Here is a 258346-nt window from a genome sequence, read left to right as displayed (position 1 = left end):
CAACAGTAGCGTTGCTGTTAGACAGACAACAGTAGCGTTGCTGTTAGACAGACAACAGTAGCGTTGCTGTTAGACAGACAACAGTAGCGTTGCTGTTAGACAGACAACAGTAGCGTTGCTGTTAGACAGACAACAGTAGCGTTGCTGTTAGACAGACAACAGTAGCGTTGCTGTTAGACAAACAACAGTAGCGTTGCTGTTAGACAGACAACAGTAGCGTTGCTGTTAGACAGACAAGAGTAGCGTTCGCTGTTAGACAGACAACAGTAGCGTTCGCTGTTAGACAGACAACAGTAGCGTTGCTGTCAGACAGACAACAGTAGCGTTGCTGTTAGACAGACAACAGTAGCGTTGCTGTTAGACAGACAACAGTAGCGTTGCTGTTAGACAGACAACAGTAGCGTTCGCTGTTAGACAGACAACAGTAGCGTTGCTGTTAGACAGACAACAGTAGCGTTCGCTGTTAGACAGACAACAGTAGCGTTGCTGTTAGACAGACAACAGTAGCGTTCGCTGTTAGACAGACAACAGTAGCGTTCGCTGTTAGACAGACAACAGTAGCGTTCGCTGTTAGACAGACAACAGTAGCGTTGCTGTTAGACAGACAACAGTAGCGTTGCTGTTAGACAGACAACAGTAGCGTTGCTGTTAGACAGACAACAGTAGCGTTGCTGTTAGACAGACAACAGTAGCGTTGCTGTTAGACAGACAACAGTAGCGTTGCTGTTAGACAGACAACAGTAGCGTTGCTGTTAGATAGACAACAGTAGCGTTGCTGTTAGACAGACAACAGTAGCGTTGCTGTTAGACAGACAACAGTAGCGTTGCTGTTAGATAGACAACAGTAGCGTTGCTGTTAGACAGACAACAGTAGCGTTGCTGTTAGACAGACAACAGTAGCGTTGCTGTTAGACAGACAACAGTAGCGTTGCTGTTAGATAGACAACAGTAGTGTTGCTGTTAGACAGACAGACAGACAACAGTAGCGTTGCTGTTAGACAGACAACAGTAGCGTTGCTGTTAGACAGACAACAGTAGCGTTGCTGTTAGACAGACAACAGTAGCGTTGCTGTTAGACAGACAACAGTAGCGTTGCTGTTAGACAGACAACAGTAGCGTTGCTGTTAGACAGACAACAGTAGCGTTGCTGTTAGACAGACAACAGTAGCGTTGCTGTTAGACAGACAACAGTAGCGTTGCTGTTAGACAGACAACAGTAGCGTTGCTGTTAGATAGACAACAGTAGCGTTGCTGTTAGATAGACAACAGTAGCGTTGCTGTTAGACAGACAACAGTAGCGTTGCTGTTAGATAGACAACAGTAGTGTTGCTGTTAGACAGACAGACAGACAACAGTAGCGTTGCTGTTAGACAGACAACAGTAGCGTTGCTGTTAGACAGACAACAGTAGCGTTGCTGTTAGACAGACAACAGTAGCGTTGCTGTTAGACAGACAACAGTAGCGTTTGCTGTTAGACAGACAACAGTAGCGTTCGCTGTTAGACAGACAACAGTAGCGTTCGCTGTTAGACAGACAACAGTAGCGTTGCTGTTAGACAGACAACAGTAGCGTTGCTGTTAGACAGACAACAGTAGTGTTGCTGTTAGACAGACAACAGTAGCGTTCGCTGTTAGACAGACAACAGTAGCGTTCGCTGTTAGACAGACAACAGTAGCGTTGCTGTTAGACAGACAACAGTAGCGTTGCTGTTAGACAGACAACAGTAGCGTTGCTGTTAGACAGACAACAGTAGCGTTCGCTGTTAGACAGACAACAGTAGCGTTGCTGTTAGATAGACAACAGTAGCGTTGCTGTTAGACAGACAACAGTAGCGTTCGCTGTTAGACAGACAACAGTAGCGTTGCTGTTAGATAGACAACAGTAGCGTTCGCTGTTAGACAGACAACAGTAGCGTTGCTGTTAGACAGAAAACAGTAGCGTTGCTGTTAGACAGACAACAGTAGCGTTCGCTGTTAGACAGACAACAGTAGCGTTGCTGTTAGATAGACAACAGTAGCGTTGCTGTTAGATAGACAACAGTAGCGTTGCTGTTAGACAGACAACAGTAGCGTTGCTGTTAGACAGACAACAGTAGCGTTGCTGTTAGACAGACAACAGTAGCGTTGCTGTTAGACAGACAACAGTAGCGTTGCTGTTAGATAGACAACAGTAGCGTTGCTGTTAGACAGACAACAGTAGCGTTGCTGTTAGACAGACAACAGTAGCGTTGCTGTTAGACAGACAACAGTAGCGTTGCTGTTAGACAGACAACAGTAGCGTTGCTGTTAGACAGACAACAGTAGCGTTGCTGTTAGACAGACAACAGTAGCGTTGCTGTTAGACAGACAACAGTAGCGTTGCTGTTAGACAGACAACAGTAGCGTTCGCTGTTAGACAGACAACAGTAGCGTTCGCTGTTAGACAGACAACAGTAGCGTTGCTGTTAGACAGACAACAGTAGCGTTGCTGTTAGACAGACAACAGTAGCGTTGCTGTTAGACAGACAACAGTAGCGTTGCTGTTAGACAGACAACAGTAGCGTTGCTGTTAGACAGACAACAGTAGCGTTGCTGTTAGACAGACAACAGTAGCGTTGCTGTTAGACAGACAACAGTAGCGTTGCTGTTAGACAGACAACAGTAGCGTTGCTGTTAGACAGACAACAGTAGCGTTCGCTGTTAGACAGACAACAGTAGCGTTGCTGTTAGACAGACAACAGTAGCGTTGCTGTTAGACAGACAACAGTAGCGTTCGCTGTTAGACAGACAACAGTAGCGTTCGCTGTTAGACAGACAACAGTAGCGTTGCTGTTAGACAGACAACAGTAGCGTTGCTGTTAGACAGACAACAGTAGCGTTGCTGTTAGACAGACAACAGTAGCGTTGCTGTTAGACAGACAACAGTAGCGTTGCTGTTAGACAGACAACAGTAGCGTTCGCTGTTAGACAGACAACAGTAGCGTTCGCTGTTAGACAGACAACAGTAGCGTTGCTGTTAGACAGACAACAGTAGCGTTGCTGTTAGACAGACAACAGTAGCGTTGCTGTTAGACAGACAACAGTAGCGTTGCTGTTAGACAGACAACAGTAGCGTTGCTGTTAGACAGACAACAGTAGCGTTGCTGTTAGACAGACAACAGTAGCGTTGCTGTTAGACAGACAACAGTAGCGTTGCTGTTAGACAGACAACAGTAGCGTTGCTGTTAGACAGACAACAGTAGCGTTGCTGTTAGACAGACAACAGTAGCGTTGCTGTTAGACAGACAACAGTAGCGTTGCTGTTAGACAGACAACAGTAGCGTTGCTGTTAGACAGACAACAGTAGCGTTGCTGTTAGACAGACAACAGTAGCGTTGCTGTTAGACAGACAACAGTAGCGTTGCTGTTAGACAGACAACAGTAGCGTTGCTGTTAGACAGACAACAGTAGCGTTGCTGTTAGACAGACAACAGTAGCGTTGCTGTTAGACAGACAACAGTAGCGTTGCTGTTAGACAGACAACAGTAGCGTTGCTGTTAGACAGACAACAGTAGCGTTGCTGTTAGACAGACAACAGTAGCGTTGCTGTTAGACAGACAACAGTAGCGTTGCTGTCAGACAGACAACAGTAGCGTTGCTGTTAGACAGACAACAGTAGCGTTGCTGTTAGACAGACAACAGTAGCGTTGCTGTTAGACAGACAACAGTAGCGTTCGCTGTTAGACAGACAACAGTAGCGTTGCTGTTAGACAGACAACAGTAGCGTTCGCTGTTAGACAGACAACAGTAGCGTTGCTGTTAGACAGACAACAGTAGCGTTCGCTGTTAGACAGACAACAGTAGCGTTCGCTGTTAGACAGACAACAGTAGCGTTGCTGTTAGACAGACAACAGTAGCGTTGCTGTTAGACAGACAACAGTAGCGTTGCTGTTAGACAGACAACAGTAGCGTTGCTGTTAGACAGACAACAGTAGCGTTGCTGTTAGACAGACAACAGTAGCGTTGCTGTTAGACAGACAACAGTAGCGTTGCTGTTAGACAGACAACAGTAGCGTTGCTGTTAGACAGACAACAGTAGCGTTGCTGTTAGACAGACAACAGTAGCGTTGCTGTTAGACAGACAACAGTAGCGTTGCTGTTAGACAGACAACAGTAGCGTTGCTGTTAGACAGACAACAGTAGCGTTGCTGTTAGACAGACAACAGTAGCGTTGCTGTTAGACAGACAACAGTAGCGTTGCTGTTAGACAGACAACAGTAGCGTTCGCTGTTAGACAGACAACAGTAGCGTTCGCTGTTAGACAGACAACAGTAGCGTTCGCTGTTAGATAGACAACAGTAGCGTTGCTGTTAGACAGACAACAGTAGCGTTGCTGTTAGACAGACAACAGTAGCGTTGCTGTTAGACAGACAACAGTAGCGTTCGCTGTTAGACAGACAACAGTAGCGTTCGCTGTTAGACAGACAACAGTAGCGTTCGCTGTTAGACAGACAACAGTAGCGTTGCTGTTAGACAGACAACAGTAGCGTTGCTGTTAGACAGACAACAGTAGCGTTGCTGTTAGACAGACAACAGTAGCGTTGCTGTTAGACAGACAACAGTAGCGTTGCTGTTAGACAGACAACAGTAGCGTTGCTGTTAGACAGACAACAGTAGCGTTGCTGTTAGACAGACAACAGTAGCGTTGCTGTTAGACAGACAACAGTAGCGTTGCTGTTAGACAGACAACAGTAGCGTTGCTGTTAGACAGACAACAGTAGCGTTGCTGTTAGACAGACAACAGTAGCGTTGCTGTTAGACAGACAACAGTAGCGTTGCTGTTAGACAGACAACAGTAGCGTTGCTGTTAGACAGACAACAGTAGCGTTGCTGTTAGACAGACAACAGTAGCGTTGCTGTTAGACAGACAACAGTAGCGTTGCTGTTAGACAACAGTAGCGTTGCTGTTAGACAGACAACAGTAGCGTTGCTGTTAGACAGACAACAGTAGCGTTGCTGTTAGACAGACAACAGTAGCGTTGCTGTTAGACAGACAACAGTAGCGTTGCTGTTAGACAGACAACAGTAGCGTTGCTGTTAGACAGACAACAGTAGCGTTGCTGTTAGACAGACAACAGTAGCGTTGCTGTTAGACAGACAACAGTAGCGTTGCTGTTAGACAGACAACAGTAGCGTTGCTGTTAGACAGACAACAGTAGCGTTGCTGTTAGACAGACAACAGTAGCGTTGCTGTTAGACAGACAACAGTAGACTGTTAGACAGACAACAGTAGCGTTGCTGTTAGACAGACAACAGTAGCGTTGCTGTTAGACAGACAACAGTAGCGTTGCTGTTAGACAGACAACAGTAGCGTTGCTGTTAGACAGACAACAGTAAGCGTTGCTGTTAGACAGACAACAGTAGCGTTGCTGTTAGACAGACAACAGTAGCGTTGCTGTTAGACAGACAACAGTAGCGTTGCTGTTAGACAGACAACAGTAGCGTTGCTGTTAGACAGACAACAGTAGCGTTGCTGTTAGACAGACAACAGTAGCGTTGCTGTTAGACAGACAACAGTAGCGTTGCTGTTAGACAGACAACAGTAGCGTTGCTGTTAGACAGACAACAGTAGCGTTGCTGTTAGACAGACAACAGTAGCGTTGCTGTTAGACAGACAACAGTAGCGTTGCTGTTAGACAGACAACAGTAGCGTTGCTGTTAGACAGACAACAGTAGCGTTGCTGTTAGACAGACAACAGTAGCGTTGCTGTTAGACAGACAACAGTAGCGTTGCTGTTAGACAGACAACAGTAGCGTTGCTGTTAGACAGACAACAGTAGCGTTCGCTGTTAGACAGACAACAGTAGCGTTGCTGTTAGACAGACAACAGTAGCGTTCGCTGTTAGACAGACAACAGTAGCGTTGCTGTTAGACAGACAACAGTAGCGTTGCTGTTAGACAGACAACAGTAGCGTTCGCTGTTAGACAGACAACAGTAGCGTTCGCTGTTAGACAGACAACAGTAGCGTTGCTGTTAGACAGACAACAGTAGCGTTGCTGTTAGACAGACAACAGTAGCGTTGCTGTTAGACAGACAACAGTAGCGTTCGCTGTTAGACAGACAACAGTAGCGTTGCTGTTAGACAGACAACAGTAGCGTTGCTGTTAGACAGACAACAGTAGCGTTGCTGTTAGACAGACAACAGTAGCGTTGCTGTTAGACAGACAACAGTAGCGTTGCTGTTAGACAGACAACAGTAGCGTTGCTGTTAGACAGACAACAGTAGCGTTGCTGTTAGACAGACAACAGTAGCGTTGCTGTTAGACAGACAACAGTAGCGTTGCTGTTAGACAGACAACAGTAGCGTTGCTGTTAGACAGACAACAGTAGCGTTGCTGTTAGACAGACAACAGTAGCGTTGCTGTTAGACAGACAACAGTAGCGTTGCTGTTAGACAGACAACAGTACGTTGCTGTTAGACAGACAACAGTAGCGTTGCTGTTAGACAGACAACAGACAACAGTAGCGTTGCTGTTAGACAGACAACAGTAGCGTTGCTGTTAGACAGACAACAGTAGCGTTGCTGTTAGACAGACAACAGTAGCGTTGCTGTTAGACAGACAACAGTAGCGTTGCTGTTAGACAGACAACAGTAGCGTTGCTGTTAGACAGACAACAGTAGCGTTGCTGTTAGACAGACAACAGTAGCGTTGCTGTTAGACAGACAACAGTAGCGTTGCTGTTAGACAGACAACAGTAGCGTTGCTGTTAGACAGACAACAGTAGCGTTGCTGTTAGACAGACAACAACAGTAGCGTTGCTGTTAGACAGACAACAGTAGCGTTGCTGTTAGACACAGACAGACAACAGTAGCGTTGCTGTTAGACAGACAACAGTAGCGTTGCTGTTAGACAGACAACAGTAGCGTTGCTGTTAGACAGACAACAGTAGCGTTGCTGTTAGACAGACAACAGTAGCGTTGCTGTTAGACAGACAACAGTAGCGTTGCTGTTAGACAGACAACAACAGTAGCGTTGCTGTTAGACAGACAACAGTAGCGTTGCTGTTAGACAGACAACAGTAGCGTTGCTGTTAGACAGACAACAGTAGCGTTGCTGTTAGACAGACAACAGTAGCGTTGCTGTTAGACAGACAACAGTAGCGTTGCTGTTAGACAGACAACAGTAGCGTTGCTGTTAGACAGACAACAGTAGCGTTGCTGTTAGACAGACAACAGTAGCGTTGCTGTTAGACAGACAACAGTAGCGTTGCTGTTAGACAGACAACAGTAGCGTTGCTGTTAGATAGACAACAGTAGCGTTGCTGTTAGACAGACAACAGTAGCGTTGCTGTTAGACAGACAACAGTAGCGTTGCTGTTAGACAGACAGACAGTACAACAGTTGTTGCTGTTAGACAGACAACAGTAGCGTTGCTGTTAGACAGACAACAGTAGCGTTGCTGTTAGACAGACAACAGTAGCGTTGCTGTTAGACAGACAACAGTAGCGTTCGCTGTTAGACAGACAACAGTAGCGTTCGCTGTTAGACAGACAACAGTAGCGTTGCTGTTAGACAGACAACAGTAGCGTTGCTGTTAGACAGACAACAGTAGCGTTGCTGTTAGACTGTTGCTGTTAGACAGACAACAGTAGCGTTGCTGTTAGACAGACAACAGTAGCGTTCGCTGTTAGACAGACAACAGTAGCGTTGCTGTTAGACAGACAACAGTAGCGTTGCTGTTAGACAGACAACAGTAGCGTTGCTGTTAGACAGACAACAGTAGCGTTCGCTGTTAGACAGACAACAGTAGCGTTGCTGTTAGACAGACAACAGTAGCGTTGCTGTTAGATAGACAACAGTAGCGTTGCTGTTAGACAGACAACAGTAGCGTTCGCTGTTAGACAGACAACAGTAGCGTTGCTGTTAGATAGACAACAGTAGCGTTCGCTGTTAGACAGACAACAGTAGCGTTGCTGTTAGACAGAAAACAGTAGCGTTGCTGTTAGACAGACAACAGTAGCGTTGCTGTTAGACAGACAACAGTAGCGTTGCTGTTAGACAGACAACAGTAGCGTTGCTGTTAGACAGACAACAGTAGCGTTGCTGTTAGACAGACAACAGTAGCGTTGCTGTTAGACAGACAACAGTAGCGTTGCTGTTAGACAGACAACAGTAGCGTTGCTGTTAGACAGACAACAGTAGCGTTGCTGTTAGACAGACAACAGTAGCGTTCGCTGTTAGACAGACAACAGTAGCGTTGCTGTTAGACAGACAACAGTAGCGTTGCTGTTAGACAGACAACAGTAGCGTTGCTGTTAGACAGACAACAGTAGCGTTTAGACAGACTGTTAGACAGACAACAGTAGCGTTCGCTGTTAGACAGACAACAGTAGCGTTGCTGTTAGACAGACAACAGTAGCGTTGCTGTTAGACAGACAACAGTAGCGTTGCTGTTAGACAGACAACAGTAGCGTTGCTGTTAGACAGACAACAGTAGCGTTGCTGTTAGACAGACAACAGTAGCGTTGCTGTTAGACAGACAACAGTAGCGTTGCTGTTAGACAGACAACAGTAGTTTGCTGTTAGACAGACAACAGTAGCGTTGCTGTTAGACAGACAACAGTAGCGTTGCTGTTAGACAGACAACAGTAGCGTTGCTGTTAGACAGACAACAGTAGCGTTGCTGTTAGACAGACAACAGTAGCGTTGCTGTTAGATAGACAGCTGTTAGACAACAACAGTAGCGTTCGCTGTTAGACAGACAACAGTAGCGTTGCTGTTAGACAGACAACAGTAGCGTTGCTGTTAGACAGACAACAGTAGCGTTGCTGTTAGACAGACAACAGTAGCGTTGCTGTTAGACAGACAACAGTAGCGTTGCTGTTAGACAGACAACAGTAGCGTTGCTGTTAGACAGACAACAGTAGCGTTGCTGTTAGACAGACAACAGTAGCGTTCGCTGTTAGACAGACAACAGTAGCGTTGCTGTTAGACAGACAACAGTAGCGTTGCTGTTAGACAGACAACAGTAGCGTTGCTGTTAGACAGACAACAGTAGCGTTGTTGCTGTTAGACAGACAACAGTAGCGTTGCTGTTAGACAGACAACAGTAGCGTTGCTGTTAGACAGACAACAGTAGCGTTGCTGTTAGACAGACAACAGTAGCGTTCGCTGTTAGACAGACAACAGTAGCGTTGCTGTTAGATAGACAACAGTAGCGTTCGCTGTTAGACAGACAACAGTAGCGTTGCTGTTAGACAGACAACAGTAGCGTTGCTGTTAGACAGACAACAGTAGCGTTTGCTGTTAGACAGACAACAGTAGCGTTTGCTGTTAGACATACAACAGTAGCGCTGCTGTTATACAGACAACATTAGCGTTCGCTGTTAGACAGACAACATTAGCGTTCGCTGTTAGACAGACAACATTAGCGTTGCTGTTAGACAGACAACATTAGCGTTGCTGTTAGACAGACAACAGTAGCGTTCGCTGTTAGACAGACAACAGTAGCGTTCGCTGTTAGACAGACAACAGTAGCGTTCGCTGTTAGACAGACAACAGTAGCGTTCGCTGTTAGACAGACAACAGTAGCGTTGCTGTTAGACAGACAACAGTAGCGTTTGCTGTTAGACATACAACAGTAGCGCTGCTGTTAGACAGACAACATTAGCGTTCGCTGTTAGACAGACAACAGTAGCGTTCGCTGTTAGACAGACAACAGTAGCGTTCGCTGTTAGACAGACAACAGTAGCGTTGCTGTTAGACAGACAACAGTAGCGTTGCTGTTAGACAGACAACAGTAGCGTTGCTGTTAGACAGACAACAGTAGCGTTGCTGTTAGACAGACAACAGTAGCGTTGCTGTTAGACAGACAACAGTAGCGTTCGCTGTTAGACAGACAACAGTAGCGTTCGCTGTTAGACAGACAACAGTAGCGTTCGCTGTTAGACAGACAACAGTAGCGTTCGCTGTTAGACAGACAACAGTAGCGTTCGCTGTTAGACAGACAACAGTAGCGTTCGCTGTTAGACAGACAACAGTAGCGTTGCTGTTAGACAGACAACAGTAGCGTTTGCTGTTAGACAGACAACAGTAGCGTTGCTGTTAGACAGACAACAGTAGCGTTCGCTGTTAGACAGACAACAGTAGCGTTGCTGTTAGACAGACAACAGTAGCGTTGCTGTTAGACAGACAACAGTAGCGTTGCTGTTGCTGTTAGACAGACAACAGTAGCGTTGCTGTTAGACAGACAACAGTAGCGTTGCTGTTAGACAGACAACAGTAGCGTTCCCTGTTAGACAGACAACAGTAGCGTTGCTGTTAGACAGACAACAGTAGCGTTGCTGTTAGACAGACAACAGTAGCGTTCGCTGTTAGACAGACAACAGTAGCGTTGCTGTTAGACAGACAACAGTAGCGTTGCTGTTAGACAGACAACAGTAGCGTTGCTGTTAGACAGACAACAGTAGCGTTGCTGTTAGACAGACAACAGTAGCGTTGCTGTTAGACAGACAACAGTAGCGTTCGCTGTTAGACAGACAACAGTAGCGTTGCTGTTAGACAGACAACAGTAGCGTTGCTGTTAGACAGACAACAGTAGCGTTGCTGTTAGACAGACAACAGTAGCGTTGCTGTTAGACAGACAACAGTAGCGTTGCTGTTAGACAGACAACAGTAGCGTTGCTGTTAGACAGACAACAGTAGCGTTCGCTGTTAGACAGACAACAGTAGCGTTCGCTGTTAGACAGACAACAGTAGCGTTCGCTGTTAGACAGACAACAGTAGCGTTGCTGTTAGACAGACAACAGTAGCGTTCGCTGTTAGACAGACAACAGTAGCGTTGCTGTTAGACAGACAACAGTAGCGTTGCTGTTAGACAGACAACAGTAGCGTTGCTGTTAGACAGACAACAGTAGCGTTTGCTGTTAGACAGACAACAGTAGCGTTAGACAGACAACAGTGCGTTCGCTGTTAGACAGACAACAGTAGCGTTGCTGTTAGACAGACAACAGTAGCGTTGCTGTTAGACAGACAACAGTAGCGTTGCTGTTAGACAGACAACAGTAGCGTTGCTGTTAGACAGACAACAGTAGCGTTTGCTGTTAGACAGACAACAGTAGCGTTGCTGTTAGACAGACAGACAGACAACAGTAGCGTTGCTGTTAGACAGACAACAGTAGCGTTGCTGTTAGACAGACAACAGTAGCGTTCGCTGTTAGACAGACAACAGTAGCGTTCGCTGTTAGACAGACAACAGTAGCGTTGCTGTTAGACAGACAACAGTAGCGCTAGCTTGCTGTTAGACACAACAGTCGCTGTTAGACAGACAACAGTAGCGTTGCTGTTAGACAGACAACAGTAGCGTTGCTGTTAGACAGACAACAGTAGCGTTTGCTGTTAGACATACAACAGTAGCGTTGCTGTTAGACAGACAACAGTAGCGTTCGCTGTTAGACAGACAACAGTAGCGTTGCTGTTAGACAGACAACAGTAGCGTTGCTGTTAGACAGACAACAGTAGCGTTCGCTGTTAGACAGACAACAGTAGCGTTGCTGTTAGACAGACAACAGTAGCGTTGCTGTTAGACAGACAACAGTAGCGTTGCTGTTAGACAGACAACAGTAGCGTTCGCTGTTAGACAGACAACAGTAGCGTTGCTGTTAGACAGACAACAGTAGCGTTGCTGTTAGACAGACAACAGTAGCGTTGCTGTTAGACAGACAACAGTAGCGTTCGCTGTTAGACAGACAACAGTAGCGTTGCTGTTAGACAGACAGTAGCGTTCGCTGTTAGACAGACAACAGTAGCGTTCGCTGTTAGACAGACAACAGTAGCGTTGCTGTTAGACAGACAACAGTAGCGTTGCTGTTAGACAGACAACAGTAGCGTTGCTGTTAGACAGACAACAGTAGCGTTGCTGTTAGACAGACAACAGTAGCGTTCGCTGTTAGACAGACAACAGTAGCGTTCGCTGTTAGACAGACAACAGTAGCGTTGCTGTTAGACAGACAACAGTAGCGTTGCTGTTGCTGTTAGACAGACAACAGTAGCGTTGCTGTTAGACAGACAACAGTAAGCGTTGCTGTTAGACAGACAACAGTAGCGTTGCTGTTAGACAGACAACAGTAGCGTTGCTGTTAGACAGACAACAGTAGCGTTGCTGTTAGACAGACAACAGTAGCGTTGCTGTTAGACAGACAACAGTAGCGTTGCTGTTAGACAGACAACAGTAGCGTTTGCTGTTAGACAGACAACAGTAGCGTTGCTGTTAGACAGACAACAGTAGCGTTGCTGTTAGACAGACAACAGTAGCGTTGCTGTTAGACAGACAACAGTAGCGTTGCTGTTAGACAGACAACAGACGTTGCTGTTAGACAGACAACAGTAGCGTTGCTGTTAGACAGACAACAGTAGCGTTGCTGTTAGACAGACAACAGTAGCGTTGCTGTTAGACAGACAACAGTAGCGTTGCTGTTAGACAGACAACAGTAGCGTTGCTGTTAGACAGACAACAGTAGCGTTGCTGTTAGACAGACAACAGTAGCGTTCGCTGTTAGACAGACAACAGTAGCGTTGCTGTTAGACAGACAACAGTAGCGTTGCTGTTAGACAGACAACAGTAGCGTTGCTGTTAGACAGACAACAGTAGCGTTGCTGTTAGACAGACAACAGTAGCGTTGCTGTTAGACAGACAACAGTAGCGTTGCTGTTAGACAGACAACAGTAGCGTTGCTGTTAGACAGACAACAGTAGCGTTGCTGTTAGACAGACAACAGTAGCGTTGCTGTTAGACAGACAACAGTAGCGTTGCTGTTAGACAGACAACAGTAGCGTTGCTGTTAGACAGACAACAGTAGCGTTCGCTGTTAGACAGACAACAGTAGCGTTGCTGTTAGACAGACAACAGTAGCGTTGCTGTTAGACAGACAACAGTAGCGTTCCCTGTTAGACAGACAACAGTAGCGTTGCTGTTAGACAGACAACAGTAGCGTTGCTGTTAGACAGACAACAGTAGCGTTCGCTGTTAGACAGACAACAGTAGCGTTGCTGTTAGACAGACAACAGTAGCGTTCCCTGTTAGACAGACAACAGTAGCGTTCCCTGTTAGACAGACAACAGTAGCGTTGCTGTTAGACAGACAACAGTAGCGTTCCCTGTTAGACAGACAACAGTAGCGTTCCCTGTTAGACAGACAACAGTAGCGTTGCTGTTAGACAGACAACAGTAGCGTTGCTGTTAGACAGACAACAGTAGCGTTGCTGTTAGATAGACAACAGTAGCGTTGCTGTTAGATAGACAACAGTAGCGTTGCTGTTAGACAGACAACAGTAGCGTTGCTGTTAGATAGACAACAGTAGTGTTGCTGTTAGACAGACAGACAGACAACAGTAGCGTTGCTGTTAGACAGACAACAGTAGCGTTGCTGTTAGACAGACAACAGTAGCGTTGCTGTTAGACAGACAACAGTAGCGTTGCTGTTAGACAGACAACAGTAGCGTTGCTGTTAGACAGACAACAGTAGCGTTCGCTGTTAGACAGACAACAGTAGCGTTTGCTGTTAGACAGACAACAGTAGCGTTCGCTGTTAGACAGACAACAGTAGCGTTCGCTGTTAGACAGACAACAGTAGCGTTGCTGTTAGACAGACAACAGTAGCGTTGCTGTTAGACGGACAACAGTAGTGTTGCTGTTAGACAGACAACAGTAGCGTTCGCTGTTAGACAGACAACAGTAGCGTTCGCTGTTAGACAGACAACAGTAGCGTTCGCTGTTAGACAGACAACAGTAGCGTTGCTGTTAGACAGACAACAATAGCGTTGCTGTTAGACAGACAACAGTAGCGTTCGCTGTTAGACAGACAACAGTAGCGTTGCTGTTAGATAGACAACAGTAGCGTTGCTGTTAGACAGACAACAGTAGCGTTCGCTGTTAGACAGACAACAGTAGCGTTGCTGTTAGATAGACAACAGTAGCGTTCGCTGTTAGACAGACAACAGTAGCGTTGCTGTTAGACAGAAAACAGTAGCGTTGCTGTTAGACAGACAACAGTAGCGTTGCTGTTAGACAGACAACAGTACAGTAGCGTTGCTGTTAGATAGACAACAGTAGCGTTGCTGTTAGACAGACAACAGTAGCGTTGCTGTTAGACAGACAACAGTAGCGTTGCTGTTAGACAGACAACAGTAGCGTTGCTGTTAGACAGACAACAGTAGCGTTGCTGTTAGACAGACAACAGTAGCGTTCGCTGTTAGACAGACAACAGTAGCGTTCGCTGTTAGACAGACAACAGTAGCGTTGCTGTTAGACAGACAACAGTAGCGTTGCTGTTAGACAGACAACAGTAGCGTTCGCTGTTAGATAGACAACAGTAGCGTTCGCTGTTAGACAGACAACAGTAGCGTTCGCTGTTAGACAGACAACAGTAGCGTTGCTGTTAGACAGACAACAGTAGCGTTGCTGTTAGACAGACAACAGTAGCGTTGCTGTTAGACAGACAACAGTAGCGTTGCTGTTAGACAGACAACAGTAGCGTTCGCTGTTAGACAGACAACAGTATCGTTGCTGTTAGACAGACAACAGTAGTGTTGCTGTTAGACAGACAACAGTAGTGTTGCTGTTAGATAGACAACAGTAGCGTTGCTGTTAGACAGACAACAGTAGCGTTCGCTGTTAGACAGACAACAGTAGCGTTGCTGTTAGACAGACAACAGTAGCGTTGCTGTTAGATAGACAACAGTAGCGTTCGCTGTTAGACAGACAACAGTAGCGTTCGCTGTTAGACAGACAACAGTAGCGTTGCTGTTAGACAGACAACAGTAGCGTTGCTGTTAGACAGACAACAGTAGCGTCGCTGTTAGACAGACAACAGTAGTGTTGCTGTTAGACAGACAACAGTAGCGTTGCTGTTAGACAGACAACAGTAGCGTTCGCTGTTAGACAGACAACAGTAGCGTTCGCTGTTAGACAGACAACAGTAGCGTTGCTGTTAGATAGACAACAGTAGCGTTCGCTGTTAGACAGACAACAGTAGCGTTGCTGTTAGACAGACAACAGTAGCGTTGCTGTTAGACAGACAACAGTAGCGTTTGCTGTTAGACAGACAACAGTAGCGTTTGCTGTTAGACAGACAACAGTAGCGTTCGCTGTTAGACAGACAACAGTAGCGTTGCTGTTAGACAGACAACAGTAGCGTTCGCTGTTAGACAGACAACAGTAGCGTTGCTGTTAGATAGACAACAGTAGCGTTCGCTGTTAGACAGACAACAGTAGCGTTGCTGTTAGACAGACAACAGTAGCGTTGCTGTTAGACAGACAACAGTAGCGTTTGCTGTTAGACAGACAACAGTAGCGTTTGCTGTTAGACATACAACAGTAGCGCTGCTGTTAGACAGACAACATTAGCGTTCGCTGTTAGACAGACAACAGTAGCGTTGCTGTTAGACAGACAACAGTAGCGTTCGCTGTTAGACAGACAACAGTAGCGTTCGCTGTTAGACAGACAACAGTAGCGTTCGCTGTTAGACAGACAACAGTAGCGTTCGCTGTTAGACAGACAACAGTAGCGTTGCTGTTAGACAGACAACAGTAGCGTTTGCTGTTAGACATACAACAGTAGCGCTGCTGTTAGACAGACAACATTAGCGTTCGCTGTTAGACAGACAACAGTAGCGTTCGCTGTTAGACAGACAACAGTAGCGTTCGCTGTTAGACAGACAACAGTAGCGTTCGCTGTTAGACAGACAACAGTAGCGTTCGCTGTTAGACAGACAACAGTAGCGTTCGCTGTTAGACAGACAACAGTAGCGTTGCTGTTAGACAGACAACAGTAGCGTTCGCTGTTAGACAGACAACAGTAGCGTTCGCTGTTAGACAGACAACAGTAGCGTTCGCTGTTAGACAGACAACAGTAGCGTTCGCTGTTAGACAGACAACAGTAGCGTTCGCTGTTAGACAGACAACAGTAGCGTTCGCTGTTAGACAGACAACAGTAGCGTTCGCTGTTAGACAGACAACAGTAGCGTTGCTGTTAGACAGACAACAGTAGCGTTTGCTGTTAGACAGACAACAGTAGCGTTTGCTGTTAGACATACAACAGTAGCGCTGCTGTTAGACAGACAACATTAGCGTTCGCTGTTAGACAGACAACAGTAGCGTTCGCTGTTAGACAGACAACAGTAGCGTTCGCTGTTAGACAGACAACAGTAGCGTTCGCTGTTAGACAGACAACAGTAGCGTTCGCTGTTAGACAGACAACAGTAGCGTTCGCTGTTAGACAGACAACAGTAGCGTTCGCTGTTAGACAGACAACAGTAGCGTTGCTGTTAGACAGACAACAGTAGCGTTCGCTGTTAGACAGACAACAGTAGCGTTCGCTGTTAGACAGACAACAGTAGCGTTCGCTGTTAGACAGACAACAGTAGCGTTCGCTGTTAGACAGACAACAGTAGCGTTCGCTGTTAGACAGACAACAGTAGCGTTCGCTGTTAGACAGACAACAGTAGCGTTCGCTGTTAGACAGACAACAGTAGCGTTCGCTGTTAGACAGACAACAGTAGCGTTCGCTGTTAGACAGACAACAGTAGCGTTCGCTGTTAGACAGACAACCGTAGCGTTCGCTGTTAGACAGACAACTGTAGCGTTGCTGTTAGACAGACAACAGTAGCGTTGCTGTTAGACAGACAACAGTAGCGTTCGCTGTTAGACAGACAACAGTAGCGTTCGCTGTTAGACAGACAACAGTAGCGTTCGCTGTTAGACAGACAACAGTAGCGTTGCTGTTAGACAGACAACAGTAGAGTTGCTGTTAGACAGACAACAGTAGCGTTGCTGTTAGACAGACAACAGTAGCGTTGCTGTTAGACAGACAACAGTAGCGTTGCTGTTAGACAGACAACAGTAGCGTTCGCTGTTAGACAGACAACAGTAGCGTTGCTGTTAGACAGACAACAGTAGCGTTCGCTGTTAGACAGACAACAGTAGCGTTGCTGTTAGATAGACAACAGTAGCGTTGCTGTTAGACAGACAACAGTAGCGTTCGCTGTTAGACAGACAACAGTAGCGTTGCTGTTAGACAGACAACAGTAGCGTTGCTGTTAGACAGACAACAGTAGCGTTGCTGTTAGACAGACAACAGTAGCGTTCGCTGTTAGACAGACAACAGTAGCGTTGCTGTTAGACAGACAACAGTAGCGTTGCTGTTAGACAGACAACAGTAGCGTTGCTGTTAGACAGACAACAGTAGCGTTGCTGTTAGACAGACAACAGTAGCGTTGCTGTTAGACAGACAACAGTAGCGTTGCTGTTAGACAGACAACAGTAGCGTTCGCTGTTAGACAGACAACAGTAGCGTTGCTGTTAGACAGACAACAGTAGCGTTGCTGTTAGATAGACAACAGTAGCGTTCGCTGTTAGACAGACAACAGTAGCGTTCGCTGTTAGACAGACAACAGTAGCGTTGCTGTTAGACAGACAACAGTAGCGTTGCTGTTAGACAGACAACAGTAGCGTTTGCTGTTAGACAGACAACAGTAGCGTTCGCTGTTAGACAGACAACAGTAGCGTTCGCTGTTAGACAGACAACAGTAGCGTTCGCTGTTAGACAGACAACAGTAGCGTTGCTGTTAGACAGACAACAGTAGCGTTGCTGTTAGACAGACAACAGTAGCGTTTGCTGTTAGACAGACAACAGTAGCGTTTGCTGTTAGACATACAACAGTAGCGCTGCTGTTAGACAGACAACATTAGCGTTCGCTGTTAGACAGACAACAGTAGCGTTGCTGTTAGACAGACAACAGTAGCGTTCGCTGTTAGACAGACAACAGTAGCGTTCGCTGTTAGACAGACAACAGTAGCGTTCGCTGTTAGACAGACAACAGTAGCGTTGCTGTTAGACAGACAACAGTAGTGTTTGCTGTTAGACATACAACAGTAGCGCTGCTGTTAGACAGACAACATTAGCGTTCGCTGTTAGACAGACAACAGTAGCGTTGCTGTTAGACAGACAACAGTAGCGTTGCTGTTAGACAGACAACAGTAGCGTTGCTGTTAGACAGACAACAGTAGCGTTGCTGTTAGACAGACAACAGTAGCGTTCGCTGTTAGACAGACAACAGTAGCGTTCGCTGTTAGACAGACAACAGTAGCGTTCGCTGTTAGACAGACAACAGTAGCGTTGCTGTTCGACAGACAACAGTAGCGTTCGCTGTTAGACAGACAACAGTAGCGTTCGCTGTTAGACAGACAACAGTAGCGTTCGCTGTTAGACAGACAACAGTAGCGTTCGCTGTTAGACAGACAACAGTAGCGTTCTGTTAGACAGACAACAGTAGCGTTCGCTGTTAGACAGACAACAGTAGCGTTGCTGTTAGACAGACAACAGTAGCGTTCGCTGTTAGACAGACAACAGTAGCGTTCGCTGTTAGACAGACAACAGTAGCGTTCGCTGTTAGACAGACAACAGTAGCGTTCGCTGTTAGACAGACAACAGTAGCGTTCGCTGTTAGACAGACAACAGTAGCGTTCGCTGTTAGACAGACAACAGTAGCGTTGCTGTTAGACAGACAACAGTAGCGTTGCTGTTAGACAGACAACAGTAGCGTTCTGTTAGACGCTGTTAGACAGACAACAGTAGCGTTCGCTGTTAGACAGACAACAGTAGCGTTGCTGTTAGACAGACAACAGTAGCGTTGCTGTTAGACAGACAACAGTAGCGTTGCTGTTAGACAGACAACAGTAGCGTTGCTGTTAGACAGACAACAGTAGCGTTGCTGTTAGACAGACAACAGTAGCGTTGCTGTTAGACAGACAACAGTAGCGTTCCCTGTTAGACAGACAACAGTAGCGTTGCTGTTAGATAGACAACAGTAGCGTTCGCTGTTAGACAGACAACAGTAGCGTTGCTGTTAGACAGACAACAGTAGCGTTGCTGTTAGACAGACAACAGTAGCGTTGCTGTTAGACAGACAACAGTAGCGTTGCTGTTAGACAGACAACAGTAGCGTTGCTGTTAGACAGACAACAGTAGCGTTGCTGTTAGACAGACAACAGTAGCGTTCGCTGTTAGACAGACAACAGTAGCGTTGCTGTTAGACAGACAACAGTAGCGTTGCTGTTAGACAGACAACAGTAGCGTTGCTGTTAGACAGACAACAGTAGCGTTGCTGTTAGACAGACAACAGTAGCGTTCGCTGTTAGACAGACAACAGTAGCGTTGCTGTTAGACAGACAACAGTAGCGTTGCTGTTAGACAGACAACAGTAGCGTTGCTGTTAGACAGACAACAGTAGCGTTCCCTGTTAGACAGACAACAGTAGCGTTGCTGTTAGACAGACAACAGTAGCGTTCCCTGTTAGACAGACAACAGTAGCGTTGCTGTTAGACAGACAACAGTAGCGTTCGCTGTTAGACAGACAACAGTAGCGTTGCTGTTAGACAGACAACAGTAGCGTTGCTGTTAGACAGACAACAGTAGCGTTGCTGTTAGACAGACAACAGTAGCGTTGCTGTTAGACAGACAACAGTAGCGTTGCTGTTAGACAGACAACAGTAGCGTTCGCTGTTAGACAGACAACAGTAGCGTTGCTGTTAGACAGACAACAGTAGCGTTGCTGTTAGACAGACAACAGTAGCGTTGCTGTTAGACAGACAACAGTAGCGTTGCTGTTAGACAGACAACAGTAGCGTTCGCTGTTAGACAGACAACAGTAGCGTTGCTGTTAGACAGACAACAGTAGCGTTGCTGTTAGACAGACAACAGTAGCGTTGCTGTTAGACAGACAACAGTAGCGTTGCTGTTAGACAGACAACAGTAGCGTTCGCTGTTAGACAGACAACAGTAGCGTTCGCTGTTAGACAGACAACAGTAGCGTTCCCTGTTAGACAGACAACAGTAGCGTTCGCTGTTAGACAGACAACAGTAGCGTTGCTGTTAGACAGACAACAGTAGCGTTGCTGTTAGACAGACAACAGTAGCGTTCGCTGTTAGACAGACAACAGTAGCGTTGCTGTTAGACAGACAACAGTAGCGTTGCTGTTAGACAGACAACAGTAGCGTTGCTGTTAGACAGACAACAGTAGCGTTGCTGTTAGACAGACAACAGTAGCGTTGCTGTTAGACAGACAACAGTAGCGTTGCTGTTAGACAGACAACAGTAGCGTTGCTGTTAGACAGACAACAGTAGCGTTGCTGTTAGACAGACAACAGTAGCGTTCGCTGTTAGACAGACAACAGTAGCGTTGCTGTTAGACAGACAACAGTAGCGTTGCTGTTAGACAGACAACAGTAGCGTTGCTGTTAGACAGACAACAGTAGCGTTGCTGTTAGACAGACAACAGTAGCGTTGCTGTTAGACAGACAACAGTAGCGTTGCTGTTAGACAGACAACAGTAGCGTTGCTGTTAGACAGACAACAGTAGCGTTGCTGTTAGACAGACAACAGTAGCGTTGCTGTTAGACAGACAGACAGACAGCAGTAGCGTTGCTGTTAGACAGACAACCAATTTGTAAGTCGCTCTGGATAAGAGCGTCTGCTAAATGACTTAAATGTAAATGTAAATGTAAACAACAGTAGCGTTGCTGTTAGACAGACAACAGTAGTGTTGCTGTTAGAGCAGGTCTCCTCCAGAGGGAAGCAGCTCCTCCTTCATGTAGCGCTGCAGATCCACACTCTTGTCCTCAAGGTCCACACACAGAAACTTCTTCACTACACAAACACACCAGGGACACACACACAAAGAAAACACCTGTGGGTGATTGTGCGTATGATAGTTATCACTGCTCTTTAATAACTTTACGTATCGACTTCAAGGCCTTCCTCACAGCATTTGTGAATGTTTATAATTAGCAACCTTATGTAGACATTGATCCACCCACATCCGTTCAATGCATCAAATGGGGTTGTTGTCGAGGGAAAATAAGCAAGTGTTACCAAATATAACAATGTGCATTTATTTCATAACTATTCTAATAACGTGTGAAAAACCACATTGAGGACATCGATTCATAAATCATTGGTTACAGTGCAAGAAAAAACGTTAAGCATAAACTGAAGTGGAGGCATTCATTCATGTTCACATTTACATGCATTCTTTTATCTCAAATGATTTAAATGTAAAATCTGGTGGTCTCACATTGACCCAGTACAGGTACTCCTCATATTTAGCCTCATTATTGTTGTTATTGTGTTACTATTTCCTATTTATTGAGGAAATATTTGTCTTATTCTAACTCTGTACTGTTGGGAATGGGCTCGTCAGTAAGCATTACACTGTCTACACCTGTTGTATTCAGCCAATAACATTTGATTTGACTTTGTGTGTGTGTTCACTGTGAGTGTGTGACTTACTTGTTTGCCTGCTCCTCTGTAGATGCTCGGTCGATGCATTTAATGGTCTTTCCTGTTCTGTACAGTTCAGATACCTACACAAACACATACATAACTTACACTCTTAGTTTGCATTGCTGTTGAAAAAAATGTGATGCCTTATTGTACTTGTGTGCATAGACACAGGAAGTAGTTTGGGAGTGTTATATATACATTTTTGGTAGAGAGAGAAAATAAGTAAATAAATGGAGGGTTGGTGCTGGAAAAATATTTTTCGGCTGCATTACAGATGCTATATCAGTCCGCTAATAGAAAACTATTAAAGATGGAGTGCACTACTTTTGTGGATAAAAAGTAAATAACAAATAAATAGTTTGTAGTTTGTTTGTATCCTGTTTAGTGATTGATTACTGTGAGTATTAATGAAGTTTAGGCCATGAAACTGTGTGGATGCTAATTTAGAAAGGTTGACCTAAATAGATAAGAGGAAATTGCCTAGGATCAAATGGCAGGGTCAGGCCCAGGACAAAGATGGACGGGGTGTGATTCTGACACCTAGCTAAATAAAGAGAGGACCATGGACATTCCACAGCGGAAAGGAGGGAAACTCATTGGGGTTATAAAATGTATAGCTGGGGAGGTGACACCTACAAGAGGGTGGGGACCAAAAGGAGGGAAGAGTACAAAATGTTTTGTGAACTTTCTAAATGCATGCACTCAGCTGACTGTATCCTTGGTATTAAACACTTAACTTCTCTTGAGCTTTTGGTCTCAATTCCTTGTCGCAGAGGTTGCAATAGCATTTTTCTTTTCAACAAATGGAAACAGGATGTGTCTGAGCTCAATTTCGAGTCTCATAGCAAAAGCGTCTGAATACTTATGTAAATAAAGTATGTTATTTATTTGTAATAAATGTGCAGAAATGTTTTTAAAAAGCTGTTTTCGCTTTGTCATTATGGGGTATTGTGTGTATTTAAGGCTGTAATGTAACAAAACGTGGAAAAAGTCAAGGTCTGAATACTTTCCGAACACACTCTATATATAAAAGAAAATCTTCAGATTTTTCAGGGAGTGCTGCTACTTCCCACAGCTATGCTAGTCTGTGTGTGGTGTAGCGTACCTCCACTCCTCTCTGTACGAGGCTGGGGGGAAGGCCTGCCAGTGTAGCGATGTTGGCTGCGTAGCTGGAGCGACAGATCCCCTCCTTCAGCTGGTACAGAAACACTAATTCATCCCCATCCACCGCTGTCTCCAGAGTCTACACACACATATCAAGGCTGGGATTCAGTCCAGGGCATGCTTAGGGCAGACAATACACCGTTTAAAGGGTTTTTCCCCAACAAATCCTAGCCTTACATACTGAAAGGGACAGATCACACACACACACACACACACACACACACACACACACACACACACACACACACACACACACACACACACACACACACACACACACACACACACACACACACACACACACACACACACACACACACACACACAGTACCAGTAGGGACAGCAGGCCTGAGGAAGGTAGGAGACCCAGCTGTAGCAGACTGTGGAAGTTAGTGGCCAATAGAATGTGAGGAACCTCAGCTGGAACTCTTTTCAGCCAATGAGAGATAGATGCCGCTAGAAGGGAAAGCCCATCCACCTGGTGAGAAACAGTTCAACAGTTTACTTGGACCCACATTGAAACATAGAAAGACCCAAAGAAAGGCAAATAACTGGGCAGTGTAAGAGAGACCTGTTAGGAAATTATGATTAATATGACTGAACAAATCATTTTAAATGGAACTGTAAGTAAACTTATACTCTGTTATATTATATCTGATTAACAATATGAGTTCATAAGAAGAAATTGTGTGACAGGACAAGGAGGAATAGAATGATAATGAACACCATTTCTACTGGGCAGGAACAAATGGGTTGTGGACTGTGTAAACACATAAGGTCGTTAGCCTATGGTTGACCCAACCTGAAACTTAGCTCTGGGGTTTTTAGATTAGGCAGTGAGTGCATTCCTAGGGTTTCTGTTAATTAAACCTGTCAGTTCAGTGGTGATCGATAATGTTGAGGGGTCAAAAGTTATCTGGGAGTGTGTTAGTAAGTTAGAATGAACTCTTCACCTTACTTTGTCCTGTCGAGAGGGGGGTTCGTTTAAGACAGTGAAATGACTTCATGATCTGTATTTAAACTGATGCTTTTGTTTTGAGTGGTAGCGCGCTCCGAGAATAAATTCTATTACCTATTATTTAAAGACTGGTCTGCGTCTATTTTATGCAACAAGAAATCTTACAAATTCTCGTAAAATAGATGAAAGTCTTTCAATTGATGAAAGCACATTGGCATAATTAAATTATACTAACAAGACCTTTCTCATCCATCCCTCCTTTCATGTCTCACGTGTTTCATCCCTCTTTCCCTCTCTCTCACCGTGTTAGTTCCTTTCCCAAACTCATCAATCAGGACCAGTGAGTGACCGCTGCTGTGGTTCAGAGCATGAGCCATCTGTAGCACAGACACACACACATGCAGTGCCTTGCGAAAGTATTCGGCCCCCTTGAACTTTGCGACATTTTGCCACATTTCAGGCTTCAAACATAAAGAAATAAAACTGTATTTTTTTGTGAAGAATCAACAACAAGTGGGACACAATCATGAAGTGGAACGACATTTATTGGATATTTCAAACTTTTTTAACAAATCAAAAACTGAAAAATTGGGCGTGCAAAATTATTCAGCCCCCTTAAGTTAATACTTTGTAGCGCCACCTTTTGCTGCGATTACAGCTGTAAGTCGCTTGGGGTATGTCTCTATCAGTTTTGCACATCGAGAGACTGACATTTTTTCCCATTCCTCCTTGCAAAACAGCTCGAGCTCAGTGAGGTTGGATGGAGAGCATTTGTGAACAGCAGTTTTCAGTTCTTTCCACAGATTCTCGATTGGATTCAGGTCTGGACTTTGACTTGGCCATTCTAACACCTGGATATGTTTATTTTTGAACCATTCCATTGCAGATTTTGCTTTATGTTTTGGATCATTGTCTTGTTGGAAGAGAAATCTCCGTCCATGTCTCAGGTCTTTTGCAGACTCCATCAGGTTTTCTTCCAGAATGGTCCTGTATTTGGCTCCATCCATCTTCCCATCAATTTTAACCATCTTCCCTGTCCCTGCTGAAGAAAAGCAGGCCCAAACCATGATGCTGCCACCACCATGTTTGACAGTGGGTATGGTGTGTTCACGGTGATGAGCTGTGTTGCTTTTACGCCAAACATAATGTTTTGCATTGTTGCCAAAAAGTTCAATTTTGGTTTCATCTGACCAGAGCACCTTCTTCCACATGTTTGGTGTGTCACCCAGGTGGCTTGTGGCACTTTTTATGGATATCTTTAAGAAATGGCTTTCTTCTTGCCACTCTTCCATAAAGGCCAGATTTGTGCAATATACGACTGATTGTTGTCCTATGGACAGAGTCTCCCACCTCAGCTGTAGATCTCTGCAGTTCATCCAGAGTGATCATGGGCCTCTTGGCTGCATCTCTGATCAGTATTCTCCTTGTATGAGCTGAAAGTTTAGAGGGACGGCCAGGTCTTGGTAGATTTGCAGTGGTCTGATACTCCTTCCATTTCAATATTATCGCTTGCACAGTGCTCCTTGGGATGTTTAAAGCTTGGGAAATCTTTTTGGATCCAAATCCGGCTTTAAACTTCTTCACAACAGTATCTCGGACTTGCCTGGTGTGTTCCTTGTTCTTCATGATGCTCTCTGCGCTTTTAACGGACCTCTGAGACTATCACAGTGCAGGTGCATTTATACGGAGACTTGATTACACACAGGTGGATTGTATTTATCGTCATTTAGGTCAACATTGGATAATTCAGAGATCCTCACTGAACTTCTGGAGGGAGTTTGCTGCACTGAAAGTAAAGGGGCTGAATAATTTTGCACGCCCAATTTTTCAGTTTTTGATTTGTTAAAAAAGTTAGAAATATCCAATAAATGTCGTTCCACTTCATGATTGTGTCCCACTTGTTGTTGATTCTTCACAAAAAAATACAGTTTTATATCTTTATGTTTGAAGCCTGAAATGTGGCAAAAGGTCGCAAAGTTCAAGGGGGCCGAATACTTTCGCACGGCACTGTATGTGTATGACACACTGAGAATAGGTAAATGCATGCGTGTCTGTAGTGCAGTGGTGTAAAGTATTTAAGTAAAAATACTTTAAAGTACTACTGAAGTAGTTTTTTTGGGGGGTATCTGTACTTTACTATTTTTATGTGTGAAAACTTTTACTTTTACTCCACTACATTCCTAATGAAAATAATGTACTTTTGTACTTTTTACTCCCATACATTTTCCCAGACACCCAAAAGTACTTGCTAAGAATTTAAAATGTAACAAGACAGGAAAATAGTCAAATTCACACACTTATCAAGATAATTTCCCTGCTTACATACTGCCTCTGATCTGGCGGATTCACTAAACACACATGCTTTGTTTGTAAATGATGTCTGAATGTTGGAGTGTGCCTCTGGCTATCAATATTTAAAAAAATAATAATAATTGTGCCACCTGGTTTGCTTAATATAAGGAATTTGAAATGATTTATACTTAAAAATAAAAAAATTATTATACCCCTTTTTCTCCCCAATTTTGTGGTATCCATTTGTTTAGTAGCTACTATCTTGTCTCATCGCTACAACTCCCATACGGTCTCGAGAGAGACAAAGGTTGAAAGTCATGCATCCTCCGATACACAACCCAACCAAGCCGCACTGCTTCTTAACACAGTGCGCATCCAACCCGGAAGCCAGCTGCACCAATGTGTCAGAGGAAACACCGTGCACCTGGCAACCTTGGTTAGTGCTCGGCCAAATTGTGCATCGCCCCACGGACCCCCCGGTCGCGGCCGGGTACGACAGAGCCTGGGCGCGAACCCAGAGTCTCTGGTGGCACTTAACCACTGCGCCACCCGGGAGGCCCCCATGATTTATACTTTTACTTTTGATACATAATGTAATTTTTTTGGTTGACCTGACCAAATTCACATAGAATTGTGAGTTATAGATCTTTCATTCCTATTGAAAGCAAGTCTAAGAAGCAATAGATCTGTTCTATGTGGGCTATTTCTATTCTTCGCGTTCTGAAGTTTGTTTTTGCGTCTTTTACTTTTGGTTTTGTACACCAGCTTCAAAAAGCTGAATGTACAATAGTTTTGGTTACGGAAAATATATTTCACAGCGGTTTAGATGATACAATGATTGTCACAATGACTGCTTGTTTTGTCACATAAACTATTTGGACTTTTGCAACCAGGAAATGGCAGAGCGATTTATGAATAGTGCATCTTGATCTTTAAGTATATTTTAGCAATTACATGTCATTTTAATACTTAAGTACATTTAAAACCAAATAGTTTTAGCATTTTACTCAAGTAGTATTTATATCCTGCCTGGTTGGCCCTGACCAGGGCTATCATTGGACGGGGCCACAGTGACCCCCCTGTCTTAACCTCCAGATTCTATACTGCAATTTTTTTAAACTAGGCAAGTCAGTTAAGAACAAATTCTTATTTTCAATGACGGCCTAGGAATAGTCTATGTGCTGGGGGGCTAGGGTCAGTCTGTTATATCTGGTGTAATTCTCCTGTCTTATCTGGTGTCCTGTGTGAATTTAAGTATACTCCCTCTAATTCTCTCTCTCTCTCTGACTTTCACTTTTACTGGTCATTTTCTATTAAGGTATCTTTACTTTTACTCAAGTATGACAATTTGGTACTTTTTCCAACACTGGCGTAGTGTGTATGTGTACCTGGTTGAGGTCTATCATGAAGGTGCTGAGTCCTACAGACACAGGTTCTCTGCTCTTCATGCGTGTGAAGATTCCGTCAACCAGACCAATCTCTGCCTCCTTCGCTGGCACGTCAGAACCAATCAGAGCCATGAACACAATCAGACCCACCTGACCCAGCCAATCAGAAGGAAGAGAAAACAATCTATCCTGAAACAACTCAAGAACTGTATCTGTCTTTGACACTTTCTGTGCGTGTGTGCGTGTGCGTGCGTGTAAGTGAGTGAGTGTGTGTCCTTGCCTATTTGAGGTAGATGCTCTTGCCAGATGAGTTGGGCCCGGTGATGATCTTGACCCGTCCACTAGTCTCAGAACTCAGGAAGGAGTTAGACACAAACATAGGAGAACACAACTCCAACAGAGGGTGTCTGAGAGAGTGAGAGAAAGGGAGATCTGAGCAACAACAACCCTTATCTGCCGCTCTAACCGCCTCCCTGGATACTCTCGGGGTTCATACAGGCGTCTAGCCAGCTGGAATGGGGTCTGAGTGTGCGTACCTGGCCTGTCTGAGTGTTATCCTGTGGTGGTTGGCCAGAGTGGGGGTAGTGTATCCGTACTCCTGGGAGGCATGGCTCAGTGCCATCAGACAGTCCAGCTCAGCACTCAGATCCAGAACCTACACACACACACACACACACACACGTAGCATAATCCCACAAAAAGATAAGTGTGCACACAGAGATACCACATAAAGACGCACACCTTGTACAGACAGGCGCTTCTCTCCAGGACTGTGGTCTGCAGCTGTGTCATAACCGCAGTCTCCATGTCTGAGAGAGAGAGAGAGAGATTCAGACATGCAGAGAGTATGGTCTACCTTTTTTTCCCAAAAGGGTTTCTTCGGTTGTACGCTAGAGATCTTCACGGGTCCAAATAAAAACCCGATCCGAGCGGGTCCGGATCCTGAATTGTAAATAACGTCAAGGGTCTGGGTCGGATCTCATATGATTGTCACAGGTCTTGGGTATGTGTAATTTTAACTGGCTTGTCCGGAAGGGACAAGTAAATATCCGAAAGTGACAGCTGCTGCAGAGAGACAAGACAGAAATTGTATAATTTATGCTGCTGGTCTTGCTTTTCAGAAGAGTGGAGATTGGTGTGTGTAGCTTGTTGTTGGCCAATATTAAGTCATCAAAGTACCAATAGGCTGCAACCACAGTCTCCATGTGTGGCAAAAGTTAGGAGGTATCTAATCAACGGAAGATGGATTTAAAAGGCAGACTGCTACTTAATATTTTGAAAAGAGTTGATGTTATTTATAACTGTAGAATGAGAAAGCACACGCACTGCAGCATCAGTTAGCATAGCTAGCTAGCGTTACTAGCTTCTCATCCTGGTTTGATGCCGTCCAAGACTGGTACTACGTAATCATATTGGATTAAATCAAATTGTATTTGTCACATACACCGAAAACAACAAGCCCTTAACCAACAATGCAGTTCAAGAAATAGAGTTAAGAAAACATTTCCTAAAAAAACTAAAGTAAAAAAAAAAGAAATTACAAGAAAATTACATAACAATAATGAGGCTATATACAGGGGGTACCGGTACCGAGTTAACGTACGGGATTACAGGTTCGTCAAGGTAATTTGTAAAGTGACTATGCATAGATAATAAACAGCGAGTAGCAGCCTTGTAAAACCAAGGGGGGTCAGTGTAAATAGTCCAGGTGGCCATTTGATTAATTGTTAATAATAGCAGTCATATGGCTTGGGGGTAGAAGCTGTTAAGGAGCCTTTAACACGCATATAAGGCCCTGCCCCGCCCCCCTTTCGGAAAAGCTGACCACGACTCCATTTTGCTGATCCCTGCCTACAGGCAGAAATTAAAACAAGAGGCTCCCACGCTGAGGTCTGTCCAACGCTGGTCAGACCAAGCTGACTCTACACTCCAAGACTGCTTCCATCACGTGGACTGGGACATGTTTCGTATTGCGTCAGATGGGAATATTGACGAATACGCTGATTCGGTGTGCGAGTTCATTAGAACGTGCGTCGAAGATGTCGTTCCCATAGCAACGATAAAAACATTCCCTAACCAGAAACCGTGGATTGATGGCAGCATTCGCGTGAAACTGAAAGCGCGAACCACTGCTTTTAATCAGGGCAAGGTGTCTGGCAACATGACTGAATACAAACAGTGCAGCTATTCCCTCCGCAAGGCTATTAAACAAGCTAAGCGTCAGTACAGAGACAAAGTGGAATCTCAATTCAATGGCTCAGACACAAGAGGCATGTGGCAGGGTCTACAGTCAATCACGGACTACAAGATGAAATCCAGCCCAGTCACGGACCAGGATGTCTTGCTCCCAGGCAGACTAAATAACTTTTTGCCCGCTTTGAGGACAATACAGTGCCACTGACACGGCCTGCAACGGAAACATGCGGTCTCTCCTTCACTGCAGCCGAGGTGAGTAAGACATTTAAACGTGTTAACCCTCGCAAGGCTGCAGGCCCAGACGGCATCCCCAGCCGCGCCCTCAGAGCATGCGCAGACCAGCTGGCCGGTGTGTTTACGGACATATTCAATCAATCCCTATACCAGTCTGCTGTTCCCACATGCTTCAAGAGGGCCACCATTGTTCCTGTTCCCAAGAAAGCTAAGGTAACTGAGCTAAACGACTACCGCCCCGTAGCACTCACTTCCGTCATCATGAAGTGCTTTGAGAGACTAGTCAAGGACCATATCACCTCCACCCTACCTGACACCCTAGACCCACTCCAATTTGCTTACCGCCCAAATAGGTCCACAGACGATGCAATCTCAACCACACTGCACACTGCCCTAACCCACCTGGACAAGAGGAATACCTATGTGAGAATGCTGTTCATCGACTACAGCTCGGCATTCAACACCATAGTACCCTCCAAGCTCGTCATCAAGCTCGAGACCCTGGGTCTCGACCCCGCCCTGTGCAACTGGGTACTGGACTTCCTGACGGGCCGCCCCCAGGTGGTGAGGGTAGGCAACAACATCCCCGCTGATCCTCAACACGGGGGCCCCACAAGGGTGCGTTCTGAGCCCTCTCCTGTACTCCCTGTTCACCCACGACTGCGTGGCCACGCACGCCTCCAACTCAATCATCAAGTTTGCGGACGACACAACAGTGGTAGGCTTGATTACCAACAACGACGAGACGGCCTACAGGGAGGAGGTGAGGGCCCTCGGAGTGTGGTGTCAGGAAAATAACCTCACACTCAACGTCAACAAAACTAAGGAGATGATTGTGGACTTCAGGAAACAGCAGAGGGAACACCCCCCTATCCACATCGATGGAACAGTAGTGGAGAGGGTAGCTAGTTTTAAGTTCCTCGGCATACACATCACAGACAAACTGAATTGGTCCACTCACACTGACAGCGTCGTGAAGAAGGCGCAGCAGCGCCTATTCAACCTCAGGAGGCTGAAGAAATTCGGCTTGTCACCAAAAGCACTCACAAACTTCTACAGATGCACAACCGAGAGCATCCTGGCGGGCTGTATCACCGCCTGGTACGGCAACTGCTCCGCCCTCAACCGTAAGGCTCTCCAGAGGGTAGTGAGGACTGCACAACGCATCACCGGGGGCAAACTACCTGCCCTCCAGGACACCTACACCACCCGTTGTTACAGGAAGGCCATAAAGATCATCAAGGACATCAACCACCCGAACCACTGCCTGTTCACCCCGCTATCATCCAGAAGGCGAGGTCAGTACAGGTGCAACAAAGCTGGGACCGAGAGACTGAAAAACAGCTTCTATCTCAAGGCCATCAGACTGTTAAACAGCCACCACTAACATTGAGTGGCTGCTGCCAACACACTGTCATTGACACTGACCCAACTCCAGCCACTTTAATAATGGGAATTGATGGGAAATGATGTAAATATATCACTAGCCACTTTAAACAATGCTACCTTATATAATGTTACTTACCCTACATTATTCATCTCATATGCATATGTATATACTGTACTCTACATCATCGACTGCATCCTTATGTAACACATGTATCACTAGCCACTTTAACTATGCCACTTTGTTTACTTTGTCTACACACTCATCTCATATGTATATACTGTACTCGATACCATCTACTGTATGCTGCTCTGTACCATCACTCATTCATATATCCTTATGTACATGTTCCTTATCCCCTTACACTGTGTATAAGACAGTAGTTTTGGAATTGTTAGTTAGATTACTTGTTGGTTATCACTGCATTGTCGGAACTAGAAGCACAAGCATTTCGCTACACTCGCATTTAACATCTGCTAACCATGTGTATGTGACAAATAAAATTTGATTTGATTTGGTCCTTGACTTGGAATATATGCATAGTATTATTACTGGTGGTTAGAAAACACTCTGAAGTTTCTAAAACTGTTTGAACTATGTCTGTGAGTAAAATAGAACTCATATGGCAGACAAAAACCTGAGAAGAAATCCAAACAGGAAGTGAGAACTCAATTTAGAAAACAGTGCCATTGGATGTCCATGTTATATATGGATGAGCATGCACTTCCTAGGGCTTCCACAAGATGTCACTGTCTTTAGATTCTGGTTGTATGATTCTACTATGAAGAAGGGGCTCATAATAGCTCTTTGTGTGGGTGGTCTGGTAGAAAGCCTCAGGTCTCATTACACACGGTCACAAGAGAGTGTCCTACCATTCCTATGCGTTTCGTCAGACAATGAAATTCTCCGGTTGGAACCTTATTGCTGATTAATGTTTAAAACATCCTAAATATGGATTGCATACATCATTTGACTTTTTTCTACGACCTGTAACGGAACTTTTTGAGTTTTTGTCTGGAGGAAATGCTCTTGCTTTTTGCTTTTTCTTTGGGTTCTGAGCGCCATTCTCAGATTATTCTTTTTCTGTAAAGTTTATTTTACTTTAAATCTGACACAGCGGTTGCATAGAGGATACATTTATCTTTAATTCTGTGAATAACACTTCGAATCAAATTGTATTTGTCACATACACATGGTTAGCAGATGTTAATGCGAGTGTAGCGAAATGCTTGTGTTTCTAGTTCCGACAATGCAGTAATAACCAACAAGTAATCTAACTAACAATTACAAAACTACTGTCTTATACACAGTGTAAGGGGATAAAGAATATGCACAGAAAGATATATGAATGAGTGATGGTACAGAGCGGCATAGGCAAGATACAGTAGATGGTATCGAGTACAGTATATACATATGAGATGAGTATGTAAACAAAGTGGCATAGTTAAAGTGGCTAGTGATACATGTATTACATAAGGATGCAGTAGATGATATAGAGTACAGTATATACGTATACATATGAGATGAATAATGTAGGGTATGTAAACATTATATTAGGTAGCATTGTTTAAAGTGGCTAGTGATATATTTTACATCATTTCCCATCAATTCCCATTATTAAAGTGGCTGGAGTTTAGTCAGTGTGTTGGCAGCAGCCACTCAATGTTTGTGGTGGCTGTTTAACAGTCTGATGGCCTTGAGATAGAAGCTGTTTTTCAGTCTCTCGGTCCCAGCTTTGATGCACTTGTACTGACCTCGCCTTCTGGATGATAGCGGGGTGAACAGGCAGTGGACCGGGTTGTTGTTGTCCTTGATGATCTTTATGGCCTTCCTGTGACATCGGGTGGTGTAGGTGTCCTGGAGGGCAGGTAGTAGTTTGCCCCCGGTGATGCGTTGTGCCTTGTGAAGACTTACAGAAAACGTTTGACCTCTGTTATATACCCTTTGTTGGCAATGACAAAATATTGAGATAAACTTTTGTTATTGAACAAATACTTATTTTCCAACATAATTTGCAAATAAATTCATAAAAGATCCTACAATGTGATTTTCTGGATTTTTCTTTCTAATTTTGTCTGTCATAGTTGAAGTGTACCTATGATGAAGATTACAGGCCTCTCATATTTTTAAGTGGGAGAACTTGCACAATTGGTGGCTGACTAAATACTTTTTTGCCCCACTGTGTATTGACTATGTCCGTCCTAGCTTGCTCATGAATGTCTTAATACAAATTACAGATTGCCTGTTATTCGCTTGTCATCCCCTTATGCCATAGTTTGTACATCTCAATTGTCCATAGAAACCACATTTGTTTAAAACTTGTTGAGGATAGGGGGCAGTATTTTCACTTTGGATGAATTGCGTGCCCATAGTGAACTGCATCAAACTCTGTCCTAGATTGCTAATATATGCATATTATTATTACTATTGGATATAAAACACTCTGAAGTTTCTAAAACTGTTTGAATTATGTCTGTGAGTATAACAGAACTCATAGGGCAGGCAATCTTCCAATCAAGAAGTGAAATTCTGAATGTGGGGCAACTTTGACGTCATCGCCCCCTCCTTTCCCAACAAGGTATGGATCTGGAAGCACTTCCTACACCTTCCACTAGATGTCCTCATTCAGTAGAAAGTGTAATGGAGCATTTGCTGTGAACTTTGACCTAATGGGAGGGAAAATAGTCAGTGTCCCGACAGAATGCCATTTTCCTGTGGCGCATTTCTCTGTGGGTGCTACCGCTGTTCCAGTCGGCTCCAGATGAAAAAGTATGATCCGGTTGGAACGTTATTGGATATATATGATAATAACATCCTGAAGATTGATTCTCTACTTCGTTTGACCAGTTTATTCGACCCGGAATATATCTTTTGGAAGTTTTCGTGCGAGTTATCTTGGACCAGCAGTCAGTTTTTGGGCACGTGAGCTGAAAGTGATAGCAAATGCAGCTACTTAGACACTAGTATTGGACATTATGGAACAAAACAACGATTTATTGTGGAACTAGGATTTATGGTTTATGTTATTGTATTTTCGTATTGGGGTTTGTAGTATTTGGGATCGCGGCTGATTAGGGGTGTTGTATAGGCTTGGCTGCCTGAGGCGGTTCTCAATCAGAGTCAGGTGATTCTCGTTGTCTCTGATTGGGAACCGTATTTAGGTAGCCTGAGTTTCGCTGTGTATTTCGTGGGTGATTGTTCCTGTCTCTGTGTAGTTTCACCAGATAGGCTGTAATTAGGTTTCACGTTCCGTTTGTTGTTTTTGTTTCTATAAGTTATTTCATGTATTGCTTTTGTTTTTCTTCATTAAAGAAATGAGTAACCACCACGCTGCATTTCGGTCCGACTCTCTTTTGACAAACGAAGAACGCCGTTACACATTTGGACTAGTCAGTTTTAATTGGAATGAATACATAATTAGTCATTTCAACTATATTTTCCTCCAATAACGCTATAAAGAACACACCCATCAGAGAGGAAAAAGAGACACACCTAAGTAACCAAACATGCAGGTTACCCAGTCTGGCTCCTACAGTAAAAGCAGAATCCTTGTCATCGTTTGTTATACATTTAATGACAAACTCTCCCAGGTCAATGTGACCCTAAGGCAGGTCTGGTCTGGTGGTCCACATTCTTCAGAATTCTCCTTTAATAGTCTCCTCTCCTCATTTCCATGTCTCCTCTCCTTCATGACCATTTATTTGTTATTTTTAGGGGTAGATCAGCTTTAATATTTCAGATAGAGTGTGTTTTTTTTTCAATGTAATTGTCTGCATCATTTCCAATCCCCCATACCTTTTTTTTTACAAACATTCTATTGTAATATTTCGCCTAACCCTACCACCCCTCCCCTAATTGGAGTAAATTAATGGACAACAATACTTAGGCTTCTACTTCTATCTTATACATACTATAAACATATTACGGACACAGTATATTTGACATTAGTCATATATTTTTTTACATTTTGAGTCCCACCCTTCAGCTACCCTCAACCCCTCCCACCAATCTCTGAAAACCATCCTGTTTACTTTTTGTTAGCTGCACGTGAGACAATAACTCCACAAGTGGTCTTTGTGATATCATTCAACAATTGTTATACAATTTGTAAAAAATAAAATAAAAATCCCTAATAACTTTTTTTTTTAAAACAAATTCATATATTTGACTTTAGGCATAATATTTGTTGAAATAGGCTGATTTCTTCATTCTTTTCTGGTAGATTAAACTGAAATTGCAACCAGTGTTCTATGGCTTGTTTAGAAACAGTGATATTCTGGAGATGATTACATTTTCAAATATCCGAAAGTGAGAGGTTGCAATATCAATAAAGGGGAAAAGTCTATTCCTGTTCATGGGGTGAGTCATTGTAACTAATCTGCTGGAAAACCCGTTTGGATTTAAATACAACTTTTATCTTACAGTTAATATAAGGAAAAGGTCTAGTTAACGTTGTTGTTCTTTCAACATGCATCGCTGGTTTACATGACCTCTGCTACTCCTGTCTCTTGTTTCAGCCCTTTTTAATCATGATGTGCGGCCCAGGACAAAATCGGCAATCGGCAAACGTGGAATCGTATCCTCAGGTTGTTTGGCAATGTAAACTTACAGTAGTAGTACAGCAGAGAATTGTTTTTGCAGGGTGATACTCTCAGTTTGATGTCACATTGAGAACGTTCTGCTGTTTTGAGCCCCCACACTGTGTAAAGTTTCAAATGAATGTCACAGAGGGTAGAGTCAAAATAAAGGCCCCAGTGAGAATTGAACTCACGACCCCTGGTTTACAAGACCAGTGCTCTAACCACTGAGCTATGGAGCCATACAATGGTATGGGAAGAATAGGAACGCTATAAAGAACACACCCGTCAGAGAGGAAAAAGAGAGACACACCTAAGTAACCAAACATGCAGGTTACCCAGTCTGGCTCCTACAGTAAAAGCAGAATCCTTGTCATCGTTTGTTATACATTTAATGACAAACTCTCCCAGGTCAATGTGACCCTAAGGCAGGTCTGGTCTGGTGGTCCACATTCTTCAGAATTCTCCTTTAATAGTCTCCTCTCCTCATTTCCATGTCTCCTCTCCTTCATGACCATTTATTTGTTATTTTTAGGGGTAGATCAGCTTTAATATTGCAGATAGAGTGTGGGTTTTTTTTCAATGTAATTGTCTGCATCATTTCCAATCCCCCATACCTTTTTTTTTTACAAACATTCTATTGTAATATTTTGCCTTAACCCTACCACCCCTCCCCTAATTGGAGTAAATTAATGGACAACAATACTTAGGCTTCTACTTCTATCTTATACATACTATAAACATATTACGGACACAGTATATTTGACATTAGTCATATATTTTTTTAAATTTTGAGTCCCACCCTTCAGCTACCCTCAACCCCTCCCACCAATCTCTGAAAACCATCCTGTTTACTTTTTGTTAGCTGCACGTGAGACAATAACTCCACAAGTGGTCTTTGTGATATCATTCAACAATTGTTATACAATTTGTAAAAAATAAAATAAAAATCCCTAATAACTTTAAAAAAAAAACCAAATTCATATATTTGACTTTAGGCATAATATTTGTTGAAATAGGCTGATTTCTTCATTCTTTTCTGGTAGATTAAACTGAAATTGCAACCAGTGTTCTATGGCTTGTTTAGAAACAGTGATATTCTGGAGATGATTACATTTTCAAATATCCGAAAGTGAGAGGTTGCAATATCAATAAAGGGGAAAAGTCTATTCTTGTTCATGGGGTGAGTCATTGTAACTAATCTGCTGGAAAACCCGTTTGGATTTAAATACAACTTTTATCTTACAGTTAATATAAGGAAAAGGTCTAGTTAACGTTGTTGTTCTTTCAACATGCATCGCTGGTTTACATGACCTCTGCTACTCCTGTCTCTTGTTTCAGCCCTTTTTTAATCATGATGTGCGGCCCAGGACAAAATCGGCAATCGGCAAACGTGGAATCGTATCCTCAGGTTGTTTGGCAATGTCGCTTACAGTAGTAGTACAGCAGAGAATTGTTTTTGCAGGGTGATACTCTCAGTTTGATGTCACATTGAGAACGTTCTGCTGTTTTGAGCCCCCACACTGTGTAAAGTTTCAAATGAATGTCACAGAGGGTAGAGTCAAAATCAAGGCCCCAGTGAGAATTGAACTCACAACCCCTGGTTTACAAGACCAGTGCTCTAACCACTGAGCTATGAAGAATAGGAACGCTATAAAGAACACACCCGTCAGAGAGGAAAAAGAGAGACACACCTAAGTAACCAAACATGCAGGTTACCCAGTCTGGCTCCTACAGTAAAAGCAGAATCCTTGTCATCGTTTGTTATACATTTAATGACAAACTCTCCCAGGTCAATGTGACCCTAAGGCAGGTCTGGTCTGGTGGTCCACATTCTTCAGAATTCTCCTTTAATAGTCTCCTCTCCTCATTTCCATGTCTCCTCTCCTTCATGACCATTTATTTGTTATTTTTAGGGGTAGATCAGCTTTAATATTGCAGATAGAGTGTGTTTTTTTTTCAATGTAATTGTCTGCATCATTTCCAATCCCCCATACCTTTTTTTTTACAAACATTCTATTGTAATATTTTGCCTTAACCCTACCACCCCTCCCCTAATTGGAGTAAATTAATGGACAACAATACTTAGGCTTCTACTTCTATCTTATACATACTATAAACATATTACGGACACAGTATATTTGACATTAGTCATATATTTTTTTACATTTTGAGTCCCACCCTTCAGCTACCCTCAACCCCTCCCACCAATCTCTGAAAACCATCCTGTTTACTTTTTGTTAGCTGCACGTGAGACAATAACTCCACAAGTGGTCTTTGTGATACCATTCAACAATTGTTATACAATTTGTAAAAAATAAAATAAAAATCCCCTAATAACTTTTTTTTAAACAAATTCATATATTTGACTTTAGGCATAATATTTGTTGAAATAGGCTGATTTCTTCATTCTTTTCTGGTAGATTAAACTGAAATTGCAACCAGTGTTCTATGGCTTGTTTAGAAACAGTGATATTCTGGAGATGATTACATTTTCAAATATCCGAAAGTGAGAGGTTGCAATATCAATAAAGGGGAAAAGTCTATTCTTGTTCATGGGGTGAGTCATTGTAACTAATCTGCTGGAAAACCCGTTTGGATTTAAATACAACTTTTATCTTACAGTTAATATAAGGAAAAGGTCTAGTTAACGTTGTTGTTCTTTCAACATGCATCGCTGGTTTACATGACCTCTGCTACTCCTGTCTCTTGTTTCAGCCCTTTTTAATCATGATGTGCGGCCCAGGACAAAATCGGCAATCGGCAAACGTGGAATCGTATCCTCAGGTTGTTTGGCAATGTCGCTTACAGTAGTAGTACAGCAGAGAATTGTTTTTGCAGGGTGATACTCTCAGTTTGATGTCACATTGAGAACGTTCTGCTGTTTTGAGCCCCCACACTGTGTAAAGTTTCAAATGAATGTCACAGAGGGTAGAGTCAAAATCAAGGCCCCAGTGAGAATTGAACTCACGACCCCTGGTTTACAAGACCAGTGCTCTAACCACTGAGCTATGGAGCCATACAATGGTATGGGAAGAATAGGAACGCTATAAAGAACACACCCGTCAGAGAGGAAAAAGAGAGACACACCTAAGTAACCAAACATGCAGGTTACCCAGTCTGGCTCCTACAGTAAAAGCAGAATCCTTGTCATCGTTTGTTATACATTTAATGACAAACTCTCCCAGGTCAATGTGACCCTAAGGCAGGTCTGGTCTGGTGGTCCACATTCTTCAGAATTCTCCTTTAATAGTCTCCTCTCCTCATTTCCATGTCTCCTCTCCTTCATGACCATTTATTTGTTATTTTTAGGGGTAGATCAGCTTTAATATTGCAGATAGAGTGTGGTTTTTTTTCAATGTAATTGTCTGCATCATTTCCAATCCCCCATACCTTTTTTTTTTTACAAACATTCTATTGTAATATTTTGCCTTAACCCTACCACCCCTCCCCTAATTGGAGTAAATTAATGGACAACAATACTTAGGCTTCTACTTCTATCTTATACATACTATAAACATATTACGGACACAGTATATTTGACATTAGTCATATATTTTTTTACATTTTGAGTCCCACCCTTCAGCTACCCTCAACCCCTCCCACCAATCTCTGAAAACCATCCTGTTTACTTTTTGTTAGCTGCACGTGAGACAATAACTCCACAAGTGGTCTTTGTGATATCATTCAACAATTGTTATACAATTTGTAAAAAATAAAATAAAAATCCCTAATAACTTTAAAAAAAAAACAAATTCATATATTTGACTTTAGGCATAATATTTGTTGAAATAGGCTGATTTCTTCATTCTTTTCTGGTAGATTAAACTGAAATTGCAACCAGTGTTCTATGGCTTGTTTAGAAACAGTGATATTCTGGAGATGATTACATTTTCAAATATCCGAAAGTGAGAGGTTGCAATATCAATAAAGGGGAAAAGTCTATTCCTGTTCATGGGGTGAGTCATTGTAACTAATCTGCTGGAAAACCCGTTTGGATTTAAATACAACTTTTATCTTACAGTTAATATAAGGAAAAGGTCTAGTTAACGTTGTTGTTCTTTCAACATGCATCGCTGGTTTACATGACCTCTGCTACTCCTGTCTCTTGTTTCAGCCCTTTTTTAATCATGATGTGCGGCCCAGGACAAAATCGGCAATCGGCAAACGTGGAATCGTATCCTCAGGTTGTTTGGCAATGTCGCTTACAGTAGTAGTACAGCAGAGAATTGTTTTTGCAGGGTGATACTCTCAGTTTGATGTCACATTGAGAACGTTCTGCTGTTTTGAGCCCCCACACTGTGTAAAGTTTCAAATGAATGTCACAGAGGGTAGAGTCAAAATCAAGGCCCCAGTGAGAATTGAACTCACGACCCCTGGTTTACAAGACCAGTGCTCTAACCACTGAGCTATGGAGCCATACAATGGTATGGGAAGAATAGGAACGCTATAAAGAACACACCCGTCAGAGAGGAAAAAGAGAGACACACCTAAGTAACCAAACATGCAGGTTACCCAGTCTGGCTCCTACAGTAAAAGCAGAATCCTTGTCATCGTTTGTTATACATTTAATGACAAACTCTCCCAGGTCAATGTGACCCTAAGGCAGGTCTGGTCTGGTGGTCCACATTCTTCAGAATTCTCCTTTAATAGTCTCCTCTCCTCATTTCCATGTCTCCTCTCCTTCATGACCATTTATTTGTTATTTTTAGGGGTAGATCAGCTTTAATATTGCAGATAGAGTGTGTTTTTTTTCAATGTAATTGTCTGCATCATTTCCAATCCCCCATACCTTTTTTTTTTTACAAACATTCTATTGTAATATTTCGCCTTAACCCTACCACCCCTCCCCTAATTGGAGTAAATTAATGGACAACAATACTTAGGCTTCTACTTCTATCTTATACATACTATAAACATATTACGCACACAGTATATTTGACATTAGTCATATATTTTTTTACATTTTGAGTCCCACCCTTCAGCTACCCTCAACCCCTCCCACCAATCTCTGAAAACCATCCTGTTTACTTTTTGTTAGCTGCACGTGAGACAATAACTCCACAAGTGGTCTTTGTGATATCATTCAACAATTGTTATACAATTTGTAAAAAATAAAATAAAAATCCCTAATAACTTTAAAAAAAAAAAAAAATTCATATATTTGACTTTAGGCATAATATTTGTTGAAATAGGCTGATTTCTTCATTCTTTTCTGGTAGATTAAACTGAAATTGCAACCAGTGTTCTATGGCTTGTTTAGAAACAGTGATATTCTGGAGATGATTACATTTTCAAATATCCGAAAGTGAGAGGTTGCAATATCAATAAAGGGGAAAAGTCTATTCCTGTTCATGGGGTGAGTCATTGTAACTAATCTGCTGGAAAACCCGTTTGGATTTAAATACAACTTTTATCTTACAGTTAATATAAGGAAAAGGTCTAGTTAACGTTGTTGTTCTTTCAACATGCATCGCTGGTTTACATGACCTCTGCTACTCCTGTCTCTTGTTTCAGCCCTTTTTTAATCATGATGTGCGGCCCAGGACAAAATCGGCAATCGGCAAACGTGGAATCGTATCCTCAGGTTGTTTGGCAATGTCGCTTACAGTAGTAGTACAGCAGAGAATTGTTTTTGCAGGGTGATACTCTCAGTTTGATGTCACATTGAGAACGTTCTGCTGTTTTGAGCCCCCACACTGTGTAAAGTTTCAAATGAATGTCACAGAGGGTAGAGTCAAAATCAAGGCCCCAGTGAGAATTGAACTCACGACCCCTGGTTTACAAGACCAGTGCTCTAACCACTGAGCTATGGAGCCATACAATGGTATGGGAAGAATAGGAACGCTATAAAGAACACACCCGTCAGAGAGGAAAAAGAGAGACACACCTAAGTAACCAAACATGCAGGTTACCCAGTCTGGCTCCTACAGTAAAAGCAGAATCCTTGTCATCGTTTGTTATACATTTAATGACAAACTCTCCCAGGTCAATGTGACCCTAAGGCAGGTCTGGTCTGGTGGTCCACATTCTTCAGAATTCTCCTTTAATAGTCTCCTCTCCTCATTTCCATGTCTCCTCTCCTTCATGACCATTTATTTGTTATTTTTAGGGGTAGATCAGCTTTAATATTGCAGATAGAGTGTGTTTTTTTTTCAATGTAATTGTCTGCATCATTTCCAATCCCCCATACCTTTTTTTTTTACAAACATTCTATTGTAATATTTTGCCTTAACCCTACCACCCCTCCCCTAATTGGAGTAAATTAATGGACAACAATACTTAGGCTTCTACTTCTATCTTATACATACTATAAACATATTACGGACACAGTATATTTGACATTAGTCATATATTTTTTTACATTTTGAGTCCCACCCTTCAGCTACCCTCAACCCCTCCCACCAATCTCTGAAAACCATCCTGTTTACTTTTTGTTAGCTGCACGTGAGACAATAACTCCACAAGTGGTCTTTGTGATATCATTCAACAATTGTTATACAATTTGTAAAAAATAAAATAAAAATCCCTAATAACTTTTAAAAAAAACAAATTCATATATTTGACTTTAGGCATAATATTTGTTGAAATAGGCTGATTTCTTCATTCTTTTCTGGTAGATTAAACTGAAATTGCAACCAGTGTTCTATGGCTTGTTTAGAAACAGTGATATTCTGGAGATGATTACATTTTCAAATATCCGAAAGTGAGAGGTTGCAATATCAATAAAGGGGAAAAGTCTATTCCTGTTCATGGGGTGAGTCATTGTAACTAATCTGCTGGAAAACCCGTTTGGATTTAAATACAACTTTTATCTTACAGTTAATATAAGGAAAAGGTCTAGTTAACGTTGTTGTTCTTTCAACATGCATCGCTGGTTTACATGACCTCTGCTACTCCTGTCTCTTGTTTCAGCCCTTTTTAATCATGATGTGCGGCCCAGGACAAAATCGGCAATCGGCAAACGTGGAATCGTATCCTCAGGTTGTTTGGCAATGTCGCTTACAGTAGTAGTACAGCAGAGAATTGTTTTTGCAGGGTGATACTCTCAGTTTGATGTCACATTGAGAACGTTCTGCTGTTTTGAGCCCCCACACTGTGTAAAGTTTCAAATGAATGTCACAGAGGGTAGAGTCAAAATCAAGGCCCCAGTGAGAATTGAACTCACGACCCCTGGTTTACAAGACCAGTGCTCTAACCACTGAGCTATGGAGCCATACAATGGTATGGGAAGAATAGGAACGCTATAAAGAACACACCCGTCAGAGAGGAAAAAGAGAGACACACCTAAGTAACCAAACATGCAGGTTACCCAGTCTGGCTCCTACAGTAAAAGCAGAATCCTTGTCATCGTTTGTTATACATTTAATGACAAACTCTCCCAGGTCAATGTGACCCTAAGGCAGGTCTGGTCTGGTGGTCCACATTCTTCAGAATTCTCCTTTAATAGTCTCCTCTCCTCATTTCCATGTCTCCTCTCCTTCATGACCATTTATTTGTTATTTTTAGGGGTAGATCAGCTTTAATATTGCAGATAGAGTGTGGGTTTTTTTTCAATGTAATTGTCTGCATCATTTCCAATCCCCCATACCTTTTTTTTTTACAAACATTCTATTGTAATATTTTGCCTTAACCCTACCACCCCTCCCCTAATTGGAGTAAATTAATGGACAACAATACTTAGGCTTCTACTTCTATCTTATACATACTATAAACATATTACGGACACAGTATATTTGACATTAGTCATATATTTTTTTACATTTTGAGTCCCACCCTTCAGCTACCCTCAACCCCTCCCACCAATCTCTGAAAACCATCCTGTTTACTTTTTGTTAGCTGCACGTGAGACAATAACTCCACAAGTGGTCTTTGTGATATCATTCAACAATTGTTATACAATTTGTAAAAAATAAAATAAAAATCCCTAATAACTTAAAAAAAAAAACAATTCATATATTTGACTTTAGGCATAATATTTGTTGAAATAGGCTGATTTCTTCATTCTTTTCTGGTAGATTAAACTGAAATTGCAACCAGTGTTCTATGGCTTGTTTAGAAACAGTGATATTCTGGAGATGATTACATTTTCAAATATCCGAAAGTGAGAGGTTGCAATATCAATAAAGGGGAAAAGTCTATTCCTGTTCATGGGGTGAGTCATTGTAACTAATCTGCTGGAAAACCCGTTTGGATTTAAATACAACTTTTATCTTACAGTTAATATAAGGAAAAGGTCTAGTTAACGTTGTTGTTCTTTCAACATGCATCGCTGGTTTACATGACCTCTGCTACTCCTGTCTCTTGTTTCAGCCCTTTTTTAATCATGATGTGCGGCCCAGGACAAAATCGGCAATCGGCAAACGTGGAATCGTATCCTCAGGTTGTTTGGCAATGTCGCTTACAGTAGTAGTACAGCAGAGAATTGTTTTTGCAGGGTGATACTCTCAGTTTGATGTCACATTGAGAACGTTCTGCTGTTTTGAGCCCCCACACTGTGTAAAGTTTCAAATGAATGTCACAGAGGGTAGAGTCAAAATCAAGGCCCCAGTGAGAATTGAACTCACGACCCCTGGTTTACAAGACCAGTGCTCTAACCACTGAGCTATGGAGCCATACAATGGTATGGGAAGAATAGGAACGCTATAAAGAACACACCCGTCAGAGAGGAAAAAGAGAGACACACCTAAGTAACCAAACATGCAGGTTACCCAGTCTGGCTCCTACAGTAAAAGCAGAATCCTTGTCATCGTTTGTTATACATTTAATGACAAACTCTCCCAGGTCAATGTGACCCTAAGGCAGGTCTGGTCTGGTGGTCCACATTCTTCAGAATTCTCCTTTAATAGTCTCCTCTCCTCATTTCCATGTCTCCTCTCCTTCATGACCATTTATTTGTTATTTTTAGGGGTAGATCAGCTTTAATATTGCAGATAGAGTGTGTTTTTTTTTCAATGTAATTGTCTGCATCATTTCCAATCCCCCATACCTTTTTTTTTTTTACAAACATTCTATTGTAATATTTTGCCTTAACCCTACCACCCCTCCCCTAATTGGAGTAAATTAATGGACAACAATACTTAGGCTTCTACTTCTATCTTATACATACTATAAACATATTACGGACACAGTATATTTGACATTAGTCATATATTTTTTTACATTTTGAGTCCCACCCTTCAGCTACCCTCAACCCCTCCCACCAATCTCTGAAAACCATCCTGTTTACTTTTTGTTAGCTGCACGTGAGACAATAACTCCACAAGTGGTCTTTGTGATATCATTCAACAATTGTTATACAATTTGTAAAAAATAAAATAAAAATCCCTAATAACTTTAAAAAAAAACAAATTCATATATTTGACTTTAGGCATAATATTTGTTGAAATAGGCTGATTTCTTCATTCTTTTCTGGTAGATTAAACTGAAATTGCAACCAGTGTTCTATGGCTTGTTTAGAAACAGTGATATTCTGGAGATGATTACATTTTCAAATATCCGAAAGTGAGAGGTTGCAATATCAATAAAGGGGAAAAGTCTATTCCTGTTCATGGGGTGAGTCATTGTAACTAATCTGCTGGAAAACCCGTTTGGATTTAAATACAACTTTTATCTTACAGTTAATATAAGGAAAAGGTCTAGTTAACGTTGTTGTTCTTTCAACATGCATCGCTGGTTTACATGACCTCTGCTACTCCTGTCTCTTGTTTCAGCCCTTTTTTAATCATGATGTGCGGCCCAGGACAAAATCGGCAATCGGCAAACGTGCAATCGTATCCTCAGGTTGTTTGGCAATGTCGCTTACAGTAGTAGTACAGCAGAGAATTGTTTTTGCAGGGTGATACTCTCAGTTTGATGTCACATTGAGAACGTTCTGCTGTTTTGAGCCCCCACACTGTGTAAAGTTTCAAATGAATGTCACAGAGGGTAGAGTCAAAATCAAGGCCCCAGTGAGAATTGAACTCACGACCCCTGGTTTACAAGACCAGTGCTCTAACCACTGAGCTATGGAGCCATACAATGGTATGGGAAGAATAGGAACGCTATAAAGAACACACCCGTCAGAGAGGAAAAAGAGAGACACACCTAAGTAACCAAACATGCAGGTTACCCAGTCTGGCTCCTACAGTAAAAGCAGAATCCTTGTCATCGTTTGTTATACATTTAATGACAAACTCTCCCAGGTCAATGTGACCCTAAGGCAGGTCTGGTCTGGTGGTCCACATTCTTCAGAATTCTCCTTTAATAGTCTCCTCTCCTCATTTCCATGTCTCCTCTCCTTCATGACCATTTATTTGTTATTTTTAGGGGTAGATCAGCTTTAATATTGCAGATAGAGTGTGTTTTTTTTTTCAATGTAATTGTCTGCATCATTTCCAATCCCCCATACCTTTTTTTTTTTTACAAACATTCTATTGTAATATTTTGCCTTAACCCTACCACCCCTCCCCTAATTGGAGTAAATTAATGGACAACAATACTTAGGCTTCTACTTCTATCTTATACATACTATAAACATATTACGGACACAGTATATTTGACATTAGTCATATATTTTTTTACATTTTGAGTCCCACCCTTCAGCTACCCTCAACCCCTCCCACCAATCTCTGAAAACCATCCTGTTTACTTTTTGTTAGCTGCACGTGAGACAATAACTCCACAAGTGGTCTTTGTGATATCATTCAACAATTGTTATACAATTTGTAAAAATAAAATAAAAATCCCTAATAACTTTAAAAAAAAAAAAAATTCATATATTTGACTTTAGGCATAATATTTGTTGAAATAGGCTGATTTCTTCATTCTTTTCTGGTAGATTAAACTGAAATTGCAACCAGTGTTCTATGGCTTGTTTAGAAACAGTGATATTCTGGAGATGATTACATTTTCAAATATCCGAAAGTGAGAGGTTGCAATATCAATAAAGGGGAAAAGTCTATTCCTGTTCATGGGGTGAGTCATTGTAACTAATCTGCTGGAAAACCCGTTTGGATTTAAATACAACTTTTATCTTACAGTTAATATAAGGAAAAGGTCTAGTTAACGTTGTTGTTCTTTCAACATGCATCGCTGGTTTACATGACCTCTGCTACTCCTGTCTCTTGTTTCAGCCCTTTTTTAATCATGATGTGCGGCCCAGGACAAAATCGGCAATCGGCAAACGTGGAATCGTATCCTCAGGTTGTTTGGCAATGTCGCTTACAGTAGTAGTACAGCAGAGAATTGTTTTTGCAGGGTGATACTCTCAGTTTGATGTCACATTGAGAACGTTCTGCTGTTTTGAGCCCCCACACTGTGTAAAGTTTCAAATGAATGTCACAGAGGGTAGAGTCAAAATCAAGGCCCCAGTGAGAATTGAACTCACGACCCCTGGTTTACAAGACCAGTGCTCTAACCACTGAGCTATGGAGCCATACAATGGTATGGGAAGAATAGGAACGCTATAAAGAACACACCCGTCAGAGAGGAAAAAGAGAGACACACCTAAGTAACCAAACATGCAGGTTACCCAGTCTGGCTCCTACAGTAAAAGCAGAATCCTTGTCATCGTTTGTTATACATTTAATGACAAACTCTCCCAGGTCAATGTGACCCTAAGGCAGGTCTGGTCTGGTGGTCCACATTCTTCAGAATTCTCCTTTAATAGTCTCCTCTCCTCATTTCCATGTCTCCTCTCCTTCATGACCATTTATTTGTTATTTTTAGGGGTAGATCAGCTTTAATATTGCAGATAGAGTGTGTTTTTTTTTCAATGTAATTGTCTGCATCATTTCCAATCCCCCATACCTTTTTTTTTTTTACAAACATTCTATTGTAATATTTTGCCTTAACCCTACCACCCCTCCCCTAATTGGAGTAAATTAATGGACAACAATACTTAGGCTTCTACTTCTATCTTATACATACTATAAACATATTACGGACACAGTATATTTGACATTAGTCATATATTTTTTTACATTTTGAGTCCCACCCTTCAGCTACCCTCAACCCCTCCCACCAATCTCTGAAAACCATCCTGTTTACTTTTTGTTAGCTGCACGTGAGACAATAACTCCACAAGTGGTCTTTGTGATATCATTCAACAATTGTTATACAATTTGTAAAAAATAAAATAAAAATCCCTAATAACTTTAAAAAAAAAACAAATTCATATATTTGACTTTAGGCATAATATTTGTTGAAATAGGCTGATTTCTTCATTCTTTTCTGGTAGATTAAACTGAAATTGCAACCAGTGTTCTATGGCTTGTTTAGAAACAGTGATATTCTGGAGATGATTACATTTTCAAATATCCGAAAGTGAGAGGTTGCAATATCAATAAAGGGGAAAAGTCTATTCCTGTTCATGGGGTGAGTCATTGTAACTAATCTGCTGGAAAACCCGTTTGGATTTAAATACAACTTTTATCTTACAGTTAATATAAGGAAAAGGTCTAGTTAACGTTGTTGTTCTTTCAACATGCATCGCTGGTTTACATGACCTCTGCTACTCCTGTCTCTTGTTTCAGCCCTTTTTAATCATGATGTGCGGCCCAGGACAAAATCGGCAATCGGCAAACGTGCAATCGTATCCTCAGGTTGTTTGGCAATGTCGCTTACAGTAGTAGTACAGCAGAGAATTGTTTTTGCAGGGTGATACTCTCAGTTTGATGTCACATTGAGAACGTTCTGCTGTTTTGAGCCCCCACACTGTGTAAAGTTTCAAATGAATGTCACAGAGGGTAGAGTCAAAATCAAGGCCCCAGTGAGAATTGAACTCACGACCCCTGGTTTACAAGACCAGTGCTCTAACCACTGAGCTATGGAGCCATACAATGGTATGGGAAGAATAGGAACGCTATAAAGAACACACCCGTCAGAGAGGAAAAAGAGAGACACACCTAAGTAACCAAACATGCAGGTTACCCAGTCTGGCTCCTACAGTAAAAGCAGAATCCTTGTCATCGTTTGTTATACATTTAATGACAAACTCTCCCAGGTCAATGTGACCCTAAGGCAGGTCTGGTCTGGTGGTCCACATTCTTCAGAATTCTCCTTTAATAGTCTCCTCTCCTCATTTCCATGTCTCCTCTCCTTCATGACCATTTATTTGTTATTTTTAGGGGTAGATCAGCTTTAATATTGCAGATAGAGTGTGTTTTTTTTTTCAATGTAATTGTCTGCATCATTTCCAATCCCCCATACCTTTTTTTTTTTTACAAACATTCTATTGTAATATTTTGCCTTAACCCTACCACCCCTCCCCTAATTGGAGTAAATTAATGGACAACAATACTTAGGCTTCTACTTCTATCTTATACATACTATAAACATATTACGGACACAGTATATTTGACATTAGTCATATATTTTTTTACATTTTGAGTCCCACCCTTCAGCTACCCTCAACCCTCCCACCAATCTCTGAAAACCATCCTGTTTACTTTTTGTTAGCTGCACGTGAGACAATAACTCCACAAGTGGTCTTTGTGATATCATTCAACAATTGTTATACAATTTGTAAAAAATAAAATAAAAATCCCTAATAACTTTAAAAAAAAAAAACAAATTCATATATTTGACTTTAGGCATAATATTTGTTGAAATAGGCTGATTTCTTCATTCTTTTCTGGTAGATTAAACTGAAATTGCAACCAGTGTTCTATGGCTTGTTTAGAAACAGTGATATTCTGGAGATGATTACATTTTCAAATATCCGAAAGTGAGAGGTTGCAATATCAATAAAGGGGAAAAGTCTATTCCTGTTCATGGGGTGAGTCATTGTAACTAATCTGCTGGAAAACCCGTTTGGATTTAAATACAACTTTTATCTTACAGTTAATATAAGGAAAAGGTCTAGTTAACGTTGTTGTTCTTTCAACATGCATCGCTGGTTTACATGACCTCTGCTACTCCTGTCTCTTGTTTCAGCCCTTTTTTAATCATGATGTGCGGCCCAGGACAAAATCGGCAATCGGCAAACGTGGAATCGTATCCTCAGGTTGTTTGGCAATGTCGCCCAGTAGTAGTACAGCAGAGAATTGTTTTTGCAGGGTGATACTCTCAGTTTGATGTCACATTGAGAACGTTCTGCTGTTTTGAGCCCCCACACTGTGTAAAGTTTCAAATGAATGTCACAGAGGGTAGAGTCAAAATCAAGGCCCCAGTGAGAATTGAACTCACGACCCCTGGTTTACAAGACCAGTGCTCTAACAACTGAGCTATGGAGCCATACAATGTTATGGGAAGAATAGGAACGCTATAAAGAACACACCCGTCAGAGAGGAAAAAGAGAGACACACCTAAGTAACCAAACATGCAGGTTACCCAGTCTGGCTCCTACAGTAAAAGCAGAATCCTTGTCATCGTTTGTTATACATTTAATGACAAACTCTCCCAGGTCAATGTGACCCTAAGGCAGGTCTGGTCTGGTGGTCCACATTCTTCAGAATTCTCCTTCCTCATTTCCATGTCTCCTCTCCTTCATGACCATTTATTTGTTATTTTTAGGGGTAGATCAGCTTTAATATTGCAGATAGAGTGTGGTTTTTTTTCAATGTAATTGTCTGCATCATTTCCAATCCCCCATACCTTTTTTTTTTACAAACATTCTATTGTAATATTTCGCCTTAACCCTACCACCCCTCCCCTAATTGGAGTAAATTAATGGACAACAATACTTAGGCTTCTACTTCTATCTTATACATACTATAAACATATTACGGACACAGTATATTTGACATTAGTCATATATTTTTTTACATTTTGAGTCCCACCCTTCAGCTACCCTCAACCCCTCCCACCAATCTCTGAAAACCATCCTGTTTACTTTTTGTTAGCTGCACGTGAGACAATAACTCCACAAGTGGTCTTTGTGATATCATTCAACAATTGTTATACAATTTGTAAAAAATAAAATAAAAATCCCTAATAACTTTTTTTTAAAAAAAAAAACAAATTCATATATTTGACTTTAGGCATAATATTTGTTGAAATAGGCTGATTTCTTCATTCTTTTCTGGTAGATTAAACTGAAATTGCAACCAGTGTTCTATGGCTTGTTTAGAAACAGTGATATTCTGGAGATGATTACATTTTCAAATATCCGAAAGTGAGAGGTTGCAATATCAATAAAGGGGAAAAGTCTATTCCTGTTCATGGGGTGAGTCATTGTAACTAATCTGCTGGAAAACCCGTTTGGATTTAAATACAACTTTTATCTTACAGTTAATATAAGGAAAAGGTCTAGTTAACGTTGTTGTTCTTTCAACATGCATCGCTGGTTTACATGACCTCTGCTACTCCTGTCTCTTGTTTCAGCCCTTTTTTAATCATGATGTGCGGCCCAGGACAAAATCGGCAATCGGCAAACGTGGAATCGTATCCTCAGGTTGTTTGGCAATGTCGCTTACAGTAGTAGTACAGCAGAGAATTGTTTTTGCAGGGTGATACTCTCAGTTTGATGTCACATTGAGAACGTTCTGCTGTTTTGAGCCCCCACACTGTGTAAAGTTTCAAATGAATGTCACAGAGGGTAGAGTCAAAATCAAGGCCCCAGTGAGAATTGAACTCACGACCCCTGGTTTACAAGACCAGTGCTCTAACCACTGAGCTATGGAGCCATACAATGGTATGGGAAGAATAGGAACGCTATAAAGAACACACCCGTCAGAGAGGAAAAAGAGAGACACACCTAAGTAACCAAACATGCAGGTTACCCAGTCTGGCTCCTACAGTAAAAGCAGAATCCTTGTCATCGTTTGTTATACATTTAATGACAAACTCTCCCAGGTCAATGTGACCCTAAGGCAGGTCTGGTCTGGTGGTCCACATTCTTCAGAATTCTCCTTTAATAGTCTCCTCTCCTCATTTCCATGTCTCCTCTCCTTCATGACCATTTATTTGTTATTTTTAGGGGTAGATCAGCTTTAATATTGCAGATAGAGTGTGGTTTTTTTTCAATGTAATTGTCTGCATCATTTCCAATCCCCCATACCTTTTTTTTTTACAAACATTCTATTGTAATATTTCGCCTTAACCCTACCACCCCTCCCCTAATTGGAGTAAATTAATGGACAACAATACTTAGGCTTCTACTTCTATCTTATACATACTATAAACATATTACGGACACAGTATATTTGACATTAGTCATATATTTTTTTACATTTTGAGTCCCACCCTTCAGCTACCCTCAACCCCTCCCACCAATCTCTGAAAACCATCCTGTTTACTTTTTGTTAGCTGCACGTGAGACAATAACTCCACAAGTGGTCTTTGTGATATCATTCAACAATTGTTATACAATTTGTAAAAAATAAAATAAAAATCCCTAATAACTTTAAAAAAAAACAAATTCATATATTTGACTTTAGGCATAATATTTGTTGAAATAGGCTGATTTCTTCATTCTTTTCTGGTAGATTAAACTGAAATTGCAACCAGTGTTCTATGGCTTGTTTAGAAACAGTGATATTCTGGAGATGATTACATTTTCAAATATCCGAAAGTGAGAGGTTGCAATATCAATAAAGGGGAAAAGTCTATTCCTGTTCATGGGGTGAGTCATTGTAACTAATCTGCTGGAAAACCCGTTTGGATTTAAATACAACTTTTATCTTACAGTTAATATAAGGAAAAGGTCTAGTTAACGTTGTTGTTCTTTCAACATGCATCGCTGGTTTACATGACCTCTGCTACTCCTGTCTCTTGTTTCAGCCCTTTTTTAATCATGATGTGCGGCCCAGGACAAAATCGGCAATCGGCAAACGTGCAATCGTATCCTCAGGTTGTTTGGCAATGTCGCTTCCAGTAGTAGTACAGCAGAGAATTGTTTTTGCAGGGTGATACTCTCAGTTTGATGTCACATTGAGAACGTTCTGCTGTTTTGAGCCCCCACACTGTGTAAAGTTTCAAATGAATGTCACAGAGGGTAGAGTCAAAATCAAGGCCCCAGTGAGAATTGAACTCACGACCCCTGGTTTACAAGACCAGTGCTCTAACCACTGAGCTATGGAGCCATACAATGGTATGGGAAGAATAGGAACGCTATAAAGAACACACCCGTCAGAGAGGAAAAAGAGAGACACACCTAAGTAACCAAACATGCAGGTTACCCAGTCTGGCTCCTACAGTAAAAGCAGAATCCTTGTCATCGTTTGTTATACATTTAATGACAAACTCTCCCAGGTCAATGTGACCCTAAGGCAGGTCTGGTCTGGTGGTCCACATTCTTCAGAATTATCCTCTCCTCATTTCCATGTCTCCTCTCCTTCATGACCATTTATTTGTTATTTTTAGGGGTAGATCAGCTTTAATATTGCAGATAGAGTGTGGTTTTTTTTTTTCAATGTAATTGTCTGCATCATTTCCAATCCCCCATACCTTTTTTTTTTACAAACATTCTATTGTAATATTTTGCCTTAACCCTACCACCCCTCCCCTAATTGGAGTAAATTAATGGACAACAATACTTAGGCTTCTACTTCTATCTTATACATACTATAAACATATTACGGACACAGTATATTTGACATTAGTCATATATTTTTTTACATTTTGAGTCCCACCCTTCAGCTACCCTCAACCCCTCCCACCAATCTCTGAAAACCATCCTGTTTACTTTTTGTTAGCTGCACGTGAGACAATAACTCCACAAGTGGTCTTTGTGATATCATTCAACAATTGTTATACAATTTGTAAAAAATAAAATAAAAATCCCTAATAACTTTTTTTTAAAAAACAAATTCATATATTTGACTTTAGGCATAATATTTGTTGAAATAGGCTGATTTCTTCATTCTTTTCTGGTAGATTAAACTGAAATTGCAACCAGTGTTCTATGGCTTGTTTAGAAACAGTGATATTCTGGAGATGATTACATTTTCAAATATCCGAAAGTGAGAGGTTGCAATATCAATAAAGGGGAAAAGTCTATTCCTGTTCATGGGGTGAGTCATTGTAACTAATCTGCTGGAAAACCCGTTTGGATTTAAATACAACTTTTATCTTACAGTTAATATAAGGAAAAGGTCTAGTTAACGTTGTTGTTCTTTCAACATGCATCGCTGGTTTACATGACCTCTGCTACTCCTGTCTCTTGTTTCAGCCCTTTTTTAATCATGATGTGCGGCCCAGGACAAAATCGGCAATCGGCAAACGTGGAATCGTATCCTCAGGTTGTTTGGCAATGTCGCTTACAGTAGTAGTACAGCAGAGAATTGTTTTTGCAGGGTGATACTCTCAGTTTGATGTCACATTGAGAACGTTCTGCTGTTTTGAGCCCCCACACTGTGTAAAGTTTCAAATGAATGTCACAGAGGGTAGAGTCAAAATCAAGGCCCCAGTGAGAATTGAACTCACGACCCCTGGTTTACAAGACCAGTGCTCTAACCACTGAGCTATGGAGCCATACAATGGTATGGGAAGAATAGGAACGCTATAAAGAACACACCCGTCAGAGAGGAAAAAGAGAGACACACCTAAGTAACCAAACATGCAGGTTACCCAGTCTGGCTCCTACAGTAAAAGCAGAATCCTTGTCATCGTTTGTTATACATTTAATGACAAACTCTCCCAGGTCAATGTGACCCTAAGGCAGGTCTGGTCTGGTGGTCCACATTCTTCAGAATTCTCCTTTAATAGTCTCCTCTCCTCATTTCCATGTCTCCTCTCCTTCATGACCATTTATTTGTTATTTTTAGGGGTAGATCAGCTTTAATATTTCAGATAGAGTGTGTTTTTTTTCTCAATGTAATTGTCTGCATCATTTCCAATCCCCCATACCTTTTTTTTTTACAAATATTCTATTGTAATATTTCGCCCTAACCCTACCACCCCTCCCCTAATTGGAGTAAATTAATGGACAACAATACTTAGGCTTCTACTTCTATCTTATACATACTATAAACATATTACGGACACAGTATATTTGACATTAGTCATATATTTTTTTACATTTTGAGTCCCACCCTTCAGCTACCCTCAACCCCTCCCACCAATCTCTGAAAACCATCCTGTTTACTTTTTGTTAGCTGCACGTGAGACAATAACTCCACAAGTGGTCTTTGTGATATCATTCAACAATTGTTATACAATTTGTAAAAAATAAAATAAAAATCCCTAATAACTTTAAAAAAAAAAATTCATATATTTGACTTTAGGCATAATATTTGTTGAAATAGGCTGATTTCTTCATTCTTTTCTGGTAGATTAAACTGAAATTGCAACCAGTGTTCTATGGCTTGTTTAGAAACAGTGATATTCTGGAGATGATTACATTTTCAAATATCCGAAAGTGAGAGGTTGCAATATCAATAAAGGGGAAAAGTCTATTCCTGTTCATGGGGTGAGTCATTGTAACTAATCTGCTGGAAAACCCGTTTGGATTTAAATACAACTTTTATCTTACAGTTAATATAAGGAAAAGGTCTAGTTAACGTTGTTGTTCTTTCAACATGCATCGCTGGTTTACATGACCTCTGCTACTCCTGTCTCTTGTTTCAGCCCTTTTTTAATCATGATGTGCGGCCCAGGACAAAATCGGCAATCGGCAAACGTGGAATCGTATCCTCAGGTTGTTTGGCAATGTCGCTTACAGTAGTAGTACAGCAGAGAATTGTTTTTGCAGGGTGATACTCTCAGTTTGATGTCACATTGAGAACGTTCTGCTGTTTTGAGCTCCCACCCTGTGCAGCACTGTGTAAAGTTTCAAATGAATGTCACAGAGGGTAGAGTCAAAATCAAGGCCCCAGTGAGAATTGAACTCACGACCCCTGGTTTACAAGACCAGTGCTCTAACCACTGAGCTATGGAGCCGGTATGGGAAGAATAGGAACGCTATAAAAAACAGGTCAATGTGACCCGGCAGGTCTGGTCTGGTGGTCCACATTTGTTCAAATTCTCCTTTCTTCATTCTCCTCTCCTCATTTCCATGTCTCCTCTCCTTCATGACCATTTATTTGTTATTTTTAGGGTAGATCAGCTTTAATCCCCCATTGCAGATAGAGTGTGTAAAGTTTTTTTCAATGTAATTGTCACACCCGTTCAGAGAGGAAAAAATACTTAGGCTTCTACTTCTATCTTATACATACTATAAACATATTACGGACACAGTATATTTGACATTAGTCATATATTTTTTTACATTTTGAGTCCCACCCTTCAGCTACCCTCAACCCTCCCACCAATCTCTGAAAACCATCCTGTTTACTTTTTGTTAGCTGCACGTGAGACAATAACTCCACAAGTGGTCTTTGTGATATCATTCAACAATTGTTATACAATTTGTAAAAAATAAAATAAAAATCCCTAATAACTTTAAAAAAAAAAAAATTCATATATTTGACTTTAGGCATAATATTTGTTGAAATAGGCTGATTTCTTCATTCTTTTCTGGTAGATTAAACTGAAATTGCAACCAGTGTTCTATGGCTTGTTTAGAAACAGTGATATTCTGGAGATGATTACATTTTCAAATATCCGAAAGTGAGAGGTTGCAATATCAATAAAGGGGAAAAGTCTATTCCTGTTCATGGGGTGAGTCATTGTAACTAATCTGCTGGAAAACCCGTTTGGATTTAAATACAACTTTTATCTTACAGTTAATATAAGGAAAAGGTCTAGTTAACGTTGTTGTTCTTTCAACATGCATCGCTGGTTTACATGACCTCTGCTACTCCTGTCTCTTGTTTCAGCCCTTTAATCATGATGTGCGGCCCAGGACAAAATCGGCAATCGGCAAACGTGGAATAGTATCCTCAGGTTGTTTGGCAATGTCGCTTACAGTAGTAGTACAGCAGAGAATTGTTTTTGCAGGGTGATACTCTCAGTTTGATGTCACATTGAGAACGTTCTGCTGTTTTGAGCTCCCACCCTGTGCAGCACTGTGTAAAGTTTCAAATGAATGTCACAGAGGGTAGAGTCAAAATCAAGGCCCCAGTGAGAATTGAACTCAAGACCCCTGGTTTACAAGACCAGTGCTCTAACCACTGAGCTATGGAGCCATACAATGGTATGGGAAGAATAGGAACGCTATAAAGAACACACCCGTCAGAGAGGAAAAAGAGAGACACACCTAAGTAACCAAACATGCAGGTTACCCAGTCTGGCTCCTACAGTAAAAGCAGAATCCTTGTCATCGTTTGTTATACATTTAATGACAAACTCTCCCAGGTCAATGTGACCCTAAGGCAGGTCTGGTCTGGTGGTCCACATTCTTCAGAATTCTCCTTTAATAGTCTCCTCTCCTCATTTCCATGTCTCCTCTCCTTCATGACCATTTATTTGTTATTTTTAGGGGTAGATCAGCTTTAATATTGCAGATAGAGTGTGTTTTTTTTTTCAATGTAATTGTCTGCATCATTTCCAATCCCCCATACCTTTTTTTTTACAAACATTCTATTGTAATATTTTGCCTTAACCCTACCACCCCTCCCCTAATTGGAGTAAATTAATGGACAACAATACTTAGGCTTCTACTTCTATCTTATACATACTATAAACATATTACGGACACAGTATATTTGACATTAGTCATATATTTTTTTACATTTTGAGTCCCACCCTTCAGCTACCCTCAACCCCTCCCACCAATCTCTGAAAACCATCCTGTTTACTTTTTGTTAGCTGCACGTGAGACAATAACTCCACAAGTGGTCTTTGTGATATCATTCAACAATTGTTATACAATTTGTAAAAAATAAAATAAAAATCCCTAATAACTTAAAAAAAAAACAATTCATATATTTGACTTTAGGCATAATATTTGTTGAAATAGGCTGATTTCTTCATTCTTTTCTGGTAGATTAAACTGAAATTGCAACCAGTGTTCTATGGCTTGTTTAGAAACAGTGATATTCTGGAGATGATTACATTTTCAAATATCCGAAAGTGAGAGGTTGCAATATCAATAAAGGGGAAAAGTCTATTCCTGTTCATGGGGTGAGTCATTGTAACTAATCTGCTGGAAAACCCGTTTGGATTTAAATACAACTTTTATCTTACAGTTAATATAAGGAAAAGGTCTAGTTAACGTTGTTGTTCTTTCAACATGCATCGCTGGTTTACATGACCTCTGCTACTCCTGTCTCTTGTTTCAGCCCTTTTTAATCATGATGTGCGGCCCAGGACAAAATCGGCAATCGGCAAACGTGGAATCGTATCCTCAGGTTGTTTGGCAATGTCGCACAGTAGTAGTACAGCAGAGAATTGTTTTTGCAGGGTGATACTCTCAGTTTGATGTCACATTGAGAACGTTCTGCTGTTTTGAGCCCCCCTGTGCACACTGTGTAAAGTTTCAAATGAATGTCACAGAGGGTAGAGTCAAAATCAAGGCCCCAGTGAGAATTGAACTCACGACCCCTGGTTTACAAGACCAGTGCTCTAACCACTGAGCTATGGAGCCATACAATGGTTTGGGAAGAATAGGAACGCTATAAAGAACACACCCGTCAGAGAGGAAAAAGAATACTTACCTAAGTAACCAAACATGCAGGTTACCCAGTCTATACTCCTACAGTAAAAGCAGAATCCTTGTCATCAGTTATATTTGACAAAGTCATACATTTTTTTACATTTTGAGTCCCACCCTTCAGCTACCCTCAAACTCTCCCAGTCAATGTGACCTAAGGCCTCTGGTGGTCCACATTCTTCAGAATTCTAGTCTCCTCCTCATTTCCATGTCTCCTCTCCTTCATGACCATTTATTTGTTATTTTTAGGGGTAGATCAGCTTTAATATTGCAGATAGAGTGTGGTTTTTTTTCAATGTAATTGTCTGCATCATTTCAATCCCCCATACCTTGTTTACAAACATTCTATTGTAATATTTAAAATTAACCCTACCACCCCTCCCTAATTGGAGTAAATTAATGGACAACAATACTTAGGCTTCTACTTCTATCTTATTCATACTATAAACATATTACTTGTTTAGACACAGTATATTTGACATTAGTCATATATTTTTATCATTTTGAAAAGTCCCACCCTTCAGCTACCCTCAAAACCCTTTGGATTTAAATACAATCTTATCTTACAGAAAACCATCCTGTTTACTTTTTGTTCTTTCAACATGCACAAGTGGTCTTTGTGATATCATTCAACAATTGTTATACAATTTGTAAAAAATAAAATAAAAATAATCCACTGAAAACCATCCTGGTTTAATAACTGTCTCTTGTTTCAGCCCTTTTTTAATCATGATGTGCGGCCCAGGACAAAATCGGCATTTGGAAAAGGCGAATAAATTATCCTCAGGTTGTTTGGCAATGTCGCTTCATATATTTGACAGAGAATAATATTTTTGCAATAGGCTGATTTCTTCAGTTTCATGTCACAACTGAGAACGTTCCAGTGTTCTATGTTTTGAGCCCCCACACTGTGTAAAGTTTCAAATTTTCATGTCACAGAGGGTAGAGTCAAAATCAAGGCCCCAGTGAGAATTGAACTCATTCCCCTGGTTTACAAGACCAGTGCTCTAACCACTGAGCTGCTGGAGCCATACAATGGTATGGGAAGAATAGGAACGCTATAAAGAACACACCCGTTAATAGAGAGGAAAAAGAGAGACACGTTTAACCTTTCATGCATGTTATAAACAGTCTGACTCCTCAGTAAAAGCAGAATCCTTGTCATCTTGTTTGTTTTTTAATCAAACTCTCCCAGGTCAATGTGACCCTAAGGCAGGTCTGGTCTGGTGGTCCACATTCTTCAGAATTATCCTCTCCTCATTTCCATGTCTCCTCTCCTTCATGACCATTTATTTATTTTTTATTTTTTCAATGTAATTGTCTGCATCATTTCCAATCCCCCATACCATTTTTTTTTACAAACATTCTATTGTAGCACTGTGTAAAGTTTCAAATGAATGTCACAGAGGGTAGAGTCAAAACCAAGGCCCCAGTGAGAATTGAACTCACGACCCCTGGTTTACAAGACCAGTGCTCTAACCACTGAGCTATGGAGCCGTATGGGAAGAATAGGAACGCTATAAAGAACACACCTGTCAGAGAGGAAAAAGAGAGACACCCTAAGTAACCAAACATGCAGGTTACCCAGTCTGGCTCCTACAATAAAAGCAGAATCTTTGTCATTCAACAATTTGTTATACATTTAATGACAAAAAAGGTCAATGTGACCCTAAGGCAGGTCTGGTCTGGTGGTCCACATTCTTCAGAAATGCTCCTTTAATATCCCTCTCCTCATTTCCATGTCTCCTCTCCTTCATGACCATTTATTTGTTATTTTTTTTTTTAATATTGCAGATGAGTGTGTTTTTTTTTCAATAATTGTCTGCATCATTTCCAATCCCCCATACCTTTTTTTTTTACAAACATTCTATTGTAATATTTTGCCTTAACCCTAGGAGTAAATTAATGGAAACAATACTTAGGCTTCTACTTCTATCTTATACATACTATAAACATATTACGGACACAGTATATTTGACATTAGTCATATATTTTTTTCTTACATTTTGAGTCCCACCCGTTCAGCTACCCTCAACCCCTCCCACCAATCTCTGAAAACCATCCTGTTTACTTTTTGTTAGCTGCACGTGAGACAATAACTCCACAAGTGGTCTTTGTGATATCATTCAACAATTGTTATACAATTTGTAAAAATAAAAACACCCTAAAATAAAAATCCCTATAACTTTAAAAAAAAAATTCATATATTTGACTTTAGGCATAATATTTGTTGAAATAGGCTGATTTCTTCATTTGGTAGATTAAACTGAAATTGCAACCAGTGTTCATATGGCTTGTTTAGAAACATGATTTCTGGAGATGATTACATTTTCAAATATCCGAAAGTCAAGGTGAATATCAATAAAGGGGAAAAGTCTATCCTGTTCATGGGGTGAGTCATTGTTAATCTGCTGGAAAACCCGTTTGGTTTAAATACAACTCCATCATTACAGTGGAAAAGGTCTAGTTAACGTTGATGTTCTTTCAACAATTGGTTTATGACAATTTCTCTGTAAGCCCTTTTTAATCATGATAGGAAAAATCGGCAATCCCAAACCTAGTAATTGTTTTTTTACAATATTTGTTTAACTGTGTACAGTTTCAAATGAATGTCACAGAGGGTAGAGTCAAAACCAAGGCCCCAGTGAGAATTGAACTCACGACCCTGGTTTACAAGACCAGTGCTCTAACCACTGAGCTATGGAGCCGTATGGGAAGAATAGGAACGCTATAAAGAACACACCCGTCAGAGAGGAAAAAGAATACTTAGGCTTCTACTAATATCTTTGTTAATTTTTTTTTTAGCAGGTTACCCATCCTCCATATTTTTGATTCATACCCTAAGGCAGGTCTGGTCTGGTGGTCAAGATTCTTCAGAATTATCTTCCTCTCCTTCATGACCATTTTTTTTTTTTTTTTTTTTCAATGTAATTGTCATACCTGTTTTTTGAATGTCACAGAGGGTAGAGTCAAAACCAAGGCCCCAGTGAGAATTGAACTCACCCCCTGGTTTACAAGACCAGTGCTCCCACTGAGCTATGGAGCCGTATGGGAAGAATATGAACTATACAGAACACACCATACTTAGGCTTCTACTTCTATCTTATACATACTATAAACATATTACGGACACAGTATATTTGACATTAGTCATATATTTTTTTACATTTTGAGTCCCACCCTTCACCCTCAACCCCTCCCACCAATTCTGAAACCATCCTGTTTACTTTGTTAAAAGACAAAACTCCACAAGTGGTCTTTGTGATACCATTCAACAATTGTTATACAATTTGTAAAAAATAAAATAAAATCCCTAATAATATTTTTTTAACATTTTTGATCAATTAGTATATTTGCCTTTAGGCATAATATTTGTTGAAATAGGCCGATTTCTTCATTATTTTCTGGTAGATTAAACTGAAATTGTAACCAGTATATTTGCTATTTGTATTTCTTTTTACGTTTTCCCACCCTTCAGCTACCCTCAACCCCTCCCACCAATCTCCGAAAACCATCCATCTTTATAATGGTACACTTATCATAGTTCAGTTGTATTCCAGAGAGGTTAGAGAAATGATCTAGATTGTCTATGAGGCTGTGCAGGGATCCAAATGGTGGTTTTAAAAGAAAGCATGAGTCCTCAGCGTACAATGACACCTTTGTTTTTAAGCCCCGGATTTCTATCCCCTTGATTTTATTGTTGGATCTGATTTTAACATTTCGCTGGCCATAATAAAGAGATATGTCGACAGTGGACAACCTTGTTTCACTCCTCTTGACAGTAATACCCTCTTCCGACAATATCCGGTGAAATGTGTGGTTCCCACTGGGAATCATGGACCAATAAGGAGGGTGATGGAGTGCTGCATCATCAGATGACCATGACTCTTCAATTCCCCACCCTCAGTCCAATTGAGATGGTTTGGGATGAGTTGTACCACAGAGGGAAGGAAAGGCAGACAACAAGTGCTCAGCATATGTGGGAACCCATTCAAGAGTGTTGTAAAAGCCTTCCAGGTGAAGCTAGTTGAGAGAATGCCAAGAGTGTGCAAAGCTGTTATCAAATTAAAGGGTGGCTACTTTTAAGAATCTCAAATATAACATATATTTTGTTTTGTTTAAGACTTTTTTGGTTTTTGGTTACTACATGATTCCATATGTGTTATTTCATAGTTGCCTTCACTATTATTCTACATTGTAAAAATTAGTAAAAATAAAGAAAACCCCTTGAATGAGTAGGTGTGTCCAAACTTTGACTGGTACTGTATTACAAATGTCTTTAATGTAGTTAATGTCATTGTGTGAAGAAAAATGCAATTTTACACACTGTGGACACTAGTGTTGAGTGATTAACCGAAATGTTTGTTATTTTTCGTTTTTTAAAAACTTATTGATGTCAAGTAGATTAAATTATTTTCATTCCATTTGGTTCTGTTTTTTTTTCCTGAGCTCAATGCACATGTTGTGCAGTTTCCTTAGAGCGATCAGCATAGGCAGCAGCTTTATAAGTGATGAGATGATGACTTGGAATGAGATAATAGTCATCAAATAAAACAAATGTTATATACATAACAACGTAAAAATATTATATTTAAGTAATGTCAATAAATTATGGCTAATAAGCATTAATGGACAGTCACTACCATCATGGGACTTGTATTCATTGTTTTATTCTGTGTTATTACAACATTCAACCCATATGATGCATAATGCATTTCATGTTTAAACAGAACCGAGTTCAAAAAGCAGTAATTGCTCAGTGCTAGTGGACAGTATAGTTTTTAGTAGCAAGTAGGAATTACATCTCTGGTTAAATGGCGTATTTCATCAGTATGGTTTCAGATCAAAAATGTTTGGGCGAGTTAGTCTGTATTTGTTTTTAATTAACCATAATATCTTCATAAAGCAGTCAACTCTTCTTTCTACATGTGTTACACTTGCGGTGGTCAGACAAGCACTTCAGTGAGTCGCCTGGAGATGGCGGTCAAACCCCACTAATGATTCTGCTAGGCGCCTGTTTGGGGCAGCATCTGGTGTCGGAATAGTTAACGTGGGGCCGCCCTGGCTTCAGTGACTTTCTTTATTTTTTAAGAAAAAAAGAACCGACGGACCAGCAGGAGGGGTGGGATGCAGAACTGAACAGGACATACTGAAGGGGAAAATAGAGGGAACGCTAATGCTACAAAATATGGAGTCTTGCCCGATGTACATGTGTGTGTTTTACAATACACTGATGTAGCCAGTCAATTTTTTATATTTATTTGAACTATTTTTTGTGTGTGTGACATCTGCAATGACGAGGGTCGGGGTTTTGAGCAGGACCGCAGCGATTGTGCTCTGTCTTTTGGGATGCAATGTGTGGAAAGCGGTAACCAAAACCCTGCAAGATGACAACCCTCTAAAAGGTAGCTGATACAAATGATTCACTTTATTCAAAGTACTTGTGAGATGTTATGCCCAATATGTTCGTCTTGCTAGCTAGCTACTTGTATAGCTAGCGATAACTTGTCGTTGGTGGCTTATGTGCTAACTTCAGATAGTTATCTAGCTACGTTAGTTAGCTTTTCAATTGGCTAGTTCTATAACGTTCATTTGGCTGTCCTTTTCAGCCACAAAACTGTATACATACGTTATCTCGGTGGTTGTTCATGTTTAATTTAGCCAAGGTATTATATCATTTGAATGGTTTGAAGTGCTTTTGTGTCTCACAACGTGTCCTCAACTGAAACAAAAACACCTCACCATCTTACCTAGCTAGATAGCTAGACCTAACTGATATTGCAAGTTGTTGGCAAGCGGCTAGCTAACGTTATCTAGTTAGCTACTGTAACGTTAGTTGATGCTCAGTTATTCTGCAGCCTCTCAATTGTAATGGATAATTTTGGTGCAAGCCTTAGCTAAAACATGTTTTACTTGTCCTTATTCAGATGAGGTGAAAAAGTAATTTGAGCATTTTTTGATGCAATGTATCATTGTGTAATGGATTGTTTTCAGACCAGCAGTATTCCACGAGAGAGACAACGTTCATGCATTTTGTGTATGAATTTGACCACGTATGCAGGAGATTCATCCAGACATGATTATAAGCTAGATGCTGCAGATATGAGTGGGAGGAGGAATCTCACACACACCACCATCTCTCATAAATGAGTGAAAGGCAGTATATGACAGGTGGCTTTTGCTTCACTGCCTCTTCCTTCACAGCCTCCTGCTGAGATGGAGCTGAATTGGGGGCAGTGCTGGAAATGGTTTAGGCTGGGCCCAGCGAACCTATTTGTATCATTCTGTGGTTTTATTCGTTGTTACAGACATGAGTGAAATGGCAACACGCTGTAAAGCGTAGTTAGAATCACTGCAGATGTATTTCATTCAGCCACTCCAAAGCGTTCTCTTTTGTTAAAGAGAAGAGTGCTTCCAAGACTAGCCGTATCTGTTTCTCTCATGTACTCACTCACTTATTCTCACACACACACTACTTTGCTTGGAGAACTGTGCGGCTCTGTGTTTTGCTGCTTCAGTTTTCATTCTAATTTTGTTTGTTAATCATATTGCTGTGACTGAGTGTGTGCTCGTAGTTGTGTGAGGCCCTAACCAAACAGTAATTTATTAGACTATTTTGTGTGTCCCTGTCTGTAACTAAATATTAAGTGTCCCCAACTATCACGTGATGTCAACACATGACGTAGGTGCCTATTAAGTTCCTTAGAGAAAATGATTGATGCCTTCTGAGCATCTCAACTCAGTATTTTAATTGACCCCCCCCCACCACCCCTTTCTCTCTCTTTCTGTCTCTGTCTCTCTAAAAAACCTTCAGACCCTCCCTGGGGCTCTTGTTGATACTGAGGTCTCTTCTCTCCTCACACATAGTTAGCAACATGGATGCAGACAGACACATAATTATAGATCCAACTCTCATTACTGCAACCCATAATACACTACAGCTGGGAACAGACTCACTGCAGCCAGGGCTAAAGGACAGGGTGCCAGGAAGACCAAATCATGTTGAAGTGTGTGTGTGTGTGTGTTTGTGTGTGTGCCTATGCATATGACACACTGCAATGCAGCACTCTGCTTATCCTCAGGGCTTGTGCACAGAGACTACTATAACAGTGCTTTATACACCCATGCACTAGCACAACACCCGTATTGGTTGAGGGATTTCTGCAACAGTTTTCCACCAGTGCTCCTCCTGCTCCTCCTTGCACAAAGGCCGAGGTAGTGGGTGCTGGGTTGTTGCCATTCTACGGCCTCCTCCACGTCTCCTGATGTACTGGCCTGTCTCCTGGTAGCGCCTCCATGCTATGGACACTACGCTGACAGACACAGCAAACCTTCTTGCCACAACTTGCATTGATGTGCCATCCTGGATGAGCTGCACTACCTGAGCCACTTGTGTTGGTTGTAGACTCCGTCTCATGCTACCACTAGAGTGAAAGCACCGCCAGCATTCAAAAGTGACTAAAACATCAGCCAGGAAGCATAGGAACTGAGAAGTGGTCTGTGGTCACCACCCGCAGAACCACTCCTTTATTGGGGATGTCTTGCTAATTGCCTATAATTTCCACCTGTTGTCTATTCCATTTGCACAACAGCATGTGAAATGTATTGTCAATCAGTGTTGCTTCCTAAGTGGACAGTTTGATTTCACAGAAGTGTGATTGACTTGGAGTTACATTGTGTTGTTGAAGTGTTCCCTTTATTTTTTTGAGCAGTGTACTTATGTCATGCAATAAAATGCAAATGAATTACTTAAAATTCATACAATGATATTCTTTATTTTTTTTTAGATTCCGTCTCTCACAGTTGAAGTGTACCTATGATAAAAATTACAGACCTCTACATGCTTTGTAAGTCGGAAAACCTGCAAATTTGGCTGGTTATCAAATACTTGTTGTCCCCACTGTATATATATATTTATACATACTAGAGGTCGACTGATTCTGATTTTTCAATGCCGATACCGATTATTGGAGGACCCAAAAAAGTCGATACCGATTAAATCATCAGATTTAAAAGAAAATTATAATAATAAATATATATATATATATATGCATGTATGTGTAATAATATATATTTATTTATTTGTAGTAATGACAATTACAACAATACTGAATGAACACTTATTTTAACTTAATATAATACATCAACAAAATCAATTTAGCCTCAAATAAATAATGAAACATGTTCAATTTGGTTTAAATAATGCAAAAACAAAGTGTTGGAGAAGAAAGTAAAAGTACAATATGTGCCATGTAAAAAAGCTAACGTTTAAGTTCCTTGCTCAGAACATGAGAACATATGAAAGCTGGTGGTTCCTTTTAACATGAGTCTTCAATATTCCCAGGTAAGAAGTTTTAGGTTGTAGTTATTGTAGGACTATTTCTCTCTATACCATTTGTATTTCATATACTTTGAATATTGGATGTTCTTATAGGCACTTTAGTATTGCCAGTGTAACAGTATAGCTTCCGTCCCTCTCCTCGCCCATACCTGGGCTCGAAACAGGAACACATCGACAACAGCCACTCGCGAAGCATCGTTACCCATCGCTCCACAAAAGCCGCGGCCCTTGCAGAGCAAGGGGAACAACTACTTCAAGGTCTCAGAGCGAGTGACGTCACCGATTGAACCGCTATTAGCGTGCACCCCGCTGACTAGCTAGCCATTTCACATCGGTTACACCAGCATAATCTCGAGAGCTGATAGGCTTGAATCATAAACAGCTCAATGCTTGAAGCACAGCGAAGAGCTGCTGGCAAAAGCACTAAAGTGCTGTTTGAATGAATGCTTACGAGCCTGCTGCTGCCTACCATCGCTCAGTCTGACCGATCTATGAAATATCAAATCATAGACTTAATTATAACATAATAACACACAGAAATACGAGCCTTTGGTCATTAATATGGTCGAATCCGGAAACTATCATTTTGAAAACCAAAAGTTTATTCTTTCAGTGAAATAAGGAACGGTTAGGTATGCCATCCGTTAGATAAAATACGGAAGTCTAAATATTGTTGTTACATTGAAGGTTGTACAATGTTATGTCATAAGTATGTACAATTCAGGAAAATGAATTACGGTCTTTGTTAGGAATAAATGGTCTTCACACAGATAGCAACGAGCCATGCGGACCAAACTGCTGTATATACCCTGACTGCTTGCACGGAACGCAAGAGAAGTGACACAATTTCCCTAGTTAAATGACATTTATGTTAGCAGGCAATATTAACTAAATATGCAGGTTTTAAAAAAGTATTACTGCAAGGTGTTGCAGTCGGTGACAAAAAAAATAAATTGTTTTTTGTCACAGACTGTGCAACACCTTGCAGTAGTACTTTTTTCTCAGTGAGTGAGGTGGATATATCATTTTAAAACAAAATGTGATCGTTTCATTTTCTAGAGACAAACAATCTAGTGATAAGTTTCAGACAAACATGTCTGTCATTTAACAAGTCATGATTAGATGGGTGAAAAACACACCAATCTCTTTCAGAAGTTCTTTAAACAAAAATACATTTACCAACATTTCTGAAAATGGATAAATAGTGTTTTGGAATGAAACACTTCAAATATACCTTCAAGTCAGTATTTTTTCTGCAGTTCGTCCACTACGTCTGAGTTTCTCCACCCTAACCCAGATTGGGTCTCCATGCGCCAGAGAGACAGAACAACACCAGCACCGCTCATTCTCAAACAAGACCTCTTCGAAAACAAAGTAGTCTATCATGCTCGGCCCCCACGTCTTTATACACAACCAGGAAAGCGATAAAGGAAATGGAGAGTGTACCATAAATAGACCTAATAAGAGCAGAAACGGAGAGAGATGGGGAATCACCCAAATATTAATGAGATGACTCAAAGGATTTTTTCCCGTGGAACACAGAACACTGTGGTTTCCTAGTGTGCCAAGGAGGAGTTTGAAAGGTTGTGATGGTACCAAAGAAAGCCCCCTCTCTCCTCTCCTGCAAAATTGAGGGGATTATTCCCTCTATACTATAATCTCTGCCTACTCATTTACTGTCCTGGAATATTTATCAGGATATTTAAAGAGAGAACTTGGTAGGTTATGTTAGATGTTGTGGTGGATTATCCCTATCCTATTACATTTTTGTGTGTTTGTGTTGAGCGGGGAGAGAAATCACCAACAGGGGTTGAACCGGTACACACACCAGTATCTAGGACCAGATCTGACAGTTTAATAACCACTAACCATGGATACCTTACAGCAGTAGCCCAGTTGACCTTACAGCAGTAGCCCAGTTGACCTTACAGCAGTAGCCCAGTTGACCTTACAGCAGTAGCCCAGTTGACCTTACAGCAGTAGCCCAGTTGACCTTACAGCAGTAGCCCAGTTGACCTTACAGCAGTAGCCCTCCATCAGAGCTGCTAGTAGCCACAGACAAGAGGATGCGATGCAACTGTCCTCCTGCCATATTATGGCTCAGTGATGATGTCCAACTCCCTCTACCTCACAGCAGGGTCTGATCAATAACCTCTACACACACTCACACAAACACAATGATACACACTGGCTCTACCTCTCACACTCATACTATACTGTCTCACACACGCCCTGCTGCTGTGGCTGCTGTTGCTTGGGCTAATTGGTGGTAGATCTCAGCATCAGTTCAGGAAAAACTCTCTTTGATGCCTTTATCCTCCATATGGCAGACAGACCGACCCAGTTACTGAGAGAACGACTGGTTTAACAGGGCTGCTGAGACACAACATTTCTCTTCCTACATGCGTGTGTGTTTTTGCGATACACTTTTTTCAGAGGGCTGTAGCCTGTTTAAGGATGTCACCAGAGATTTATTGGATCAGAATGGGGAGGTGTGTGTGTGTGTGGTGTGTGTGTGTGCGTGCGTGCGTGTGCCCCAGTCTCCCAGGGGAGCTCTTCAGAGTGAGCACAGCTGGTACCCCTAAAGAAGGACGGAACACTGGGACAGGAAGTGATGCCTCATTTAAATACCTCCCTCTCCCAGACCCACTACAGTGAAACTTAAAATGTTTGTTGCAACTAGTTAGTTAAGTGATATTTTCGGGCGACCTAGATAGATAATCTGTAGTGGTCAGTCTCCTGTAGTCTGTATCTGTCTGACCCTCTGTGTGTCTGTTACCTGAATAATCATCCAGCCTGGGGAGTTGGGAGTGGAGGGTGAGCATGGTTGGGGGACGGGGTGAGTGTGTGTGTGTCTATGTAAGGCTAAAGGATGTGTATGTACGGTAGGGGGGAGGGGCACACCCTTTCAGCCTTAATTAAGGGCCAATGATCAGACACCACTCCCCTTATCACAAAGTGTCTGCCACAAGAGGACATGTAGATGAGAGACGGTGTGTGTGTTTGTGAGAGGGGGAGTGTTTGTGTATGTGTGAGAGAGGGTGTGTGTGTGTGTGTGTGTGTGTGTGTGTGTGTGTGTGTGTGACAAGGTTTGTGAGAGGGTGTGTGTGAGACAGGGTTTGTGAGAAGGGGGTGTGAGACAGGGTTTGTGATTGGGGGTTGAGACAGGGTTTATGAGAGGGGGTGAGACAGGGTTTATGAGAGGGGGTGAGACAGGGTTTATGAGAGGGGTGTGAGACAGGGTTTGGGAGGGGGTGTGAGACAGGGTTTATGAGAGGGGGGTGTGTGAGACAGGGTTTATGAGGGGGGTGTGAGACAGGGTTTATGAGGGGGTGTGTGTGAGACAGAGTTTATGAGAGGGGAGGGGGTTGTGAGACAGGGTTTATGAGAGGGGGTTGTGAGACAGGGTTTATGAGAGGGGGTGTGAGACAGGGTTTATGAGAGGGGGTGAGACAGGATTTGTGAGGGGGGGGGGTGAGACAGGGTTTGTGTGGGGGGTGTGAGACAGGGTTTGTAAGGGGGTGAGACAGGGTTTGGGGGTTGAGACAGGGTTTATGAGAGGGAGGGGGTGTGGACAGGGTTTGTGAGAGGGAGGGGGTGTGAGACAGGATTTGTGAGGGGGTGAGACAGGGTTTATGAGGGGGTGGGGGTGTGAGACAGGGTTTGTAAGGGGGTGAGACAGGGTTTGGGGGTGTGAGACAGGGTTTGTGAGGGGGGGTTGAGACAGGGTTTATGAGAGGGAGGGGGTGTGGACAGGGTTTATGAGAGGGAGGGGGGTGTGGACAGGGTTTGTGAGAGGGAGGGGTGTGGACAGGGTTTGTGAGAGGGAGGGGGTGTGAGACAGGATTTGCGAGGGGGTGAGACAGGGTTTATGAGGGGGGGGGGTGAGACAGGATTTGTAAGGGGGTGAGACAGGGTTTGGGGGTGGGGTGAGACAGGGTTTGTGAGGGGGGGGGTTGAGACAGGGTTTATGAGAGGGGGTGAGACAGGGTTTATGAGAGGGAGGGGGTGTGGACAGGGTTTATGAGAGGGGTGGACAGGGTTTGTGAGGGGGTTGCGGACAGGGTTTGTGAGAGTGAGTGAGGGGGGGTGTGGACAGGGTTTGTGAGAGTGAGGGGGGTGTGGACAGGGTTTGTGAGAGTGAGGGGGGTGTGGACAGGGTTTGTGAGAGTGAGGGGGGTGGACAGGGTTTGAGAGTGAGGGGGTGTGGACAGGGTTTATGAGAGGGAGGGGTGTGGACAGGGTTTGTGAGAGGAGGGGGTGTGAGACAGGATTTGCGAGGGGGTGAGACAGGGTTTATGAGGGGGGGGTGAGACAGGGTTTGTAAGGGGGGTGAGACAGGGTTTGGGGGGGTGAGACAGGGTTTGTGGGGGGTTGAGACAGGGTTTATGAGAGGGGGTGAGACAGGGTTTATGAGAGGGAGGGGTGTGGACAGGGTTTATGAGAGGGAGGGGGTGTGGACAGGGTTTATGAGAGGGGGGGGGGGGATGTGGACAGGGTTTGTGAGAGGGAGGGGGGGGTGTGAGACAGGATTTGTGAGGGGGTGAGACAGGGTTTGGGAGGGGGTGTGAGACAGGGAGGGGGTGTGAGACAGGGTTTGTGAGAGGGGGATGAGACAGGGTTTGTGAGAGGGGGTGAGACAGGGTTTGTGAGAGTGAGAGGGGTGAGACAGGGTTTGTGAGAGTGAGGGGGTGTGGACAGGGTTTGTGAGAGGGGGGATGAGACAGGGTTTGTGAGAGGGGGGGAGACAGGGTTTGTGAGAGTGAGAGGGGGGTGAGACAGGGTTTGTGAGAGTGAGGGGGGTGTGGACAGGGTTTGTGAGAGTGAGGGGGGTGTGGACAGGGTTTGTGAGAGTGAGGGGGGGTGTGGACAGGGTTTGTGAGAGTGGGGGGTGGACAGGGTTTGAGAGTGAGGGGGTGTGGACAGGGTTTGAGAGTGGGGGGGTGTGGACAGGGTTTGTGAGAGGGAGGGGGTGGACAGGGTTTGTGAGAGGGAGGGGGTGCGGCAGGGTTTGTGAGAGGGGGTGTGAGACAGGGTTTGGGAGGGGGGGTGAGACAGGGTTTGTGAGGGGGAGTGAGACAGGGTTTGTGAGGGGGGAGGGTGTGAGACGGTTTGTGAGGGGGGGGGAGACAGGGTTTGTGAGAGGGGGGGTGTGAGACAGGGTTTGTGAGAGGGGAGGGGTGTGAGAGGGGTGAGGGGGGAGGGGTGTGAGACAGGGTTTGTGAGAGGGGAGGGGGTGAGACAGGGTTTGTGAGAGGGGGGAGGGGGTGAGACGGTTTGTGAGAGGGGAGGGGGTGAGACAGGGTTTGTGAGAGGGGGAGGGGGTGAGACAGGGTTTGTGAGAGGGGAGGGGGTGAGACAGGGTTTGTGAGGGGGAGGGGGTGTGAGACAGGGTTTGAGAGGGGGAGGGGGTGTGAGACAGGGTTTGTGAGGGGAGGCGGGGTGTGAGACAGGGTTTGTGAGGGGGAGGCGGGGTGTGAGACAGGGTTCGTGAGAGGGGAGGGGGTGAGACAGGGTTTGTGAGAGGGGAGGGGTGTGAGACAGGGTTTGTGAGAGGGGGGAGTGTGTGAGACAGCGTTTGTGAGAGGGTGTGTGTGTGAGGGTGTGCTTGCGTGGGTGCGTGTGCACCAGGTATACGACACAGGAGTAAGTAGATGGTGTAATAGCATAGAGATGAGGAAGGTGTGTGTTTTGAGTTGATGAAATGAAGTGTTCCTCTTGCTGTAGGTGACTGTACAAGACTGAGCTGCTACTTATTTCAGTGATCAAATCAAATGTATTTATATAGCCCTTCGTACATCAGCTGATATCTCAAAGTGCTGTACAGAAACCCAGCCTAAAACCCCAAACAGCAAGCAATGCAGGTGTAGAAGCACGGTGGCTAGGAAAAACTCCCTAGAAAGGCCAAAACCTAGGAAGAAACCTAGAGAGGAACCAGGCTATGTGGGGTGGCCAGTCCTCTTCTGGCTGTGCCGGGTGGAGATTATAACAGAACATGGCCAAGATGTTCAAATGTTCATAAATGACCAGCATGGTCGAATAATAACAAGGCAGAACAGTTGAAACTGGAGCAGCAGCACAGTTAATCAGGGCAAGATGTCTGGCTACATGACCGAATACAAACAGTGCAGCTATTCCCTCCGCAAGGCTATTAAACAAGCTAAGCGTCAGTACAGAGACAAAGTAGAATCTCAATTCAATGGCTCAGACACAAGAGGCATGTGGCAGGGTCTACAGTCAATCACGGACTACAAGAAGAAACCCAGCCCAGTCACGGACCAGGATGTCTTGCTCCCAGGCAGACTAAATAACTTTTTTGCCCGCTTTGAGGACAATACAGTGCCACTGACACGGCCTGCAACGAAAACATGCGGTCTCTCCTTCACTGCAGCCGAGGTGAGTAAGACATTTAAACGTGTTAACCCTCGCAAGGCTGCAGGCCCAGACGGCATCCCCAGCCGCGCCCTCAGAGCATGCGCAGACCAGCTGGCTGGTGTGTTTACGGACATATTCAATCAATCCCTATACCAGTCTGCTGTTCCCACATGCTTCAAGAGGGCCACCATTGTTCCTGTTCCCAAGAAAGCTAAGGTAACTGAGCTAAACGACTACCGCCCCGTAGCACTCACTTCCGTCATCATGAAGTGCTTTGAGAGACTAGTCAAGGACCATATCACCTCCACCCTACCTGACACCCTAGACCCACTCCAATTTGCTTACCGCCCAAATAGGTCCACAGACGATGCAATCTCAACCACACTGCACACTGCCCGAACCCACCTGGACAAGAGGAATACCTATGTGAGAATGCTGTTCATCGACTACAGCTCGGCATTCAACACCATAGTACCCTCCAAGCTCGTCATCAAGCTCGAGACCCTGGGTCTCGACCCCGCCCTGTGCAACTGGGTACTGGACTTCCTGACGGGCCGTCCCCAGGTGATGAGGGTAGGCAACAACATCTCCTCCCCGCTGATCCTCAACACGGGGCCCCACAAGGGTGCGTTCTGAGCCCTCTCCTGTACTCCCTGTTCACCCACGACTGCGTGGCCACGCACGCCTCCAACTCAATCATCAAGTTTGCGGACGACACAACAGTGGTAGGCTTGATTACCAACAACGACGAGACGGCCTACAGGGAGGAGGTGAGGGCCCTCGGAGTGTGGTGTCAGGAAAATAACCTCACACTCAACGTCAACAAAACTAAGGAGATGATTGTGGACTTCAGGAAACAGCAGAGGGAACACCCCCCTATCCACATCGATGGAACAGTAGTGGAGAGGGTAGCAAGTTTTAAGTTCCTCGGCATACACATCACAGACGAACTGAATTGGTCCACTCACACTGACTGCGTCGTGAAGAAGGCGCAGCAGCGCCTCTTCAACCTCAGGAGGAAGAAATTCGGCTTGTCACCAAAAGCACTCACAAACTTCTACAGATGCACAATCGAGAGCATCCTGGCGGGCTGTATCACCGCCTGGTACGGCAACTGCTCCGTCCTCAACCGTAAGGCTCTCCAGAGGGTAGTGAGGTCTGCACAACGCATCACCGGGGGCAAACTACCTGCCCTCCAGGACACCTACACCACCCGATGTTACAGGAAGGCCATAAAGATCATCAAGGACATCAACCACACGAACCACTGCCTGTTCACCCCGCTATCATCCAGAAGGCGAGGTCAGTACAGGTGCATCAAAGCTGGGACCGAGAGACTGAAAAACAGCTTCTATCTCAAGGCCATCAGACTGTTAAACAGCCACCACTAACATTGAGTGGCTGCTGCCAACACACTGTCATTGACACTGACCCAACTCCAGCCACTTTAATAATGGGAATTGATGGGAAATGATGTAAATATATCACTAGCCACTTTAAACAATGCTACCTTATATAATGTTACTTACCCTACATTATTCATCTCATATGCATACGTATATACTGTACTCTACATCATCTACTGCATCCTTATGTAATACATGTATCACTAGCCACTTTAACTATGCCACTTTGTTTACTTTGTTTACATACTCATCTCATATGTATATACTGTACTCGATACCATCTACTGTATGCTGCTCTGTACCATCACTCATTCATATATCCTTATGTACATATTCTTTATCCCCTTACACTGTGTATAAGACAGTAGTTTTGAAATTGTTAGTTAGATTACTTGTTGGTTATCACTGCATTGTCGGAACTAGAAGCACAAGCATTTCGCTACACTCGCATTAACATTTGCTAACCATGTGTAAACGTAAGCTGACTCCTAGCTCCTCCACAGCCATATAAGGAGTCATTGCCATGAGGCGGTTTCAAAAAATGCGGCACTTCCTGATTGGATTTTTATCTGGGTTTTTTCTGTAACATCAGTTCTGTGGCACTCACAGACAATATCTTTGCAGTTTTGGAAATGTCAGAGTGTTTTCTTTCCAAGTGTAAGTCGCTCTGGATAAGAGCGTCTGCTAAATGACTTAAATGTAAATGTAAATGTGTATGTGACAAATAAAATTTGATTTGATTTGAGTCAGGTGATGAAGTATGGCTAAAGTATCCTTGTTAGCCATAAGCACACATTACTGTTGTTTTCATAACCTGCCAGACCAGAAATTTGTTTGGTGTTGGTACCAAGTCACCGTTAAGCTGTTCGCCAAGCTCCTTTATGAAACAAGCTGAAATGGGTGTGTGTGCGTGCGTGTGTGTATACTCTGTTTTTAAAGGTCTAGCTCTCTTTTTCTGGTTGTCCTCTCTCTCTGTCTTTCTCTGTCTCTCTGTCTCACTCACTCACACCGTTTGACTCATGCACAGTGCCTTTCGCCACAGTAGTAAAGGTTAGCGTTCTGGCCTGGGTAAAGGTGAGTGTTACCTTGCCAAGGTTAACTCACGCTCAATGAAACTAAAGTGTTCTAAATACTTGGATTTCTCTTGTGAAACTTGGGGTTTCACCATCTGTCTCCCATTCCAGAATACCCCTGTCTGTGTATATGCGGTGCTTTCAGCTACCACTTTGTGTAGCGGTTGGCAATGATGCTAATGAAAACGGTCTTCTGGTAGATGGAAAGGCTCTCAAAAAACTTCTCAATGAAATGTTAACTACAAAGTAGCCGAGCTTCCCTGGCAGAATGATATCAGGATTATTTTCATCAACCCAGTGTGTATTTGTTTTGTAAACTCTACCATCACATGTGGCTACAAAACACGTTTGGTGCTCACTGGAATTAAAGGTTATCTACACCCCCCAAAAAAAAAAAATGTCCACCAAAAACTCCCAGACCTCCGATTTATTTGTTTTTTCTATTAAAAAAGTGCAATTTTGAGAGTGAACCTGAAAAAACAGGGGGAAACGGAAACCTGTCTCATAGTTGAAGTGTACCTATGATGAAAATTACAGGCCTCTCTCGTCTTTTTAAGTGGTAGAACTTGCACATTTGGTGGCTGACTAAATACTTTTTTGCCCCACTGTATCTATTTTTTAAAAAGTCAACAGATTTTATAGGGCCCTAACAAAGGTCTAAGCTTGGCCAGTGTGTGTGTTCCGCTCTGTCCAGTTTAGCTCTGGCACTGCATGAACTAGGTGTGTGTGTGTGTGTGTGTGTGTGTGTGTGTGTGTGTGTGTGTGTGTGTGTGTGGCCAGCTTTACAATGCTCTGCTATCCAACAGAGTTAATGGTTTAATGGAAGTATGTTATTCAGCAGTTTCCAGGAAAGTGTATGACAGTAATAAAGGAGATGTGTGCTCAGAGATTTCCTTCCTGAGGCATCAAGAAACAGCAAAAGGTCCCATTGTTTTGACAGAGCCTTGCCATTGGCTGGTAACCAGGAAATATGCTTTTGGCCACTCACTGTGATTGGCTGTTAACTGCCAATGTCAAATGTGACTGAGTCAGAAAGCTTATCCTGACTACTGTGTATATATACAGTTGAAGTCGGAAGTTTACATACCTTAGCCAAATACATTTAAACTCAGTTTTTCACAATTCGTGACATTTAATCCTAGTAAAAATTCCCTGTCTTAGGTCAGTTAGGATCACCACTTTATTTTAAGAATGTGCAAAGACAGAATAATAGTAGAGAGAATGATTTATTTCAGCTTTTATTGCTTTCATCACATTCCCAGTGGGTCAGAAGTTTACATACACTCAATTAGTATTTGGTAGCATTGCCTTTAAATTGTTTAACTTGGGTCAAACGTTTCATGTAGCCTTCCACAAGCTTCCCACAATAAGTTGGGTGAATTTTGGCCTATTCCTCCTGACAGAGCTGGTGTATCTGAGTCAGGTTTATAGGCCTCCTTGCTCGCACACACCTTTTCAGTTCTGCCCACAAATGTTCTATATCACTGACGCTTACTTAGCCGAGTAACTTTCGCACTCTCTCTGTGTAGAGGTGACTCTGAAGGTTCACCTGAGTGATGCCAGCACCCACCAGCCCCTGGGTGGAGCCACCATCGAGCTCTTCGCCAACCACACCTCTGTAACCACAGAGACCTCTGCTGCCGACGGCAATGCCTACCTGCGTTTTCCCTACCGCCTTGGAACCCTGCTGGTTGTCACAGCAACCAGACAGGGCTACGTGCCAAATTCTGCCCCCTGGAGACCCACCAGACTGCCCGGTAGGTCAAAGTAGTAAAATCTACTGTGTGTGTGTGTGTGTGTGCGCGTGTGTGCGTTCACACACACACACACACACACACACACAATCTGAAAGTGGTGTGTGAGGATAATGAGGGTGCCCCATTACAGCTTTATTATAATAAGTGACCACCCCCATTATCCTCACACAACACTTTCAGACTTTCACACACACATGCTTATCAGCACTGGACAATTTAGGAGTGACAGAGAGAGGAAAAGAGTGACAGAGAGAGGAAAAGAGTGACAGAGAGAGGAAAAGAGTGACAGAGAGAGGAAAAGAGTGACAGAGAGAGGAAAAGAGTGACAGAGAGAGGAAAAGAGTGACAGAGAGAGGAAAAGAGTGACAGAGAGAGGAAAAGAGTGACAGAGAGAGGAAAAGAGTGACAGAGAGAGGAAAAGAGTGACAGAGAGAGGAAAAGAGTGACAGAGAGAGGAAAGGAGGAGTGACAGAGAGAGGAAAGGAGGAGTGACAGAGAGAGGAAAGGAGTGACAGAGAGGAAAGGAGGAGTGACTGACAGAGAGGAAAGGAGGAGTGACTGAGAGAGAGGAAAGGAGGAGTGACGGAGAGAGAGGAAAGGAGGAGTGACGGAGAGAGAGGAAAGGAGGAGTGACGGAGGGAGAGGAAAGGAGGAGTGACGGGGGGAGAGGAAAGGAGGAGAGGAAAGGGGAGAGAGAGAGGAAAGGAGGAGTGACGGGGGAGAGAGGAAAGGAGGAGTGAAAGGAGGAGTGACGGGGGGAGAGAGGAAAGGAGGAGTGACGGGGGAGAGAGGAAAGGAGGAAAGGACGGGGAGAGAGGAAAGGAGGAGTGACGGGGGGAGAGAGGAAAGGAGGAGTGACGGGGGGAGAGAGGAAAGGAGGAGTGACGGGGGAGAGAGGAAAGGAGGAGTGACAGAGAAAGGAGGAGGAAAGAGGAGAACTTTTGTCTCTATGATTTTTATTCAGTCTTTGTTTAGATAGGTAGTCAATGCTGAGACCAAGGTCTCTTCATCAAATGTTATTAGTCACATGCTCCGAATACAACAAGTGTAGAACTTACAGTGAAATGCATACTTACAAGCCCCTAACCAACAATGCAGTTAAAAAAATACAAATAAGAATAAGAAATAAAATATACAGGGGGTTCCGGTACAGAGTCAATGTGCGGGGGCACCGGTTCGTCGAGGTAATTGAGGTAATATCTACATGTAGTTAGAGTTAATAAAGTGACTATGCTTAAATAATAACAGAGAGTAGCAGCGGTATTAAAGGGGGGGCAATGCAAATAGTCTGGGTAGCCATTTGATTAGAGTCTTATGGCTTGGGGGTAGAAGCTGTTTAGAAGCCTCTTGGACCTAGACTTGCCGTGCAGTATAGCAGAGAGAAGAGTATATGACTAGGGTGGCTGGAGTCTTTGACAATGCTGAAACCAGCGTCTCTTTATTTAGACAGGGAGTCAATGCTGAGACCAGCGTCTCTTTATTTAGACAGTGCTGAGACCAGCGTCTCTTTATTTAGACAGGGGGTCAATGCTGAGACCAGCGTCTCTTTATTTAGACAGGGAGTCAATGCTGAGACCAGCGTCTCTTTATTTAGACAGGGAGTCAATGCTGAGACCAGCGTCTCTTTATTTAGACAGGGAGTCAATGCTGAGACCAGCGTCTCTTTATTTAGACAGGGAGTCAATGCTGAGACCAGCGTCTCTTTATTTAGACAGTGCTGAGACCAGCGTCTCTTTATTTAGACAGTGCTGAGACCAGCGTCTCTTTATTTAGACAGTGCTGAGACCAGCGTCTCTTTATTTAGACAGTGCTGAGACCAGCGTCTCTTTATTTAGACAGGGAGTCAATGCTGAGACCAGCGTCTCTTTATTTAGACAGGGAGTCAATGCTGAGACCAGCGTCTCTTTATTTAGACGGGGAGTCAATGCTGAGACAGGGAGTCAATGCTAAGATCAGCATCTCTTTATTTAGACAGGGAGTGAATGCTGAGACAGGGAGTCAATGCTGAGACCAGCGTCTCTTTATTTAGACAGGGAGTCAATGCTGAGACAGGGAGTCAATGCTGAGATCAGCATCTCTTTATTTAGACAGGGAGTCAATGCTGAGACAGGGAGTCAATGCTGAGACCAGCGTCTCTTTATTTAGACAGGGAGTCAATGCTGAAACCAGCGTCTCTTTATTTTGACAGGGAGTCAATGCTGAGACAGAGAGTCAATGCTGAGATCAGCATCTCTTTTAGACAGGGAGCCGATGCTGAGACGGAGTCAATTCTGAGACCAAGGTCTCTTTATGTAGACAGGGAGTCAATGCTGAGATCAGCATCTCTTTATATAGACAGGGAGTCAAGGTCTCTCTTCCAGGTGAGCCCTGTATAGCACCACAATACACATCAAAACACAATAAACACATTTAACTACACATTTATATACACAATAAAATACACACAAAGCAAAACACGTTCATAAAAATCAGACACATTCTTCTGTAAAAAGGTCCCTTAACAACAGTCTGACATGACCTAGAGGCACCAATTCCTCCCATTTTAAAGTGTATTATAGATCATTCCATACGTACGGTGCAAGGAAATGAAAGGCTGATTTACCTAACTCTCTAGACACCAAAGGAGTCTCCACAGTTATTTTAATTTGTCATTTTAAGTCTTAATAGTGATGTTAGCTAAGGTAAGTTGGGAGTTTGTGGAGCAGGGCTTTGTAAACAAAAAGACTGTAGTGATTCTACAGAGAACCTTTTGGTAAAGAATACAGTGTTGAGTAATTACACTGTCTCCTGTGATAAAACGAAGGGCGCTATGAAAAACACCATCCAAGGCTTTAATAGTCGAGGCAGATCACAGAGAATGGAAAAGGGAAAGCTAGAGATTTAAACTAATGAAGTAAGATCTTAAAAAAAAAAAAAAAAATCTACAAACCACAATGCTAGAAAATAAAGAAACCACTAGGTCTAGAATGAAGTTGAGAGGAACACAAAATTCAATAGTTGACCTTTTATTAGTGAGAATAAAAATGAGCCACAGGGTGGGTTATTGTGATGAATAAATGAGTGACTGTGGTGGGTCCCATGTGGCTCAGTTGGTAGAGCATGGTGCTTGCAACGCCAAGCGTCTGCTGAAATGTCAAAATGACTGAAATGTGTGTGTTCCAGTGTTTTCCTCTCTCAGTCTGGAGCTGCTACCAGAGAGAGCTGCCACTCTGATGGTGTATGAAGACCTGATACACATTAACTCTGGATCCCAAGGTGAGAGAGAGAGAGTACTTAGACACTGTCCCTGGCCCAGTGACCTCACACACATTAATAATGAAATATGTCCACCCCTTTAAAACATCTCTCTAATGAAAGACCCACACACACACCCGCCCGCCCGCCCTGTTTTGCTATGTGTGTGTGTGTGTGTGTGTTCGTCTTCAATAACCACACTCATTTAGTGTGTCCCATACCATCTGCTCTTCTCCTGCTCTGCCATCCTCTCTGAGTGAGGTTCTGCTGCTGCTACTCCTTTAAATCTTGCTGACTGAGCTGTGTGTGTCCGTCCTCCAGGAGGGCAGGATAATCATGATATGGTCTGGTGCATACAGTGGCCCCCATCCACACACAGTGTGTTATATCATGATATGGTCTGGTACATACAGTGGCCCCCATCCACACACAGTGTGTTATATCATGATATGGTCTGGTACATACAGTGGCCCCCATCCACACACAGTGTGTTATATCATGATATGGTCTGGTACATACAGTGGCCCCCATCCACACACAGTGTGTTATATCATGATATGGTCTGGTACATACAGTGGCCCCCATCCACACACAGTGTGTTATATCATGCTATGGTCTGGTACATACAGTGGCCCCCATCCACACACAGTGTGTTATATCATGCTATGGTCTGGTACATACAATGGCCCTCATCCACACACAGTGTGTTATATCATGATATGGTCTGGTGCATACAGTGGCCCCCATCCACACACAGTGTGTTATATCATGATATGGTCTGGTACATACAGTGGCCCTCATCCACACACAGTGTGTTATATCATGATATGTGCTGGTGCATACAGTGGCCCCCATCCACACACAGTGTGTTATATCATGATATGGTCTGGTACATACAGTGGCCCCCATCCACACACAGTGTGTTATATCATGATATGGTCTGGTGCATACAGTGGCCCTCATCCACACACAGTGTGTTATATCATGATATGGTCTGGTACATACAGTGGCCCCCATCCACACACAGTGTGTTATATCATGATATGGTCTGGTACATACAGTGGCCCTCATCCACACACAGTGTGTTATATCATGATATGGTCTGGTACATACAGTGGCCCCCATCCACACACAGTGTGTTATATCATGATATGGTCTGGTACATACAGTGGCCCCCATCCACACACAGTGTGTTATATCATGATATGATCTGGTGCAGCATGCAGCAGGAGGAGAGAGAATGAAAAGAGAAAGGGGAAGAGGTGGAGTGGGGAGAAGAGGTGGAGTGGGGAGAAGAGGGGGAGAAGAGGTGGAGTGGGGAGAAGAGGTGGAGTGGAGTGGGGAGAAGAGGTGGGGTGGGGTGGGGAGAAGAGAGGGAGTGGGGTGGGGAGAAGAGAGGGAGTGGGGTGGGGAGAAGAGGGGAGTGGGGTGGGGAGAAGAGAGGGAGTGGGGTGGGGAGAAGAGAGGGGGTGGGGTGGGGAGAAGAGAGGGAGTGGGGGGGGGAGAAGTGAGGGAGTGGAGTGGGGAGAAGAGAGGGAGTGGGTGGGGAGAAGAGAGTGTGGGGAGTGGGGAGAAGAGAGTGTGGAGTGGGGAGAAGAGAGGGAGTGGGGAGAAGAGAGGGAGGGGGGGGGAGTGGGGGGGGAAGAGAGGGGTGGGGAGAAGAGAGGGAGTGGGGGAAGAGAGGGGGTGAGGAGATGAGATGGGGTGGGAAGAAGAGATGGGGTGGGGAGAAGAGATGGGGTGGGGAGAAGAGATGGGGTGGGGAGAAGAGATGGGGTGGGGAGAAGGGGTGGGGAGAAGAGATGGGGTGGGGAGAAGAGATGGGGTGGGAGAAGAGAGGGGGGGGGAAGAGGAGGGAGTGGGGGAAGAGATGGGGTGGGGAGAAGAGATGGGGAGGAGAGGAGAGAGGGGGTGGGGAGATGAGAGGGGTGGGGAGAAGAGAGGGGGTGGGGAGAAGAGAGGGGTGGGGAGAAGAGAGGGAGTGGGGGAAGAGATGGGAGTGGGGGAAGAGATGGGGTGGGGGAAGAGATGGGGTGGGGAGAAGAGATGGGGTGGGGAGAAGAGATGGGGTGGGGGAAGAGAGGGGTGGGGAGAAGAGAGGGGAGTGGGGGAAGAGGGAGTGGGGGAAGAGAGGGAGTGGGGGGAAGAGATGGGGTGGGGAGAAGAGATGGGGTGGGGGATGAGAGGGAGTGGGGGAAGAGGGAGTGGGGAAGAGAGGGAGTGGGGGAAGAGAGGGGGTGGGGGAAGAGAGGGGGTGGGGAGAAGAGATGGGGTGGGGAGAAGAGATGGGGTGGGGAGAAGAGATGGGGTGGGGGAAGAGATGGGGTGGGGGAAGAGATGGGGTGGGGAGAAGAGATGGGGTGGGGAGAAGAGATGGGGTGGGGAGAAGAGATGGGGTGGGGTGGGGGAGAAGAGAGGGGGAAGAGATGGGGAGAAGAGAGGGAGTGGGGAGAAGAGATGGGGTGGGGAGAAGAGATGGGGTGGGGAGAAGAGAGGGGTGGGGAGAAGAGAGGGGGGGGAGTGGGGAAAGAGATGGGAGTGGGGGAAGAGATGGGGTGGGGGAAGAGATGGGGTGGGGAGAAGAGATGGGGTGGGGAGAAGAGAGGGGGTGGGGAGAAGAGAGGGAGTGGGGGAAGAGATGGGAGTGGGAAGAGATGGGGTGGGGGGAGAGATGGGGTGGGGGAAGAGATGGGGTGGGGAGAAGAGATGGGGTGGGGAGAAGAGATGGGGTGGGGGAGTAAGAGAGAAGGGGGGTGGGGGAAGAGAGGGGGTGGGGGAAGAGGGAGTGGGGGGGAAGAGAGGGGGTGGGGAGATGAGATTGGGTGGGGAGAAGAGATTGGGTGGGGAGAAGAGATGGGGTGGGGAGAAGAGATTGGGTGGGGAGAAGAGATTGGGTGGGGAGAAGGAGATTGGGTGGGGAGAAGAGATGGGGTGGGGGGGAAGAGATGGGGTGGGGAGATGGGGTGGGGAGAAGAGATGGGGTGGGGAGAAGAGATGGGGTGGGGTGGGGGAGAAGAGAGGGGTGGGGAGAAGAGAGAGATGGGGTGGGGAGAAGAGATGGGGTGGGGAGAAGAGATGGGGTGGGGAGATGAGATGGGAAGTGGGGGGGGAGATGAGATGGGGTGGGGAGAAGAGATGGGGTGGGGTGGGGGGAGAAGAGATGGGGTGGGGAGAAGAGAGGGAGTGGGGAGAAGAGATGGGGTGGGGAGATGAGATGGGGTGGGGAGAAGAGATGGGGTGGGGTGGGGGGAGAAGAGATGGGGTGGGGAGAAGAGAGGGAGTGGGGAGAAGAGAGGGAGTGGGGGGAAGAGATGGGGTGGGGAGAAGAGATGGGGTGGGGAGAAGAGAGGGAGTGGGGGGGGGAGATGGGGTGGGGAGAAGAGATGGGGTGGGGAGAAGAGATGGGGTGGGGTGGGGGGAGAAGAGATGGGGTGGGGAGAAGAGAGGGAGTGGGGGGAAGAGATGGGGTGGGGAGAAGAGATGGGGTGGGGAGATGAGAAGAGAGGGAGTGGGGAGAAGAGAGGGAGTGGGGAGAAGAGAGGGGGTGGGGGGAAGAGAGGGAGTGGGGAGAAGAGAGGGAGTGGGGGGAAGGGGGAGAGGCTGGGGAGAGGCTGAGAAGAGGGGATGGGGAGAACTTGGGAAGTGAGGGGATGGGGAGAACTTGGGAAGTGAGGGGATGGGGAGAAGGGAAGGGTGCAATGTCCATTATAGTTGGAAGAAAAGAGAGGGAACTCTTAGGAGGGGAAGAGGCTGAGGGGCTTTTTGGATTGGCACAATAACAGACCTCCTTCAAAACTGGACATTCAGATCAATGCCAGACCTCCTTCAAAACTGGACATTCAGTTCGATACAGACCTCCTTTAAAACTGGACATTCAGTTCAATAACAGACCTCCTTTAAAACTGGACATTCAGATCAATAACAGACCTCCTTTAAAACTGGACATTCAGTTCGATACAGACCTCCTTTAAAACTGGACATTCAGTTCGATACAGACCTCCTTTAAAACTGGACATTCAGTTCAATAACAGACCTCCTTCAAAACTGGACATTCAGTTCGATACAGACCTCCTTCAAAACTGGACATTCAGTTCGATACAGACCTCCTTTAAAACTGGACATTCAGTTCAATAACAGACCTCCTTCAAAACTGGACATTCAGATCAATGCCAGACCTCCTTCAAAACTGGACATTCAGTTCAATAACAGACCTCCTTCAAAACTGGACATTCAGATCAATGCCAGACCTCCTTTAAAACTGGACATTCAGTTCAATAACAGACCTCCTTCAAAACTGGACATTCAGATCAATACCAGACCTCCTTCAAAACTGGACGTTCAGATCAATACCAGATCAGGTGCACTGAAGGCAGAGGATACACAGAGCTAGAGAAAACACACAGGCACGGCTGCAGCGGTGTCTCATTGCCCAGGAATGTACACTCATCACAGTGGAAACACTATGACATCATCGTGAAGCCCCACTATACAAACTTCTCTTTTACACACACAGTCTTGTTTAACTAAAATTTTACAATTGATTCCCATTCTAAATCCTAATTTCCTTAACCTCTAACCATACCCCAACACCATCTCCTAACCCACAACCCCTTACTCCAATACTAACACTAATTCTGGTATTGCTGGTATTTTGGCCCATTCCTCCATGCAGATCTCCTCTAGAGCAGTGATGTTTTGGGGCTGTTGCTGGGCAACACGGACTTTCAAGTCCCTCCAAAGATTTTCTATGGGGTTGAGATCTGGAGACTGGCTAGGCCACTCCAGGACCTTGAAATGCTTCTTACGAAGCCACTCCTTCGTTGCCCGGGCGGTGTGTTTGGGATCATTGTCATGCTGAAAGACCCAGCCACGTTTCATCTTCAATGCCCTTGCTGATGGAAGGAGGTTTTCACTCAAAATCTCACGATTCATGGCCCCATTCATTCTTTCCTTCACACGGATCAGTCGTCCTGGTCCCTTTGCCAACAAAGGGTATATAACAAAGTATTGAGATAATCTTTTGTTATTGACCAAATACTTATTTTCCACCATAATTTGCAAATAAATTCATTAAAAATCCTACATTGTGATTTTCTGGATTCCCCCCCCCCCTCATTTTGTCTGACATATTTGAAGTGTACCTATGATGAAGGTTACAGGCCTCTCATCTTTTTAAGTGGGAGAACTTGCACAATTGGTGGCTGACTAAATACTTTTTTGCCCCACTGTATGTGACCAATAAAATGTGATTTGATTCTAGTTAGTGAGCTATTAGCCCAGTTATAGATAGTTTGTAGTCGGCCTAAACATACTTCAGCCTAAACATCAGTGCCACAGATAACTTCCACAAAGCTGTGAACGATCTGAGAGACAAGAAGGACCTTCTGTCATCAAAAGGAACATACAATTAGACATACCATTAGGATCTGGCTACAAATACTAGAATCAGTTATAGAATCCATTGAATCCAAACATTCACAAAATGGGACAAACACCAAATTGAGACTCTGCACGCAGAATTCTGTAAAAATATCCTCCATGTACAACGTAGAACACCAAATAATGCAGAGCAGAATAAGACCGATACCCACTAATTATTAAGATCCAGAAAAGAGCCGTTAAATTCTATAACCACCTAAAAGGAAGTGATTCCCAAACCTTCCATAATAAAGCCATCACCTACAGAGAGATGAACCTGGAGAAGAGTCCCGTAAGCAAGCTGGTCCCGAGGCTCTGTTGACAAACAGACCCCACAGAACCCCAGGACAGCAACACAATTAGACCCAACCAAATCATGAGAAAACAAAAAGAAAATTACTTGACACATTGGAAAAATGTAACAAAAAAACAGAGCAAACTAAAATGCTATTTGGCCCTAAACAGAGAGTACACAGCGGCAGAATACCTGACCACTGTGACTGACACAAACTTAAGGAAAGCTTTGACTATGTACAGACTCAGTGAGCATAGCCTTGCTATTGAGAAAGGCTGCTGTAGGCAGACATGGCTCTGAAGAGAAGACCTGCTATATACACACTGCCCACAAAATGAGGTGGCAACTGAGCTGCACTTCCTAACCTCCTGCCAAATGCATGACCATATTAGAGAGACATATTTCCCTCAGATTACACAGACCTACAAGGAATTCGAAAAACAAATCAAATTTTGATAAACTCCCATCTATTGGGTTAAATACCACAGTATACCATCACAGCAGCAAGATGTGTGACCTGTTGCCACAAGAAAAGGGCAACCAGTGAAGAACAAACACCATTGTAATACAACCCATATTTATTTATTTTCCCTTTTATACTTTAACTATTTGCACATAATGAACTTTTGAGTGTAATGTTTACTGTTCATTTTGTGTTGTTTTATTTGACTTTTGTTTATCTATTCCACTTGCTTTAGCCCTGTGTTCCCATGCCAATACACCCCTTAGAGAGAGGCAGTGAGACAGAGGAAGAAAGCGGGAGGCAGTGAGAGAGAAAGAGGGAGAGAGAGAGGAAGAGGGAGGCAGTGAGAGAGAAAGAGGGAGAGAGAGAGGAAGGGTGGCAGAGGGAGATGGAAGGAGGCAGTGAGAGAGAGAGGGAGAGAGAGATGAAGAGGGAGGCAGTGAGAGAGAGGGAGAGAGAGAGGAAGAGGGAGGCAGTGAGAGAGAAAGAGGGAGAGAGAGGAAGAGGGAGGCAGTGAGAGAGAAAGAGGGAGAGAGAGAGGAAGAGGGAGGCAGTGAGAGAGAAAGAGGGAGAGAGAGAGAAAGAGGGAGGCAGTGAGAGAGAAAGAGGGAGAGAGAGAGGAAGGGTGGCAGAGGGAGATGGAAGGAACTGATTGAGTAAAAGAGAAAAACCATTAGAAAGTTGAGATGTAATATGGAGGAGTAAAAACAGTGATAAGAGAGGAGAGAAGGCCAGCGTCCATATGGCGTTCATCACACATCTTCCAGACATTCATCTGACGAGCTACAAGGATTACAGGGGAGATGGACACTAAGGAACACTGGATCTAAGTGTTTGAGTGGTTCCTGACCCCCCCCCTTTCCTCCCCAGGATCGAGGGGTCAGTCCTGGGTTCAGTTCCAGCGTCGAGCCCTGAGCCTCCCTCCCAACTCATCCTACAGCAATCTCACTGCCCTGCTGACTGTGGCCAACAACCCCAGCCACATCCAGCACTTCCCCTACCTACAGGGCCTGGGGGGCAACGGAACAGGTACCTCCACTGGGACTGGGACAGACTTAGGTGGAATACACTCTTGGTACCATTCCATTGGTGCCGTTGTATCCAACAAACTAAATCAAGTATTTGACATATGGATGAGTGGTGGATGGGGTGAAGGGAGGAGGGGGATGAAGGGTGGGTGGGATAGAAGACATGAAGGGCTGGTGGGGAGTATGTGGTGAAGGGATGGATGAGGGGTAAGTGGGTGGGTGGAGATGTGGGGTGAAGGGACAGATGGGTGGGTGGGCAGGTGGGGTCAAGGGAGGGATCACTACACCTCTCCTCTCTCTCTCCCTCTCACTACACCTCTCCTCTCTCTCTCTCTCCCTCTCACTCCCCTCTCCCCTCTCTCTCCCTCTCACTACACCTCTCCTCTCTCTCTCTCCCTCTCACTACACCTCTCCCCTCTCTCTCCCTCTCACTACACCTCTCCCCTCTCTCTCCCTCTCACTACACCTCTCCTCTCTCTCCCTCTCACTACACCTCTCCTCTCTCTCCCTCTCACTACACCTCTCCTCTCTCTCTCTCCCTACACCTCTCCTCTCTCTCTCCCTCTCACTACACCTCTCCCCTCTCTCCCCCTCTCACTACACCTCTCCTCTCTCTCCCTCTCACTACACCTCTCCCTCCCTCTCACTACACCTCTCCCTCCCTCTCACTACACCTCTCCCTCCCCGTCTCACTACACCTCTCTCTCTCTCTCTCTCTCTCTCTCTCTCTCTCTCTCTCTCTCTCTCTCTCTCTCTCTCTCTCTCTCTCCCTCTCACTACACCTCTCCTCTCTCTCTCTCTCTCTCTCCCTCTCACTACACCTCTCCTCTCTCTCTCTCTCCCTCTCACTACACCTCTCCGCTCTCTCTCTCTCCCTCTCACTACACCTCTCACTACACCTCTCTTTTGGCTCTCCTCTTCTCCTCTAACAGGAAGTGAGCGTAGGTTTGAGCTGACTCCAGTGGCGGCCATCTCTGTCCACCTATTTGCCAGCGAGGGGGTGGAGCTCCAGGTGAACTGCCCAATCAGCATCTCCATCTCTCTACCGGCCAATAGCGGCCTGAAGGAGAACCAACACATCCCAGCCTGGAGGTTCGACCCCAGTCTAGGTGAGTACATACACACACACACACACACACACAGCTTTTCAGTTTTTCTGAGCAGGGAGCAGATTTCCTGTGTTTGGGTCCAGAATTCCTCCCCTCGGAACCTCTAATCAGTAGGGTAAGGTACGTGTTGTGTGTCTAACCCTTCTGCATCCTTCATCCGTGGGATCTATGTTTCCTGAAAGGTAATGGGATGTGTGTATCTCAGTCAGGCTGGGAAATGCATCACTACATACTTTTTTTAAAAGGAACTGGGGGGAAAAACCGTACCAGAGTGCAACACACACACACACACACACACACACACACACACACACACACACACACACACACACACACACACACACACACACACACACACTGTACAGTGAGACGGGAGATTACAGTGGGGCAGAGTTATGAATGGAATAATTGAGAACTTTCTAAAAGATTATCTGTCATATTATTGGACGTAACGCACCGTATTAAAACACACATCAAAACACAATACTTCTTGTTCCTGATTACATCCACATCACAAGATTGGTTAGGAAATGTAGCCTAACCTGTTTGAAAATCCCTCCCTCCCCAGATCAGTAGAGGTGTAGTCAGCCGTAGATCATTGACTCAGACAGCAGTGGAGTGATTTAGGAGGGTAGCCAGAGTAGTGCTTGAATCAGTCAAGCTGAGGTACACACACACACACACAGATATACACATAGGTGTAAACAATCACACACAGTACTGTACCGAGCCCAGCACAGCCATGTTCTCATGAGGAGTCAACTCTCTCACTGGGTGACCCTTTACATGATTGCCATTGAAAGCCACTGTTCCCAGGATGCCTTATAGCCAGAGGGTATGTAGCCTTGTGTCAATACACGCACGCTGTATGGTTAATATTTCCCAGAAACACCCACCTCTGGTCCTCTGTGTTTTAGTCCACCGTTTCCCTAGCAACCCCCAAATAACAAACCCGGGGCTTTAATTGAGTTTCTCCTGTGTGTGTGTGTGTGTGTGTGTGTGTGTGTGTGTGTGTGTGTGTGTGTGTGTGTGTGTGTGTGTGTGTGTGTGTGTGTGTGTGTGTTTGAGATTTCTCCAGAAATATTTCTGCCTGATCATTCTTTCTCCACACAAAGAAGCCAATGTTGTTGTCTAGACTTGCACATGGAGAGGGGATAACACACACACACCAACTCTCTCACACACACACACCAACTCTCTCACACACACACACCAACTCTCTCACACACACACACACACACAACAACTCTCACACACACACCAACTCTCACAGATGCATACACACACCAATTCACACACACACCAACTCTCACACAGACTAACAGATGCTTGAGCACACACACAGCAACTCACGCACACACACACACACAGATGCTTGAGCATACAGACCCACACAAACTCTCACACACAGACGCTTGAGCAAAAGACACACACAGACTTGGTGAAACCTGTTCTGCTAGTTTAACTGACAGCATGTATTTTGTTCTGTGATGTTGTGGAGTACTGAGCTGAATGATGTCACATACTGTTAGAAAGGAGCTGGTTTACCTCTGTGTGTTTATGATGTAAATACCATCCAGACTCAATACATTACAGAGAGGAGTTAATGATGTCAATACATTACAGAGAGGAGTTAATGATGCAATACATTACAATACATTACAGAGAGGAGTTAATGATGTAATTACCATCCAGACTCAATACATTACAGAGAGGAGTTAATGATGTCAATACATTACAGAGAGGAGTTAATGATGTCAATACATTACAGAGAGGAGTTAATGATGTAATTACCATCCAGACTCAATACATTACAGAGAGGAGTTAATGATGTCAATACATTACAGAGAGGAGTTAATGATGTCAATACATTACAGAGAGGAGTTAATGATGTAATTACCATCCAGACTCAATACATTACAGAGAGGAGTTAATGATGTCCAGACTCATACATTACAGATGTAATTACCATCCAGACTCAATACATTACAGAGAGGAGTTAATGATGTCATCCAGACTCAATACATTACAGAGAGGAGTTAATGATGTCAATACATTACAGAGAGGAGTTAATGATGTCAATACATTACAGAGAGGAGTTAATGATGTAATTACCATCCAGACTCAATACATTACAGAGAGGAGTTAATGATGTCAATACATTACAGAGAGGAGTTAATGATGTCAATACATTACAGAGAGGAGTTAATGATGTAATTACCATCCAGACTCAATACATTACAGAGGAGTTAATGAGTTAATGATGTCAATACATTACAGAGAGGAGTTAATGATTAATTACAGAGAGGAGTTAATGATGTAATTACCATCCAGACTCAATACATTACAGAGAGGAGTTAATGATGTCAATACATTACAGAGAGGAGTTAATGATGCCAATACATTACAGAGAGGAGTTAATGAGACTCAATTAATGATGTAATTACCATCCAGACTCAATACATTACAGAGAGGAGTTAATGATGTCAACCATCCAGACTCAATTACAGAGAGGAGTTAATGATGAATACATTACAGAGAGGAGTTAATGATGTCAATACATTACAGAGAGGAGTTAATGATGTAATGACTCAATACATTACAGAGAGGAGTTAATGATGTCAATACATTACAGAGAGGAGTTAATGATGTAATACATTACAGAGAGGAGTTAATGATGTCAATACATTACAGAGAGGAGTTAATGATGACTCAATACATTACAGAGAGGAGTTAATGATGTCAATACATTACAGAGAGGAGTTAATGATGTAATTACCAATCAATACATTACAGAGAGGAGTTAATGATGTACATTACATCCAGACTCAATACATTACAGAGAGGAGTTAATGATGATTAATGATGTAATTACCATCCAGACTCAATACATTACAGAGAGGAGTTAATGATGTCAATACATTACAGAGAGGAGTTAATGATGTAATTACCATCCAGACTCAATACATTACAGAGAGGAGTTAATGATGTAATTACCATCCAGACTCAATACATTACAGAGAGGAGTTAATGATGTCAATACATTACAGAGAGGAGTTAATGATGTCAATACATTACAGAGAGGAGTTAATGATGTAATTACCATCCAGACTCAATACATTACAGAGAGGAGTTAATGATGTCAATACATTACAGAGAGGAGTTAATGATGTAATTACCATCCAGACTCAATACATTACAGAGAGGAGTTAATGATGTCAATACATTACAGAGAGGAGTTAATGATGTAATTACCATCCAGACTCAATACATTACAGAGAGGAGTTAATGATGTCAATACATTACAGAGAGGAGTTAATGATGTAATTACCATCCAGACTCAATACATTACAGAGAGGAGTTAATGATGTCAATACATTACAGAGAGGAGTTAATGATGTCAATACATTACAGAGAGGAGTTAATGATGCCAATACATTACAGAGAGGAGTTAATGATGTAATTACCATCCAGACTCAATACATTACAGAGAGGAGTTAATGATGTCAATACATTACAGAGAGGAGTTAATGATGCCAATACATTACAGAGAGGAGTTAATGATGTCAATACATTACAGAGAGGAGTTAATGATGTAATTACCATCCAGACTCAATACATTACAGAGAGGAGTTAATGATGTAATTACCATCCAGACTCAATACATTACAGAGAGGAGTTAATGATGTCAATACATTACAGAGAGGAGTTAATGATGTCAATACATTACAGAGAGGAGTTAATGATGTACATTACAGAGAGGAGTTAATGATGTCAATACATTACAGAGAGGAGTTAATGATGTCAATACATTACAGAGAGGAGTTAATGATGCCAATACATTACAGAGAGGAGTTAATGATGTCAATACATTACAGAGAGGAGTTAATGATCCAGACTCAATACATTACAGAGAGGAGTTAATGATGTCATTACCATCCAGACTCAATACATTACAGAGAGGAGTTAATGATGTCAATACATTACAGAGAGGAGTTAATGATGTCAATACATTACCATCCAGACTCAATACATTACAGAGAGGAGTTAATGATGTCAATACATTACAGAGAGGAGTTAATGATGCCAATACATTACAGATTAATGATGTCAATACATTACAGAGAGGAGTTAATGATGTCAATACATTACAGAGAGGAGTTAATGATGTCAATACATTACAGAGAGGAGTTAATGATGTAATTACCATCCAGACTCAATACATTACAGAGAGGAGTTAATGATGTCAATACATTACAGAGAGGCGTTAATGATGTCAATACATTACAGAGAGGAGTTAATGATGTAATTACAATACATTACAGAGAGGAGTTAATGATGTCAATACATTACAGACTTAATGATGTAATTACCATCCAGACTCAATACATTACAGAGAGGAGTTAATGATGTCAATACATTACAGAGAGGAGTTAATGATGTACATTACAGAGAGGAGTTAATGATGTCAATACATTACAGAGAGGAGTTAATGATGACTCAATACATTACAGAGAGGAGTTAATGATGTCATTACCATTACAGAGAGGAGTTAATGATGTCAATACATTACAGAGAGGAGTTAATGATGTCAATACATTACAGAGAGGAGTTAATGATGTCAATACATTACAGAGAGGAGTTAATGATGTCAATACATTACAGAGAGGAGTTAATGATGTCAATACATTACAGAGAGGAGTTAATGATGTAATTACCATCCAGACTCAATACATTACAGAGAGGAGTTAATGATGTCAATACATTACAGAGAGGAGTTAATGATGTAATTACCATCCAGACTCAATACATTACAGAGAGGAGTTAATGATGTCAATACATTACAGAGAGGAGTTAATGATGTAATTACCATCCAGACTCAATACATTACAGAGAGGAGTTAATGATGTCAATACATTACAGAGAGGAGTTAATGATGTCAATACATTACAGAGAGGAGTTAATGATGTAATTACCATCCAGACTCAATACATTACAGAGAGGAGTTAATGATGTCAATACATTACAGAGAGGAGTTAATGATGTCAATACATTACAGAGAGGAGTTAATGATGTCAATACATTACAGAGAGGAGTTAATGATGTCAATACATTACAGAGAGGAGTTAATGATGTAATTACCATCCAGACTCAATACATTACAGAGTTAGATGAGTTAATGATGTCAATACATTACAGAGAGGAGTTAATGATGTCAATCCTTCTCTTGAGTTGAGTACATTACAGAGAGGAGTTAATGATGTCAATTACCATCCAGACTCAATACATTACAGAGAGGAGTTAATGATGTCAATACATTACAGAGAGGAGTTAATGATGTCAATACATTACAGAGAGGAGTTAATGATGTCAATTACCATCCAGACTCAATACATTACAGAGAGGAGTTAATGATGTAATTACCATCCAGACTCAATACATTACAGAGAGGAGTTAATGATGTCAATACATTACAGAGAGGAGTTAATGATGTCAATACATTACAGAGAGGAGTTAATGATGCCAATACATTACAGAGAGGAGTTAATGATGTCAATACATTACAGAGAGGAGTTAATGATGTAATTACCATCCAGACTCAATACATTACAGAGAGGAGTTAATGATGTAATTACCATCCAGACTCAATACATTACAGAGAGGAGTTAATGATGTCAATACATTACAGAGAGGAGTTAATGATGTCAATACATTACAGAGAGGAGTTAATGATGCCAATACATTACAGAGAGGAGTTAATGATGTCAATACATTACAGAGAGGAGTTAATGATGTCAATACATTACAGAGAGGAGTTAATGATGCCAATACATTACAGAGAGGAGTTAATGATGTCAATACATTACAGAGAGGAGTTAATGATGTAATTACCATCCAGACTCAATACATTACAGAGAGGAGTTAATGATGTAATTACCATCCAGACTCAATACATTACAGAGAGGAGTTAATGATGCCAATACATTACAGAGAGGAGTTAATGATGTCAATACATTAGAGAGGAGTTAATGATGTAATTACCATCCAGACTCAATACATTACAGAGAGGAGTTAATGATGTCAATACATTAGAGAGGAGTTAATGATGCCAATACATTACAGAGAGGAGTTAATGATGTCAATACATTACAGAGGAGTTAATGATGTCAATACATTACAGAGAGGAGTTAATGCTGTCAATACATTACAGAGAGGAGTTAATGATGTAATTACCATCCAGACTCAATACATTACAGAGAGGAGTTAATGATGTCAATACATTACAGAGAGGAGTTAATGATGTCAATACATTACAGAGAGGAGTTAATGATGTAATTACCATCCAGACTCAATACATTACAGAGAGGAGTTAATGATGTCAATACATTACAGAGAGGAGTTAATGATGTAATTACCATCCAGACTCAATACATTACAGAGAGGAGTTAATGATGTCAATACATTACAGAGAGGAGTTAATGATGTCAATACATTACAGAGAGGAGTTAATGATGTAATTACCATCCAGACTCAATACATTACAGAGAGGAGTTAATGATGTCAATACATTACAGAGAGGCGTTAATGATGTCAATACATTACAGAGACGTTAATGATGCCAATACATTACAGAGAGGAGTTAATGATGTCAATAGACATTACAGAGAGGAGTTAATGATGTCAATACATTACAGAGAGGAGTTAATGATGTAATTACCATCCAGACTCAATACATTACAGAGAGGAGTTAATGATGTCAATACATTACACAATGACAGGTACAGAGAGAGTTAATGATGTAATTACCATCCCAGACTCCATACATTACAGAGAGGAGTTAATGATGTCAATACATTACAGAGAGGAGTTAATGATGTAATTACCATCCAGACTCAATACATTACAGAGAGGAGTTAATGATGTCAATACATTACAGAGAGGAGTTAATGATGCCAATACATTACAGAGAGGAGTTAATGATGTAATTACCATCCAGACTCAATACATTACAGAGAGGAGTTAATGATGTCAATACATTACAGAGAGGCGTTAATGATGTCAATACATTACAGAGAGGAGTTAATGATGCCAATACATTACAGAGAGGAGTTAATGATGTCAATACATTACAGAGAGGAGTTAATGATGTCAATACATTACAGAGAGGAGTTAATGATGTAATTACCATCCAGACTCAATACATTACAGAGAGGACTTAATGATGTCAATACATTACAGAGAGGACTTAATGATGTCAATACATTACAGAGAGGAGTTAATGATGTCAATACATTACAGAGAGGAGTTAATGATGTAATTACCATCCAGACTCAATACATTAGAGAGAGGAGTTAATGATGTCAATACATTACAGAGAGGAGTTAATGATGTCAATACATTACAGAGAGGAGTTAATGATGTAATTACCATCCAGACTCAATACATTACAGAGAGGAGTTAATGATGTCAATACATTACAGAGAGGAGTTAATGATGCCAATACATTACAGAGAGGAGTTAATGATGTCAATACATTACAGAGAGGAGTTAATGATGTCAATACATTACAGAGAGGAGTTAATGATGTCAATACATTACAGACACAGGTACCAATGATGTAATTACCCATCCAGACTCAATACATTACAGAGAGGAGTTAATGCTGTCAATACATTAGAGAGAGGAGTTAATGATGTCAATACATTACAGAGAGGAGTTAATGATGTCAATACATTACAGAGAGGAGTTAATGATGTCAATACATTACAGAGAGGAGTTAATGATGCCAATACATTACAGAGAGGAGTTAATGATGTCAATACATTACAGAGAGGAGTTAATGCTGTCAATACATTACAGAGAGAAGTTAATGATGTCAATACATTACAGAGAGGAGTTAATGCTGTCAATACATTAGAGAGAGAAGTTAATGATGTCAATAAAGGACTAGTATTAATGTAAAGGTGACCAGTATTGACTCTGTGTGCATGCTTGCATGTGTGATGCCTTCCAGCCAGAGGATACAGTACACTGATGTAAAAGGTCATCCAGTGAGAGTTGACTCCTCAAGAGGACAGGGCTGTGCTGGGTTGGGCTGTTTCTGTGCTTAGCTGTGCTTGGTCCATGGGGATCGATGACACTGTGTGTATGTGAGGGAGGGAGGGAGGCACACACCATGTCCCCACTAAAGATGCAGGTCACAGGCATTTCTCTCCTTCTCTTGTTTCTCTTTCCCCCTCCCTGTACATTAGTTCTTCCCTTCTAATTGGGTTGCATCAGACATCTATAATAGACAGAGATTACGCTCCCCACTAGATCACAGGTGACGAAATAAAAACCAGGTCACTTACACCATGTCTGGCTATGTTATGATGATTCTAGCTCATATGGCTCCTGGCCAGTGTGAGTTATGACTGACACAGTGGTTGGCTGGAGAACTGCCAGCACATTGACTAAAAAGTTTTACACTGATTTACTGTGTTTGAAGAGTATATCAGGGGCCTGGTTGAAGAGCATCTCCCCAGCTAGACACAGGTGGGATACCTGCCATGTCCCCACACACACACACCATGTCCCCACTAGACACAGGTACCAACACACACCATGTCCCCACTAGACACAGGTACCAACACACACCATGTCCCCACTAGACACAGGTACACAGTCCCCACTAGACACAGGTACCAACACACACCATCCCCACTAGACACAGGTACCAACACTACTAGACACAGGTACCAACACACCATGTCCCCACTAGACACAGGTACCAACACACACCATGTCCCCACTGTCCCCACTAGAGACACACAGGTACCACACACACCATGTCCCCACTAGACACAGGTACACCCCACTAGACACCATGTCCCCACTAGACACCATGTCCCCACTACCAACACACACCATGTCCCCACTAGACACAGGTAGTCCCCACTAGACACAGGTAACACACAACCATGTCCCCACTAGACACAGGTACCAACACACACCATGTCCCCACTAGACACAGGTACCAACACACACCATGTCCCCACTAGACCCACCATGTCCCCACTAGACACAGGTACCAACACCATGTCCCCACTAGACACAGGTACCAACACACACCATGTCCCCACACAGGTACACCACACCATGTCAGGTACCAACACACACCATGTCCCACTAGACACAGGTACCAACACACACCATGTCCCCACTAGACACAGGTACCAACACACACCATGTCCCCACTAGACACAGGTACCAACACACACCATGTCCCCACTAGACACAGGTACCAACACACACCATGTCCCCACTAGACACAGGTACCAACACACACCATGTCCCCACTAGACACAGGTACCAACACACACCATGTCCCCACTAGACACAGGTACCAACACACACCATGTCCCCACTAGACACAGGTACCAACACACACCATGTCCCCACCACAGGTACACACACCATGTCCCCACTAGACACAGGTACCAACACACACCATGTCCCCACTAGACACAGGTACCAACACACACCATGTCCCCACTAGACACAGGTACCAACACACACCATGTCCCCACTAGACACAGGTACCAACACACACCATGTCCCCACTAGACACAGGTACCAACACACACCATGTCCCCACTAGACACAGGTACCAACACACACCATGTCCCCACTAGACACAGTCCCCACTAGACACAGGTACCAACACACACCATGTCCCCACTAGACACAGGTACCAACACACACCATGTCCCCACTAGACACAGGTACCAACACACACCCCATGTCCCCACTGTCCCCAGACACAGGTACCAACACACACCATGTCCCCACTAGACACAGGTACCAACACACACCATGTCCCCACTAGACACAGGTACCAACACACACCATGTCCCCACTAGACACAGGTACCAACACACACCATGTCCCCACTAGACACAGGTACCAACACACACCATGTCCCCACTAGACACAGGTACCAACACACACCATGTCCCCACTAGACACAGGTACCAACACACACCATGTCCCCACTAGACACAGGTACCAACACACACCATGTCCCCACTAGACACAGGTACCAACACACACCATGTCCCCACTAGACACAGGTACCAACACACACCATGTCCCCACTAGACACAGGTACCAACACACACCATGTCCCCACTAGACACAGGTACCAACACACACCATGTCCCCACTAGACACAGGTACCAACACACACCATGTCCCCACTAGACACAGGTACCAACACACACCATGTCCCCACTAGACACAGGTACCAACACACACCATGTCCCCACTAGACACAGGTACCAACACACACCATGTCCCCACTAGACACAGGTACCAACACACACCATGTCCCCACTAGACACAGGTACCAACACACACCATGTCCCCACTAGACACAGGTACCAACACACACCATGTCCCCACTAGACACAGGTACCAACACACACCATCTCCCTGTCCCCACTAGACACAGGTACCAACACACACCATGTCCCCACTAGACACAGGTACCAACACACTCCTGTCCCCACTAGACACAGGTACCAACACACACCATGTCCCCACTAGACACAGGTACCAACACACACCATGTCCCCACTAGACACAGGTACCAACACACACCATGTCCCCACTAGACACAGGTTCCCCATCTCCCCATCTCCCTCACCAACACACACCATGTCCCCACTAGACACAGGTACCAACACACACATGTCCCCACTAGACACAGGTACCAACCATCTCCCTGTCTCTCCCTCACCGCCATCTCCCTGTCTCTCCCTCCTGTCTCCCTGTCTCTCCCTCACCATCTCCCTGTCCCCCTCCCTGTCTCCCCGTTTCTCACCATGTCCCTGTCTCCCCGTTTCTCACTACCATGCCCTGTCTCTCCTCGCCATCTCCCTGTCTCTCCCTCGTCACTCCTCTCTCCTCCCTGTCTCCCCGTTTCTCACCATCTCTCCTGTCTCCCCGTCCCTCTCCCTGTCTCCCCGTTTCTCACCATCTCCCTGTCTCTCCCTCGCCATCTCCCTGTCTCTCCCTCGCCATCTCCCTGTCTCTCCCTCACCATCTCCCTGTCTCTCCCTCCCTGTCTCCCCGTTTCTCACTATCTCCCTGTCTCTCCCTCGCCATCTCCCTGTCTCTCCCTCGCCATCTCCCTGTCTCTCCCTCACCATCTCCCTGTCTCTCCCTCGCCATCTCCCTGTCTCTCCCTCGCCATCTCCCTGTCTCTCCCTCGCCATCTCCCTGTCTCTCCCTCACCATCTCCCTGTCTCTCCCTCGCCATCTCCCTGTCTCTCCCTCGCCATCTCCCTGTCTCTCCCTCGCCATCTCCCTGTCTCTCCCTCGCCATCTCCCTGTCTCTCCCTCGCCATCTCCCTGTCTCTCCCTCGCCATCTCCCTGTCTCTCCCTCGCCATCTCCCTGTCTCTCCCTCGCCATCTCCCTGTCTCTCCCTCCCTGTCTCCCCGTTTCTCACTATCTCCCTGTCTCTCCCTCGCCATCTCCCTGTCTCTCCCTCACTATCTCCCTGTCTCTCCCTCCCTGTCTCCCCGTTTCTCTCTCTCCCTGTCTCTCCCTCACTATCTCCCTGTCTCTCCCTCACTATCTCCCTGTCTCTCTCTTTCCAGGCGTGGTTGTGTGAAGCCTCGTCTGTCCCAGCGGAAGCTGACGCTGTCGTCTGGTCTGGAGGGCAGTAAGAGAGACCAGTCCACCTCTATGTCCCACCTCATCAGCAGCGAGGTCAGTCAACATCCAGGCCAGGGACCACTGGTCTCTTCATACAAACATGCTTTCTCCCTTTGCCACTGCACTTTGCCACTGCCAGTGCACTTTCTATTGTTATAATCACAGCTAATATTCTGTTGAGTTGTTTCACTTTTGTGTTAGTGTGTATTGATGGTATTGTTCCCTGTGTGTTCTGTGTATTCTGTTTGAAGAGCATGTTAGATAATGGCATAGCGCTACTGTCTGTGAAACTGACACTAAAACCTTATCACATCTCTAGGTTCATTTGGAGCTGGTCTCTACGACAGCAGAACCCGACATGACCACACCCATGCTCAAACCCTCCTCCTACGATCGCCATGACCTGGTCTCCCATGGCAACCACAGCCGCATGTCTCTAGGAAACCACAGCCGAAGTCGTCATGGCTCGTCGCTAGGCAACCTGACGCCGCGCAGCAGAGACTACCGTCAGTCTGTGGAGACGTTTCTGTTAAAGTCAGCCCTCTCCGCCGGGACGGATGCCGGCTACCGCCAATCATACACCTCTATCTGCTCATCCATCAATCAGCTCCCAGATAGACTTTCCTCCTCAAATCAGGTGCAGGCGTCAGCAAGTCAATTGAGTGGTGTTGGGGAGGGCGGGACTAGTGTGCGTGAGGCTACCTCGCCCTGCTCCCCACCTGTCTCCCCTATCAGAGGGGAGGGGTGTGAGCGCAGACCCCCAGACTACCTCCTGTCCCGGTCTGTGGACCACCTGGGCTCCCTGCCCCTCTCCCTCCCCAGGCCGGGCCAGCTGTTGTGCTGTGGCTCCGTGGACCTGCTGAGTGGAGGAGACGGTTACCCCAGGAGGATCCGGCCCACCCTGGTGATCCCAGCCCACTACATGCGCCTGCCGGGGGAGCACCCGCTGTGTGGCCAGGCCCTGTTCTTACAGACTGACCAGCAGAGTGACCTGGAGACCATCCAGGCTGAGCTCAACGCCTCACACTCCCAGCAGCCCCTGGGGCAAACACACGCCGATTATGCTATCGCCTCAGCCAACCAGGGACAAGGAGAGGGGCAAGGGGAGTGGAGCAGCCTATCAGAGTCCCTGTCTATCCCGACAGCACTTGGGGAGTCAGGGATTATGCAAATGAACGGCGAGGACACGCTATTGGCTGAGAGGAAACTGATGGAACTGCGGGGAGGGAAGCCCCTCACACACCCGCGCGCCTGGTTCGTCTCATTGGACGGTCGGTCTAACGCCATAAGACACTCTTACATAGACTTGCAGCGGGCTGGGCAAGCCAAGGGGAATCCAGGTGGAGGAGGTAGCCATGGTAACAACAGTGGTGGTAGACATGTCAACGGAAACGACGCAAGTCTGGACTCCGGGGTGGACCTGAATGAGCCCAGAGCAGGGCGGATGGGGAGGGAGGTAGAGAGGAAGGTAGGAGAGAGGGAAAGAGAGAAAGACAGAGAGAGGGGGAGGACAAAGAGTGGCCCTCCTGCCATGGCCTACACCCAGCGGGTATATGTGGATGACCTGGAGGGGGAGACTCCTGAGTGTAGCCCCCAGGACAGCCCTTTAGGTCCAGGGTTGCAGAACACACAGGGACATCAACAAGTAGAGGAAGAGGAGGAGGACAGAGGAGAGGAAGAGGAACACAGAGGAGAGGGGATGATACAGGAAGAGGCTCCTTCACCCCTCTCCTCCCCCTCATCCTCCTCCTCTCCACCCCCACTCACACTCACAGAGTCCGAGGGCGTGGTCTTCAGGACTGAGCATGACCAACCGGCCCTATTGTCTGTTGCCCCTGACGACCACGGAGAGGAGGAGGAGGAGAAGAAGAAGAGCCCCTGGCAGAAGAGGGAGGAGCGCCCCCTATTGGCAGTCTTTAACCTCAAATAACCTCTGACCCTTAACTATAACTTTACTTCCCCTCCCACCACCCCACCCCAGAGTGACATGAAGAAGGATTGGCCAGCTATAGATCCAGATCATTCAGGAAGTACATCTGCACTGGGAGCTAAATGGAATTGTCAGTGAATGGAAACGATTGGAACAGTTGGAACTCCATACATTCTAATGTCTAATCCTTCCTGTGTATCATCATAGCCCCACACTACATGGACAGGCCACTGACTAGACATGCCATAGAGACGTTGTCTGAGTGATACAGATGAACTCCTGAACTAAAAACAAACTTAACAACGTCAGAGAACATGTAATGCACAACTGCTATGCCTTTAGTAAATTAGCTGTGTCAGCAAAAAGGGGCTGTGGAATAAAGTAAAAGCAATATGGCGGATGTCTACTGGCAGGTCTAGGTAGAAGGAGTAGTAGTGTTTTCAGATCAGTAACTAGGACAGGATATACATACAGCAGGAAAGGAAGCTACTCTAATGTATAATGCTGCCCAGAGGCACAGATCTACGATCAGTTTTCCCCCCACAAGTCTTAATCTGGGCGGCAGGTAGCCTAGCAGTTAGAGCGGTGGGCCAGTAACGCAAAGATCGCTGGTTCGAATACCCAAAACCAAGACGGTGAAAAATCTGTCGATGTGCCCTTGAGCAAGGCACTTAACCCTGATTTGCTCCAGGGGCGCCGTACTACTATGGCTGCATCTATCCAGTGTATGTGACACTAAAACATATTTTGTTAGGTTTCCATTTTCCAAAGTTAGGGTACCTTAGATTAGTGTGTGTGTAACTTCAGTTTCCCATCCACACGACTGGTGAATCAGATAATGGGATACAGCCCCCTCTGTTGGTGACTGTTGATATTGCAGCACTCTACCAGTGAGGTTTTATATGAAGGTTTTGTGCGTTGAACCACTGACTTCGGCATACTTTGCTCTGAACGGCTGGCTATGCATCACTTTTATACAGTTGCTTGAGATGCCTTGTTTTGTCATTTTAAGTACTCTGTGATTTTAGTTGCCAAACTGTTTTACTCAAATACGTTTATGCTATTTTCTACTCATATGTTTTATCGTTTTTTTTCCCTTACTGTAAGTACAGAGTTTTAACAGACACACACCCAAGCCTTTTCTCTGAAACCAAACCGCATCCTGACGTTTGGAAACCACTATAATCGACTTCCTCGTTTTCCAAGTGCCTTTGAACAAGTTGACTCGTACACATCAGTTGATCAGTTCAGCTAGCTATTTATTTCTCCTATCCCCTGTTGAGCTCTAACCCTCCACTACCTCATCCCTCTCTCCTTTCCTCCCTCTGTCCCTGGCAGACAGCATGCAGCATCCCCCTCTCTCCTCTCCTCCCTCTGTCCCTGGCAGACGGCATGCAGCAACCCCCTCTCTCCTCTCCTCCCTCTGTCCCTGGCAGACAGCATGCAGCAACCCCGTCTCTCCTCTCCTCCCTCTGTCCCTGGCAGACGGCATGCAGCAACCCCCTCTCTCCTCTCCTCCCTCTGTCCCTGGCAGACAGCATGCAGCATCCCCCTCTCTCCTCTCCTCCCTCTGTCCCTGGCAGACGGCATGCAGCAACCCCCTCTCTCCTCTCCTCCCTCTGTCCCTGGCAGACGGCATGCAGCAACCCCGTCTCTCCTCTCCTCCCTCTGTCCCTGGCAGACGGCATGCAGCAACCCCCTCTCTCCTCTCCTCCCTCTGTCCCTGGCAGACAGCATGCAGCAACCCCTCTCTCCTCTCCTCCCTCTGTCCCTGGCAGACGGCATGCAGCAACCCCGTCTCTCCTCTCCTCCCTCTGTCCCTGGCAGACAGCATGCAGCATCCCCTCTCTCCTCTCCTCCTCTGTCCCTGGCAGACGGCATGCAGCAACCCCTCTCTCCTCTCCTCCCTCTGTCCCTGGCAGACGGCATGCAGCAACCCCGTCTCTCCTCTCCTCCCTCTGTCCCTGGCAGACGGCATGCAGCAACCCCTCTCTCCTCTCCTCCCTCTGTCCCTGGCAGACAGCATGCAGCATCCCCTCTCTCCTCTCTTCCCTCTGTCCCTGGCAGACAGCATGCAGCAACCCCTCTCTCCTCTCCTCCCTCTGTCCCTGGCAGACGGCATGCAGCAACCCCCTCTCCCTCTCCTCCCTCTGTCCCTGGCAGACGGCATGCAGCATCCCCTCTCTCCTCTCCTCCCTCTGTCCCTGGCAGACGGCATGCAGCAACCCCCTCTCTCCTCTCCTCCCTCTGTCCCTCCAGCATGCTCTCCTCCCTCTGTCCCTGGCAGACGGCATGCAGCATCCCACTCTCTCCTCTCCTCCCTCTGTCCCTGGCAGACGGCATGCAGCATCCCACTCTCTCCTCTCCTCCCTCTGTCCCTGGCAGACAGCATGCAGCATCCCACTCTCTCCTCCCTCCTCTGTCCCTGGCAGACAGCATGCAGCATCCCACTCTCTCCTCTCTCCCTCTGTCCCTGGCAGACAGCATGCAGCATCCCACTCTCCTCTCCTCCCTCTGTCCCTGGCAGACGGCATGCAGCATCCCACTCTCTCCTCTCCTCCCTCTGTCCCTGGCAGACAGCATGCAGCATCCCACTCTCTCCTCTCCTCCCTCTGTCCCTGGCAGACGGCATGCAGCATCCCCCTCTCTCCTCTCCTCCCTCTGTCCTTGGCAGACGGCATGCAGCATCCCCCCCTCTCCTCTCCTCCCTCTGTTCCTGACAGACGGCATGCAGCATCCCCCCCCCCTCTCCTCTCCTCCCTCTGTCCCTGGCAGACGGCATGCAGCAACCCCCTCTCCTCTCCTCCCTCTGTCCTTGGCAGACGGCATGCAGCATCCCCCCTCTCTCCTCTCCTCCCTCTGTCCCTGGCAGACGGCATGCAGCATCCCCCTCTCTCCTCTCCTCCCTCTGTCCCTGGCAGACGGCATGCAGCATCCCCCCCTCTCTCCTCTCCTCCCTCTGTCCCTGACAGACGGCATGCAGCATCCCCCTCTCTCCTCTCCTCCCTCTGTCCTTGGCAGACGGCATGCAGCAACCCCCTCTCTCCTCTCCTCCCTCTGTCCTTGGCAGACGGCATGCAGCATCCCCCTCTCTCCTCTCCTCCCTCTGTCCCTGGCAGACGGCATGCAGCATCCCCCTCTCTCCTCTCCTCCCTCTGTCCTTGGCAGACGGCATGCAGCAACCCCCTCTCTCCTCTCCTCCCTCTGTCCCTGGCAGACGGCATGCAGCATCCCCCTCTCTCTCCTCTCCTCCCTCTGTCCCTGACAGACGGCATGCAGCATCCCCCCCTCTCTCCTCTCCTCCCTCTGTCCCTCAGACGGCATCCCCCCCCCTCCCTCTGTCCCTGGCAGACGGCATGCAGCAACCCCCTCTCTCCTCTCCTCCCTCTGTCCCTGGCAGACAGCATGCAGCATCCCCCTCTCTCCTCTCCTCCCTCTGTCCCTGGCAGACGGCATGCAGCATCCCCCTCTCTCCTCTCCTCCCTCTGTCCCTGGCAGACGGCATGCAGCATCCCCTCTCCTCTCCTCCCTCTGTCCCTGGCAGACGGCATGCAGCAACCCCCTCTCTCCTCTCCTCCCTCTGTCCCTGGCAGACAGCATGCAGCATCCCCCTCTCTCCTCTCCTCCCTCTGTCCCTGGCAGACGGCATGCAGCAACCCCCTCTCTCCTCTCCTCCCTCTGTCCCTGGCAGACGGCATGCAGCATCCCTCTCTCTCCTCTCCTCCCTCTGTCCCTGGCAGACAGCATGCAGCAACCCCCTCTCTCCTCTCCTCAGTCACAATGGGAGGATGCTGTGTGACCGTAGCTAGATTGTTTATTGACTTTTGCATCTGCCTCTGTGTGCCAGTGTGTGGGCCCGTCTCTGTCTGTACTCATGTCTTTCTGCACAAGCATGTGCCTGAGTGTTCATATCTGTGCGTGCAGACAATATACTGTGTGTGTGTGTGTGTGTGTGTGTGTGTGTGTGTGTGTGTGTGTGTGTGAGCATATGATATCTGAGGCATTACAGTGTATATAGTTCTCTCCTCTACATGTTGACATGTGAGCTAGTGTTGTGAATGACCCCTCATCCTCTCTCTCTTGCTCTGTACTCCATCACCATAGTAACCACTCTGGGAGAGTACTGTATGTTACTGTTCCATCCATTCTGAATGTCTTAACTGGTTGCTTGTATTATAATTTACGCGTATTATTCTGAATAAAGAGACAAACTGGACTTCTGCATCTTCTGTGTATGGTTTAGCACTAGTCTAGAGACTATAGAGCAAGTTTGGGTGTAGTAGAATTAAGGAGAACATAATTGAGTCATCCTCTGTAGATCAACGTCAAATGCTTCAGGGTTAGACTGTATCCAGATGCATGGCTCACGTTAATGCATCTGATAACTAAAGCAGTAGTCATGGCTACATGTTCTACATTACTGAACCACACAGGTTCAGAGAGAGAGATTGACAGCTTATGGTAAAGCTTTTCATTCCCTTATGGTTGACCTATCAGTTTCCATTAGGCTTGTCAGATTTCATGCTCCTTTTGACGGACCTGTATATAGACAGGAAATCAATCAACATCTTGCTGACTGGGAGAACCTGACTCCCCCCTCAAGGCCTTACCGGTTACTAAGGGCGGATTTCATGGAGCAGCATATCAACCCTCCATCGGGCGGCAGGGTAGCCTAGTGGTTAGAGCGTTGGACTAGTTCAAACCCCCGAGCTGACAAGGTACAAATCTGTCGTTCTGCCCCTGAACAGTTAACCCACTGTTCCTAGGCCGTCATTGAAAATAAGAATTTGTTCTTAACTGACTTGCCTAGTTAAATAAAGGTAAAATAAAAATAATAATGGCCAGAGAACCTGCAGCTCAGCCGTTTCCCCCTGATTTCAGTAGCTGACAGACGCGCTCCATAGTGTGGCAATGTTGATGTTATTTAAAAAATATATATGATGGAAATGTTTGATCTGCTATAGTCAAAAGTTTGGACACACCAATGAGGTGTGTCCAAACTTTTGACTATAGCATAGATAAGATTTAGATGCACTATTGTAAAGTGGCTGTTCCACTGGATGTCATAAGGTGAATGCACCAATTTGTAAGTCGCTCTGGATAAGAGCGTCTGCTAAATGACGTAAATGTAAATGTAATAGATCAAACATTTCCATCATATATATTTTTTAAATATCATCAACAAGATGTCAAAACACATGGAATCATGTAGTAACCAAAAAAAATGTAAACAAATAAAATATATTTTATATTTGACATTCTTCAAAGTAGCCACCATTTGCCTTGATTGACAGCTTTGCACACTCTTGGCATTCTCTCAACCAGCTTCATGAGGTAGTCACCTGGAATGCATTTCCAGTAACATGTGTGCCTTGTTAAACGGTAGGGGTGGTATACAGAAGATAGCCCTATTTGGTAAAAGACCAAGTCCATATTATGGCAAGAACAGATTAAATAAGCAGAGAGAAACAACTGTCCATTATTTTAAGACACGAAGGTCAGTCACTCTGGACTAGTTCAGTCGTAAAAACCATCAAGTGCTATGATGAAAGTAGTTCTTATAAGGACTGCCACGGGAAATGAAGACACAGAGTTACCTCTGCTGCAGAGGATAAGTTCCTTAAGAGTTAACTGCACCTCGGATTGCAGCCCAAATAAATGCTTCACATAGTTCAAGTAACAGACACATCTCAACATCAATTGTTCAGAGGAGACTGCGTGAGTCAGGCCATCCTGGTCCAATTGCTGCAAAGAAACCACTACTAAAGGACACCAATAAGAAGAGACTTGCTTGGGCCAAGAAACATGAGCAATGGACATTAGATCGGTGGAAATTTGTCTTTTGATCTGATGAGTCCAAATTTGAGATTTTTGGTTCCAACCGTCATGTCTTTGAGACACAGAGTAGGTGAACGGATGATCTCCATGTGTGGTTCCCACCGTGAAGTTGGGAGGAGAAGGTGTGGGGGTGCTTTGCTGGTGACACTGTCTGTGATTTATTTAGATTTCAAGGCACACTTAACCAGTGTTGGCTACCACACCATTCTGCAGCGATACGCCATCCCATCTGGGTTACGCTTAGTGAAGTGAAACTTTAATTTGTTTTTCAACAGGACAATGACCCAAAACACACTTCCAGGCTGTGTAAGGGCTATTTGACCAAAGAGAGTGATGGAGTGCTGTATCAGATGACCTGGCCTCCACAATCACCTGACCTCAACCCAATTGAGATTGTTTGGGAAGAGTTGGACTGTAGAGTGAAGGAAAAGCAGCCAACAAGTGCTCAGCATATCAAATCAAATGTATTTATATAGCCCTTCTTACATCGGCTGATATCTCAAAGTGCTGTACAGAAACCCAGCCTAAAACCCCAAACAGCAAGCAATGCTGGTGTAGAAGCACGGTGGCTAGGAAAAACTCCCTAGATAGGTCAAAACCTAGGAAGAAACCAAGAGAGGAACCAGGCTATGAGGGGTGGCCAGTCCTCTTCTGGCTGTGTCGGGTGGAGATTATAACAGAACATGGCCAAGATGTTCAAATGTTCATAAATTACCAGGATGGTCAAATAATAATAATCACAGTAGTTGTTGAGGGTGCAGCAAGTCAGCACCTCAGGAGTAAATGTCAGTTGGCTTTTCATAGCCGATCATTAAGAGTATCTCTAACGCTCCTGCTGTCTCTAGAGAGTTGAAAACAGCAGGTCTGGAACAGGTAGCACGTCCGGTGAACAGGTCAGGGTTCCATAGCCGGAGGCAGAACAGTTGAAACTGGAGCAGCAGCACGGCCAGGCGGACTGGGGACAGCAAGGAGGAGTCATGCCAGGTAGTCGTGAGGCATGGTCCGAGGGCTCAGGTCCTCCGAGAGAAAGAGAGAATTAGAGAGAGCATACTTAAATTCACACAGGACACCGGATAAGACAGGAGAAGTACTCCATGTACAACAGACTGACCCTAGCCCCCCGACACAAACTACTTCAGCATAAATACTGGAGGCTGAGACAGGTAAATCCTTGAAGACTGTTGTAAAAACATTCCTCATGAAGCTGGTTGAGAGAATGCCAAGCGTGTGCAAAGCTGTCTTCAAGGCAACGGGTGGCTACTTTGAAGAATCTAAAATATTAAGTATATTTTTATTTGTAAAAAAAGACAATTGGTAACTACATAATTCCATCTGATATTTCAAGTTATGTCTTCACTAATATTCTACAATATAGAAAATAGTGAAAATAAAGAAAAACCCTTGAATGAGTAGATGTGTTCAAAATGTTGATTGGTATATACAAAAGTTTTTGAACACCCATTCAAGTTAGTGGATTCGGCAATTTCAGTCACACCCGTTGTTGACAGGTGTATAAAATCGAGCACACAGCCATGCAATCTCCATAAACAAACATTGGCAGTAGAATGGCCTTACTGAATATCTCAGTGACTTTCAACATGGCACTGTCATAGGATGCCACCTTTCCAACAAGTCAGTTTGTCAAATTGCTGCCTTGCTAGAGCTGCCCCGGTCAACTCTTAAGTGCTATTATTGTGAAGTGGAAACATCTAGGAGCTACAACGGCCACACAAGCTCACAGGACTGGATTTCTGAAGCGTGTCTATCCGTGGTTGCAACACTCACTACCAAGTTCCAAACTGCCTCTGCAAGCAACGTCAACACAAGAACTGTTCGTCCGGAGCTGGGTTTCCATATCCGGGCAGCCGCATACAAGCCTAAGATCACCATGCGCAATGCCAAGCGTCGGCTAGAGTGGTGTAAAGCTCACCGCCATTGGACTCGGGAGCAGTGGAAACGTGTTCTCTGGAGTGATGAATCACGCTTCACCATCTGGCAGTCCGACAGACGAATCTGGGTTTTGCAGATGCCAGGAGAAGAACGCTACCTGCCCGGATGCTTTGTCAACTGTAAAGTTTGGTGGAGAAGGAATAAGGGTCTGGGGTGGTTTTTCATGATTCAGGCGAGGCCCCTTAGTTCCAGAGAAGGGAAGTCTTAACGCTACAACATACAATCACATTCTAGATGATTCTGTGCTTCAAACTTTGTGGCAACCGTTTGAGGAACGCCCTTTTCTGTTTCAGCATGACATTGCCCTCGTGCACAAAGTGAGGTCCATACAGAAATGTTTTGAGATTGGTGTGGAAGAAATTGACTGGCCTGCACAGGGCACCTGAACTCAACCCCATCGAACACCTTTGGGATGAATTGGAACGACCACTGGAGCCAGGCCTAACCTCACCAATGCCTTTGTGGCTGAATGGAAACAAGTCCCTGCAGCAATATTCCAACATCTAGTGGAAAGACTAACCAGGAGAGTAGAGGCTGTTATAGCAACAATGGGGGACCAACTCCATATTAATGCCCATGCTTTTGGAATATTTGGTCATGTAGTGTATCACTGATCTCTCCTTGTTTCGATGTGATTTGGGAACAGAGCCTACTGTTCTGCAAACGTGCTGTGAGGAGATTGGGCAATAGATGGCGCTATTTCCGAATAACCTCTTTGTTTTTCCCATCCCTCCCTGTCTCCTGTTCATTCAGCATATTAAAAAAAATATATATATATATAAATATATATAAATATATGTTTTCATCCATGATGGCGGAAGATAGCGAGTCCGCAGCCAGTCAGCAGAGCCTGGAGCTGGACGACCAGGACACCTGCGGAATAGATGGCGATAACGAGGAGGAGAATGAACACATGCAAGGGTGAGGCTCGGCTTCACCAACCAGACACAAAACGCAGCAGTCCCGGGCAGCACGCGTCCACGCTCCGATGGCTCGGTCCTGTGTAGGGGGTGGATGAGTTTCTTTGGATAATGAGCTCGCGCATACATCTAACGTTTGTGTTTTTACAACCAAGGACCATATATGCCCTGTTCGTTAATTCTATCACATAATGTTTTTATGTGATGATGGCCCTCTCAGTCGTCTGAGTAGCAAGTGTATTATAATCCTGCTGGCTTGTGGATGTCATGGCAGTGTAGCCATATAAATGAAAGCTAGCTTAGTAGCTTTTCATTTGAATGAATGAGACTCGGTATAGTTATTGCAAGCTAACTGGCCAGCTAGCTAAATTGCCAGTTTAGCATTCGAGTAGCCTGTAGGATTGGCTTGTTTGCATTTAAAGCAATTGTCAATGGAATGACATAAGCTAAATGGATATTTATCTAACTAAATGTTTAGTTTTATACTGCTGGCGCATTTGCTAGCTAACAGCAGCGCATATCCTTGGCTGTCCTTCTCTGACGTTACAGCAGCAGGCTAGACGTAAAACAGTATGTGAACTAACGTTGTTAGGCAGAGTGATTGCTACTCTGCTCCGGTTACACCCACTGAGGTATACCCACTATAGCCTACAGCGGTACTCGTGGATTTATAAATGTCCGGCAACTCAAGTGGGGTATGCATAATCTGGCCCCATTTTAGCCGGACTTTAATTATTCAGCATGACAATAGTACCAGCTAACCTTTACTCCAGAGCAGAGATGTAGCCAGCTAGCTATCAAATCTCTGTGTGTGTAGGAGTCCGGGGGGAGACTTGGGGGCTAAGAAGAAGAAGAAGAAACAGAAGAGAAAGAAAGAGAAGCCGAGCTCTGGAGGGGGCAAGTCAGACTCTGCCTCAGACTCACAGGAGATAAAGGTGACTAACTGCTCTCTCTCTCTCTCTCTCTCTCTCCCCTCTTGCTCTGCCCCAATATCAAATCAAGCCCTATGCCCTTGTGGAGATCTGACTGGATTTGACAGGTTTAAGCAATATGGTAATAGCACCACCTTGTCCTGAGATAGGCTAAGTGGAAGTTACACCATATTTCATATACCAATCAAATCCTCTCAGATCTCCACAAGTGCATAGGTTGTAAGGGGTCCATTTGGGATTTTTCTCTCTGTCTCTCTGTCTCTCTCTCTCTCTCTCTGTCTCTCTCTCTCTGTCTCTCTCTCTCTGTCTCTCTCTCTGTGTGGGTTCTAACCTTCTCACCTGTGTGTAGAACCCAGGGCTGCCCATGCAGAAGCTGCAGGACATCCAGAGAGCCATGGAGTTGCTGTCCTGCCAGGGACCAGCTAAGAGCATCGACGAGGCCACCAAACACAAGTACCAGTTCTGGGACACACAGCCAGTACCTAAACTCAGTGAGTAGGGACACACACACACAGTGAGTGAGACATACACCCTTGATCACACACTTTTACTAAACTACACATTCAGAGCCTATAGAAAGTCTACACCCCCTTGGATTTCTTTACATTTAGTTACAAATTGGGATTAAAATTGATTTATTAGTGATTTTCTTGTATATGATCTATGCTAAATACTCAGTGGAAGAATGTTTTAAAATATAGATATATTCATATAAATGTACATTTTAGTCATTGAACAGATGCTTTTATCCAGAGTGACTTACAGTTAGTGCATTCATCTTAAGATAGTTAGTTGGGTGGGACAACCACATATCACAGTCATAGCTATTTTCAGGAAAAATGTACTTACTATCAGCTTAGTCAGAGCTAGTAAGGAGGCATTTATTTTTGGACTGGGCTGAGGTGGAGCTGCCCTCCCGTGGGGTGGGAGGGACAAGAGACCAGAGGTGGCAGAACAGAGTGCTCGGGTGAGGTGTAGGATATGAGCATAGCCTGATGGTAAGGAGAGGTAGTTCCTCTTGCTGCTCCGTAGACAAGTACCAGGGTCTTGTCGTGGATGCGAGCTTCGACTGGAAGCCAGTGGAGTGTGTGGGGTGACATGGGAGAACTTGGGAATGTTGAACACCAGGCGGGCTGAACAAATGAAATACTAATATACTTTGATTAGATTAGTAATCAGTCCCCTGAGTGAATACATGTTAGAAACACATTTGGCAGCGATACAGCTGTAAGTCTTCTTGGGTAAGTCTCATAAGAGCTTTGCACACTTGTATTGTGCAATATTTGCCCATTTTATTTTCAACATTCTTTAAGCTCTGTCAAGGTGTTGGGGGTCATGGCTAGACAGCAATTTTCAAGTAATGACATAGTTTTGACATAAATCTGCTTGAAAATCTCTCTTGGCTACTCAGGAACATTTTCTGTCTTCTTGGTAATTAATACCAGTGTAGATTTGGCTTTGTGTTGTAGGTTATTGTCCTGCTAAAAGATAAATTCCTTTCCCAGTGTCTTGTGTAAAGCAGATTGAAGCAGGTTTTCCTCTAGGATTTTGCCTGGGCTTAGCTCCCTCCTGAGTATTTCAGGATGTGAAGAAACAGAAGTCTTTGCTCATGTCAAGTATACCCATAACATGATGCAGACACCACCATGCTTGAAAATAAGGAGGCAGCATTTATGCCAAAAAGTGTGTTCCTTTGCTGTGCTTTCTTTGCAGCATTACTTTAGTGCCTTGTTGAATAAATATGTATGTTTTGCAATATTTGTATTTTTTATATTTGTATTCTTCTTTTCACTCTGTCATTTAGGTCATTATTGTGGAGTCACTACAATGTTGTTGATCCATCCTCAGTCTGTCATTTAGGTCATTATTGTAGAGTCACTACAATGTTGTTGATCCATCCTCAGTCTGTCATTTAGGTCATTATTGTGGAGTCACTACAATGTTGTTGATCCATCCTCAGTCTGTCATTTAGGTCATTGTAGAGTCACTACAATGTTGTTGATCCATCCTCAGTCATTGTTGTTGATCCATCCTCAGTCTGTCATTTAGGTCACACTACAATGTTGTTGATCCATCCTCAGTCTGTCATTTAGGTCATTATTGTGGAGTCACTACAATGTTGTTGATCCATCCTCAGTCTGTCATTTAGGTCATTATTGTGGAGTCACTACAATGTTGTTGATCCATCCTCAGTCTGTCATTTAGGTCATTATTGTAGAGTCACTACAATGTTGTTGATCCATCCTCAGTCTGTCATTTAGGTCATTATTGTAGAGTCACTACAATGTTGTTGATCCATCCTCAGTCTGTCATTTAGGTCATTATTGTAGAGTCACTACAATGTTGTTGATCCATCCTCAGTCTGTCATTTAGGTCATTATTGTAGAGTCACTACAATGTTGTTGATCCATCCTCAGTCTGTCATTTAGGTCATTATTGTCACTACAATGTTGTTGATCCATCCTCAGTCTGTCATTTAGGTCATTATTGTAGAGTCACTACAATGTTGTTGATCCATCCTCAGTCTGTCATTTAGGTCATTATTGTGGAGTCACTACAATGTTGTTGATCCATCCTCATCCATCCTCAGTCTGTCATTTAGGTCATTATTGTGGAGTCACTACAATGTTGTTGATCCATCCTCAGTCTGTCATTTAGGTCATTATTGTAGAGTCACTACAATGTTGTTGATCCATCCTCAGTCTGTCATTTAGGTCATTATTGTCACTACAATGTTGTTGATCCATCCTCAGTCTGTCATTTAGGTCATTATTGTGGAGTCACTACAATGTTGTTGATCCATCCTCAGTCTGTCATTTAGGTCATTATTGTAGAGTCACTACAATGTTGTTGATCCATCCTCAGTCTGTCATTTAGGTCATTATTGTGGAGTCACTACAATGTTGTTGATCCATCCTCAGTCTGTCATTTAGGTCATTATTGTGGAGTCACTACAATGTTGTTGATCCATCCTCAGTCTGTCATTTAGGTCATTATTGTAGAGTCACTACAATGTTGTTGATCCATCCTCAGTCTGTCATTTAGGTCATTATTGTGGAGTCACTACAATGTTGTTGATCCATCCTCAGTCTGTCATTTAGGTCATTATTGTGGAGTCACTACAATGTTGTTGATCCATCCTCAGTCTGTCATTTAGGTCATTATTGTAGAGTCACTACAATGTTGTTGATCCATCCTCAGTCTGTCATTTAGGTCATTATTGTGGAGTCACTACAATGTTGTTGATCCATCCTCAGTCTGTCATTTAGGTCATTATGTCATTTTGTTGAGTCATTTAGTCATTATTGTAGAGTCACTACAATGTTGTTGATCCATCCTCAGTCTGTCATTTAGGTCATTATTGTAGAGTCACTACAATGTTGTTGATCCATCCTCAGTCTGTCATTTAGGTCATTATTGTGGAGTCACTACAATGTTGTTGATCCATCCTCAGTCTGTCATTTAGGTCATTATTGTAGAGTCACTACAATGTTGTTGATCCATCCTCACTCTGTCATTTAGGTCATTATTGTGGAGTCACTACAATGTTGTTGATCCATCCTCAGTTTACTCCCATCACAGCCATTGAACTCTAGAGCTGTTTTAAAATCACCAATGGCCTCCTTGTGACATCCCTAAGCAGTTTCCTTCCTGTCCTGCAGCTCAATTAAGGACTTCTGCATCTTTGATGTGTCTGGGTGGTTTAATACATCATCCACAGTATCATTATTAACTTGACCATTCTTAAAGATGTATTCAATGTCTGATTTGTTATTGTTACCCATCTATCAATCACTGCCCTTTATGAGGCTTTCAAAAAGTTTCCTGGTCTTTGTAGTTGAATCTGTGCTTGAAATTCAATACTTCACTGAGGGACCTTACAGATGTATGTATGGGGGACAGAGGAAGGAGTAGTCATTCATTCAAAAATCATGTCAACTCCTATTATTTCACACAGTGAGTCCATATAACGTATGTGATTTGTTAAGCCACATTTTACTTCTGAACTAATTTAGGCTTGTCTAAACAAGGGGTCTGAAAAGACTATTTAAGTATAAAATGTTTATTCATTTGTAAAAGTGTGTAGAATTTTGAGTATTTTGTACAGATCAATGACAAATCTATTTCAAGATCACTTTGTAGCGCAAAAAAAGTTCAAGGGGATGTAAACTTTCTATAGGCCCTGTAAATATGTACAGATACAGTACTCACACAATCAGAGAAAGTTAAGCACGTTGTTATAGTAAGAAAACACACTGGCTGTATTTCCTCAAGTCCCCTGGTTGTGATTGGCTGGCTGGTTGGTTGTGATTGGCTGGTTGTGTTTTGGCAGATGAGGTTGTAACCAGCCATGGGCCCATGGAGGCTGATAAGGACAACATCAGACAGGAGCCCTACTCTCTACCACAGGGCTTTATGTGGGACACGCTGGACCTCAGCAACGCTGACGTGGTGAGTGTGTATGTTTCTTTGTGTTCAAAAGTTTATATTCATTGCCACCAGACATCAAAGTCGTGCAGACAGAAGACTTTACTAAGACTCTCTTTCTCTCTCTCAGCTGAAGGAGTTGTACACCTTGTTGAATGAGAACTATGTGGAGGATGATGACAACATGTTTAGATTTGATTACTCACCCAGCTTTCTCAAATGGTAAGTCAAATCCATACTCTACTTAGATTATGTTAAACTGTCTGTGTGTTTGGCCTCTGTCTAAACTACTCTGCTTCCTTATTTTTCTCTCCTCTCTCACCCTCTCTCCTTCTCTTTTTTTATCTCTCCCCCTGTCTCTCCTTATCTTCTCCTTCTCTTTCTCTCTCTCTCCTCTCTCCTTCTCTTCTCTCTTTCTCTCTCTCTCAGGGCGTTGCGTCCTCCAGGCTGGTTGCCCCAGTGGCATTGTGGGGTGAGGGTTTCCTCCAATAAGAAACTGGTTGGTTTCATCAGTGCCATTCCTGCTGATATCCACGTCTATGACACGTGAGTTACACACACACGCTCTAACCACACACGCTCTAACCACACACGCTCTAACCACACACGCCCTAACCACACACGCCCTAACCACACACGCCCTAACCACACACGCCCTAACCACACACGCTCTAACCACACACGCCCTCACCACACACGCTCTAACCACACACGCCCTCACCACACACGCCCTCACCACACACGCCCTCACCACACACGCCCTCACCACACACGCTCACCACACACGCTCCTAACCACACACGCCCTCAACCACACACGCCCTCACCACACACGCCTAACCACACACGCCCTAACCACACACGCCCTAACCACACACGCCCTCACCACACACGCCCTCACCACACACGCTCACCACACACGCCCTCACCACACACGCCCTCACCACACACGCCTCAACCACACACGCCCTCACCACACACGCCCTCACCACACACGCCTCACCACACACGCCCTCACCACACACGCCCTCACCACACACGCCCTCACCACACACGCCCTCACCACACACGCCCTAACCACACACGCCCTCACCACACACGCCCTCACCACACACGCCCTCACCACACACGCCCTCACCACACGCCCTCACCACACACGCCCTCACCACACACGCCCTCACCACACGCCCTCACCACACACGCCCTAACCACACACGCCCTCACCACACACGCCCTAACCACACACGCCCTCACCACACACGCCCTCACCACACGCCCCTCACCACACACGCCCTCACCACACACGCCTCACCACACACGCTCTCACCACACACGCCCTCACCACACGCCCTCACCACACACGCCCTCACCACACACGCCCTCACCACACACGCCCTCACCACACACGCCCTCACCACACACGCCCTCACCACACACGCCCTCACCACACACGCCCTCACCACACACTCCCTCACCACACACGCTCTAACCACACACGCCCTCACCACACACTCCCTCACCACACACGCTCTCACCACACGCGCTCTAACCACACGCCCTCACCACACGCGCCCTCACCACACGCGCCCTCACCACACACGCCCTCACCACACACTCCCTCACCACACACTCCCTCACCACACGCGCCCTCACCACACGCGCCCTCACCACACGCGCCCTCACCACACGCCCTCACCACACGCCCTCACCACACACGCCCTCACCACACGCGCCCTCACCACACGCGCCCTCACCACACGCGCCCTCACCACACGCGCCCTCACCACACGCGCCCTAACCACACACGCCCTAACCACACACGCCTAACCACACACGCCCTAACCACACACGCCCTCACCACACACGCCCTCACCACACACGCCCTCACCACACACGCCTCACCACACACGCCCTAACCACACACGCCCTAACCACACACGCTCTAACCACACACGCCCTCACCACACACGCCCTCACCACACACGCCCTCACCACACACGCCCTCACCACACACGCCCTCACCACACACGCCCTCACCACACACGCCCTCACCACACACGCCCTCACCACACACGCCCTCACCACACACGCCCTCACCACACACGCCCTCACCACACACGCCCTCACCACACACGCCCTCACCACACACGCCCTCACCACACACGCCCTCACCACACACGCCCTCACCACACACGCCCTCACCACACACGCCCTCACCACACACGCCCTCACCACACACGCCCTCACCACACACGCCCTAACCACACACGCCCTCACCACACACGCCCTCACCACACACGCCCTCACCACACACGCCCTCACCACACACGCCCTCACCACACACGCCCTCACCACACACGCCCTAACCACACACGCCCTCACCACACACGCCCTCACCACACACGCCCTCACCACACACGCCCTCACCACACACGCCCTCACCACACACGCCCTCACCACACACGCCCTCACCACACACGCTCTAACCACACAGCGGACACACATCAACAACGTCGTGGACAGGTGCATGTCAGTGCTGAACTTGATGCACACGTTTTCCTCCCTCCCTCTCCAGCTTAAAGAAAATGGTTGAGATCAACTTCCTGTGTGTTCATAAGAAATTGCGTTCAAAGCGTGTGGCTCCAGTTCTGATCAGAGAGATCACACGAAGGGTTAACTTGGAGGGCATATTCCAGGCCGTCTACACGGCAGGAGTGGTTCTACCCAAACCTGTGTCTACCTGCAGGTACACAGACACAATTAATCTATTTGTCCTAACATAATAAGAATACATAGAATGCTTAACTTAAGTTGCCTAACTGTAGTAAGTTGACTGTAACAGGAGTGTTTTGTGAACAGGTACTGGCATCGTTCTCTGAACCCCAGGAAGCTGGTGGAGGTGAAATTCTCTCACCTGAGCAGAAACATGACGCTGCAGAGAACCATGAAATTGTACAGACTACCAGACGTAAGAACACACACAATGTTACACTTCCACCATCTATCACGTCTCTCCTACATTGAGCAAGACACTTTTCTCCCAGCTGACGGGGCTAATAAACTTTGCTTTATGGTTACAGGCCTGTGTGATGTTGGGTGTATGTGTATAACTCCCCTTTCTCTCCGGCTTTGTAGAGCACTAAGACCCCGAGCTTGCGAGCGATGGAGAGGCGTGACGTGCGGCAGGTGACGGAGCTGCTGCAGAAACACATGAGACGTTTCCAGCTGGCGCCCTCTATGGGCGAGGAGGAGGTGGCACACTGGTTCCTCCCTCAGGACAACATCATAGACACATTTGTAGTGGAGGTAGGGGTCTGCCTTTTTGTCTGTTCAATTAGATAATGAGATGGATATACTGAACAAAAATATAAACGCAACATGTAAAGTGTTTATCCCATTTTTCATGAGCTGAAATTAAAGATAACAGAAATGTTCCATACTCACAAAAAGCTTATTTCTCTCATATTGTGCCCACCTTGTCAACATCCCTGTTAGCGAGCATTTCTCCTTTGCCAAGATAATCCATCCACCTAACAGGTGTAGCATATCAAGAAGCTGATTAAACGGCATGATTAAACAAGTGCACCTTGTGCTGGGGACAATATAAGGCAACTCTAAAAGGTGCAGTTTTGTCACACAACACAAGGCCACAGATGTCAAGCATTGAGGGAGCGTGCAATTGGCTGACTGCAGGAATGTCCACCAGAGCTGTTGCAAAATAATTGAATGTTAATTTCTCTACCATAAGCCACCTCCAACGTCGTTTTAGAGAATTTGGCCTCAACCACAGACCACGTGTAACCACGCCAGCCCAGGACCTCCACATCTGGTTTCTTCACCTCAGGGATCGTCTGAGACCAGCCACACGGATAGTTGATGAAACTGAGGAGTATTTCTGTCTGTAATAAAGCCCTTTTGTGGGGAAAACTCTGATTGGCTGGCCCTGGCTTCCCAGTGGGCGGGCCTATGGCTGCGCCCCTGCCCAATCATGTGAAATCCATAGATTAGGGCCTAAGGAATTTATTTCAATTGACTGATTTCCTTATATGCACTGTAACTGAGTACAATTGTTGCATGTTGCATTTATATTTTTGTTCAATATAATTAGATACTGACATCTGAGTACTTTTAATTTGCTACTCTGTGTTTACCCTCAGGGTGCTGGTGGTGTGTTGACAGACTTCACTAGTTTCTACACCCTGCCCTCCACAGTGATGCACCATCCACAGCACAGAAGTCTAAAGGCTGCTTACTCCTTCTACAGCGTTCACACACACACTCCACTACTGGACCTGATGAATGACACTCTCATACTGGCCAAACTGGTACGCTACTGCACACACACACACACACTCCACTACTGGACCTGATGAATGACACTCTCATACTGGCCAAACTGGTACGCTACTGCACACACACACACACACTCCACTACTGGACCTGATGAATGACACTCTCATACTGGCCAAACTGGTACGCTACTGCACACACACACACACACTCCACTACTGGACCTGATGAATGACACTCTCATACTGGCCAAACTGGTACGCTACTGCACATACACACACACACTCCACTACTGGACCTGATGAATGACACTCTCATACTGGCCAAACTGGTACGCTACTGCACACACACACACACACACTCCACTACTGGACCTGATGAATGACACTCTCATACTGGCCAAACTGGTACGCTACTGCACACACACACACTCCACTACTGGACCTGATGAATGACACTCTCATACTGGCCAAACTGGTACGCTACTGCACACACACACACACACACACACACACACTCCACTACTGGACCTGATGAATTACACTCTCATACTGGCCAAACTGGTACGCTACTGCACACACACACACACACACACACACACACTCCACTACTGGACCTGATGAATGACACTCTCATACTGGCCAAACTGGTACGCTACTGCACACACACACACACACACACACACACACACACACTCCACTACTGGACCTGATGAATGACACTCTCATACTGGCCAAACTGGTACGCTACTGCACACACACACACACACACACACACACACACACACACACTCCACTACTGGACCTGATGAATGACACTCTCATACTGGCCAAACTGGTACGCTACTGCACACACACACACACTCCACTACTGGACCTGATGAATGACACTCTCATACTGGCCAAACTGGTACGCTACTGCACACACACACACACACACCACTACTGGACCTGATGAATGACACTCTCATACTGGCCAAACTGGTACGCTACTGCACACACACACACACACTCCACTACTGGACCTGATGAATGACACTCTCATACTGGCCAAACTGGTACGCTACTGCACACACACACACACACACTCCACTACTGGACCTGATGAATGACACTCTCATACTGGCCAAACTGGTACGCTACTGCACACACACACACACACACTCCACTACTGGACCTGATGAATGACACTCTCATACTGGCCAAACTGGTACGCTACTGCACACACACACACACACTCCACTACTGGACCTGATGAATGACACTCTCATACTGGCCAAACTGGTACGCTACTGCACACACACACACACACACTCCACTACTGGACCTGATGAATGACACTCTCATACTGGCCAAACTGGTACGCTACTGCACACACACACACACTCCACTACTGGACCTGATGAATGACACTCTCATACTGGCCAAACTGGTACGCTACTGCACACACACACACACACACACACACACACTCCACTACTGGACCTGATGAATGACACTCTCATACTGGCCAAACTGGTACGCTACTGCACACACACACACACACTCCACTACTGGACCTGATGAATGACACTCTCATACTGGCCAAACTGGTACGCTACTGCACACACACACACACACACACACTCCACTACTGGACCTGATGAATGACACTCTCATACTGGCCAAACTGGTACGCTACTGCACACACACACACACACTCCACTACTGGACCTGATGAATGACACTCTCATACTGGCCAAACTGGTACGCTACTGCACACACACACACACACACACACACACACTCCACTACTGGACCTGATGAATGACACTCTCATACTGGCCAAACTGGTACTGCTACTGCACACACACACACACACACACACACACACACACACACTCCACTACTGGACCTGATGAATGACACTCTCATACTGGCCAAACTGGTACGCTACTGCACACACACACACACACACACACACCCACTACTGGACCTGATGAATGACACTCTCATACTGGCCAAACTGGTACGCTACTGCACACACACACACACACACACACACTCCACTACTGGACCTGATGAATGACACTCTCATACTGGCCAAACTGGTACTGCACACACACTCCACTACTGGACCTGATGAATGACACTCTCATACTGGCCAAACTGGTACTGCACACACACACACACTACTCCACTACTGGACCTGATGAATGACACTCTCATACTGGCCAAATGACACTCTGGTACGCTACTGCACACACACACACTCCACTACTGGACCTGATGAATGACACTCTCATACTGGCCAAACTGGTACGCTACTGCACACACACACACACACTCCACTACTGGACCTGATGAATGACACTCTCATACTGGCCAAACTGGTACGCTACTGCACACACACACACACACTCCACTACTGGACCTGATGAATGACACTCTCATACTGGCCAAACTGGTGCGCTACTGCACACACACACACACACACACACACTCCACTACTGGACCTGATGAATGACACTCTCATACTGGCCAAACTGGTACTACTGCACACACACACACTCCACTACTGGACCTGATGAATGACACTCTCATACTGGCCAAACTGGTACGCTACTGCACACACACACACACACCACTACTGGACCTGATGAATGACACTCTCATACTGGCCAAACTGGTACGCTACTGCACACACACACACACACACTCCACTACTGGACCTGATGAATGACACTCTCATACTGGCCAAACTGGTACGCTACTGCACACACACTCCACTACTGGACCTGATGAATGACACTCTCATACTGGCCAAACTGGTACGCTACTGCACACACACACACACACACCACTCCACTGGACCTGATGAATGACACTCTCATACTGGCCAAACTGGTACGCTACTGCACACACACACACACACTCCACTACTGGACCTGATGAATGACACTCTCATACTGGCCAAACTGGTACGCTACTGCACACACACACACACACACTCCACTACTGGACCTGATGAATGACACTCTCATACTGGCCAAACTGGTACGCTACTGCACACACACACACACACTCCACTACTGGACCTGATGAATGACACTCTCATACTGGCCAAACTGGTACGCTACTGCACACACACACACACACTCCACTACTGGACCTGATGAATGACACTCTCATACTGGCCAAACTGGTACGCTACTGCACACACACACACACACTCCACTACTGGACCTGATGAATGACACTCTCATACTGGCCAAACTGGTACGCTACTGCACACACACACACACTCCACTACTGGACCTGATGAATGACACTCTCATACTGGCCAAACTGGTACGCTACTGCACACACACACACACACTCCACTACTGGACCTGATGAATGACACTCTCATACTGGCCAAACTGGTACGCTACTGCACACACACACACACACTCCACTACTGGACCTGATGAATGACACTCTCATACTGGCCAAACTGGTACTACTGCACACACACACACACACACTCCACTACTGGACCTGATGAATGACACTCTCATACTGGCCAAACTGGTACGCTACTGCACACACACACACACACACTCCACTACTGGACCTGATGAATGACACTCTCATACTGGCCAAACTGGTACGCTACTGCACACACACACACACACACTCCACTGGACCTGATGAATGACACTCTCATACTGGCCAAACTGGTACGCTACTGCACACACACACACACACTCCACTACTGGACCTGATGAATGACACTCTCATACTGGCCAAACTGGTACTGCTACTGCACACACACACACACACTCCACTACTGGACCTGATGAATGACACTCTCATACTGGCCAAACTGGTACGCTACTGCACACACACACACACACTCCACTACTGGACCTGATGAATGACACTCTCATACTGGCCAAACTGGTACGCTACTGCACACACACACACACACACACACTCCACTACTGGACCTGATGAATGACACTCTCATACTGGCCAAACTGGTACGCTACTGCACACACACACTCCACTACTGGACCTGATGAATGACACTCTCATACTGGCCAAACTGGTACGCTACTGCACACACACACACACACTCCACTACTGGACCTGATGAATGACACTCTCATACTGGCCAAACTGGTGCGCTACTGCACACACACACACACACACACACACCACTACTGGACCTGATGAATGACACTCTCATACTGGCCAAACTGGTACGCTACTGCACACACACACACACACACTCCACTACTGGACCTGATGAATGACACTCTCATACTGGCCAAACTGGTACGCTACTGCACACACACACACACACACACTCCACTACTGGACCTGATGAATGACACTCTCATACTGGCCAAACTGGTACGCTACTGCACACACACACACACACACACACACTCCACTACTGGACCTGATGAATGACACTCTCATACTGGCCAAACTGGTACTGCACACACACTCCACTACTGGACCTGATGAATGACACTCTCATACTGGCCAAACTGGTACGCTACTGCACACACACACACTCCACTACTGGACCTGATGAATGACACTCTCATACTGGCCAAACTGGTACGCTACTGCACACACACACACACACTCCACTACTGGACCTGATGAATGACACTCTCATACTGGCCAAACTGGTACGCTACTGCACACACACACACTCCACTACTGGACCTGATGAATGACACTCTCATACTGGCCAAACTGGTACGCTACTGCACACACACACACACACACACACTCCACTACTGGACCTGATGAATGACACTCTCATACTGGCCAAACTGGTACGCTACTGCACACACACACACACACACTCCACTACTGGACCTGATGAATGACACTCTCATACTGGCCAAACTGGTACGCTACTGCACACACACACACTCCACTACTGGACCTGATGAATGACACTCTCATACTGGCCAAACTGGTACGCTACTGCACACACACACACACACTCCACTACTGGACCTGATGAATGACACTCTCATACTGGCCAAACTGGTACGCTACTGCACACACACACACTCCACTACTGGACCTGATGAATGACACTCTCATACTGGCCAAACTGGTACGCTACTGCACACACACACTCCACTACTGGACCTGATGAATGACACTCTCATACTGGCCAAACTGGTGCCTACTGCACACACACACACACACACACACACTCCACTACTGGACCTGATGAATGACACTCTCATACTGGCCAAACTGGTACGCTACTGCACACACACACACACTCCACTACTGGACCTGATGAATGACACTCTCATACTGGCCAAACTGGTACGCTACTGCACACACACACACACACTCCACTACTGGACCTGATGAATGACACTCTCATACTGGCCAAACTGGTGCCTACTGCACACACACACACACACTCCACTACTGGACCTGATGAATGACACTCTCATACTGGCCAAACTGGTACGCTACTGCACACACACACACACACCACTACTGGACCTGATGAATGACACTCTCATACTGGCCAAACTGGTACGCTACTGCACACACACACACACACACCACTACTGGACCTGATGAATGACACTCTCATACTGGCCAAACTGGTACGCTACTGCACACACACACACACACACACTCCACTACTGGACCTGATGAATGACACTCTCATACTGGCCAAACTGGTACGCTACTGCACACACACACACACCCACCACTCCACCTGATGAATGACACTCTCATACTCGCCAAACTGGTACGCTACTGCACACACACACACACACACACACTCCACTACTGGACCTGATGAATGACACTCTCATACTGGCCAAACTGGTACGCTACTGCACACACACACTCCACTACTGGACCTGATGAATGACACTCTCATACTGGCCAAACTGGTACGCTACTGCACACACACACACACACTCCACTACTGGACCTGATGAATGACACTCTCATACTGGCCAAACTGGTGCGCTACTGCACACACACACACACACACTCCACTACTGGACCTGATGAATGACACTCTCATACTGGCCAAACTGGTACGCTACTGCACACACACACACACACACACTCCACTGGACCTGATGAATGACACTCTCATACTGGCCAAACTGGTACGCTACTGCACACACACACACACACACACACTCCACTACTGGACCTGATGAATGACACTCTCATACTGGCCAAACTGGTACGCTACTGCACACACACACACACACACTCACACTACTGGACCTGATGAATGACACTCTCATACTGGCCAAACTGGTACTACTGCACACACACACACACTCCACTACTGGACCTGATGAATGACACTCTCATACTGGCCAAACTGGTACGCTACTGCACACACACACACACTCCACTACTGGACCTGATGAATGACACTCTCATACTGGCCAAACTGGTACGCTACTGCACACACACACACACACTCCACTACTGGACCTGATGAATGACACTCTCATACTGGCCAAACTGGTACGCTACTGCACACACACACACACACTCCACTACTGGACCTGATGAATGACACTCTCATACTGGCCAAACTGGTACGCTACTGCACACACACACACACACACTCCACTACTGGACCTGATGAATGACACTCTCATACTGGCCAAACTGGTACGCTACTGCACACACACACACACACACTCCACTACTGGACCTGATGAATGACACTCTCATACTGGCCAAACTGGTACGCTACTGCACACACACACACACACTCCACTCCAGGACCTGATGAATGACACTCTCATACTGGCCAAACTGGTACGCTACTGCACACACACACACACACACTCCAGGACCTGATGAATGACACTCTCATACTGGCCAAACTGGTACGCTACTGCACACACACACACACACACTCCAGGACCTGATGAATGACACTCTCATACTGGCCAAACTGGTACGCTACTGCACACACACACACACACACACTCCAGGACCTGATGAATGACACTGTCATACTGGCCAAACTGGTACGCTACTGCACACACACACACACACACTCCACTACTGGACCTGATGAATGACACTCTCATACTGGCCAAACTGGTGCTACTGCACACACACACACACACTCCACTACTGGACCTGATGAATGACACTCTCATACTGGCCAAACTGGTACGCTACTGCACACACACACACACACTCCACTACTGGACCTGATGAATGACACTCTCATACTGGCCAAACTGGTACGCTACTGCACACACACACACACACTCCACTACTGGACCTGATGAATGACACTCTCATACTGGCCAAACTGGTACGCTACTGCACACACACACACACTCCACTACTGGACCTGATGAATGACACTCTCATACTGGCCAAACTGGTACGCTACTGCACACACACACACACACACACTCCACTACTGGACCTGATGAATGACACTCTCATACTGGCCAAACTGGTGCGCTACTGCACACACACACACACACACCACTACTGGACCTGATGAATGACACTCTCATACTGGCCAAACTGGTACGCTACTGCACACACACACACACTCCACTACTGGACCTGATGAATGACACTCTCATACTGGCCAAACTGGTGCACGCTACTGCACCTGATGACACACACACACACTCCACTACTGGACCTGATGAATGACACTCTCATACTGGCCAAACTGGTACGCTACTGCACACACACACACACACTCCACTACTGGACCTGATGAATGACACTCTCATACTGGCCAAACTGGTGCGCTACTGCACACACACACACACACACACTCCACTACTGGACCTGATGAATGACACTCTCATACTGGCCAAACTGGTACTGCTACTGCACACACACACACACTCCACTACTGGACCTGATGAATGACACTCTCATACTGGCCAAACTGGTACTGCACACACACACACCTACTGGACCTGATGAATGACACTCTCATACTGGCCAAACTGGTACGCTACTGCACACACACACACACACACACACTCCACTACTGGACCTGATGAATGACACTCTCATACTGGCCAAACTGGTACTGCACACACACACTCCACTACTGGACCTGATGAATGACACTCTCATACTGGCCAAACTGGTACTGCACACACACTCCACTACTGGACCTGATGAATGACACTCTCATACTGGCCAAACTGGTGAACGCTACTGCACACACACACACACACACACTCCACTACTGGACCTGATGAATGACACTCTCATACTGGCCAAACTGGTACTGCACACACACACACACACTCCACTACTGGACCTGATGAATGACACTCTCATACTGGCCAAACTGGTACGCTACTGCACACACACACACACCACTACTGGACCTGATGAATGACACTCTCATACTGGCCAAACTGGTACGCTACTGCACACACACACACACACTCCACTACTGGACCTGATGAATGACACTCTCATACTGGCCAAACTGGTACGCTACTGCACACACACACACACACTCCACTACTGGACCTGATGAATGACACTCTCATACTGGCCAAACTGGTACGCTACTGCACACACACACACTCCACTACTGGACCTGATGAATGACACTCTCATACTGGCCAAACTGGTACGCTACTGCACACACACACACACACTCCACTACTGGACCTGATGAATGACACTCTCATACTGGCCAAACTGGTACGCTACTGCACACACACACACACACTCCACTACTGGACCTGATGAATGACACTCTCATACTGGCCAAACTGGTAGCTACTGCACACACACACACACTCCCACTACTGGACCTGATGAATGACACTCTCATACTGGCCAAACTGGTACGCTACTGCACACACACACACACACACACTCCACTACTGGACCTGATGAATGACACTCTCATACTGGCCAAACTGGTACGCTACTGCACACACACACACACACTCCACTACTGGACCTGATGAATGACACTCTCATACTGGCCAAACTGGTACGCTACTGCACACACACACACACACACACTCCACTACTGGACCTGATGAATGACACTCTCATACTGGCCAAACTGGTACGCTACTGCACACACACACACACACTCCACTACTGGACCTGATGAATGACACTCTCATACTGGCCAAACTGGTACGCTACTGCACACACACACACACACTCCACTACTGGACCTGATGAATGACACTCTCATACTGGCCAAACTGGTACGCTACTGCACACACACACACACACTCCACTACTGGACCTGATGAATGACACTCTCATACTGGCCAAACTGGTACGCTACTGCACACACACACACACTCCACTACTGGACCTGATGAATGACACTCTCATACTGGCCAAACTGGTATGCTACTGCACACACACACACACACACTCCACTACTGGACCTGATGAATGACACTCTCATACTGGCCAAACTGGTACGCTACTGCACACACACACACACACTCCACTACTGGACCTTATGAATGACACTCTCATACTGGCCAAACTGGTACGCTACTGCACACACACACACACACTCCACTACTGGACCTGATGAATGACACTCTCATACTGGCCAAACTGGTACGCTACTGCACACACACACACACACACACACACTCCACTACTGGACCTGATGAATGACACTCTCATACTGGCCAAACTGGTACGCTACTGCACACACACACACACACTCCACTACTGGACCTGATGAATGACACTCTCATACTGGCCAAACTGGTACGCTACTGCACACACACACACACACACACACACACACTCCACTACTGGACCTGATGAATGACACTCTCATACTGGCCAAACTGGTACGCTACTGCACACACACACACACACACACCACTACTGGACCTGATGAATGACACTCTCATACTGGCCAAACTGGTACGCTACTGCACACACACACACACACACACTCCACTACTGGACCTGATGAATGACACTCTCATACTGGCGAAACTGGTACGCTACTGCACACACACACACACACTCCACTACTGGACCTGATGAATGACACTGTCATACTGGCCAAACTGGTACGCTACTGCACACACACACACACTCCAGGACCTGATGAATGACACTCTCATACTGACCAAACTGGTACTGCACACACACACACACACTCCACTCCAGGACCTGATGAATGACACTGTCATACTGGCCAAACTGGTACGCTACTGCACACACACACACACTCCAGGACCTGATGAATGACACTCTCATACTGGCCAAACTGGTACGCTACTGCACACACACACACACACACCACTACTGGACCTGATGAATGACACTCTCATACTGGCCAAACTGGTACGCTACTGCACACACACACACACACACACACACTCCACTACTGGACCTGATGAATGACACTCTCATACTGGCCAAACTGGTACGCTACTGCACACACACACACACACACTCCACTACTGGACCTGATGAATGACACTCTCATACTGGCCAAACTGGTACGCTACTGCACACACACACACACACACTCCACTACTGGACCTGATGAATGACACTCTCATACTGGCCAAACTGGTACGCTACTGCACACACACACACACACACACTCCACTACTGGACCTGATGAATGACACTCTCATACTGGCCAAACTGGTACGCTACTGCACACACACACCACTACTGGACCTGATGAATGACACTCTCATACTGGCCAAACTGGTACGCTACTGCACACACACACACACACACTCCACTACTGGACCTGATGAATGACACTCTCATACTGGCCAAACTGGTACGCTACTGCACACACACACACACACTCCACTACTGGACCTGATGAATGACACTCTCATACTGGCCAAACTGGTACGCTACTGCACACACACACACACACACTCCACTACTGGACCTGATGAATGACACTCTCATACTGGCCAAACTGGTACGCTACTGCACACACACACCACTACTGGACCTGATGAATGACACTCTCATACTGGCCAAACTGGTACGCTACTGCACACACACACACACACACTCCACTACTGGACCTGATGAATGACACTCTCATACTGGCCAAACTGGTACGCTACTGCACACACACACACACACACTCCACTACTGGACCTGATGAATGACACTCTCATACTGGCCAAACTGGTACGCTACTGCACACACACACACACTCCACTACTGGACCTGATGAATGACACTCTCATACTGGCCAAACTGGTACGCTACTGCACACACACACACACACACACACACACACCACTACTGGACCTGATGAATGACACTCTCATACTGGCCAAACTGGTACGCTACTGCACACACACACACACACACTCCACTACTGGACCTGATGAATGACACTCTCATACTGGCCAAACTGGTACGCTACTGCACACACACACACACACTCCACTACTGGACCTGATGAATGACACTCTCATACTGGCCAAACTGGTACGCTACTGCACACACACACACACACACACACACACACACACCACTACTGGACCTGATGAATGACACTCTCATACTGGCCAAACTGGTACTGCACACACACACTCCACTACTGGACCTGATGAATGACACTCTCATACTGGCCAAACTGGTACTGCACACACACACTCCACTACTGGACCTGATGAATGACACTCTCATACTGGCCAAACTGGTACGCTACTGCACACACACACACACACACACACACTCCACTACTGGACCTGATGAATGACACTCTCATACTGGCCAAACTGGTACTGCACACACACTCCACTACTGGACCTGATGAATGACACTCTCATACTGGCCAAACTGGTACTGCACACACACACTCCACTACTGGACCTGATGAATGACACTCTCATACTGGCCAAACTGGTACGCTACTGCACACACACACACACACACACACTCCACTACTGGACCTGATGAATGACACTCTCATACTGGCCAAACTGGTACTGCACACACACACTCCACTACTGGACCTGATGAATGACACTCTCATACTGGCCAAACTGGTACTGCACACACACACTCCACTACTGGACCTGATGAATGACACTCTCATACTGGCCAAACTGGTACGCTACTGCACACACACACACACACACACCACACTACTGGACCTGATGAATGACACTCTCATACTGGCCAAACTGGTACGCTACTGCACACACACACACACACACACACACACACACTCCAGGACCTGATGAATGACACTCATACTGGCCAAACTGGTACTGCACACACACACACACACACACACTCCAGGACCTGATGAATGACACTCATACTGGCCAAACTGGTACTGCACACACACACACACACTCCACTACTGGACCTGATTAATGACACTCTCATACTGGCCAAACTGGTACGCTACTGCACACACACACACACACACACACACACACTCCAGGACCTGATGAATGACACTCATACTGGCCAAACTGGTACTGCACACACACACACACTCCAGGACCTGATGAATGACACTCTCATACTGGCCAAACTGGTACTGCACACACACACACACACACACACACACACAGGACCTGATGAATGACACTCTCATACTGGCCAAACTGGTACGCTACTGCACACACACACACACACACACACACACACACTCCAGGACCTGATGAATGACACTCTCATACTGGCCAAACTGGTACGCTACTGCACACACACACACACACACACACACTCCAGGACCTGATGAATGACACTCTCATACTGGCCAAACTGGTACTGCACACACACACACACACACACACACACTCCAGGACCTGATGAATGACACTCTCATACTGGCCAAACTGGTACTGCACACACACTCTTTCTTTCCAACATAAATACAAAGGTTCAACACAACTATGATCACGTCCATCTAATTGGTGTGTGTTTGTGTGTCCCACAGAAAGGCTTTGATGTGTTTAATGCTCTGGACCTGATGGAGAACAAGGTGTTTCTGGAGAAGCTCAAATTTGGCATCGGAGACGGCAACCTGCAGTATTACCTCTTTAACTGGAAATGTCCCCCCATGGACCCCGACATGGTGTGTGTGTGTGTGTGTGTGTGTGTGTGTGTGTGTGTGTGTGTGTGTGTGTGAACAAGGTGGGGTGTATTCCTGGGTGTGCTGTGAAAATAGTGAAAGGATTTCATAATGGGAAATCAGTCAATAATTCTAATTATGTTTCTATCTCTGTCGCTCTGTTTCAGGTTGGCCTTGTTCTTCAATAACTAGTCTGTCTGTGACTGCTACACACTCAGAGGTCAAAGGTCTTCTTTGACCCCTAACATCGCTCTACCTGGACACACAGGTAGTCCCAAACTAGAAGAACACAATGACAACAATCAACCAATCAAAGTGATCGGGAGGTGTGCATCACTTTGAGCATCTCTCCTGGATCATTTTTATCATGGAGAACATTCTCTCTGCTCACCCGGAACTGCTAACTCTTTTTAACCATCAACATCCTGAATGTGAAGTCCTATGCTCTGCCTGAGACAGACTCTTGTACAGTACACACACACTACATGAAGAGAAGGAAGACTTGCATCCATAATGTTTTTCTTGTTTTATTCAAAAAGGTGCATTGGTAACTGTGTTTGTTGGACAGTGCAGAAATGTAGAACCTGTACATTTAATGCCAGAACACATGTATTCCTGTAGTGTGGAATATGGGGGGTGGGAGAGGAAAGATTCAACTAGCGTAGATGTTATTGACTTTGGTGTTCCTATGAACGGTTAAGAGGGGAGGGGATTCTAGGGATTTTTGAGGAAGAATGTATTTGAAGCACAAATCTTAAGTTCTTAACTGAGTGAAAGGTGCATTTTATATATTGATTATTTCTGTTTTGTGTGTTTAGGTTTTTCAATATCTGAGTGTTTGAGAAACATAAAATGCAGGATCGGAATTTTATTATTTTAAAATTGTTTTTATTTATTTTTTTGTGTTTGTGCAGCTAACAGCATATATTATTTTAAAAAGGTCCCAATTTTTTCCCCGGGCACAATTCTGATATTTAGGATTGTGCTTATATGTTGTGTGTTCTGTCACCATTCCTCCCATGTCTCAGTATTTGTTAAAACCCCTTAAAAATCAAACCTGCATCTTCACCTATAAATAAAGGTTTTGGGTTGGAGTATCAGGCAGCTCCTTGTGTATGATACAGAACCTGTGATGAGAGAAAACAGCTGTTGTTCTGTTTGCTGATGTCGTCATGGTTACTAGTTAGATATACAAGTGTCCCTGTCAACGAGAAACTGAGTTAGTTGATTGTGTACGTGGGGGGAAAATGTTTTTTTTTGTTTACATGGGGAAAATACAATGTACAAAACATTAGGAACACCTCCCTAATATTGAGTTGCAGCCTCTTTCGCCCTCAGAACAGCCTCAATCGTCGGGACATGAACTCTACAAGGTGTCAGAAGCGGTCCACAGGGATGCTGGCCCATGTTGACTCCAATGCTTCCCACAGTTGTCAAGTTGGCTGGATGTCTTTTGGGTAGGGGACCATTCTTGATACACATGGGAAACTGTTGAGTGAAAAACCTAGCAGTGTTGCAGTTCTTGACACTTAAACCTACCATACCTTGTTCAAAGTTACTTAAATCTTTTGTCTTGCCCATTCACCCTCTGAATGGCACACATACGCAATCCATGTCTCAGGCTTAAAACAGTCTTTAACCTGTCTCCTCACCATCTACACTAATTGAAGCTGATTTACAAGTTACATCAATAAGGGATCATAGCTTTCACCAAGTAATTTTGTCATGGAAAGAGCAGGTGTATAGTTCTCATTCTTACGCTGCCCTCACAGGGAGTTACTTGCTTTTAGTGTTTCTGAGGTGTGGCTCTGTGAACGTGGTCTGCATCTGGGGCTGTGCCTAAACCAAGGTAATGGTCAGGTTCCTCTGCTCAGACGTTGCTGATACATGCCAGATCTTACAATGCCTGGATAGGTATTTTGCGTATCAGCTAACCACGTTATAGCAATCTGGTGCCAGACGGTACGCCGATGACGTGGCACACAACCATTGGTTGATGCATGCAAGGGAAGACGACAAATGTTAATGGCACGGAATACTGGACCTCAAAATAGAGATGACTGAAATAGAACTGATGGCCAAAACCGTGAATCTGAGTCAGCCATGTGTTTATTAGTCCCAGGGGCACCTTGAGTGTTGGATCTGTTGTGGATGTGTACTTCAACTTGTTTGAATTTGAGCACGAGACAGTTTTTGATACAATGCAGATACCCCAAGTGAGAGCACCCAAAGTCCTTGCCTTATTTAAACATGTTTAAAATATATATATATATCAATGTGTAGTTTTGAAAGGACACACCTTTCTCTAACTGAAAAACAGTATTTTTATTGAACTCCTTGGCAGGCTGTAAAAGAAATGAGGAATTAGAACCAGCAGTGTTTAAACAGGACCTCATCCAAATACTGAATATGTTTCAAATACTCACGCAAGCTATACCAGCATGATGGAATAAACTCATCTAGACTTTAAAAGATACATCTGAGTGTGCTGTCTAATATTTCATTTAAGTCCTCCATGGGATTTTGGGAGTGTTTCCTCCAGATTGGTAGTAGAGATCACCTCCAATCAGCATCCAGGGCTGCCTACACTACTGTTTCATGTCATCTTTTGTACATAAATTGCTTCTACTTTTTCTTACTTTGGTTTCCGTATTTTATAGGGGTTCGGGATAATCTTTTTCACTTTAAGAGGCTGAAGTACGCAGGATGGACATTCTGTAATGTCTGGAGAAATGTCTTCAATTTTCTGTTTTTGGCGTCTTGTCTCGTCTACCTTTTCCAACCCCATTTGCCCTGCAGCTGTTACCTCTTCCTCTCCTACCTGCCCCTCAACTGTTACACCTGTTTCACTGGGAGGGCTTGGTATCCAGGCAACCTGCAGAGCAGGCACTCTGGGTATAATGGCTTCCACAGTGTCGGAGAACGTCCCATCCTCGTTCCTATCCCCTTGTCTGAATCCCAGTGCCAGGACGCACTTCAGCCCCAGCAGTCCCGCCACACTCTCACTGAGACGCGGCACCTGGCATGCCGCCACGCCCCGCGTCCGGCACAGCGCTATCAGGTGGCTCGTCATGTGCGGCGGTTTGACCGACTTGCACACAAGCACCAGCCGGAGCTGGTTCCTCTCCAGAGCCTTGGTGACTTCATTGATGCCCATGGCCAGCTGCCTCCTAGCGGCTACGTCAGTCCAGCCTTGCTCTCTGGGTTTAACAGGACATTCCGGTGTTACAGTGTCAAGGGTTATCTGTGGGGGCTCAGCTACCGAATCATCTCCTGTAGGTGGGTTCTTATTTCTCTTTTTCCCCCACTGTCGAAACCCTTTCACCTCTTTCTTTTCCAGGCCAGTTGCTGACAGTTTGCTCTTCAGAGTGTCCAGGATGAAGTGTACATCATCACTCTGCAGCGGGCTCCATTGCAGTCTGTAGGGGGAGTTCAGGGACGTCTTAGCTGGGATCTGCTTCTTCCGCTCCTTTTTTGACACTTTGCCTGGAGTGGCCATCTTTATCTGGAGTGAAGAAAGGAGGAATTCACATGAACTGCTGACTCAACTCCCATGTTATCACATTTACCTGCATTCTATTGCTCTAGTTCTGTGGGGTAGACTCATTGAATGTTAATTCACAGTAGTGAATGAGGGATGATGCTGGGGTGGGGCTTAAACCCTGTTAGCACAGTACAACCTTTGCCATAAAAACTAACACCAAAAACACACACACATATATATATATATATATCACTACAGCCTTTGGCTATGAGGGTAGATCTTCCATCAGATTACATTGTCAGATAAAGTAAAATACGGGCTCTGTACTGTGGTCCTCTAACCTGTATGTAAAGGTAGTAAGTTCGCCCTGTAACAATGTTTCCCCCTCTGTCACTACTACACATCACTTAGCTAGCTAGTTGGCTAACTAGTTATTCAGCGACAGACACATTTCCCTTCATGTCTATAGATATAGCGAGTAGTTTTAACAAGTTAGCAAACAAACCTATATTAAACATATCGAGCTGACAAACTGCCATAGTTACATATATACCCACAGTCGTCGGGTTTTTACCTCAATTATAACAATTAAAAAAGCAGCTGTCGGTCAGTGCGCACAACTAATGTGCTGTGTCCATGGGCGCAGCCATATTGTATGTCTGCGGTTGATGACGTTTCAACATAGCCACGCCCCTCAAACGCTCAAATAGCTAATCTATTTGGCCGCGAGCAAAAGGCCACTAAACAATCTTATATTATATTAACAATTTACTAAGAAAAACCAAAGCCACTTAATAACAATAGCTACAAAGCATATGACCCATCAGAACCACTGGAAACCACTGGATGCTACCAAGCCTTCAGTCTCCTGAATCAGACCCTCAGATGCACAGTCTTCTGAATCAGAACCACAGACTGCTGAATTAAAACTGAGTGGAGTCCAGCTGAGCTCCAGTAGGATGGCAGCCTACCATCTCTCATCCTCCATGAATCACTGTTTCTACATCCAAATGACATAATATATATGTTTACCTAACACTGCCTCCAAATGCTAAACATGCCACAAATTCAATCCAAGTGAATTGTCCCTATATCAGAATATTAATTGACCTACAAAATCCATTTTATACAGTATGATTTGGTCATGAAACGCGCAAAATCCAATATTGACTTGCATTGATGCGAGTGTCCTTTTTAAATCTTATTTTATTTTAGCGTCCTTCACGCGCCACGTCCAGCACGTTTGGTCAGCCAATCAGCTGTCTATCCACCCCACTGCGGTCCGGACTCCGGAGGCGTTGACGGATATTTACTGTAATCTCCCAGCCTGTTACAGCTGCAGTCAGAGCTATTCACACAGCCGAGAGGACACTTTGGGATAATACTACCTACAGTAGCCTACGGAGTTGAACTTTGCGAGATGTCTCTTCAGGTAGGCTATGGTTTCCCTGCACACTTGGCGGACACATCTATCTAAGTGATGAGTCGATCTAGATAACAGGGTTAGGCCTACGTTTTTATAAGAGATGCGATTGGTCGACTGATGTGGTAGCTGGTGGTAGGTAGGCTTGTACATACACATATAGACTACGTTTACCGTTATGTTATTTATTTACTGAGTCATGGCTGTATATTGTTTTAAATGCGTATGAAATTTAGAGCTCGATTTGCTGCCCATCTCGGAATGATGCGCAAGGATGCAGGGGTGTATTGGATACCAGCTGCCGTCATCAACAGAGGCCCTTGAGATCAAATATTAATGTTTCTACAGACTAAGTATGTAGTGCCGTCACGCTTCCAAGACCAATAATAGCTAGGCTACTTACTGTATGTATGTACTACGTATTATAATTAAGCAATAATGTTTTTTCTGTGCTGCTCCCACTATGTACAAAGCACATTTTGCAGCGTTAAATCAACACTTAAAGAGTTAATTGTATCACTATCTCAGAGTATATATGGTCCCACTCTACAGAGTGTAAAAAGTACTATAACACTTAAATGTAACACTCCGAAAGTGTAAATAATTAACACTGCATTAAACTTGTCAGTGTTACTCAAATGTAACACTATGAGATAATAAATTGTGTTATTTCTGTTCAACACTAGTGTTGATCAAGAGTTAACTCCTATTAGTGTTAAACAAAAACACTGTTACACTGTTTTGGGTTTAAAGCCCAATTTGCATGTTTCACATGGTGCCTTTTCTTTTTGAGGGAATGGTAGTTACCACCCATGACTCCATTTGTTAGTGACAGAGACATTGTTGTTGAATTATTTCATTTTAAAGGCCTGTGGCTTTCACCAAAGAATTACCTAGACTGTAATCGCTGCCAAAGGTGCATCAACAAAGTACTGAGTAAAGGGTCTGAATACTTATGTAAATGTGATATCTGTTTTTTATTTTTTATAAATGTGCACAAATGTCAAAAACCTGTTTTCACTTTGTCATTGTGGGGTATTGTGTGTAGATTGATGAGAGGTGAAATTATTTAATCAATTTTAGAGTAAGGCTGCAACGTAACAAAATGTGAAAAAAGTGAAGGGGTCTGAATACTTTCCGAATGTACTGTACACCCCATTTTTATTTTGGTTGTACATTCATTTGATCTTACTACAATGTAAGTTGGCCCAAAACCAACCAGAAGAAAGTTGAAACAACCAGATGATTTTACAGGGTCAACCTTCTTCTGGTTGGTTTTGAGCCAACTTAACATTACACTGTAGTCAGATTGAATGAATGTACAACCAAATAGTATTTTTGATTTATTAAAACTGAATGTGGAACATAAATTAGTTTGGGGGTTTCCTTTTTGATAAGATGAATGTGCCCATTGTCCTATTTAGCCTTGCTGTTTTTTTTTATTGGAGATCTGTGTAAAGTAGATTATTCATGTGAACAAATTGGCATCGACAGGTCTAAATGGAATAAGGACCCATTGTTTGGCTGCTCAGTAGTGGGCAGTAATAGGCTGTAGTGCTGTAGATTAGGTTACATTCTGGAGTTTCTGTGCTGTATCGTTTTTCTATCTGTCCCTTTCCCTCCATTCTTCCATCTCTCTATGCAGGCAGAGTTTGAGCGAGTAGCAGATGATGTGAAGAAGGTGAAGTCCAGACCTTCAGACCAGGAGCTGCTGGACATGTATGGTCTGTATAAGCAGGCCATATTTGGAGACATCAACATTGGTATGGAATTTTCTTGGTGCCACTTAAAACATGCTAATTGAAATACATCATTGTACAGAACATACACAAGTGAAAGGACCATTATATGGAGAGAATAACAATTATTTTAGCAAATTCTGGGTAGATATGGTGCTCATCTCCCAGATATAAGAAAACTGCTTTCCAAAATGGCTATATCAGATAGTATTGTATAGTATTGTATATATTGTATAGTATTGGATAGTATTGTATATATTGGTAGGACAATAGAACATAAAGCCTAACCTTATAAATCTGGTCTGGTTCATCTGAAGTTCTCTTCATTTTTTTTTTACCAGTCACCACTGATGTCCTAAATACTGTCCTCTCTTGTTCTCCACAGACAAGCCAGGCATGTTAGACATGAAGGGAAAAGCCAAGTGGGAGGCCTGGGATTCTAGGAAAGGTAAAATAAAAAGATGTTGTCTTCTCTCAGAATGTAAAAAAGGAATCTCCTCCACGATAGCCCTCCATCCTATACCCTTGTTTTAGTCTTTGGAACATTCTAATCAATGATGAACATTTAGTGAACAGAATGCTACAGCAAGGGGTAATGATAACCCCCATCTAGAGATTGCAGCCTTCAATGCCAAGTACAATCACCATTTTTTAAAACATTTTACCTTTATTTTACTAGGCAAGTCAGTTAAGAACAAATTCTTATTTTCAATGACGGCCTGGGAACAGTGGGTTAACTGCCTGTTCAGGGGCAGAACGACAGATTTGTACCTTGTCAGCTCGGGGGTTTGAACTAGTCCAACGCTCAAACCACTAGGCTACCCTGCCCCCCGATGGAGGGTTGATATGCTACGCGAGCGCAGGTGCGCATTGACGACTAGGAGTGGAAAAGCGGTTATCGGATTGGAAAACCTGATGCACCGTGGGCGGTGGGAAAATCTACCATGTTATACACAACGTCTACTGGTCGTTGCACACCTGTGCTGAAATACCTATGAAACCGGCATTATGTATCTGTTACTGTGCCTGCTCTTTACTCCATGTCATCCTGGATTAAATAGGCTGAATGATCAATGGGTGAGTGAATTATCTTCGCGTTGTGCCCTACAATTTACAATTCGCAAACACTCCGACGAGACCACCAGGAACTTGGTCTCTCTCTGCAATTACATGTGTACCACTCTCAAACGCAACTGGACCTACACTTGATGGCATACTTCCAAAATCTCAAACTATTGAATTACTTTTTTTATGTGTTGAAAAACTCAGTTTGTTTTATTGACAATGGTGCTGGCTTCGCCAAGTCCTCACGTATTGGGCAATTGAGATATATTGTTGTGCTTTTATTGATGATCTCTGGTAATGTGAGACCAAACCCTGGGCCGGTAGACTCTATGCAATCTTTACCGACTCCCCTATGATTTTAAAAAGAGAGCAGTTTTAGGCCTCTGGTGGTTTCATCAGAAACTTGGCTAAAGAAATGTCAAATAACTGGATTTCTATTGATGGATACACGGTTTTTAGAACGGATCGGATTAGTAAAGGACGGGGGGTTTCAATTTACGTTAAATCCAAGTTTAACGCCTCTGAAATTCTCTCGATTACCATAGCCAAACATTTTGAATTGCTTGCGGTTAAAGTGAACATATATAAGGACTCCCACATCACTGTAGTCGGCTGCTACAGACCGCCCTCGGCTTCGGAAGACGCTCTTAACTCTCTTTCTGATGTCCTGCACAAGCTAAATGACCCCAAATTCATTATTTTAGAAGATTTGAACTGGAACATGCTTACATCTGTATCTGACTCTTTTAAAGGACTGTGTGACTCTCTGAATCTCGCTCAATTAATGAATGCGCCTACAAGACCGAATCCCAGAGCACCTAACAAATCAACGCTATCGGACACTATTCTAACGAATACCCCTCACAAATACACATCGACTGGGATATTCTGTAATGATGTTACTAATCACTGTGCAATTGCTTGTTAGAAATACAAAAGTGACCAAACCCCGCTGTATTTTTAAAATACATTTTAGACAGTTTGATGAGCAAGCTTTCGTTCTTACATGATCTGTACCATAATATTGACAGTAAGTCTGATTCCCGATGTTGACACTGCCTGGGACTATTTTTACAAGATATTTGTGATAAGCATACCCCTGTGAAGAAATGTGGAAGGAACAATCCCTGGTTTTCAGAAAACTTAGCAGAATTAATTAGAAAGAGAAATCTATTGGGCTCAAGCTAGACATACAAATGCTCCTGTTGACTGGGCCTCCTTCAGAGCCTAAGAAACAAATGCCCAGGAAGTCCGAATCAGATTACTATTTAAATGTAGTCACAAAGAACCTAAACAACCCTATCAAGTTCTGGAAGCGAATCAATTCAGTGTCAGGTTCTAATGTATCCCCTGGCCTTCCTGACCATTTAATGATAGATTCTAATGAAGTGAAGGATACAGCCCATATTGTAGGGGTTTTAACAAGCACTTCATATCTGCTGGTTCAGTTTTTGATAATGGTGGGTCCCAGGCCTCTGTTACAGTCAACTATTATATAGGCCCTCGTGAACCATTTTAACTTTGAGCCTGTCTGTTATACTGAGGTCTATGAAGCATTAAAGGCTATAGACACTAAAAAGTTTGCAGATCCAGACAACCTGGATCCTTACCTCTTAAAGATAGCAGCTGGTATTATTACTGAACCTGTTGCTCACACTTGAGTCTCTTGACCAATTCCACACCCAGCATTTTGAAATCCGCTAGTGAATCCCTAGTGAACTCGTAGTTTCAAAAAACTCTTAATTGAAAATAACATACTGAGTGAGGTTCAGTCTGGCTTTAGATCAGGGCACAGCACCACAACTGCAGCTATGACAGTGGGTGGCAAATGACATCATTAATGCACTTGATAAAAAGCAACATTGTGCTGCTCTGTTTGTGGATTTATCAAAGGCCTTTGATTCAGTTGACGATGAACTATTGCTCGCTAGACTCAGAAACATTGGTCTCAGTGAAGGGGCAGTAAATTGGTTTAGGAACTATCTTTCTGACAGAACACAATGTGTATATACAGACAATCACAAGTCTAGCTTTCTTGAGATTAATAGAGGTGTGCCCCAGGATTCCATTTTAGCTCCTTTGTATTAATGATTTGGGAAATGGGATGCAACCAGCAAAGTTCCATCTATATGCAGATGATACAGTTATATATTCATGTACTCCTTCTCTGGTTGAAGAGCTCCAGACTGCTTTCAGTCACTGCAGGCCTCCCTTTATGGCCTCAAACTGGTCTTGAATATACAAAAAACTAAATGAATGACCTTTACCAGAGCTAGAACTCTGCCAGAGAATGTTAGCAGTGTCACATCTGGTGGCTTATCCATTGAAAAGTGTCATCCTACATACCTTTGCATGGTTGGATGACAAGTTGTCCTTTAAAGTTCATGTGGATAATCTTGTGACAAAGCTTAAATTTAAATTGGGTTTTTATCTTAGTAATAAGGCTTGCTTCCCGCTTATGGTTAGAAAGAAGCTTGTTCAGGCCACTTTTCTTTCTGTAATTGATTATGGTGACTTGTTGTATATGCATGCAACCTCCGTCTTACAGAGACTGGACTCTGTTTATCATGCATCCTTGCGCTTTATTACAAATGCCAAGTCACTCACCCACCATTACACATTGTACCAAATGGTGGGTTGGACCTCACTTTATATGCACAGAAATATCCATTTGTATGTGTTCATCTACAAAGCCCTTTTTGGTAAACTCCCTCTGTAGTCTGGTCTCCTTCACCACCAGCAGTTACCATTCCTGGTCTGCTAGGTGGTTTAAAAGTCCCCAGGACATTCACAGTATTAGGCAAGACTGCCTTCTCTTCTTGTGCACCAGATGCATGGAATAATCTCCAATCCATGCTTCATCTAGATATGTTAGTGCCACTGAATTAATTTAAAATATTGACGGGAGACTCTGTTACGGAGGAGTAAGTGCTTTTTTTAGTCTGGATCATGTTGTTGTATTCTTGTATGTTTGAATTCTGTAGTGTGATTGTTGCTGCCTTCTTGGCCAGGTCTCCCTTGAAAAGGAGACTCTGGGTCTCAATGGGCTTTTACTGGTTAAATAAAGGTTAAATAAATGTAAATGTTGTATTTGTGTTCTTATTTTCTAGGTATGTCCAAGGAGGATGCCATGACAGCTTACATCTCACTTGCTAAGGAGATCATCAGCAAATACTAATATGATGATGAAGTCGTATCCAGGGTGTGACTAGAAATGGTTATTATGAGGAGAGCTGTATCTCATTCAGCCACAAGCCATAGGTTATGAGAAGCTACTGCACGAGGAACATGATTCATTTTTTTCTCCTTAGATTAAACATTCTTGACTTTTAAAATGTGGAGTTTTTTTAATTTGATACCAACCCCTATGCACTTTTGGGATGTTGAATTTATGATTTAATAAAACATTGTTTTAAATTACGCTCAGTCTATTTTATTTGTAGATGTATGATGATAAATGAGGGCAATATTCTATATTTTATATGTTCCTGTCTTCTTACCTCTAAAGATGACACACACACACTATTGAGATATCAACACGGAGTGATTCATTAACAATGCAAAAGCTCACTAAACATGAAAACATAATGAACAGTGTTTCCCATAACATTATTTGATCAAATAATGAGTTTAAAAGGGTAGCTCTCACTCACTTACTCAGACAAGTAATGTCCCCACCACCACCCCCTATAGCTCTGCGGCCCTCCTTATAAATATCTCTGCTATTAAGTCCTGTTGGCCACCACAAGACCTGCAGGGCTAGTTTGCAGCCTAGGTTGAAAATAAGTCATTATTTTTAACCTAGTTAACCTAGGTTGCAGCTAAGAACTTTAACAACAACAATCAGTCGTATATTGCACAAATCTGGCCTTTATGGAAAAGTGGCAAGAAGAAAGCCCTTTCTTAAAGATATCCATAAAAAGTGTTGTTTAAAGTTTGCCACAAGCCACCTGGGAGACACACCAAACATGTGGAAGAAGGTGCTCTGGTCAGATGAAACCAAAATTGAACTTTTTGGCAACAATGCAAAACGTTATGTTTGGTGTAAAAGCAACACAGCTCATCACTCTGAACACACCATCCCCACTGTCAAACATGGTGGTGGCAGCATCATGGTTTGGGCCTGCTTTTCTTCAGCAGGGACAGGGAAGACGGTTCAAATTGATGGGAAGATGGATGGAGCCAAATACAGGACCATTCTGGAAGAAAACCTGATGGAGTCTGCAAAAGACCTGAGACTGGGACGGAGATTTGTCTTCCAACAAGACAATGATCCAAAACAAAGCAAAATCTACAATGGAATGGTTCAAAAATAAACATATCCAGGTGTTAGAATGGCCAAGTCAAAGTCCAGACCTGAATCCAATTGAGAATCTGTGGAAAGAACTGAAAACTGCTGTTCACAAATGCTCTCCATCCAACCTCACTGATCTCGAGCTGTTTTGCAAGGAGGAATGGGAAAAAAAATTCAGTCTCTCGATGTGCAAAACTGATAGACATACCCCAGGCGCTACAAAGTATTAACTTAAGGGGGCTGAATAATTTTGCATGCCCAATTTTTCAGTTTTTGATTTGTTAAAAAAGTTTGAAATATCCAATAAATGTCGTTCCACTTCATGATTGTGTCCCACTTGTTGTTGATTCTTCACAAAAAAATACAGTTTTATATCTTTATGTTTGAAGCCTGAAATGTGGCAAAAGGTCGCAAAGTTCAAGGGGGCCGAATACTTTCGAAAGGCACTGTATATGAATCAAACACACTTCATCATGTAGCCAATAACACTGTTCTCTGTTTTCCTTTGATTAGGTGAGTTAAGTGTCAGTGAGCCTGCCGCGTGAATACAAAGACTTAGACAACAGTTGTTCCCTGAGGATGGAGAGGAACGGGTCTGTGAAGCAGGAGACTAGAAGTGTTGGCTCCTATAGCGAGGAAGAGAAGAAGCTGTTGGCTGCCATGGTGTTTGAGAAGGGGGAACTGGAGCTGACTGGCTCTCTGGTGATGGAGGTGACTGAGGATCTACAGTAAAGTGATGCAAACACTGCACCCAACAGGGAGGAAAGGGCTCTGTACCTAGAGGAGGAAAAAGGAGATGAGAGAGACAGATGAAGGGACTGCCCAGCAGAGAGGAGCAGCAGGCTAATGCTGAGTGTGAACCCTCAGTGGAGCCGGAGGTATCTTTAGATTCTGCGAGCGAGCGACGGCATGCGAGATACGGAGCGAGCGAGCCAACCTACACTCCACGCCGACACAAGAAGCTGTGTGTGTGATGGCCAGCCCGAGGAGCCTGTTGGGTTTGACAAACTCTGCATCCGGTTCCACGACCTCAACAGTTATGAGGAGCACGTCCGTTGAGAGCACTCCAAACGCTCATGGCTTCTCTGTCCAGACTGTGGCATCCTCATCTCAACGTTACTCAGTGTGGAGCACCAGTGTGAACAAGTTCAAGCTGTTCTGTCTGTGGGAAGCGCTGCGTGGATGAAGCTGGCCTCAAGCATCTCCAGAGGCTTCACCATCAAGAGCATGTCTACTCCTTCCTGTAAGTTCTGCCTCAAGCACTTTAAGGCCAGGGAAGACAAGCGGACCCACGAGAAGGACCATCACCGGGTCCAATGCCCCTGGGGATTTTACAACATCTTGAAACGGAACCACTATCTCAGAGAGCATGAGTCCAAGAGACATTTGTAACACGTGCTACAAGGAATTCCCCCAACTTAGCAAGCTTGAGAGGTACGAACTGAGCCACAGTGACAACAAATCTTTCAGGTAGATGTTTTATACTGCATTCTCTGTTTGATACTGAACACATCTCCCTCTGAAATATATGTTTTGTTTGTATTATCAGCTGAACTGCAAAGTGTTAATGTTTTCCATTACGTTCTGCTCCTGCTAGGTGTCAGGTGTGCCAGCGTTCCTTTGCCCAGCTCAGCCCGCTGAAGTTCCACCTGCGCATCCACGCTGCGGAGAGGCCCTTCAAATGCCAGCACTGCGACAAGAGCTTTAACCACAACGTCAGCCTCAAGAACCTCGTCACACGCTATCACCAAGGGGAGAGTGGGGAGGGAGGGAGGTGCGAGAGCGGAGGAGCAGGCGACAGTGGAACTATGACCCTGAGGAGGAGGAGCGTCAGAATGAGAGTGATTCTGACTTTGACCTGGAGGAAGAGGAGAAGACAGGGAGTAAAGGGAAAGGTAGTGGAGGAGGGGGGCACTGGTAGAAGCCTCTAGGAGAGATACATGTAGACACTGCTGTTGAAAAGCTGGATACATTATCATCACCACCCCAGAGAGAACCAGACCAGAACCAGGAGGCACCTGACGGTGTCATTAAAATAAGTCTTATCGGTTTTGTCATGAACATAATGTTTTGGCTTTGAACATTACTTAGAACTCTTGAGGCTGTTGTTTTTTCACTTCTACAGTTTTGGTTTAAAGATATATATTGTTCATGAAAATGTTTTTCACTGTTCTACATCATCAAATGTCAAGAAAAATCTGATAGGTTTGTGAAGTGAATATGTTACAAAGAATTTCCTCCCCACAGATGTTATTGACTGATATATTGCATTTTGAGTTCTCCTGGCTGGACCGGCCCACTAGTTAAGAAGCACAGAGATAAACTCATCTTGGATATAACCAGCGAGGAAGCAAGAGGCTTGACTCCGCTCTAAAGTCTGTCAGTAAGAAAATAGTGTTAACCAGTGGAAGTGTTGAATTTGGTCAAAATAACGGTTACATAAAAATAAACATAAAATGATTTGTTTTATTTGCCATTATGTTTAATTTGATTGAATTGAAGTTTCATCATGTTTATATCCATATGAATTTACTGATAAGTGGGAGCATGTTGCATTTTGGAAACTTGGAGAAAAACAATTTTATAATGGAGTTGTGCTTGTTGTTCTCACACATATCTGCCCTCTCATTGGCTAGAATGTTTATTTAGTCATTTATTTTACCCCCAGTCCGGTTGAGTGCGACACTTCACCTTTTGAGTGTCGTTCGCCATAAAACCCAAAGAAGAATACATAGCCCTTGCTCTGTGCCTACATTCCCGCACAGTAGGTGGCGGAATGCACGTAAACGATTGTTTGCGGACCGCCTTGACATCGAAGAAAACTCAGCTGAGCCACAGCGATAAAGGGATTCGTTATAAATATCTTTGAATTAGTCCTTTAACTATCCCTATATTTAGACGTCTGTCAACATGGCTGACTCCCAGAAGCATCCGTTAATTTTATACCTCAGTAATCCTGCACCACCAGAGACCGCTTTAAAATGTAAAATTATTCGATCAGCAGCCAAGAAGCAGAACGACAAGTCCCGAGGACAGACCCGAGTAAATTTAAGTGTTTCGTTTTTACGATGGCGCGTAAAATTCTATCTCCCCTTCCTATCGCTGTGATTTACTTACTGTTTGAGGTTTCTGCTCTTTGCTCCGTTGTCAGTTTAGTTGACATTTCACTGATCTTAGTAGGAGTAGCACTTATTTGATTTGTGTCCTTCAAGGCAGCTGTCAATGTTCCCTTTAGGCTGCGTTTTTATTTTATGGCGGTTTGATCGCGGGGGAGGCACTAGTAATATCTGCACTTTTCGGTTTGGTTATTTGTTTTAAGTGTATTCGTCTAAAGAAATCTGCAAAAATTCGTTCTCTCCCATGTCTTATTCGATTGGTAGTTGTTCCGAAATGTTTATTGCTTGCCTACATTTTACTCCCTCCTTTATGTTTAATATAACACACATCCATTATTAATGTCGGTTGACGTGAAGTTTGTTCTATAGAAAGTATTTGGCAAAGTGATTTATTTATACACTACACTTGAAACAAATAGCCAAATCGAAAATGGCAGACATTACTAGTGCCTCCCCCGCGATCAAACCGCTATAAAAATAAAAAAACGAAACGCACCCCCTCCGAAATTACGCAGAAATTCACAACGGAGTGAAGAGCAGAGATCTCAACTAGCAAGCAAGTCGCAGCGATGAAGAATTAAGTTTGTGCGCATTCATGTCTACTAGGGGGAGAGAAATCTGGCAAGGGGGAGATTTTCAGCACAACACCGGAATTTATATGAGATGCCCTCAAATGTTTTGCATACAAGCAATTCCATGGTAAAGGAATTGCGCTCAGACACTGATTTTTCACTTAAAAGGTAGGCTAAATACAAACCATTGATTTTAAAAGTTTAACAAACCATGCAACTCTATGCACAAGGACTCGGCCAGCTACCAAGGACTGTGGGCTCTCCTTGGCCGACATGAGTAAGACATTTAAGCGTGTTGGCTGGAGAGTTTGCTGATATATTCAATCTTCAATCTCTCCCATCCCAGTCTGCTGTCCCCACATGCTTCAAGGTGTCCACCATTGTTCCTGTACACAAGTAAGCAAAGGTAACTGAACAATAGAGCCATTGCACTGCCCTATCCCATCTGGACAGAGGGAATAGCTATTTAAGAATGCTATTCATTGACTACAGCTCAGCATTCAACACCATAGTACCCTCCAAGCTCATCATTAAGCTTGGGGCCCTGGGTATGAACCTTGTGCAACTGGGTCCTGGACTTCCTGACGGGCTGCCCTCAGGTGGTGAAGGTAGGAAGGAAACAACACCTCCACTTTGCTGATCCTGAAGAGAGGCCCCACAAGGGTGCATGCTCAGCCGCCTCCTGTATTCCCTGTTCACCCATGACTGCGTGGCCACACATGCCTCCAACCCAATCATCAAGTTTGCAGACGACACAACAGTAGTAGGCCTGATTACCAACAATGGCGAGACAGCCTACAGGGAGGAGGTGAGGGCCCTGGGAGTGTGTTGCCAGGAAAATAACCCTCACCAAAAGTCAACAAAACAGAAGGAGCTGATCGTGGACTTAAGGAAACAGAGGAGGGTGGTGCGGTCTGCCCAACGCATCACCGGGGGCAAACTACCTGCCCTCCAGGACACCTAGAGCACCCGATGTCACAGGAAGGCCAAAAAGATCCTCAAGGACAACAACCACCCGGCCACTGCCTGTTCACTCCCTATCATCCAGAAGGCGAGGTCAGTACAGGTGCAACAAAGCTGGGACCAAGAGACAGAAGCTGTTTATCAATCTCAAGGCCATCAGACTGTTAAATAGCCATCACTAGCACCTTAGAGGCTGCTGCCCTATATACAGACTTGAAATCACTGGCCACTTTAATAATTGGAACACTAGTCACTTTCATAAATGTTTACATATTTTGCCCTACTCATCTCATATACCGTATTCTATTCTACTGTATTTGTCTATGCCGCTCTGACATTGCTCATCCAAATATTTATATATTCTTAATTCTATTCCTAAATTTGTGTGTATTGTTGTGAAATTGATAGATATTACTTGTTAGATATTACTGCACTGTTGGAGCTAGACCCGCAATAACATCTGCTAAACACGTGTTTGTGACCAATACAATTTGATTTGACTACTTTTAACCGTTTACATAGACATTTTAACAAAAACACATTATCTGGAAGAACTGTGCAGATGCAAAAAACACATTACCCCATCCCTAGTAAACACAGCTGATTTAAATGAATTGCATTCTAAACTGAAGATCATGATTAGTTGATTATTGGAGGGGTGTGTGTGTGTGTGTGTGTGTGTGTGTGTGAGTGAGTGAGTGTGTGAGTGAGTGAGTGAGTGAGTGAGTGAGTGAGTGAGTGAGAGAGCTGGGGCTAAGTGTGGCACCAATCAGGCCCCTCTGAGGACTGGAGTTACCCATCCCTGATGGAGTGTCTGCAGATGGAAGGAAGAATTGCAAAGGAATAAAGGGTTGTTACTGTGGAGAAGAACATGAGGTGACATCCTTGGAATGCCCAAATAGGGTGAGAGAGATGGAGGTGGACAAAATTCAGGGCAGTTCAGTCTGTCTCTTATGCAGAGGCAGTAAGGAGAGCAGAAGGCCCCATGGTATTGGGCGGCAGGGTAGCCTAGTGGTTAGCGCATTGGACTAGTAACCGAAAGGTTGCAAGTTCAAATCCCTGAGCTGACAAGGTACAAAATCTGCCGTTCTGCCCTTGAACAGGCAGTTAAACCCACTGTTCCTAGGCCGTCTTTGAAAATAAGAATTTGTTCTTAGTGAAATAAAGGTACAAAAATTGAACAACAGGGGAGCTATACACAACATGCACCGAGGCATGCGTGTCACCAGCTGGATCCAGAAATGCTTCAAGTGAAGAACGGCACTGTGCAAGTAGGCCACACACGCTCACAGAACGGGACTGTGAGTGCTGAAGCATGTAAAAATAGGTAGGGTAGCCTAGTGGTTAGAGTGTTCGACCGGAAGGTTGCAAGTTCAAACCCCCAAGCTGACAAGGTACAAATCTGTCGTTCTGCCCCTGAACAGGCAGTTAACCCACTGTTCCTAGGCCGTCATTGAAAATAAGTGACTTGCCTAGTTAAATAAAGATAAAATAAATAAAAAATCTATCATTGTGAACATCAACTGCAGCTGTTTCAGCCGTGTGAGCAGTGCAGCTGTGAGTGTGAGCCAGACGCAGGGAGACAGGACATGCCTCTCTGTGACCCAACACTGCCAGAGCTGCAACCACCACAGGACATGGGCAAGCAACCAGTCTGTTTTCCAGACAACACACAGAGGAAAAATGGGGAAGAGCCACAGAACACCCATGTTGGTATTTCAGGATTAACAGTTGATATTGTGAGGTAACTAACTCTCTTTTATATTCTGTGTGCTCAGAATATAAAAGAGAGTTTGTTACCTCACAATATCAATATCAATATCAACACCCCTACTCTTACAATAAGTGCCATGGGATCTTTAATGACCTCAGAGAGTCAGGACACCAGTTTAACATCACATCCGAAAGACAACACCCTACACAGGGCATTGGGATATTTTTGTAGACCAGAGGAAAGAGTGCCCTCCAACACCACTTCCAGCAGCATCTGGTCTCCCATCCAGGAACTGACCAGGACCAACCCTGCTTAGCTTCAGAAGCAAGCCAGCAGTGGTATGCAGGGTGGTATGCTGCTGTCAAAAAATAGCATTTTAATGCATGACATAAGTATTTGATACATCAGAAAAGCAGAACTTAATATTTGGTACAGAAACCTTTGTTTGCAATTACAGAGATCATACGTTTCCTGTAGTTCTTGACCAGGTTTGCACACACTGCAGCAGGGATTTTGGCCCACTCCTCCATACAGACCTTCTCCAGAACCTTCAGGTTTCGGGGCTGTCCCTGGGCAATACGGACTTTCAGCTCCCTACAAAGATTTTCTATTGGGTTCAGGTCTGGAGACTGGCTGGGCCACTCCAGGACCTTGAGATGCTTCTTACGGAGCCACTCCTTATTTGCCCTGGATGTGTGTTTCGGGTCATTGTCATGTTGGAAGACCCAGCCACGACCCATCTTCAATGCTCTTACTGAGGGAAGGAGGTTGTTGTCCAAGATCTCGCGATACATGGCCCCATCCATCCTCCCCTTAATATGGTGCAGTCATCCTGTCCCCTTTGCAGAAAAGCATCCCAAAGAATGATGTTTCCACCTCCATGCTTCATGGTTGGGATGGTGTTCTTGGGGTTGTACTCATCCTTCTTCTTCCTCCAAACATGGTGAGTGGAGTTTAGACCAAAAAGCTATATTTTTGTCTCATCAGACCACATGACCTTCTCCCATTCCTCCTCTGGATCATCCAGATGGTCATTGGCAAACTTCAGACGGGCCTGTACATGCGCTGGCTTGAGCAGGGGGACCTTGCATGCGCTGCAGGATTTTAATCCATGACGGCGTAGTGTGTTACTAATGGGTTTTTTTTTAGACTGTGGTCCCAGCTCTCTTCAGGTCATTGACCAGGTCCTGCCGTGTAGTTCTGGGCTGATCCCTCACCTGCCTCATGATCATTGATGCCTCATTGATACCCCACAAGGTGAGATCTTGCATGGAGCCCCAGACCGAGGATGATTGACCGTCATCTTGAACTTCTTCCATTTTCTAATAATTGCGCCAACAGTTGTTGCCTTCTCACCAAGCTGCTTGTCTATTGTCCTGTAGCCCATGCAATTCTTGTGCAGGTCTACAATTGTATCCCTGATGTCCTTACACAGCTCTCTGGTCTTGGCCATTGTGGAGAGGTTGGAGTCTGTTTGATTGAGTGTGTGGACAGGTGTCTTTTATACAGGTAACAAGTTCAAACAGGTGCAGTTAATACATGTAATGAGTGGAGAACAGGAGAGCTTCTTAAAGAAAAACTAACAGGTCTGTGAGAGCCGGAATTCTTACTGGTTGGTTGGTGATCAAATACCAATGTCATACAATAAAATGCAAATTAATTACTTAAAAATCATACAATGTGATTTTCCGGATTTTTCTGAAATTACAGACCTCTACATGTTTTGTAAGTAGGAAAACCAGCAAAATCGCCAGTGTATCAAATACTTGTTCTCCCCACTGTATGTGCTGCTGGGACTGTTTCTTCTATCCTGATGCCTTGTCACCTTAACCCTATACACATCTACCTATCACTACAGTGTCCCTGCACATTGTAAATATGGTACTGGAACTGCTTGCTTACTTTTTCGTGTTCTTATTTCTTATGTTTTTGTTCTACCTTGTTATATTCAGTATTACATTTGTTATTGACTACTGCATTGTTGGGGTTAGAGCTTGCAAGAAAGACATTAAATTGTGCATGTGACATTGAAACTAGTCTGCCAATAAACCTTGAAGAAGAAGTTGGTTCTGCTGTGTAGACCTCAGTTATACATGCATCTATGTTTGAGTTGTAAGAACACTTTTACTTTCATTCATTTACAGACCCTTTAAGTACTTTTTCTGCACTATGGTTTTTATCTTCTCTTTGTAAACAATTTCAAGTTTGGGAAAATAAACCCCCTAATATTTGCACCCTACTCAGTTGTCTCCCATTGCCTGCTTGGTCAATACAGCGTCCATCAGGAAGGTGGAAGTACTGACAGTATTTTGAAACTATAATTTTCACTCCCTCCGTTTTGGGACACTTGTGTAAATGTCGGAGGCACGTGTGAACTCGCAAATGGAGGGGCGAGGGAAGGGGGTAATTTTGGATTCAGACAGTGTCCCAAGAGAAACAGTGCTGGCAGGTATGATTTAGCGCCTTTCTGTTTCTGGCCCACACTCCAGCACAGTAGGCGGCGGTAATGCGCTGTTTGGATGCCAACCGCCCTTAAAACCCTACTAAAGAATGGGGGCCCGGGAAGATGTAAATATTAGGTCATTTCCGCGGTGAAAACAATTGTGGAATGCAGAGATTTGTAAGGATACCAACCTTACACCCGTCCCTAATACATTCGATTTAGTTTTAAATAGTGTCTATATTGCGCCCAATCATGGCCAATAATAATATAATCTTTACACCATTTTTACCACTGAAGAAGAAACCCGATCGAGATTCTGAGTGGAGAAAATTAAAGGACAAATCCAGAAATCGGATTAATATCGGAGAAGCTTTTACCAGATGGAGGAACCTCAAGGAGGGGAAATCTATGCCTACAGAAGCCGAAGTGGCTTTGTTTTTGCTTGACAGGTAATTCTGTTGTTTTTCTGCAGTCTACCAGTTTGGCAGGGTTGCCAGGTCTACCTAAAATATCCAAAACAATTACTACCCAAAACCCCGCTCACAAGGCCAGAAAACTAGACAAAAAAAAAATGTACGAGAGGAGAAAGTGGGACACTTCTTGCATTTTCCGTCTTTCGACATCTATCCATCTATCCATGATACATTTCTAAAATCACACACACATTTTCTTTGTTGATATATTAACAGGATGCATGACACACCCATTTTGTCTACACTGAGTCAAATAAAAATATTTTTCTCGCATTTGATAGCCTGGACAGCAGTTTAGATACACTGGGACAACATTATTATGGTCCTAATTGTACCCCAATGACAATAACATTTTGTGATTATGAAACAAGTGTAGATTCCTGAAATACATAATGTGTTGGGCTATTAGCCCATTGGGGTACAATTAGGACTATAATAATGGTGTCCTAGTTTCCAAAATGCAAAAAGTTCCCCACTTTATCTGAATACACTCAATTAACAATACTACAAAAAAATGAACAGGATATAGTACTACAATAACCAGAGCCCTACCTAACCAGTACAGGAGATCCCTAATGTAAACTTGATATCTTTCCTCCATTGGAAAAGCCTATAAGACTGTCCCACTTTAGCTACTCCGCGCTGTCCCACTTTAGCTACTCCGCGCTGTCCCACTTTAGCTACTCCGCGCTGTCCCACTTTAGCTACTCCGCGCTGTCCCACTTTAGCTACTCCGCGCTGTCCCACTTTAGCTACTCCGCGCTGTCCCACTTTAGCTACTCCGCGCTGTCCCACTTTAGCTACTCCGCGCTGTCCCACTTTAGCTACTCCACGCTGTCCCACTTTAGCTAGCTATGGTTGGTAAAGCGGAACAATAACAAGACTGAATTACAAGATCGAAACATAATATTGGCAACTTCTTTATGTATTTACATGCAGTACTGCATAATATGCACATTTAAATCAACATTTGGCACAGTGCAATATTTGACAATTTTATAACCTCAACATCAAAACAGAAAGAAAGCTATGTCGCTGTGTTTTGCAGGGTGAGCTTCCTGTTTGAAGCTTGCTCTGTCCCCCTCTGATGTCACACCAATAAAGTGATGTGATTTTGATCGTGTAGTTTCTCTGCCAGGGCATAACAATAGTTTAGATTTTCTCATGTCAGACCAATAAATAAATGGGTAAGGATTAAGCTGTGCCGGTTGAAATGATGTTCCACTCTTTCCGAGTTCACCCTTTAGGCTAAACGCCAGTCATGCTTGACAAGTATAATGTAGGATAATTAACGTCTAAAGCCTTGATTCTGTTGACATACTCGAGGCACGGAGGTTCGGTCAGATCAAATGGTCACAAGCTGAGAGAAAGGCTAGTTAGTACCTGTTGTGCACATTTGCGCATAGCCTACTGCTATTGTCCCAGAACCAGGCTTGGAGCAAGTCCCAGCACAGAGGGGGCGGGGCGCTCTCAACGGGCCCTTCTAACCATATCATAGAAGGGGAAAAAAGAGAGGCCATATCAGCTATCATAAACACAAATTGGACATCATCACATAGAGCCATGCAAGCCTATTTCCAATAAAACATACAGATAGTGTATCACTTTGCCAGACACAGGTTGTCTGTCGGCGGTGAATCGCAATAGAATGTTTCAGCACACGTCGCTCTACAAAGCGCAGTGGTCGGGAGAGATCCGCAGGTTGTCAGCAGCACCAAAGCGGCGACTCATCAAAACCATTCATCGCAACGCATGAAGCTCTCGTTTAGCAGACATAGGCCTACATTCAAAGATAAAGTAGTAGGTCACAACTACAAAACAGGCACATCGTAAGCAACACGAGGCAGACAGTGTCACACACGCACACGGCCTGCATATAGGTGTCAAGAGTTGATGAGCAAGAGGGCCTGTAATAACATGTCAACTGCTTTCATCTTAACCAAAGACCAATCAAAAAGGATGTTTCACTCACCAGGTTGTCACTGCTCAGCCAAAATATCGATGTTGTAGTCTGATGTCATCTAGTCCATTTTGTTAAATTCAATTATCACGCGTTCAATAGAACTAAATAATAATCCCAACACTTGAACAAACTATTTACAAATCAGGGTCCCGTTTTAAAAACGTCATCCTCCTCTCCTTCATGTTGGTAAACTTGCCAACCACTTTGTCAGTGTCTTTAGTGCCTTGACCTATTCCATATTTTTCCTGAATGAAATATATAATAACAATAACCCTGAATTCAAAATGGATTAAATATATATTTCCTCACCCATGTACACACAATACCCCACAATCAGTAAAAACATGTTTGATTTTTTTTGCAAATTTTTTGCAAATGAATTACAGAAATATATAATTTGCATAAGTATTCACACCCCTGAGCATTCACACCCCTGAGACAATACTTTGTAGAAGCACCTTTGGCAGCGATTACAGCTGTGTGTCTTTCTGGGTGAGTCTTAAGAGCTGTTAAATTGATTGTTGATCATTGCTTAGACAACTATTTTCAGGTCTTGCCATAGATGTTCAAGTAGATTTAAGTCAACTGTAATTCGGTCACTCAGGAACATTCACTGTCTTCTTGGTAAGCAACTCCAGTGTAGATTTTCTTCTGCTTTAGGTTATTGTCCTTGCTGAAAGGTGAATTAAAGCAGACTGAACCAGGTTTTCCTTTAGAATTTTGCTGTGGACACTATTCTTTTTTTATCATGAAAAACTCCCCAGTCCTTAACTATCACAAGCATACCCATAACATGATGCAGCCACCACTATTCTTGAAAATATTGAATGTTTGTTGTATTTGCCCCAAACATAACTTTGTATTCAAGGCAAAAAGTTAATTGCTTTGCCACATTTGTTGTAGTATTCCTTTACTGCCTTGTTGCAAACAGGATGCATGTTTTGGAATATTTTTTTATTCTGTACAGCCTTCCTTCCTTCACTCTATCTGTTAGGTTAGTATTGTGGAGTAACTACGTTGTTGATCCATCCTCGGTTAATAACTTTACCATGCTCAAAGGGATATTCATTGTAATTTGTAAACATTTCGAAAACATAATTCCACTTTGACATTAAGGAATATTGTGTGTAAGCCATCTACATGTAATCAATTTTTAATTCAGGCTGTAACACAACAAAATGTGGAAAACTCAAGGGGTGTGAATACTTTCTTAATCACTATGTCCCACTCAGTACAGAGCAAAGTGAGGTTGGATAGTCTGGCCTTATTCATGTATGCACACACATATCTCTTGATGAGCTTCAGGCGGCTGAAACTTTGCTTGGCACTGCTGATGGCAATGACACTGCTGAAGGGAAGGATGTATGTCTTCTTTAATAAACTGTTCCAAAACACCAACATTAATTTAAACTCAAATGTGCTCATCTTTGAGAGCAGGTCATCAGCTGGTGTAGTATGGTTATGGTGATTTATTCAGAACAGAGTTCAAGGATTGCATGCAGGCTCTGTATAATCACTTCTGGTGGCCTGTTTCCTGGAGGCCCACCTTGTGGCCAGTAGGCTCTTCAGTTTGAGAACAGCGAGAGATTCATCTGCATGTTTTCCTGTTCCTTCTTCAGTATTTTAAACCTTGGAAGGCTAGAAGTCAGAAAGCAGTACAGGGTCTCCAGTGCACCCTAAAATAATTTAGCTCTACACAAGGAACAATGAGCATCCAATAGAAATAAATGTATTGTGTGTGCGAAGTAGTGCACGTACACATCCTTATTCTAACAGTTTATTTTTGTTTTTTCATTGCCACGGGCGCGAGTCCATGCTTCTATCAACACCCGCCTCATTAGCCAATGTCAGGCTAGAGCTAGCAATGGTTGGAATGGACAATGACGAAAAGTAGGTGGAACACAGGATGAAATTAAACTTTTCTTATTCTGTCGCTCCTTGCATTTTAGCACATCTGACTTGTACTTTCTATAAATGTTTAACCTGAATGTACTGTAACTTAGCTAGCTAGACATGACCTGGCGATGTTGAGCTTGTACAACAGACATGCTAGGCTATACGTCAATCAAAAAGGAAAGGCCCCCACCAGCAGCCAACCCAAGTCCAAGTCCTCAAGGGGCTAGAGCAACAGACACGGCTGTAGATTGTTTTATAAAATAAGCAGCACCAGCTCAGATCAATTCCAGGATTAAATGAAATCATGTAATATATCATATTATACATTGCATTGGGAAAGTATTCAGACCCCTTTTACCCTACAGACTTATTCTGAAATGGATTACATTTGTTTTTTCCTCTCAATCTACACACTATCCCACAAAGCAAAAACAGGTTTAGACATTTTTGCAAATGTATTACATCTTTTTTTGTGTACTACTCCCTTCACAGCACAGCTAAAACTGTCTCTAACCTAAGAAAGAGGAGTGAGAGGCCCCGGTGCACAACTGAGCAAGAGGACAAGTACATTAGAGTGTGTAGTTTGAGAAACGGACGCCTCACAAGTCCTCAACTGGCAGCTTCATTAAATAGTACCCACAAAGCACCAGTCTCAATGTCAACAATGAAGAGGCGACTCCGGGATGCTGGCCTTCTAGGCAGAGTTGCAAAGAAAAAGCCATATCTCAGACTGGCCAATAAAAAGAAAAGATTAAGATGGGTAAAAGAACACAGACACTGGACAAAGGAACTCTGCCTAGAAGTCTGTTGACATTGAGACTGTGCTCAACACACACACACACACACACACCTCTGGTCCTCACTGACTCACTCAGACCTGTCCAGCAGCTCTGACAGGGTTTCCCAAACTCAGTTCTTGGTGCCCCACATTATTTTACTTGAGAAATACTGCACCAAACATATTTTTGGTGAGATGTAAAATTGCGCAACTTAAAACATGCTAAACAAAAACATCTATTGAGTTAACTAAGATTAAATTCTGTGGATTTTTGAGGAAGCACAATAGGTTTCTGTGTCTACAGTGTCTTATGGGGGACAAACATCATTAACCAAACGTAGAATCGGTCAGGAAACACCTCCAAGACTGAAATCTTGTTTTTCTAATAAGCAGCAAAAAAATAACGAATCTGTGCTCATCTTTAATACATTGGAGGTGCCAAAGAGGCATTTTTATTTAGACCTTTTTTGGAAGTACATACCGACCAATAAGGGGACTCTTATTGAAATGTTTCATCAACGCATGTTCCTAGAAGATACAATTGCTAATGAGTAGGAATTGGCAATAGCCGATAGTGGCAGGAAATCACCCGCTCTTTTTTTAAATTTCTTTGACCCAGGTTAGCTGCCCCCCCTCCACAACCTGCTGCCCCCCCTCCCTCCCCAGAAGATATCATCGTGAACATCAACTGCCTGCTGCAGCTGTTTCAGCAGTGTGAGCAGTGCAGGCGTGAGAGTGTGATCCAGACGCAGGGAGACAGGACATGCCTCTCTGTGACCCAACACTGCCAGAGCTGCAACCACCGCAGGACATGGGCAAGAAACACATCTACTGTCCAGACAATGCACAAAGGAAATGGGGATGAGCCACAGAATATTCAGGTGGGTATTTAAGGATTAACAGTTGATATTGTGAGGTAACTAACTTCAGTTGTTTGTATTCTGTGGTATCTCTAGTTATTTCTTTTTTTTTAAATACAGAACTGTCTCCAATAATACTGGTGTTTTCCTTCGCTAAGTAGGTTGACATGCAGGTGGCCCTGCCATCTGAGGACACAGATGGAGCCTTGCCGTCTGAGAACCGAGATGGGGACTTGCCATCGGAGGACAGAGATGAGAATCTGGATCTGACTGGCTCTTTGGAGATGGAGGTGACTGTAGACCAGCCACCAAGACCAGGAGGAAGTGGCACGTCCCTGGTGAGGGGGAAAAATGAGGGGAACAAAGGAACAGAGGAGAGAAAGAAAGTGACTAAGGTGGTGTTGGACAGTGAGCTGGACTGTGCACGAAGCCAGGAGGACAATGGCCTGTCCTCACAGGAGAATGAGGAAGGAGAGGAGAGAAAGGGAAAGTTCCTAGGTGTTGAACAACAGGAGAATGGTGCTGCGCAGCGGGCCTCTATTGAAGTGACAATATACTCTATAGAGCCTGAGGACTTAAAGCCCTACCTCTCAGATAGACAGAGGAGAGAAGACAGAGGTCGCTGCAGATGGGTGTGAGGGGGAGGGTGAAGAGACAGATGAGGAAGATAGACAGACAGTGACTCTGAATTCGACCCAGAAGCTGAGGAAGAGGGACAGAGAGAGTGACTCTGAATTTGACCCAGAAGAGGAGAAACCAATGAGTAGTAGAGGGAGAGGGAGACGGAGAGGCAGGGGAAGGCAATTGCAGCAGCCTACAGGAGAGACTGGTTTGGATGAGTCTGCTGAAGACTCTGATGGATCACCTTCATCATCACCCCAAAGAGACCAGCAGGACCAGGAGTCGTTCAGCGGTGCCGCTGGAGAACTGGACTCCGGGGACCTTGCCAGCATCCGGCAGAAATTCAAATACTCTAAAAAACACCACATGGTCCTCTGTCATGAATGTGGCGTCCTGTACACCACCAGGCTGAAACACCATAAGTGTGAACACAAGTTCATGGTCCGCTGTCCAGACTGTGGGCAGGGTTGTGCGAGTGAACTGGGCCTCAAGCAGCACCGGAGGCTACACCATCAGGACCTTAAGTTTCCCTGTAAGTTCTGCCTCCAATCCTTCAGGACGCGGCCGGACAAGCTGACCCACGAAAAGACCCACAGATTCAAAAGATTAAAAGGTCACAGATGCTACAGCTGCTCAGAGTGCTCACTGAGCTTTGACAACATCCTCATATGGAATCGCCATCTCAGAGCACGAGTCCAAGAGACACATCTGTCACACATGTTACAAGGAATTCAACAAAGGTCACCTCCTGGAGAGGCACGCACTGTCCCACAGTGACGACAAGCCCTTCAAGTGCCAGGTCTGGAGGGAGGGGCCGGGTTTCAATTACATTCAACTGAAGTGTCAGTTTCATTTACTTATTTTGAAGAGGGCTATTTACTGTAAATAAAATAGAAACTTTACATTTTTATTTAAATCCGAAGTTTTGTATTTACATGGTCCATGTTGCCCTTCCCTGTGTGTCAGGTGTGCCAGCGTGCCTTTGCTCAGCCAGCTGAAGTCCCACCTGCGCATCCACACTGGGGAGAGGCCCTTCCAATGCCAGCGCTGCGACAAGAGCTTCAACCACAACGTCAGCCTCAAGAACCACATCAGACGCTACCACAGCCCAGACTCAGGGCTGGACCCTGATGGAGGCACAGAAGTTGGGGGACAGGAGGGGAGGAGGGAAACAGATGTCAGGACTGGGCAGGAGGGAGGGGAGGTGAGACTGAGGAAGCCCCGGCAGCAGGTAGAGCTTACCTTTATGACTGAGTGGGAGATGTGGGCAGGAGGAGAGGGAGCAAAGAGAGTGGAGGAGAAACCGAGGAAGAGGAAACGCTAGTGCAATGATGATCCTGAAGAGGAGGAGGAGGAGAGGCAGCAAGAGAGTGACTCTGACTTTGGCCCAGAGGCGGAGAAGAAGATGGGAAGTAGTAAAGGGAGGGGGCCAGGGAGAGGAAGTGGAGGGAGTCACTAGTAGAGGCCTACAGGAGAGACTTCTGCAGGCACTGTTGTTGGAGAGATGGGGGGACAGAGAGACAAAGGTTGTATTCATTAGTGGACATTGTACCAAAACATTTTGTAACCGAAAATGAAAACAAGTGTTTGTTATTGGACAAGTTCAGGTACTGCCTCGCCGTTTTGGCCCATTTGCTTCTGATTTGTTCTTAGTGAATATTACTTTTTAAAAAATTGAACCTTTATTTAACTAGGCAAGTCAGTTAAGAACAAATTCTTATTTACAATGACGGCCTACCCCAGCCAAAACCTAACGACACTGTGGGACTCCCAATCATGGCCGGTTGTGATACAGCCTGGAATCGAACTAGGGTCTGTAGTGACACCTCTAGCACTGAGATGCAGTGCCTTAGACCGCTGCTTCACTCGGGAGTCCCAAGACTAAGCAGGAAACATCTCCTGGCACTAGAATTTGTTTTCCTAATTTTCTGTCTTTGAATTTAGAACGTTTTTGGATTCCTAGAACCTGATTGAAGAATCTAAAATATATTTAGATTTGTTGAACTCTTCTTTTGGTTACTACATGATTCCATATGTGTTATTTCATAGTTTTGATGTCTACACTATTCTACAATGTAGAAAATTGTGCAAATAAAGAAAAACCCTTGAATTAGTAGTTGTGTCCCAACTTTTGAGTGGTAATGTACAGTATCAGTCAGAAGTTTGGAAACACCTACACAGTTATGGTTCAACACATTGCACATTAAATGTGTAACGTTGCCCTAAACTGCCGTTTCTGTACTCTATATTGTGTCATGATTATAACTAATCACACCTAGTTTGTGTGATGTTTCATATACGCTAATGGCAGGCAATGCACCAGAATCTAGTTTTGAATGCACCAGTATCAGATTTTTCAACCCAGGTACTAGCAACATGGGCCTCGGAAATACTGCACCCCAGCTCAACACTTTGATCATTATTAAATATCATATTCCATTAATGTAAAGCTAAAAATATAAGAGAAGTCTCATTTGGAGTTAGATATCCATGGAAGAATGAATAAGCAAAGTTGAGTGAAGTGTAAGAAGATCACCATTTAACGCATTCACAGTGTCTTTTCTGGGCCTTGGCAGTCAGATTACTGGGGAAATGTTACGAGCAGTGCTACATACACCATGATAGGCTGACCACACCGCTCACGTTGCGAAATACATTTAGAGATCTCTGTTATGCAATTATTGGACCCACACTGCTCCCAGTCGTCAACGAGCATCTGCGTTGCCAAGGGCTAAAATAGAAGTCATTCCCATTTCTGACGCAGATCGCGCTGCAAGTCCTGCCTCTCTCATCTCCTTATTGGTTTATAGAAGCAGGTACGCATGTGCCATCTCCTCATTGGTTATACCCACGTAGGTGATTGAAAGACAAACTGTTGCTGGTTGTCGTGGTATCACTGAAAGTTTAGATGCCAATCACCATGTAAATTAAACGATAAAAAAGCCTGGAAGGAGGAGAGATGACTAGAAACGAGTCGGTTAACCATTTTTATGTGTAGATTAATTGTCGGAGTAGAGGACCTTGTGCCTTTCAGGTAAAATAACAGCCTAATGTTTATATCACAGGACAAATTATCTAGCAACAGCAAGCTAGCTAAATAGGACAAATGAGCTAATAAGTGCAAGCTAAATTGCCATAAATGTTAAATGCTTTTCGACCTGTCCCCAAATTAATGTCATAAATTCAGAGTTTGTTTTGATATTTTAAACTGCGTGTCGTGATCGCTTTTGTTGTAGGGGGACAAAATAAATGTATGCATGATGGCGCACGTGAAATACTCAAGTGAGTTTGCGGGATTAAGCCGCGCTTCGATTGGACTGCAAACTGAATCTGATTTATAGTGCCTTAAGAAAATATTTGTACCCCTTGATTAATTCCACATTTTGTTGTTGCAGACTGAATTCACCATCTACACACTACCATAATGACAAAGTGAAAATGTTTAATAAACTATTTACATAAGTATTCACACCCAGAGTCAATACTTTGTAGAAGCAATTTGTGGCAATTACAAGTTTTTTTTGTCTTGGATATGACATGAGTTTTGCACATCTGGATTTGGGGATTATCTCAAACTGTTTAGATGGGGAGAGGCTGTGCCTTTTTCCACAGATTTTCAATGGGATTAAGGTGGGATTTGGCTGGGCCACTCAAGGAATTTCACATTATTGTTCTGAAGCCTTTCCAGCTTTGCTTTGGCTGTATACTTGTTCATTGTCCTATTGGAATGTACATCTTCGCCCCAATCTAAGGTCAATTGCACTCTGAAGTAGGTTCTCATCAAGGATTTGGCTCCATTCATTGTTCAATCTGTCTTTACCAGTCTCTCGGTCCCTGCAGCTGAAAAACATCCCCATAACATGATGCTGCCACCACAATGCTTCACAGTAGGGATGGTGTTAGACTGGTGATGAACTGGCTGTGTCTTGTTCTCCAGACAGCGCTTTGTATTCAGGCCGAAGAGTAAACTTTCATTTTTGCCTCATCAGACCACAGAATCGTGTGATTTATGCTCTGTATTTCACTTGCCTTTTTGCAAACTCCAGGCTTCCATCTGGCTACTCTCATAAAACCCAGATTGGTGAAGTGCTGTGGAGACTCTTGTCCTTCTGGCAGGCTCTCCCATCTTAACCAATGAACTCTGTAGTTCTGTCAGTGGTCATTATGTAGTGCTGTTTTTGGTCACCTCCCTGTCGTTCTTGCCCAGTTGCTTAGTTTGGTTGGACAGCCAGCTCTAGGCAGAGTCTGGGTAGTTCCAAATGTTTTCCATTTCCCAATGATGGAGACCACTATGCTCTTGGAATCTCTCAACGCTAGAAATTGTGGGAGGCCCCGGTGCACAACTGAGCAAGAGCACATTTACATTAGTGTCTAGTTTGAGAGACAAGACGCCTCACAAGTACTTAACTGACAGCTTCATTAAATAGTACCCGCAAAAAAACAGTCTCAATGTCAACAGTGAAGAGGCGACTCCGGGTTCGATTACAGGCTCAAAATGTCCAGAAACAAAAACCTTTATTCTGAAACTAGTCAGTTTATTCTTGTTCTGAGAAATGAAGGCTATTCCATGTGAGAAATTGCCAAGAAACTGAAGATATTTTCAAATTATATACTTGGATTAGTGAACAAAACGTGCCATTGGAACACAGGAGTGATGGTTGCTGATAATGGGCCTCTGTATGAATATGTAGATATCCCATTAAAATGTTTTGCTGTTTCCAGCTACAATAGTAATTTACATCAATAACAATTTCTACACTATTTGAAAGATTATTGGAATCTGTGTGGGTAGCTGGACAGGTAGGATGACTGACAGTGAAGGTGAACAGGTGGTCACGTGTCAGGTGAAACAGGAATGGATGAGACTGAGGCTATAATTCCTTTAACCATAAAGTGGTATATTTACTGAGTAGTCTGTGCTGCATCACAAAGGAAACAAATAACATGTATACAATCAAATTCATAATCAAATGATAAAATCATATCAGTCATTATTAACATAAGTTAAGGCCCATCTCAACAGTCCAGTTCATTAAGAAGTCAATAGTAATCATCCGCGAGTCATTTAGGCTCAGAACTTCTGGATTTATCATAAATCATGAAACAATACAAACAGTGAATGGTTATACAATCTATAATCTCCATGATCAAAGTCAATCAGTTAGCAAAAAACGTTTCTCATTTCACGCTTTCAATTGTCTTCAGATTACATATAATTAATGATCAATACACAGGTAACCATATCGATTGCATAATTGACCAGTAAAAAATTAAAAAACAGTGGGAATGAGGATCCGTAGGGCCGTGATCATTGACAATTCAGCTTACACAATGTTTGAAGCCGTGCTCCGGAGATAATAACTATTAACAGAATGGCCCATCTCCCAGATCGCCAACTGATGATTCAGATGAAAGGTAAGTCGGTGGACTTATCGTGGATTCATGGACGTGCTACAGAACTTCTGGATGAGATGGAGTTAAGGAAGAGAAAGCAGCGAGCTCAGGCAATGGCAATTTCCTCCTTTTATGGAGTTGAGATCTGTCGGACATTTCCACCTGACCTAATTAAAGCGCCCCTGGCCCAGCTGAGTAAATGGCAATGAATTAAAGAAGTATTCCACCAATTCCATGGGCCTTTTCTACACTATTTCTGATCAATTCAATGTTATTTTAATGGACAAAAAATTGCTTTTCTTTCAAAAACAAGTACATTTCGAAGTGACCCCAAATTTTTGAATGGCAGTGTGTGTTTTGAAAGAAAATACTTTTTTTATTTTGTTTTTACTAATACACAGTTATGGTACGACCCATTGCGCATTAAATGTGTGACGTAGCCTTAAAGTGATGCTGTTTCTAATCTGTATGGTGCCATGATCATCACTGTTCACAGTTTGTGATGTTTCATATACACTGTAATGGCAGGTAATGCACCAGGATCTAATGCTGACAATGCATCATCTAAAAGTGCAACCGTACAAGAATGCATGCACATCTGGCCTCGTGTAAAGATCAAACAACTATTTTAAGAGTAGTGTGTTTTAGTAGTCTCACAATAGATATCCATGACGAATGAAAAACCAAGTCACGTGTAATAATATCACCACTTCTCTCTTCCGGGTGTTGGCAGTCAGTTAACTGGGGTTGACTAGATGGGTTACAGCTTTTGTCAGATTTGACTTTTCGTAGCAGGTTAGGATAATTAGTTTAATATTAGGAAAAAGGTCAGAGTTAGCTAAAATGCCCAAATAAACACACGTTTGGCGTTAATTTGACAAAAGCTGTAGCCTTTCTAGCCTTGACCTCTTACTGGGTGAAAGGTGATGAGAAGCGCTGCATACACCACGAGCGGAGCAACAACACAAACTACCGCAAGCGCCTTCCTCTAGTCTAGTCTAGAAAATAGCTGCAACATCATTTTTATTTTGAATGGACGAACGAAACCAACGTTTCACATATCGGAATTTGCAGAATATCGCAAAGTACTAAAGTTTTTGTGGGATTAAGCTGCTTCGATCGGATTGAAAACTGAAACGGACCTACATTCGAGCCGTGAAAACAATGCAACGGCCTCAGGGGCCAACTATTTTATAGCAAGCTAGTGCACTTGTTTCTGCAGTAAGTAGAACTGACTTGCTCGTTAACTATGTTTGATCATATGGTTATGTAGCCAGAATGTATATCTAATCAATTGTGCTGTAAAAGTGCGTATTAATGCGATTGGTACAAGGCTGCGCCGCCTCGGCAAATATGGAATTTGATCTCCAGTAATAAAAGTTGCTTCTGGCCTGCAAGTCTAGCTATCTGGACAAGTACATGTTTATGTGGAATTACTCTGATATCATACAACCAAATCGGAGTATGTTAAACTTTGAAATCAATGGTTTTTGTTTTGCATACATTTTAAAGTGAAGTCTCAGAGTAATTCCCGCTGCAATGGAATTGCCCAGCTTCAAATTCTACAACTATCTTTGTAGATAATGACTGTACTGTACTAGGGGAGATTGTGGTACATTGATCCATAGGGGTAGGTCGAGCCACCCTTGTTTCTAAGAAATCATAAACAACATTTATAATCTGACCAAATATGGAAAAAGTAAGGAAGTTAACTTTAGATCCAAAAAACTGGAATTTCACCAAGGCATGAATTTTATTGGTTTCATGATGATTGTATCTAAACCAAATGAAATTATTTTAAGATTGTTCTATAAAAATGCAAACTCAGCTCCATCATTCATTGAATCAGGTGAACCCATGATATTGCCAACTACTTTAATGATTTTTGGCAATATTAGCAAACTTAGGCATGACATGCCAACAACGGACACTACACATCCAAGTATAACTGACCAAATGAAAGACAAGCATTGCCATTTTGAATTCCGCAAAGTGAGTGTGGAAGAGGAACAAATTATTGTTGTCTGTCAACAATGACATGCCACCGGGGTCTGACAATTTGGATGGAAAATTACTGAGGAAAATAGTGGACGGTATTGCCACTCCTATTTGCCATATCTTCAATGTAATCCTACTAGAAAGTGTGTGCCCTCAAGCCTGGAGGGAAGTAAAAGTCATTCTGCTACCCAAGAATACTAAAGCCCCCTTTACTGGCTCAAATAGCCGACCAATCAGCCTGTTACCAACCCGTAGTAAACTTTTGGAAAACATATTTTGAACTAGAGGTTGATGCCTCTGAAATGTATACATTGATTAAGTAGGTTAGTGTTATGGAGATTGTACTCTTATTAGAGAAACGGTGAGAAAGATTGGATTAACAATGTTTGCAGTTCTGTTCCATGTCACTCAGCTGGTATTATCCAATTAATTGTCCATTTGTCCAAACAAGATGAGATCTGGAAATAATAAACATGAATACAATGGCATCAGTACTAAGATAATTACATTCATTTAGCAATAACAAACAAGATATACAGCTTTCTTACATTGTTTGACCAGATACAAGGCTATTTTACAGGAAACAAATTGCCAACAGACTTTCAGCATGCTTATAAGGACAGACATTCAACAAGCACAGCACTTGCAGAATGCATGCATCGAGGGCCTCCCAGAGTGGTTAAGTGGTTAAGGGCCACCAGAGACTCTGGGTTCGCGCCCAGGCTCTGTCGCGACTGTGAGGTCCGTGGGGCGACGCACAATTGGCCCAGCGTCGTCCAGGTTAGCGAGGGCTTGGCCGGTAGGGATATCTTTGACTCATCGCGCACCAGCGACTCCTGTGGCGGGCCGGGCGCAGTGCGCGCTAACCAAGGTTGCCAGGTGCACTGTGTTTCCTCCGACACATTGGTGCGCCTGGCTTCCGGGTTGGATGCGCGCTGTGTTAAGAAGCAGTGCGACTTGGTTGGGTTGTGTATCTGAGGACGCATGACTTTCAACCTTCGTCTCTCCCGAGCCCATACGGGAGTTGTAGCGATGAGACAAGATAGTAACTACTAAAAACAATTGGATACCACGACATTGGGGAGAAAAAGGGGTCAAATAGAAAAAGAATGCATGCATTGCGTGGATGTACTTCCTTCTGTCTTGTGCACGTGTTGATGAGAAAACAAATCGTGATAACCACACATAGACCCGCGTTTTGAATTCGGTTTAATAATACTTTAAATTATTTAATTTCAACCAGCTGATGGATGATCGGCAGTGTAGGTTCAAATGAAGTTTATTCAACATACTGAATTGTAAAGAAACTGTTTCGATTTTATTTTAATCTAAAAGTGAGACAAGAGTGGAGGCTTGTCCAGTCCACACTTGGATTCGTAGTGTCTACCAGGGTAGGGGACCAGGTGTTTTGGTATTGTAGGGGACAGTACGTCAATGGCTAACTAGGTGTTTTGGTATTGTAGGGGACAGTACGTCAATGGCTAACCAGGTGTTTTGGTATTGTAGGGGACAAAATGGCTAACCAGGTGTTTTGGTATTGTAGGGGACAAAATGGCTAACCAGGTGTTTTGGTATTGTAGGGGACAGTAACCAGGTGTTTTGGTATTGTAGGGGACAATGGCTAACCAGGTGTTTTGGTATTGTAGGGACAGTACGTCAATGGCTAACCAGGTGTTTTGGTATTGTAGGGGACAGTACGTCAATGGCTAACCAGGTGTTTTGGTATTGTTTTGGTATTGTAGGGACAACATGGCTAACCAGGTGTTTTGGTATTGTAATGGCTAACCAGGTGTTTTGGTATTGTAGGGGGCTAACAGGTGTTTTGGTACAAAATGTCCAGGTGTTTTGGTATTGTATGGCTAACCAGGTGTTTTGGTATTGTAGGGGACAGTATGTCAATGGCTAACTAGGTGTTTTTTGGTATTGTAGGGACAAAATGGCTACAGGTCAATGGCTAACCAGGTGTTTTGGTATTGTAGGGGACAACCAGGTGTTTTGGTATTGTCAATGGCTAACCAGGTGTTTTGGTATTGTAGGTGACAAATGTGTTTTGGTGTAGGGACAAAATGGCTAACCAGGTGTTTTGGTATTGTAGGGACAGTAAAACCAGGTGTTTTGGTATTGTAGGTGTTTTGGTATTGGGACAAAATGGCTAACCAGGTGTTTTGGTATTGTAGGGACAACAATGGCTAACCAGGTGTTTTGTTTGTAGGGGACAGGTAGGTGTTTTGGTATTGTAGGGACAAAATGGCTAACCAGGTGTTTTGGTATTGTAGGGGACAAAATGGCTAACCAGGTGTTTTGGTATTGTAGGGGACGTCAATGGCTAACCAGGTGTTTTGGTATTGTAGGGACAGACAAAATGGCTAACCAGGTGTTTTGGTATTGTAGGGGACAACATCAATGGCTAACCAGGTGTTTTGGTAGGGACAGTTGTGGCTAACCAGGTGTTTTGACAAAATGGCTAACCAGGTGTTTTGGTATTGTAGGGACAAATGGCTAACCAGGTGTTTTGGTATTGTAGGGGACAAAATGGCTAACCAGGTGTTTTGGTATTGTAGGGGACAAAATGGCTGTTTTGCTAACCAGGTGTTTTGGTATTGTAGGGGACAATGGCTAACCAGTCAATGGCTAACCAGGTGTTTTTTGGTATTGTAGGGACAAAATGGCTAACCAGGTGTTTTGGTATTGTAGGGGGACTAACTAGGTGTTTTGGTTTGGGGACAATTGTAGGGACAAACATCAATGGCTAACCAGGTGTTTTGGTATTGTAGGGGACATGGCTAACCAGGTGTTTTGGTATTGTCAAAATGGCTAACCAGGTGTTTTGGTATTAACCAGGTGTTTTGGTATTGTAGGGGACCAGGTGTTTTGGTATTGTAGGTGACAAAATGGCTAACCAGGTGTTTTGGTATGTAGGGGACAACATGGCTAACCAGGTGTTTTGGTATTGTAGGGGGCTAACCAGGTGTTTTGGTATTGTAGGGGACAAAATGGTTTGGCTAACCAGGTGTTTTGTTGTAGGGGACAAAATGGCTAACCAGGTGTTTTGTAGGGGACAAAATGGCTAACCAGGTGTTTTGGTATTGTAGGGGACAAAATGGCTAACCAGGTGTTTTGGTAACCAGGTGTTTTGGTATTGTAGGGGACAAAATGGCTAACGGTCAAAATGGCTAACCAGGTGTTTTGGTATTGTAGGGGACAAAATGGCTAACCAGGTGTTTTGGTATTGTAGGGGACAACAATGGCTAACCAGGTGTTTTGGTATTGTAGGGGACAGTACGTCAATGGCTAACCAGGTGTTTTGGTATTGTAGGGGACAGTACGTCAATGGCTAACCAGGTGTTTTGGTATTGTAGGGGACAAAATGGCTAACCAGGTGTTTTGGTATTGTAGGGGACAAAATGGCTAACCAGGTGTTTTGGTATTGTAGGGGACAACATGGCTAACCAGGTGTTTTGGTATTGTAGGGGACAAAATTGGTATTGTAGGGGACAAAATGGCTAACCAGGTGTTTTGGTATTGTAGGGGACAAAATGACAACATGGCTAACCAGGTGTTTTGGTATTGTAGGGGACAAAATGGCTAACCAGGTGTTTTGGAATTGTAGGGGACAAAATGGCTAACCAGGTGTTTTGGTATTGTAGGTGACAACATGGCTAACCAGGTGTTTTGGTGCTGTAGGTAACATGACCAACCAGGTGTTTTTGTATTGTAGGGGACAAAATGGTTAACCAGGTGTTTTGGTATTGTAGGTGACAACATGGCTAACCAGGTGTTTTGGAATTGTAGGGGACAAAATGGCTAACCAGGTGTTTTGGAATTGTAGGGGACAAAATGGCTAACCAGGTGTTTTGGTATTGTAGGTGACAACATGGCTAACCAGGTGTTTTGGTATTGTAGGGGACAAAATGGTTAACCAGGTGTTTTGGTATTGTAGGTGACAACATGGCTAACCAGGTGTTTTGGAATTGTAGGGGACAAAATGGCTAACCAGGTGTTTTGGAATTGTAGGGGACAAAATGGCTAACCAGGTGTTTTGGTATTGCAGGTGATGACATGGCTAACCAGGTGTTTTGGTATTGTAGTTGACATGGCAACCAGGTGTTTTGGTATTGTAGGTGACAACATGGCTAACCAGGTGTTTTGGTGCTGTAGGTAACATGACCAACCAGGTGTCAGAGTTCCCCACTGAGCGGACGTTCCAGTACCAGCATAGCCTGCCTCCTCTCCCTGTACCGTCTCTAGAGGGGAGCCTCGCCAAGTACCTGGATGCAGGTGAGATGCCAGCTGCATGTGAGACAGAGAAGCGCCATTAGCATGGACCCTGAATGAAAATGTGTCTAGTTACTGAAATGTCTGTGTGTATTTTCCAGTGCGGCCGTTTGCTACAGAGGAGGAGTACCAGGTGACTGCAGCCGTAGTGAAGAGGTTTGGAGAGGGCATCGGCAAAGACCTGCACCAAAAACTACTGCAGAGAGCCAGGACACGCAGGAACTGGGTACACACACTCAACTAGAGGTCGACCGATTATGATTTTTCAATACCGATACTGATTATTGGAGGACCAAAGAAAGCCGATACCGATTAATCTGACGATTTTTGTAATAATGACAATTACAACAATACTGAATGAACACTTTTACTTTAACTTAATATAATACATCAATAAAATCTATTTACTCTCAAATAAATAATGAAACATGTTTAATTTAGTTTAAATAATGCAAAAACAAAGTGTTGGAGAAGAAAGAAAAAGTGCAATATGTGCCATGTAAAAAATGTTTAAGTTCCTTGCTCAGAACATGAGAACATATGAAAGCTGGTGGTTGCTTTTTACATGAGTCTTTAATATTCCCAGTTTTTATTTTATTTTAATTTTACTAGGCAAGTCAGTTAAGAAGAAATTCTTATTTTCAATGACGGCCTAGGAACAGTGGGTTAACTGCCTGTTCAGGGGCAGAACGACAGATTTGTACCTTATCAGCTCAGGGATTTGAACATGCAACCTTCCGGTTACTAGTCCAACGCTCTAACCACGAGGCTACCCTGTCGCCCCCAAAATTAATTAGGTTGTAGTTTTTGTAGGACATTTCTCTCTATACCATTTGTATTTCATATACCTTTGACTATTGGATGTTCTAATAGGTACTTTAGTATTGCCATCCTAATCTCGAGAGTTGATAGGCTTGAGGTCATAAACAGTGCAATGCTTGAAGCACAGCGAAGAGCTGCTGGCAAACGCAGGAAAGTGCTGTTTGAATCAATGCTTACGAGCCTGCTGCTGCTACCACCGCAGGAACTGGGTACACACACTCAACACACTGCACAGCTAGAACCTGATCACACACCATACTCGACCCTGAGCAACTACAAAAGGGAATCTTTGAGTGTTTTAAATACTGCAGTCATTATGGTGTCTCCCTTCAGTGTTTCATGTTATATTGTGTGTGTTTCCCCTAGTTGGAGGAGTGGTGGTTGAATGCAGCCTATCTGGAATTGCGTTACCCCTCCCAGTTGAATGTGAACTACGGAGGTCCTGCACCCTACCTAGAGCACTGCTGGCCCCCTACAGAGGGAGTACAGCTACAGAGGACCAGCATAAGCATGTGGCACACTCTACAGTACTGGGACCTGCTTCGCACGTAAGATACTCACATTGAGTGTACAAAACATGGTTCTTTCATGACATAGACTGACCAGGTGAATCCAGGTGAAAGCTATAATCACTTATTGATGTCACCTGTTAAATCCACTTCAATTAGTTTATATGAAGGGGAGGAGACAGGTTAAAGAAGGATTTTAAACCTTGAGATAATTGAGACATGGATTGTGTTTGTATGTGTTTCATTCAGAAGTTGAATGACAGGTTATATAAAATATTTAAGTGCCTTTTGAACAGAGAGTCAACATTGGCCAGCATCCCTGTGGAATGCTTTTGACACCTTGTAGAGTCCATGCTTCAACGAATTGAGGCTGTTCTGAGGTTCAAAAGGGCATGTAACACAATATTAGGAAGGTGTTCCTAATGTTTTGTACACTCCGTGTATATGTATTAAGGTTACACACACATCACAACTACTGCTACCAGACTCTTCCGATTGCGACATAATGCACAATTTAAACACTTGCCCTCCAATCCCCCCCTTCCCCAAAACACGTGTTTTTATTTAACTATAGTCTTCCTGTATTATAGTTGTTTAAAATGTTTATTCTATTCTACTGAGCCAGTTACTTTATGTTTCTATTATTATATTTGATTTCTTATTGTTGTTCCGTTGTCGAGAAGGATCCTGCAACTAAGCATTTAGTTGGACAGTGTCCCTAAACACACACGTTCAGTACACACTCTCTGACTGTGCGGTCCCCGACAGGGAGAGGCAGGACCCTCATAAAGCTGGTAATGTGGTGTTGGATATGGACCAGTTCAGAATGCTGTTCTGTACATGTAAAGTTCCTGGAGTCACCAAGGATACCATCATCAACTACTTTAAGACAGGTCGGTGACCCCCCCCACGACATCGCCATGCAATATGATGTTTGTTTTTGTGTGTAGTACTGTTATTTATGTGTGTGTGTTTTCTATGTGTGTTTGGATGTGTGTATTGATTACTTTAAGACATGAAGGTCAGTCAATCTGGAACATTTCAAGAACGTTGAATGTTTCTTCAAGTGCAGTCACAAAAACCATCAAGCGCTATGATGAAACTGGCTCATGAGGACCGCCACAGGAAATGAAGACCCAGAGTTACCTCTGTTGCAGAGGATAAGTTCATTAGAGTTACCAGCCTCAGAAAATGCAGCCCGAATAAGTGCTTCACAGAGTTCAAGTAACAGACACATCTCAACATCAACTGTTCAGAGGAGACTGTCTGAATCAGGTCTTCATGGTTGATTTGCTGCAAAGAAACCACTGCTAAATGACACCAATAAGAAGAGACTTGCTTGGGCCAAGAAACACGAGCAATGGACATAAAACCGGTGAAAATCTGTCCTTTGATCTGATGAGTCCAGATTTGAGATTTTGGGTTCCAATATCTGTGTCTTTGTGAGATGCAGAGTTGGTGAACAGATGATCTCTGTGACGCTATGCAATTCAGCGGTGGTTGATGAAAATGATCCCGTTAACGGGATGGCAGCCATAAGAAGTTAACTGTTGGAAAAGCATTCCAGGTGAAGCTGGTTGAGAGAATACTAAGAGTGTGCAACGCTGTCATCAAGGCAAAGAGTGGCTACTTTGAAGAATCTTAAATATAAAATATAGTTTGATTTGTTTAACACTTTTTTGGTTACTACATGTGTCATTTCATAGTTTTGATGTCTTCACTATTATCCTACAATGTAGAAAATTGTAAAAAAATAAAGAAGTAAAACCCTGGAATGAGTAGGTGTGTCCAAACTTTTGACTGGTGCTGTATGTATTGATCTTTTTTCTGTGTGTTGTAGAGAGCGAGGGTCCATGCCCCTCCCACGTGGTGGTGATGTGTAAGGGGCGTTTCTTCTCGTTTGATGCAGTGTGTGACGGACACATTCTTACCCCTCCAGAGCTGCTCAGGTATTCTGGCCGGTGGATATTTAGGTATATTTGTGTGCATCTGCATATATTTGCATGTATTTATATGTCTGTGTGTGTGTGTGTGTGTGTGTGTGTGTGTGTGTGTGTGTGTGTGTGTGTGTGTGTGTGTGTGTGTGTGTGTGTGTGTGTGTGTGTGTGTAGGCAGCTGACCCATGTAAAGCAGTGTTGTGAGGGGGAGCCTGCAGGTGACGGAATCGCCGCTCTCACCTCAGAGGAGAGGACACGCTGGGCTAAGGTGTGTGTGTGATGTTGGCTGTGCAGAACGGACATCACCATGCACTAAACGTGTCTCTCTCTCGTGTCTCTCTCTTTCAACTTTCTCTGTCTCTCTCATCTTTCTCTGTCTCTCTCTCTTTCTATTCAATTGTAATTCAATTTAAGGGTCTGTGTGTCTGTAGGCCAGGGAGTATCTAATAGGTATAGATCCAGCCAATAAGACCATCTTAGAGACCATCCAGAGCAGTCTGTTTGTGGTTTCACTGGACGATGCTAAACCCTACGCTACTGCAGAGAACTACACAACAGTACGTAAACAAACACACACACACCCTCTCACAACCTATAGACAGATATTTGCAATAGCAAGTTGAGTTTGTAAAGGTAAAGAGCAGACTTGAGTCCAGGATGCGGTCAAAGTAAAATGCAAAGGGTAATAATTAGCACCAGAGGCTAAAAAGCTAACTTTGTCAAACAATGATAGCAGTGAGACTTCTGCCACTTTGGGATGTTGTCCAGTACAGATAGGGAGATCTTTTTAAGTGGTGTGTAAGCATTTAAGCAGGTTACACATGTTTTGATTGTATGCAAAGATACAGTGGGGCAAAAAAGTATTTAGTCAGCCACCAATTGTGCAAGTTCTCCCACTTAAAAAGATGAGAGGCCTGTCCTCCACTCGTTACCTGTATTAATGGCACCTGTTTGAACTTGTTATCAGTATAAAAGACACCTGTCCACAACCTCAAACAGTCACACTCCAAACTCCACTATGGCCAAGACCAAAGAGCTGTCAAAGGACACCTGAAACAAAATTGTAGACCTGCACCAGGCTGGGAAGACTGAATCTGCAATAGGTAAGCAGCTTGGTTTGAAGAAATCAACTGTGGGAGCAATTATTAGACAATGGAAGACATACAAGACCACTGATAATCTCCCTCGATCTGGGGCTCCATGCAAGATCTCACCCCGTGGGGTCAAAATGGTCACAAGAACGGTGAGCAAAAATCCCAGAACCACACGGGGGGACCTAGTGAATGACCTGCAGAGAGCTGGGACGAAAGTAACAAAGCCTATCATCAGTAACACACTACGCCGCCAGGGACTCAAATCCTGCAGTGCCAGACATGTCCCCCCGCTTAAGCCAGTACATGTCCAGGCTTGTCTGAAGTTTGCTGGAGAGCATTTGGATGATCCAGAAGAAGATTGGGAGAATGTCATATGGTCAGATGAAACCAAAATATAACTTTTTGGTAAAAACTCAACACGGCGTGTTTGGAGGACAAAGAATGCTGAGTTGCATCCAAAGAACACCATACCTACTGTGAAGCATGGGGGTGGAAACATCATGCTTTGGGGCTGTTTTTCTGCACAGGGACCAGGACGACTGATCCGTGTAAAGGAAAGAATGAATGGGGCCATGCATCGTGAGATTTTGAGTGAAAACCTCCTTCCATCAGCAAGGGCATTGAAGATGAAACGTGGCTGGGTCTTTCAGCATGACAATGATCCCAAACACACCGCCCGGGCAACGAAGGAGTGGCTTCGTAAGAAGCATTTCAAGGTCCTGGAGTGGCCTAGCCAGTCTCCAGATCTCAACCCCATAGAAAATCTTTGGAGGGAGTTGAAAGTCCGTGTTGCCCAGCAACAGCCCCAAAACATTACTGCTCTAGAGGAGATCCGCATGGAGGAATAGGCCAAAATACCAGCAAGAGTGTGTGAAAACCTTGTGAAGACTTACAGAAAACGTTTGACCTGTCATTGCCAACAAAGGGTATATAACAAAGTATTGAGATAAACTTTTGTTATTGACCAAATACTTATTTTCCACCATAATTTGCAAATTCATTAAAAATCCTACAATGTGATTTTCTGGATTTTTCCCCCTCATTTTGTCTGTCATAGTCGAAGTGTACCTATGATGAAAATTACAGGCCTCTCTCATCTTTTTAAGTGGGAGAACTTGCACAATTGGTGGCTGACTACATACTTTTTTGCTCCACTGTATGTCTGGATATGACCTCTGAGTCATCGTCTTGCATCCTGGTTGGCCCCTACAACACACTTATACACCACAGACAACCATACCATTCTAAGTGTGGTATAATCTGATCATTGACCTTTGCCCCCAGGTGTCCCTGGAGGTGCTGACAGGAGACCCCACCATCCGCTGGGGAGACAAGTCCTACAACTCCCTCTCCTTCGCCGACGGAACCTTCGGATCCATCTGTGACGTGAGTTACTGTTTTGTAGAGAGAGAGATGATTGCTCCTCTGTTAGCAGTAGTGTAATGATGTTTTGTTGTGAGTGTGCTCCTATATATGGTAATTGCTGGTGTGTGTTGCAGCATGCCCCATTTGAAGGCATGGTGCTGGTAACTCACTGTTACTATGTGGATCAGCAACTCAAAGCTACAGACGGCAAGTGGAAGGTAAATACCATTTCTATTGAACTTATTTTAGGTGACTGTATATATTGTTTGTCCTTAATTCCAAGTATCTTACTTCCACTGTAAGCAAACAGTATATTTGTTGATGTGTGTGTCTATGTAGGGCTCTGAGACGGTGCGGCCTATGCCTCTTCCTGAAGAGTTGGTCTTCACTGTGGATGACAGGGTCAGGAGTGACGTTGCACATGCCAAGCAACAGTACTTTGAGACTGTGAGCACACACACACACACACACACACACACACACACACACACACACACACACACACACACACACACACACACACACACACACACACACACACACACACACACACACACACACACACACACACACACACACACACACACACACACACACACACACACACACACACACACACACACACACACACACACACTCATGACTCTGTGCATCTCCCTGGTCGTCAGATTGGACCATCGCAGGTGTTGTGTTCATCACAAACACACCCTCACAGGCCCTTACTCTCCCCACCACACACACACAACTCTAATCTGTGTGATATCTGGTTTGACAGACACCTGTGTGTGTGTCTCCAGACTCAGGACTTGCAGGTGGTGTGTTATGCGTTCACCTCGTTTGGGAAAGCAGCCATCAAACAGAGGAAGCTCCACCCAGACACCTTCATACAACTGGCCCTTCAACTGGCTTATTACAGACAGCATGGGAGGTAATACCATCCATCCAGTCAGGGCCGGTTCTAGCCTTTTGGGGGCCCTAAGCGAGATTTCGTTGGGTCCTAAGCTAGGCCATAGGGTGGAGAGACATTATTTTCAGTTTTAATGCTAATTTCTTGTAATTCTACACATTTTGCCATGACTTATGCCATGTTAATGATGATAGAGTGAGTGACTAACAAAATCAATAGGGGCCCCCTGGAGGTCAGGGCCCTTAGACACCCTGGTCGGGGTTCAGCCATGATTACAAGTTTAGATAGCTGGCTAGACTAACTTACCAATTTAAGAAATGTTAGAAGACATGGTGAATTGATTGACTGCCAGAGCATAACAAGAGAGAAATTGCTGGTGTAGAACCTCATTTCGACCTTGTAACTGGTGTATTCTACTATTCTAATTTGGGGTGAGGTTGAGGGCGGCCTGGGGCCCTAACTAACGCCTTATATTCTCTTATGCTTGGAGCCGGCCCTGCATCCACTATCCATCCAATTAATCCATCCATCCACCCAACATTCATATATCCATCAACTTCATCCATCCTTCCTCCCCAATATTCTCTCCATAACTGATGATTGATGATAATCCCCCCTCCCAGGTTAGGTAGTTGCTATGAGACAGCGATGACCAGAAGGTTCTACCATGGCAGGACTGAGACCATGAGGCCCTGTACCCTGGAGGCACAGAACTGGTGCCATACCATGCTCCTCCCTGCAGCCAGCGTAAGTGTGAGAGTGTGTGTATCCAGTAAACGATTAGTTCTTCATATATTGTCATGCCATACATGTAAATCTGGCGACCAGGATACTTACACTCTGACTTTCTGTATGTCTCCCAGGCTGAGGCTAAGAGGAAAGCCCTGCTGCTGGCCTTCAACAAGCATAACAAACTGATGGCTGAGGCACAGAACGGAAAAGGTTTTGACAGACATCTCCTGGGCCTTTACCTGATCGCCAAGGAGGAGGGACTTCCTATGCCAGACCTTTTCACTGATCCACTGTATTCCAAGAGGTGTGTGTGTGTGTGTGTGTGTGTGTGTGTGTGTGTGTGTGTGTGTGTGTGTGTGTGTGTGTGTGTGTGTGTGTGTGGTGTTTTGTAATTTGTGTTTTGTAATTTGTGTGTGTTCTCTCTCCAGTGGAGGCGGCGGTAACTTTACCCTGTCCACCAGTCTGGCTGGCTACACCACAGTCCTGGGAGCGGTTGCTCCCATGGTGCACCATGGCTACGGGTTCTTCTACCGCATCAATGAGGACAGGTGGGCTAACACACCCACACACAAGACCTGGACTATGGACAATGACCATTCATTAAATGAATACATTTTTATCTGATTATTGTAGGCTTGTTTGACATTTTATTGCATTGTTAGGAGCTAGTAACATGAGCATATCACTGCACCCGCTATAACGTCTGCTAAACTGTGTACGCGACCAGTAATCTTTGATTTGATTTTGAACAGTTACTTCAGCTATTTGGTCTCTCATGTAGTTAGTAGAATTTGTAGATGTTCTTTAGTATATCTGTCTTCTCTAGGATGGCCTGATAGAAGCTTCTGGTGTCTGTCCTGTTTCAGGATCGTGGCTTCCTGTTCAGCGTGGAAGTCCAGTCCAGAGACAGATGCAGAGACACTGTTCCAGAACCTGGTTACCTCCCTACATGAGATGCTACATCTCGCTACCACAGCGCAGCTCTAACACACACACACACACACACACACACACGCGCGTGCGCAGAGTTTCTAGATGCCGGCTAAAAAAATAACCGTTTAATATTGTCCAGATCAATGCAAAGGCATTGTAACAATGTGGCAGGTAGCCTAGAAGTTAGAATTAGGCCAGTTACTGAAAGGTTGCTAGTTTGATTCCCCGAGCCAATAAATCTTTTGCTGTGCCTTTGAGCAAGCCTCTTAACCCTAATTGCTCCTTTGCCATCACCCTACTCTCCAGGGTTGTCTCGGGGGGAGTTGGGATATGCAAAAAATACATGTCCAATGTGAAATAGGACAAGTATAAGCACCCACCAAATTATTATTACAATGCAGCCCTTGATTGTTTTCTTAATGTTTACAAGAAATACATTATTTGTTTAAATGCAGCTTAACAAATGTGTTTATTTTGCACTTTAATTCATGTAATTCTCTGTGATTTTGTGCAACAGCTAGATTGGGAATTTCCTGTGTTAAAATGTATTGATTGAACTTCCTACCATGATTCCACAAATTCAGGTAATGCCTCCTTGTTTTGGCCTGTTTGCTTCTGATTCGTTCCTAGTGAATATGACTCAAGACTAAGAGCAGGAAACGTCCCCTGGCACTAGAATGAGTTATACCATAGAGATACAGTTGAAGTCAGAAGTTCACATACACTAATTTGACTGTGCCTTTAAACAGCTTGGAAAATTCATGAAAATTATGTCATGGCTTTAGAAGCTTCTGATAGGCTAATTGACATCATTTGAGCCAATTGGAGGTGTACCTGTGGATCTATTTCAAGTCCTACCTTCAAACTCACTGCCTCTTTGCTTGACATTGTGGGTAAATCAAACGAAATCAGCCAAGACCTCAGAAAAATAATTGTAGACCTCCACAAGTCTGGTTCATACTTGGGAGCAATTTCCAAACGCCTGAAGGTACCACGTTCATCTGTACAAACAATAGTACGAAGTATAAACACCATGGGACCACACAGCCATCATACTTCTCAGGAAGGAGACGTGTTCTGTCTCCTTGAGATGAACGTACTTTGGTGCGAAAAGTGCAAATCAATCCCAGAACAACAGAAAAGGACCGTGTGAAGATGCTGGAGGAAACAGGTACAAAAGTATCTATATCCACAGGAAAATGAGTCCTATATCGACATAACCTGAAAGGCCGCTCACCAAGGAAGAAGCCACTGCTCCAAAACCGCCATTTAAAAAAGCCAGACTACCGTTTGCAACTGCACATGGGGACAAAGATCATACTTTTTGGAGAAATGTCCTCTGGTCTGATGAAACAAAACTAGAACTGCTTGGCCATAATGACCATGTTTGGAGGAAAAAGGGGAAGGCTTGCAAGCCGAAGACCACCATCCCAACTGTGAAGCACGGGGGTGACAACATCATGTTGTGGGGGTGCTTTGGAAAAAGGGCTTAAGGACAACAAAGTCAAGGTATTGGAGTGGCCATCACAAAGCCCTGACCTCAATCCTATAGAAAATGTGAGGGCAGAACTGAAAAAGCCTGTGTGAGCAAGGAGGCCTACAAACCTGACTCAGTTGCACCAGCTCTGTCATGAGGAATTTTCAAAAATGTACCCAATTTATTGTGGGAAGCTTGTGGAGGGCTACCCAAAACGTTTTACCCAAGTTAAACAATTTAAAGACAATGCTAACAAATTCTAATTGAGTGTATGTAAACTTCTGAACTTCGGATGAAAGAAATAAAAGCTGAAATAAATCATTCTTTCTACTATTATTCTGACATTTCACCTTCTTTAAAATAAAGTGGTGATCCTAACTGACCTAAGACAGAGATTTCTTTACAAGGATTAAATGTCAGGAATTGTGACAACTGAGTTTAAATATATTTGGCTAAGGTGTATGTAAACTTCCGACTTCAACTGTAGATAGAAGACTGTAGTGCCCAAAAGCCCATTTCAGCATGGGCAGTGTCATTGAGGACTTCCTATGGGTGGCAGGTAGCCTAGCTGTTAAGAGCATTGGGCCAGTAACCGAAAGGTCGCTGGTTCAACTCCCCAAACCGAGTAGGTGAAAAATGTGTCTGTGACTTTGAGCAAGGCACTTTACACTAATTGCTCTTGTAACTCTCTCTGGATAAGAGCATCTGCTCAATGACTCAAATGTAAAAAGGTATGGGTTAAGGAAGGATCACATAATTCCATCAGGATTATACTCGTAAATGAGACATTCCAGAACTGCAGTTGGCAGTATATCGCAAACCTTTGGTTTATATCTGTTCAAACATCTAGGTGGCAGTGTGCTAACCTGGGTACCAGTCTTTTTAGCTAACATTCCATTGCTTGACACTTCTGTCATTTCTTCAATCTTCAAATATGAACATTATATCATTCATGAGCTCGAGGACATCAGAGGATTTGATCCTGATTCAATAACCCTCATAGTTATCCTCCAATCAAACGTTATGCAAATTTTGGAACTTTTTTCTACACAGATCTTGGTGTCCTGTTGCTAAGCTATGTTTTTTTTGCTAGGTTTTAGCTCAAGTTGCTAACTTGAGTCTTAAAGGATCTACATGTACAATTTTTGCATTGTAATTTCATAAAATGTCTCATATACCTGCAGTAATAGTGGAATGATGGTGTTTCACAATATTTTCACTTTTTAAAAAATGTTGGCCCAAAACAAAATCACATTCTAAAATGCAGACTTTTTCCTATTTGGCAACAAAAGCCAGACCGGCTTCTGTTGTTAAGATGGGAAAACTGCATCCCCATCTCTTCCATCCTGCGACCCTAAGAGACATGTTCATCGCCTCCTGGAGCACGACGAACAATGGCAGACTGGGGAAAGCGGCCTATGTAGAAATCACTCTGTCATTTCCTGGCTGCTAAAACTCAACACTCTTTGTTCAATTTCAGTTTGTGAGAAAACAATAACTGAATAGTGTAGGGAATCGGTGTACCATTAAATTGCATTGAAATATACTTTCAATAACAAATATTGTTTTTTACGGCTATTTGAAGTTGGTGGACAAAACTTAAAGTAAAATAGTGTCCATCATGGTCCATGCTATCCGCGATTCTTGGGACGTACCAACTCTGAAATTTACAAAGTTTAGGGTAGGTGTTTAGGGTAGGCATGTCCCAAGGAATCGGTTTAGCACTAACATCTCCACCATGTTACAGGGAAACGGGATTCGGGGGAGTTCTTTGTAATACAACCTACTGTAGTTAATAGTGTAATCTGTGGAATACAGTGAATTATATGAGACGATGTCGAGTTAATGGAGCAGGTGTGGATATACTCCAAGCTCTCTTCCTAGTCTGCCACCGAAATGTCAGTCCGTAGTGCTTCATCCCATTTTGCCTTAATGGCATCTGTAGAAGGTGTGCTAACAGATTGAAAAGAGTCATATCGACGAGATATCGCTTTGTCTGGTGGTGGGGTGGGGCATATTTTTATGCATCTGTCAAACATTTAGCATTCACAAATGTCGGAAGATGTTTTCTAACATAGTCTCTAATCTGTAGGTATCTGAAAAAGTTACGTCTGGGAAGATTATACATTTCACTCAGCAACTCAAAGGAGGCAAAGGTCCCTTCTATTTATAGATCCCCTATGGCATTTATCCCTAGCTCTCCCCATCACTCAAATGTGTTATCAAGGTTAGAGGTGAAAAAGGAGGGATTCTTGGCAACAGGGAGCATGAATGAAATTGGTCAAAATGGACTTTAATTTGCTTCCAGATTCGGGCTGTGCTGTGTGTAATAGGAGTGTTACTAAATTCAGCAAAAAAAGAAACATCCTCACTGCCAACTGCGTTTATTTTAAGCAAACTTAACATGTGTAAATATGTGTGTAAACATAACAAGATTCAACAACTGAGACATAAACTGAACAAAGGGGGGTTGGTCAAAATCAAAAGTAACAGTCAGTATCTGGTGTGGCCAATAGCTACATTAAATACTGCAGTGCATCTCCTCCTCATGGACCGCCCCAGACCACGACGGACCCTCCACCTCCAAATCGATCCCGCTCCAGAGTACAAGCCTCGGTGTAACGCTCATTCCTTCGATGATAAATGCGAATCCGACCATCACCCCTGGTGAGACAAAACCGTGACTCCTCAGTGAAGAGCACTTTTTGCCAGTCCTGTCTGGTCCAGCAATGGTGGGTTTGTGCCCATAGGTGACGTTGTTGCCGGTGATGTCTGGTGAGGACCTGCCTTACGACAACAGGCCTACAAGCCCTCAATCCAGCCTCTCTCAGCCTATTGCGGACAGTCTGAGCACTGATGGAGGGTGTCGTGGCATTTTCCTGTATTACCGAATGATGAGAGAGCAAACCACACACCAGTCAGAATTATTTAAACTTCATCTTTAATTATATGAGCTTCACCATAGCCCTGTGACTCTCAGATCAATTCAGTGTCTATAAATGAATTCTGAGAGTGCTTACAAAATAATACTTAATCTTTTATAGCCACGATACACCCCTCTCAACTCACAATGACGAACCACAGATCTTTGGAACTTCACAAAGGGCCTTTTACTTGAAAGAGGAGTATCCCATAGCCAGATAGCATTAGCTATAAATTATCGTTCAGTTTGGTCTCTTAGACGAGGTTCTACTTCTCGTTCTTGGTACTTCATATTACCAAAACATTACCTCATCCAATGGCATATATCAATTGTAAATTCTATATACTCCCAACTCAAATACAACCCACCCCTGGACAAGCTCCCTGAGGGGAGTGAGCCTCTAGGTCATATACTATGAAAGATAAGTTTCAACATCAGAGGGGACATACAATGGTTCCAGACACTGCCATACTCCTCCCCCCAATGGGAAAAGGAGGGAGTGACTGGAGTACAGACATAGTGGAGCCCTTCACATGGTTTCACAGATATATTCATTATGAAGACAATGTTCAAACCTGACTTCTCCCTTTCTGATATTCTGCCTATTACCAGACATGTAAAAGACAAGTCTGACCTCTCCCCTCTCTGGGCCCCAAGTGGCTTTTCCCTAGAGAAGAGAGAGGAAAATGCAACTGCCAACAGTATAGTCCAAAAGAAGACATTCTAATGACAAGTATAAAGTAAATAAAACATCTTATTTATCTATGTTACCTAACTAATTCTGATTCAGCTACGACAAGGGATTGTGTGTTCCTGGTGTAACTCGGGCAGTTGTTGTTGCCATCCTGTAACTGTCCCACATGTGTGATGTTCGGATGTACCGATCCTGTGCAGGTGTTGTTACACATGGTCTGCCACTGCGAGGACGATCTGCTGTCCATCATGTCTCCCTGTAGTCTTAGGCGTCTCACGGTACAGATATTGCAATGTATTGCCCTGGCCACATCTGCAGTCCTCATGCCTCCTTGCAGCATGCCTAATGGACTTTCACGCAGATGAGCAGGGACCCTGGGCATCTTTCTTTTGGTGATTTTCAGAGTCAGTAGAAAGGCCTCTTTTTAGTGTCATAAGTTTTCATAACTGTGACCTTAATTACCTACTGTCTGTAAGCTGTTAGTGTCTTAACGACCGTTCCACAAGTGCCTGTTCATTAATTGTTTATGGTTCATTGAACAAGCATGGGAAACAGTGGGAAACCCTTTACAATGAAGATCTGTGAAGTTATTTGGATTTTTATGAATTATCTTTGAAAGACAGAGTCCTGAAAAGGGGAGTTTATAAAGTGACATCTCCAAATTGACAGGTGACAAAATCACAGAACAAATAGAGAAGGGGTGGCAATCCTCACGCTCCATACTAAGCCAACTGGAGGACGGAAGTGCATCATCCAGACAAAACGTAACAGCATGGAGGTTAGTGACCCAATAGTAAAATATAACATTTGGGAGAGACAATCCTCCTTCCATCTTGGATTTACAGAGGTGTTTTTTTACCTATCCTGTGTGTTTTATAATCCCAGATGAATGGAATGATAATTGAGTCCAGTTGTTTATGAAAGGATTTAGGTATGAATACTGGGATGTTCTGGAATATGTAGAGCAGGTGTGGGCGGAAGACCATTTTAATGGAATTAATTCTTCTGAGCAGAGAAATTGGGAGAGTTCTCTGAAATTGTATGTTTGCCTTAAGATTTTGCATCAGAGAGGGGAAATTCTCTTTAAATAGTGAGGAGTATCGTTTGGTAACTACAATTCCTAGGAAGGTATATTTTTCTGAAGAGAACTTAAATGGAAGAAGTTCTAGCCAAGAAGTGTTTTGCAACCGTATGGGCATTAATTCGCTCTTGTTCCAATTTATTCTGTATCCTGAGAAGGTACCAAACAAATGAATCAAATCAAGAATAGCTGGAATACTAGATCGGGGTTCTGTTACATAGAGGAGAATGTAATCTGCGTATGGAGAAATCTTATTTAGAGTTTATTTAGTATTATAGCCATGTACTGCTGCGTGAGATCTGATCGCCTGAGCGAGAGGTTCAATAATTAGAACAAAGAGCAGAGGCGACAGCGCACAACCCTGCATTGTCCCTCTATAAAGGTTAAATCGGGGCGACAATGATTGGTTAATGAGTATTCTTGCACAGGGGTTCCTATATAAAAGCTGGATCCAATTTATGGACACATCTCCAATATTACATTTCTGTTGGACCTTGAATAGATGGGACCACTCAACTTGGTCAAAGGCCTTTTCGGCATCAAGAGATATAACGGCAAGGTCCACGTTGGGTAACCTCTGAGCATACATAATGTTGAAGAGGCGCCTGAGATTGAAGAATGATTTTCTGTTAGGGATAAAGCCGGTCTGGTCCGAATGGACCAATTTGCCCAATAAAGTGCTAAGCCTGTTAGCCAGAGTTTTAGCTAAAATATTTTGGTCTGTATTAAGGAGAGATATTGGTCTATATTACCCTTCTTATGTATAACTGTAATGAACGCCTCATCCAAAGTAGGTGGGAGAGCCCCATCCTCATTGGCCTAAACCAACATTTTGTGTAGATAGGGAGAGTGCATGTTGCCGAATGTTTTATAGAATTCACCAGGGTATCCATCTGGGCCCGAGGTCTTGCCACTCTTTAGAGATTTAATTGTTTCTCGTATTTCTCCAAGAGATATTTCCCTATTCAGGAAGTTGGAATCTTCCTGGTTCAGGGCAGGGAGATTAGTCCTCCAAAAAGTGTTGCATAATTAAGGGGTTAGAATCTGCTTTAGATGTGTATATAGAGTCTCGTAAAACTGACGGAATCTGTCATAGATGTCTTTAGGGGAAGAGAGTAATTCCCCAGGTGCAGATTTAACTTTGTGAATCATTCGGCCACTCAGTATTTCGAAGTTGTCTGGCGAGTAATTTGTGTGGTTTGTCACCAAACTCAAAATATTTTTGATTGGCATAGAGAAAAGATTTATCCATTTTAGCTGAGATAATTTGATTATATTCCAATTTTAAAGAGGTAATTTTGAAAAATGTTTCTCCATAGATGGATTTTCCCTATCCACTAAGTGAATTTGTCCCTCCAATTCTACAAATGTTTGTCTGTTTTGCCTACTCCTGGCAGCCTGAAGGGAAATTATACAGCCTCTCAGATAAGCCTTCAGTGTTTCCCACAATAATGCTGGGGAAGTCTCTGTGTTGTCATTGGTATCAAAGAAAAATATAATTTGGTATTTAAGATGTTCACAGAATGTTGGTTCTGTGAGGAGCTGAGGATTCAACCTCCAGACCCTCTCGTTTGATACGATGTCACCCAATCTCAGGGAGAAGGTGAGTGGACTGTGGTCAGAGATTATAATGTCATGATACCTCACATTACAGGTATAAGGGAGTAATTTCGTATCAACCAAAAAGTAGTCAATTCGGGTATAAACATTGTGAATATGAGAGTAAAAGGAATATTCCCTTCCCGTTGGGTTAGAGATCCTCCAAATATCAAATAAATTCGATTTTTTTTATATAGGTATTCACACTAAACGCGCGAACAAAAAGGGGTATTTGGACATAAATGATGTACTTTATCGAACAAATCAAACATTTATTGTGGAACTGGGATTCCTGGGAGTGCATTCTGATAAAGATCATCAAAGGTAAGTGAATATCTAGAACACTATTTCTGACTTCTGTTGACTCCAACATGGCGGATATCTGTATGGCTTGATTTGTTGTCTGAGCGCCGTACTCAGATTATTGCATGGTTTGCTTTTTCCGTTAAAAAAAGTGTATCTATAATTCATGCATGATAGTTGTATCTTTTATCAATGTTTATTATGAGTATTTCTGTGAATTGAAGTGGCTCTCTGCAAAATCACTGGATGTTTTGGAACTACTAAACAACTCGCCAAACTCAGAGTTTTGTATGTAAATATGAACTTTATCAAACAAAACATACATGTATTGTGTAACATGAATTCCTATGTGTGTCATCTGATGAAGATCATCAAAGGTTAGTGATTAATTTGATCTCTATTTCTGCTTTTATTGACTCCTCTCTTTGGCTGGAAAATGGCTGTGTGTGTTTTTGTGACTAGGCTCTGACCTAACATAATCATATGTTGTGCTTTCACTGTAAAGCCTTTTTGAAAAGGTACACTGTGGTGGGATTAACAACACGTTTATCTTTAAAATGTTGTAAAATAATCCTATGTTTGAGGAATTTTAATTTTGAAATTTCTGTTTTGAATTTGGCGCCCTGCACTTTCACTTGTCATATCGATCCCGTTAGCGGGATTCAAGCCGAAGTAGAGTGGATCTCTCCTATTACGATCACATAACGGCCCTCTTTATCCGCAATAGTTGTTTTATGTAGAAAGGGTTCATTTAGCATCTAATAAACCAAAACAGAATAAGTTGCAGCATAAACATATTGCACACTTAAGTATCATCCTGTGTCGATCCCTGAGATAAGCAAGCTATAACAGCGCAAGGTTATATAGCTAAGCAATGCCGGTCTAAACATAAACCACCAGCAACCGATATAGACAGCAGTACATTTACATATTGTGGGTTGGGAGATCGGAACAAGGATTTTTCTAAATTAAATGTACCCGCCAATCAAATTGATTTATTTTTGGGAGAAAAAAAATATATAGATATATATACACACACACACACACGAAATGTACACACATACATATCTACACAAACATGTATACCCCAAAATAATAATACACATACATAATAATAATACTATTCTAAGAGAAAAAAAACAAGTACAAATGATAATTATATGTACACACAACGACACACATATACACAAACACCACAGAAGGCTGGTGGGAACCTAATGGGGAGAGCGGCCCACGGCTATGACAGAGGCAGAATGGCACAAAACACCAACATGATATCCAGGTGTCTGATGCCACCCCATCTGCCTCGCCCCATCCATCACCACCAGTTCCCTGCAAACAGCAAATAAATGGTATGATAATAAGAATGAGAAATAAATAACGGAACAAAACAAAAAGGGGGGAATATAAGCATATCTATCCGAAAGTGTCAATGATCAAACCTGCAAAGCCACTCAAACAGAAATCGCTCTAAACTCCAACGACAGGTCAGTCGTCCAGCCGGAAAGAAAGTGAAATTAAAGTGAAATGAAAGCTCTGACCGCACCCCATTGGCCGGCTCAGCGTCTTACATGCCCGGGAGCGACAATAACATTTCAGTTGGCAGCCCTTACTGAGACAGTTTAATAAAGGTTTCACCCTTTATCGCATAGTATGGATTCGAGTCCATGAGCAGACTCTAACACACGAGGTGCTCTAACCCATACGGGGTATTGGTGTATATTCCCGGATAAACTTCTCTGCGTCCAAAACCGAGGAGAGACAAATCTTCTCACCAGAGGGAGGGGTAATTCTGAGTCTGGCAGGGAAGAACAAGGCTGGGCGAAGATGGAGTTTGTAGAGTTTGGTCATGATATCTCTGTAGCCGGTGCGATGCTTTGCCACATAGGGCGCATAATCCTCATAGACACCGAAGGGATGTCCTTTATGTAACAGGTTACCCCTCATTCGAGCCTCACACAGAATAAGATCTTTGGTCTTGAAACTGTGACAGATGATTACCGGGCGGGGACGTTGGCCCGGTCCAGGCATGGGGACAAGAGCGTGATGTGCACGGTCCAGCTGCAGATCTGAAGCCAAAACATCCGATCCCATTGTATCCCTCAATAGCTTGGCGAATAAGTCAGTGGGGCGAGAGCCAGCCTCTACCCCCTCTGCCAGACCAACAACGAGAAGGTTATGACGTCTGGATCGGCCCTCTAGGTCAACCACTTTCACAGAAAGCCTCTGCACACTCTCCTGCAAGGACGTGCATAGCTTCTCCAACTCGTCGATCCTACCAGCGTTGAATTCAGAAGCCTTCTCAAGGTCCACAATACTCTGGCCCTGCGAAGCAACTGATCGAATGATGCTCTCAATTTTGGTGTCCAGTTCAGCAATAGTGGCCTTAAGATCCTCAGCTAAAGCAACATGTAGTTCTCCCAGAGCCCTGGGAAGTTCTGAAAGTGTCACGTTGTTACCTGAGCCTTCTGCCAATTCTGTCTCGTTGTTTGGTGGGGAGGAGGCCTCCGATGAGTTTTAGTATTTTTTTCACCTTTATTTAACTGTCAGCAAGTCAGTAAAGAACAAAGTTATATTCTTACGTAAAAAGGTTGCAGGAGCCTCTCATACACAGCCGTTCACTCCAACATGCTAGCTCCACCAATCAATGATGTTTATCTTGAACAAATAAATGAATTAAGGTTTCTGTCTATTGGTGCTTATTGTTTTGAACTGAACAAATTAGAAAGACAGATTTTATATTATATATGAGTCCCATTGAACACAAATTAAGGCCGGTCTACGCACCACAGAGTTTTACTGTGTGTTGCAAATGTATTTCTTGCACTTGATGCATGTATACTGTGTTTTCCTGTCCTTTTTGGGTCCATACACACATCGCAGCACTTCTTGTTGCTACTGGCTGCAATCTAGAAGGATGAAAACACTTAGTTCAGGAATTTTACTAACTAATCTCACTCACTCACATATTTGGTTACAGCAGGCCAAGATAGGAGAGTCAGGCACACACACACAAATGCAACAATATCACCCAAACTTACGTCTGGTATTGAAGTTCTGTGGGTCGGGCGGATGGGGCATCAGCATCCTCCTCCTGAATCCTCCTCATCCTTGTGATATGTTGCCTCCTCTTGATTTGATGTCTTACCAATGCCTTGCCCAGCTCCTTGAGAAAGAGCAGTCTCCTCTGGAGCTTCCCTCTGTTCCAATCTGAGTTCAACGCCATCCAGATGACTGCTGTTCCAGATGACTGCTGTTGCCTGCTGTTCATTGACAGCCACAAGTCAACAATTTTATATTTGCTGAGTTGACTGCCCAATTACTGGATTTCCGACAGTAGACTAGGCCTATGAGCTCATAATGTGACAAAACAATCTACAGCATTTAAAAAAATAAGCTATTGATCCTTGCGGCTAAATTATGTAGTATTTAATGATTTAATTTATTTATAGAGAGAGGATTAGTTATATAATTTGGCAAATGTATTTCAATTTACTTCGCAGCAATTCAACCAGTGGGATAGTGCCATTATTGTAGGTAGCTTACAGGACAGCATTTTTATTATTAAGCCATAATTTCTTAATTTGGTACCGACATAAAACCTATTTGTATAAAATCATTTTAGAATATACAGACACTGCATCATCCAAATTTCATGAATGCCTATTCCTATAAATACTGTAAGTGACTAAAGGAAAATAATATATTTTTGAATTCATAAAACACCAAATTAGGTCTTCCTTATTATAAATGATGCAATCATCACTGTTAATCATGAATGACAATTCTTCACGTTTTACAGGTCAAACGTCCATGCTGCATCCCAACCATTTGATCCCAATTACTTTCATGGGAATATACATTTCAATCTTCTTGAATGATGTAAGTGTGACTTTCCTGGTCCCGTCCCTAAAGTCAGTGAGTCAACACAGGAAAGAGTAATGTATGGATAGTTAATTTATTTCCAAAACTACAAACATGGGACACACAGTATGGATGAATGAGGAGTAGTGACAGGATATAAATAGCACTCCCACAGCAATTCTCCATAAATCTGCTGTATAATATACTAACAAAAGAACAATTGAAATGTCTATCAAAGTCATTGGGATCATACAGTGGATTTAACAACTTTATTAATTCATAATTTGGGTGATTCTGCAGGGCACTTACATGTCCTCGGGTCAATTTGGGGGATTTGATCAAAAATAAAACAAATACTTGTATGTTAAGTTCACACTGGAATCACCCCATACTTTTTTAAACACCTCTCTATCAAATATTTTAGCTACTTTTCAGATGCATTTTATACCTTCATTTCACTTTTTTGCCCTTAACAGACTTAAGTCTGTTTTTCTATGAGAAAACATTAATAATTACACATTATATAATGTTATGTACTACAGAAAGAGTAAATTAAATCAAATCTATCAATATTTATTGAGAGTATGCCCTTTATATTGTTTTCTACATAAAATATACCTGTCCGTTGGGGGGAGTGTCATTTCCACCACTGAGGACAAATTCCTCATTAATAAAGTTAAGAGAATGTTAATTTAGTTACCATGGAAACATATTGTGACACTGAAGCGCATGGCTGTAGTGGACAGTTGTTCCAGATGTGATGTCCAGAAGTTGGAAGAAATATCGAGGTAAATATTGCTTGTGTAGAGAATATTTTAATTGTCAGTCATTTTCAAGCAGGCTAGAATTTCTTTCATTTGTGGTCGAACTTTTGAATTAAAAAAATATATTTTATATATTTAGTGTAAATGATATGCTAGCTGTAATACTAATCAAAGCATGCTAAGCTGTCTGTCAATTTTCTGTAGGAACTGTAGAAATGTCATTTACATCACAAACTTAGGTGTGATGGAAATGACAGAAATCCATTATCTTATTGGTTTTTACTTTCGGCTTATTTAATCATGTTTAAAATGAATTGAATCCAGAAAATGCTCCAAGGTGTGCACAAGTTGAAATATAAGTAGTATTTGTCTTTATTTTTAGAAGATGCCACATAAAACAGCACAGAGGTCACAGACATTTAGAAACAAATTCAAAAATGATCATATACGATACCAGGAACATCTGCAAAAAGACAAGGAGAGATACTGGAAGAAAAGAGAATGGAAAAGTGAAATCTATCTCTGAGCTTACAAAGCGAGAACAAAGAAACGAGATGGAAATGTAACCAACGGAATAGAAGACAAACTAAAGAGAACAGTTGCAATGGAGACCTACCTATCAGGCAACACACCACCTCAGTCACCAGATGACCTGCAGCCAGAACATGAGACCTACCTATCAGGCAACACACCACCTCAGTCACCAGATGACCTGCAGCCAGAACATGAGACCTACCTATCAGGCAACACACCACCTCAGTCACCAGATGACCTGCAGCCAGAACATGAGACCTACCTATCAGGCAACACACCACCTCAGTCACCAGATGACCTGCAGCCAGAACATGAGACCTACCTGACCTGCATCAGGCAACACACCACCTCAGTCACCAGATGACCTGCAGCCAGAACATGAGACCTACCTATCAGGCAACACACCACCTCAGTCACCAGATGACCTGCAGCCAGAACATGAGACCTACCTATCAGGCAACACACCACCTCAGTCACCAGATGACCTGCAGCCAGAACATGAGACCTACCTATCAGGCAACACACCACCTCAGTCACCAGATGACCTGCAGCCAGAACATGTCAGACCTGCACCTGAGACCTACCTCAGGCAACACACCACCTCAGTCACCAGATGACCTGCAGCCAGAACATGAGACCTACCTATCAGGCAACACACCACCTCAGTCACCAGATGACCTGCAGCCAGAACATGAGACCTACCTATCAGGCAACACACCACCTCAGTCACCAGATGACCTGCAGCCAGAACATGAGACCTACCTATCAGGCAACACACCACCTCAGTCACCAGATGACCTGCAGCCAGAACATGAGACCTACCTATCAGGCAACACACCACCTCAGTCACCAGATGACCTGCAGCCAGAACATGAGACCTACCTATCAGGCAACACACCACCTCAGTCACCAGATGACCTGCAGCCAGAACATGAGACCTACCTATCAGGCAACACACCACCTCAGTCACCAGATGACCTGCAGCCAGAACATGAGACCAACCTATCAGGCAACACACCACCTCAGTCACCAGATGACCTGCAGCCAGAACATGAGACCTACCTATCAGGCAACACACCACCTCAGTCACCAGATGACCTGCAGCCAGAACATGAGACCTACCTATCAGGCAACACACCACCTCAGTCACCAGATGACCTGCAGCCAGAACATGAGACCTACCTATCAGGCAACACACCACCTCAGTCACCAGATGACCTGCAGCCAGAACATGAGATCTACCTATCAGGCAACACACCACCTCAGTCACCAGATGACCTGCAGCCAGAACATGAGACCTACCTATCAGGCAACACACCACCTCAGTCACCAGATGACCTGCAGCCAGAACATGAGACCTACCTATCAGGCAACACACCACCTCAGTCACCAGATGTCTTTGTAGTAGCAGAATTAGTTAGCTAACATTGATAAATAAGATGTTGTATTTATATAATAATGCTTATGTGAGATATTTGTCATTAGAATGTCTTCTTTTGGATAATACTGTTTGCAGTTTGCAGTTATCCCTTCTCTGCTAGGGCTTAGTCACATTGGGCCCCAGAGAGGGAAGAGGTCAGGCCTGTCTTCTTATGGGAATGTGTCTAACTATTTACATGTCCCCTCTGAGGTTGCCCTTATCTTGATTTAGTATACGACCTAAGAGGCTCACTGTCTTTTCTGATCTTGTCCAGGAGGGGGTGTATTTGATATATGCCATTGGATGAGGTAATGTTTTTGGTTCTAAGTGGTACCAAGAATGAGATAGGAACTTAGTTTATGCTGTCTGGCTATGTGTGTCTTTGCTATAAAGGACCTCAGTTGCCAATATGTAAGCACTTTCAGATAATTAATTTGTAGACACTGAAATGATCTGAGGGTCACAGGGTTGTGATGAAGCTTATATAATTAAAGATGGACTTTATGATAACTCTGACTTGTGTGTGGTTTGCTCTCTCATGATTTGGTAATACAGGAAATTTCCACGACAACTTGCAGCCAGAACATGAGGCTAACATACCTGCCCCTAACTTACCTGCCCTGATGCACACCCTGATACCCCTTCCTCATTGTCTGCAACATGAATGAGAAGTCGAATACTTGCTGGAAGGAAAAAAGTTGGAAGAGGTCGGTCAAAAGCATACAAAGATCTTAGTATGACAAATGTCAAACTTGATAATGCTTTACAGAAAGCTGAGAAATACAAAAAAAGGTATGATTGACTGATGAACAAAATGAAGAGACAAGATTCCCCAAAGACAATACAGCAAATGAAGGGAACTCTAAAGAACTTGAGAAGGATGTTATTGTTTCAAAATGCCATCATTGCAGAGTTAAAACAAAAGTATTATAAAATGTGCAGTGCCAAGGACAAAGTGGTTTCAGAGGCAACATCCTGAGAAAGTATGGCCTGGTCAAAGCCACAAACAGAGATTTTGAATTTTCAGCAAAAGCAATGAGGGCAGATGAAAACAGGCCATCAAGTCTTCAATACTCCAGGAAAAATCAGTGTAACAGAATTGGCACTGCCACAGAAGAGAAAATCACTAGATTCTATGAACATGACGACAACAGCAGAGCAACTACTTTTTGGGTTGTCAAGCCAACAGTCCAGGATAGGGACACATGTTGTAATGGTTTTCTTCATCTGAACAAGAGGTGGACCAAAGCGCAGCGTGGTTGTTTTGATTCATGCTTTAATAAATCACTACACATGAACAAACTAACAAAAACAAGAAATGTGAAAACTCAAAACAGTCCTATCTGGTGCAGAGACAGGAACAATCACCCACAAACACACAGTGAAACCCAGGCTACCTAAGTATGATTCTCAATCAAAGACAACTAATGACACCTGCCTCTGATTGAGAACCATACTAGGCCGAAACATAGAAATACCCAAAACATAGAAAAACAAACATAGACTGCCCACCCAACTCACGCCCTCACCATACTAACTAAATTCAAAACACAGGAAATAAAGGTCAGAACGTGACACATGTCCCTGCAAAACCCAAGCCAACCTCCAGTTCATGGCGGACAAACTACAGCATCACAAAGTGATCAGCTGCAGCAACACTGAGAAAGTTTGAGTCTTTGTGCTGTGAGAACCTGAAGAAAGAGTGCATGTACACAGAGTGCTCCCTTCGCCAAGCAAAAGAGCTTAAAACATCTGACTTTGATGCTGGCGAGCAGATATGGTGGTTTGAGTGGTAAAACAAAGCTGAAGAGAGAGAAGAAAAACAAAGAGGGAAACATTACATTTGACAGTAAAAGAAAAGGTATGTGGCACACTGCAGATTCTACTGGATGACTTCTCCAAAGGATGAAAGAGAAGCTGGGGAAACACGTGTACAACATTCAGCACCAATACTCCAAACAGAGAGTTAAGAGAATCTGGGGAAAGAGGAGATCATTGTGCATATTGACTTTGCAGAGAACTACCTGTGTAAATCCACCAGTGAAATCCAGGCAGTTCACTTTGGTGATTCTCACAAGCAGGTGACCCTCCACACCTGTGTTGGATATACCACAAATTATACAGTTTCACTTTGCTCACTGAGCTCTTCTATGCGGCATGATCCCTCTGTTATCTGAGCCCATCTCTCAAAACACTGGCCTACTTCCTTGATCTCTGCCCATCAGCTACTGCTGTACGCCTTGAGTGATGGGCCTACAACCCAGTATAGGTCTGAAATGTTTAACAATGGTTGTTCAAAATGTTTGCAATAAAATATTGTTTTCATACATTATTTTAAACATAGATGTCATTTCCATCACAACCCATATTTTGAGGTAAATGAGTATATTATGTATAATTTACATTCATTTGTTTTAGATATGGAAATCATATGGTGGTTATTATAATCTCACAAAAAGGTTGGGTGCAAATATCTTATTTTTCGTGATAAATAAATGTTTTCAGCTGTCACCAAGGCAAGTTTAAACATTCAGGCGTCGTGTTGAATCATTAATATCAGGAAAACAATCACTTGAAATAATATTCAATACAAGTTCATGTACAAATGTATAAGAAATCCGTTATGAATCAATTGTATGATTTAATTTACAACGAAAATGGATGTTTAATGACGTTGATGGAAATTACATTTGTCTATGGCTGTCTGGGGAAAATGACAAAAATACATAAATTCCTGAATAGTACGATCGCAGTCATTATCAGATATAGTTTCTAGACAAATCAAAGACAACTACAATACTGGTAAAATGGTGTTTGAATAAGTTTTAATTTATGAAAGTTTGCACGGCCAAAGTGCCGAAGTTGAATAATCACCCATTTACTATAATAAAAATATTGTTTCCATGTGTAATCTCATATTCACAACATCAGAATGAACTAACCATTTTAGTATTCAAAATATATCAACTGAACCTGAAATTACTCAACGTCACACTCTTGTGGCAAGGAAATATCATACACCTTGAATGTACCACATATTTTCCAAAACTAACAAAACCAGGCTATTGCGCTGCTAGCTGGTGCTCATACATTTATAAAACATATAATTTATACATTTGTCATAAATTACCTGCAATCATGGGACACACACAGTATGGATGAATGATGGGTAATCTACGGGATATAAATAGCACTCCTAAAGAAGATGCTTTTCGAATTAGTTGCTAACTTCAAGTATGGAACTTTAGCTAGCATAAAACCCATATGGCAAATAACATATAGAGTGGCTTATTTGACGCCAAACCAACAACACTAGTTACTAATAACATAAATTGCTCATGTACGATGTAAAAGGTAGATTTTATTATGCAATGTCAATTTGATACATTTCTATCCCGGGACCATTCCATTTTCAACTCAACCACAGCAATTCTCCATAAATCTGCCGTGTTTTACTTAGAATCCCATACCTGTATTAGACAATGTAAACACACTAATCCACCAGGAGGTGGCATAATACCCATTTTTATGCAGGAATTTAACAATTGAATTACACTGTTACATAAGTAAGGGTGGCTAACCAGCCGAACTAATCACATTTTAGAACAGATGGAATAAAAATAACCAGCACAGTCCTTCTAAATTGTCTTAAGAAATGACATGGTGTTTTGGTATGTCAGTAGCCTGACATTATCATGCTATTATATTCAATGTGTTATGTAGAATACTAATGAATCATTAAGTGATCTTTCGATACATAGCACCATTCTGAGAAGTGGTGGAGCATCACTCCGCTGAGCACCGCTGGCAGCACTACACCCCTGATTATAACTGTTGGGTGACTTCGGAAGTCTCACATAACCACAGCTCTATGAACTAAGTGCCACATTCAGTTTTTACACCATTGCAGCAGCAGGTCAAAAGATTCGGGGTTGACCCAAAATAATTTGGTGTTAAAGTGCCGAAAGCCAGGTCCTGGTGATGTACATGTTGTCCTTTGGTAAATTCAGAACGTTTTTATCCCAGAGCTTTCAGCAGCGAGCACACTGGACACTCTGGCAGAGGAGTAGGGTTAATCCGAGTGGTCTGACCTCACACCTGCGTGTGGTGATCGCGTTTGGTGTGGGGGGACAAAATCAAATTTCACACGATGGCGCACGCTAGTGATGGGTCCTTTGCGAACGAGCCGAGTCTTGTAGGTGAACGTTGGGAGTCGGCTCGCATATCAGAAGAGCCGTATCTATTTGTAAAAATATAAAAATAAAATAAGGTATAAATAATCAAAAGATTTAAATGAATAAAAATACCTAATTCAAAGAACGAAAACATTAATAAAATAATATAGGCCTAAATGCTTAAACACGCACACATTCATTCTGTCTGCTCAGACTAACAGCCTCACCGGTTGTTCCTGTCAATCAGACACGCAGTGTCAACCAATGAACCCAAGATGCGTGAGGGAGGGCTGAGCCAACTCACTCACCGTCACACACTTAGCAGCCAAGGCGAGAGAGGAAGAACAGCTGTGAAAACAACAGCTGGAAAATGAGTCAGAAGCACAGTAGCATTTGGATGCATTTTAATAATGTAGACAATGTTAAAGTACAGTGTAGAATTTGCAAAAACAAAATATCCTAAAGCCGGTTCTACGCATAACCTACACATGCGAACTGTGCACCCAACTGTGACGCAAGCTGTAGCGGAGCGTCGAGAAACTAGCGGATTACTCAGTCAAGTAGACCTACTCCGTGACCCACAGCAACGCAGTCTTCTATGGACAAGTTAATGCCAAAGTCTATGTCTGAAGCAAAACAAGGCCAATTTGATATTGCATTGGCTAAAATGATTGCCACCGATTTCCAGCCATTTTCGACCGTGGAGGACAGAGGTTTAAGAAATTCTAGCAATAATCTAAATCCAATGTACACAATTCCAAGCAGGAAAATCCTTTCAAGATCACTTATTCCACAACTGTACAAGAGCACACAGGCTTCAGTGCGGGAAAGAGTCAAAAAAGCTACTGCAGTTTGCCTTACCACTGACTGCTGGATATCAAGGGTAACCACTCCTTACCACTTCTTACAGGTCGGTTACATGTCACTTCATTCTTCAAAGAATAACCTCAGCAGCAGGGAGGGACTGTCCCAGCAGTCAGCTGGCTCAGACACCAGGGCAACAGGAAGAAGAGGGATCAGATGGAGCAGAAGCACCAGCAGTAGTGCCACAAACGTCTGCTGTTTGGATGCTGTGTGCTGCTGGTTATAACATGGTAATAAAGAAGAGAGAGAAAAGAGGGACCAGTTTAATGTTTGAAGTGGGATGCTACAGTTTTACACATTGTTATTTATTTTTCTTTGATATGGTGCAATATTCTATTATGCTGTTAAGATTGTATTCGTTTTGAATGGTTAGATTTATATGCACTTTGTTTATATATATTAAAAAGTTATACTTTAAATGCAAACAGCATTCTTTTTCATAACAAACCAATGCATTTTTAAATAGATTGTGGTTAATAATGAAACAATTACAATTGTTTTAGCACCAATCATAGTCAAACTATCGCAAACAGTTTGACTTGTTTGGGTATGGTGTTTGGTGACTGTAAATTCTTCTTATTCTTCTGTGGGTTTTATGGCAGACTACAACCCAAATAGGTGTATTACTGCCACCAACTGGACAAGGTAAAAATACTACCCATACGTGATAGGAAAAACTAACTTAACCCACACCAAAATAAAACAATAAAAAAACTTTGACAAAACCAAAATGCCTTCCTTCGAATCTGAATATCTCCCTTCTCAGGCTCGATGACCTGAGAGGGAAGTAAGGCTTGTGACAATACTCCATGCAACTCCCCCACACGAAGTCTCCACCGCAATGACAGTGATATCTATTTTCCAGGACTTCCTCTCCACCTCGGCTGTGCCATTAATCAACATTGGCTATAAAGGCCACAAAGTCCACCTTCTTAACCTTTAACATATCTTGGTCCTGCTGCTAAAAAGCAATCCCTGCTTTCAAATAAAATCAAACATTTGATTTGAAAGGAAACCCCTGCAGCCTTCATTGAAGGCCTATCCACCACCATATGGACTCTTCAGGAGCACCATTCGAACCCTCAAACCTTTTAACAGCCGCTGCATATGAAATGCTCTGGATAGCCCTGACTTCAGACACCTCATTCCCACCACAATTGCAACATGAGTGACTAACTGTGCTGCTAGCAACAATTTTATTGTTTTTTTTTTTGCCAACCTTTACTGACACCTGTCATATTGTGGGTGTCGTGCGTTTGTAAATTCATCAGTTATTCTCCGCTCTGGCACACTCAAACGAGAGTGCTCTAAAAATCGGTGTAGATAGTCAAAATGTATTTATGAACTCACTTCGTAATCACAAATTATGTAAATGAGACTTGCTGAGTCTGGCTTTAAGCTTTAAAATACAACAACCTGCCTAGCTAACAGGTAAATTTTTGTTTTAGACTTCATAATTAAAATTCTATTTTCAAAGCTTCAAATGTTGGAAATCCAGTGGCATATAGAGCTAGCCAGCTAGCTAGCCAGTCCTCAAAAACATAAATTAGTTCGCATTTTCTGTCTTTGCTTTGTTGGCAATTTCTAATCGTGAAAGAATGGGGTTTTGGGATATACACAGAAATGTTGGTTTAGGAGATCTAATATGTTGTATTCTATGAGATAATATCAGTCAGTTAACGTGACCTCTATGAATTATGAAGCTTTTATGTACTTGTTTTGAGATATATATATACGTATTATTATTATTTTAAAAATTGTACTAATACACAGTTACGATACAACCCATTGCTCATTAAATGTGTAACGCAGCCTTAAAATGATGCTGTTTCTGTCATCTGTATGGTGCCGTGATCATCACTGTTCACAGTTTGTGATGTTTCATATACACTGTAATGGCAGGTAATGCACCAGGATCTAATGCTGACAATGCACCATCTAAAAGTGCAACCGTACAAGAATGCATGCACATCTGGCCTCGTGTAAAGAACAAACAACTATTTTAAGAGTAGTGTGTTTTAGTAGTCTCACAATAGATATCATGAAGAATGAAAAGCCAAGTCACGTGTAATAATATCACCACTTCTCTCTTCCGGGTGTTGGCAGTCCGCTAACTAGGGTTGACTAGACAGTATAGAGCTTTTGTCAAATTTGACTTTTCGTAGCAGGTTAGGAGAATTTACACAGCATGTTAGGATAATTAACGTAGCACGTTAGGAGAATTAGGTTAATATTTGGAAAAAGGTCAGAGTTAGCTCAAATGCCAAAATAAATACACTTTTGACAAAAGCTGAAGCCTTTCTAGCCTTGACCTCTTACTGGGTGAAAGGTGATGAGAAGCGCTGCATACCCCACGAGCGGAGCAACAACACAAACTACCGCAAGCGCCTTCCTCTAGTCTAGTCTAGAAAATAGCCGCAACATTATTTTTATTTTTGAATGGACGAGCGAAAACAACTTTTCACATATCGGAATTTGCAGAATATCGCAAAATACTACGGTGAGTTTGCTTGTCGTGTTTGTGGGATTAAGCTGCTTCGATCGGACTGAAAACTGAAACGGACCTACATTCGAGCCGTGAAAACAATGCAAGGGGCCAACTATTTTATAGCAAGCTAGTGCACTTGTTTCTGCATTAAGTAGAACTGACTTGCTAACTAACTATGTTTGATCATATGGTTATGTAGCCAGAATTCATATGGTAATCAATTGCTGAGCAATTGTGCTATAAACGTGCTTATTAATACGATTGGTACAAGGCTGCGCCGCCTCGCAAAAGATGGAATTTGATCTCGAATAATAAAAGTTGCATCTGGCCTGCGAGTCTAGCTCGCTGGGCAATTTTCATGTTTATGTGGAATTACTCTGATACTCCGATTTGGTTGTATGGTTTGTTAAACTTTGAAATCAATGGGTTTTGTTTGGCATACATTTTAAAGTGAAAAACCTGAGTCTCAGAGTAATTCCGTTACAATGGAATTGCCCAGCTACAAATTCTACAACTATCTTTGTAGATAATGACTACTGTAGTAGGGGAGATTGGGGTACATTGAGCCAAAGGGGTAGGTTGAGCCACCCTTTTTTCTAGGAAACCATAAACAACATTTATAATTTGGCGAAATATGGAAAAGTTGTAAGGAAGTTATTAACGTTAGGTCCAAAAAACGGGAATTTCATCAAGTCATTCATTTTTTGGGAGGTTTCATGATGCTTGTATCTAAATCAAAGTAAATCATTTTAAAGGTTGTTCTATAAAAATGCAAACTCGGCTCCATAATTAATCGAATCAGATGAACCCTCTGATACTGCCAACTATTTTATTATTTTTTAAATTGGCAATATTAGCAAACTTAGGCATGACATGCCAACAACAAACGCAGACAAGCATTGTAATTTTGAATTCCACAAAGCGAATGTGGAAGAGGAACGAATTATTGTTGGTTCTGACAACTTGGATTGAAAATTACTGAGGATAATAGCGGATGATATTGCCACTCCTATTTGTCATATCTTCAATCTAAGCCTACTAGAAAGTGTGCCCTCAAGCCTGGAGGGGAAGCAAAAGTCATTCTGCTTCCCAAGAATACGAAAGCCCCCTTTACTGGCTCAAATAGCTGACCAATCAGCCTGTTACCAACCCTTAGTAAACTTTTGGAGATTTTTTTGTTTTCGAATTAGAGGTTGATGCCTCTGGAAGGTATACATTGATTGAGTAGGTTAGTGTTATGGAGATTGTACTCTTATTAGAGAAACGGTGAGAAAGACAGTTCCTCAGTTTAGGGTTCTTTAATGTTGATTGGAGATTAACAATGTTTGCAATTCTGTGCTATGTCACTCAGCTGGTATTATCCAATTAATTGTCCATTTATCCAAACAAGATGTGATCTGGAAATAACAAATATGAATACTAAGATAATGTACTGTAACGACCCTGGGTTTATAAGCGCGGAAATTGACCCTGCCGCACGAGCATGCTTTTGCGGCACAGTCGATAGCGCACCTGACCTCGGTCTAGAAGGTCGAGGGTTCGAGAACTGCTCCCTGCTGTTTCATTACAGTACATTAATTTAGCAATAACAAACAAGATATACAGCTCTCATCTGTTATACTAACTAAACCAATGACTGAAACGAAAATACAAGTGGCTAGCAACATCAGACTAACCAGCTAACAAAATGTAGCTAAAAATGTTAGATAGCTAGCATAAAAACGAGACCCATAATGCTTTAAAAATTACAAAAATATTCTTTAACTATTGACAACTTCGTCAGTAAAACAAGGGGAAAACATATACATTACTACCAGTTTTGGTTTTCACACACAGTGATTAATAAATTGTCCAGAAAGAAAATAATGTCCAAAACTGAGATTTGTGTTCACAGCAGTAGGTTGCCAGCTGCACTTGGTAATGAACTAAACACTCTGCCAGCTTGTGATAGCTGTGATGTCATCACTGTTCTTAAAGGGACAGGCTTTTTTTACAGTCTTTGACTAGATACAAGGCTGTTTTGCAGTAAACAAATTGACAACAGACTTTCAGCATGCTTATTGGGAAGCACAGCACTTGCACACATGACTGATGATTGGCTGTGATACATTTATGATGAAAAGTTTCTGGGGACTGTTTTGTTAGACTTTAGTGCAGCTTTTGACGTATGTGCAGCTTCTGGAAAAACGTATGTGTTATGGCTTTACACCCCCTGCTGTAATGTGGATAGTCGAACACCGAGGGTGCAGTCCTCTCCAACATAATCCAGGTAGAATCAGGGATTCTCCAGGGTAGCCGTCTAGGCCCCTTACTTTTTTCAATTTTTACCAACGACATGCCAGTGTGTCTATGTATGCGAATGACTGAACACTACGGCAGGTAGCCTAGTGGTTAGAGTGTTGGGCTAGTAAACGGAAGGTTGCTGCATCGAGTCCCTGAGCTGACATGGTAAAAATCTGTCATTCTGCCCCTGAGCAAAGCAGTTAACTGAGCAAAGCAGTTCCCCGGGCGCTGAAGACATGGACATCTGCGACTCTCAGATTTAGAGGGGTTAGGTTAAATGTGGAAGACACATTTCAGTTGTGTGCATTCAGTTGTACAACTGACAAGGTATCCCCCTTTCCCTTACCATTATACATGTCAGCTACTACAGTGACTGAAATGACTGCAACACTTAACAAAGAGCTGAATGAAGGAATAGGAATAAGTTACCGCATAGTTTCCTAAGGACTCGAAGCGAGGTGACCATCTGTCGGCGCCATCTTGCAATGAAAAAAATGCAGTGAACTGGCTTCGAGGTCCAGAGTTGAGTGTGAGGGGTATAGAGAATCAATGTACCATCTAAACCACTGTGAAATATTGTGATTAAAATATATTTTTTAAATATGTGTTTAGAAAATAAAGATAGACATGGTTTTATAAGGTAGTGGTGTTACTTCATTCAGTACAGAAATTTGAAGGCGCTTCATTTAATTCACCCTGTCCTGCAGCTCAACTTACCCCATGGTATGTGGTGCCAAGATACCATTTTTTGTGTGACAAGCTATGTTTACATTAATTCTGATTATTTCCAGGGATACACAACATACTGAAATATATATATTTTTTTAGAAAGAATACTATATTTCCCTTGAAAAATGTCTCAACTTACCCCACTCTCCCATAAAGTTAGTATGGTCCAAGATCCACAATTTAAAAAATATATATCTAAAAGTTAGACGAAAGTGGAGGATTGTTCAGTCCACACTTGGATTCGTAGAGTCTACCAGGCTAGGGGACAGTAAGTCTATGGCTAACCAGGTGTTTTGGTAATGTAGGTGACAACATAGCTAACCAAGTGTTTTGGTGGCATAGGTGACAACATGGCTAACCAGGTGTTTTGGTGGTGTAGGTGACAACATGACTAACCAGGTGTTTTGGTGGTGTAGGTGACAACATGGCTAATCAGGTGTTTTATTATTGTAGGTGACAACATGGCTAACCCGGTGTTTTGGTATTGTAGGTGACAACATGGCTAACCAGGTGTTTTGGTGGTGTAGGTGACAACATGACTAACCAGGTTTTGATTGGTGTAGGTGACAACATGGCTAACCAGGTGTTTTGGTGGTGTAGGTGACAACATGGCTAACCCGGTGTTTTGGTATTGTAGGTGACAACATGGCTAACCAGGTGTTTTGGTGGTGTAGGTGACAACATGACTAACCAGGTTTTGATTGGTGTAGGTGACAACATGGCTAACCAGGTGTTTTGGTGGTGTAGGTGACAGTGTGGCTAACCAGGTGTTTTGGTGGTGTAGGTGACAACATGGCTAACCTGGTGTTTTGGTGGTGTAGGTGACAGTGTGGCTAACCAGGTGTTTTGGTGGTGTAGGTGACAACATGGCTAACCAGGTGTTTTGGTGGTGTAGGTGACAGTGTGGCTAACCAGGTGTTTTGGTGGTGTAGGTGACAACATGGCTAACCTGGTGTTTTGGTGGTGTAGGTGACAACATGGCTAACCAGGTGTTTTGGTGGTGTAGGTGACAGTGTGGCTAACCAGGTGTTTTGGTGGTGTAGGTGACAACATGGCTAACCTGGTGTTTTGGTGGTGTAGGTGACAACATGGCTAACCAGGTGTTTTGGTGGTGTAGGTGACAGCATGGCTAACCAGGTTTTGATTGGTGTAGGTGACAACATGGCTAACCAGGTGTTTTGGTGGTGTAGGTGACAACATGGCTAACCAGGTGTTTTGGTGGTGTAGGTGGCAGCGTGGCTAACCAGGTGTTTTGGTGGTGTAGGTGACAGCATGGCTAACCAGGTTTTGATTGGTGTAGGTGACAACATGGCGAACCAGGTTTTTGGGTGCTATAGGGGACAACATGACTAACCAGGTGTTTTGGTGGTGTAGGTGACAACATGACCAACCAGGTGTTTTGGTATTGTAGGTGACAACATGGCTAAACAGGTGTTTCGGTGGTGTAGGTGACAACATGACTAACCAGGTGTTTTTGTATTGTAGGTGACAACATGGCTAAACAGGTGTTTTGGTATTGTAGGTGACAACATGGCTAACCAGGTGTTTTGGTATTGTAGGGGACAAAATGGCTAACCAGGTGTTTTGGTATTGTAGGTGGCAACATGGCTAACCAGGTGTTTTGGTGCTGTAGGTAACATGACCAACCAGGTGTCAGAGTTCCCCACTGAGCGCACGTTCCAGTACCAGCATAGCCTGCCTCCTCTCCCTGTACCGTCTCTAGAGGGGAGCCTCGCCAAGTACCTGGATGCAGGTGAGATGCCAGCTGCATGTGAGACAGAGAAGCGCCATTAGCATGGACCCTGGATGAAAATGTGTCTAGTTACTGAAATGTCTGTGTGTATTTTCCAGTGCGGCCGTTTGCTACAGAGGAGGAGTACCAGGTGACTGTAGCCGTAGTGAAGAGGTTTGGAGAGGGCATCGGCAAAGACCTGCACCAAAAACTACTGCAGAGAGCCAGGACACGCAGGAACTGGGTACACACACTCAACTAGAGGTCGACCGATTATGATTTTTCAACACCGATACTGATTATTGGAGGACCGAAAAAAGCCGATACCGATTAATCGGACGATTTATATATATATATTTGTAATAATGACAATTACAACAATACTGAATGAACACTTTTAATTTAACTGAATATAATACATCAATAAAATCTATTTACTCTCAAATAAATAATGAAACATGTTTAATTTAGTTTAAATAATGCAAAAAGAAAGTGTTGGAGAAGAAAGAAAAAGTGCAATATGTGCAATGTAAAAAACGTTTAAGTTTTTTGCTCAGAACATGAGAACATATGAAAGCTGGTGGTTGCTTTTTACATGAGTCTTCAATATTCCCAGTTAATTAAGACGTTTTAGTTTGTAGTTATTGTAGGACTATTTCTCTCTATACCATTTGTATTTCATATACCTTTGACTATTGGATGTTCTAATAGGTACTTTAGTATTGCCATCCTAATCTCGAGAGTTGATAGGCTAGAAGTCATAAACAGTGCAATGCTTGAAGCACAGCAAAGAGCTGCTGGTAAACGCAGGAAAGTGCTGTTTGAATGAATGCTTACGAGCCTGCTGCTGCTACCACCGCTCAGTCAGACTACGCTATCAAATCAAATCATCAAGTCAAATTTATTTATATAGCCCTTCGTACATCAGCTGATATCTCAAAGTGCTGTACAGAAACCCAGCCTAAACCCCCAAACAGCAAGCAATGCAGGTGTAGAAGCACAGTGGCTAAGAAAAACTCCCTAGAAAGGCCAAAACCTAGGAAGAAACCTAGAGAGGAACCAGGCTATATGGGGTGGCCAGTCCTCTTCTGGCTGTGCCGGGTGGAGATTATAACAGAACATGGCCAAGATGTTCAAATGTTCATAAATAACCAGCATGGTCAAATAATAATAATCACAGGCAGAACAGTTGAAACTGGAGCAGCAGCACGGCCAGGTGTCATCATGTCAGGTAGTCCTGGGGCATGGTCCTAGGGCTCAGGTCCTCTGAGAGAGAGAAATCATAGACTTAATTATAATATAATAACACACAGAAATACGAGCCTTAGGTCTGTCATATGGTCAATTCCGGAAACTATCATTTAGAAAACAAAACGTTTATTCTTTCAGTGAAATACGGAACCGTTCTGTATTTTATCTAACGGGTGGCATCCATAAGTCTAAATATTGCTGTTACATTGCACAACCTTCAATACTATTTCATAATTATGTCAAATTCTGGCAAATTAGTTCGCAACGAGCCAGGCAGCCCAAACTGTTGCATGTACCCTGACTCTGCGTGCAATGAACGCAAGAGGTGACACAATTTCCCTAGTTTAATATTGCCTGCTAACATGAATTTCTTTTAACTAAATATGCAGGTTTAAAAATATATACTTCTGTGTATTGATTTTAAGAAAGGCATTGATGTTTATGGTTAGGTACATTCGTGCAACGATTGTTCTTTTTTCACAAATGCGCTTTTGTTAAATCATCCCCCGTTTGGCGAAGTTGGCTGTCTTTGTTAGGAAGAAAGTCTTTACAGTTCTCAACGAGCCAGCGCATATACCCTGACTCTGTTGCACAGAACGCAAGAGAAGTGACACAATTTCTCTAGTTAAAATAAATTAATGTTAGCAGGCAATATTAACTAAATATGTAGGTTTAAAAATATATACTTGTGTATTGATTTTAAGAAAGGTGTTGATGTTTATGGTTAGGTACACATTGGTGCAACGACAGTGCTTTTTTCGCGAATGCGCACCGCATCGATTATATGCAACGCATGACAAGCTAGATAAAATAGTAATATCATCAACCATGTGTAGTTAACTAGTGATTATGTTAAAATATATATTTTTTAATAAGATAAGTTTAATGCACCTTACCGTGGCTCCTTGCTGCACTCGCATAACAGGTACTAAGCCTGCCACGCAGTCTCCTCGTGGAGTGCAACGTAATCGGAGTCCAAAAATGCCGATTACCGATTGTTATGAAAACTTGAAATCGGCCCTAATTAATCGGCCATTCCGATTAATCAGTCGACCTCTACACTCAACACACTGCACAGCTAGAACCTGTGGGAACTGGTCACACACCATGCTCGACCCTGAGCAACTGTGAAAGGGAATCTTTATGGTGTCTCCCTGCATTGTTTCATCTTTATTCTGTGTGTTTTCCTGCAGTTGGAGGACTGGTGGTTGGATGCAGCCTATCTGGAATTGCGTTACCCCTCCCAGTTGAATGTGAACTTCGGAGGTCCTGCACCCTACCTAGAGCACTGCTGGCCCCCTACAGAGGGAGTACAGCTACAGAGGACCAGCATAAGCATGTGGCACACTCTACAGTACTGGGACCTGCTTCGCACGTAAGATACTCACATTGAGTGTACAAAACATGGTTCTTTCATGACATAGACTGACCAGGTGAATCCAGGTGAAAGCTATAATCACTTATTGATGTCACCTGTTAAATCCACTTCAATTAGTTTATATGAAGGGGAGGAGACAGGTTAAAGAAGGATTTTAAACCGTGAGATAATTGAGACATGGATTGTGTTTGTATGTGTTTCATTCAGAAGTTGAATGGGCTTAGATAAAATATTTAAGTGCCTTTTGAACAGAGAGTCAACATTGGCCAGCATCCCTGTGGAACGCTTTTGACACCTTGTAGAGTCCATGCTTCAACGAATTGAGGCTGTTCTGAGGTTCAAAAGGGCATGTAACACAATATTAGGAAGGTGTTCCTAATGTTTTGTACACTCCGTGTATATGTATTAAGGTTACACACACATCACAACTACTGCTACCAGACTCTTCCGATTGCGACATAATGCACAATTTAAACACTTGCCCTCCAATCCCCCCCTTCCCCCAAACACGTGTTTTTATTTAACTATAGTCTTCCTGTATTATAGTTGTTTAAAATGTTTATTCTATTCTACTGAGCCAGTTACTTTATGTTTCTATTATTATATTTGATTTCTTATTGTTGTTCCGTTGTCGAGAAGGAACCTGTAACTAAGCATTTAGTTGGACAGTGTCCCTAAACACACACGTTCAGTACACACTCTCTGACTGTGCGGTCCCCGACAGGGAGAGGCAGGACCCTCATAAAGCTGGTAATGTGGTGTTGGATATGGACCAGTTCAGAATGCTGTTCTGTACATGTAAAGTTCCTGGAGTCACCAAGGATACCATCATCAACTACTTTAAGACAGGTAGGTGACCCCCCCCACGACATCGCCATGCAATATGACGTTTGTGGTTTGTTTTTGTGTGTAGTACTCTGTTATTTATTTAGGTGTGTTTGTGTGTGTGTGTGTGTGTGTGTGTGTGTGTGTGTGTGTGTGTGTGTGTGTGTGTGTGTGTGTGTGTGTGTGTGTGTGTGTGTGTGTGTGTGTGTGTGTGTGTGTGTGTGTGTGTGTGTGTGTGTGTGTGTGTGTGTGTTTTCTATGTGTGTTTGGATGTGTGTATTGATTACTTTAAGACATGAAGGTCAGTCAATCTGGAACATTTCAGGAACGTTGAACGTTTCTTCAAGTGCAGTCACAAAAACCATCAAGCGCTATGATGAAACTGGCTCATGAGGACCGCCACAGGAAATGAAGACCCAGAGTTACCTCTGTTGCAGAGGACAAGTTCATTTGAGTTACCAGCCTCAGAAAATGCAGCCCAAATAAGTGCTTCACAGAGTTCAAGTAACAGACACATCTCAACATCAACTGTTCAGAGGAGACTGCTTGAATCAGGTCTTCATGGTTGAATTGCTGCAAAGAAAGCACTACTAAAGGACACCAATAATAAGAAGAGACTTGCTTGGGCCAAGAAACACGAGCAATGGACATAAAACCGGTGGAAATCTGTCCTTTGATCTGATGAGTCCAGATTTTTGTGTCTTTGTGAGATGCAGAGTAGGTGAACAGATGATCTCTGCATGTGGGGTTTCCACCGTGAAGCATGGAGGAGGAGGTGTGATTGTGTGGGGGTGCTTTGCTGGTGACACTCAGAGCTTTATTTAGAATTCAAGGCACACTTAACCAGCATGGCTACCACAGCATTCTGCATCGATACGCCATCCCATCTGGTTTGACTATAATTTGTTTTTCAAAAGGACAATGACCCAACACATCAGGACAATGACCCAAAATAAGGGCTATTTGAGTAAGGAGAGTGATGGAGTGCTGTATCAGATGACCTGGCGTCCACAATCACCCGACCTAACCCAATTGAGATGGTTTGGGATCAGTTGGACCGCAGAGTGAAGGAAAAGCATATGTGGGAACTCCAAACTGTTGGATAAGCATTCCAGGTGAAGCTGGTTTAGAGAATGCCAAGAGTGTGCAAAGCTGCCATCAAGGCAAGGAGTGGCTACTTTGAAGAATCTCAAATATAAAATATAGGTTGATTTTTTTAACACCTTTTTGGTTACTGCATGATTCCACATGTGTTATTTCATAGTTTTAATGTCTTAACTATTATTCTACAATGTAGAAAATTGTAAAAAATAAAGTAAAACCCTGGAATGAGTAGGTGTGTCCAAACTTTTGACTGGTGCTGTATGTATTGATCTTTTTTCTGTGTGTGTTGTAGAGAGTGAGGGTCCATGCCCCTCCCATGTGGTGGTGATGTGTAAGGGGCGTCTCTTCTCGTTTGATGCAGTGTGTGACGGACACATTCTTACCCCTCCAGAGCTGCTCAGGTATTCTGGCCGGTGGATATTTAGATATATTTGTGTGCATCTGCATATATTTGCATGTATTTATGTGCCTTTGTGTGTGTGTGTGTGTGTGTGTGTGTGTGTGTGTGTGTGTGTGTGTGTGTGTGTGTGTGTGTGTGTGTGTGTGTGTGTGTGTGTGTGTGTGTGTGTGTGTGTGTGTGTGTGTGTGTGTGTGTATGTGTAGGCAGCTGACCCATGTGAAGCAGTGTTGTGAAGGGGAGCCAGCGGGAGATGGTGTCGCCGCTCTCACCTCAGAGGAGAGGACACGCTGGGCTAAGGTGTGTGTGAAGTTGGCTGTATAGTATCGACATCACCATGCCCTAAACCTTGCTTTCTCTCGCTCTCTCTGTGTCTGTAGGCCAGGGAGTATCTGATAGGTATAGATCCAGCCAATAAGACCATCTTAGAGACCATCCAGAGCAGTCTGTTTGTGGTCTCACTGGACGATGCTAAACCCTACGCTACTGCAGAGAACTACACACCAGTACGTACACACACACACACACACACACACCACAGGCACCCATACCATCCTTAGTATGGTATAATCTGACCTTTGGCCTTTGCCTCCAGGTGACCCGGGAAGCGCTGACAGGAGACCCCACCATCCGCTGGGGAGACAAGTCCTACAACTCCCTCTCCTTCGCCGACGGAACCTTCGGATCCAATTGTGACGTGAGTTACTGTTTTGTAGAGAGAGAGATGATTGCTCCTCTGTTAGCAGTAGTGTAATGATGTTTTGTTGTGAGTCTGCTCCTATATATGGTAATTGCTGGTGTGTGTTGCAGCATGCCCCCTATGATGCCATGGTGCTGGTAACTCACTGTTACTATGTGGATCAGCAACTCAAAGCTACAGACGGCAGGTGGAAGGTAAATGCTGTTTCTATTGAACTTATTTTCAGTGACTGTATATCTTGTTTGCCCTTAATTCGAAGTGCCTTAATGGCCTGCTCAACTGGGTGCATAAGTATTGCTGAGTGTGAGACACTCTGGGCGCTTGGGCATAAGCATGCCGGCTCAGCATAAAACTACACTCTGGTTCTATTTAGAAGATTTTACGCCGTAGCTCACACCTGAGAACAACAGGATAAGGTGGCTCTCTATTATGCTGCCATGTATCAGGTAATAAACAGGTTAATTTCACTGTGAGCAAGCAACAGTATATTTGTTGATGTGTGTGTCTATGTAGGGCTCTGAGACGGTGCGGCCTATGCCTCTTCCTGAAGAGTTGGTCTTCACTGTGGATGACAGAGTCAGGAGTGACGTTGCACATGCCAAGCAACAGTACTTCGAGACTGTGAGCACACACACACACACACACACACACACACACACACACACACACACACACACACACACACACACACACACACACACACACACACACACACACACACACACACACACACACACACACACACACACACACACACACACACACACACACACACACACACATTCATGACTCTGTGCATCTCCCTGGTCGTCAGATTGGACCATCGCAGGTGTTGTGTTCATCACAAACACACCCTCACAGGCCCTTACTCTCCCCACCACACACACACACACAACTCTAATCTGTGTGATATCTGGTTTGACAGACACCTGTGTGTGTGTCTCCAGACTCAGGACTTGCAGGTGGTGTGTTATGCGTTCACCTCGTTTGGGAAAGCAGCCATCAAACAGAGGAAGCTCCACCCAGACACCTTCATACAACTGGCCCTTCAACTGGCTTATTACAGACAGCATGGGAGGTAATACCATCCATCCAGTCAGGGCCGGTTCTAGCCTTTTGGGGGCCCTCAGCGAGATTTCGTTGGGGCCTAAGCTAGGCCATAGGGTGGAGAGACATTATTTTCAGTTTTAAAGCTAATTTCTTGTAATTCTACACATTTTGCCATGACTTATGCCATGTTAATGATGATAGAGTGAGTGACTAACAAAATCAATAGGGGCCCCCTGGAGGTCAGGGCCCTTAGACACCCTGGTCGGAGTTCAGTCATGATTACAAGTTTAGATAGCTGGCTAGACTAACTTACCAATTTAAGAAATGTTAGAAGACATGGTGAATTGATTGACTGCCAGAGCATAACAAGAGAGAAATTGCTGGTGTAGAACCTCATTTCGACCTTGTAACTGGTGTATTCTACTATTCTAATTTGGGGTGAGGTTGAGGGCGGCCTGGGGCCCTAAGCAACGCCTTATATTCTCTTATGCTTGGAGCCGGCCCTGCATCCACTATCCATCCAATTAATCCATCCATCCACCCAACATTCATCTATCCATCAACTTCATCCATCCTTCCTCCCCAATATTCTCTCCATAACTGATGATTGATGATAATCCCCCCTCCCAGGTTAGGTAGTTGCTATGAGACAGCGATGACCAGAAGGTTCTACCATGGCAGGACTGAGACCATGAGGCCCTGTACCCTGGAGGCACAGAACTGGTGCCATACCATGCTCCTCCCTGCAGCCAGCGTAAGTGTGAGAGTGTGTGTATCCAGTAAACGATTAGTTCTTCATATATTGTCATGCCATACATGTAAATCTGGCGACCAGGATACTTACACTCTGACTTTCTGTATGTCTCCCAGGCTGAGGCTAAGAGGAAAGCCCTGCTGCTGGCCTTCAACAAGCACAACAAACTGATGGCTGAGGCACAGAACGGAAAAGGTTTTGACAGACATCTCCTGGGCCTTTACCTGATCGCCAAGGAGGAGGGACTTCCTATGCCAGACCTTTTCACTGATCCACTGTATTCCAAGAGGTGTGTTTGTGTGTGTGTGTGTGTGTGTTTGTGTTTGTGTTTGTGTTTATGGTGTTTTGTAATTTGTGTGTGTTCTCTCTCCAGTGGCGGGGGCGGTAACTTTACCCTGTCCACCAGTCTGGTTGGCTACACCACAGTCCTGGGAGCGGTTGCTCCCATGGTGCACCATGGCTACGGGTTCTTCTACCGCATCGGAGACGACAGGTGGGCTAACACACCCACACACTGACCCCACGCAACATCATCCACAGTTTGACCAGTAAACACACACACACACCCACACACTGACCCCACGCAACATCATCCACAGTTTGACCAGTAAACACACACACACACCCACACACTGACCCCACGCAACATCATCCACAGTTTGACCAGTAAACACACACACACATCCACACACAATGACCCCATGCAACATCATCTACAGTTTGACTAGTAAACACTCACACACACACAAAATCAAATCAAATTTATTTATATAGCCCTTCGTACATCAGCTGATATCTCAAAGTGCTGTACAGAATCCCAGCATAAAACCCCAAACAGCAAGCAAATGCAGGTGGAGAAGCATGGTGGCTCGGAAAAACTCCCTAGAAAGGCCAAAACCTAGAGAGGAACCAGGCTATGAGGGGTGGCCAGTCCTCTTCTGGCTGTGCCGGGTGGAGATTATAACAGAACATGGCCAAGATGTTCAAATGTTCATAAATGACCGGCATGGTCAAATAATAGTAGTCACAGTGAACAGTTCAGGGTTCCATAGCCGCAAGCAGAACAGTTGAAACTGGAGCAGCAGCACGGCCAGGTAGACTGGGGACAACAAGGAGTCATCATGCCAGGTAGTCCTGAGGCATGGTCCTAGGGCTCAGGTCCTCCGAGAGAGAAAGAAAGAAAGAGAGAAAGAGAGAATTAGAGAGAGCATACTTAAATTCACACAGGACACCGGGTAAGACAGGAGAAATACTCCAGATATAACAGACTGACCCTCGCCCCGACACATAAACTACTGCAGCATAAATACTGGAGGCTGAGACAGGAGGGGTCAGGAGACACTGTGGCCCCATCCGAGGACACCCCGGACAGGGCCAAACAGACAGGATATAACCCCACCCACTTTGCCAAAGCACAGTCCCCACACCACTAGAGGGATATCTTTGAGTCAGGGGTCTGCCAGAGTGCCATGAGCTGATCAAGTGCGCTCACGTGAGAGTTAGCTGCATTCCATTAGCTGAGTTCCATTGTTCCTCCAGCTGTTTGAAATTCTAGGGACAATTAGGAGGCCTGCGTCTTGTGAACGTAGCGTACGTGTAGGTATGTACGGCAGGACCAAATCGGAAAGATAGGTAGGAGCAAGCCCATGTAGGTTAGCAGTAAAACCTTGAAATCAGCCCTTGCCTTAACAGGAAGCCAGTGTAGGGAGGCTAGCACTGGAGTAATATGATCAAATTTTTTGGTTCTAGTCAGGATTCTAGCAGCCGTATTTGGCACTAACTGAAGTTTATTTAGTGCTTTATCCGGGTAGCCGGAAAGTAGAGCATTGCAGTAGTCTAACCTAGAAGTAACAAAAGAATGGATACATTTTTCTGCATCATTTTTGGACAGAAAATGTCTGATTTTTGCAATGTTACATAAATGTAAAAAAGCTGTCCTTGAAACAGTCTTGATAGGTTCGTCAAAAGAGAGATCAGGGTCCAGAGTAACAACGAGGGCCTTCACAGTTTTATTTGAGACGACTGTACAACCATCAAGATGAATTGTCAGATTCAACAGAAGATCTCTTTGTTTCTTGGGACCTAGAACAAGCATCTCTGTTTTGTCTGAGCTTAAAAGTAGAACGTTTGCAGCCATCTACTTCCTTATTTCAGTAAACACACGCACACACTGATTCCAAGCAACATCATCCACAGTTTGACCAATAAACACACACACACACACACACACACACACACACACACACACACACACACACACACACACACACACACACACACACACACACACACACACACACACACACACACACACACACACACACACACACACTGACTCCAAGCAACATCATCCACAGTTTGACCAGTAAACACACACACACACACACACACACACACTAATCCCATGCAACATCATCCACAGCTTAACCAGTAAACACACACTCACACACACACACACACTGACCCCTCACAACATCATCCACAGTTTGACCAGTAAAAACACACACACACACACACACACACACACACACACACACACACACACACACACACACACACACACACACACACACACACACACACACACACACACACACACACACACACACACTGACTCCAAGCAACATCATCCACAGTTTGACCAGTAAACACACACACACACTAATCCCACGCAACATCATCCACAGCTTGACCAGTAAACACACACTCACACACACACACACTGACCCCTCACAACATCATCCACAGTTTGACCAGTAAACACACACACACACACACACACACACACACACACACACACACACACACACACACACACACACACACACACACACACACACACACACACACACACACACACACACACACACACTGACCCCAAGCAACATCATCACATCATCTACATTTTGACCAGTAAACACACACACACACTGACCCAACTCAACATCATCCACAGTTTGACCAGTAGACACACACACACACACACACACACACACACACACACACACACACACACACACACACACACACACACACACACACACACACACACTGACCCCAAGCAACATCATCCACAGTTTGATCTGTAAACACACACACACGCACACACACACTCACTGACCCCACAAAACACCATCCACAGTTTGACCAGTAAACACACACACACACATTCTGGGTCAGATAACAGTTACTATTCCAGTTTTCCGTGTCATCTAGTTAGTGCGGTCAAGGGGAGGTCAAAGGTGAAGTTTAATAATAGTAGTTAGAAAGTGCAGCTGTGTTGTTCTGTCCTCTCTATGATGGACAGATTTGTAAAAACCTTTACAAGTGTCCAGTATCTGACTTGTACTTCCTGTTTCAGGATTGTGGCTTCCTGTACGGCGTGGAAGTCCACTCCAGAGACAGATGCAGAGGCACTGTTCCAGAACCTGGTTACCTCCCTACATGAGATGTTACATCTCGCTACCACAGCTCAGCTCTAACACACACACACGCACGCACGCACGCACGCACGCACGCACGCACGCACACACACACACACACACACACACACACACACACACACACACACACAGAGTTTGTAGATGGTAGTCAATAATAGTTTAGTTCTGCACAGATCAATGCAAAGGCACATTTATTGTTTTCTACATTTAAAAAATAAAAATGTGTTATTTGTTTAAATGCAGCTCAACAAATTAGTTTATTTTGCACTTAGTGAATCATTCTCTGTGATTTTATGTAGCAGCTAGATCGGGGATTCCCTGTTTTCAAAATGTATAGATTGAATTTCCTACCACGATTCTGTTTAGATTTCGTCTGTTTTTATGTTGTGAGAAACATTTAGTGTTAACCCATGCCATGCACTGTACACCGCTAAGCTAACATACACATCCTAACTCGCCGTCACCATACACTTCCACTCTGCAGTGACCAGCGTAGCATCGCGTCACCTGTCCCTGGTCATTATTTTTCAAAGCCATTGATTGGCTTTTCCAGAAGAGTGACTGAGGCATAGATGTTCTTGGTTGGTTGAAATGACTCTTTTAGAACGTAACTGTCATCGTAGCTGTGAAATTGAGAAACAGAGAGAAACGGGTCATGTTGTCTTTGACTACCGTCTCACCTCAGGCCTCATGGGTATTATATAACAATACAATCAAGACTGTTTTCCAGTTTCCACGGCAAGAAAATGTATTGTTTTTATGTTTTGCACATCAGTAGAGGATTATGCATTTGGCTGGATATGATCAATGAAACGGTGTTTGGGTGAGACGGAAGGAAACCCAAGTAAATTATAATGTGCCTTTTTGCTGTGTCCTTATTTTAGTCTGTCCCCAGAGATCTGCTTAGTGGTTTTGATTGAATAGCTCCCTAATTGACCAGACTTTTTAGACTTTAAGCTGCTGAATAGCTCTACCACTCCTATGCCAGATCCATAGGCTGCCGCCCTATGCAATATGCCATTTTATGTAGTAGATGTCTGTAATAATGAACATTCCTGTCACAATATACCCATGATACATCACGGTTTTGATGCTCTCCAACACGGCCATTGTGTTCATACCTTTCAGACAGTCTTGAGATTTTCAGCATGTTTTTTTGTTGTAAATGATAGAAAAGGGATAAAAGACGAGCGCTGCATTTGATTCAATCAACAGAATGAAAAGAAGCTGTTTTAATGCCTAAAGTGGTGAAAATGATGTAACCCACTTTACAGTAGGAAAATTATAGTTTTGACTTGACTGACAATGTAAACTTGGAAAATGTTTTATTGAATATGAAAGTTGTTTAGTGTGATTGAACTGACAAATCAAAGTGATTGAATCATGTCATGAGCCCAAATATTCAAATAAAACATGTTTATTAATGATACCTGTTTACAAAAGGAAAAAAGTAATGCATACATACAGTACATACCCAAGCAGAGGTCAGTTAATTCAGTGCAACGTAGAAACAGGAAGTGGTTTGTATCAATATACTGTCAGTGCTTGAGCCCCAACCCTCAGGTGTGTGTGTGTATATCACTCAACATATTACCTACAGTTAAGGTAAACAAAACATTCAGGAACTCTTTGGTCTTTTTAAATACCTCAGGCACTTCCAGTAGCATGAGCATAGCACAGAGACCGTTTGGAAGGCCACATCTCATGATCATTTCAAAAAGAATTCCTCTCAACATTAAAGGGCCAATGCAGCTGTTTTTATCTCAATATCAAATCATTTCTGGGTAACAATTAAGTACCTTACTGTGATTGTTTTCAATTAAAAGGTTAATAAAATAAAAAAAAATGTACTTCTTAGCGAAGAGCAATTTCTCAAGCAATAATTTTGCTAGGTCTGTCGGAGTGGGGAGGGGAAAACTGAAAACGAGCTGTTATTGAGAGTTTGGGACTCTTTCCTATTGGTCTATTAACCAATGTATGCCTGGTGATGTCACCAGCCAGGCCAAAACTCCATCCCACCAAAGCAGGCAGAAATTTCAGGCGGGCTTTTCAAACAGCTCCTTACACTAAAATGTTCACAATTTTAGAATCACCTTTATTCTCTCATAGTATGGAAATATGTAAGTTGGTATACAGATGACATACAGTGGATGTACAATTTTACAGTATGAGTATGAATAGATCTAAATGCATTGCGATGAACAGAGTGCAAATGCAGTGTAGTGCAGTTATTTTGTGTACAGTGTTATTCCAACCTGATAGTGTGGAAATATATAAAGCACAGGGAAATCTAGTTTTTGACTGCACTGGGCCTTTAAAGGAAAACTCCACCCAAAAACTATATTTTGGTATTTGTTTCATTAGTCCATTGTGGACATGGTCCCAAATGTTTTGCTTGTCAGCACTCAAGTTTTCAAGATATGTAACTTTCAAAATACAGAAATCATCCCTGTATGATGCATTTTGATTCCTATGATATGATGCAAAATGCATCATTTTATTTATCTAGGCAAGTCAGTTAAGAACAAATCCTTTACAATGATGGCCTAGGAACAGTGGGTTAACTGCATTGTTCAGGGGCAGAATGACAGATGTTTACCTTGTCTGCTCGGGGATTCAATCTAGCAACCTTTCGGTTACTAGTCCAATGCTCTAATCACTAGGCTACCTGCTGCCCCATATGGGGAGGATTTCTGTATATTGAAAGTTACATAACCTGGACTAATGAAATATATACCAAAATATAGTTTTTGGGTAGAGTTTTACTTTAAGCCAAAACAATTGAACAAATCAATGTAATAATCTGAATGTTGAGGATACACACTGCTTCAGCGTCTCATTGGCTTAGTTCTGTGCAGTTTACAGTAATGCGCAGACATGTATATGTGTGTGTTCCATGTATTCATTTGGCACAGGCACTCTATGGTACAGATGTGATACTTTTAGAATAAATAACTGAAATACAGCACCACCACCTCTTCCTTTTATATACAAAATACCCCCCTGCACCCTCAACCGCTCCCTGCACACTCAGCCCCTCCCAGCAACCCCCTGCACTATCAGCCTCTCCCTCCCCCCATCCTCCCTCAGTTTCTGCCATGGCCCAGCTGTGTGGTGACCAGTGAGTAGTATACTCCTCTCTGGGACAGTAGTTGTTGATGAGTGCCCTGCTCCACCACCACTCCCTTCTGGAAGACAGCGATCAGGTCAGCGTTCTGAATGGTGGAAAGGCGGTGGGCCACCACGATACACGTCCTGCCCTGTCGAGCCACATCTAGGGCCTCCTGCACCACCTGGGGAGGGAGAACAGAGACAAATACATACAGTAGTTAAAACGTCTGTATCATGAATCCACAGAGATATACATTTGAAGTAGGAAGTTTGCATACACTTAGGTTGGAGTCATTAAAACTAGTTTTTTAACCACTCCACAAATTTCTTGTTAACAAACTATAGTTTTGGCAAGTCGGTTAGGACATATACTTTGTGCAAGACAAGTAATTTTTCCAACAATTATTTACAGATGTAACGACTCTCCTCTTCGTCTGATGAGGAATAGGAATCATCGGACCAACACGCAGCATGGTAAGTGTTCATAGTAAATTTGATTAACTAAACTGAACACTGAATGACCAAAAAACAACAAAGAGCGTGAACGTCACGAAACAGTCCTGTAAAGTGAAAAAACAGGAAACAACTACCCACAAACACAGGTGGGAACAGGCTACCTAAGTATGTTTCTCAATCGGAGACAATGATTGACAGCTGCCTCTGATTGGGAACCATACCAGGCCAAACACCTAGAAATACAACACACAGAACAAAACATAGAATGCCCAACCCAACTCACGCCCTGACCAAACCAAAATAGAGACTTAAAAAAGGAACTAAGGTTAGGACGTGACAACAGACAGATTATTTGACTTATAATTCACTGTATCACAATTCCAGTGGGTCAGAAGTTCACATACACTAAGTTGACTGTGCCTTTAAACAGCTTGGAAAATTCCAGAAAATTATGTCATGGCTTTAGTAGTTTCTGACAGGCTAATTGACATTGTTTGAGTCAATTGGAGGTGTAACTGTGGATGTATTTCAAGGCCTACCTTCAAACTCAGTGCCTCTTTGCTTGACATCATGGGAAAATGAAAAGAAATCAACCAAGACCTCAGGAAAATAATTGTAGACTTCCACAAGTCTGGTTCATCCTTGGGAGCAATTTCCAAACGCCTGAAGGTACCACGTTCATCTATACAAACAATAGTACGCAAGTATAAACACCATGGGACCACGCAGCCATCATACTTCTCAGGAAGGAGACGTGTTCTGTCTCCTAGAGATGAACGTACTTTGGTGCGAAAAGTGCAAATAAATCCCAGAACAACAGCAAAGGACCTTGTGAAAATGCTGGAGGAAACTGGTACAAAAGTGTCTATATCCACAGTAAAATTAGTCCTATATTGACATAACCTGAAAGGCCGCTCAGCAAGGAAGAAGCCACTGCTCCACAAACGCCATAAAAAAAACAGACTACGGTTTGCAACTGCACATGGGGACAAAGGTCGTACATTTTGAAGAAATGTCCTCTGGTCTGATGAAACAAAAATAGAACTGTTTGGCCATCATGACCATCATTATGTTTGGTGGAAAAAGGGGGAGGCTTGCAAGCCGAAGAACACCATCCCAACCGTGAAGCACAGGGGTGGCAGCATCATGTTGTGGGGGTTCTTTGCTGCAGGAGGGACTGGTGCACTTCACAAAATAGATGGCATCATGAGGTAGGAAAATTCTGTGGATATATTGAATAAACATCTCAAGACATCAGTCAGGAAGTTAAAGCTTGGTCACAAATGGGTCTTCCAAATGGACAATGACCCCAAGCATACTTCCAAAGTTGTGGCAAAATGGCTTAAGGACAACAAAGTCAAGGTATTGGAGTGGTCATCACAACACCCTGACCTCAATCCTATAGAAAATTTGTGGGCAGAACTGAAAAAACATGTGCGAGCAAGGAGGCCTACAAACCTGACTCGGTTACACCAGCACTGTCAGGAGGAATGGGCCAAAATTCACCCAACTTATTGTGGGAAGCTTGTGGAAGGCTACCCAAAATGTTTAACCCAAGATAAACAATTTAAAGGCAATGCTACCAAATACTAATTGAGTGTATGTTAACTTCTGACCCACTGGGAATGTGATGAAAGAAATAAAAGCTGAAATAAATCATTCTCTCTACTATTATTCTGACATTTCACATTCTTAAAATAAAGTAGTGATCCTAACTGACCTAAGACAGAGATTTCTTTACAAGGATTAAATGTCAGGAATTGTGAAAAACTGAGTTTAAATGTATTTGGCTAAGGTGTATGTAAACTTCAGACTTCAACTGTATATATATATATATATATATATATATACACACATAGTTTAACAGAACACAAACACACACACACACACACACACACCCTCTCGCTCTCTGTATCCAGTGCCGAGGTGGCCTCGTCCAACAGCAGGACTTTGGGGTTGCGGAGGATGGCTCTGGCAATGGCTATACGCTGCTTCTGTCCTCCTGACAACTGGGTCCCCTTGTCACCAGCTTGGGTGTCATACTTCTACTCAGGGAGATGGAGAGAAAGAAAGAGGTTATCCTCGTCATCTCACACATGACATAACTCCTACGGCTGGTTTTACGGACACAGATTAAGGCTGGGATTGAATTTATGATTGAGCTGACATGCAATAGTCAGCTCATGTAATAGTTTCCCATGAACGTGATCTCCGTGAACATCTGGGGGAAATGTATTTGAAAGGCGTATTGTTGGCTGTGTAGTGCTCTATAATGCGCCTTGCATCAAATCCCAGCCTAAAACTAGCCCGGGACTAACACACGTAGACCATTTAAAATCTATTTTCAGTCTGGGACTAGGCTTAATCTGTGTGTGAAACCAGCTCATAACTTCTTTCAGTCCTACAGGTGGTAAGCCCTCAGAGTGAAAGACAGTTCACCCTTACACAGGGATCAGCACTAAGACGACATTACTCCAGTAATGACCTGCAGTGTTATCTCTGGCATAGCATCTGAGAGAAGCTGATACCACTATCAGTCTGTCTGTGGTTATCTGACCATTCAGCCACTATTAGGGTATTGGTGCTGATGTAGAGATCTCAAGAAACCAAACTTACAAAAGCAGAAGATGCTTTAGCTCTAGCAGTAGTAGTAGTATTAGTGACAGTAGTAGTAGTAGTATTGGTGACAGTAGTAGTAGTAGTAGTGGTGACAGTAGTAGTAGTAGTAGTAGTAGTAGTATTGATGACAGTAGTAGCAATAGTAGTAGTGGTGACAGCAGTAGTAGTAGTAGTAGTAGTAATAGTAGTAGTAGTATTGGTGACATTAGTAGTAATAGTAGTAGTAGTAGTAGTAATAGTAGTAGTAGTATTGGTGACAGTAGTAGTAGTAGTGGTGACAGTAGTAGTACTAGTAGTATTGGTGACAGTAGTAGTAGTAGTAGTGGTGACAGTAGTAGTAGTAGTAGTAGTATTGGCGACAGTAGTAATATTATTGGTGACAGTAGTAGCAATAGTAGTAGTGGTGACAGTAGTAGCAATAGTAGTCCTGGTGACAGTAGTAGTAGTGTTGGTGACCGTGGTAGTCGTAGTAGTAGTATTTGTGACAGTAGTAGCAATAGTAGTAGTTGTGACAGTAGTAGTAGTAGTAGTAGTATTGGTGACAGTAGTAGTAGTAGTAGTAGTAGTAGTAGTAGGAGGAGTAATAGTAGTAGTAATAGTAGTATTGGTGACAGTAGTAGTAGTAGTAGTAGTAGTGGTGACAGTGGTAGTAGCAGTATTGGTGACAGTAGTAGTAGTAGTAGTGGTGATAGTAGTAGTATTAGTGGTGACAGTGGTAGTAGTATTGGTGACAGTAGTAGTAGTATTGGTGACAGTAGTAGCAAAAGTAGTAGCGGTGACAGTAGTAGTAGTAGTATTGGTGGTAGTAGTAGTATTGGTGACAGTAGTAGTTGTAGTATTGGTGACAGTAGCAGTAGTAGTAGTAGTAGTAGTAGTATTGGTCACGGTAGTAGCAATAGTAGTAGTGGTGACAGTAGTAGTAGTAGTAGTAGTAGTAGTAGTAGTAGTAGTAGTAGTAGTATTGGTGACATTAGTAGTAATAGTAGTAGTAGTAATAGTAGTAGTAGTATTGGTGACAGTAGTAGTAGTAGTGGTGACAGTAGTAGTAATAGTAGTATTGGTGACAGTAGTAGTAGTAGTAGTGGTGACAGTAGTAGTAGTAGTAGTAGTGGTGACAGTAATAGTAGTAGTAGTAGTATTGGTGACAGTGGTAGTAGCAGTAGTAGTATTTGTGACAGTAGTAGCAATAGTGGTAGTAGTAGTATTAGTGACAGTAGTAGTAGTAGTAGTATTGATGGTAGTAGTAGTAGTATTGGTGACAGTAGCAGTAGTAGTATTGTGTGACGGTAGTAGCAATAGTAGTAGTGGTGACAGTAGTAGTATTTGTGGTGACAGTAGTAGTATTGTTGACAGTAGTAGTAGTATTGGTGACAGTAGTAGCAAAAGTAGTAGCGGTGACAGTAGTAGTATTGGTGGTAGTAGTAGTATTGGTGACAGTAGTAGTTGTAGTATTGTTGACAGTAGCAGTAGTAGTAGTAGTAGTATTGGTCACGGTAGTAGCAATAGTAGTAGTGGTGACAGTAGTAGTAGTAGTAGTAGTAGTAGTAGTAGTAGTGGTGACAGTAGTAGTAGTAGTAGTAGTAGTAGTAGTATTGATGACAGTAGTAGCAATAGTAGTAGTGGTGACAGTAGTAGTAGTATTGGTGACATTAGTAGTAATAGTAGTAGTAGTATTGGTGACAGTGGTAGTAGTAGTATTGGTGACAGTAGTAGTAGTAGTAGTGGTGATAGTAGTAATATTAGTGGTGACAGTGGTAGTAGTATTGGTGACAGTAGTAGTAGTATTGGTGACAGTAGTAGCAAAAGTAGTAGCGGTGACAGTAGTAGTAGTAGTATTGGTGGTAGTAGTAGTATTGGTGACAGTAGTAGTTGTAGTATTGGTGACAGTAGCAGTAGTAGTAGTAGTAGTATTGGTCACGGTAGTAGCAATAGTAGTAGTGGTGACAGTAGTAGTAGTAATAATAATAATAATAATATATGCCATTTAGCTGACGCTTTTATCCAAAGCGACTTACAGTCATGTGTGCATACATTCTACGTATGGGTGGTCCCGGGGATCGAACCCACTACCCTGGCGTTACAAGCGCCATGCTCTACCAACTGAGCCACAGAAGGAGCCCGTTATAACGCCGGTTAAACTGTTATGTATGTAAGCACTTCAGAGTTATACCAAGCTAATAAGTCACTCGTAAGATAAGGTTGTAAGAGTGTGCTTAACTGTATTTTTCATTTACTTTATAGTTCTCACGGAAGGTGATAATTCTGACTAAAACTACAGAATAAAGCCGCCAGTTAAAATCAAGGAACGGTCGTGCTCGTGGTTACTGAAGGGAGCTACAGTAGTATTGGTGGTAGTAGTAGTAGTAGTCTTGGTGACAGTAGTAGTAGTATTGGTGACCGTGGTAGTAGTAGTAGTAGTATTCGTGACAGTAGTAGCAATAGTAGTAGTGGTGACAGTAGTAGTAGTAGTAGTATTGGTGACAGTAGTAGTAGTAGTAGTAGTAGTAGTATTGGTGACAGTAGTAGTAGTGGTGACAGTTGTAGTATTGGTGGTAGTAGTAGTAGGAGGAGTAATAACAGTAGTAATAGTAGTATTGGTGACAGTAGTAGTAGTAGTGATGACAGTAGTAGTATTGGTGGTAGTAGCAATAGTAGTCGTAGTAGTAGTAGTAGTAGTAGTAGTGGTGACAGTAGTAGTAGTAGTAATAGTAGTAGTAGTAGTAGTAGTAGTAGTAGTATTGGTGACAGTGGTAGTAGCAGTAGTAATATTTGTAACAGTAGTAGCAATAGTGGTAGTGGTGACAGTAGTAGTAGTAATACTGGTGACAGTAGTAGTAGTAGTAGTAGTGGTGCCAGTTGTAGTATTGGTAGTAGTAGTAGTAGTAGTAGTAGTAGTAGTAGGAGTAATAGTAGTAGTAGGAGTAATAGTAGTAGTAGTAGTAGTAGTAGTAGTAGTATTGGTGACAGTAGCAGTAGTAGTAGTAGTAGTATTGGTGACGGTAGTAGCAATAGTAGTAGTGGTGACAGTAGTAGTAGTAGTAGTAGTAGTAGTAATAGTAGTAGGAGTAGTATTGGTGACATTAGTAGTAATAGTAGAAGTAGTAGTAGTAGTATTGGTGACAGTAGTAGTAGTGGTGACAGTAGTAGTATTAATGGTGACAGTAGTAGTAGTATTGGGGACAGTAGTAGTAGTATTGGGGACAGTAGTAGTATTGGTGGTAGTAGGAGTAGTAGTATTTGCGACAGTAGTAGTAGTATTGGGGACAGTAGTAGTATTGGTGGTAGTAGGAGTAGTAGTATTGGCGACAGTAGTAATAGTATTGGTGACAGTAGTAGTAGTAGTATTGGTGACAGTAGTAGCAATACTAGTAGTGGTGACAGTAGCAGTAGTAGTGGTGACAGTAGTAGTATTGGTGGTAGTAGTAGTCTTGGTAACAGTAGTAGTAGTATTGGTTACCGTGGTATTAGCAGTAGTAGTAGTAGTAGTAGTATTCGTGACAGTAGTAGCAATAGTAGTAGTGGTGACAGTAGTAGTAGTAGTAGTAGTAGTAGTAGTATTGGTGACAGTAGTAGTAGTAGTAGTAGTAGTGGTGACAGTTGTAGTATTGGTGGTGGTAGTAGTAGTAGTAGGAGGAGTAATAGTAGTAGTAGTATTGGTGACAGTAGTAGTAGTAGCAGTGGTGACAGTAGTAGTATTGGTGGTAGTAGCAATAGTAGTAGTAGTAGTAGTAGTATTAGTGGTGACAGTAGTAGTGGTAATAGTAGTAGTAGTATTGGTCACAGTGGTAGTAGCAGTAGTAGTAGTAGTAGTATTTGTGACAGTAGTAGCAATAGTGGTAGTGGTGACAGTAGTAGTAGTAGTATTGGTGACAGTAGTAGTAGTAGTAGTATTGGTGACAGTAGTAGTAGTAGTGGTGACAGTAGCAGTAGTAGTAGTATTGGTGACAGTAGTAGTAGTAGTTGTAAGTCGCTCTGGATAAGAGCGTCTGCTAAATGACTTAAATGTAAATGTAAATGTAGTAGTGGTAATAGTAGTAGTAGTAGTAGTAGTGGTGACAGTAGTAGTATTGGTGGTAATAGTAGTAGTATTATTGGTGACAGTAGTAGTAGTAGTGGTGACAGTAGTAGTAGTAGTAATAGTAGTAGTAGTAGTAGTAGTATTGGTGACAGTGGTAGTAGCAGTAGTAATATTCGTAACAGTAGTAGCAATAGTGGTAGTGGTGACAGTAGTAGTAGTAGTAATACTGGTGACAGTAGTAGTAGTAGTAGTGGTACCAGTTGTGGTATTGGTAGTAGTAGTAGTAGTAGTAGTAGTAGTAGTAGTAGTAGTAGTAGGAGTAATAGTAGTAGTAGTAGTAGTAGTAGTAGTAATAGTAGTAGTAATAGTAGTATTGGTGACAGTAGTAGTAGTATTGGTGACAGTAGCAGTAGTAGTAGTAGTAGTATTGGTGACGGTAGTAGCAATAGTAGTAGTGGTGACAGTAGTAGTAGTAGTAGTAGTAGTAGTAGTAGTAGTAGTAGTAGTAGTAATAGTAGTAGGAGTAGTATTGGTGACATTAGTAGTAATAGTAGAAGTAGTAGTAGTAGTATTGGTGACAGTAGTAGTAGTAATAGTAATAGTAGTAGTAGTAGTAGTAGTAGTAGTAGTAGTAGTAGTATTGGTGACAGTAGTAGTAGTGGTGACAGTAGTACTATTAATGGTGACATTAGTAGTAGTATTGGGGACAGTAGTAGTATTGGTGGTAGTAGGAGTAGTAGTATTGGCGACAGTAGTAGTAGTATTGGGGACAGTAGTAGTATTTGTGGTAGTAGGAGTAGTAGTATTGGCGACAGTAGTAATAGTATTGGTGACAGTAGTAGTAGTAGTATTGGTGACAGTAGTAGCAATACTAGTAGTGGTGACAGTAGTAGTAGTATTGGTGGTAGTAGTAGTCTTGGTAACAGTAGTAGTAGTATTGGTTACCGTGGTATTAGCAGTAGTAGTAGTAGTAGTAGTATTCGTGACAGTAGTAGCAATAGTTGTAGTGGTGACAGTAGTAGTAGTAGTAGTAGTAGTAGTAGTATTGGTGACAGTAGTAGTAGTAGTAGTAGTAGTGGTGACAGTTGTAGTATTTATTGGTGGTGGTAGTAGTAGTAGTAGGAGGAGGAGGAGGAGGAGGAGTAATAGTAGTAGTAGTATTGGTGACAGTAGTAGTAGTAGTAGTGGTGACAGTAGTAGTATTGGTGGTAGTAGCAATAGTAGTAGTAGTAGTAGTAGTGGTGACAGTAGTAGTGGTAATAGTAGTAGTAGTATTGGTCACAGTGGTAGTAGCAGTAGTAGTAGTAGTATTTGTGACAGTAGTAGCAATAGTGGTAGTGGTGACAGTAGTAGTAGTAGTATTGGTGACAGTAGTAGTAGTAGTGGTGACAGTAGCAGTAGTAGTGGTATTGGTGACAGTAGTAGTAGTAGTGGTAATAGTAGTAGTAGTAGTAGTAGTGGTGGTGACAGTAGTAGTAGTAGTAGTAGTGGTGACAGTAGTAGTATTGGTGGTAATAGTAGTAGTATTATTGGTGACAGTAGTAGTAGTATTGGTGACAGTAGTAGTAGTAGTAGTAGTGGTAATAGTAGTAGTAGTAGTAGTAGTGGTGACAGTAGTAGTAGTAGTGGTGACAGTAGTAGTATTGGTGGTAATAGTCGTAGTATTATTGGTGACAGTAGTAGTAGTAGTGGTGACAGTAGCAGTAGTAGTAGTAGTATTGGTGACAGTAGTAGTAGTAGTAGTAGTGGTAATAGTAGTAGTAGTAGTGGTGACAGTAGTAGTAGTAGTAGTATTGGTGACAGTAGTAGTAGTAGTAGTAGTGGTAATAGTAGTAGTAGTAGTAGTGGTGGTGACAGTAGTAGTAGTAGTAGTAGTGGTGACAGTAGTAGTATTGGTGGTAATAGTAGTAGTATTATTGGTGACAGTAGTAGTAGTAGTGGTGACAGTAGTAGTAGTAGTGGTGACAATAGTAGTATTGGTGGTAATAGTAGTTTTGGTAACAGTAGTAGTATTGGTGGTAATAGTAGTAGTGGTGACAGTAGTAGTATTAGTGTGTACCTGAGGCAGGTCGTCTATGAAGCTGTGTATGTTGGCAGCTTTAGCAGCACTCTGGATCTCCTCCATGGTAACTTTGCGTGTGTTGTCTCCGTAGGCGATGTTCTCTGCCAGACTACAGTCAAACAGCACAGGCTCCTGGGATACGATGCCCATCTGGGCCCTCAGCCAATGGATGTTCAGCCTCTTAGCATCACTGTTGTCCAACATCTGAGGAAGAAGAGCAGGAGGAAGAGTTAACATCAAAGTTGGATAATCCTCTCGTGTTTGTAATTTTATCAGTGGCCTTAGCAGGGCAATAACCTCCACATGAACACACAACTGCACTTTGAGCAGGATCATAACCCACAAGGTCTCAGTACAGTAGCGACAGTATAGTAGAGCGTTATGAAGCAACAGTGTCAACATCCTGGCCTGTCAATCAGTAATTATAGAAGCGTGTTTCAGTAGGAGAATATCTACACAGTCACACAAAGAGACACATGAGGGCTCTGTGTTTTCATGTATTTTTGCATATAAAAATTCCAGCAAATATCTCACTGTCTGACTGGTGACAGTGGTCATTAAACATACAGTACATATAGCTTTAATAATCAATGTGTGTATACACGTGTGTGTGGGTTGGTTCTTTTATCCTTGTGGGGACCTAAAATCCCCAAAAGTCCCCATAAGGATAGTAAAACAAAAATTCTCCCTCATGGGACATTTCCCACATCCCCATCAGGACAAAGGCTATTTTAAGTTTAGGGGTTAGGTTTAGGGTTACAATTAGTGTTAGGAGTTAGGTTCGGGTTATGGTAAGGGTTAGGAGTTAGGGAAAATAGGGTTTTGAATGGAAATTAATTTTAGGTCCCCACGAGGATAGAAGAACATAACGTGTGTGTGTGTGTACTCACCACTGTGCCCTGTAGTGGGTCGTAGAACCTCTCCAGTAATTGTATGGTCGTACTCTTCCCACAGCCACTGCTGCCCACCAGGGCTAGAGTCTGGCCCTTCTGCACCTTCAGCTCCAGTCCCTGCAGGACAGCAAGGTCTGGACGGGACGGGTAGTTGAACCTCACCCCCTGGAAACGCACGTTACCATCAAAGTGGTCCTGGAGGGAGGCAGAAGAACATCCTTTCATGAAATAATCTCATGGCATGTACTATACAATCACTCCACAACTCTCCACTGTGATAACCACTGGATGTGATGTGTGTGTGTGTGTGTGTGTGTGTGTGTGTGTGTGTGTGTGTGTGTGTGTGTGTGTGTGTGTGTGTGTGTGTGTGTGGTGTTTCTCCCTCCTGTGAGCAGTTGTCTATGGCAGGTTCTCTGTTGATAAGGAACATAAGGTGGGATGCTGATATCTTGGCTTTGGCATAGTTAGGCGTGAAGGAGTTGGCCTCTCCTACTGCCATGGCTCCGTACAGCACTGCAGAGATCACCCTGGAGAGAGAGAGAGATAGAGAACAGGTTACGATCTAACATGTATCTTAAAGGGATAGTTCATGCTGCAGAGATCACCCTGGAGAGACAGAGAACAGGTTACGATCTAACATGTATCTTAAAGGGATAGTTCATACTGCAGAGATCACCCTGGAGAGACAGAGAACAGGTTACGATCTAACATGTATCTTAAAGGGATAGTTCATGCTGCAGAGATCACCCTGGAGAGACAGAGAACAGGTTACGATCTAACATGTATCTTAAAGGGATAGTTCATACTGCAGAGATCACCCTGGAGAGAGAACAGGTTACGATCTAACATGTATCTTAAAGGGATAGTTCATACTGCAGAGATCACCCTGGAGAGACAGAGAACAGGTTACGATCTAACATGTATCTTAAAGGGATAGTTCATACTGCAGAGATCACCCTGGAGAGACAGAGAACAGGTTACGATCTAACATGTATCTTAAAGGGATAGTTCATGCTGCAGAGATCACCCTGGAGAGACAGAGAACAGGTTACGATCTAACATGTATCTTAAAGGGATAGTTCATGCTGCAGAGATCACCCTGGAGAGACAGAGAACAGGTTACGATCTAACATGTATCTTAAAGGGATAGTTCATACTGCAGAGATCACCCTGGAGAGACAGAGAACAGGTTACGATCTAACATGTATCTTAAAGGGATAGTTCATGCTGCAGAGATCACCCTGGAGAGACAGAGAACAGGTTACGATCTAACATGTATCTTAAAGGGATAGTTCATACTGCAGAGATCACCCTGGAGAGACAGAGAACAGGTTACGATCTAACATGCATCTTAAAGGGATAGTTCATACTGCAGAGATCACCCTGGAGAGACAGAGAACAGGTTACGATCTAACATGTATCTTAAAGGGATAGTTCATGCTGCAGAGATCACCCTGGAGAGACAGAGAACAGGTTACGATCTAACATGTATCTTAAAGGGATAGTTCATGCTGCAGAGATCACCCTGGAGAGACAGAGAACAGGTTATGATCTAACATGTATCTTAAAGGGATAGTTCATGCTGCAGAGATCACCCTGGAGAGAGAGCGAGACAGAGAACAGGTTATACACTAAAAACAAATGGTTCTATATAGTGCCAAATAAGTTTTTTGGGGCTTGTAACCATCACGTGACCCAATGGCGTTCTAATTCATCCCAAAGGTGTTCGATGGGGTTGAGGTCAGGGCTCTGTGCAGGCCAGTCAAGTTCTCCCCCACTGTTCTCGACCAACCATTTCTGTATGGACCTCGATTTGTGCACGGGGGCATTGTCATGCTGAAACAGGAAATAGGCTTCACCAAACTGTTGCCACAAAGTTGGAAGAACAGAATCATCTAGAATGTCATTGTATGCTGTAGCGTTAAGATTTCCCTTCACTGGAACTAAGGGGCCTAGCCCGAACCATGAAAAACAGCTCCAGGCCATTATTCCTCCTCCACCAAACCTTACAGTTGGCACTATGCATTGGGGCAGGTAGCATTCTCCTGGCATCTGCCAAACCCGGACTGCCAGATGGTGAAGCGTGATTCATCACTCCAGAGAACAATTTTCCACTGCTCAATGGTGGCGAGCTTTACACCACTCCAGCCGACGCTTGGCATTGTGCATGGTGATCTTAGGCTTGTGTGCTGCTCGGCCATGGAAACCCATTTCATGAAGCTCCCGACGAACAGTTATTGTGCTAACATTGCTTCCAGAGGCAGTTTGGAACTCGGTAGTGAGTGTTGCAACCGAGGACAAACGATTTTGCAGTTCCACTCGGCGGTTCCGTTCTGTGAGCTTGTGTGGCCTACCACTTCGCGGCAGAGCCGTTGTTGCTCCTAAACGTTTCCACTTTACAATAACAGCACTTACAGTTGACTGGGGCAGCTCAAGCAGGGCAGAAATTTGACGAACTGACTTGTTGGAAAGATGGCCTCCTGTGACGGTGCCATGTTGAAAGTCACTGAGCTTTTCAGTAAGACCATTCTACAGCCAATGTTTTTCTATTGAGATTGCATGGCCATGTGGTCGATTTTATACACTTGTCAGCAACGGGTGTGGCTAAAATAGCTAAATCCACAAATTTTAAGGGGTGTCCACATACTTTTGTATATATAATGTATCTTAAAGGGATAGTTCACACTGCAGTGATCACCCTGGAGAGAGAGACAGAGAGAGCAGGTTTCTCTCTGTCTAACATGCATCTTAAAGGGATAGTTCACCCAAAGTTCAAAATGACATATTGGTTTCCTTACCCTGTAAGCAGTCTATGAGCTGCTTTGGTTTTGTTTACCCAGCCACTGTTTCCAAATGGTAACATTTTAGCATTCGTGGCACAAATCAAATGCAAGTCAGTGTTACCGATATTATATTTACGAGCTTCATGTTCAAATCAATGTCCAAATCACTACTTCAAGTCCCCAGGGCACGTCTCTGTACTATGCGGGACTCTGTAATCCCTGACCATCTGAGAGCCGCTACATCAATTGGAGCCTTTAAAATACATTTCTACAGACTATCTTCCTCATAGTCCTAATCTGAAAAGTATTTCAGCACCTAGCCTACTTTAGCTATTTCCTGCCTTGATTCAAATGATTTGCCCATGTAGAGTTTTGAGATAACACTGTAATGAAAAGCGATAAATAACTGCATCGAGTTACACAATCCATTTAAGATGCTATGATTTGGACATGAAGCATGACAAAAATTTGCATTGGTTTTGCGTCACAAATGCTAAAACAGTGTATCAAGCTCGGATTCTATTGTATCAAGCTCGCTAAAGTCTCATTTAGGTTAAACTTAAATTATCTTGAAGTCATGCCAGAGTTATTTGAACTTCACATTGAAAGTGAAATAAAACAACCGCATGACACTTAAAGGTGCAATATGTAGGAAATCGCTCTGCCATTTCCTGGTTGCTAAAATTCTAAAAGTTTGCCTAATTTTAGTTTACGTGACAAAACAAGTAGAAGAGAATCATTGTACGATCTAAACCTCTGTGAAATATATTTTCAATAACCCAAAATATGGTATTTTCAGCTGTTAGAAGCTAGTGTAAAAAGAAAAAAACTTAAGTAAATGAAACAAAAACTAAACTTAAAAAATGAATGCATAGAAATAGAGAAAATAGAACATATCTACCGCTTCTTAGACTTGCTTTCAATGAGAATGACAGATCTAGAACTCAACATTTCCATGTAAATTTGGTTGGGTCACCCAAAAAGTTGCATATTGCAGCTTTAATGACAATAGTAACATCTGTTTATGACAGACGTTATGTTGCTGTTATGACAGTGTTATGACTGACGTACACCTTTTCAAATAAAATGTTATCTAAGCTTTTAGTCGTGATATCTACTCTATAACATCCATTTCTATGGGTCACATGTTAGACATGTCATGGCTATATGGCCATTGTTGCTACGGTGATGAGTCCCTAGATCAGCGTTGACCTCCAACACACTTCCCAGTTAGGTAATGATTAACCACAACCACCTTTGACCACTGTAATACTGGACCTTCCTGTCAGGCCTAGATGAGCTGGTCCGGGGTGTGTTCTACTATACCTGAGCTGTACAATGTACACACATCCTCCACTACTGTACCTGAGCTGTATTGTACAATGTATACACAAATCGGCATACTACTGTTCCTGTGTCCACCAAGAACCCATATTAGGGAAGCAATTGAGTCGTTCCAACATGGCCTTATAGTCACACAGGAAAAGGCTATAAGGACAGTTGTGAACATGGACACATGACTGAATTAACCCAATCAAAGGTAGCTGCTGTACTCACAGGAAGACATTTTCAAAGGTCATGATGCCTTCCTCTATGAGCCAGGCTCCGAAGCGGAAGCAGCCTGCATAGGCAAAGTAGATCATGGCCTGAGAGAAGGAGAATGTGATGCCATACACATGGGCCTTCTTCTGAGAGTTCCTACAGAGGAAGAGAGAGAGAGAGATTAAAGAGAGGGGTGATTACATAAACAAAAGTAATATAGTACATTTACAAGACTGACACGGTTGACACATTAAAAACACAGCAATGACTAGGACTTTTTATAATGAATTTTCTAAACTTTGTAGCACACGTACTTGTAAGGCACTATGAGGTTCTCCTGGTACAGAGACTCAAACTTCTGCTCTCTGGTGAGAGATGCCACCGTACGGATGTTCTCTATGGCCTCTGTGGCAATCTGACACACACACACACACTGGTTAGACTCAAGAGAAGAACGTATAGATATTCACTGTTGCAAATTTTGGGAGCTATGAAGAGAGTGAATCAGACTGTGTGTGTGCGTGGTTGTGTACCTTGCCAGCCTGTTCTAGCTCTTTCTTGTCTTTGACAGCGTGACCAGAGAGCATCTTCATCTGTATGCCTCCAGCTACAGCCATGACAGGTACCACACACAGGATGAGAAGAGTCAGCTGCCAGCCGTACACAAACGAGATGATCAGACTGGTGCCCAGGTTAGCCACGTTCTGGGCCAGAGTGGCCAAGCGCACTCCTGTAGCCTGGAGAGGGAGGGAGAGAGGGTTAGTGTGTGTGTGTGTGTTGTGTTCATGTGTGTACTTACTACTTACCCCCTGTACTTGTGCTGCGTCTGTAGCCAGTCTAGTGGTGAGAGCTCCAACACTGTTCTTGTGACTGTCATACCAGCCCAACTCCTACAGGGGAACGAAGAGAGTTGCATGTTTAAATTGTCTCTATAACCTATTTGAGCCTTTATAAACACTCCATAAGCCCTATAACCTATATAAGACTAAATACACAGTCTTACCTTTATTAAACACTATATAAGCCTATATAAACACATTTATTAAACACTATAAGCCTAAATAAACACATTTATTAAACACCATATAAGCCTATATAAACACATTTATTAAACACCCTATAAGCCTAAATAAACACATTTATTAAACACCCTATAAGCCTAAATAAACTGTCTCACCTTTATTAAACACCCTATAAGCCTAAATAAACACATTTATTAAACACCCTATAAGCCTAAATAAACACATTTATTAAACACCCTATAAGCCTAAATAAACACATTTATTAAACACCCTATAAGCCTAAATAAACTGTCTCACCTTTATTAAACACCCTATAAGCCTAAATAAACACATTTATTAAACACTCTATAAGCCTAAATAAACACATTTATTAAACACCCTATAAGCCTAAATAAACACATTTATTAAACACCCTATAAGCCTAAATAAACTGTCTCACCTTTATTAAACACCCTATAAGCCTAAATAAACACATTTATTAAACACCCTATAAGCCTAAATAAACACATTTATTAAACACTCTATAAGCCTAAATAAACACATTTATTAAACACTATATAAGCCTAAATAAACACATTTATTAAACACCCTATAAGCCTAAATAAACACATTTATTAAACACCCTATAAGCCTAAATAAACTGTCTTGCCTGTCTCATCATGGCTTTAAAGGCCATCAGTCTCAGCTTCATGGTCAGAATCTCCCCGGCCTTCCCAAAACAGAATCCCTGGAGAGAAGACAACCACGTATCACAGTCATAGTAAGTAAAACTTCAAGATGCTGTCGATCAATAGAAATACATTAGGGACCACTGACCTGCTGTAGGATAGATACAAACCTAAGCCCCTCCCACATCCTGTCGCTCATTCGTCATGTTATTTTTCATTAGGTGAGGTGTGTGCGTACCTGCAGGAACATGGTTATGAAGGAGACGACTCCAATGAGGGCGAACACGATAGAGTAGAACGAGGAGCGTTGTCTAACTAGTTCCTGGTCTTGCTCTGCAAACACCTGAAACATGACAACAACACAAACATGATCATCTGAGATGATGATATTTGATGGAATATGACTAATTCAACTTACAGTAATGACTTGGGAGAATATGAATAAACTGAAATAAATGAGTAAACATAGAATGATGATATCTGGTATTAACTGATATTTAACATACAGCGATGATTTTAGAGAAGATGACAGCGAAGAAAGGCTGCATGCCCCCGTTGATAGTGGCACAGATCACACCAACCACCATATAGGGCCACTCAGGAAGGTTCAGCTTCAACACCTTCAGAAACGACACAGGAGGAATCTCCTCATCCTGGGATGAGAGAGAGAGATAGAGAAGACAGAGAGAGAGGAAGGAGCGAGAAAGAGAGATAGAGAAAGAAAGGAAGGAGAGAGTGAAGACAGAGAGCAAGAAGAACGAGAGAAAGGAAGGAAAGAGAGAAGACAGAGAGAGAAAATAGAGAAAGGAAGGAGAGAGAGGAAAGAGAGAGAAAAGAAGGAGAGAGAGAGAGAGATCATCAGAAACATTCCAAATGGTACACCAATTATGTCCCACAGTGTGTCCACCACTGATCCTGGATTAAAATGAGAATATCCCTTCCAGTTAGTATCTCTAGCTCCATAGCCTTACCTCTTCTTCCACCTCTGTCTTGTCCTGGTCTCCTTTCTCTGAGCCGATGAAGGACGATCCCTTGGTAGATTTCCTCCTGATGAGGGTGGTCTCTGAGAACGGCGTCACTGACGGACTCTTCTCCTCCAGAACCTGCTCCTCCACAGCCTCCTTGCCCTCCTCAGGACTCTTAAACGTCTGGAAGATAACAACCGAATAGAATATAGAGTCAAATGTGTGTATTTGTTTGTTATGTGGCGTGTGTGTGACACTGTTTTGATAACGCTGTTACCTAAATGGTGACGTAGATGCAAGATGTGTGAAGAGGGTGTGAGGAGGGTGTGTGTGTGTGTTACCTGCATGGTGACCAGTGTGTGGTAGACTCCTTCTTTTTCCATCAGTTGGCTGTGTGTTCCCAGCTCTACGATCTCTCCCTTCTGGAAGCCTGCGATGACATCAGCATTACGGATAGTAGACAGACGATGGGCCACCACGATGGTAGTACGACCCTGTCTCACCTGGGGGGGGGGATGGAGGGAGGGAGGAGGAGTGAAAGGGAGGGGGGTATAGCAATGTTTAGTAGATATTGATAAACTGGTGCAAAGGGTGTCTGTGTGTGTGTGTCCTCTACCTTGTCCAAAGCAGCCTGTACGATGGTCTCACTCTCGGCGTCGAGGGCTGAGGTAGCCTCATCCAACAAGAGGATCTTAGGGTTGCGTACGAGAGCGCGTGCGATAGCGATCCTCTGTTTCTGTCCTCCACTCATCTGGGTTCCTCTGTCTCCAACTAGAGTCTCAAACTTCTGCTCAACAGAAACAATACTATCAATATACTGTAATCAATCATTATCTATAGTACTACCACTACTACTACACAGACACACACACACACAGACAGACAGAGACAGACATAAACATACACAGTAACATACATCAGGTAGTGTCATGATGAAGTCGTAGGCGTTGGCCTCCCTAGCAGCCTGTTCTATCTCCTGATGTGTGACGTCAGGTCGTCCGTAGCGGATGTTCTCAGCGATGGTGGTAGCAAACAGGATGGGCTCCTGACTGACAACGCCAATCATCTCTCTCAGGAAGCGCACGTTCAGGGAGCGCACGTCATGACCATCTACACACACCTACAGAACACAGAGGGCATAGTTACAGAACAGATACTGTGTGTGTGTGTGTGTGTGTGTGTGTGTGTGTGTGTGTGTGTGTGTGTGTGTGTGTGTGTGTGTGTGTGTGTGTGTGTGTGTGTGTGTGTGTGTGTTCCATGATACTCACTGATCCATCTTGTGGATCATAGAACCGCTGCAGCAGCTGAACGGTGGTGCTTTTCCCACAGCCACTACTGCCTACCAGAGCTATGGTCTGGCCACTACGCACGCTCAGAGACATTCCATTCAACACCTACAAAGAGACACACACAGAAACACACCGTTTAACATCTACAAACATCTACTGGACATCAACACACACGTAAAGAAGGCAGCACATACTTTGACGTTGGGTCGTGAGGGGTAGGTGAAATGGATGTTGTTAAACTCTATGTTTCCTTTGATGACATCAGGCTTGTGGCCGTGGTCTGAGTAGCTGTTGATGTGGGGTTTCTGAACAGACAAACAACAACAGCAGTGAGACTAACAACATAAACATGTAGGTGTGAACATTCAAGCAGGTCACCAACTAATACTATTACTGGACACATTTTTATTTTATTTTTTATTTCACCTTTATTTAACCAGGTAGGCTAGTTGAGAACACGTTCTCATTTACAAATGCAACCTGGCCAAGATAAAGCATAGCAGTGTGAACAGACAACAACACAGAGTTACACATGGAGTAAACAATAAACAAGTCAATAACACAGTAGGAAAAAAAAGAGTCTATGTACATTGTGTGCAAAAGGCATGAGGAGGTAGGCAATAAATAGGCCATAGGAGTGAATAATTACAATTTAGCAGATTAACACTGGAGTGATAAATGATCAGATGATGATGTGCAGGTAGAGATACTGGTGTGCAAAAGAACAGCAAAGTAAATAAATAAAAACAGTATGGGGAAGAGGTGGGTAAATTGGGTGGGCTATTTACAGCTGCAGCGATCGGTTAGCTGCTCAGGTAGCAGATGTTTAAAGTTGGTGAGGGAGATAAAAGTCTCCAACTTCAGCGATTTTTGCAATTCGTTCCAGTCACAGGCAGCAGAGAACGGGAAGCTTTAGGGATGATCAGTGAGATACACCTGATGGAGTGCGTGCTACGGGTGGGTGTTGCTATCGTGACCAGTGAACTGAGATAAGGCGGAGCTTTACCTAGCATGGACTTGTAGATTACCTGGAGCCAGTGGGTCTGGCGACGAATATGTAGCGAGGGCCAGCCGACTAGAGCATACAGGTCGCAGTGGTGGGTGGTATAAGGTGCTTTAGTAACAAAACGGATGGCACTGTGATAAACTGCATCCAGTTTGCTGAGTAGAGTATTGGAAGCTATTTTGTAGATGACATCACCGAAGTCGAGGATCGGTAGGATAGTCAGTTTTACTAGGGTAAGTTTGGCGGCGTGAGTGAAGGAGGCTTTGTTGCGAAATAGAAAGCCGACTCTAGATTTCATTTTAGATTGGAGATGTTTGATATGAGTCTGGAAGGAGAGTTTGCAGTCTAGCCAGACACCTAGGTACTTATAGATGTCCACATATTCTAGGTCGGAACCATCTAGGGTGGTGATGCTAGTCGGGCGGGCGGGTGCAGGCAGCGAACGGTTGAAAAGCATGCATTTGGTTTTACTAGCGTTTAAGAGCAGTTGGAGGCCACAGAAGGAGTGTTGTATGGCATTGAAGCTCGTTTGGAGGTTAGATAGCACAGTGTCCAAGGACGGGCCAGAAGTATACAGAATGGTGTCGTCTGCGTGGAGGTGGATCAGGGAATCGCCCGCAGCAAGAGAAACATCATTGATATATACAGAGAAAAGAGTCGGCCCGAGAATTGAACCCTGTGGCACCCCCATAGGGACTGCCAGAGGACCGGACAACATGCCCTCCGATTTAACACACTGAACTCTGTCTGCAAAGTAGTTGGAGAACCAGGCAAGGCAGTCATTAGAAAAACCGAGGCTACTGAGTCTGCCGATAAGAATATGGTGATTGACAGAGTCCAAAGCCTTGGCCAGGTCGATGAAGACGGCTGCACAGTACTGTCTTTTATCGATGGCGGTTATGATATCATTTAGTACCTTGAGCGTGCACCCGTGACCGGCTCGGAAACCGGATTGCACAGCGGAGAAGGTATGGTGGGATTCGAGATGGTCGGTGATCTGTTTGTTAACTTGGCTTTCGAAGACCTTAGAGAGGCAGGGCAGGATGGCTAGAGGTCTGTAACAGTTTGGATCCAAGGTGTCTCCCCCTTTTAAGAGGGGGTTGACCGCGGCAGCTTTCCAATCCTTGGGGATCTCAGATGATATGAAAGAGAGGTTGGTAATAAGGGTTGCGACAATGGCGGCGGATAGTTTCAGAAATAGAGGGTCCAGATTGTCAAGCCCAGCTGATTTGTACGGGTCCAGGTTTTGCAGCTCTTTCAGAACATCTGAAAACAACATAAATTATCCCATAAAATACTACAGGCCTATTATACTGCCGGTAACTAGTTTTCAACCAATATGGTGCGTGAGAAGAGTATCCTGGTTTATACAGCAGCATAAACATCCCCTTCTGAAGACTCCCTGTATTCCTGACTGCTCAGCGGGGAAAGATGTGTTATTCTACTGTGTGTTAAGCGCTCTACAGAGTCCCAACAGTTTCCCCATTCACACCATAGACATTATATAAGTAGACAGTAATTCCAGCTTGAATTCAAGGCCCCATTCAGAGCAGCCCGCAGCTAAAATGGTGGGCCGAATCAGAAAGGATTGATTCTGGTGGGAGTGTGGTGATTGGTGATTGGGGACTGTACCTCCAGCTCTCTACGCCCCTCCCACCACCCTCCTTCTTTCCATCAGACCTCCCTCCCTCTATGAGTCCCCCGCCTCTCTCTCCCCTCCCTCTAAGAGTCCCCTGCCTCTCTCTCCCCTCCCTCTATGAGTCCCCCACCTCTCTCTCCCCTCCCTCTATGAGTTGCCCGCCTCTCTCTCTGAGTCCCCCGTCTCTCTCTCCCCTCTCTCTATGAGTCCCCCGCCTCTCTCTCCCCTCCCTCTAAGAGTCCCCTGCCTCTCTCTCCCCTCCCTCTATGAGTCCCCCACCTCTCTCTCCCCTCCCTCTATGAGTTGCCCGCCTCTCTCTATGAGTCCCCCGCCTCTCTCTCCCCTCCCTCGATGAGTCCCCCACTTCTCTCTCCCCTTTGTCTATGAGTCCCCCACCTCTATGAGTCCCCTGCCTCTCTCTCCCCTCTCTCTGTGAGTCCCCCACCTCCCTCTCCCCTCTCTCTGTGAGTCCCCCACCTCCCTCTCCCCTCTCTCTGTGAGTCCCCCACCTCTCTCTCCCCTCTCTCGATGAGTCCCCCACTTCTCTCCTCTCTCTCAAAGAGTCCCCCACTTCTCTCCTCTCTCTCGATGAGTCCCCCACTTCTCTCTCCTCTCTCTCGATGAGTCCCCCACTTCTCTCTCCTCTCTCTCGATGAGTCCCCCACTTCTCTCTCCCCTCTCAGAGGGACAATAGGAGGAAGAGTATTAGCCAGAGTGCAGGTTTATCTACATGTTAGTTTAGCCCTGTTTATTTACACAAGTTTTCGTGTTACAGAGCATGAACAGTACGTGTGTGTGCCTGTCTGTTACAGTGTGTGTGTTAGTGTGTGTTTGTGTGTATGTGTATGTTTGTGTGTCTGTACCAGAGAGTGTGTGTCTCTCTCTCTCGCTCTTTCAGATCTTACAATATGTAAGTTCCCCTGGGTACCTCACCCTTCCACAGTTTCCCCTTGTTTTTGTCTTTGGTGTGTGTGTGTGTGTATTTGTTTGTGTGTGTGAGTGTGTCTGTGTGTGTGTGTGATTGGGGGGAGTTAAAAGAATGTAACTTTGATTTCTCTTGATAGTAAAAAGTTAGTTTTGCAACAACATTTTGATGGTCAGGGTATTCATATTCAACCACGTTCCTCAGTGTGTATGTACTGTATGTAAGCATGGTAAGAGCAGCTCTGTCTGTCTGACTGTGCGTTGTAAACTCAAGTCATCGTGAAACATTAACAATCGGGAACCATTCACAAACACACAGTGAACTAAGAACAGTCCGTTCTGCTATAACCACAGTGATGCTTTTTGTGTTAACCCTGATCAGCCCAGAGTGTGTGTGTGTGTGAGGAGAGGGTGTGTGTGTGTGTGTGTGAGGAGAGGGTGTGTGTGTGTGTGTGTGTGAGGAGAGGGTGTGTGTGTGTGTGTGTGTGAGGAGAGGGTGTGTGTGTGTGTGTGTGTGTGAGGAGAGGGTGTGTGTCTCACATTGTCGATGATGTTGTAGACTTTGTGTGCCGCTCCCCGGGCACTGGCGAAGGCCTGGACATTAGGAGAAGTCTGTCCCATGGCAAACGCCCCGATCAACACTGTGAAGAACACCTACAGGACACAAATAAACATCAGTGTGTGTGTGTGTGTGTGTGTGTGTGTGTGTGTGTGTGTGTGTGTGTGTGTGTGTGTGTGTGTGTGTGTGTGTGTGTGTGTGTGTGTGTGTGTGTGTGTGTGTGTGTGTGTGTGTGTGTGTGTGTGTACTCACGGTGAGGACAGTTCCAATGGTGTATTCTCCAGATAGGATGAGTGTGCTGCCGTACCAGAAGGACAGAGCGTAGGACAGATAGATCATCAGGAAGGTGAAGCCCATGGCGATGTTAGCAGAGATGGCTTTACGGATACCCATGTTCTTAGCATCCTCCAGGTTTTTCTCGTACCTGTGGTACAAAACAACACACACACGCAGAAACGCACATGAATTGAAAGAGGGAGAAAAAAACAGAGGGAATGAGAGAGAGAGAGAGAGAGAGAGAGAGAGAGAGAGAGAGAGAGAGAGAGAGAGAGAGAGAGAGAGAGATGGTACACATATACAAACACACCACACTAATCTAATTGTCCTCCTCACTGATGGTTTTATACAGAGTGGTGTGGACTGGTCTATCCACTTATAGAACAATAACAACTACTGACTGCTCAGGCTAATGGTCTTCACAGCAGCAACAAGTCCTTTAGGAACATTATCCTGGTGACCCGTCTGTTGCCTTAGTTACCGCTCCTTTAACGTTAGCTAAATGTCTCCATTCTACCCCGCTCTCTTTCTCACACACACACCTGGTTATCTCCTTCTGTTGTCCACCGAAAGCGAAGACGGTCCTGACAGAAGAGATCACCTCCTCAGCCACGGCTCCAGCTTTAGCATAAGCACTCTGCTCCAGGGATGTGAAGGACGTCAGTACCTAGAGACACACAACGGAGAAAGACAGTCAAGAGAGGTGTGTGTGTATGTGCACTTTCACACATGCACGAGGATGTGTGTGTGTGAGGCCCACCTTGCTGAATATAAAAGCAGAGAAGCCCAGCACAGGGCTGACAGCCAGGATGACAAGGGTGAGCTTCCATCCTTTGCTGAAGCCGATGATGAAGGAAGCAATGAAGGTGGTGAAGGACTGGATCAACATGCCCACCTTGTCACCTATCCCCTCGTTGATCTTATAGATGTCACTGTGGAGGGGAGGAAATACCGAATAAAACACACACACACACACACACACACACACACACACACACACACACACACACACACACACACACACACACACACACACACACACACACACACACACACACACACACACACACACTCACACACACACGCAAACACACACACACACACACACACACACTCACATATACACGCAAACACACACACACTCACACTCACACACTCACATACACACACAAATACACGCAAACACACGTACACACACACACACACACACACACTCACATAAACACACACATGCATACACTCACACACATAGATACACACACTCCCCATATTTGATTGAACAGGGCTGTTTAAACCCTGAAGCTACATCCAGATGGTATCAATGTAAAACACCTTCCCCTATAAACGCCAATCCATTCCTATAGGTAACTCCTCACTCTGTTAGGCGGGTGTTGAGTTCTCCCGTCTCGTTGACGTCGAACCAGCCAATCTCCTGCTGCATGATGCAGTGGAAGAAGAGCTTCCTGAGGCGTTTGACCTGCCTGCCTGCCGCCAGGGTCCAGAAGGCCACCTGCATGTAGGCTGCTACCAACACCACCGCACCCATTATAGAGTAGTAGATAGCATGGCTGGAATACAGACATACGGCTGATCAACACACACATCCAGATCAAAACCTTAATGATGGTTTGTAGATAATTGGGGCACAGGGGTACATGTTATGGAATAATGACTTTGTAAACATGACTGTATGTGTGTTTACATTACACAGGTGAATCTATACAAAATGCCATCCATTATGGAGTAAATAGCAAGGATACTGAGGCACAAAGGCAGAGAGGTAAAGGTGATCCCTTGAATATACCATTTGACAATGTATTTTATAGGGAAGTAGCTCCTTATCTGGGGCCGGATCTTTAAATTCTGAGGTTCTGTATCTGTTCACATATCTGAAATATGTCAAATCGGTGTGTTTCAACGTTCTGTGGTTCAAAATAAAAGGTCCCACACAATCCTACCCTATGACATCATTAATGTCACGCCTGCTCCCGCTCTCCCTGTCTGGCGCTCATTATGCGCAGCAGCGCTCATTATGCGCAGCAGCGCTCATTATGCGCAGCAGCGCTCATTATGCGCAGCAGCGCTCATTCCCTTTGTTGGTTGTCCTATCAATAACTGTCTGCTTCCCCGTGTGTTTCCTGTGTCTGCATTAATGTTGTTGTGTGTTCCTGTCCAGACGCTGTCCTGTTCTGTTCCATGTTCGTGGTTAGTTAAATGTTCACTCCCTGTACCTGTTTCTCGTCCCAGGCGTCGATCCTTACAATTAATATAGTTAAAAGTAAAAACAGTGATTTTCAAAACCTGCAACGAGTTTCAAGCCAGAGTGGAGTGCAACTGTCCTGCTCCATGTTCGTGGTTAAGTAAAAAGCCAGGGTGGAGTGCAACTGTCCTGCTCCATGTTCGTGGTTAAGTAAAAAGCCAGGGTGGAGTGCAACTGTCCTGCTCCATGTTCGTGGTTAAGTAAAAAGCCAGGGTGGAGTGCAACTGTCCTGCTCCATGTTCGTGGTTAAGTAAAAAGCCAGGGTGGAGTGCAACTGTCCTGCTCCATGTTCGTGGTTAAGTAAAAAGCCAGGGTGGAGTGCAACTGTCCTGCTCCATGTTCGTGGTTAAGTAAAAAGCCAGGGTGGAGTGCAACTGTCCTGCTCCCCGCGTCACCGCTTCATCTCATTGTGTTTACTTTGAATGACATGACATTTTTATATCTTTCATCTTATCTTTTTAACCACAGGACATAAAAACACTGTGTTCACATACAGTGCATTCGGAAAGTATTCAGACCCCTTGACTTTTTCCACATTTTGTTACTTTACAGCCTTATTCTAAAATCTACACACAATACCCCATAATGACTAAGCTAAAACAGTTTTTTTTTAAATTATTGCAAATGTATAAAAAAACAAAAACATAAATACCTTATTTACATAAGTATTCAGATCCTTTGCTATGGGACTCAAAATTAAACCCAGGTGCATCCTGTTTCCATTGATCATCCTTGAGATGTTTCTACAACTTGATTAGAGTCCACTTGTGGTAAATTCAATTGACTGGACATGATATGGAAAGGCACACACCGGTCTATATAAGGTCCCACAGTTGACAGTGCATGTCAGAGGAAAAACCAAGCCATGAGGTCGAAGGAATTGTCCGTAGAGCTCCGAGACAGGATTTTGTTGAGGCATAGCTCTGGGGAAGGGTACCAAAACATTTCTACAGCATTGAAGGTCCCCAAGAAGATGGTGGCCAAGATCATTCTTAAATGGAAGAAGTTTGGAACCACCAAGACTCTTCCTAGAGCTGGCCACCTGGCCAAACTGAGCAATCGGGGGAGAAAGGCCTTGTTCAGGGAGGTGGTCACTCTGACAGAGCTCTAGAATTCCTCTGTGGAGATGGAAGAACCTTCCAGAAGGACAACTATCTCTGCAGCACTCCACCAATCAGGCCTTTATGGTAGAGTGGCCAGACGGAAGCCACTCCTCAGTAAAAGGCACATGACAGCCCACTTGCAGTTTGCCAAAAGGCACCTAAAGACTCTCAGACCATGAGAAACAAGATTCTCTGGTCTGCATCACGGCCTTGCATGGCAACTGCTCGGCCTCCGACCGCAAGGCCCTGTAGAGGGCAGTGCGTACGACCCTGTACATCACCGGGGCCAAGCTTCCTGCCATCCAGGACCTATTTTATTTCACCTTTATTTAACCAGGTAGGCCAGTTGAGAACAAGTTTTCATTTACAACTGCGACCTGACCAAGATAAAGCAAAGCAGTGCAACAAAAACAACACAGAGTTACACATAAACAAACATACAGTCAATAACACATAGAAAAATGTATGTACAGTGTGTGCAAATGTAGAAGATTAGGGAGGTAAGGGAATAAATAGGCCATAGAGGCGAAATAATTACAATTCAGCAATAACACGAGTGATACATTTGCAGATGATGATGTGCAAGTAGAGACACTGGGGTGCAAAAGAGCAAGAAGATAAATAACAATATGGGGATGATAGTGGGTGTGATAGTTGGGTGTGCTATTTACAGATTGGCTATGTACAGGTACAGTGATCGATCGGTAAGCTGCTCTGACAGCTGATGCTTAAAGTTAGAGAGGGAGATATAAGTCTCCAGCTTCAGTGATTTTTGCAATTCGTTCCAGTCATTGGCAGCAGAGAACTGGAAGGAAAGGTGGCCAAAGGAAGTGTTGGCTTTGGGGGTGACCAGTGAAATATACCTGCTAGAGCGCGTGCTACGGGTGGGTGTTGCTATGGTGACCAGCGAGCTGAGATAAGGCAGGGCTTTACCTAGCATAGACTTATAGATGACCTGGAGCCAGTGGGTTTGGCGACGAATATGTAGCGAGGGCCAGCCAACGACAGCATACAGGTCGCAGTGGTGGGTAGTATTTGGGGCTTTGGTGACAAAACTGATTTTTCTGTGATAGACTACATCCAGTTTGCTGAGTAGAGTGTTGGAAGCTATTTTATAAATGACATCGCCGAAGTCAAGGATCGGTGGGATAGTCAGTTTTAAGAGGGTATGTTTGGCAACATGAGTGAAGGAGGTTTTGTTTGTGAAATATGAAGCAGATTCTAGATTTAATTTTGGATTGGAGATGCTTAATATGAGTCTGGAAGGGGAGTTTACAGTCTAACCAGACACCTAGCTATTTGTAGTTGTCCACATATTCTAAGTCAGAACCGTCCAGAGCAGTGATGCTAGTCGGGCGGGTGGGTGTGGGCAGCAATCGGTTGAAGAGCATGCATTTAGTTTTACTAGCATTTAAAAGCAGTTGGAGGCCTCAGAAGGGGTGTTTTATGGCATTTAAGCTTGTTTGGAGGTTTGTTAACACAGTTTCCAAAGAAGGGCCAGATGTATACAGAATGGTGTCGTCTGCGTAGAGGTGGATCAGAAAATCACCAGCAGCAAGAGCGACATCATTGATGTATACAGAGAAAAGAGTCAGCCCGAGAATTGAACCCTGTGGCACCACCATAGAGACTGTCAGAGGTCCGGACAACAGGCCCTCCGATTTGACACACTGAACTCTATCTGAGAAGTAGTTGGTGAACCAGGTGAGGCAGTCATTTGAGAAAGCAAGTCTGCCGATAAAGAATGCGATGATTGACAGAGTCGAAAGTCTTGGCCAGGTCGAAAGACGGCTGTCTTTTATTAATGGCAGTTATGATATCGTTTAGGACCTTGGGCGTGGCTGAGGTGCACCCATGACCAGCTCGGAAACCAGATTGCATAGTGGAGAAGGTACGGTGGGATTCAAAATGGTCGGTGATCTGTTTGTTAACTTGGCTTTCGAAGATTTTAGAAAGACAGTGCAGGATGGATATAGGTCTATAACAGTTTGGGTCTAGAATGTCCCCCCCTTTGAAGAGGGGGATGACAGTGGCAGCTTTCCAATCTTTGGGGATCTCAGACGATACAAAAGAGAGGTTGAACAGGCTAGTAATAGTAGTTGCAACAATTTCTGTGGATAATTTTAGAAAGAGAGGGTCCAGATTGTCTAGCCCAGCTAATTTGTAGGGATCCAGATTTTGCAGCACTTTCAGAACATCGGCGCTCTGGATTTGGGTGAAGGAGAAGCAAGGGGGGGCTTGGGCAAGTTTCTGCAGGGGGTGCCGAGCTGTTGGCCTGGGTAGGGGAAGCCAAGTGGAAAGCATAGCCAGCCATGGAAAAATGCTTCTTGAAATGATTGATTATTGTAGATTTATCGGTGGTGACAGAGTTTTCTAGCCTCAGTGAAGTGGGCAGCTGGGAGGAGGTGCTCTTATTCTCCATGGACTTTACAGTGTCCCAAAACTTTTTGGAATTAGTGCTACAGGATGCAAATTTCTGTTTGAAAAAGATAGCTTTCGTAAGTCCCAGTCTATACCAGGCAGTGTCAGAGGAAGGCCCTAAAAATTGTCAAAGACTCCAGCCACCCTAGTCATAGACTGTTCTCTCTGCTACTGCACGGCAAGCGGTACTGGAGCACCAAGTCTAGCTCCAAAAGGCTTCTAAACAGCTGCTACCACCAAGCCATAAGACTCCTGAACAGCTAATCAGATGGCTACCCAGACTATTTGCATTACCCCCTCCCCTCACTCTATGCTGCTGCTACTCTCTGTTATTATCTATGCATAGTCACTTTAATAACTCTACCTACATGTACATATTCAGCGTATGTGACAAATTAAATGTGATTTGATGTAACCAAGATTGAACTATTTGGCCTGAATGCCAAGCGTCACGTCTGGAGGAAACCTGGCACCATCCCTACGGTGAAGCATGGTGGAGGCAGCATCATGCTGTGGGGATGTTTTTCAGCAGCAGGGACTGGGAGACTAGTCAGGATCGAGGCAAAGATGACGGAGCAAATTACAGAGAGATCCTTGATGAAAACCTGCTCCAGAGTGCTCAGGACCTCAGACGGGGGCGAAGATTCCCCTTCCAATAGGACAATGACTTTAAGCACACAGCCTAGACAACGCAGGAGTGGCTTTGGGACAAGTCTCTGAATGTCCTTGAGTGGCCTAGCCAGAGCCCGGACTTGAACCCGATCAAACGTCTCTGGAGAGACCTGAAAATAGTTGTGCAGCAATGCTCCCCATCCATTCTGACAGAGCTTTAGAGGATCTGCAGAGAAGAATGGGAGAAACTCCTCAAGCTTGTAACATCATACCCAAGAAGACTTGAAGCTGTAATCATTTTCAAAGGTGCTTCAACAAAGTACTGAGTAAATGGTCTGAATACTTATGTGAATGTGATATTTCAGTTTAATTTTAATATAAATTAACATTTCTAAAAACCAGTTTTTTCTTTGTCATTATGGGGTATAGTGTGTAGACTGATGAGGGGGGGAAAAACTATTTAATCAATTTTAGAATAAGCCTGTAACATAACAAGATGTTAAAAAGTCATGGGGTCTGAATACTTTCCGCATGTAGACACTGGTATGGTGCTGGAGATAATGAATAGGAGGTTGAAAAGTGGTGGAATTGCCCTTTAACTATGCAGTTCACCCTGTCTAGGTTATGAAAATAGATTAAGTCCAAGTTCCCGTGAGATACTGTGAGAATTTGCGGACTCACGGATACGAAGCCTCTGAAATAGATCCGGTCAAAGATCAGGAACTACTCCCTTCTTGGTAAACTGAAATATCATTGAGTCTTAGCCTCACCCCGTCATCTCCTCTCCCAGAGTGGTGTTGGAAACAGGGAACGTGATGTCTAGAGCAGGAAAAGATGTGACAGTTAGACAGTTAAAGGGCAATTCCACCACTTTTCAACCTCATGTTCATTATCACCAAACCAGTGTCTATATGTGAAAACAGCCTGTTTCTATGATCTGTGGTTAAAAAGACAAGAAGAAAAGTCCTAAAAAAGTGTAATCTGTGACAAAAAACAGTGATTTTCAAAATCTGCAATTGAGTTTGTAGCCAGAGGGTATTTTCTTGCTCCCCGCATCACCTCAAATCTCATATTTTCATGTTTTTTAAAACTGTTTTAGCTTTTTATGATGTCATCAGGTATAACTACTTAACTTTATATTTAAAAAAAAAGATGTAGAAATGCATTGTTTTCACATGTAGGCACTGGTATTGCGTTGGAGATGAAAATGAGGTTGAAAAGTGGTGGCGTTGTCCTTTAAGAGTGTGTGTGTGTGTGTGTGTGTGTGTGTGTGTGTGTGTGTGTGTGTGTGTGTGTGTGTGTGTGTGTGTGTGTGTGTGTGTGTGTGTGTGTGTGTGTGTGTGTGTGTGTGTGTGTGTGTGTGTGTGTGTGTGTGTGTGTGTGTCTGGTTGCGTGCATGCTTGTGTGTGTGTGGGTGTGTGTGTGTGTGGGTGTGTGTGTAGGGACTGACTCACTGGTGAAGTTATTCTGTGTCTGTATGGAGTCTCCTATGAAGCTGTCAGTCATGTCCCCAAAGACGATACACATGAGAGGGAGGACCGTTCCATTAACCATAGCCATGATGGTCCCCAGCACAATCATCAACCTGTCCCAACCATCAGCAAACCTGAACTATAGGGGCATGGGGGAAGAGGAGCGAGAGTGAGGGGCAGGATGGGGATATGAGGGAAGTGAGAGATTGGGAAGGATAGAGAGAAAGGGAGTGAGAAGGGGCAGGGGAGAGGGAAGGGGAGAATGAATTAAAGGGGGGAAGGATAAGTGGAGAGGAAAAGGGACAGAGATGGACAGATGAGCAGAGAGAGAAAGAGAACATATGAAGGTAATGAATACTCTGAGTCATTTTGTATGTAGAACTCCAGTATGTTTCTCCAGTGGTAGAGGACCCTAACCAGATGAAGCTTAACCAGCTATTCTACTGGCCCAGCAGGGGAACAGAGGAAATTCAACCTTCAGCTATTCTACTGGCCCAGCAGGGAAACCGAGGAAAATTCAACCTTCAGCTATTCTACTGGCCCAGCAGGGAAACAGAGGAAATTCAACCTTCAGCTATTCTACTGGCCCAGCAGGGAAACAGAGGAAATTAAACCTTCAGCTATTCTACTGGCCCAGCAGGGAAACAGAGGAAATTCAACCTTCAGCTATTCTACTGGCCCAGCAGGGAAACAGAGGAAATTCAACCTTCAGCTATTCTACTGGCCCAGCAGGGAAACAGAGGAAATTCAACCTTCAGCTATTCTACTGGCCCAGCAGGGAAACAGAGGAAATTCAACCTTCAGCTATTCTACTGGCCCAGCAGGGAAACAGAGGAAATTCAACCTTCAGCTATTCTACTGGCCCAGCAGGGAAACAACCTTCAGCTATTCTACTGGAAATGTAACCTTCAGCTATTCTACTGGCCCAGCAGGGAAACAGAGGAAATTCAACCTTCAGCTATTTTACTGGCCCAGCAGGGAAACAGAGGAAATTCAACCTTCAGCTATTCTACTGGCCCAGCAGGGAAACAGAGGAAATTCAACCTTCAGCTATTCTACTGGCCCAGCAGGGAAACAGAGGAAATTCAACCTTCAGCTATTCTACAGGCCCAGCAGGGAAACAGAGGAAATTCAACCTTCTGCTATTCTACAGGCCCAGCAGGGAAACAGAGGAAATTCAACCTTCAGCTATTCTACTGGCTACTGGCCCAGCAGGGAAACAGAGGAAATTCCAGCAGGGACACAGAGGAAATTCAACCTTCAGCTATTCTACTGGCCCAGCAGGGAAACAGAGGAAATTCAACCTTCAGCTATTCTACTGGCCCAGCAGGGAAACAGAGAAATGTAACAGAGGCCCAAATTCAACCTTCAGCTATTCTACTGGCCCAGCAGGGAAACAGAGGAAATTCAACCTTCAGCTATTCTACTGGCCCAGCAGGAGGAAATTCAACCTTCAGCTATTTTAAGCAGAGAGAAATTCAACCTTCAGCTATTCTACTGGCCCAGCAGGGAAACAGAGGAAATTCAACCTTCAGCTATTCTACTGGCCCAGCAGGGAAACAGAGGAAATTCAAACTTCAGCTATTCTACAGGCCCAGCAGGGAAACAGAGGAAATTCAACCTTCAGCTATTCTACTGGCCCAGCAGGGAAACAGAGGAAATTCAACCTTCAGCTATTCTACTGGCCCAGCAGGGAAACAGAGGAAATTCAAACTTCAGCTATTCTACAGGCCCAGCAGGGGACCAGATGAAACAGACCACTCCCCAACCCCCCCTATTTCCACATTCATGTCTGATCTGGGTTCCAACTTTACACGCATGCAAGCACGTTGCACGCACACGTCCACATGCAGGCATACAGTCACATGCACACACCTTCGCACAACCACCCACCCATACACACACACACGCATGCGCGCGCGCACACCAATAATACCCCAGGGCCTGATAATAAATAGTATACAGTGTGTAAAGCTGGAGAAGTATGTGACAGTTTATCTCGGCTACTCACCAGAGCTATGGCGCCAATCATCGGCATCTTTGGCTCTTTCTCCCCCTTTTTCTCTTCATCTTTATCCTCTCTAGAAGAGACAGAATATCTACAACATCATTTTATAAATCAGTTTTATATAATAATCTTTAAACTTTAAAAGCGGCTGATAAAGTTATTAAGTTATTGAGTTAACTCAGGAACTAGACCGCAATTCCAATGAAGGAATAATAACACAAATCGATTGTTGACAAAATACAAACACCCAAAGACAACATTCTCAGCATAGCACCTAAATATTTACCCAATGTCTCCGTTTTGCTCAAGCTTGACTTTGGCCACAGCTATCTCGTCCTTCTTGCCCATGTCTGGGTCTTATGACATGTAGGAAACAATACAGACAGGTAAAACCGTACAGGTGAGATCGCAAAGACGTGTAACGGTAAGATATTTAAGCGTCCTCAAGAGTCTGGGGAAAGACAAACTTTGACACCTGCAATAAAGCATTTAAGGGGCTAACCCACAGGCTGAGCTCATCATGGGCGTGCGAATTCATTGTTTAAACGACAACGAACTGGTTGCATGATACTGACTCCGGTTCATGACATCTTGACCACAGGACTAGAATGAGATTATATATCTATGGTCTGGACTCAGTAGTGAATTAACACCCTCAATATGCCTCAGAAGTCTACTTCATATTTATTAAGCCTACTTTTGAAATAGTTGTGTAGTATATATAGGCTATAGTCTAGACTTGTCTTGTAGGCAATCAGAAAAAGCATTTGACATGACAAAGTGTAACGGAAGATCCGGTCGAGCACATAACAAATACATAATGGTTGTTAGATAAACTCACCGCTTCTTCCCCGCCAGTTGGTCCACTATCGGTGCTTTACCCCCCAGCTCCGGTGCTGTCCTCTCTTTATCTGCCTCTGTTTCGCTCTCACAATAGAGAAACAAGCGAGGCAGCAGCGCTTCTCTTATATCATAGTTACACCGGGGTGACATCATTTACTGCCGCGTGCCGCCCCTGCTCAAATCACACCTTCTGATGTCCATCAAACTTATGTCTGTCCTTGACTTCGACGTCAGGAGCTGCTTTAAGGGATGCGACAATGACCTATAGGGTTATGGCTGTGTGTGTGTCTTTGTTATTACATTACAGATACGGAACATGGCCATCTCATGTTGCCGCTATTTGAGAGACAACCACCGCTACTCTACAAAAGTGATATTATCTTTCTCTCACAACATCGTGAACCAACAGTGGGCATCCATATAGCCAATGTCCAATCTCTTATAAAGAATGGAGAGCCTACCAGTTCAGCAAAATGAACATCCTATTGACTGTTCCATCTATTGACGTGCCTAGAACACAGAGTGAACAATGACTATAAATGATCTAGGACTAGCCTATAGTAAAACTCCCCAGGGGTGTAGTGGGCAAAGGCACTGCATCTCAGTGCATCTCCGGCCGTGATTGGGAGTCCCATAGGACAGTGCACAATTGGCCCAGCATCGTCTGGGTTTGGCCAGTGTAGGCAGGCATTGTAAATAAGAATATGTTGTTAAATGACTTACCTAGTTAAATAAATAAAAATTGAGTTACTATCACACTCTAATGCCCCTTACCTCTACTTGTAATTGTTCAGCTTTAGGCCAAAACAGTTTCTGTTATTAATTACATTGAGAACACACACTGTAAAAAAAAAAGATACCCCACAAATATATTGTTTCAACTAATTAAGTAACTGGTTCCACATACTATTTTTTGTTTACTCAACTTTTGGAGCTAAGTGTTACCTGAACAACAACAAAGAATTGTTGGCCCAAACTTAGATCCAACTTGAGAAAATGGTGGCAAATTTTCAGTCAATTAAAAATGATGTGTTTGCTCAACTTGTTCATTCAACTATAAATGAACATTGATGATGTTCTTTTCCCTCCAGTCTGAGTTAGTGCTTTGTCTTGTCCACTCTGTTCTAATGTGTTCTGTCAGCTTGTAGATCATTGAAAAGGGATAAAGACTCCCACACTGCCATTTACCTCTCTACATTTGTTAATCATTGTCATCATCAGGGATTGGTACAGGGTTCACATACCCACAGACAGACAGTATGGTGGCCAACTTCCCCTCAGAATCTCTCTGGCCTGTCTCTCTGGCCTGTCTCTCTGGCCTGTCTTGGCCATTGATCAGGCTGGAATGACTGGACATCGGACAAAATATTCAACCATCAAGGACAATGGAGTAAAAAACATGTATATCTCAATGACAAGCTAAACCAGAAAACATTTCTCTACTGAGCTTCCAATCTCCATTGTCCTCCAAGACTGTCTGAATATAATGTATGGTTGGACTGGTAGATAATGTGAAGTGAAGTGACAGTAGACACCTCCCCTCGTGTTGGGCTGGTAGATAATGTCAGTACACAGTGAAGTGGCAGTAGACACCTCCCCTCGTGTTGGGCTGGTAGATAATGTCAGTACACAGTGAAGTGACAGTAGACACCTCCCCTCGTGTTGGGCTGGTAGATAATGTCAGTACACAGTGAAGTGACAGTAGACACCTCCCCTCGTGTTGGGCTGGTAGATAATGTCAGTACACAGTGAAGTGACAGTAGACACCTCCCCTCGTGTTGGACTGGTAGATAATGTCAGTACACAGTGAAGTGACAGTAGACACCTCCCCTCGTGTTGGACTGGTAGATAATGTCAGTACACAGTGAAGTGACAGTAGACACCTCCCCTCGTGTTGGACTGGTAGATAATGTCAGTACACAGTGAAGGCTTGGACTGGTAGATAAGTACACAGTTAAGTGGCAGTAGACACCTCCCCTCGTGTTGGGCAATATGATATTGACAGTAGATACCTCCCCTCGTGTTGGACTGGTAGATAATGTCAGTACACAGTGAAGTGACAGTAGACACCTCCCCTCGTGTTGGGCTGGTAGATAATGTCAGTACACAGTGAAGTGACAGTAGACATCTCCCCTCGTGTTGGGCTGGTAGATAATGTCAGTACACAGTGAAGTGACAGTAGACACCTCCCTCGTGTTGGACTGGTAGATAATGTCAGTACACAGTGAAGTGACAGTAGACACCTCCCTCGTGTTGGACTGGTAGATAATGTCAGTACACAGTGAAGTGACAGTAGACACCTCCCCTCGTGTTGGACTGGTAGATAATGTCAGTACACAGTGAAGTGACAGTAGACATCTCCCCTCGTGTTGGACTGGTAGATAATGTCAGTACACAGTGAAGTGACAGTAGACACCTCCCTCGTGTTGGACTGGTAGATAATGTCAGTACACAGTGAAGTGACAGTAGACACCTCCCCTCGTGTTGGGCTGGTAGATAATGTGAAGTGAAGTGACAGTAGATAATGTCAGTACACAGTGAAGTGACAGTAGACATCTCCCTCGTGTTGGACTGGTAGATAATGACAGTAGACATCTCCCCTCGTGTTGGGCTGGTAGATAATGTCAGTACACAGTGAAGTGACAGTAGACACCTCCCCTCGTGTTGGACTGGTAGATAATGTCAGTACACAGTGAAGTGACAGTAGACACCTCCCCTCGTGTTGGGCTGGTAGATAATGTCAGTACACAGTGAAGTGACAGTAGACATCTCCCCTCGTGTTGGACTGGTAGATAATGTCAGTACACAGTGAAGTGACAGTAGACACCTCCCCTCGTGTTGGACTGGTAGATAATGTCAGTACACAGTGAAGTGACAGTAGACACCTCCCCTCGTGTTGGACTGGTAGATAATGTCAGTACACAGTGAAGTGGCAGTAGACACCTCCCCTCGTGTTGGACTGGTAGATAATGTCAGTACACAGTGAAGTGACAGTAGACACCTCCCCTCGTGTTGGGCTGGTAGATAATGTCAGTACACAGTGAAGTGACAGTAGACACCTCCCCTCGTGTTGGACTGG

The 258346-nt window shown here is 43.7% G+C and overlaps 6 protein-coding genes, 4 long non-coding RNA genes and 19 other non-coding genes across 53 annotated transcripts; 6 read left to right on the top strand and 23 right to left on the bottom strand.

Moving 5' to 3' along the window:
• Window positions 1-35662: 35662 nt before the first annotated feature.
• On the bottom strand, window positions 35663-35735 carry trnat-ugu (transfer RNA threonine (anticodon UGU)). Its single transcript has one exon. It is a non-coding gene; the product is annotated as a tRNA-Thr (tRNA).
• Window positions 35736-38439: 2704 nt separating this feature from the next.
• Window positions 38440-38512, bottom strand: trnat-ugu (transfer RNA threonine (anticodon UGU)). The gene has a single exon. It is a non-coding gene; the product is annotated as a tRNA-Thr (tRNA).
• A 1327-nt stretch (window positions 38513-39839) lies between these two features.
• On the bottom strand, window positions 39840-39912 carry trnat-ugu (transfer RNA threonine (anticodon UGU)). Its single transcript has one exon. It is a non-coding gene; the product is annotated as a tRNA-Thr (tRNA).
• Window positions 39913-41239: 1327 nt separating this feature from the next.
• trnat-ugu (transfer RNA threonine (anticodon UGU)) lies at window positions 41240-41312 on the bottom strand. Its single transcript has one exon. It is a non-coding gene; the product is annotated as a tRNA-Thr (tRNA).
• A 1324-nt stretch (window positions 41313-42636) lies between these two features.
• trnat-ugu (transfer RNA threonine (anticodon UGU)) lies at window positions 42637-42709 on the bottom strand. The gene has a single exon. It is a non-coding gene; the product is annotated as a tRNA-Thr (tRNA).
• Window positions 42710-44035: 1326 nt separating this feature from the next.
• trnat-ugu (transfer RNA threonine (anticodon UGU)) lies at window positions 44036-44108 on the bottom strand. Its single transcript has one exon. It is a non-coding gene; the product is annotated as a tRNA-Thr (tRNA).
• A 1327-nt stretch (window positions 44109-45435) lies between these two features.
• trnat-ugu (transfer RNA threonine (anticodon UGU)) lies at window positions 45436-45508 on the bottom strand. Its single transcript has one exon. It is a non-coding gene; the product is annotated as a tRNA-Thr (tRNA).
• Window positions 45509-46836: 1328 nt separating this feature from the next.
• On the bottom strand, window positions 46837-46909 carry trnat-ugu (transfer RNA threonine (anticodon UGU)). The gene has a single exon. It is a non-coding gene; the product is annotated as a tRNA-Thr (tRNA).
• Window positions 46910-48236: 1327 nt separating this feature from the next.
• On the bottom strand, window positions 48237-48309 carry trnat-ugu (transfer RNA threonine (anticodon UGU)). The gene has a single exon. It is a non-coding gene; the product is annotated as a tRNA-Thr (tRNA).
• Window positions 48310-49637: 1328 nt separating this feature from the next.
• Window positions 49638-49710, bottom strand: trnat-ugu (transfer RNA threonine (anticodon UGU)). Its single transcript has one exon. It is a non-coding gene; the product is annotated as a tRNA-Thr (tRNA).
• Window positions 49711-51028: 1318 nt separating this feature from the next.
• trnat-ugu (transfer RNA threonine (anticodon UGU)) lies at window positions 51029-51101 on the bottom strand. Its single transcript has one exon. It is a non-coding gene; the product is annotated as a tRNA-Thr (tRNA).
• A 1325-nt stretch (window positions 51102-52426) lies between these two features.
• On the bottom strand, window positions 52427-52499 carry trnat-ugu (transfer RNA threonine (anticodon UGU)). The gene has a single exon. It is a non-coding gene; the product is annotated as a tRNA-Thr (tRNA).
• A 1317-nt stretch (window positions 52500-53816) lies between these two features.
• trnat-ugu (transfer RNA threonine (anticodon UGU)) lies at window positions 53817-53889 on the bottom strand. Its single transcript has one exon. It is a non-coding gene; the product is annotated as a tRNA-Thr (tRNA).
• Window positions 53890-55223: 1334 nt separating this feature from the next.
• On the bottom strand, window positions 55224-55296 carry trnat-ugu (transfer RNA threonine (anticodon UGU)). Its single transcript has one exon. It is a non-coding gene; the product is annotated as a tRNA-Thr (tRNA).
• A 1114-nt stretch (window positions 55297-56410) lies between these two features.
• Window positions 56411-56483, bottom strand: trnat-ugu (transfer RNA threonine (anticodon UGU)). Its single transcript has one exon. It is a non-coding gene; the product is annotated as a tRNA-Thr (tRNA).
• A 1327-nt stretch (window positions 56484-57810) lies between these two features.
• Window positions 57811-57883, bottom strand: trnat-ugu (transfer RNA threonine (anticodon UGU)). Its single transcript has one exon. It is a non-coding gene; the product is annotated as a tRNA-Thr (tRNA).
• Window positions 57884-59373: 1490 nt separating this feature from the next.
• On the bottom strand, window positions 59374-59446 carry trnat-ugu (transfer RNA threonine (anticodon UGU)). The gene has a single exon. It is a non-coding gene; the product is annotated as a tRNA-Thr (tRNA).
• A 1139-nt stretch (window positions 59447-60585) lies between these two features.
• Window positions 60586-60657, bottom strand: trnat-ugu (transfer RNA threonine (anticodon UGU)). The gene has a single exon. It is a non-coding gene; the product is annotated as a tRNA-Thr (tRNA).
• Window positions 60658-60927: 270 nt separating this feature from the next.
• trnat-ugu (transfer RNA threonine (anticodon UGU)) lies at window positions 60928-60995 on the bottom strand. Its single transcript has one exon. It is a non-coding gene; the product is annotated as a tRNA-Thr (tRNA).
• Window positions 60996-62999: 2004 nt separating this feature from the next.
• LOC118375927 (protein FAM171A1-like) lies at window positions 63000-103562 on the top strand. Its single transcript, XM_052492689.1, has 9 exons — window positions 63000-63354; window positions 76674-76901; window positions 80064-80156; window positions 87182-87340; window positions 88272-88448; window positions 96947-96983; window positions 97253-97262; window positions 99449-100204; window positions 100470-103562. The coding sequence occupies exons 1-9, from the start codon at window positions 63243-63245 to the stop codon at window positions 102078-102080; spliced, it is 3183 nt and encodes a 1060-aa protein (XP_052348649.1). The 5' UTR covers window positions 63000-63242; the 3' UTR covers window positions 102081-103562.
• Window positions 103563-109501: 5939 nt separating this feature from the next.
• On the top strand, window positions 109502-134416 carry LOC118376274 (glycylpeptide N-tetradecanoyltransferase 2-like). 3 transcript variants are annotated; one of them, XM_052495563.1, is made up of 12 exons: window positions 109538-110789; window positions 111606-111723; window positions 112070-112211; window positions 116054-116172; window positions 116279-116370; window positions 116578-116694; window positions 118723-118893; window positions 119007-119115; window positions 119283-119453; window positions 120305-120472; window positions 133380-133517; window positions 133682-134416. In XM_052495563.1, the coding sequence occupies exons 1-12, from the start codon at window positions 110665-110667 to the stop codon at window positions 133700-133702; spliced, it is 1491 nt and encodes a 496-aa protein (XP_052351523.1). In that variant the 5' UTR covers window positions 109538-110664; the 3' UTR covers window positions 133703-134416. The 3 variants fall into 3 exon arrangements, with proteins under 3 accessions (XP_052351524.1, XP_052351523.1, XP_052351525.1); XM_052495565.1 differs by lacking the exon at window positions 109538-110789 and adding an exon at window positions 110818-111420; XM_052495564.1 differs by lacking the exons at window positions 120305-120472; window positions 133380-133517; window positions 133682-134416 and adding an exon at window positions 119917-120240 and having other exon boundaries at window positions 109502-110789.
• Window positions 113815-114977, top strand: LOC127915364 (uncharacterized). The gene is made up of 3 exons (XR_008091131.1): window positions 113815-113925; window positions 114598-114709; window positions 114766-114977. It is a non-coding gene; the product is annotated as an uncharacterized LOC127915364 (long non-coding RNA).
• LOC127915363 (uncharacterized) lies at window positions 122405-125578 on the bottom strand. The gene is made up of 3 exons (XR_008091130.1): window positions 125511-125578; window positions 124408-124475; window positions 122405-122493 (listed from the first exon to the last, which is right to left on the bottom strand). It is a non-coding gene; the product is annotated as an uncharacterized LOC127915363 (long non-coding RNA).
• A 1398-nt stretch (window positions 134417-135814) lies between the features above and the next one.
• On the bottom strand, window positions 135815-137766 carry LOC118367932 (ribonuclease P protein subunit p38). 2 transcript variants are annotated; one of them, XM_052495568.1, is made up of 2 exons: window positions 137504-137766; window positions 135815-137019 (listed from the first exon to the last, which is right to left on the bottom strand). In XM_052495568.1, exon 2 carries the CDS (start codon window positions 137011-137013, stop codon window positions 136150-136152), a length of 864 nt encoding a protein of 287 aa, XP_052351528.1. In that variant the 5' UTR covers window positions 137014-137019; window positions 137504-137766; the 3' UTR covers window positions 135815-136149. The 2 variants fall into 2 exon arrangements, with proteins under 2 accessions (XP_052351528.1, XP_052351527.1); XM_052495567.1 differs by having other exon boundaries at window positions 137573-137764.
• A 493-nt stretch (window positions 137767-138259) lies between these two features.
• LOC118367937 (acyl-CoA-binding domain-containing protein 7-like) lies at window positions 138260-220143 on the top strand. Of its 15 annotated transcripts, XM_052495562.1 has the most exons (17): window positions 138262-138430; window positions 140067-140184; window positions 140546-140608; window positions 172687-172811; window positions 173774-173955; window positions 174685-174809; window positions 175757-175865; window positions 176028-176121; window positions 176285-176410; window positions 178232-178333; window positions 178447-178530; window positions 178652-178759; window positions 179110-179240; window positions 179843-179966; window positions 180083-180255; window positions 180380-180499; window positions 180818-182743. In XM_052495562.1, the coding sequence occupies exons 1-17, from the start codon at window positions 138419-138421 to the stop codon at window positions 180936-180938; spliced, it is 1917 nt and encodes a 638-aa protein (XP_052351522.1). In that variant the 5' UTR covers window positions 138262-138418; the 3' UTR covers window positions 180939-182743. The 15 variants fall into 15 exon arrangements, with proteins under 15 accessions (XP_035607575.1, XP_052351522.1, XP_052351516.1 ...); XM_052495556.1 differs by lacking the exons at window positions 138262-138430; window positions 140067-140184; window positions 140546-140608; ... (12 more) ...; window positions 180380-180499; window positions 180818-182743 and adding exons at window positions 167025-167533; window positions 207716-207835; window positions 207934-208058; ... (11 more) ...; window positions 215647-215766; window positions 218635-220143; XM_052495554.1 differs by lacking the exons at window positions 138262-138430; window positions 140067-140184; window positions 140546-140608; ... (11 more) ...; window positions 180380-180499; window positions 180818-182743 and adding exons at window positions 167025-167533; window positions 172469-172588; window positions 210259-210440; ... (10 more) ...; window positions 215647-215766; window positions 218635-220143.
• Window positions 148363-153946, top strand: LOC127915365 (uncharacterized). The gene is made up of 2 exons (XR_008091132.1): window positions 148363-149375; window positions 149554-153946. It is a non-coding gene; the product is annotated as an uncharacterized LOC127915365 (long non-coding RNA).
• LOC118367934 (uncharacterized) lies at window positions 154458-163031 on the top strand. 5 transcript variants are annotated; one of them, XR_008091123.1, is made up of 5 exons: window positions 154458-154776; window positions 158540-158653; window positions 160057-160318; window positions 160459-161717; window positions 161885-163031. XR_008091123.1 is itself a non-coding variant. In XM_052495566.1 (5 exons), the coding sequence occupies exons 1-5, from the start codon at window positions 154580-154582 to the stop codon at window positions 162047-162049; spliced, it is 915 nt and encodes a 304-aa protein (XP_052351526.1). In that variant the 5' UTR covers window positions 154458-154579; the 3' UTR covers window positions 162050-163031. The 5 variants fall into 5 exon arrangements, 1 of the variants encoding a protein (XP_052351526.1); XR_008091124.1 differs by having other exon boundaries at window positions 160459-161760; XM_052495566.1 differs by having other exon boundaries at window positions 160459-160635.
• On the bottom strand, window positions 194144-195503 carry LOC127915362 (uncharacterized). Its single transcript, XR_008091128.1, has 3 exons — window positions 195162-195503; window positions 194513-194668; window positions 194144-194445 (listed from the first exon to the last, which is right to left on the bottom strand). It is a non-coding gene; the product is annotated as an uncharacterized LOC127915362 (long non-coding RNA).
• Window positions 220118-255418, bottom strand: LOC118367685 (ATP-dependent translocase ABCB1-like). 4 transcript variants are annotated; one of them, XM_052495545.1, is made up of 28 exons: window positions 255266-255418; window positions 254711-254780; window positions 254428-254515; window positions 252399-252555; window positions 251715-251763; window positions 245925-246116; window positions 245309-245480; window positions 245091-245215; window positions 244525-244696; window positions 244254-244367; window positions 240339-240449; window positions 240124-240249; window positions 239772-239975; window positions 239472-239642; window positions 239197-239358; window positions 238862-239038; window positions 238397-238543; window positions 238129-238233; window positions 237872-237949; window positions 237007-237090; window positions 236734-236937; window positions 236515-236615; window positions 236216-236356; window positions 232247-232402; window positions 231873-232071; window positions 230980-231186; window positions 224182-224328; window positions 220118-222009 (listed from the first exon to the last, which is right to left on the bottom strand). In XM_052495545.1, the coding sequence occupies exons 2-28, from the start codon at window positions 254770-254772 to the stop codon at window positions 221803-221805; spliced, it is 3858 nt and encodes a 1285-aa protein (XP_052351505.1). In that variant the 5' UTR covers window positions 254773-254780; window positions 255266-255418; the 3' UTR covers window positions 220118-221802. The 4 variants fall into 4 exon arrangements, with proteins under 4 accessions (XP_052351505.1, XP_052351507.1, XP_052351508.1 ...); XM_052495547.1 differs by having other exon boundaries at window positions 254428-254497; XM_052495548.1 differs by having other exon boundaries at window positions 254428-254497; window positions 254711-254774; window positions 255266-255366.
• Window positions 255419-258346: the final 2928 nt, after the last annotated feature.

Source organism: Oncorhynchus keta, chromosome 34 (genome assembly GCF_023373465.1).
Source record: "Oncorhynchus keta strain PuntledgeMale-10-30-2019 chromosome 34, Oket_V2, whole genome shotgun sequence".
NCBI classification, from domain to species: Eukaryota; Metazoa; Chordata; class Actinopteri; order Salmoniformes; family Salmonidae; genus Oncorhynchus; species Oncorhynchus keta.
Note: the sequence above shows the minus strand (reverse complement) of the source record. Positions and strands in the feature narration are given on the sequence as shown.

What these genes read in the sequence shown, in the direction of transcription:
- LOC118375927 (XM_052492689.1), top strand. Translation starts at nt 63,243, where the DNA reads ATGACGAGGGTCGGGGTTTTGAGCAGGACCGCAGCGATTGTGCTCTGT. An exon ending in AGATGACAACCCTCTAAAAG is followed by an intron (nt 63,355 to 76,673) that starts GTAGCTGATACA and finishes CTCTCTGTGTAG; the next exon opens with AGGTGACTCTGAAGGTTCAC. An exon ending in CCCACCTCATCAGCAGCGAG is followed by an intron (nt 100,205 to 100,469) that starts GTCAGTCAACAT and finishes TCACATCTCTAG; the next exon opens with GTTCATTTGGAGCTGGTCTC.
- LOC118376274 (XM_052495563.1), top strand. Translation starts at nt 110,665, where the DNA reads ATGTTTTCATCCATGATGGCGGAAGATAGCGAGTCCGCAGCCAGTCAG. An exon ending in AATTGTACAGACTACCAGAC is followed by an intron (nt 119,116 to 119,282) that starts GTAAGAACACAC and finishes CCGGCTTTGTAG; the next exon opens with AGCACTAAGACCCCGAGCTT. An exon ending in CTCTCATACTGGCCAAACTG is followed by an intron (nt 120,473 to 133,379) that starts GTACGCTACTGC and finishes TGTGTCCCACAG; the next exon opens with AAAGGCTTTGATGTGTTTAA.
- LOC118367932 (XM_052495568.1), bottom strand. Translation starts at nt 137,013, where the DNA reads ATGGCCACTCCAGGCAAAGTGTCAAAAAAGGAGCGGAAGAAGCAGATC.
- LOC118367937 (XM_052495562.1), top strand. An exon ending in TACTGGGACCTGCTTCGCAC is followed by an intron (nt 173,956 to 174,684) that starts GTAAGATACTCA and finishes GGTCCCCGACAG; the next exon opens with GGAGAGGCAGGACCCTCATA. An exon ending in CCTTCGGATCCATCTGTGAC is followed by an intron (nt 178,334 to 178,446) that starts GTGAGTTACTGT and finishes TGTGTGTTGCAG; the next exon opens with CATGCCCCATTTGAAGGCAT.
- LOC118367934 (XM_052495566.1), top strand. Translation starts at nt 154,580, where the DNA reads ATGGCCAATAATAATATAATCTTTACACCATTTTTACCACTGAAGAAG. An exon ending in GGAATGGACAATGACGAAAA is followed by an intron (nt 158,654 to 160,056) that starts GTAGGTGGAACA and finishes TCTTTGACCCAG; the next exon opens with GTTAGCTGCCCCCCCTCCAC. An exon ending in GAGGAAGTGGCACGTCCCTG is followed by an intron (nt 160,636 to 161,884) that starts GTGAGGGGGAAA and finishes CCTGTGTGTCAG; the next exon opens with GTGTGCCAGCGTGCCTTTGC.
- LOC118367685 (XM_052495545.1), bottom strand. Translation starts at nt 254,772, where the DNA reads ATGGGCAAGAAGGACGAGATAGCTGTGGCCAAAGTCAAGCTTGAGCAA. An exon ending in AACCTCATAGTGCCTTACAA is followed by an intron (nt 236,357 to 236,514) that starts GTACGTGTGCTA and finishes CTTCCTCTGTAG; the next exon opens with GAACTCTCAGAAGAAGGCCC. An exon ending in TGGATACAGAGAGCGAGAGG is followed by an intron (nt 222,010 to 224,181) that starts GTGTGTGTGTGT and finishes CTCCCTCCCCAG; the next exon opens with GTGGTGCAGGAGGCCCTAGA.